Source organism: Lagopus muta, chromosome 14 (assembly GCF_023343835.1).
Source record: "Lagopus muta isolate bLagMut1 chromosome 14, bLagMut1 primary, whole genome shotgun sequence".
NCBI classification, from domain to species: Eukaryota; Metazoa; Chordata; class Aves; order Galliformes; family Phasianidae; genus Lagopus; species Lagopus muta.
In genome coordinates this window covers 8,506,092-8,785,610 of record NC_064446.1, presented here as the reverse complement: position 1 = coordinate 8,785,610, position 279,519 = coordinate 8,506,092, and the positions used below count along the sequence as shown (strand labels likewise).

At 49.2% G+C, this 279,519-nt stretch overlaps 4 protein-coding genes across 8 annotated transcripts; 2 read left to right on the top strand and 2 right to left on the bottom strand.

Moving 5' to 3' along the window:
- The first annotated feature begins 22,225 nt into the window (after window positions 1-22,225).
- Window positions 22,226-24,845, top strand: DUSP1 (dual specificity phosphatase 1). The gene is made up of 4 exons (XM_048960923.1): window positions 22,226-22,705; window positions 22,821-22,969; window positions 23,073-23,292; window positions 23,819-24,845. The coding sequence occupies exons 1-4, from the start codon at window positions 22,336-22,338 to the stop codon at window positions 24,187-24,189; spliced, it is 1,110 nt and encodes a 369-aa protein (XP_048816880.1). The 5' UTR covers window positions 22,226-22,335; the 3' UTR covers window positions 24,190-24,845.
- Window positions 24,846-76,512: 51,667 nt separating this feature from the next.
- NEURL1B (neuralized E3 ubiquitin protein ligase 1B) lies at window positions 76,513-156,037 on the top strand. 3 transcript variants are annotated; one of them, XM_048960507.1, is made up of 5 exons: window positions 76,513-76,585; window positions 148,558-149,118; window positions 151,387-152,088; window positions 152,561-152,686; window positions 152,961-156,037. In XM_048960507.1, exons 1-5 carry the CDS (start codon window positions 76,570-76,572, stop codon window positions 153,203-153,205), a joined length of 1,650 nt encoding a protein of 549 aa, XP_048816464.1. In that variant the 5' UTR covers window positions 76,513-76,569; the 3' UTR covers window positions 153,206-156,037. The 3 variants fall into 3 exon arrangements, with proteins under 3 accessions (XP_048816464.1, XP_048816463.1, XP_048816465.1); XM_048960506.1 differs by lacking the exon at window positions 76,513-76,585 and adding an exon at window positions 128,076-128,203; XM_048960508.1 differs by lacking the exons at window positions 76,513-76,585; window positions 148,558-149,118 and adding an exon at window positions 149,125-150,718.
- A 1,119-nt stretch (window positions 156,038-157,156) lies between these two features.
- On the bottom strand, window positions 157,157-223,187 carry SH3PXD2B (SH3 and PX domains 2B). Of its 2 annotated transcripts, XM_048961121.1 has the most exons (15): window positions 223,017-223,187; window positions 211,702-211,782; window positions 193,977-194,052; window positions 184,481-184,557; window positions 182,053-182,144; window positions 174,001-174,026; window positions 173,593-173,628; window positions 168,454-168,588; window positions 166,876-166,980; window positions 166,105-166,188; window positions 164,615-164,732; window positions 163,199-163,425; window positions 162,931-162,980; window positions 162,153-162,278; window positions 157,157-161,268 (listed from the first exon to the last, which is right to left on the bottom strand). In XM_048961121.1, exons 1-15 carry the CDS (start codon window positions 223,086-223,088, stop codon window positions 159,838-159,840), a joined length of 2,736 nt encoding a protein of 911 aa, XP_048817078.1. In that variant the 5' UTR covers window positions 223,089-223,187; the 3' UTR covers window positions 157,157-159,837. The 2 variants fall into 2 exon arrangements, with proteins under 2 accessions (XP_048817078.1, XP_048817079.1); XM_048961122.1 differs by lacking the exons at window positions 166,105-166,188; window positions 173,593-173,628.
- Window positions 223,188-227,072: 3,885 nt separating this feature from the next.
- STK10 (serine/threonine kinase 10) lies at window positions 227,073-270,295 on the bottom strand. Of its 2 annotated transcripts, XM_048961118.1 has the most exons (19): window positions 269,839-270,295; window positions 258,972-259,136; window positions 245,454-245,502; window positions 243,682-243,831; window positions 241,868-241,940; window positions 240,952-241,146; window positions 240,104-240,185; window positions 238,865-238,999; window positions 237,801-238,352; window positions 234,481-234,611; window positions 233,615-233,738; window positions 232,296-232,475; window positions 231,964-232,056; window positions 231,690-231,819; window positions 231,160-231,284; window positions 230,423-230,611; window positions 230,133-230,258; window positions 229,790-229,903; window positions 227,073-229,681 (listed from the first exon to the last, which is right to left on the bottom strand). In XM_048961118.1, the coding sequence occupies exons 1-19, from the start codon at window positions 269,992-269,994 to the stop codon at window positions 229,541-229,543; spliced, it is 2,910 nt and encodes a 969-aa protein (XP_048817075.1). In that variant the 5' UTR covers window positions 269,995-270,295; the 3' UTR covers window positions 227,073-229,540. The 2 variants fall into 2 exon arrangements, with proteins under 2 accessions (XP_048817075.1, XP_048817076.1); XM_048961119.1 differs by lacking the exons at window positions 258,972-259,136; window positions 269,839-270,295 and adding an exon at window positions 245,788-245,873.
- Window positions 270,296-279,519: the final 9,224 nt, after the last annotated feature.

Genomic DNA, 279,519 nt, shown 5'->3' with positions numbered 1-279,519 from the left:
CTTCATGGAAAAAAAACTGCTGCCTCCTTTCTAGAGACAAGTGACCCACACATGCTTTATTTGAATCATCTTGGTAGCCCATAAACTTGCTCTTACAAGTAATGTTTTGTTTCTCTGGTTTTCCTAAATCTTCCCAGTTTCTAGGTGATATGCCATTCTCTGCTTTTAACTTCATGTTAATGCAGTTTATAGTAATCTGTGATGATTTTTTTTGATCTCTAACTTGTTAAAATGTCCTTGTTCCCCAAGAAGTGCAACATATCACCTTACCCATTCACCATAATGTTGTTCAATAAAACATCTAAAATGCCCTTGTATGATTTCCTCTTTTGTTTTGTTTGTGATTCCTTACACATGGCTGAGCTTTGTGTTAGCCCCTGGCTTGTGTTACCACTCCTGAGCTGGGAACGTACTGCAAGTGCTGTGACTGGGTCACGAGCAGCATTGTTTGCTAAGGGTAAAGCAGAGTGCATACAGTCATCGTTTAGGTCACCTTCATTTTGTTCATCAAGTGGGAATGTGCGGTGACTGTGAAGGAAGGTGCAGCGCTTATTCACTTCACCCCTTCTGCCACAGCACTGTTTGCTCACAGCTGAACTGTAGCTTTTTGTTTGGGACAGCGTGTGACAGGGTATGCACTGTGCGACGTTCTACCCTTGTGCATGTATTCACAGGATATGTTTGCAGCACTTGTGTCAGGGTGGGTTTGGGATTTAAGTGAGCACATTGCTACGCAGGGCGTGTTTACTTGATTATGTGTTGTATTCTGCAGGGCGTGACTCTGGCTGCATGAAGCACTGAACACAACTGCCGTTCAGGAAAAGGAAAAAACATTTCAGAGAATGAACAGAAAAAGTTATAAAATATAAATAACAGCATGTGAGGAAATATTTCTGAAGGAACAGGATGCGCCTGTAGGTGAAGAATTCAAACACAAGTGCTGTGCTAAGTATAATCAGCAATGAAAGCTCAGCCCTTCCTCTTAGCATTTTAGTAAGCTACTTGTTGGCAGCATTTTCTGAATATCAGGGAACAAAAAAGTGAGCTTTAAGTCTTCATGCAGTGTAGGATGTGGTTGTCATCCTACATCCTATAGCTATCAATCTATTGTGAGACTGCATCTTGAATGGACGGTGGAATAAATTCGTATCGTTCAACTTATACAAAGGTCCTTCTTCACTGAGTGTCTAAGTTTTTCCCTTACAACATGAAAACAACCTCTCTTCTTCCTGCTCAATACACAGAGGTAGCAACATGATCATTTTATGGATCCCAGGGCTGCCGCAGGCACTGTGTGTGTGTACTTGGGAGGGGGCCCACACAGCCACACGGCCTCTTCCCTGCCCCATGACATTGAGTGAGCACTGAACTGGGCAGCACTAATGGAAATCTTCAGCTTTTAAAGCCCTAGAAAATGTACCCTGTGTTTAATACGGTTTCTTTTTGCTTGCTTGTTTGCTTTAGTTTTTGGCATGTCAGGTATTTACTATGGCAAAGCCACAGTGAACACTAAGTTTTTGTGTTTGCTTCCTTTTCCACTGTGGAAATGAACTCTGCGGACAAGTTCCAGCTGCTGTCAGTTTTGCCTCACACAGTCCCTCTGTATTGATCAGTGACCAGTGCAGTTTGGGAGGCTGAAATCGTGCATAGGGTCACGGCCAAAGGCGATGGAGTTAACCGGATGCACGTTAACCATTAACTGGAGTAAGCAGCGTAATCAAGGACTTTGAACGCAAAAACAGAGGGCCAAAAATCGAAGAGATCTTGATTAGTAACAAACAGTTCACGTTTAGCACCTAAAGGAGTTCAATTAATTCAATAATTCAGTAATTCAAAGAAAGATTATTCTGTAGTGAGTTAAATGCCTAAATTCCCTGTACTTGGGAAAGGAATAATTAGGAGCCTAAGGACTTTTGCCCATGGCTAGTAAACTGAGTGGTGAGATGCCTGCATCAGCCAGCAGGAAATACCTGGGAGAAGGGGCTGTCTGAGGATGTCCCAGGGAAACCCTGACATGGAACCAAAAAGTGATTGTTCGTGGCTTTAAGTAAGTCACACATTTAGCATAAACACTTGAATCAGACTTCTTCATGGAAGTTTTCCTGGGAGGTAAGGCACCGCCTTTGTTTTACATGCTCCCAAGTCCACTTCTGGACCTTTGAACTGACAGGGAGTGCTGTGAGAAACTTCCAGCATTCAGGGGAAGAAAGGAGAGGGCTCTCTCAGTGTCGTAAAGCTGAACTATTGTGTGACCAGGAGTGTGAATTGTCATGCTGGAATAGGATGTCTGGTTAGGGCTCTTCTCTGGGAAACAGTGGTGATGGTAGGGTAGGATACTGGTGATACTGGGCTGGGGGGGTCCATGACTTACTAGTGGTAAATACATATAAGCACAGAAGCACTTCCAAGAGTTCTTTCCCTTCAGTCTTGTCCTCAGTGTCATATTTGATCACAACATGCTTAGCAAATTGGGTCCTTTAGGCCTTACTGGCAAAAATGCCCACCATATTTCAGGATGGACTTAGGCGAGAAGTAGGGGTGAGAATTCAGGCCAGGCAGAACAGCGAGGCTGCTGGGCACAGAAAGTCAGCAGACCTTTAGGCGCCAGAGGAAGCTTTCCCCAGGATTTGTGGGCTCTTAGAGTAGCGGCGGGAGGGAGGCCGGGCTTTCCAGGGCTGCTCTCAGGAGCACCGGCGCCAGCAGTCTGCACAAGTTGCACTTCGGTGCCTGAGTGCTATTTTGGATCTCTCCCAGAGACCTCGTACCAGCATCGTGTCAGTGGGGAGTCAGCGAGAGAGCTCAATGGGGACTGGTGATGCCGAGTGCCTGGTTTGTTGCGTTAAGAGTGACCTCAGAGTGGGTGGGTTTGTTCTCAGCATGGGCTGTGGAAGGCAGACTGAGCATGCTGAGCGTGAAGTCAGGTAGCTGTCCAGACAGACAGTGGGAATGCTATTCTGTGCTCAGCAATGTATGGAAAATGGTGCTTTGCAGTGGAACGTGGATGTGAGCATTCAACAGCACTGGGCCACCCAATGCCCCCCCAGCAGTGAACATGTTAAACAAGTCAAAACCTCGGCAAGGAGGAATTTTTCAAAGAAAACACTGGAAGCTTACTTGGAAAACTTGCCAAATCCTTCTGCAGCAACCTGTGGGCACCCTGTCATGGTATTGCAGTTTAACATTCTCATGCATCATTGGATCCATTGGAACTGTAGTGAGATATTGAATAGCACTTCACCGTTTACTTTTGGCTTGCTAATCTGTGCTGCCTTATCAGCTTTCTCAGGGGTTTCCTCCAGATATTGTGTTGTATTTGGGGAGCTGAATAAGCCCAGTGGGACTCTTCAGACAAGAGAATCCTACTCTTTTTCATTTCTGTCATAATTAGAAAATGGATTTTTAATTGCTTCTGTGATTTGCTAGCAGGCGGCCTCTCCTGCAACTAACACTTATGTTTTCACCACTCTTGTTCGGTTGTTTGCCAGCACGATGATGGTCAGTGGATTGGGAAGGTTTTCTCATTGCTAAACAATCTGTTTCAGAAGTCAGGGTGTGGCTAGAGAAAATCTTCCAAAAAGAGGTTTGTGTAACCTCGCAAGAATGAGGCCAGAGGTGGCTGTGCCTTGTATTGATCGCACCTGGAGTCTGTGGACTCAGCATCTCTGAAACACCATTGTTAGGGCCTCTGATCAGGAGAGGGTTAGTTTTGGGTGGCCAATTTCAGATGTCATAGGATCCAATCTGACATCTATCTTTCTTGCTGACTGCAGCCATCTGCTGTTTAGAGAGACTCCAGATTGGCAGTGGTCTCCAAAGGTTGTCTTTTATTGTTGAAGGAGATAGTGAGAAAAAGCAATGCTGTAAATACACAGAACACACAAAAAAGAGCGGAAAGATACGAAAGAATGAAGAAAGAACCTGCTTGAGATGTGAATAATCATCAGAAGGGAATTGGGAAGAAATGAAGCAGATACACAGACGGGTTTGTACAGGAACTTAGAGGTAAGAACAAGAAGTTTCATGCTATGGCAGCAGCTAACAGGAGATGTATATGGGGAGATTGGAAGCTAGTTCATCAGAAAGCAAGCTCAAGAGGAAGATCCCTTTGAAATGAATGTGCACGAGGAGAAATAAGTAAACCAAATTGAATAAAGCAACAAAGACTTACAGAAAAATCTTCTAGCCTTTAAAGGAAGCCAGGCCCCTCGCTCTCCATACTCACCCTTAGCAAAGAAGACCCTTTTCAGCCTGTCTCATGTGAGGCGGCTTCAAGATTCTTGCTCAAGCATCTCACAGAGGAAGAGTGAAATGCTGCCCTGCTCACACAGTGATGATAAGCCTGCAGTGGAGATATCCGGATTTTATTTTAATTGGACTTTTTAACTTTTTTCCTGGCATTTAAAAGTTTATGAACGGAAAGAATCAGTCTGACTCAGAGACTGGGCCACTTCCAATCATTAATCTTAGCTGCTGTATGTTAATGTAGTTTGGCTCTGCAGCATCCTATGGTGAGAAGTAAGATGCTTGTATCGTTTCAACCCTAGAGTCAGAGGGAATATGTTTGATACAAGGGCAGATTGGGACCACTTAATGTACTGGTATTTGATCAAGTTCTATAATAGCACATGGCTTAGAAAACATTCATATTCTGTTCTCCTGAAATTCGTATTTTATCAGCCTACAACATTTGCAGCCAAAATGATAATGCCCAGGGCAACTCTTTGGCCTGTGCTGACCCTGAAATCTGTATAGGCTTTGGTTATCACAGTGTCAATCTGAAATAAACAAACCCTGGTGTATTTGATTGGGCTTCATGTTACAATATTTCGTCTTTTGGTTAGATTCTTAGTATAGATTTAACAAACATATAAACAAACATATAACAAACATACAAGCAAAGATGACTGCCCTGTTCATCACAAGTTTTCCAGCACTAAACCATGAGTCTAGCAGTATTTGTGTTTCACTTTCTTCCATTCTGTTTCCCAAATATTTCCATTCTATGGTAACTATTTTCACTTTATCCATCCGCTGAGGGTGTACCCCAGACTGTTTGTTTTTTTCCCAACCTCTTCCTCATCTTCTTCTTACTCACACACTCTCTTCCCTGAAATCATAATGGGAACAGCCCTATGCAAAAAAAAGAGAGAATTTTCCAATTCTACTTATTTCAGTGGAATTTCCCTATTGCCCTTTTTCCATATTGGTGGATGTTTTTTGCTAGAGACAGTAGCGTGTACAGCATCAAGAAGTAAAACCACATTGTAAGGGTATTCATCTGGTTAACACTCGTCTAATAATTTTCCTAGATTTTCTCTCTCAGCCTATATGCAGGTAAAGGTTCCTCCATAGACAGTTCAGAGCAGGAACCCCACTCCACAGAAAACATGGGGTATTCAGAGACCTTAAAACTCGGTATCTTAAAAAGATTGCAATCCATCCTTGTCTTCAGAGGAGTTACAGCAGACAAGTACCTACTCACCCTCTTGTAAATGTATTGGCCTTTTATGCTGACATGGCAAAAGATGTTCTTAGCTGGGTAATGGCTGGTTTGATGTACAGGACAACATCCCTCCATTCTGATCCCAGTTCTACAGCTGATTTTCTGAGCAGTTCTGAGTGGGCAGCCTTCTGGCCTTAGTTTTCTGCATGGGAGATCATTCATGCTATTGTGTTAACTAACCTCTGACTTTCCTCCAGAAGGACGGAGATGGGCATTCAACTGCAGATACCAAAGGCTTAAAGTTGAGACGCTGACTTGTGTCAGTGTAGGTTAACAGTTAACGAATAGCTCCCTTCCACTGTCGGGGGAGCCAGACACACCAGTTTCCCACACCGCAGGGAAATTTTGTGTGCCCATTTTACATTTTTCTATTTCCCCAGGGCAGGTGCTGAAACAGCCAGGCCGACGTCTGTGGGCATCTGACTGAGCAATGGCGTGGTGCTTGCGCTCACCATCCTGAGCCTCGTCAGTGTGACAGGCTGGAGCTGTAGAAGATAGCAATGACTCATGACTGGAGCTTTATGTAAATGAAGAACATCTTCTGTTGCTTCCTGTTGTACCAACGAGGCCACGTAAAGTTCACGTCAGTGACATTGCGTTCCCATGTCCCCTCTGTTGTTGAGCCAGGGTGGGGATGTAGGGTGACATCGGTGTGGTTCTCCCAGCGAGGACATTAGGTCAAAACCAAGAGTGAATGTGAATGTGAAACTTCTGGACACCAAGCTGAAGATTTCTTCCCAGCAACGATGTGGAGAGAAAGTTTACTGTCGCCTTTTGCAGTCAGTTGCAAAAGTGATTGAGCCACTGACTGTAAACTTTGAAGGGGAGCCAGATAAAGAGGAAGTGAAGAATTTCAGCAAGTTGCTCTCTCCTTGGGATTTAGTCATTTTTAGTAAGATGTGTGGATCATCTATGTGTGACAAAGCTAATCATCTCATTTAGCTTATCCAAAGCATGAAAAAAAATACCCTTCTGCTAAGTGGCATGATGTTGCATGGCCTCTCCCAACAGCCTCACATAGGCAGCTATCCTGTGCAAGAGCGATGAGGAGGAGTGAAAGCCCTGAAGAGCAGAGCAGTGGAATTGTGTCCATCCAAAGGCACAGATAATATTAGTCCAGGTGGAGGGCCAAGTTCTCTGAGTCATTCACAAAAAAAAATCATGCCAAAGACAGTGGAATTAATCTAGTGTGAAAATAATATGAGAGGACAATGTCAAACTCCAAAATGTCGACCTCCTTGGATTTCTAGGGTGCAGTGACTCATGTGCGTGTGTATTGCTCACAGAGACAGAAATGCACTCACAGCTCCTGCAGAGTACTGCGGAGAGACAAAAGATATGAAAAAAATTGCTAACTAGATGAGGATTTGTCTTGCATTGTATGCATCATTTAAAGTTAGAAGAAAGATTTAATTGACTGGAATTTTGCATGGATAAGGAAGCAGCAGCTGAAATGAGAGATGGAAAGCATCTCTCGCTAGCCCTGAGTTCACAGAAGAGTGGCTCTCTGCATACTGTGGGTCGTTCTGCTGGGAGAGGTACAGGTGGCTTTCTTCAAATCATTTCTGAGCACTGTGTGTATTCCTACACCCGATTCTCCTCCTTTGCCTGTAGATACTGTCTGACTGAAACACAATGGTTTTTCTTCTAATCCACTGTGAACACTAAAATTCCAAATCATACTTAACAGTCATCCTAATCTGAATATGTTTAATGCATTCACTTTTGTCTGTTTTTTCCCCCCTTTTCTAGCTGTTTCAGGCCTCTGCGTATGGCAACCAATCCTACCTATTTTAACCCTACTCCTGCTGGCACTGCAGCTGCAGGACTAATCTGTGTGCTCTGACTTCCAGAGAAGACTGCATTAAACCTCCCAGACAGGTGCTGAAGTGATTCAGCTCATATTTCTCACTGATCCTCTAAAGGTTGGTCTTATGATGCTAAGAGCTCCTCCATGAGCTAAGTCCTTCATATATTTTTGCTCTCTCCATTGCCTGTTCTCCACTCTGTTCCCCAATGTAATGGCTGATAATTATGGTCTTTTCAGTGGTTTATCTCTCTGCCCATTGAAGCTAACATTTTTTTTTCTCAGCAGAAGGCTGACTCATAAGGTATGCTGCCTTCTATCCTTAGAAAAAGTGAGTCACTAATGGATTTTCATTGTAAATTCAAGAGCCATAGAGTGAAATTTTGTCCTATCAGTCTGATCCTGAGATACGGTTTTCAATTTGGAATTTTAGTTATGTGTCATTAAGACTCTGTGAGATTCAATGGATGCTGTACCAGTAGCTGTATTTTATTCTGTGAGCATCCCCACTAACTGCAATAGTTCCGTGCTTTCACTCTTTGTGTGCTGTGTGCTTTCTATCTAAACACAGAACTCCCTTTATGTCTGCATCATGATACATGCAGCTTCTGTTCTCAGCCATCACAAAAAGTTCACAGTTGTTTTTCTGGGCTATATAGAAGCTAAGGGAACTTGGACATATGTAAAGCAGTATGAATCCCTTTGGTACTATTGAAATAGTAGAAATAGTCCTTCTGCTCCAGCAACACTAATTTGGTGACTTTCAAACATTCAGGGAAAGTTCACCAGTTCTTACAGTGTCCCATGACAGAAAGGTAAATGCTATTATTTCTGCTTTGTAGAAAAGGGAATTAAGGTTGGGGCGGCTTAGGTTGTGATAAGCAGGCGATGGAAGCAGTGTGGATGAAATGCAGGAGTCCTGCACGTTTTTTCAATGGAGCAATATTTTGTTTAAAGGATTTTGCCACATTTACAGTCGTCGATGATGTCAGCGTGAATGAGTATCTGGCAGAAGCTCTGTCAAGTTGTGACATAATTTGCAATTCACAAGAGGACACCCATTTTTGCATATCTGTGTTGTACTCTGTTAAACTGGCTTTGCTGGGTATTTTGGGGAGAGAGATCTCGAGTCTCTCTGACACTGACAGCAGCTGTTATTTAAAACTGTATGATGAAGATGCAAAGGGGTTGCTATTAGGGTGTTTGCTTTGTTCTTCGTCACACAGAAGTGGATATGCTGCAATGACAAGTTTGTAAATCACAGTTAGTTCCGTTCTCACACCACCCAGTAACCTTCCAATCTCTCTGTCAACTTCCTGCAGGCCTTGGGAAGCTATAATTTGTGATAAAAATGGGAGTTAAAATGTTACATGTATATCAGAGCCGAAAATTTGTGGCTGGATGACCTTTTCATTTTCAGCAAACGCACTCATTTCCTTTGCGTTGCTTACTGTTTTCCTCTGAAGCTTGGCATAATAGGAAATCCTCCACAATTGTTCTCATTAATCACTGGCTCCATTGTGCCGGCTGCTGCTCCTTTCGATGAGCAGCGCGGAGCATCTCGGCCTGCTTCTCGTGGGGAGCATCGGTGTCCCAGGAGCTTGAATGGTTCGGTTCAGCTGTGATGGATGAAAGAACACCGCCAGCAGCACGTGTGACATTCAGATGGCTGTCGGAATAAGGAAGCAGCCCCCTCATTTTCAGTTTAGAGAAAAAGGAAAAACCGGCACTCACTGGATTTTACAGCGATGTTTCTCATGCTTGCAATTAAGGTTAGATGAATAACGCAAACAAAGAGATTGTAAATTTAGATCTCGCCTCATTTCCATACATGAGGTAATCTGATTGGTCATGTCACCGCTAATATTTACATAGTCATCTGACAATTATACAGAAGGCCTATGAATCTCTAGGACAAATAACATCTCTAGAAATATATTCTGAAATGCCTACTAATTAGGACCAACACATCATTCATCATTTTGGGATTTATTTCTCACTGTCATCCAGCGAAGGGCCAGAAGTTCTGCATTGTGGCCATATATCACAAACCATAGAGGCAAGAATTTTGAAAGAAAAGATGTATTTGCAATAGCTTCGAGTTTCTAAAATTAAAACAAAAAGACTAACATTGCCAAGATGATTTGTAATGCCAACCTATATTTGGTTAAACATAAACAAAACCATAGTGACAGATTGGTGCTCAGGAAGCTGATGGTTCTCCAAGTCTTATCTTTTGCTTCCTGTTGCAGCACAGTGGTGTTGACATCGTGTTCCTGCACATGCAATATGCAAAAAGCTTGGGACTCATAATTCGGTGGTTGCATAAATAAACAATTTTGCTTGTTGCTATTGATTTTGTGCTGTTCTGCCTTTCTCCAATAGAACTGATGTCTGTAGGGAGCCAGGCAGTCTCTGCAGACCCTTTGTAGTACATCCACTGGTTTTTGCTTTCCTGTCGTACATCTCTTGAGTGAAGCTTGCTATAAAAAAGAGCAGTGTCCAGAGGACTTTAGCCAGTGTGTAGCCCAATCTTTATTGGCCAAAGTTCCCAGAGACAACAGAGACGGCTTGTGTGAGCAAATGTTTAAAAAAATAGAGTGAGAACTCCAGGACATGGTCTCATGCATTTATACTGGAGTCAAATCTCTAGGGAAATGAGGTTAGTGGCAGTGATAATGCTAATAATAATAAATAATGCACACTCCCTTGGGATCTTGGCTGACTATCAAGACAGACTTCCTGATGATGACATGCATATGTCTGTCTCCAGTCTCTTCAAGGTACCTGCAAGGCACCGTTTTTTGCAATTACAAAGGACTGGCGATGAGAACATGCACCATAAGAAGCAAGCCAGTAACATTCATCCCAGACTTCTGTCTCTGATCTCCATAGTCGCTCTCATCTCAGCTCCTCAGACATTAGCAAGCCAAATCTCAGAACAGCTCTGCCAAGTGCTGACGGTGGTGGCAGTGGCAGCTCGGAGCCTTGCGGGCTCTTGCTTTTGCTCATCACACTGTGCCTCGTTTGCATGAGGATGAGATGAGAGGGAGAGAGGACCCTGCCACATCCCACGAGGAATTGGGGGTCACTGGGCGCATCTCACTGCTTCTGGATGGTGCTGGGACTGTAGGCTAGTGTGACTGAGGGCTTGTTTGTGGACGTTGCTGCCCCAAACTGCATAACCGTTGTCTGGGGAAGTGGCTTTCTGACGGTTGTCAAACGTGACTGAGCACAGCCACAGCAACATTTGTGGCTTTTCTGTTGGTCCCAGTGCTGACAATGCCCCTCTTCTTCAGCCGGGTAAGAGGGAAGGCAGCCCGTGGAGAGCTCTGCTTTGGCTGCAGAAGGGTGTTTTCACACCAGAATGCTGCTCTACCCCACAACTGCTCACCTCCTCAGGCTCCATTTCTGCCTCAGTGCACTGGGACCAGCAGTGCTGCCCTTGCCGAGATGCTGGCCAGATCTAGTTTCTAAGAGAAGAACAAGAGGGGGTTGGAGATAGATGACTGAGCTCCCTTCCAACCCAAGCCATTCTGCGGTCCTCTGATTCTCTGATTCTACGAAGCACTGTCTGGTCTGGCCCTGTAGTCACGTGAGGTTGGACTGAGTGTTTCGGTGTGTTCCTCATGTGTTTGGCAATGAAGAAGCAAATGCTGCTGACCCATCCACTCTGACACCACTTTGGGGCTGTTTTTCTGTTTCTGATTCTCATAATTTTATCACTGGTCTTGTGACATTGGGCTGTTCAGGTTTAGTCATAGATACTTTTATGATTCTACACAGCTTGTTTAAATAATGTACAACTGGAGATGACCTTTGTTTAAGGCGTTTGATATTGATCCTTGTTTTCATAAGCTGCCGTTAGTCAGTGCTCTGAAAGGGACAACTTGATTAAATTAATGACAGGTTAGCTCTCCGTGGAGAGCTGTGCTAAGAGCTGGGTGGGCTTTCCCTTCCAGTCTCTTCTGGGAAGGGAAGGAGTTTTCTTATACAGCACTGAAGGTCCCTCTTAATGGAAATACAAAGGGAACTTGGCCATCTAATTCCTGTTGCCAGCTCCTGAACACCTTAACTGCCCTGAACTGGGCAGCTGGGAGCAGTGGATGGTACCTTGGGAGGCCGCTGTGAATGGCGCAGCCTCCCAGAGCTGTGAGATGTCAGGGCTGCAACGATGAGCACTGCTTGGTGCCAGCATTTAAAAGAGTCTGGGGAAGGTGCTGGCTGCAGCCTGTCACGCCTGGGAAATTGGATGGGAGACAGAGCAGCTTCACGACTCCTGGATGCGTCTGTCAGCTCATCTCTGCCCACGCGCTACGCCCAGGCACTGTAATTGCCACATAAACAATCAGCATCACTTTTGCCAGAGGAATTTTTTTATACTTTGCAAACAAAGCTAAGTATCTTTCTCCTACAGGCAGACAAGCTGAGGCACAGAGCCTGCAGGGACTGTACAAACCCCGTGTCCCAAATCGCCAGGTGTCCTGATTTCCTCTCGCCGCATGAATCCCAGCTCTCACTATCTCTCATAATAAAGCTTAGCTCAGTCTTATTTTGAGATTTAATTAATCTGCAAACTGCTTTAATCCCTTTTGATGAAAGATTCTATGTAATTCGCTATAATATTTTAAACTAATGCCTCTAATTGTTATGCAGCAGTAAAACGAAACACAGATCATTCATTTGCTATTTTTAGGGGAAAAACACTGGAGTATTTCACCCCGACAGCTTTAAGTGAGTGTCACTGTCAAGTGGAGAGCTGTGAGATTTCTGCTGCTGTCGAAACATTTAGAAAGTGAAGCTTAGGAATCACAGCGTGTTCTGGGATGCTGGCTTTGTAGGGGTGAGTTCCCCCAAGGGGATGACTAACATCAGGATGTGGGACATCATTTGCGTGTTCTCTGCAATCATTTGTGTGTTGGATACTTGAACTATAGATGGCACAGGAGGTCGCCCACTTGCTGAGCAGAGCAGAGCCTGGGTGGCACTTGGCAGTGGGGCTGAGGTTATTTCGGGAAGTGGTCGGTGGTGGATTGAAAAGAAAGAACTCCATCCACAAGAGAACTTGGAATTTGTCACTGAATGCCTTTAGGATTCATTTACTCATTCTGCACCACCCTCCTGCTAGCTCGGACTTTGGGGTTTTTTTTGCATCTGCTTCTGTTCTTATCCTGTGATGAATTTGATGCTATGGATGAGGGCCACACATCATTCTGATATGCTCAAGTGCTCCCCCGTGCCTGCTGAGGCTGCTTCTATTTCATCACAGTGAGACAGTGGCTTCCCTGCCATCACTCCAGCCCACTGAGTTGGGTTTCCTCTGAGACAAGAAGACCAGCAGGTGTGCTCTGCACAGCTCTGCTCAGAAAAGGCTGAGGAAGAACGCCAGACTCATGTTTGCAGAGCACCTGTCCAGGAGAGAAGGTGATCAGGGCAGGATCTGATCATCTGTTCTCACATAGCTGTAGGCCTTTCTGAGACACTGTATTGGATACATTAATATTTTAACAAAAGGAATGCTGATCACATTCAAATGTATTTTTTTTCTTGTCATCAGCGCCAGTAAAATAAAACTAGAAATGGGATGTGATGCAAAACAAGCTGGCAGGGTCGCTCAGCTCATCGGGGAAGCTCTTGCTGGTGGTCACATTGCTGTGCTGCTCCATGGCTGAGGCCAAGGCTGGGGGCAATGGCTGAGCTGCACTGCTTGGTGTGCTTGTACCAGTCTTGGGCTGCTGGGGCTCTGCAGGAGCAGGGTGCTGCCCCGTGCCCTTGGCTCTGTCTTCCCCCTGAGCACTTTCCCACCTGAAATCAGAAGCTTTAGTAAAAAATTCCCATGAGCTGAACTCATTCCTGTTGCTTCTGCTTAGGGCTGGTGATGCTGGAAGACCAGTGATAGAGTCATAGAATCGTAGAATGGTTTGAATTGAAAAGGATCCTTAAAAACCATCAGGTCCAACTCCCCTGTAATGGACAGGGACACCTAAAGCTCCATCAGGCTTCTAGTTGTGATGATAGAGGGAAGTGTTTTATCAAAGGCATTCTTCCAAAACTTGATTTTCTTTTGGGGCCCATAGGAAAGAGCAATTTCCTTTAGCATTTCCACTGAGAAATCAGATCTTCCAGTCAACAATTTTTTTCTTAGACTACATTCTCGGTTCAACTCTTCGTTTCATTTGGGCACAGCTGCTGTGTGTAAAGTGCTTTGAAACAGTAAACGTGAAAAGCTTGAGGCATCTTCTCAACCATCCTGAAAGTTTTACTGTTTCAGTTGTGTCATTTCTGTGAAGTCACAGACTGGCTTGTAAGTATGCCCAGGGAGGTGGTGCAGTCACCATCCCTGGAGGTGCTCAAGAGCCACGGAGAAGCGGCATTGAGGGACGTGGTCAGTGGGCATGGCGGGATGGTTGGGGTTGGATCTGATGGTCTTAGAGCTCTTTTCCAACATTAAAGATTCTATGATTCCTTACCAGCATTCTCTTCTCTGCTGCCATGGTGATGGGGATATGGCCCTGAGTCCCCACAGCCCCCTGATGGCTTTGTGTGGTGCTCAGAAGGGCCCCAGTAGAGCTGCACACACTACTGCCAAGCAAGAATCAGGCCTCAGCAGCAATTCAGCATGTTGTCAATGACACGTTATAACCAAAAGTCATCGGCAACTGCTCTATGTGCCATCCTCCTATTTCTAAGTAAAAGACAGATCATGGAGTCCTCAGGGAGAAGGGCTGTGAGTAATAGGAATGGCACGGGGCCTGAGCCCTGCCAGCATGCCAAACAATATTCCAAGAAAATAGTTCCAAGTTACAGAAGTTGCGTAACAGTGATTATTATTTTTAAGGCGCAGAAAACGAAGACCAGTTTCTAAAAAAGCAAACACATATTTTTAGCCTTGCTGGTCTCTTGATCTTACACTAATGGGAACCATCTGCACAGGGACTGGCTGACGTCCCTGGTAAATAACATTGCTCTGCAACGTTCCAGATGTTCCGAAGGCTTCTTTGCAAAGCAGTGTTTGTCTCTCTGCCTGTCACTCTCGCTTTCTGCCTTTCCTGTCCATGTTTACTTCAGTAATATACATTCTTTCACTAAAACAGTTTATGTTAAAAATAGATTGTTAGAATTTTGGCTAATCGTCGTTATGATTCCTGCTAGCAGAGACTGAAAGCTGTAGTTCCTTAGTGTTAACACTTGAAAGCTAAACTGGGGCCATGAAAAGGAACTTAAAAGATTCAGACCAGAAAACACACTTAAAAATATTTGGAGATGAATTTCTAACTCATTGTGATCCCTCTGAGGTTTCCAGCTATTATTTTTGTATTGAGAGTTTTCAACATGACAAACTGTTACGGAACACACAGATGTACTTTACAGCAACCAGGAGCTTCCTGCAAAACCTTTGCAACTCGTTATGTAAAAGAATCCTGTGGTCTGCTTTGCTGCCTCTGCTGTGCTGTGTGCGGAAGGTGCTGCCTTCCCTACGGAATGGAACATCCCCACACCAGGGCTCTTCTATCCCAGCTGAGCCCGGCTGTGCCATAGGGGTGAGAGGAAAACAGCAGGATTTATATTACTATTAATCTATCCGTTATCTCAGCTATAGCCTGCCTGAAATCTCCTGTGTCACAGCTTCATTAACGCTGTACCTTGGGCTCAGGCACAATTAGACCAGAAGACCCATGTTTCCAATGTCAAACCTCCCACTCAGGTCTGTACCACGGTGCACCCCAGCCCTTAGCGCGCTCCCAGGGAGCTCTTACGCCGTTCTCTCCATTGGGCAACTCATCTGTCTCAAAAACCTTTGCCATTGCCAAAGTGCAGGAGCTCCAGAGGGTGAAGAAGAGCCTGGGGACTGTGGGGCTCTGCCATGGCCAGGACACAGCTGCAGTGATGGCTGTGAAGCCGCCTCTGCCGGGTTCTGCACACACTGACCTGAGCGCAGTGCTGGTATGGAGATCCCTTCTGCTCTCTTCTTACCCGTTACCAACTTTGTTCCATAACAAAGCTTCCAGAGCTTGGGGGTTTTGTGTGTGTTCTTACTGGTAATATGATTTAAATATTCTGATGATTCATTTTTGGTCCGGCGAGCTGAATCAGCCGTGTAGAGCACAACTTTCTTCTCCCAAACCACTACCTTTTCCATTCCTTCTCGTCATTTCTATAAGATGATTCATGCTCCTCTTGTATTTACCATCTGAGAATGCGCCTGATTCTTGCAGCTAATTTCACTTCTTGTTCTGCTTTTTTAAGAAAAAGGAGTGTGGAGGATCGATGTCACCCACCCCACCGGGTGACCCAGTGTGTGAACTGATCCAACAGAGAGGAAAAAAGACTTATTATGAAATCCATCAGAGCCCACACTGCGAGTTCAGCCCCTGGCCCACGTTTCATGTGCTTTCAAAAATGAGTGCATTCAAGCGAGGGATTGTGTCAGAGATAACTCCAGTATAGCTTCCTTTTGAAGAAGTCCCTTATTCCATCTAGTTACTCAGCCCCAAGGTTTCCCAGGAAGCCCATTACAGCTATGTCTCAGCTCAAGTGCTGGGAGCTGATCGTGGTTCATCTGGCTGCAGGAGAGGGCTGGCTGCTCTCAGCAGGAGTGCGTAAGAACATGAGGAAACCTTTATGGCAAGGCTCTGGAAAACACCTGAATTTTCATCTCTGCTTCCCGCTCGAGGCACCGCAATAACGCGCATCTCAGCACAGCTTTGAAACCCAGGGGGCTTCCTGATTTTCTTGTGTTTCTTTTCACCCTTGCATCTCTCTCTAAGAAGTGTGTCTGTGTGAGTCTCTCCTGGGTATCACGGCCTGGCACAGCTGGAGTGACACTTTGGACACTGCTCCATGACTCACTCTGCCCTATATGTTCTCATGTACTTTTGAAAACAACACAGTGGGCCAAAATTTGTCCTTTTTCCACAGCCTAAAGGTTTTCACATTCAAAATAGTCAAGTGTTATTCTCTGCTATGACTAATAGTGTGTTTTCACTAACCGCTATTACACACAAGCATCACCTCACTCTATCACATGAGAGAATCGTGTCATATTGCAAATATTCTAACACACTGCATAGCAGAAAATGAATAAGCAGTTCTGTATTTACTGATATGGGGATAGTTTTTAACAGTTACATATTAAACACCAAGATTGGCTATAAACAGTTTAGGAGCTCATTCTAAGAAAGCGCAGAAAATAGGGGAATGCTGAGAGCCTCAGACAGAGTGCGTTAATGTAACGAACACTGGCACTTCTTCATGCCTGGCTTCCTTTGTATGGTTCTCTCTTTTTTATATCTTCTTACGAAGTGTACTCTTAAGGATCTGCACAGCATTACTCCGTAGTCTGAGAACATCAGAATCGTGGCCCTTTTGAAGCCTCCCCTCGAGCACTGCATCCAGATGTGGAGTCCTCAGTACAGGAGAGATGCAGACCTGTTGTCCAGAGGAGGGCCACAGAAATGATCCAAGGGATGGAGCACATCCCCTGCGAGGACAGGCTGAGCGATGGAGCTGTTCAGCCTGGGGGAGACCAGGCTCCAAGCAGACCAGAGAGGAGCCTTTCAGTAACTAAAGGGAGGATGTAAGAAAGAAGAGAGCAGAGTGTTCAGCAGGGTCTGTTGTGATAGGACAAGGGGAAATGGTTTCAAACTTAAGGAAAGGGTATTTAGATTGGATATAAGAAAAAAGTTCCTGATGACAAGGGGGTGAGGCAGTGGCACAGATTGCCCGGATGTGGTGGTGCCCCATCCCTGAAGAGACTCAAAGTCAGGCTGGAGGGGCTCTGAGCACCTGATGGAGCTGCAGGTGTGCCTGTTCACTGCAGGGACTTGGACTACGTGGCTTTTAAGGGTCCCTTCCACCTCTATTCTACAATTCTCAGCTAAAGACCCCTTTCAGTGCCATTAGTAAGGTAAAAATGGTGCTGAGAGCACACTGTGAGAGCCTACAGCTAACCCTGCAGCCTTAGCCCTGACAGTCCCAAGCTCTCCCAAGCCACCTCTATCCACCGAACCTGCCTGTGTGCCACGCACGCTCGCGAAGCTTCCATCTCCCCATAAAGATCCCATAGATAAGAGCAGCAGAACCACTGCCAATCGCAGTGCTTCGGCAGCCCTTATCGCAATCTTTATGAGAGCTGATGGTTCTGGGAATTGGAAGCTCATACATAGTCACTGCGCCCACAAAACACTGACATCACATGGCAAGCAATAACCCCGTGGCTCAGCTCTGGGTAGCAGAGCACGCCTCTCCCTGCTCTCAGTGTGGGGTACGTCACTTGTTTTCTATTCAAATTTGCCCTCCTCCCACAGAAGCCCTGCCTCGCAGTGCTGGCCATCAGACAATGCTGGTGAGAAAACACCCACTCTGACAGGAGGAAGAATAATTTCCCATAAGTGTATTTTATTATATACCTTATACCTTTCATCTCGAAATATGGGAGCCTAACAAATACAGTGATTTTATTGAATAAATACTCTTACGCCTGGTGCATGATTCATAGCAGATTAATAGAGGCAATTAAGTGTAAGATTAAATTGCTTAAAACCACTTGCCCTATTAAGCTGAGCCCGGTGCTGAGGACTGTATCAGCACCACTAATTCCCAGCGATTTTCCTTTGGAAGCAGGTATTTAATGATTTGGAATATCAAACGCATGGTCTCCCAGCCTGGCTGCCTAATGCCTGTAATCACGTTAAGGCACAGCACTGAGCAACTCGCCCCGGGGCGCTCTGGTGAGTCACTGGGAGAGGAGAAAGCAGAGCTGCTGCCTGGTGTCTTACAGAGCAGAGCTGGGGTCGGTCCACAGCAGAGCACTCCATGCCTTGCCTTTCCCTTGGCCATGTGCTCTCTCGTTCCTCAGTACATCTATACCCAGGATTTGTCCTCCATGAAAGTACGCCAATCCTTTGCATGCAGAACCCGAGGCACTTTGAGCACAACAAACTCCGGCAAAAAGGTTCTATTTTGGGATTTAAATGCATTAAAAACACTGTTTTCATTGCAGTGTGACTCATCGGTAATTCTATGCTGCTCATGCACAGCTTGCTGTGACCTTCCATCGCTGATCCTTCCCTTTGTCTCCTCTTTATCTGTTCTTTCTCTGTCCTATCTTTCCCTTTTTTTTTTCTTTTTTCCTTCTGTTTCTTATGAGTTTGAGCCTCGGTGAAGTCCAAATATTTACAAAAGGAAATGCTGGGTTGTGAAACTGAATTCGGAGAAAACGTTACACATGCAGAAGAAATGCATCCCGCACGCTTTCCAAGTGTTCCCACATGCATTTTTGTGCTCTGTCTCAAGGGCTGAGGCCGATGCTCTGCATCTCCATTGAGGCAGAACTCACACTGCGGGCACTGAGGCGCAGGCTCAGGTCGGATCCAACAGTGCCGTAATGCTGTGCTTGCTGGAACGGTCCAGGGCTGATTTTGGCCACGGGTAAGTGGTTGAAGGCCTGACCAGCCAGTTTTGCTGGGCTTGTGCAATGGGCCAGTTCCTTGCTAGGGCTTATCTGTGCTTGTCACCAAGGTGCTAACAAATTGGCACCGCTGTGTCGGTGCAGAAGATGTGGGCAGACCTCTCTTCCCCTCAAAGACAAACACCGGGAGATCCACAGTCCATGAGCAAAGCCAGTGAGATCCTGGTCCTGCCAAGACAATGACAGCTCTCAGTGTCAACGAGGGGGTTTCCCAAGATGAGCAGAATCCCACGAGCAGAGGATCACACTCGTGGGCCCCTTGTATCATTACAGACATGTAAATATTCTGGCAGAGCAACATGGGAACCTCTTTAACTTCTCTGAAAGAGCGGTGTGGCGGTGGCACAGCTGCCCAGGGAGGTGGTGCAGTCATCATCCCTGGAGGTAATCAAGAGCTGTGGAGATGCGGGTCAGTGGGCATGGTGGAGGTAGGTTGGTGGTTGGGCCTGATGATCTTTGAGGTCTTTTCCAACCTTAATGATTCTATGATTCTATGGGAACTGCTGAAGCCCAGGGAACAGTGGAGGCTCAGGGTAACACCAACCGTGGGTCCCACCTGCTGAGAAAAAGCATCGCCCACATCCTGGCCCAGGCACAGCCTCGTGCTGCTGCTGCTATTATTACCCCCACAATGGCATCGTGGCCTGAGAGCAAACATGGATTTCTTTCCAAGGAAGGGGTTAACTGTGTGCTTCCTGGCTTTTGTTAAGACAGGAAATCAAATCCTTAAGAAAATTACTCAGGTCAGACTGAACTCCTAAAAGTCTCTTTGGTCCTGGTTTGTATTTTCCTTTCTTTCATTCTTATGGCAGGTTTATTTAAGAAAAGAAAACAAAAATAGAGTAAAGCAAGGAAATAGCTAGTCCAGGGTTATAAGTGATTAAGTACACACTGCCACATGTGATTAATTTTCTTCCTGATTTGTGCTAGGTGTAAACAAGAGCAGACTCGAAAGTCTCATGATTGAATAAGTCCATTCACGAGTGATGGCCATTGCTTTGCACTCTGATGGAGGCAGATTCCCCTTTGCAGAGGCCACGGCTGAACACCTCCTGTGCTGACACACAGCAGCCTGTGTACCTGGCCTGGGGTGTCTGTCCCACAGTACGTATGGGGTCAGGACAAGGCTGGTTGGCAGCACAACCAGAAGGTATCTGCCACTGAGGGCACCGTGCTTTGTTGTGCAGGTGTCAGATATGGCAGCAGCTTTAAACATGGAAAGTTGCTAAATGGGAAAAAAAAATCTCGTTCTTTTAGTGCTCTCTTCTGTATGGGATACTGAGAAGAGCTTTGGAATATGAGAGAAAGCATGGTCAGCAGCACAGGGATACCTGCATCTGTGAGACATGGCTGCTTTGCACGAGAAGGCACTGCTGGCACTGCACCATTAAGTGACCACTTTCCATTAAGGCATCGAATGCCCTCTTCAGCCCGTGCTCCCACTTGTGGAACACAGAGCTGTGGGTTCACTGGAGGACCTCAGCATCCCAGTGGGATCCCCTGGGAGAAAACACTGCTCCTGACCCCATGGATGTGCTGTCCTTGCAGGGTGACACCTGACATTGAGAACATTTTCTGTAGGAAAAGATGATGAATAAAGGCCTGTCTTATGGACATCTGCTGCACTGTTTCCTTCTGTAAAAAGCTGGCAAGCAGACGATCGCTGGTAATTCCTACTGTTTTGCTCCTTGGAGGAATCTGGAATGGCTGTTTGAGGTCAGTGGAGCCTGGCCATGTGCTGTCACAGTGGTATCACATCTTTGGGAAGGTTTGCCTCGGAGCACATCACAGGGGCACATGCAGGCCCTCCTGTGTCCCCATGCTGTGTAGGGACATGTGTCAGCCATCTGGCTGCTGGGGTCACAGCACTCACACCTGGCAATGGGTCACCGTGTCCCAGTAACCGAGCAGTGATTGTGTGGTCAGGCAAAGTCATTTCCCAGCACTGAAGCCATATGGATGTTTCTCCCACAATCTGTTTCCAACCTGCTGTTAAAAGAACAACAATAAATAAATAGAACACAATAAATAAATAGAACGAAAAGCACAATCCAGTGTTTATTTTTAAAGAATGTGTTGAAAAAACAGATTTGCTTTGAGACTGCTGTTCTGGCAAATAACACCCCGACGTTGCTCAGCAGAGTAGAGACATCTCTTCGGTAAGCGGGTGCCTGGGTCTGGTGCCCACTCGCCCACATCCTTCCCTGTGTCCCCTCCTTCTGACAGCCGTGGGGAGCGTGGAAAGCCCTGCAACACTCGACCCGATCAAGAGCCGGGCTGGTTTTAGGTTGGGACGGCTGAAGATTGGTGCAAAACAGTGGAAAAGCAACTGGAAAATTTGAGAAGGCTGAGAACTGGCAGGCTGCTGGTCTGGGCGCTGGGGAAGCACTGAGGTGGTGGGAGAGGATGGCTTCACCCAGGGTGAAGAAAAGAAGCCTTCTGAAAGGAAGCGACCAGAGAAAGCTGCTGAGCGGGGAGATGCTGAACGGTGTGAGGAAGGAGCAAGGCAGGTGGTGCAGGGGAAGAGGAATTGCTGAGAAGGGACTGGGGAAGAAGGGCTGAAAGCAGGGATGGTGCTGGGGCAGGCGTGCGGGGCAGGGGAGAAGTGCTGGGGAGGCAGGGGAAGTGAGCACAGAGCTGACGGGAAGCTGTAAGCAAGAAACAGCTGAGCGCTTTGGTGGAAGCTGGGCGCCCACGGAAAAAAGCGAACTTTTGGGAAGTGCAGAAACACTACCAAGGGGGAAAAACAGAGCTCCAACTGCTTCACTGCCGGTTACTGGGCTGCCCTGACTTCTGGGGAACTTGCTGTGCGGAAAATGAACTCCCCAGATCTACTGCAAGATTTTCCTTACATATGAAACATGAGAACAGCTCTCAAATATGTATACATTAAGCATCTATATGCAAATATACGCATACATGTGCATATGTCGATGTGTAGATGTGTCTGTACATGTGTATGCGTGTATGCACAAACACCAACCCCTGTATGCTTATCTTTATGTATGTGCTGCAGGAAAACCAGCACGACCGCTCCCACGCCCGCATCCACTCACGGTGCCTCTGCTTGCACACATACATCTGAACGCACGCGTGTGTGTGTTTATGTACCCGTGTATGCATACATCCACGGCGTGTGCATGCATGCATGCCCGTAGACAAGATGTTAGCTATGCGCATTAACTTGTGTATGTTCAGGCACGAGTGAGCGTGTGCGCGTGTAACACGCAACGCGGCCCCTGTGCGCGCTCACACACAGCACCGCGCACCCGCGCCTCTCAGCGCGCGCCGGCGCGCTCCGGTGGCCCGGCGGCAGATGACGTCATGCGGCCGGGCTGGGCGCGCCCTGTTTGGCGCGCCGCCAAGGTGACGTCTGCTCCGAGGATCACGTGACCCGGCTCCATTGAGAAAACGGCGGCCGCGCGGCGCGCCACTATATAAGGCGGGTTCGGGCGCACAGAGCTGCGCCGAGTGGCTTTTGAGCCTCGCTGTTCTGCGAGCCGCAGCGCGTTGCTTCCCTGCGATCCGAGTCGAACGGAGCCGAGCGGCGGGGCCATGGTGAACCTGCGGGTGTGCGCGCTGGAGTGCGAGGCGCTGCGGGGGCTGCTGCAGGAGCGCGCCGCGCAGTGCCTCGTCCTCGACTGCCGCTCCTTCTTCTCCTTCAACGCCGCGCACATCCGCGGCTCCTGCAACGTGCGCCTCAGCACCATCGTCCGTCGCCGCGCTAAGGGCGTGCTGGCCCTGGAGCACGTCGTCCCCAACGAGGAGCTCCGCACCCGGCTGCGCCAGGGGCAGGTCCACACCGTGGTGCTGCTGGACGAGCGCAGCGCCGACCTGGAGCTGCCCAAGCGCGACAGCACGCTGCTGCTGGCCCTCGGCACGCTGTGCAGAGAGGCCCGCGGAGCCCGCATCTGCTTCCTCAAGGGTGAGTGCGCGGCCCCGGGAGCCGCCGCGGGACGGAGCCGACCCCGCCGCCGGCCGAGGGCTCTGCCCGCCCCGCTCCGCGCTCACCCCGCGCCTCTCTCCCCTCTGCCCCGCAGGAGGTTACGAAGCGTTCTCGGCCGCCTGCTCCGAGATGTGCACCAAACCCGCCGCCCCTACCGGTCTCAGCCTGCCCCTGAGCGCCAGCAGCGCGCCCGGCAGCGCCGACTCGGGGTGCAGCTCCTGCGGTACCCCCCTGTACGACCAGGTGAGTGCGGGCTCCGGGCCGGCGCTGCCCCGCCGCTCGCGGGCGAAAGGACGGGATTCGTAAATCCGCCGAGCGATGTTAACGTCTGCCCCTCTTGTTTCAGGGCGGGCCGGTGGAGATCCTGCCGTTCCTGTACCTGGGCAGCGCGTACCACGCCTCCCGCAAGGACATGCTGGACGCGCTGGGCATCACGGCGCTGATCAACGTGTCGGCCAACTGCCCCAACCACTTCGAGGGGCACTACCAGTACAAAAGCATCCCGGTGGAGGACAACCACAAAGCGGATATCAGTTCCTGGTTTAACGAGGCGATTGATTTCATAGGTAAATGAGCTCTCCCTGCAATCCTTTTGTCTCGGATGACGTCCCCTCGGGAGTGATTTTTTTTTTTTTTTTTAGGGCATTGTTCTCTCCAGCGCAGCCTGCATTTGGGATCGGGGAACCTTTGTTGTTCGTTTAGATGTTCTCAGGGGATGCACCCATCACTTTCTCTGGGCTGAGAGAGGGCTAATCTTGGCTTTACCAAACCGTTAGAAATACTGAATCAAGAGAAATGGGTTCTCTAGAAAATTGCTAGTGAATTTAAGCGGATCAGTATTAAAGTAATCTTGCAAGGCTGCTAAAGTGACCCGGAGGAGCTATTAGTGTAATTGGAATTGGAGCCCAGAATGAGAATAGCTAGACTGCAGCTTCCCTCAGGACAAAGGCTCTTTGTCTCCTAAGCACAGGACTCACCTATTGGGCTCCTAAGGAGGGGATGAAACAAAGAGATGAAAAGCAGCAGCCTTTGCTTTCCCACCTCCGGGGGCAGTGGGACCTGTTTGTTAACAGGGCACTTTAATTCTTTCAGATTCTGTTAAAAATGATGGAGGAAGGGTATTTGTGCACTGCCAGGCTGGCATTTCCCGGTCGGCGACCATCTGCCTCGCTTATCTCATGAGGACCAACAGAGTCAAGCTGGATGAAGCCTTTGAGTTTGTGAAGCAGAGAAGGAGCATCATCTCCCCAAACTTCAGTTTCATGGGGCAGCTGCTGCAGTTTGAGTCGCAGGTCCTTGCCCCCAACTGCTCAGCAGAAGCTGGGAGCCCTGCTATGTCAGTATTGGACAGAGGAGCATCGACCACTACGGTCTTTAACTTCCCAGTCTCCATCCCTGTTCACACCTCATCCAGTGCTTTAAGCTACCTTCAGAGCCCCATCACCACCTCCCCGAGCTGCTGAAAGGCAGGCAGAAGCACGGCTAGAACTCAGAATTCTTGTCTCAGAAGTGCAATAACTATGGGGACAGTATCATCAGCCACCTGTCCTGTGGGGAACCATCCACGTGTCCTAGAATGCTGTTGTATGCAGAGGAGCTCACCAATATTCTGCTTGTTGCTGACTCCTGAAGCCAGTATTGGGGATGCCTACAGAGAGATCAGAGGATGCTGCGTTTTCCTGAGCTCTTCCCCTTGTCTTCTGTTTGTCCTAAGCCTGCTGCATGTCCAGTAGTGTGCTCACCAGTATTCCCATTCCTGGACACTTTAAGCAACACTGATGTTGTCCCCTTTCATGACAGTCCTATTTATTTATTTTTTGTTAGTGCATTGTTTTGCCTTCATGAACCTGAAGTTGCATTTCTAGAGAAACCAAATACCTCAGTATTTTTTTTTTTTTGGTACTGTAATCCTATGTGTATATATCTGTCAGCTCTTCTTGTTTCCAAGCACTGACATGAAAGCACCGGGCGAGTGCTTCTTGAGTTGCCAAGGGTTGTATGTTTGATTTATTTATGATGTGAAATAATATATTTCTTCTTAGGAAGACATAGTTTTGTTACATGATTATAACTTTTTATACAAACAGAATAAATTATGATATTTCTAGTGAAAGCTGGATATACTTTAGAATCTTGGTGTGTTTTACTGTCCCTGAGCTTAACTTTAGAAGCTTCCAGAGGAAAGAAGTCTGAATTTCTGATGGAGTTTGACCTCAGGCAGTGTCATTAAGTGGGGTCTTAAATAGATAGGAAAGTGAGTTTTGAAATCCTCACGCTTGACTAGAAAGTTCTGCTGCTCCCTAACCTGAGCCCTTTGTCCCCCAATAATTGCATGCCATGGCAGACAGCCAGGGCCAGATCTCAGCTGTAGGGTGGCTTTGGCTGTGGTGGCGGCTGCAGAGCTGTAAGAGTTGGAACCAGCTGAGCATGGACTATAGGGGGTTTAAAAGAGTCCCAGGAAGGAAGAAGCTTCCTTATGGCTTGTTTGCTTTGAATGCTTTGAAGGTTAAGTCTAAAAATTAACCTGTTGCTAACTGATCTCCAGCATGCGTGAGGTTCTGCCAGCGTGTTTTCTTTTTCCGTCATGTCTCTTAATTCCTTTTTGCAACCCAAACTCCCTCTGATCCCTACAGTGAGATATTTGGCTTACTGTACTATCTCTGTAAATAAACCAGGGCATAACAACAGATCAGGTAACTCACAGTCACCTAATTTTGTACCCAGACTGTAATAAACTCTCTCACTGCAGCTTCCCACTGGGCTGACTTTGACCCAGTGCTTAAGTTAAGGCAATGTGAGGAGTTGTATCCAGAATAACCAAAGCCAGGTGAGCGCTGCTGGCAGCAGCTGTGGGGTGACAGCCAGTGGTGCAGGGTGGGGTGTGACACTGCTGTGAGAGGGAGAGCAGTGCTGCTGTGACATGTCCTAGCAGGGAGAGCTGGGCAGCTGGAGGCTTGCTTCCTTAGCATGTGGTGAAGGCAGTGCCAGCTGCTTGCTTGTAGGAGAGCTCTGGGATGCTGGGTGCTCTGTCTCTGCCCAGAGAGCACCAGTCCCAACATCTCTGCAATTCAAGGAGCTGGTGCTACACTTGCCCTATCGAAAATGGATTTGCTGAGGTAAACAACAGAGGCTTACGATTCTTTGTGTAAAATCAAGGCAGCTTATTATTTACAATCCAAAGTCCAAGCTTATAGGTGGGGGTTGCTAAGCAGGAGACAGCTGCGGTCTCATTTATAACTGAGGGCACCCTGAGTGCGACTCCTGCTGAGACCCCTGCACGTTACCTGGAGCACTGACAGTGCTTAATCTACCAGCCTTCTTGCAGGAGAAGGTGCCCTTGAAGGCCGGGCTGCTGCAAGGCACTGCTGTGTTGGAAGCGCAGCCACATACGCAGCTCTGTCGTCAGCAGCCGCTGGCAGCTGGCAAGCTCCAGCCTGACGCTGAGGATGGAGCACATGGAGCAGCCAGAGGGGAGCAAGGAATGCTCCCCAGGCACCTGGAGCTGGAGATAAGAAAGACACCTTTCTGCAGTGTGAAGAACCTCAAAGTGCATTGTCCAGGTCTCTCGACCCTGCAAAGCCCTTTCCTCATCCTGCAGAGGTCCCCTGCCAGGTTGAGCTGCTCCATGGGACTGCGATCCCAGTAAGACACACAAGGCTGTTTCTGAAAATATGAGCTTTCCTGCACCTGTGGAACAAGCTTTCACCTTCAAAGCAAAGCAGGGCTTGTTCAGTGGAAAAATACAACCTTGGCAGCCCTGGCCACACAACTGATAAAAAGTCCTGCCTGCTAATCACAGTTCAAACAGAAATCCGCTCCCTGTCAGCTGGGAGAGCTTGTTTATGTGTTTCTTGGAACAATAAAACTCATTACCTGGCAGCTGATCAGCTTTTATAACCTAAGCAGGCACCTGATGGGGCAGAGCTGTGGCAGCACAAAGCACAGCCCTGTACCAGCTGGAGGCACAGCCCCCCAGCAAGGTGCAACATTCCTTACCTGTGCAGTGACCTCCTGCTGCCCCCCCAGCACTGCGGTGCTCCCGATTCCTGCAGGCTGTTTGTGGATGGGACCATGGTCGGAGCCCAAGCTGCTCCCAGTTTGGACAGATGAAGGATAAGGGGGAACAGCAGGCAGAAGCAGGAGGGTGGCAGCGGAACACTGAGCTCTGCACTGGTACCACAGCGCTGGGGGAGATGGACGGACGGACGGACGGATGGATGGATGCGGCTGAGCTGAGCTCCCTGTGAATGTGCTGGAGGGGTCTTTTCCCTCTTCTTTCCCTCTTTTATTCACTCTGTGTGGCTTTTACAGCTTGGAACTCCCATTTCCCTGGCTCTCTGCATGCCAGTAGTACTCAGCTGAGCTCCTGCCCTCTCCAGCCCGGGACCCCCAAAAACTGAGCACTCAGCAAGAGTCTGTAGAGTTTCAGCTTATGTAAACCTGTCATTGTACAGTTGCTAATGTCCCCATGGAAACCACGAGGAGTTTCCCTTCACTGAGGACGGCACTAACATCACTTCCTGCTGCTGATAAACCAATTTGTCACAAAGTGATAGAAAGGCAGACTCCGTAGTTGCAGGAACTGGCTCTGGGCTTTGTTCCTCCCAGGCCAGAGCTGCTGGCTGTCCCTGAGGGCCAGCAGCAGCCAGCAGGCACAGACAGAGCATCCGTGTCAGTGCAGCACACAAAGCAGCAAGGACAGCCCCACACAGCTGTCCCACACACCATCTCCCACCAGCACAGACCCCCAAATGATCCCAGTGACCCAGAGGTAAAACAGGACCTCCATGGGGACACAGCATGTAATAGCCCCAGTAAAAGGCAATAATAGGGGATGCGGAGTGCACGGTTATCTCATGACAAACAGGCAGAGCTCCAGATTAGAGTGCTGGGGTAATCCCCTTGTCTCAGGGCTTTTGCCTTTCTGTTGTAATCAGCACTGTGAAAGGTGCTGGGTGTGCTGAAGCTTAGGGACTATCCTGCATTAGTCACCCTGGTATCTGAGTAGCAGGGCCACAAGGCTATGTTATGCATTTAGGTTGAAAAAGAACATTACATCCTGATCTCCATGGGCAAATCTAGTTTGCCTGCTTAGCACCTGGTTTTTTTCACTGTCTGGCTCCAGGGCAGCAGAAAGGATGCTGCAAGTCATTTGGAAATTGCATCTCAGTGCAGTCCCGGCTTCCCCAAATCCACTCCAATCCAAGGCTGGAGACAAGTCAGGGAAACAGTTAAAGCCTGGGCTCAAACTCACTCATGCTGAAAGAACAAATGACCTGAGCTCTTTGCTGCATGCAGACACGTGTGACCTCCCCTCTACGTGCTCTTTGCTACGTGCAGAGCACAGCCAAGGACAGGTGGGCACGGTTAGCACCCATCAGGAGTAAGTGGGACCAAGGTGTTAAAGGAGCGAAAGCCCACGTGGAGGGAGAGAGGTAGGGTCTATTGCTCTGCTGAGTTATGTGGCATTGCTGTAAGGCTGTCGGCCTGGCTGGGGAGTGCCAGGACAGTTCCCTGTCCTGCTTTTGCTCAGGCTGAGGCCATACAACGCTGGGGGTAACACCCGTGGCACAGCTCTAGTACCCAGGAGGAGGGGCACAGTTACTCTGCCACTGGACTGGGTGAAGAATTCCAATTCTGGGAGCTATTCCCCATGGTGGGATTGTGGTTCCCAGGGTTTCCAGCTACCACGGGGCTGAGCATCCCACCTGCGGGGCTTTGTGTGCCTCCAGCTCCGTGGGCACCCACAGCGCAGCTGGGACAGGGCTCAGCCCATGGGATGAGGCCAAGCCCAGGATGCTGCCGGGCCGGGGGTTTCCTGCACAGCACGCTCAAGGTCCCGCGTTTGCGTGTTTCCTGTGCGAGGCAGAAATGAGTCGCTCTGGGCTTCCCCTCCTGGTGCTGCTGGGAGGCAGATGAGTGGGTGCGATGAGACACCCGGCACAGCCCGCAGGTGACTTCCAGCTCCCCTTCCACTGCTGTCGGCCTGCTGAGGGGCGGCTCTGCCCTCTGTGCTGTGCTGGAGTCGGAAGGGCTGAGGGCATTCAGCAGAGAGAGCCAGAAGAGGGGATGCTTGTGTACGTGTGTGGAAATGGGGATGGAGAGCAGCTAGTGAGCACAGATGTTAACATCCCTGTTGCATTTCCCTGGCTGACCCAGGGCTTGCTGTGTGCTCAGGGTGGATGAGTGAGGTCTGTGGGAACGGCCACTTCATCAGCTGGTTTGTTCCAAAATCCATGCAGGGACTATCCCACGTGCCACAGAAAATGCTTCATTTCTCAAAAACTGGTTGTGTGTGACACCAGTCCCCTTCATTTCAGTACCTTTTGGTTCCCAAACTGGGGGGCATACTTAAAAATAAAAATCAGAGCCTGAGGGCTCTGATATGATGTAGTCACTGTCTAACTTGGTAACCACTTGTCTACAAATATGGATATTTGAAAAGTAGTACATATGTGTGTGTGTGTGTCTTTCCTAGAGCCAAATATAAGTCTCACTTGTACAAAAAGAAAATAAACTACAGTGTGATTTAGAGTTCTAACTTCTGATATTAATTCATTTTGTTTGAACTGTATTTTTTTTCTTCCACCAGCACTTGTGGTAGATGCAGCTGAAATAACAATTTTGGGTCTTTGATATACTGGAAAGAGGGAATTTCTTTTCAGTGTCTTCTTGTTGAAGGATTACCTCTGCTAAATGTGTTTCTGCATCAATATCTTGTTCTTGTAAATCTTGTTAACCTGCCGTGGAGTCAAGTGCCATGTGGTTCTGATGGCAGGTTGCTCTAAATCAGGGAGGATATACACTGCAGATGTTCATTAACTAATTGGTCAACTTGCAGACCAAGTAGAGGTTTCTTATTTCTTTCTGCAATGAAATCTTAATGATTACAGGCATTTTTTTCAAGGGGCTTCTGCATGATGAATGTTTTAGAACTGCACCTGCCATTTATTGTATGTGATTGCGTATGCACGCAGGATTGAAAGCCACCTGTATGTGTCAAATGTCCACCAGCAAGGTGAAAACTTTTCTGCTTCTTACTGTTTTTGAGTGCCCATCTCACATCCACTGCCCAGGCTGTGGGGTCACTCTGCCTATAAGCAAGGGGCAGGTTGTGTTTTTTATTGGGTGAGCTTCAATGTTTTGTTAGAGGATGATTTCTTCTTGCTTGCTGTCACAACAAGAAGTCAGCAGTCCTACACGCGTGTCGGCTGTGACAGCAGCAGTTGCGAACTCTGTCTGTGTCTGAGCACATGTGGAATTTCCCCCTGCGTCGCCGTGCTCTGCTTTGGTGTTGCAAGAGATCAGAGCTTGCAGTCAGCAGTCAGCAGCCACAGTGTGAGGGGACGCCGGGCTGAGCGGGGTCAGACAGCCACACCTGTGCGCCCGCTGCTTCTCCTACAGCCTGCTCCGGGCAGAGAGCTGAGGTGCCCGATGAGCTCTGCTGTGATGGGTGCATGCAGAGCGGGCTGCTCAGAGCTGGGCGGGCACGTGAGCGGGGCTGATGGTGGGACTGCTGCTGCTGCTGCTGCTGCAGCTAAGGGCTGGGAGCTGCGGGATGTCCTGCCCGAGCCTCGCAAGGAGCCAGCTGTGCAGCACATTGCAAACAATAGCTCCCACCCTTTCCTACCGACTGGGAGGAACAAAAAGAACAAAACTGTTTGCAAGGAGGAAAAAAACCCACCCTGTCGCTCCCTGTCTTTTGCTCTTCTGTCTCCCTCCTTCCTCCCTGCAGGATATCTGCCAGCACTGAACACACCCCAGGTTTCAGCACCTTCCCTTGCCCTTTTCTTGCCCACCAGCACCAAAGGAGATGGCCTTTTAGAACTGCCTTTTGTTCCTCTGTGTGCAGCTTCTCTTCCAAGTTCTGGGGCCAGCTGACGTCAGGGCTCTCCATTTGGGCTCAACGGCTGCTATCTGCAGCTGATGCCTTCCAGAAGCGGCAGGAACATGGATGGGGGGTGGGAGGGAGGAAGGCGCAGTGTTGGGATGCGGCGCGATGCTGCCCACCACCCCTCCCTGCCAGGCACCAATTGGTTTGCTGAAGAGTACCATGGTCATTTATGGCCTTCTGTGGGCAGGACCTGCCCCCTGGCACCCTGTCTGTCTGTCCAAGCAGCTGGCAGAGCTGCGCGTGGCACTGTGAGCTATTTTTAAGGAGCCTGGGCTGCATCCCAAGTATAGCGTGCTCTATTTCTGGTGCAAAATGATCTTCCTGGGTGGGGGATGCAGGGATTTTTTCATATGAAATGCGTGGGTTTGGGCACACAGTCAGGGAGGGAAACAACTGGATGCAACTGGAAGAGAAGGACAAAAAAAGCAAGGAGGGTTGGTGGCTATGGAGTTCTTACCCAGAGCTCGGTGCTCAGTGCCACCACTGGGTGCTCACTGCCAGTGCTTTGCTCATGGATGAGGAATTTGAAGGTGCTGGGTTTGGTTTACAGCTGGGGTGTATTGAGGATACCACAGGGCTTCGCATTTGTTTGAAACAGGCTATTGGGTGAGCTTCAGATTCCAATACATTTAGCAGGGCTAAAAGGATGAACAAGGATGCTAAATGCAGAGCATAAGCTTGCTGGTTGCTTTCACCAATTTAGGACCCCTCCAGACTGACTGAATCTCAAGGGCAGCAGGACATTTTTATTTTTTTTGCTGGAGCTTAAAGAAATTCCAATAAAGGAATTAATCAGACAGAGTTGTTTGTTTACTATATGCCTTGTAGTAGCATCAAGATGCCCTGAATAGTGCTGCAGGCTTAGTAAGGATGTTACGCTGGCAGGGTATGGGAGGGAATGGCTCTGTTCTTGCAACCAGGTGCTTTAGCAGATGGGTAGGATCATAACCCACAGCCTGCTCAGTGCAGGAACCTATTCTGCAGGTGAAAATCTCCATACATGGCCACAGATCATTGCCAGCACAACCTCTGCTCCTGCACTGGAAACTGGAGGTCTGAAGTTGTTCCCATTCTTACAGCACAGGTGGGCTGCTAAGTGCACAAAGGCTTGTGGGAAGAATGTAAGCTGCATTCCTTAAGGCTTTCAGGAATTTGCCGTTCTTAATTTTTCAGCTAACTTGGAAAGACTGATGTCCCTCAAACCCAATCCTGGCTGGAGGTGGCACAGCAGTGCTGTGACTGCAGCACTAACGCTCACCGAAGTTCTCCGCTCTGCTCTCACCTCTGCTCACCTGTGCACCAGAAAGACCTTTTCTAAACTCATAAATCCCACCTGGAAACGTCTGGTGTTTCCAAAGCATAGGGAAAGGCTGATGGCAGCTTTTCCTTTCAGGTGGTCTGGGGGAATGTTTACTTTTCTGAGGCTGGATGACATTTCCATTTTCTGGTTTCCAATCAGGGCTGATTTAATGCCGTCTACAAATAATCACTCGGCTTCTGCAGGTAGGGATGCACAGTGCTTCCCTTCCACCTCCTGCCAAAGAGCAGAAGGAAGAGGGAATAATAACATTTAGAAAGAGAACGAGGTCTGTTTGTAGGTAGAGATGCAGATTCAGCAGGCCGGGCTGGAGCTGATGTTTCCCATCAAATTTTCTGGTTAACAATGTAAATTTAGCAGATGTAAAGACACAACCCAATATCTGTGGCCAAAACAGACTATTCTGATCATCAATCTAAGGCCCTCCCAACCTCGTATTGAAAGATGTGTCCCTTTCTGAAGGCACTTCTGAAGAAAGATTTCAAAGGATGGAGATATAATTTTTGTAGAATTTCTGGACGGTGCTTTAGCAGACAATCAGGAATCATTGATTCTTAACGTGGTTTACTTACAGCAGTTCACCTCCTGCTTTTCTAACTCAGTTTACTTTTCTCTGAAGTGAAGACTGAGATGCTTAGCCTTACTGCTGTCAGCTTTAATTAGGCAGATGACCAGCTGGTGACAGCACACATCCACTAGGCTTTTTCCATTGGGCTTTTTAAGAGGAGCTGGGGAGGACTGGCTTGCAAGGAGGTTGCTTTCTATTGGTGGTGGTTTTTTCTTGCACAGGGAGGTGAGGTTCTGGGTGGAGAGCTGTAAAGCAGTGCAGCAGAAAAAGAGGCTCAAATGAGAGAATAAGGGATGTTTGTGCAAGGCAAGGGAAATGCAGATGCTGGGGGCAATTAAACTATTGGGTTAGGAAGAGGGCAGAACTGGTACAGCAGAGAATGAATCTGCAATGTGAGAAATAGTCCTTGGATGCTAGAGACACTCCATAATGTGAATTCCAAATCCATCACAATGGATGCTGAGAGTGAGCTAAATTTCGAGATTATTGGGCAGAGTGTCAAGATGGGAGAAAGGGGAGAAATGTGAGGAAATGTATGAATGAACCAAAGACATTTGTGGCAAGGAGAAGGAAAGAGGCAGAAAGGATGGGGCTGGGAGCAGTGTGATAGAGAGAACTTCCAGTGCTGCCAGGTTGGAGCAGGGACTCAGGGACAGGAGAAAATAAGGCTTTTTTTCCTGTATTTTAAATATCCCCATTGTGCAGAAGGGAAAAAAACTTGCATCTAATATGTAAGGGTGAGTGCAGCTTACCTAAGTCAGGTTAGAAAGTGTCAGAACAAGGTGAGAGGTGTGGAATATGGGCTCTCACTCAGAGCTGACCATTTGGGTCATGCTGGGTCCTTCAGTGAGAGAGCTCTGCATTTCTGAGCAGCACTCTTGTTTTCAAGTTATTCTTCTGTTTTGGGAGGCTCACCAAAATCTCTGTTCCTCAATGTCAGAGCCCTGTGAAGGTTAGCAGTGCGCTGGTGTTCCAGCCCTGCTGTTTCTCTCCCATGGGCAGATGCTGCATGTGGTCTCACAGCACTTCCAGCTTTCCAGACATTTATTCCTTATGGAAGTGGGAGGTGCAGAAATAAAGACTGAGCCATGTGCCATCCTATGTTGGTGATTTAAGAATTCTATTGACAGCACTGGAGAGTGTGAAATTCATCACTGTTTGCCTAAGCCTCTCCCTGCTATTGCAGCCTTGGTTGCATTGTTGCTCTGCTTCCCCCTGGCACTTCTGAGGGACAGTTTAACCCTTGGGGTCCCATGGACCAATTCTCTCCTATTTTGTCCTCCCCACCATGACAAAAACAGGTGTAAGATATCACCATGTCAGCAATCTCTTCTTTTGTCTCCTTTTCACAGGGCAATAACTGTTCTGGAACTAGGAACTGGACAAAATGGACCAGTTCTGTGCCCTCCTCCTACTGTGTTTTTTAACTTTTTATTTTCCCATTCCATTTCAAGACAGTGCTGGGACTCGGAGAGACAGCAAAGCAACAAGACTTGGCTGTGCTGGAAGAGCAGTGGCTCGGTGGCTGCCTGCAGGAGCACAATGGCACAATGGCTGTGCCTGAGCTGCCACTTGTCACAGCAATGGGGCTGGGCCGTGGATGCAACGCGCTGTTTGCCCCGTTGCCTGGTAGCTGCTGTGATGTGTTTATCCTCATCCTGGGCCGCCTGAACGGCTGTTCCTTCTGCTGCAAAGTTCACGTGAGGTCCCACAGATCACAGGCTATAAGAAGTGATGGCCTGGCCAACTGTTCTGCTGGGGGCTGCATATGCAATAGGAGTGCAGAGACTATGCAAGGTGCAAAGGATACCTGGGTGGCTACAGATCCTGCTTGCCAGCTGAGCAGCCATCTCCTCCTCTGCGGTGACTGTGCCGGCATCACCGCCTGCATGGGAGGTGTCATCGCTGCTCTCCTTGTTGATCTGACCCTGCACACAGGTGATGTGTGGGGAGTGCGGTGCTCCCAGCGCTATGGCAGGGCAGGGAGCAGCACCTGGGGCTGGGCACAGAGCAAGGGAGGTCAAACCGGGCCAGTGACCACCTCACTGCTGTGGCCCCATCCCACCCAGCCCCTCTCCAAGAGCCCAAGGTGTCCAAGAGGAAGAAGAGATGGTTGGACAGGTGGTGAAGCTGCTCACCAAACTCCACGTGCACCATGGGAGGTGCTGGCTGTGTCAGGAACCCCTCGGTGACCCTCAAGGGGATAAGTTTCACATCAGAGAGGGCTGTGTGAGACCACCAGCTCCCCCTGTGCCACTTGGAGCTGCCTGCATCCCACAGGTGCCCGGTGCAGCCGAGCTGGGCAGCTCCAACCTCCTGTCGTGCCCAGCTCAGAGGCACGGCCAGCCGGACCCACGCGTGCCCCACTCCCCCTGCGTCCCCTGGAGGGGGGCTGTTTGCGCAGGGCCCGGGGTGGAGAGCCTTCCTGCCGGCCGGGGGTGACGTTGGCTCTGCAGGAAGGAACGGCGGGTTCCTGAGGGAACCAGGGACATTCCTCCCATAGCTGCGCGGGGCCCCTCGCGTCCCGCAGGGCGCTCAAGCTATTATTGAAGCCCGTTGCTGTGGCACACTTCCAGGCCTGTATTTCTTTTCACATCGGAGGCTGGAAGCAGCTCCCTCCCCCGCCTCCCCCCGAAGAGTTCGTCCAGAGCCTTCTCAAATGGGCTGTACTTTTCCAGCGTGGGGCGGAGGAAGCCCTGCAGCTCCTAGGAAGGTTTGGGGAAAGAAGACGAGGAGATGTGTGGGGTTGGGCTGGAATTCAGGGTCCTTATGAGGAAAGGCACCTGCGTCCTTGTGCCCCACACCCCTCTTTCTATGGACTGGTGTTGGTTGAAATAATGTCCTGAGGTCACGGATCATAGGAAACGTTTAATCAAAGTTTTGCTCCTTGTTGCGTTTTGTTCACTTCTGTGTTTGCAAACATTCTCCTTTTTGCAGCAGCTTTATTTCATTCCTTCTTTCGCCTTTGGAGGACACTAATAATTTTTTGGTCAACGGCTTTGGCTGCTGCAGTTAGGTTTCTGTGATGGGACCACATGCTCGTCCCCTCCACATCTGCCTCCTGGGGCCAGATTTCTTCTGCCGGCTCAAGTCAGCACTGGCAATCGTTGGGACGATTTCTGTATATGGACATTTCTGCCCTAGAGAGCCGCGATGCTGAGATGTCTCAGAGTTTTTCACTCACACAACAGACACCAGGTCCCTCTGGAAGGCAGCGCTTGAGGCTGAAACTGAAAGTTCGGAGAGAATGAGTCATCGGTGCCCTGGTAACGTTGGCGAAAACCAGCCTCAAACATGGCACAGCTCAAGGTTTTGCAATCCCTGCAGCCACCCCCTCACGCAGAGCAACCGGGTTGGGGGGTGGGGGAGAAGGATCTCTGTTAGAGGAGAGGGAAGGTGAGGTGCAGGGGAGACCCCCAAGTCTCTCAGGCACAAATGTGTTGGAGTGACGTGTCCACATCTCCGTGTTGCTCCCTCTCCCCCCACATCCCGAGGGTGGTCTAACACTGTAAGGCAATCTCTCTGCAGATTCCTGATCGGGGCGGTGGACATCCACCACTCAGGCATTGTGCCTGAGGGTCTCCATGCAGCAGTTTCACCCTGGTGCCTGCTGTGCTGTGATAGCAAACAGCCCGAAAGCTTCAGCTGGTTTCTGTGTAGTGTTGGGCTTGGGGACAGGCTCACAGCCTCAGCTGTAAGCAATGCCTCATCCCTACATTCACTGTCTTTGGGAAGGTTCTGAGCCCAGTTCTGTCTTACTCAGGCCAGAGCCTTCCCTGAGCAGTGTGGAGCTGTGCAGTGAAGCTGCCCCTGTGTTGTCCCTCCCGGCAGGGCCGCTTTAACTCCTTCCAGATTAGCAGGGCTCACGTCAGCGCCTGGAGTGGGAAGCAGCTGTGCTTAACCACCGCAAAACATAGCAACAGCAACAGCAGGGCCTGCGCCCGCGCCAGCAAAACCAGCACTGGGCGAACCCAAACCAGTTCTTCAGGCTTGCCTGGGCTTTGCAGTGTGAAAGAGGCAAAGGGTGGGCCGGGCTGGGTGCTCTGTAGGCTCCCAGCCTGTCAGCAGAGGCCTGGGGCACTGCTGGGCCCTGGCAGGAGCCATGGCAATGCCTGCACAGTGCTGAGGGAGCTCCAGAGTGGGGATCCAAACCCGCATCTGGAGCAGAGGGTAGAGCTCTTGTGCCAGCCCCAACCCACTGTCCCAGCTGTCCCATGGAGCTCCAGAGGCACCGTCCTGCCTTCTGCTCATCCAGCACAGGACAGACAGAAACCATGACCAGCCCCGGCCCACCTCCTAACAGTGATAGGCAGGTGGGTTGGCTGATGCAAGAGCTGAGATTAATGCTATCGTAACTTTCAGTGCTATTAGTAGTTAGGAAAACAGGCTGGCCTTTCAGAACCCACTTGCACAATTTGGCTCTTCTGACCCTTCTGGCCATATATTCTCCAGCTCCCTGAGTCCTGCAGGACACGCTGTTTCCTTTCGCTGCACCCCAGCTGCTCGGCCATTTATAACCTCCACCTCGGCTGGCTGGGTCTCATATTTTGAAGCAGCACGACAGAGCCGGACTGCTTAGCTTTCCTTCTCTGCCTCCTCCCACATGCCTTGGTTGCAGAACCTCCAGCACTTCCCCTTCCCACATGGAATAAGCTCTCACGGCGCAGCAAAACGCAGCCCACAGTGCTGCTCTTACTTGCTGCTTGATCTTTGTTTTTGGACTTTACAGGCACCTGTTGCAAAGCAAGGCCCCTTCCTGCCACGTGCTCCCCCTGCCTGGGAGCAGGGCAAAGCTTGGGACGAGACTTGTCCCTGTGGTGCCGTTGCCCGTGTCCCCTGTGTCAGCAAGAAGCTCTGAACTGTGTGGCCTCAGAGCTGCTTGGTCCCAGGACACCAGGACACACGTGCTTAGACAACTCAAGGGTTTTATGGTTGGAGTCTAGAAGCAAATGCAGACTGCAGAAAGAGCTAAGGAGGGAAAAGCAGATTATGGCCGCAGTCAGAAGCCATGCTGACACATTAAGGGGATGATGCTGGGATACTGACAGGATACCTGGAGCCTGCTAATGAACCAAAAGCGAGTCAGGTAACTCTCTTCAGCTCAAATTTGGCAATCTGGGGAGGAAACCTCAGCTCTGATGGTGTGCATGTCCCCCAACGGTGTCACCACTGAGCGGCACTACTGAGTGACTACACCTGATGTGCATGGACCTGGTTTGCCAGCAAACATGTAGCCACTCTATTAGAAATTGCGTCAGCACAGTGACCACCGCAGAGACAAGGCAAGGCGCTGTGATCTCAAGCTCTTATTCAGACAGTAGTCACATCAATGTAGATCTTGACGTGCTTTGTTGAGGTGAGTCTCCATCAGCTTTACACAGAGGAAAGAGGTGACTGAGTCATGAGGTAACTTGTGAAAAATCATCCAGAAAGTCTGTGATGTTTGGGGGGGAGAGAGAGAAACGGGGCTTGTGTCTCCTGAGTCCATCTGCCAGCTCCAGGCAGCAGCTGCCACTGCTTTTATCAGCTTCCATGCACTACAAAATGTTCCTCAGCACATTTTCCACTATTTTTTTTTCCATTCTAAAAGAGAGGCTACTAAGATCGAATGACTCACGCTGAGCCAAAGCAGAAGTTGCAGTCACATACCTTACACATCTGGACTCCCAGCCCTATGTCAAACTTCTGAAACTTCTTATGGATTGCTCTGAAGCCTGCAATGTTATTCCACTGTTTCATGGCATTAAGGGATGGATGAACAGTTCTAAACTGTTTGTCTTCAACGCGCAATGAGGAAAATGCCATACCTTAGTTTTCAGTCTTGGAGAAAGACGTGTGAGAACCCCAGTGCTTGTAAATTTGGCTTGGGGTTTTTTATCTCCTACCATGGACTCTTGTACAGTGCTGCTGTTACTGCCAAACCACTGTTCCTATTCAAACCAAAGTGGTGGGTGGAAGCCAGCACACCCACAGAGGACACGATCCCTCCTTCAGAGAGGTCTGTCTCGTCCAGCTTTGCTGTCACATTAGCTGAGAGGGGCTTTTTTTAGTTTCCTTCTCACACAACACACTCTAAAATAGCTACCACAGAATGAATAAATAAATAGCTGCCAAGAGTTTAAATGTGGCTACCTTGCTCATGGTGTTTTTTAGAAGTAGCTTCTTTCCTACATAGACATCTTTTTCCATGCTGAATTTAAGGACACTCATCTGCAATTCCTGGATATTGTTAGGCAGAACAATGTCACTGAGGGGGCTGTGGGCAGCTGGGGTCAGGGGGAGCAGGTGAATGGGCCCAGGGAGGAACTTTCAATAAGGACATCCTGCACAGGGTGCATGGTAGTTCTCAGTGCAGCAATATTCCCTGTGCTATGGAACTCAAAAAGCATTTACTTTACAGTTCACATGTCCCAGGCCAGGAATATACACGTCCACCCTTGAAATATCTCTAGGGTGAAAAGCACCATAGAAATATCATCCTGTCATGCTCAGCCTGATAGAACTTGGAAGTGATTGGGATCTGGTCTTGGGTACTGCTCTATGAGTAATAACCAATTTGTAATCAGCAGAATGTTCTTCTCCATCCCTGTATGTCTTTCTGCCATCTGTTGGATCTGAGGCACAAAATAGGATGACTCTGTACAGCTGGCGGAGGCTGGCTTTGTTGGTATCTGGGGGGCAAAAGCCTGGGACCAGCAGTGTGGAACTGCCAGTGACTTCATTCCATGTGGCCTGCAGCCACTTGGGGTTATTTTGGTCTTTTCTTGTTGTTTTTCCATTCTTTTATCAGATGACATTTAGGAGTGTGAAGATGCGTGACCTACCAGAGATGTCTGAAAAGTTTGCTATGGTCTCAGCGAGGATGTCTCCTTCCTTCCTGCCTTCTCCTCTCCTAGGGCAGACTGCAGTAGGGAAGGCTCATCTGCCTGACAGTGTCTTTCCTCTCACCAGGCACTGTGGTTACTCAGAATGCTGCCCCAGACTGAAACCTTCCCAAGAGTTTCTGCAAAGCACTGTACCAACGTGAAGGTGTTTGGCCCTGGGGAGGGCTCTCCGGCTGGAAGGATGCCATCCTTCTGCTGGTGCTGGCTGCCCTGCCGTCAGTTCTGTGCATCCAGAACAGCAACGTCAACGCGCAGAGGTGAACCCCGAGATATTCGCAGAGCTGTGGACGAGCAGCAGATGTAACGAGCCCACTCCCATCAGCTAAACTGCGAGGGAATCTGGCTTGCCGCAGAGCGGACCGGGACCGCTGTCAGCCCCGACTCACCCCGTACGTCCCAGGCTCAGTTCGTAAACTTTGCTGCAGGTTCGTAGGGACGAGCTTCCCTCTAGCGGAGATCCAGGCAGCTGCCGGCACAGCGCGGCGCTCGGCCCGGCTCGGCTCCCTGCCCGATCAGCTACGAGGAGGGTGATGGTGATGTAATGGAGCTACAACAATGCTTGCAGAGCGGTTTTAGTTTTCCGTTTGTGTTCTTAAAGATAAGTGTCTGTTTAATTCCCACAGCATCCTGAGCGCAGGATTTGTTGTTGTCGTTATTTTGTGCTTTCAGGGGGAGAAAATGCTGGAAAGTCTTTGCTTGGTGAAGTCATCTGAGGTTAGAACTCCAGAGATGCTGGAGGGAGGCTGATCTGTCACATCACTCAGCTGTTATTCATAGAAAGAACACTTTTTTGTCGTTCTGCAAGTGGCCCTTAACAGAGCTTCACACTGAAAAATGTAAAGTGACTTAATGTATACTCTATGCTCTTCAGCAGCATCTTACTGAGGGCATGGGGGAATAATGCAGAAAATCTGAGCACGCCCTAACACCACAGCACTGGGAGACATGGGGCTTTGTACCAGGTCTGCTGCTGAGAGACCTCACGGGAAGCATTGCTCCTCCTGTTCCCTGGGGATGGGGTACCTTTCCGTGGTTTGGGGACCAAGCTTTGCAGAGTGCTTTGAGGTCTGCTAACAAAACAGTTATGTCAGAAGCTAAGCATTCATATCATTATTGCTACAGCTTTCAGTGTTTCGGAATGGAAGATACGCATTTTTTTCCCTAGGATTATAGTGTAACAGAACCAAACATTTCTCCTTGCAGGACAATGGCACATGGAAACAAGATGACTTCTCCACAGCTACATGCCAGTTCAAGGACAGGCAATGCAGTGGCTCTGTGTGCAAACATACACAACTGCAGGGACTGGACAGAGAACACGGATGCGCCCTGGGCGGTAGCTGCAGTGCTCTGCTTATGTAAGCTCTGCTCTCTTTTCTGTTTGTTTGGTGTAGTGTGTTATTCTTCCAGTGCTTCCAGAGCAAGAGCTAAAGGGAAGAAGAATGCAAAGGGCACATTTTGTTACTTGCTGAGGTAATTCACTGTCCTGCTGCTCAGGGAATCTGGCCTCACATAACCCACAGATCGCATCCTCCTGCTTCTGTAGCAGTGAGGACGGGGCCGGCCCTGACCCTGCTGAACCCACCCCTGCAGAAGTGGCTGAGTGTGTGAGTGAGCTCCAAAACCTCCTTGCTTCTTGTTGGGAAAGCTGTGGGCTGCACCATGCAGCTGGAATAGCTGGCTGACTCGTGGTGCAGATGCTGCATCCCTAGAGCTGAGGTGTGATTGCTTATGGGACCTAAAGCTTTCCTTTCTGAAGTCTCTTGGTTCCAGTCCAGTAATGCATGCTGAGGGCTAGCACTGCCTGACAGCTGCTCTGTGGTCTTGGTATGAAATGAGCTGGTGAACTTCAGCTTGGATCCCAATGGGGACAGATGTTCATGTTTTAAGAAACCATCACTGTGGTCTTTACTAGCCAGACTGCTTCTTGGCAACAGTAAGAAGGTCAGAGCTTGAATAAGCACATAAGAATTGCAAAAAAAGGTCAGGATCAATGCATTTTGGCTCCAAATCTGCACGGGAAATCTGCTCTCTTTGTGATATTGTAACTGTGGAAATACATTATGAAAATTTACCCTAATCAGGCCTTCTTCCAAAGCACAACAGCAACACAGGAACTGCGCAGAACGGCACAAGGGCTGATTTAGGCAGTGTGATGCTGGACAGCCCTTTGTCTGAGCCACAACATCACTTTCCAGACTGCAGCTCTGCCAGGACCAGCAAGTGTGGCTGAACCTTCTGGCAACCCTATGTCCCAGCAACAGTTCTGTCAGCAATGGAGCAAAGTGAAGATGGGTGTTGGTTGCATCCTTTCCTGCTGGTTTCTGTTTCTGTCCTCAGAGCACAGCGCTGGGCTCCCTTCAGCTTCTCCAAGTGCCCAGAGAAAGGGACAGAGCCTGGAGAGAGGAGGAGCAGGAACCTTTCCCAGCTTCCTGCTCCTCCTGGGGACAGCCCGCCAGCTGCTTCAGCAGGGCTGGGACAAGCTGGAGATAAAAGGAGGCTGTTCTGATCCACCTGGAAATACTCGCTGGGGCTGCAGGGGCTGAGGTCTGAACTGCAGGAAACAAGATGGCTGAGTAATGAAACATGCTGAGCATGCCAACCAGATGGCTGCAGGGCCAATTTCCCTGGCAGTGGGGTGATCACCTGGCGGTAGGCAGCCATGGGTTCACTGCTTCTGAATTCAGGTTCCCATTGCACCTGCTTAGGTAGCAGCAACTTCCCTGTTATTAGAGGGCTGGGAAAGCTTTTCAGGCTGCTACTCACCCTCCTCGGGAATGACAGCATGTCTGTCTTCTGCAAACAAAGAGAGAAAGACGTCTCTTTTGCTTTGAGAAAGTCTGAGAACCAAGCACCCTTTTGTTGTCACTGCTGCAGTTACTCAGGGCTCCAGCTCGCCTCCTGCTGCTAGTCCGGGCTTGCTAGGGACGCCACAGGATCAGCAGTTCTGCGCCGTGCTGCCGCTGTTTGTGTTCCAAGCGCTTTTATTAGAAACCCGAACTGCTCGAGTGACCCTAAACCTGGTGGTGAGAGGGCTGTAACTGCTGCTTGAGGACTGCGCCAGCAGCTCTGCAGGTTGCTGGAACAATAGGAACCTTGCTGCGTTACTCCCACCTAACGGAGAAGATAAGAAGTGCATTAGCAGATAAGGAGCATCTGCACTTCCCAGTCACTGCCTGCTCACACTCAAGCAAGACATCCGTACCTCATCGCATTACCACGCTGTCTGATAAGGGCACGGGGACCATGGGGGGAAGATGGCACCAGTGCTCCTGTGAATGCATTGCTGTTCCCATTCCCCAGGACTCAGCCCTTTCCCTAGCTCAAGGCACTCATCTGTACGCAGTGTTCTCATTATCGTGTCTTTGGCCATCATGGCAGGATGTGCCTTTATCTGCACCTAAGCAATTCAGAGCTGCTGGCGTCCAGTAATGTTCTGGATGCAGCTATAAGCGGAAATCGGTTCTGGGTAAGTGATGGCTTCCCTGCTGCCATGGCTGTCATTCCCTCTGTTACACCCCAGGGCTGCCTGGCAGTGGTGACAGTAGAAACACTCAGGAATTTCACACCTGTTTTGCTCTTTTACTGCCTCCAAACCCCACAACAGCCCTGTGCAAAACTTAAGAGCAAATCAGATAACGGGGAACGGAGTGTCCCGGGGCAGTGGCACTTGTCCCTGTTGTAAACCTTCCCACTTTCTGACACAGGAGGACCACGCTATCTGAGACGGGAAGAAATTCTCGCCCTGCTCTCTGACAGTGACCTTCTCCCATCCTAGAAGCTGCCGTGCCTCAGATCTGACCGTTGTGGTGCTGGACTACTCCTTCTGAAAGCCTTTCGTTGTACTTCTAAGCAGTTATTACTCTCACCGTCACAGTGCGGGGATTGCAGAGAAGGCCTCGTGCAGCCTCATGCCCGCCGCCCGCGCATCCAAAGCACCAAGCGCGAGATGCGGCCGTGCCGGAGGAGCAGCCCTCAGGGATCGCGGTGCGGCGGTGCTCCGACGGCCGCCGCGAGGACACGGACCGCCCCGATCGGCTCCGAGCTCCGCCCGCGCGCTGCGGTTGGCGGTGGGGGCGCGGGGCGGGACGGGCGGCAGCTTCGAACCCGCGGCGCGACAGAAGAGCCGCGCTGCCCGCCTATCCGTCCCGCCATGGGGAACGCCGAGTCCGTCCTGCACGGCGCTGCTATCGGCATCGGTAAGTGCGGGGCGGCCGCCCCGTGTCCCCGCGCCGCTCGGGTTGGGTCTGGCTGTGGGCAGAGGGTGAGGAGCTGAACGGGCTGCCCCGCGTTGTCCCTCGGAGCGTGGGCTGCGACAACGGGGATGCGCGACGTGGCGGTCGTGCTGGCGGCAGGTAGCACCTGCGGTGTGACCGGGTGGGCTGTGGGTGCACCGCCGGTAGGACAGGCTTACTGCTGTCCGTCTATTTGTGTTCAGTTTGTCTATTTGTGTGCTGCTCAACCCCAGACTGCCCTGTGTGGGGCTCCCAGTCCCCGCGGTGGGAGCAGCGGTGACATCGCACTGTTGTCCTGTACCGCGACTCAAAGCGCTCGGCTCCCAAGCCGCCCGCCAATCTCAGCTGCCGGCTGGGAAACGGACCTGGCATAGCGCTCGGGCTCGCGCTGTCTGTGCGGCGGGTGTCGGGTTTTGTTGCCTTTTATGAGCCCTGAGCGCGGCCAAGAAGGCCGGCAGCCTGGTTGGCTGGATTTGAAGGGAGCTGATAACTGCGCTCAGCCAACCCGCGCTCCATAACGCAAATAACGCGGGGTAGAAGCAGGGAAGCCTGGGGTAACGTGTGTGCCGACAGTGCCTTGTCGCCGCTGCTCCTGTCAAGCAGCGAACAAGACTGAACTTGTTTCTCCTTAACATCCCTCTGGCTCCGTGCCCTTGGGGTTGGCATATCGCTTGCAGATGTGTGTGACCTGCCGCGAGCTCGTTTCTAAGTAAGGCGTTGCCACTCTTCACACCTGATTCTTAATGGCACTGTTAGAAATGGGATTTTTCAGGTGTCCCCAGGGTGATGTGGCTTAATGACTTCTTTTGAAAAGTCTTAAGTGTCTCATTTAGTTTTCTTTTCCTCCGGGGGGAGAACTAAATATTTGGCTCCTGGGAATGTGCGAGTGTAGTGATTTACTGAAAAGATGCAAGTTGTGCAGCGATGTACAGCTGCAGAGCTGGATGCCTTCACCTGAGTGTGAGTGATATGTGGGAAGAGGGCAGAGAATGGCTGCCCTGGGGCTGTGCCAGGAGCCTGAGGTCACACTGCTCTCCTCTCTGCTCATTAGCAAATGCATTTGCAGAGGCCCAGGTGTTCTGCGTTAGGCAGGATCCTGTGATGCCAATTGCCACCTACTGCAGAAGAAAAAGGAATGCAGAGCAGGGTTTGGGAGAACTGCTGCAGATTTAAGTTCCTCACCCCAGGGAATGTGTGACTGTAGGCAGTCGCAGAATGAGAAACAGGACCAATGATTTTTGATCCTTGTTTCCTACTCCTATTGCTCTCAGGTGTGTGGGGCAATACTGAGTTCAGGTGTGTATGTACACTAAAGGGAGGGTCTCTGCTGCTTTGCAGAGTGTTGCTATTGCCAGGGATTGGGTGCTGATTGCATTCCAAGAGAATGTGCACCTTGGGTGTGGGCAAAGATCGGTTGCTGGTTCCTGTCCTCCTTGCTGTTCTTTCTCCTGAGTGTTGCTGATGCCATGTTTGTTTTTAGGGGTGGTTAGTCCCATTAGATTTATCTTCTTGCTATATAGTAGGAGATTATTTCTAACTGATATGTAACTGTGCTCCCCAGTGCTGGGTTTTGATTTGAAATCCAAAGTCCTGATTATAAAGCCAGTTTTGCAAAACAGTACCTGAGAGAATGTTTTTGAAGTTAACGCACTGTCAGGCAAGTCAGACCTCAATAATACCTTGTGTCAACAGTTACTGCTGCACTCCTGTTTGCTCAACAGAGAAGATAAATAATTGCACTTAGTTCCAGCATTGGATATCAGAACAAAGGTAGAGTTAGTGGTCAAGGATTGAAAAAGAAAAAATATATGAAACTCTTAGCCTGCCCTCAACATGCTGTATTTTCTGTAATTGAACAATACAGCCACCAAACATTAAACTTTCCAAAGCCAGCAGCTCTGCTCATGCCCAGACTGCACGGCTTCCAGCTGGCTTCTATACTGTATTCTATCTATTCCATAGCTGAAGTTCCAGCTGTGCCACCTCCATGCAATGGTTTCCATGAGGGCTATGTGCTGCAGATCCTGCAGCCTGAGCTCTGTTAGGGATAGGCAGATTTCAGGGGTTACCTAATACATCCCAGCTGTTGGCATCCCCTTCTGTTGAGTTTCTGTGCTGCTTGTGCCATTCTTGATCTGAGCTGAAGTGTCCTGCTGGCCAAAGCACCTCCTTGCACATCTGCCTCAGCTGCAGTAGTGCTTGGTGTCTTGGTGCCAATTTGGCATTTGCTTTCATGTGGATTTCCCTTAAGAGCTGGAACCGTCACTAAGGTATGAGGGGACGTTTATACGTATGGCTTTGCACGATGCTTGTGCAGACCATAAGCTTGGGTGATAAGGTCAGGGGATGGCTAGCCTGGACTCCCTGGTCGTGGCTGGGTGAGGCCCGGTGACAGCAAGGTGCCACGGTGGTGATTCCCACTAGAGGGCAGCCGATGTTAAAAAAAGGAAAATCAGCTCTGCTCTTGGGTAACTGGACCGAATGGGAGGGGGAAGGAGGAGCTCCATCAATAACCGGAGAAGGGTGCTAAGAAGCAGACGCCAAAAGGCTGCTATTGCTGGAGAGCTGATGTTGCCCAGCAGCCGGTCCCCAGGAGAGGGCACACCTGAGAGTGGGTGCTTATGTCCTGTCTATGCCCGCATGTAGTGGTTGGCAGCTTGTGGCAGCCCTGCTGTGCTCATGGTGCGAGCACTGCTTACGTCTGGGTGGATGTTTAATTCTTCAGCCCAGAGTGCAGGGGACTTTCTTGGCATCTCAGAATGATGCTTATTTAGTTCAGTGTCTAATGGCAGCGGCTGTGGGCTGATGCCTGAAGGAGACAGTTTGGTTGAGATCTGTTCAGGAAGGTCAGTTACCAGTGTCTGGTTTTGTTCCTGGAGAAGAGCTTGCAATGGGCAGACAGATCCCCAGGGAGTAATTATTTCTTTATCCAAAGGCACACACCTTTCAGCAAGAGTCCAAAGAGCTGCTGACTCACCGTATCTGCCACCTGTCTTTGCCTTTTTCTTTTTTCTCTCTTTTTTAAAATATATTTTTGTTCTAAGTCATCCTTCCATGCAGCTGACCAAATGCAGTGTCCTCCAGGGACATTGTGCATCCCTCAGGACAGCAGGGAGCCTTGCAGCATGGCAGTAGCTTTGAGTTGTTTGCATCTTCCAGATTCCTTCCATTGAAGATGCTCCCTATGGACCTGGTGCTGCAGAAGCAAGAGAGTTTTGTCTCTGAAGGTTTTGTTCTCCCCTTGCTCTGAGCAAAGCTGTACAGCCAGAGTGAAGGAACCATTCCTGTGTTTAGGTGTCACCAGACCCCCAAAATCCCTTCTAGGGTCTGGGGCTGCCCCTTCCTCACCTGTGTGGCTTTGCCACAGGGAAGCTGGCTAAGCTGTGTGCTTTTGAGATTAATGCTCAAATGATGTCTTGCATTCACAAGTGGGAACTAATTTGTGCATGTTTTGTCCTCACCACTGTGCTAACTCCAAGTCATTGTATCCAGCTGCCCAAATAATGTGTGCCATAGTTAATTCCTGCACAAACTCTGTTTCCATCCATTGCCTGTCATGGATGGATTAACAGCAGTTACATTTCTGAGCTAACCTGCACACGCTGGGCTGCAGGTGGGCTCACTTAGCTGTGGAGAAAATAGATAATTCTCATTGTGTTAAGCACGGCTTGCTCAATGCTTTCATTTTGTACCATATATTAACAGTGTGCTGCAGAGCAGCAGTTCAGCACTCTACAAAATGCTGTGCCACGTTCGGCTCACCTGGCATCTTGGGACCTTGTTGTACACGATAGCCTTAGGTGTATTTTTCCTGATAAATCCACATTTCATTTATCACAAAGGTAATGAGAGGGAATACATGCTGTGTTTCCTTGTCAGTGCACAGGCAAGTGTAGAAGCACCTGGATGAAATGACTAATTACAGCCCCTGAAGGAGATGGGAATACACCAAGAAGGGCATTCCCATTATGTCACCCTGGTGCACCCCTATCTGGGGCTCTCCACTCAGGGCAAGTGCCTTATCTTCTCTGCAGGCTGCTGCACATTCCTAAAAAGGAGCATCCCCGTGCCCTGACTAGAGAGGACTCCTCACAGAGTCTGACATTCAAATAGCACTGTTATAAATGTCTGCTCTTGCCTTGAACTGGAACATAAATGTTTATTGCTTCTGTTACTCTCCTGACAGTTTTCCCATTAATTTAGTGCTCAGAAAGCCTTTCCTTTCTGACTTCATCTGGGTACCAGCCTGAAAGTCTGTTAAAGCTGCAGACTTTCCCCCATCAAGGACAGCAGCTTTGGTTTTGCAATCCAGCCCTGGGTTTGCAGAGGTGCAGTTTCTCTCATAAGCACCACTTTCCTTTCTGGCAGAGATTGCTCCTTGGCCTCTGGGACCCTGGGAGGTCTGGATCTGACTGCTGGGATGTGGGCACAAATCCTGCATGGAGGGTGAGATGGGGCGGGGGGAGAAAGCAATGAGAAACTGTAAGACCTGAAGTGACGCTGAAATTCACCCTGCCCTCTATTGTCTCTATTTTGGGGCTTCTGATAAAACCGAAGCTTGATTCTAAACATGCAATATTTCAGCAAAGAAAAGCGAGACAAAGAGGCTATTTAAAGCCACCGTCTTTCCACGGCTTGGCTCTCAGACTCTGCTTTTTTTTGTGTCATTGTGTCTATGGAAAACTCATACAGGAGCCTAACAAAATACAATGTGCACTTCACAGTACAGATTTTGAATGCCTGCAAAGGTCAGATGTGATCTACGCTTGGGTTTGGGAGATGGAGGCTTCGGGCTGTTGCTAAGGTATCTTGGATTTCTGTAATGTGAGGCTAAACACCGTAATTGGACAATAGGAGAGTACTTGGATGCGGTATATTCAATGCACTGCAGCCTGTACAATTCAGTAACCTGCACAGCCTGCTCCTGGGTGCTCTTTTTGGGTCTGGAAGCTGAGGCTTTATCTTCCACTCACGGTTCTGCTGTCTTGCTGTTTGATTCTTGGATGAATCTCCTGCACTGGTGGTGCCCTTCAGTGCCCTTGGTTGTATAATGAGGCTGTGAATACATACGTAAAACATTTTGATAGCTATAAATATGGATGTGAAGTGTCACAACGTGCGCCCTGCTAGAAAGCAGCTACAAAACTATCCCAGAGGCTGCTAACCTGGAACATCTTTGTTCTGGCAATAGGATGAATGCAGTAGGACTTGCTAAAGGCTGTGCTGGAGGGACCTGGTTGTCTGAGACTGGGGCATGGGACAGAGGCTGCAAATTCCCTGGGAGGAAAGGGTGAGATGAGGGATTTGTTAGAAAACACAGCTGCTCCCACAGGTTGGGAGAGCCTGGCTGAATATGGGACCTGTGAGGTGGAGGGGCAGCCTGCAAACCAGGCTGGATTGTGGGATCCTGAAGGAGTCAATCGAAAATCTGAAGAGCTCTGCTGAGGAGATGGGGCAGAGTTCTTTTTGTTAAGTGTGCATTCAAAAGCTTCTAACAGAATGTGCTGAGAGAAGTAACTCTGACATGCCTTTCAAGGTTAAACCCCAGACTTGTATAGCCAGGAAGTCAGAGCACAGCAAAAGAGGGTTGTCCACAGTGTTGGTGTGTAGGGCTGTGTTTCCCAGTGAGGAGGGTTGCTGGGCAAAGGGAGGAGGATGAAGCCTGTGATGAAGGGCTTCTATTCTGGTGGCAGCAATCCCCTCAAAGCTTGGGGTAGGCCACGAATCCTGGCTGGGATCCTCGGTGTAATCTCTGAACTGTGCTGCTTTTCTGAAGCTTAGGGTGTAAGAATATTGTGTGCATTTTAAAGCCTTCTATCTTTAGCATTGTGATGGATGTTCAGCCTTGTTAAAGTAATCTCCTGCAAGGATTTATCTATTTTTCATGTGTCAGCGACATAAACTTTGTTTTAGAAAGTCTTCATGCTGAGTTAATTTGTTCTCTGTCAAACCGGTTTTGTTCTCTGCTTTAGCCTTACTAATGGGAGAGCCCAGCTCCAGGAAATGTGCGTGCATCTCTTCTCCTGTGTGTGGCACTGACGTGCCAACGAATCCAAACCTTCCACCTGCCAAATGCTCTGAGAAAACACAGCTGTCTGTGGCCTTGGCAGGGAGTGCAAAGCCCTAAGTGGACTCCTTGCCTTCAGCTGGGCACGACTGCTTGGCCAAGGGCTGCCAGGTGGGGCTGGAGCCCTCCTCCTGCTCATGCCCCACGGAGGGAACTGAAGGCAGTGGGATGCTATAGGGGCAGAAGCGTTTCTCACCTTTCCCAGACGTGACTCTCAATAAACAAAAGTTGATGATATGAACTGGAAAAGCAGGTTGGTTGGAGCCTGTGAGGAGATCTGCTTTTTTTTTTTTTTTTTTTTTTTTTTTTGTATTTGTAATTTGTTTGCTGTTAATGGGGCTGAGACAAACAACCCTCTTTAAATTCAGCAGGGAAACAATAACCCAAGTATTTCCTGCCATGGGCTGTGACCTGGGTTGCAGTCTGGTCTCTGTCCCTAGGGAAGGGCTTAGGTTGTTGCAGCTGCCATCTGCTTGGTGACAAATTGGGATACTGTCCTGAAGTTTGGGAGGATGAGATGTGTCTCACTGACAAATTGCACCTCTCCCTGTGCCTGTGGGTTAGGTAGCTGGCTGCTATTATCCTCTTCTTGCATCCAACAGTGTTGGTGAGATGTCTCAGGGCCCGGCTGATGCTGGAATGGCTGGGGGGAGCAGCTTCTTTTCCATTCCTTCCTTTCATGCTGATGTGCAGAAACAGATGTGAGTAAGACTGTCCTGGCCATGCTGTGACAACTGCTGTTTGGGGCCTTTCCCCTTCCTGGGTGCAGGTTTTTTCAGATCCTTGGTGCTCCTTACCAGATCCCACTGTGTGCCCAAAAGCAATGGGAGGATGTCCCACCTGAAATGGGAGCTGGCAGGGGGAGATGGGATTGGCAGGGGGATAGAAGAGGAGATGCAGGATGAGAGGAGTGAGCAACAGTTGTTTTGTTAAATTCTCTCATTCTATTTCTGTTCCTAACCTTTTGCTTCTCAAAGGAATTAAAAAAACAAAACAAAACTACAGGGTGTTTCTTTGCACGCTGTCTTTGAGCTGTTCCTTGTAGATCAGTAGCTTTTGTGTAAACACACTCAGGGCAGACAGTTTTATCTGCCTTTCTGCATCTGTTCAGCATCCCCCTCCTCAGCAGTCTATGGACATAAGGTGGGCATGAAGCCAGGAACAGCCAGACCCTACGGGGAAAGGGCTGTCCCCCATCTGGCCTTTGCTGCCCTCCTGGTTGTAGTGCTGTGGTCCTGTGCCAGCTCAGTGTTGGATGCTTGGCGCCTGCTGCTCACCCGCTCTGACCATGGGAAAGCTGGATCATCTCCTGGGAGCTCCAGGACAAGGATACGAGAGCCAGGGCAGGATGCTGAGAAACCCCCTTGGGCAGAGTATTTGGGGAGAGCGCTTTCTCAGGATCAGAAATAGGCAGTGGGATGATGACTGTGTCTGCCTTCTGTGCTGCTTGTAACTTAGTGCTCGAGTCTCACAGCAGAGCTTGGGGTGGCAGCAGTTAGCAGTGTCTGCTATCTTCTGTCTGTGTGACCCTGCAGTTAAAGCTGTCCTGCTAAGCCCAGATCTGCTGGAGATGGGGAGCTTCCGTCCCATGCTGCAGGCTGGGTCTGTGGGCTTTTCTGACTTCCAGATAAAATGAACAAAGGTTCTGTGTCCCGTGCTGGCTCTGATAAGCTGGAGGCTCCAGACATGGCACAGCACAGACGCCCCATTATAGTCCTTTGTTTATTTAAAGAAAAAAAGCCTCACTATCTTGATTATGGAAAAAAAAAGTTATAAAAGTGCCAGAAACACATTGGGTACAAGTGGAAACTATAAGCGACCCTTTCCTTCCCCCTCCACCCACATTTTTCAGCATATCAGCCTGTGGGACAGAGCTTTGTTCAGGTGTTGGTGCTGCTGCAGAGACCCTTTACCCCCCCCCCCCCCCCATCCCTCCCAGTCTCTGCCAGGGGTTCACAGAACAGTCGATGTGTAGGTGAAGTGATCTGCCCCTAATTGTCATTGGAATCTCTCAGATGCTTTCTGAAGGGCAGCAGCAACTGCTCTAGAAACAGTTAGGAAAATCCTATTATCAGCATCTTTTATAGCTCTGGTTAGTCCTGCTATTCAGATAATTGTGCTGCCTGCTCCCTTTGTATCTGTGAGGGCTGCGCGTGGAGATTGGTGCTGCCTTGTTGGCTTTGCTGGGCTCTCAAATGTGCTGCATGTCCCCAAACACCTGGGCTGCAGGTGATGGGCACCTTGCCTGCCCTGTCTGGGGCTGCTGGCACTGACACCTTGCTGCTCTGGAGCCATTGCCTGGCAGTGTGCAGGAGTAATAACTCATTAAAACAGTGCATCTTGGGTTATTCCTACCTTGGCCTCCATCTGGGGCTCCTTTGAGCCTGGAAGGGTCAAAGGGTGGAAGAGCCCTGCTGCTGCCTCCCTCTACTCCACCAGGGATGAGGTGGAAGCTAGCAGGGTGCAACCACGCATAGCAGGGTGTCCCATCTGCACTGCAGTCTTCATGGGAGCCTGAGTGCTGCTGACGCTGAGCAATGTATTTAATGAGAGGATGATTGCAATGAAACACAATGCTCTTTTGTGCAATTATATGGTGTCTTTTAAATCATTTCCTCCAGCAAATCTGTCCACACCCAAACAGAAATAAACACATTGAAAGGCAGCAAAGATAAACACACAAACGTAACCCTTAAATGCATTCTTTTTCCCCTCATACAAACACCTGCTGTGTTCACAGTACCAGATGAGCATCCAGGAATTAAGATCCCACTGTACAAACTTGGACAATTATTGACTTTCAGATCCTTCATTTTGCAGCCTAAATCTTTCACCAGTGATGACTTCCTTGGAGAGGAGAGATGTAGAGTGTGGGCTGCTTCCCCCTGCTCAGCTTTCTTAAGGAGGATGAATTCATTCATCCCTGGTTTTGATGCCCTTTTTATTTGCAATGCTGGGCTCCATTGCCACAGACTGGGCCTGTGAGCCTTATTTCACATAGTGCACATCACTAACTGGTTTACTTCAATCTCTTTTTTTCTTTTCTTTCCTTATCCCATCTTTAACCAATTTCCTTTGCTGTAACTACTTGGTTTCTTTAGCAGCCTCTTCTGAAGGGTCTCATCGAAGACCATGTGAATATCTGAATATGCTGTCAGTCAGCTCTTCTATGCTGCCTTCTTCATTCCCCCATCCCCTTTCCTTGGTGAGAGTTGTTCTGGCTGTAGCTTGTCTCTGTGTGAGCCCCAGACAGGAAAGTGCTCTGTTTTTCATTAGCGTCTTAATTAGTTTATTGGGCAGTGGCACCATGCTAACTGACTCGCCAATTCTGGATGCCCTTTCCTGTAGAGCTGGAGCTCGCACTACCCCATAGTTTCTTTTTCTGTGCTTTTTCCTTCCCCCTCCCATCCCCCCACCAAGTGCATCTTCTGCTGGTTCAGGAATGCTTCCTTGTGAATTCTGGTGTGTGTGAGCTGAGCTGGGGGGCAAATCTTTTTATTCCAACACCAAATTGCTACAGCTTTTCTTCTCCTCGTGCCTGTTCATTAATCCTAGCAAAGCACAGTGGTGGAAAGGTGTAGTGCTGTGACAGTAAAGCTTGATTGACATAAATAATTTAGTTTCTCTGTCCCCTCTTTTTCTTCTTTAACTGTTGGAGATCGAGGTGACCCACAGAGCCATATAAAATTCTCCTGCAAATAATCTCCCTTGTTTGACTTTGTTTTCAGCTATCTGCTAGCTGTAATTTATGGCTACACTCCATTGCTTCTGTAAGATTATTTTTTCTATGTTTTTGTATAATATTCTGTTAGACTACAAGAAGGAAAAATAGGTATTTTATCTATTTACTCTTTTGTGTGATCTGAGCTCTGAATATTGGATTTCCCTTCACCCTTTTCCCCGTTGATTTTTGTCTCCTCTGAATAGTCTTTATTTTTCTTATGCTTATGATGGACTCCCTCTGCTATCTTTGTATTCTAACTTTTTGCTGGAAAATTGCATTTCAGTTGTTACCATTGATTCCCTCTCAGTTAGTCAGGCTTTATCTTCTGTCTGATGGCAGAGCATCGCCCGGGGTTTTGTTTCAGAACTACTGAAATAGCCCAACGGTCTGTTTAATGGGAACAGAGCTGGACAGGAATAGCAGTTCTGCCCTTCTGTGGCCTACCCATGCTTTGGGAACGCTGTGCCTTGGTCTCTGAGAAATAATTTGGCCTTAAGAGGAGACTGAGCAGCGCAGCTCAGGGCTGAAGTAGCCTGTGAGCAAAGTCTTCTCTTGGTCGGCAATTGTAGCCTCTTTGCCCATGGCACAACCAACCATGCCTTGCCAGCTCTCCCAGTTCTAGGAAAAGCATCACAAGGGGCTCAGAGCTGAAGCAGCAGGGCAGGTGCAGTGTGTCAGCATGGGGTGAAAGCCTTTCTGGCAGAGCTTTGCCTTAGCTAAGGGATGGGGGATTTACAGCCTGGGGGAATCAAATGGCTGCATTGGGCAAAAGAGCTCTACTGACTTTTCACTGGCAATCTTTTTGGAGATGCAGGAAGCTTGCAGCTGATGGAGAATGTCTTGGCTGCTACCTGTAGAGTGGGATGGGAAATTCAAGCAGAGCTTTCTTATTTTGTCTTTATTTTAGTGACTGATTTGACACTTGACTTTATTCTTTAATAGTGACATTTTAGCATGAAAATTGGGAGATAGAGAACTGGCAGTAGCAGAGTAGGCTTATTTTGCTTGCTTGGTGTGAGGAGGTTTAACTCAGGGTTTGGTGTTTGTTAGTCCTTAACAGGTTTCTGCACCAGCTCTTACCCAGCTTTGGGCCTGATCCAATTCACAGTGAAAAGGATGGAAATATTTTGCCATGACAAGGTCAGGAACACCCCTGTTGTTGGCCCTTTCGAACTGAAGAAGACATCCCAGCAATGGCTGGGAGCTGCCTGCTGGTGCCACACTCTGTGCAATGAACCTGGCCTGATTCCTCTGGACAGAACTGGTGGTTCTGGGAGCAGCCATGGCTCTGCTGGAGGATGTGCCCTTCAGCGTGGCTTCCTGCATTTCTGCCTCCACTGTGTGTGCCTTTCACAACCTCCAGCCCTTAGTGGGATGCCATTGACGTTGCCAGTGTTTTGTAAAGCGTGTGGGAGATCTGCTGAGCAATGATGTATGCAGGTGCAGTTATGGTATTGTAATGGGGCTTCTGGCTTTAATGCAAGCCATAATTTCTTGTCTCTTTTTCTGTGTACTTGTGTTATGAAGTGGTTCTTTTTGACCCAAAATGTTATTAAAGAGGTATCTGTAGAGTGAAAAGGATAACAGGTACTTGTCAAGGTATCAAGCTGTCTGAAAGGTAGGGTGGGCAAAAAGGTGCTGCTATACAACTAGCACTTGCTGCTATGGAACACTATAAAAGCTTTAAAAGTTATCTCTATAGGGCTAGCATTCTCACTGCTGTCGCCAAATCCACCAAGGGCAGGACTGGGCCCAACATCTGATTCAACTCCTGATGAATCATTATTTCCATGACTTGTTTTTCATAATTGCTTTTGCTAATCCTCAGCTGCATTTGCATTTGCTCAGTGCTGATGTCCCCTTTGCCTTCATCCATGGGTACAAAGTCATGGGGTGTCAACGTCTTAGCCCTGTCCCTTGTGAGGCTCTGTGGAGCTGTAAACATAGGAGAGGAAGAACTTTGGTGCAGATGATCGAAGCTGTGCTGGTAAGAGTGAAGCTGTAGCAATTTACACCAGCTGCAGAAATGCCTGCAGGTTATTTCATTCCTGCTGGCTGGAGCAGCAGAAAGCTGGCGGAGAAAATGGACTTAATTCAGACATACCTGACACAAGTAAGAGACAGTCAAGCAATTCTCTGTTCCTCTATTTTGTCTGTTTGTGTTGAGCAAGAAATCTTTTGGTCTGTTGTGCTTATTTCTGCTTAAGTGGGGTGTATTACAAGTTCTATACAGCCACCTGGACACAGAGCAATCTGTTGAACAGGCTGCCCCAAGGAAGATGCTTTCTGGCTGCAAGCAGGGTTATACTGCTGATGGACAGAACTGTTGGGTTAAATAAATTTTAACTATGTAAACTGAAGATTTTCTTTGTGTATGACCAGGATTAGAGTTCAGATCTGTAGTTCTTGGGTTTTTCTAGCACTAATTCCAATCAGGTTCCTTGCAGCTTGAAGGGATGGGGGGATGAAGGGTTTGGCTGGATTCTGCTGCATTAACCCAGTGGTGCTGTGTCAGAGCAGTAAATACTGCAGGAAGAAAAAGGCACCCAGGTCAAACACTCTAATAATGAAAGGAAATGTTCCTTTTTGAACTTACACTGAATTTGCATAGTATCCTCACCCCAACGTGTGTTTCAAAACAGGGTCAAATTATAAGTTTTTCCTTTAGCTCTCTGGAATAGGAAGAGAACAGGGACCAGGGAAACTTATTGAGTGGAAAACAATGTTTTTTTTTCCACAAACAAGAAATAGCTCCTTCCTACCTCTCGGAAGGAATTGCAAACAATGGAGGTGAACGTAAAACTCAAGATGCAAAATCATCTCCTGCAATTAACTGCCCTGCGTGGGCTGCTGAGCTCACGCAGCCATCCGGCCCTGTGACCCTCTGCCAGCCAGCAGCAGGCTCTGCATTTCCCCTTTGTGTTCCCCTGCTCTCATTCAGGAGAAATGCTGCCAGTGAGCAAACACTAATCCATCCTGACAGCTCTGCCCATCTTCCTACTTTGTGGTCTGGCATCCAGCAAACAGCTTGATTAAGGTCCCTGGCGCTTTATTAGTGCAGCTTGTTGCCTGTAAATTAATCAACAGGTTGCATGTGTTTAACTCTTTGCTGGAGTTGGCTGGGGAGTTCTGCTCTGCTCTGGGCCTCGAATGGAGTCTTTTGAAGCAGCTCCTTAACAGTACGGCACAGATGTGATCCCATTGCTGGCTACAGCCTTCGTTTCTTGGGCACGAGGTGAAGTGATGCGTGGGCTCTGCTGGTGCTCTTATCTAATCTCTAATAGAAATCTTTGAGTTTCTCTTTCTCTGCCCTTTACCCACCCTCTGTTTAAGATCCATTAGTCATGCAAAGGGCAGCCAAATGAAACCTATGCTTTGTGTAATTACCTGTGAAATAACTCAGTGTGCTCTGGGCCTATCCAAAGTGGGAAAGCGCAGTTGGTACATGGGACCTCCTCCTGATCTCAGTTTGTTCTGAAGCATCTTGGAAGTGAAAGCATATGTGAAAGTTGCAAGCGCATGGAATTTTGCCGTTATCTTTCAGACTTTGCACTTGTTTTTTAACTGTTTGCCCTGTAACCACCTTACTGGGATTAGAAAAATGCGAACAAACAACAAAATCAAAGAAACAACCCCAAATCACCCCCAAAAACATGCAGTTGTTACTGTCAACACCTGAGCTTTGGTAATGAGGGAAGATTCAGGGAATGCATACTGAATTTTCAGCTGCCTATATGGATGTCAGAGTGGAAGATGACTAAAGCTGTATGGGTCTCATGTGCTGAGTGTTGACTTCCAAATTCTGGCTTCTGGAGTGTGTGTGTGTACGCTGGGAGCTCCTCATTTTCTTTTTTTCCACTTGTACGCATAACCTCCCATCCCTCAGTGCTGCTGGCTTGGGTGGTGTGCAGAATGAGCGTGCACACTCACACTTATCTGCCCTGTGTGTCTCCAATGGACAGTGTGAACCAGCAGTGCTCTGCCTGCGGAGTTGCATTGGATCTGATATGGACTTCACCCAACAATTAGTAAGAACAGTGTGAACTGTGGAATTAGAATTGATAATTTTTTTGAATCAGTCAAGAATAAAATAAGAATGTGCCCAGAAGGCTGTTATCTCCTTGGCTGAAGGAGAGCAGCCAGCAGAGGGAGAGCTGCACAGCCCTGATGCTCAGTGCTCTCTCCCTAGGAAGATGGCTTTGCTGTTTGCTCCAGTTGGGATGAGCAGCGTATGATGGGGAGTTTGCCAGCCCTCTGTCTTCAGCAGCTGGCCAGCATCTGCTGTCTGGATGAAGTAAATGATCACAACGTGATAATTTTCGTTCCTATTTTACTAGAAGTTTGCAGAGCATCCTTAGTCTGACTTCACTGCATCTGGCTGAGAGCAGTTGGTCCCTCTCTGGGTAACGGTGGGGGTGAGGAACACAGGGCAAAAGCAGAGTGCCCTGAGGGTCCATGGGTGAGAGAACAGCAACAGCAGAGTTGACAGGCTGCTGTGTGCTCAGCTCAGATATCACCTCCCTGAGTTCTGCCTTTGTACCAGAGGTACAGCAGCTGACACCCCACTGTCCCATCAGCGGAGAATTTCCATATAAGGTGCCCCATCCCTGGAAGTGTTCAAAGCTGGGCTGGATGGGGCTTAGAGCAACTTGATCTAAAGGTTGGCAATGCTGCCCATGTCAGGTCAGAACAAGACGATCCTCAAGGTCCCTTCCAGCCCTGTCATAGAATGTCACAGAACAGGTGTCAGCCTGTCCATATCTCACCATGCCTTTTTCTGTTGGTGAGAACATGGTTTACTGGGTGCAATAGTGATGGGCTGATGATCTTAGTGGTCTTTTCCAACCTGAATGACTCTGTGGCTCAGTTTCTTACCCCTGTGCCCCTCTGCCAGTAGGATGTAACAAAAAGAAAGGCACAGGCATTTGGGCTGTGGGGCTGGGGAGGGGAGATGGGACAATCCATCCATGCCTCATTCTACACCACTTCAGAGCTGGCAGGGACACATCTGGGGTCCATCCCTTTTGAAGCTGGTTTTGCTGAAATCATGTGCATACTGTTATAGTGCTTGCTGTGCTGCATAGGGCTCCCTAGCTCTGGGACCTGGGCAGTGCTCTGCTCTGGAGTGAAAGCTTGGACAGGAAAACATCCTTTTCAGATATCTGAGGTTAGAAGGAATGTGTCAATGATTATGGTCCTGCAAGTGGGTGTTGGTACAAATGGCAGCATCAATCTGCAGCGACAGCCCCATGTGAACGGGTGAGGTGGAATAATACCAGACATAACCTGAAATGACTTAACAAGCTGCTGAAGTTTAGAATTGCATGTGCTATTTTTTTAATTTAAATTTCCTCTGACATTTCATAGGCTTCATCACTCAACATGAAGCCAAAATCCATGTGAGTGTGTGCAGTAGGATTGTTTTTGAATTTTATTTTAAATACAGATGTCTGGAATAACTTTTTTTGCACACACTGTAGGAGTGCAAAGGTTTCTAAGCAACATCATTTCATGCTGTTTGCATTAGAGAATGTAAAACAGGGTTCTTTTTTTTTTTCTTTTTTTAAAAAAAAGAAGTCTGCAGTGCAGGCATAATTACAGGATCCCATTATGCAGCATTGTGTCTACGGTGAAGCCCTCCTTAATGGAATATTCTGCCTTGTGCTGAAGCCTTACCTGCTTTTTACTGAGACACTTAGTGACTTAATTAACGTCATTATAGACTGCCACCCCCTTCCTCAGCCCTGTGCATGAAGGGATAATGATCTGCTCAACCAACGCGCTTGCTTTCCATGGCTATAGCAGCACCGAATGGAGGGAGCGTTTCATAGCTTGCTGCTTCTGTCTTGAAGTGAACGTGGAGGAGGGGGGGGGAGAAAGAAATGAAAGCATTTCCTGGGAGTAATAAATACACACTGTGCTTACTTGGCTGATTGTAACCATTGAGCTGGGATAGGGTTTGTCACCAGGAAATGCCGGAGGATTTCCCATGCGTAATGCCTCATCGCCTGCTGCGCTGGGGTCCCCCACCTGACCCAGGGGATCTGTGGGCTGGAACCCTCATCCTTGTGCCATGGGGCATCCTTGTGCCCCTGGCTCTTGGAAGGAGCCCTGCTGAGCTGTGCTGGGTGGGCTGGGGTGGCCGTATGTGGTGGGGATGGTAGCACGTCATTGGGGTGGCACCAAGATGGGCTGGGGCTGTCATGGTGCTGCTCGGTGACTGTGGAGCTGCCATCAGCCATGTGGGGCTGTGCAGGAGGTGCTGATGGCTGGATGACATCCCCAGTGCTGCAGTGGAGCTCACACTGAGCAGCCTGGCAGAGCTTTATAAACATTGAGGGGGCTTCTGTGTTTTACAAGATGAAGTGCTGGCTTTTGTACCTGAGAAAAGGCCCAAGAAGTTTTTATGACTGGTTAGGTAACTCCTCTGGCACGCTGTATGAGAAGCTCTAGGTGTTTTTAATGAGGTGTGTATGTGCTCTGATGCATGTGTTGGTTTTGGTGCTGTTGTCGCTGCTGTCTGAAGATATGGCCAAAATGTTTTCCTGCAGGTGTTTGGCTCTCAGCCTCAGCATCTCCTGTGTGTGTTCTCCTTTCTCTCCTGCCTGCCTCACACTAGTGGTGCCCCAGTAATGAAGATGATTCTCCTGCGTTGCCCACCCTCAGTGAGGACTGCTGCAGGTGGAGTGCCTGCTGCTTTGTTTAGGGGCCATTTGGCTTCTATGGCCCTTCTATCTTCTGTCCTTCAGGAGCTGTGTGTGGTCCCTGCTCCTCAGGTCACTGGGAAACATCCTCAGTGCTCCCAGCGTGGGAAGGTGCAGGCAGTGCACAATGCCTGTCCAAGCTCCAGCAGTCCTTCGTGTCTGCTGCTGTGGTGACTGCAAGTCCTGGGCAGCTTCCTTCCATTCTGCTCCATGAACACTGCAAACGCTGCTGGATGAGGCTTTATAGGATCCTGCCCTCAGCCCTGTGCTCTATGTATTTTAAACAGTCCTTGGAGGGGGGTCTGGGCTGGATCCTTGTTTGTTCTTGAAGGGATTGATACAGACTTCAGAGTCCTCATCCATCCATCTTCCATATGGAGATAAAAAGTTTTGGCTGAACACTACTAAATGTGCCGTCATCTATCACAGCGGAGGCGGGATTGTGTCAAGGAAAAATAATCCACCATCAGGCTCAAAAGGAGGAGGGGAAAAAAATAAAGAAATAAGACCTGCACTGAAATGTGTTGCTTTCAATAGTCCAATTCACTCTTTGCCAAGTCACTGTTTGGCTTTAGACTTGTTCCATGTGAAAGCAACCTTTAAAGGTTAATTTCATCTCTCTTCATGAGTGATATAACTGAGTGTGGTGTGCCATGGGGCTGAGGTCAGAGGACAGGTCTGCATGTGGAGCTTGAGCCCCTCAGTGCAGCTGTGTGAGCTGTGCCACTGCTCCATGGTGCCAAATCCTACAGCCAGCAGCTTTCAGTGAGAAAAATGAAGGAGGATTGTTGATGGATCTCTCCCTTTGCTATGGTGGAAATCATATATGCTGCAGTGTGTGGGGGGAAAGAGAGGATAACATGCTGCTACACGTGTTTTTCTGTAGTCTTTTGGGTGGTGGGGTTTGCACCCTGGGGCTAGGCTTTCCAAATGCCTCCTGAGCTGGGTGCTGGGAAGTATCCTATGGAAGCTGCCTGGCACTGCTGGAAATCTGACTCGGCAGCGTGCGCTGACCACCTGCAGCCCTGGCCCTATCCCAGCAAGGAGATCCCATGGCACCAGTGTCCCTCTGCCAGGTGACAGTCATTGTTCCTGAGCATCCTCGTGGCCCTGCTGCAGTGAGGATGTGCGTGGGGAACGGCCCTGAGCGGGGCTGCTCTGCGGAGTGTAGGGAGCTGTGCAAGGTACGTGTGGGCTTTCTTAGCTGCATGCAGCATTGTGGCTGTGTGAGCTGACAGGCTCCATGCAGAAAGAGCGGTGATACATCTCAGTAAGACTCACTGCTTTGTATCTGTGCACTGAACTCTTCCTCCTGCCTAATCGCATCACATATAATCCCTTCGGTCTGGGCGCTGTGCATAAGCAGCTCCAACGCCCTTCTGCACAGCTGGGAAACCTCCCCAGCTGCTGTGGAGCCCTTTGAGTCAAAGGGCTGCTGCCTTTTCTCACTCTGCTCCTAACTGCTGTGCTATTAGATTGTTTCTCCCATTTTTCTTTTGCTGAACATCGTGTTGCATTTAGGGGATCTCTGGCTGATGCAGGGAGCCAACAGCCCACAAGAACAGCAGGAGGTAAATGGGTGGTAGTGAGTACAGCAAACGTGATGCATTTGTGTTTTGCACAGGGAAGTGGCAGAGAGCCCAGACCTTTCCAAATGGATCCCCTTTAGCATGAGTTGAAGCCCATGGAACAGTGCATCCTTGCTGCATCAGTGCAGGCTCTGCACTCTGGGATGTGCAGCTGCGGGGGGTCCTGCTGGGCAGGGGAGAAGGTGGTTGGCTGCTGACTGTCTGCTGCTAGAGCAGCATCCTCTGTCCTGTAAGGAAACTGGATGTATGGATGTGGCTTCTCTCTCTTTCTGCATACGCTTTCCTGTCTTTAGATACACTTTGGGTTTGCTCTGCTTGTACACAAGCTGTACGTATGAAAATCCCTCCCTTGGTGCCCTTGCAGAATCTGGAGGTGGCAGCAGCCAAATGCCTGGCCTTCACTTTCTGGTGGCTCTGGGGCTGGGCAGACATGGGATGAGAGCAGTTCTGGTTCTGCTGTGTCGGCTGCCCTGAAGGTTTTTTGTTTGTTTGTTTGTTTTTCTTACACAGAAACACGGTCTCCACAGAGTCCCTGAGGGAGATTTGAACGGAAGAATGAATGGCTTGGGTTGGAAGTCACCTTAAAGCCCATCCAGTTCCAACCCCTGCTGTGGGCTGGCTGCCTCCCACCAGATCAGGCTGTGCAGGACCCCATCCCACCTGGTCTTGGGCACCTCCAGGGATGGAGAACTGACAGCTCTGGGTAGCAGTGCCTGTATCTCGCCACTCTCTGAGTAAAGAGTTTCTTCCTAACAGGTCACCTAAATCTCCTGTTTAGTTTAAAACCATTCTCCCTTGTCCTGTCACAATTAGACCTTGTAAAAGTCAGTCCTCATTCTGCTTATAAGCTCCCTTAGGATGAGTTGGTTAGCGACAAGGGATCCCTGCTCCTGCTGTGGTCCTGACTGGGAGCTGTATTCCTGCTGAAGAGCCTTTCTGTTCCCCTAGGCAGGCATTCAGCTGGTGCTCAGCTCTGTGTTCTGTGGGTGCATGCTGCTTGGGGTGTGATGCCCAGGGATCTCTCCAGAAATTGCAGGCAGGACGGGAAGGGGGGAAGCAGCAGGCTGCAGCTGCTAATGTGTGAGCCACTGGGTGATCAGAGCTTCCTTGTGCACTCCTAGATGTGACACTGCAGAACTACGTGTCCTGTGGTCAGCTGGTGCTGGGACAAGAGTGTCCCCTCAGGTCTGCCCCAGTTTCTGCAGTTCCTCAATTGAGTCTGCTGCTCAGGTGGCTGAAAGTCAGCGGGACAGGGAAGGGCAAAATGTGGTGCAAGGTACCAGAGCCCCTTAGCAGATGGTTTTTGACGTGGCTGCAGTACCCAAACTGCTGCTCTCAGGGATGTACAGCATCAGCAGGGAGGTGTCTGGCATTCTGCAGGATATTTTTCCTGTGCTTATCAGCTCTGTCCTCTTTGTGAGGATCATGAGTGGGGGAATGAGGGCTGCAATGTGTTGTGCTGCTGCTGTGTGCAGGCTAATGGGTGCTTCCCACTGCGGCAGGACCAAATGATGCTTTGCACAAACAGGATGTGGTGGTGGGACGGGGGGATAATCCTTGCTCACCAGAGTCAAGGATGCTGCTGCCTGCTCTACGAGTGTCAGCAGGCCTCTGGGGCAGTGGGCAGCCGAGTACAACTTTCCTATGGGAAAGTAAAGACTTGTTCCATTTTTAACCCTTGCTAATTGAGTCCAGGGTGAAGCGTGACCCCAGGTTACATAGTTGTAATGCCTCCTCTGTGTGCTGGGCTCTGGGCCCCCAGGAGGGGGAAAGAGCAGCAGTTTGCTGCTTTTGGCCCAGCTCCCTGAAGAAGTGAATTTTTAGCAGCTGTAAATCAGGAAAGTCAAGAGGCAGGAAGCAGATATCTTCTTAATGGACATCAGAGCTTTGGCCCTGTGCGGGGACATGGGGACGCCTGCCATGCCTATGCTGTGTGGTCTGGCAGGAGCAAGCAGAGGGCTTGAGGGGGGGTACAAGGCAAAACAGCATCCCCATGGGATCCTCCGTCCTGGGAAATGCTTGAGCTGGGGCTGCTGCAGCAGGACAGAGGGCAGTGCAGAGGGATGATTACTTTTGGCAGGGCTCTGGCTGCAAAGCACAGGTGTCATGAGCTTCCCCTATGGACGGAGCCAATCCTGTGTGGGTGGTGGGAGCTGGCTGGGTGCTGCTACAAGGCTTCCTGGTGGATTTGGGGCCCCATGGCATTCCCGTTGCCCAGGTAAGGGCTGGAAGCTGGTTGTGGAAGCGTTATATAGGGCTGTGGGGTCTCTTCCCTCTGCCTCATTTGCAAGCTTCGTGACCTGGCAGCTACACCAAGGCAACAGTCATAAACAGTGCATCTGAGCCTAGTCATTAAAAATAGATGGCTGTAGCCTACAGGTGGTTTGTAGGGTAATTTGTTTGTAGGGTAATTTTGTGCTTGCAGCTCTGCTTTGTTATGAAACCTGACATTACTGTTAGTTTTAAGAGTTGGCTTTTATCCCCCCTTACCGTTAATTTTTCAACCCTACAAATATTTAGTATGTCAGGTTAGTCTTGCTGGTCTCCTTGGAAAAGCTGCCCATTGGCAGCTTTCTTTGTCTCAAGGATGTCAACAGATCATTTGTTCCTCCTAAAAGATGAAAACAATGAGTGTGATTTGCAAAATGAGAAGTTAGGAGGGGAAAAAAAAGAAAAGCAGAGAGCTATTAGGAGTCAGTGGTTGCTCTGGATTCTCTTCTTTAAATATTTCTGTACTAAATTCCCTGTTGTCTGCAGAGATTTGGAGGAAAAATGGCAGGTAGACAAGATGTGATGTTCTTGTTCTAAGTGTTTCCAGACCTCTGCTGGCCACCAGGAAAGAATTCCTGGTGAGAATCCAGGTGTTGGCTTTGGAGTGGGAATCCCTTGGGAGCCGTCTGGCTGAGAGCCCTCTGCATGGTGCTCTCCCTCCTGTCCACGTGGGACAGCTCTAACATGCACCTCAATCTCCAAATGGCATGAGGTTTGTCTTTGGGGATAGCTTGGGAACTTGGGGTGGGAAGGAAGAGATGATGAGGAGTCGCTGGAAAACTCAAAGATCCTCAGCAATGCACCAACCTCCAAGCAAGACACTGCTTGGATGGGTATGGGCTGGACAAGGTGTGTGGGCTTGGCTGTGCTCCCAGTAAGTCTGGACAACTGCGCAGGCTTTTACCTGGGGGTTTTGTTGTCAGAGGAGAACCCAGCATGAGGCTGCAGCATCTGGGTGGGACAGGCTGGGCTGGGTTTTTCCTGCTGGGTAAGAGGAGAACAGTGCTGGAAGGGAGCTGGAAGGGAGCGTTGTCCCAGGGCACAGCCATGGCAGAGCAGTGATCAGTGGTGGCAGAAGTCAGTCGAGCCACCTGAATGCAGGTGCCTGGGAAGTGTCCCATCACCTCAAGGTGATGCTGCCCTTATTGATCATGTCACAGCCTGCAGAGCTTCCCCAAAAACAGGGAGTGGTCCCTTTTGTTCTTAAAGACAAAGGATGAAATCTGGATGTCTTCCAGCTCTTAGTGCTTTGGCAGTGAACAAGAAACGCTCAGCTCAGCCTGCTGCTATCTCCTCCCAGTAAACAGGAGGTGCTGAGCAATCCATTCGCTCACCTCTTCTGCCTCTCGGAAATCCTGAGGAATAAATGTTTTGCTGTTAGCACAAAACAATTAGAAATAGGGATTTGTGCTTTCTTGCTGGATGCATCTTTCCCCACCTCCTTAATGAAGGATACAAATGCTCGATGTTAGTCGTACAGCTCAGGATTTGCCAGCACTCAACTGGTGTGTCCTGGAGCGACAAGATCAGCTGAAGCATTTAGGCAGGGAGAAACCCAGTGAGCTTCCTGCAGCTTGTGGGAGGGAGGGAGGGAGGGAGGGAGGGCGGGCAGGTGGGTAGGGAAGGTCAACGAGATAGTGTTCAGGTGGAAAAATGTGATCTGGATTCTCCATAATGAACTTGCATGCTCTGCCTGGGGCTCCCCAAGCCAGCGTGAATGGATTTTCACTATGACTGGCAAGTCTGAGCCTCCTGGTCCCTGAGGATGATGAGGGGCAGGTGGGTGGGAACATCCTCTCCAAATCCTCTGAGTAGGCGCTGATGAAGGCTGCTGTTGTTGGAGCTGATTTCCTGCTGCTGAATGGGGAAAAATGGTGATATCAGATGAAAGCTATCAGGCAGGGGAATGGCAGCGTGTGACACCATGTCGTGCTGAGGATGTTAGTGCTCAATTAGCTGTGTTGCTCCTTGGGGATGGACAGATGATGTTCCATGTCACCCTCATTATCCTAGCCCCCTGGGTTGCTGGGAGCATGGCTGATTTGGTAAATGAGTGAATGGGATCCCTGGGGCTGATGAAACATCTCACATGACAGTGGAGTGTGTTTTGGATGGACCAGCAGGGACACAGATCCTGGCTGGTGGCGTGAGCCAGGCAGCAGTGTGTTGAGGCCTGGAAAAGACTGCTGCAAAAGGAACCTCTGTCCAGAAATTTGTTTGCAATCTGTCCATGCCCGCCCAGAGCATTGCTGAATAGAAAGGGATGGCTTCAGTAGGAGCACTGCTTCTCTTTCCAGCACAGAGTGTGGCTGGTATCACACAGCGGCTGCAACATCAGACTGTCGGAGCCTGAGAAGTTCTAGCAAGATCTGAAGGATGTTGCTATTTGCAGAACACTCTAATGGAAAAGTCAGTAGTCCTGGAGGAAAAGGGCCAGTATTCAGAGCTTGTGAGTGGAAATCATGTGTCCTTATGTCCGGAGGTGGCAAAGCTGAGTTCTTCTACATGGCTGTAAGAGTTAAACATCATCATTATTAAAAAAAAAGCCACCAAAATGAGGAATTCAGGACCTTGCCCATGGCCACAGCCAAATCAGTGCGGAGATGTAGAGGACAACCATTCCCACGTGCTGGGGATGGAAGCACTGCAGGGTGGGCTGCCCAGGGCTCCCTTCCTGCCCCAGGGTGGGCGCACAGCTCTGCCTTTGCTGAAGCACACTGTGCTAATCCCTCTGGCTGTGGCTGTCCCTGATAAGCCATCCAGCCAACTCTGATTAGTTTCCAGCAACTTCATTAGAAAAATAACGTTAGAAGCAATTGGAAGTCAATTATGTTTTTTTTATGTGACTAATGTTGTTAATTATTATCACTTCTATTAGTCTGCCTAATCCTGCAAGATCCTCCCATTAATAGATGTTACTAATTTGTACCCTCAGTGCACTGACTTCTACCAGTGGATTTTGGAGCATTTCCCCAACCTGTACTCTATTTTGCATTTACTGTCGATTAACATTTTATTTAAAGTTGATTATCTTGAGCTGTGAGTTTCCACGGTGTCCTGTAAACATGGAGCAAGCGTTGCAGTCTGGGTTATTTTTACAATTTGTGAGGCAAAGAAAGGAAGGATGGTGGTTTGGGAATGGTGGGAGATGTCTGATAGAAAATGAAAATGGGCAGAAAAAGGAGCTGGTGTGGTGGACCCCTCTCTGTACAGCAGGTGAGGATTGTGCTGGTTGTGGAAGGAGGAAACAGGGTCAAGGGAAATGTGAGTCACTTTTCCACAGTCCCAGGGGATCTCTCCCAACAGGACCTGGAGCCTCCCATCTCTCCTTGTGCCCCAGTGTAAGACAGAGCCATGGCTGAGGGGCGGGTGATTTGGCGCGAGGAGTATGTTGATGAATGCAAAGCAGCTCAGGGACCGTGAAGACTAGGCTGGATGTGGAGGAAAATCCTTTGATCAACACTTCTGCCACGTTTCCTTTCATTTTTCCTCCTTTTCTCTTTTTCTCTCCTCTCTGAGCAGCTGCGCCAGGGAGATGCATGGAGCAGAGGGGCCTTGCTGTGCAGCTGCTGGCAGCTCTGTGCACTCCTGGGTGCTGCAGAGTGGGGTGGTGGGAACACAGCCTGCAGAGTGTGGTTTTATAACAGATGGAGGGCTGGCTGTTTCAGCATCTCCTCTGGTGGAGGAGCAGTGCATGCCTGTGTTGCAGGGAGGCAGCTTCATGGTGGGCTCACCAGCAGCAGGGATGACACAGCAGGGCCTGATCTATCTCAGGAGCTCTGCAGAGGCCACTGGAGTGCCACTGGTACTCCCCACACAATGTTTTATTATTAGTTAGCAGCACAGTGCTGTCACTTTGTATTTTGTTAATATCAACACGTTACAATTTATTTGGAATTTATCTGTCTACACCCTAAGGCCTTTCGTTGGCCTCCCCACTGGCTTCAAACATCAATAGAACTTGTGATCTTGAAGCAGGAGGATGGGGTGGCAGAGAAGTCACGTTTGGTTCAAGGCGCTGATGAGTTTTGTGCTGCTGGCTTAGCTACGTGTAGCTGGCATTGCGCTCACTGCAGCACTGCAGCTGATTTACTGCGCGCCTCTGGTTGGGTCACTCAGCTTCCTGCTCTGCTGCAGTTCTCCACCTCAAATTAGCACAATAATGATTTATTTCTCAGCTTTGATTTTGCATGTGACTTTAATGGTAATGTTAATTTCCAGCGTGTGCTTCAAAGAGCGTAATTTGGGAAAGTGCTCTGAAGTTTTCCATATGGTTATCAGATAGTGACTGTAAAAAAAACCCAGACCTCTACTAGATCTAAACTAACAATGGTTAGTGAGAATAAAAGCAATTTGCAGTCAGTTAACGTTCCATGTGATTATTTATGTGTAGCTTTCTGACCGCCTGGTGAGAAGTATTATAAACTCTGTGAGGAGTTTCTGGGTAGAAGCCCCTGTGGGGCCATTTGGGTGCTGCATGCCTGTGCCCTGCAGCCGCCATTGCTAGGGCAGCTGCACTTGCCCTAGGAACAGAAATATCCCTTCGTATTTATTTGTTCTGTTTTTTTTTCTTCTTAATGCTCTTCTGAGGATGGGAAGCGAGTGCAAAGCTCTTGCAGGTGGGAGGAGAGGAATGCTCTGTTGTGAGCCTGCCCCTTCTCTGCCTCCTGCTTCCAGTGGGAGCTCAGATGGGCCACTCGTTCCTTCTACACCTTGATTTCCCCCCTAAAAAAAAATTGCAATCAGGCAGTTTCCAGATTTGCATCCTTAAATTCATAGATCAGCCCCATAGACGTGTCTTTATCAAAGCAAAGGTGGAGGTGAAATGAAGTCTCTCCTCACACCCAACATCCAAATGACTCCACAACACAGGCCTATCCTGTGTGTGGAGCTGATGTGATGGGGTTTTGGGGAGGTGCTGTAGGATGGGTATTATGAGCTGCTCAGAGCTGCTGGTTAATTTGGAGAGGGTAGTTGTCCTGGCCACTGCCCTGGGTATGGGAGCATGGAGCTTAAGGAGCAAAATTGTTTGCTGAGCAGTATATGACAGGGTGCAGATGTTTTGTGTCTCTCATCCATTGAGGTCAGTTGGAGTTCTGCCAAGATGAATGACGTGCACTTAGAGGAGGCCAAGTCCCTCCCGCAGACCAGTGCTGAGGGACTTCTCTGTACACTGCAGGATGGTAGCTTGGCCCCAGCAGCATCTCTGTGCAAGCAGGGCTGGGGCTGCTTGAAGCTGACATCAGGGTAAATTGAAAGCAAGAAGGTCCTAAGTACAACAAGTGCTCCCCATGGCAGGTTGGCTCTCTCCCTATGGAGCTCCTATGGTGGTTCACTTCTCTTGCACAGTTGTGAGCCCCTTTTCTCTCCTCCCCGGGGGCATCTCAGTGCTGCGCTGGTCTTCAGCCCCTGCCAACATGAAGCTCTACGCTCACGAGCTCTATTTATAGGGAATGTAATAAGATATCAATTAAATGAAAACAAACTGAAGATGTCTGACAATGGAAAACTTAGAGTGAAATGAAGTTATTGGTAGCAGTTGCTTAGAATCTCATCAACTCTTTATAAATGATCCCCATTGCTGTGCAATGCTGGTGACAGCCCCTGCATGGGGCCGGGGCCAGAGCACCTCCCTGCTTGTACAGGGGGAGATGCTGGTGAGAAATGTTCATTAAGAACATGCTGGATGGAGACTGCTAATTGGATATCATGATTTAATGTTTTCCTGTTTGCACGCTGTATTTGGAGGCTATGGTATTTATGGTCCAATGGGGAGGATGTGAGCTGGCATCCAGAGATGAGATTTCTGTTCCTTCACTGCTTTATGACCCCCTTTCCTCTTGAAAAATCTAGCTGTGGGAAGGCCAGGAAATCAGAGATTTGTCTGAGTGAATTAGCCTCTGTCTTTCTAAAAGCCATTTTTCTGTACATTCAGCTGCACACTAAGTATTGCTTTGGCTTGCTGCCCTGCACCTCTGCTGTGTCAGCACTGGGAGAGCCTCCCAGTCCCATCCCAACCAGCCCTTGGTCTTCAAGGCTGTCTGAGCATTTAGCTCTCCCATGGCTTCAGGAGGGTGGCCGTGAACATATGTGTTTGGGACAGAACCTCTGCTCCTGATACCATGCTGCCCAGGGCATTTCTGTGCCCTTTCTTCAAAGCTACCTGAAAGCAAACTATTTCTGTTTAAGAGCTGGAGCTTCTTCTGCTTTGTGTTCCCAGCCTGGTGATGTTATTCCTTGCCTAGTGTTATCTCTTGACAGATTACTGTGATGTACAAAGCAAGGAATTCATTATCTTTGCCTAGATGAAGTCTTATCCTATTTGTCCTTGCTGTTATTGCCAACTCTTTCAGAACTTCTCTCTTCTGCTGCTCACTTCTTGGTTCCTACCTCTATCCCAGCTGCCCTGGGCTGCTTTTGCCAGGTGCTCTGTCCTCCACTTACCCACCTGAAAAGCTACCATGCAGAGCAAGCTGCCTCATCTGGCCTCCTAAAAACACATGGGACATGTTTATGTGCTGCCCCCAGGCTCTGTTTGATGTTATTTCATCAACTGAGGGCAAGAGGAAGGGAAGTACTGAGTTGAGGGAATTCAATAGGTGCTGTTTAAAAAAAGAAAATATGTCCAAAACCACAAACATGATCTCATGCAACATAGACGTTGTGATCTGGGAACTACAAAGGGCTGAGTTTTTGTGTCTGGACAAACAAAGGAACAGAAATAGCAACTCAAAAGTATTCATTGTCAAAATGATCCTTGCTCCCCGGCCATATGATTTATACAGAGCAGAAACCAGGGCAGCTGTGCTTTGCACCTTTGTGTAAGTGAAGAAGAGTGAAAGACCAGCGAAATTCATTGCTCTGGGTTTAACCCTGGGTGCTTCTGTGGTATCAAAGAAAAAGCTGCAGTGGCCTAAGTCACTGGATGGCTTCTTCATGCCGACATTAGAAAATCAGCCTTCAAGTCATGCTGTGGATGAAGTGCGTGTGATGTCACTGCCTCTTCTCATATAGAAAAGTCACTTGGAAGTTACATGCAATACTTTGAGCCTGCCCTGGTATTTGTACGGACAGCAGCATCCTGGGGTTCACTCTGGCTGTCCTTCTTATCAGCTGCCTCCTGTTACCCTTTCTGTCCAGGAAAGCCAGCTCTGGCAATCTCTGATGCACCTCTATGCAGTAACTGCCTCAGAGCAGCACTGTAAAGGGCCCTGAGAAACCGTGGACAGCATGGAGCTGTGAAAATTGCATTCCAAGGGCAGAACTGGCACTGTGAGTGTAGGTCAGCACCAGGCTCTGCTCTGCTGACCCATCTTCCTTTTGCCTTGTTGTTTTCAGCGGGACTTAATTTTTTTTTCCCCAGGGTCCCTATTTTTTTCTTCTTTGGATGCTTGGGTCTGCACAGATCAGACAACATACTTCCATCATTACAAGTCAGTGAGTCACAAGAGCTGTAATGACTCTATCATAAAAATAACCTTAGAGCCCTAGTGCAATTGCTGTGCAGGCTGGGATGTGTTCTTGCATTCCCCAGGGATGGCTGGAGGCAGACTGAGGAAGAGACCCGAGGAGGGACGGTCATGTTCATGAATAGACTTTGATGATTTCTCATATCTGCTTTTTGTCCTACTCACAGACAGCTTTCTACTCTGATCTGCAATGGATGCTTCCTTTGAGCCCTCCTCCATCTCTATTCCTCTTGTTTTGTCTCTACTTCCTTTTTTTTTTGAGGGGAGGGGGAGGGAGAGGGGAAGGGTAATGGTGGTGGTGTTCAGAAAGACCTCATCCATTACTAGAACAGTGTCTGCTCCAGATTCTTTAGCAATAGTGCTGCAGAACAAATGATATTTTAAATAATCAGCTCTTTTTTGTCATTCCCTGCCATTACTCAGGAAAGAGGAGCGATAGCATTATTTTCTGATGCTACTCAACTGATGCCTCTTGCATCACTCTTGAGCTCTGCTGAAGGTGCAAATTCTCAGTCTGGAGGACTGTGAAAATGGGGTGCTGCCCTGCAGGACATCACGGCCCCTTGTCCAGCCTGGATGATGGGTTCTCCAGTAATTCAATGTGGAGCTGGGCTCAGCTGAGCATTGTGCCCTGATTTCCCAACATGTGCAACAGCTGCTGTGCAGGCTGCCATGAGACTTTATCCATCAGTTACATTCGGGACTTGTCTTGAGTCCTAGGGAGTGAGCCTAGGAGGACAAGGACTATGTAAGGTGAAATGGCACATTCCATCACCTGTGTATCTTTAGGAACATGCTCTTGATGGCCTCAGCTTTATCTTCCAGAGCTGCTTTGTCTGTGTCACAGGAGGAGGATAGTGTTGGTGAGTGGCTTTCCCAGAATAATCCAGCAATAATGGGTTTGAGCATGAGATGAGGCTCACTTTGAGTTGTGAGCAATCCAGACGCATTCATGAGACGCAGACACAACTGGTCATAAGTAAGGTATTCATTTTTGTTTTTCAGTAATATTCATTATATGAAAAATGGTAAATGGAACTACTTGCTGAGCCTCTTACTGGTTTTCCTGTTTGTTTCTGCTTTTTTTTCACAATTTGGCACAGAAAGTACAGCTCTTCCAGCTGTTGAGTTTCAAGTTACCTTCTCTGGATATCTGTGTCTTCTGCTGTGTTTCCTGCAGCTCCTCATGGTGACTCCCCCAAACTTCCTAGCAGAGCCACACAGCTGGTGAAAAATCACCTTGGAGGTGATTTTGGAGGGATGCAGCTTCATTTTTGAAGTCCCAGAACCTCCCTTCCTCATCCTCAAAGCCTACAGGAGATCTGGTCTTACGGAAAACTCAAATTGTGCATTTTCTTTCAGAAAGAAAAAGCTGCCTGGAACCGAAACTGTTTGGTGGTGCATAGTATTTAAAAGAAAAACAACAGCAAAACACATGAAAAGTTTCCTGGAGAGATGAGAGGACAAAGGGTCCTTTCTGTACTCGTTCTGCAAATTTAAGGACAACTTGATCTGGAATCCCATGCAATGTGCTCAGAGGCTACACAGTGTTCCCCACTTGCAGCAATAGCTGCAGGCTGGATTTAGTTTCCCAGGGACGAGTGATGGCCAGGATGCCAGGTGTAGGAAGATGCTGTGCCTGTGTGTCCTTCCTCCCTTCCGTCCTGCTGTCACCCATGCTGGGCTCCCCAAGTTCACACAGAGTTCTGCCCCAGCCATGGGCTGCTCAAGGATGTTGTGATCATCACCTGCACTCTGTCTGCTCTCAGCTCTGGGCTTTGGCCCAGGAGAGCGATCCGTCGTACTGAATTGTGTCATGTTGTACTGACTGTGTTTTGGGAGGAATGAGGCTGCTGAACTCATTTTGCCTCTGACCTGAGTGGATAGAAATGCAGGTCTCCAGATGGGCAGCCAAAGGGCTGTGCTGAGTGCTGCTGCCCCACCTCACTGAGACCTGCCTTTTCCAGAAAATCCCTCAGATTCCTGGAGCACACACCAGACCTTTGCTCCATCCTCAGATAGTGCCCTGCTTGCCAAATGGTGTTTTATCAGCTGCCTGCTTCAGCCCAAGGTGATACTGACCTGATACTTGGGAATGTGTGGTCAGAAGACACTAGTTGTTTAATGCATGATGTTATCACCATTTCTGGGAATAGCGGTGGTGCAAAATGAAGTGAAAGCTCCAGCTCCTTGCTATTACTTTCCTAGGAACTCCTAACCTTGTTAGAGCTGTCCTTCCCAGTGCTTCCTCACTGGGGAAGCAGCAGCCCCAGCTCTTCACCTGTGCCTGAGATCAGGATGCTTTCTTCACTGATGTGCTGCTTCCAAGTCCTATCCTTAAAGGCTTAGAAAAGCAAATTCCCTCTGCAGAGCATAGACATAGGGGAACTGCTCACCCACACCAGAGCCATACCTTTCCCCCTCCTCAAACAAGCTCTCCCCCTGCTGCAATGTCAGTCCTTAAGAAACTGATTCTGAAAGTGAATCTGTGTGAGCATGACTCTGTGCAGCTTGGTCATCAGTCAGCAAGGCCTTTGTACTTTCATGCTTACCAAACCAATTCTCTGAAGGACATAGGAATCGGGTTTTTTTCCTTCCAGTTTCTTTCATGCAGATCACACATGTGATGTCACTTAACCACTTGGAGATACTTATAAATTGTTACATCTGTAGCTAATTAATCTTAAGGGCTTGCTGGTAGGATTGTCTAGAACTCGTAAAATAAAAAGCATTCATGCCATTTTTACCTGGCCTTTTTTTATAGTTTACAGTTTACAGTCTAAATCTTGTGGTTATCCAGTATGTGAATTTGGGCAAGTCATACAGCTCTTGCAACTTATTTTTTTCCATTGAATGCTAATTCTGGTAGCTCTTAGCAGCTTTTGTAGGCTACTTTGAAATTGTATGAGATGAAGAGCACAGTGAAGTTGCTAACTAGCTTTGGCTTAATTCTACAAGTAGCATGTCTATTGATATGGATATTGGCTGCAGATAAAAGCACCAGTCTGTCTTGGTGAGGATATAATTGGAATGAGGTTTTAATCCAAAAACTGTGAAGACAGACAAGACTTTTTCAAAGGAATATATTATTTTGGATCATTCAGTGACCTTGGAGCTCCTGATACGTAAAGTCTGCTTGTGACACGGCTCTTCATTTCTTTAACTGGTGGTTAGATGTCAAGAGGAACCAGAACGTTGCTGTATGGGACCTGCTGAATCACAGCCTGAACCACTGATGGATCACCTGAGGTGAGCCCTAGGAGCACAGCTGAAGGCAATTCACCCGTGCTGCTGGAAGGGGTGGAGCTTGGCTCCACACCTCCTAGACCCCATTTAAGAGCTGACTAGCAGAGGGGAAGGCTCTCTTTCTGGAGATCCCTCCTTTTGGCATTTTGGCCAGTGAGCCCAGGACAAGGGTAAGCCCTCTATCTATCCTTTTTTGGTGTAATAACCTGCTTAGCCAAACTCTCTCATGTATTTCTTAATGATAACATCTGTATATTCATTGGTTATACAGTTGCTCCCTAATGTGCCTTGGGGTACTAAATCCACCTTGAAAATAAATGGGGTTTGAGTGCTAAATTACTGCAATGATTCTGATATTTTGCTTTCTGTACAGTTTTAATGAAGTTGTTTCTGTGTAGTAGCAAGGGAGTGTGCTGGATCCACCACAGTCAGCCGCACTCCTTCTACCTACGTACACTGAACGTATAGAGATCATGTCTTTGCCAGTGGGTGGCTGGCATTGTGGATAAGGACCTGCCTCTGAGTCAGCTCTAATGCATTTAATACTCCCCTTCAGGCAATAGTAGCTTACACTTGTAAACTGAAAAGCTCTTTTGGGTTATGTTGCTCTAGATAAAGTGTTACATGCTGTACTAATCCATAGCATGCATCACAGACTGATTTAAAAACCATGCTATGCTCTCAGCTTTAATGTACTAAAGAACAGCCAGGACCTTGACAGCTCGCTAAATCAGAGAAGTGATTTGGAACCATTATTTCCAGAGTGCATGTGTCTGGCTGAACAGCCCAAATTGTAGCCTCTGTTAGAGTAGTTGCAATTAATTGAGCATTGCTGTGATGTGCTGGCCTGGGCTCCTGCCTCCATCCCGCATAGGAAACAAGCACAGAACTGACAGGGTGGTAGGAAACAAAACAGGACAAAAAGTCTTGGTGGTGGTGAGCGAGGGAGAGGGAAGGAAGGGAGGGAAGCGGAGCACTCACTAGCAATACCTGGCCTGGAGGTAGATGCTGGCAGCTGCTGTAGAGCAGGGCTAAGGATGGGACCATGTTTGTGATCGCACATGCTCACCAAACTGCACCACTGCTGGAAATGTTCTCAGGGATTGCAAACCACAGATTACTGAACTCAGGTAGTTCAAGCTTCCATCCAAATTGTGTAGGTTTTGTAAGATAGGAGAAAAGACATGAATATTGGGTGCATGCATCTCCTGCCTTGCCTTTCCTATGTGAAATGGTGAGGTTAGTCCAGAGAAACAAAGACGCTTTTTCTCCTTATTTTGGTGGACTGATTAGATTTTAGCTGTGACATCTGTGATTCTCGTTACTGGAATCAGCGCAGTACAGTCTGACTGTCCCGGATAGCAGGCTGTCGCTGTGGTTTGCCTGCAGGCCACATGTATGCAGGAAAGCAAAGCCACTACTTAGTTTGAAGCCCTGCTCCTAAGAGGGCTGTAATACTGAAGTCACAGGGCATCCAAGCGACCTAGATGTAAATTACTCTGATTTCTGGGGGTGTATAGCCCTCTTAGCCATTTGAAGCAGAACGGGTCTGCCCAGACTTACTGCTGCAGGATATCCATTCATCAAAGTACGTGACATGAGTAGCAAAGTTTCCCATCTGGAGGACTTTCTTGACCCCCTGAAATCCATGGCAATACTCCCACCTCTGAGCAGAGGCTTTGCTGCAAAGAAGCAACAGCAGGACCTTTGCTGATGAACAAGGATAGAAGGCAGATATGCTCAGTGTCTCTGGAACACTCACAAAGTTTTTTGATGTCTGCCTTATTCACTACATGTCTGTTGATTTTTCATTTTAGGTTCCTTGCATTGCTGCTTATTTGACTGATAAGCATATCCACGTGAATTAGAGAAAAATGGGTCAGTCTTTAAGTAAGTATCTGAATTAAGATTTTCTTTAACATATTTTCTCTGAATATTTTTCACTGACATAATAGTAAGATCTTAGACTGTCCTGAAAATCTGATGTCTAAACCATCTGGTGGACATGTAGATCATACCCTTCTTTCCTAACACGTATGGCCTTAGATAATTAACCTTTGCAGCACCGCTGAGACCTGTAAAGAACTTGCTGATTAACAGCAAGGCAGCAGACCTGTTCCAGGTCAGAGGAGTTGGTGTGGGAGCTGGGATTGGATCCAGATCTCCCGAGACAGGGAGGTTTTTGAGGAATGTCTCTGAGGACATCTGGAAAGTCACTTTGTATTAAAAAATAAATTTAAAAAAATCGTAGGACATCCAGTGCAGAAACAGCATCTCAGTTGTTCAGTTGTAAGAATAAGAAGTTTCTTAAGGACCTGATGGAAAGGCTGCAGGGAATTCTCTTTATATCTGAAACTCCCTAATGGTTAATGCAAACCTCTTCTCTGTGGTGGATGTATATTTGCACTGGGAAATTGAATTAGTGTTTCTTACTTCTAGACAGCTCCAGTTAGACTTGGGTAACCTCAGCTGAATCTCCTTAGGTACTGACATGGCTGTGCGTGCAAAATGTCTCTGCCCTTCCCCAAGGGTCACCACTGTCTCCTGGCTGATCCCTCACACAATGATGGAGGACGCAGGTGGAAGTTTGGCTCCTTGTGGCCTTGGGAAGAAAGCCGCTGTAAATTGGAAACCCTCATTGCTGAGGCTGCTCTGAATTAGCTGACAGCGGACCTCAGACAGGAGTTAATGAGATGGAGAGTTATAGCCCCATGGGTGGGTCAAGCTACACTAACTGCGTATCCCTTTGTATCATTGATGATCCTCCTCAGTGCAGAAATCCACTCATCAGTGCCCTGGCTCGGGTTATGAATACTCTGTCCCCTGGTGCAGCTGTAATTAATCCCTCTGTGCCCATATGGTGGGCAGGTGTGCTGCCCTCCTTTGAGAATCTGATCCTGGTCTTACCCTGAGTGTTGGGTTTCCAGAGGGAGTCTGGGACACGGGAGCAGTGGGTGACAGCCAGGGCTGAGCCCCTCCTGGGCACACAGCTGTGAGAGCAGGAGGCTCCTGAGATGGGAAGCACTGCTCTGGTGGTGAGCAACAGAGCCAGGTACTGGGACATGTATGGCACAATGTCCCTGAGGAATGAGGCAAAGAGAGGGAAGTACAGCAGCTTCCAAGGTAGGAAAACAGAATCTGCCACTGAACTGCAGGGCTTTGGTATGATGGTTATCCATTAGAACATGTGTTGGGAATGTGTGTAGCCAGCATATATAGCAGTTGGATAACAATTGCAAGAGGGTACTTAAAACCCCAGCCTCCTTTCTTATAGTAGTGGGGTCCTGGCAATTTGGAAAAAATGTTAGTGGTTTGGGGTTGTTTTTTTTTTTTTTGAGTTCTTGGAGGAAAAACTCCCATGTAATTTCTCCTGCTTTTGCAGCTTCCTCCATTTGCAGTTGGACTGTGCTGCTGAAGCAGCTGACACCTTCTGCTCTGGCAGAAACTGCCTTGTGCAGGGGGGGCTTTACGATCTTCTGTGATGGATGGGGCTGGGCAGATTGGACAATTCACTCCTTATGCTCTAGATATGACATGCTGTACCAGAACTGAAGTAATGCATCTGAGTTGAATGACACTTGGTAGCCTACAGATGGGTCACAGTGGACTGCTACAGATCTTCCTGGGTGCACGTGAGCTGGCAAATTGGTTGTTTGCTTCTAGATTCTTCTTTGCAAAGCACTAAAACATGCTGTGGAATCCTTAGGACAGAAGCTGCACTTTTCCCCCTCTGGCTGGGCTGGTTATTTTGAAACAAATGATTTGGGTTCAACAGAAAGCCCATGCTGCCTCCGCCTGCTCTCCCTGGGTGCTGCTTGGGGCTTGGCTGTGCTGCAAGTTGTGGAAAGGTCTCATTTCCAGCCAGGCTTCCTGGAGCAGAGCCAGCTTCTCCCGGCTTCCTAGCAGGATTTTGTATTACTGTGGCCTCTGGGCCCAGCTACTTGCTTTTCAACTTTTCCAGCGTGCACTGGGCTCCTACTGCTGATGCTTAGATCTTAGTAAGCATGGGTTAAGCAATGCGTGCATGCGATTGGGGTGCAGCCTTTGTCTTGGGAAGGGACAGGGAGAGGCAGGCAGGAAGCTGCTTGTGACCGTTTTGTTTGTTCAGTTGCCTCCAGGTCCCCTTTGCTCCACTGGAGCTCTTGGAAGGCTCTTTGGAGGCACTCAGGAACAAATTGGTTGCGACTGATTTTGGCAGTTCTTGTACCCCTTGCTCCTGACAAGCATCCTGCTGCAAAAGAGCCTTCCTTGCTGGTAGTATTCAGGAGTTGGGTGGGTTAGTAAGCCCAAAGAACACAGCAGGGCCACGCTTTGTGTATTAGGGCTCTTAGTCTGCATGGTTTGCACTGGGGTTTGTGTTAAGGCAGAGCAACTGTAAGAGACTAATGAACGTTGGTCCAATGCATGTCCAGTGTCTAGAATGTAGTTTTGTGCTGTGTAAAAGGGGATGGGCACATGCAGTTCCTGAAGTTCTCTGCCTACTGGGCCATTAAGCTCTGGTTTATAATGTTTTGAAGGACTTTTTTTTGCTCCTAGAGCAAGGGCTTGGCATGATGGTACTGCTGGGACAGTGAGCTGGTCCTTTCTGGAGCTCTTTCATAGACTTCTGTCTGCAGAATAGCGTAAAAATAAATCCCTTTCAAGCCTGACACAGTAAACTTCATTAAGGAAACTCAAATTCTGAAGGAAAAAATGCTGCTTCCCTCAGTCCCTGAACGGCAGCAGAAGTGTCACTTGAGTTGCTGACAAACTCCTGCCCCATCTCTGTGTGCAGCCTGCAGTAACTCCCCCTCTGAAATATGAAGTATTTAGAATTGCCAAATTTGGAGTTTCTCATCCATTTCCTCCCTTAGTTTTCATGGTGGGGAAAGATGAGATGTGCTCTGCACACACTGCACAGCCAGAGTTGCCTCCCTCAGCTGACGACCAGCAGGGTTTTGCAGCCGGTTGTGTTTCTGGTGACCCAGATGAATTCTGATCCCTGATGCATGTGGGATTTCCCTCCCTCCCACTTTTAGCTTTTAGGGTGTTTTTTTTTTTTTCCCTTTATTGATAGTTTCTGACATTTTTGAGGGAAGCTCGTGCTAACTAATAATTGAACCACCAACAAAAAGCATGAAAAAGACCTCAACTGAACTGAGGGGATTTGTTTTCATTTAAATTGGCAAATTCTGTAAATGCAGAGCAGGAAAACATGATCTTCCCTGTTGTCATTTCTTTATGGGAAACAGCTTGAGCCGTGTGTAAGGGGCTGTGCCCTCTGGAGGGGCTCTGCGCTGAGGAGCTGTGTTTCCCACAGCCCGTACTCCTCCCTTAATCTTTTGCTCCAGAACTCAGGATGAATCTCTGGGCTTATTGGGGTGGGTTTTTTTTGGTTTTTTTTTTTTTTTTCCCTAATCTTGTTTTAGAGCGAAATCTCTGCTGACCTGCCAACCACAACAAGCAGCGCAGGATCCTGCTGCCTGTGAGTCTGCCCCTGGCAGCCCCTCTGCTCAGGGTTTATCTCTGAGGTTGGAGCCCAGCCTGGGGTTCAGATACTTTCCGTTTTGCAATTCAGAGTACTATAATAAATGAACAAATAGCAGCCTCTTTCCCAAGCACGCACACATATACGTGTATACACACATATGCAAAGCTTAATTCTTGCTGTCCGTGGGCCTGGGGGCTGTTTACATACAGCACTGCATGTTTATATATGGAGTTCATCTCCTCAAGTGAAGACAGATTAAGCAGCGGGGTGAATAGACCAGTTATGTGAACTATGGGATTTCCAACCTAGAAACACTGCCAACACCAAGCCAGACAAATTGGTAGCGCAGCAGTGTTTCTCATTAATGTACATAGAAAGTTGTGCCTTGCTGATAATGCACTACAGCATCCTGCTGGGAGGTTTGGGAACCCATCTGGGAGCAGCCAGCAGAGCTGCATTAGAGGCTGGGCTGTGTCTTCTCGCTTTCCTCTCTTTCTCCTTTGAGAACCTTGCAGGGAAAAAAGCCATCCAGCTCCTCTGTGCTGACATCCTGAAGTCTGTGGAAATAACAGTATGTGGATGGCATGGTTTGCTGAACAGGAATTAGACTATTGCAGTCTCCCTACAGCCTTTTCCTTCTGTATGTGGTTCCCGTTTTTCATCCTCAAACAAATTATTTCAAACTTAGAAGTAAGGTTACCTGTCAGAGTTGCACACGATGGCTTGCTTTGTTGTTGCTAGTGTTGATACTGATGCTCAGGTTTGTGGGGTGGTTTTTGTATTCTACAATGAAGCGCTTTCAAGTTCTCTCCAGCCTCTGCGCTTCTAAAGTGAAGCTTCTCCTGCTGACAGCAGGCTGGGGCTGGTGATGCTGCTGAGCTGACCTGGAACTACTGATTCTGCTGGGAAACACTGGACAAAAGAAAAAAATCAAGTCCAGTTTTTTTACAAGATAGGAAAGAGCAAAAATGTACATTTTTGAACTTAATGCTTGTTCGTGGCAGATTCTTCAGAGCAGAAGATGTGTCTGCTGTATGGTCCAAACCATCAGTCACATTCAACCATTGTTCAGGGGCTGGTGTCAGGTGGGTAAGGAAAACACTTTGGGGAGTGTGAGCACTTGTCTTCAGTGGTGGGGAAGGCATGAGGCCATGCAGCTGGCCAGACAGTGCAGATGGTGCTAGGCTGCCTACACTGGGATATTATTGTCTCTCCTTGCTTCATTTTGGAGAAGGAAGCTGGCACTCAGCTCTCATTGTTTGGAGCCAGATAACAGTTTGTGGTGGGACCTGGCTGGGCCTTTCACTTGCTGCATCATGATGGATTAATAGGAACAATGCATTAGTGTGTTGTGGAGACGGATTAGGAACCAGCAAACCTTTCCTTTCCCAGCCATTGCTGTGTTTGAATGATGGCTTAGGCATCATTTTATCGCATGCGTGATCGTCTCTTACCTGTCTGAAAGCATCTGCCTGCTACCTGCAGAGGTGGCACAATCAGTGTCTTACGAAGTGCTGATATCAAAAGTGCCCGCATGCTTGGAGCTGTTTTGCATCACATTAACATTTTTTTCACTGCCTATTTGTTGCTGATTTATTCATTAGGATCAATGCAGATATGCTTCTTGGAAAGCCAAAATGCTGCAACTAGCACTATTTTCTCTTCCCCGACAGTGTTTCCTTAGAGGGGGTTATGTAGCTTCAGGATATGAATAATCTGGGTCAGCCTGTCCCCACATCAGTCTGAATTCCTTCTAGTAACTGTCATGTCTGCAATGCCATGTTGTGCCTGACTGTTGAAATGACAGAATAGATATCTGTGATTCATGGAAGGGAATAAGAAAGGCAATTAAAGTTAAGAACTTGAATTTGGCATAGAGATAACTCATTCCTGGGCATTTCTGGGCTTTGACCTTGAACTGAAAGAATTTTGCACTGAAAAGCTGTGTCCTATGTGGATAGCAAGGTTGTGAACAGTGTCTGGGGAAGGATGAGTTTCCCAGTTGCTGCAGATCTTCAGGGGTCATGTTCCCTTGCCCATCAGTGTGTGCTCCCATCAGTTCTTGTGCAGAGTGGCCCAGGATGAGCCTATGGGGGTTGTCCACATGGTTGGAGTAAATCTGGGGAAACCTTTATGTGTTAGTGGCTGATTTTTCAGCTGTTGCTCACTGCACTCTTGCTATCTTGTGTGGTTTTCTTTTATGGTGTTTGTTATTTTAAATACACAGTTCTCTTATCTTTCCCAAATCCCACTGAGTTACTTCTGGTTTCTGCCATTAGCTGTCTGTTAGTCTTTATGTGCTCCCTGAGGGCTGGTTAGGTGAAGGCATGGGGTGCAGTGCTCTGCTGGAATCTTGCTTGAAGGCTCTGCAAAGCAGAGTCCCGTGGAGCTGGGAAGCTGCCAGCAGGCTCAGGCAATGCAAACTCCTCCATCTGGGTAGGCATGACTTATGGTGTATGTAAGAAGCTCGAGGTGCTCTATGCAAGCAGAAGCATTGCCCTACCACTGACAGAGATCCTCCCTACAGGGCAGACAGCAGCTATATTTCACTAAGCAATCCCATTAGCGTATAAAAGCACAATATGGACAAGAGTTCTGTTTCCACTGAATGGTGCCTGGGTATTTTATGTTCCTCAGTGTTGAAGTCTGGCTGAGCTGTCAGCTTCCACTCTGAAACGAGCCAGAGTGTTTTCAGCAGTGTGAGTGCAATAGGGATGTGATTTTAGGGTTATGCATCCATGAGCTCTGGGCTGATGGAGCGAGTGGTGCTGACTGCCTTGTGCTGGGAGTGGGTCTGTGAAGTGCTCCAGTTTGGCAAGGCAGTTATCTTGGCTGTTCTATATTTTTTCATTTAGAAATGTGCAGTTCTTATCTTATGAAAATAGAGATATTTCTCCATGAAGGCGGAATTTCCCTAGTTAAACATCCTGGTTCATCTGCTTCAAGAAACATCCTCCCTTCGTTATTTATTTGCATTTATTTGCCAGTGTTATATAATTATTAAATAGAACTCGAGACAATGAAAATAATACTTTATGGGAATGTTCTGACTTCTTGCAAAGGTCTTAATTTTGTGCAAGTGCCCTTCTGACTTGCCATCCTCTGTACAGAGTTGCGTAGCAACTACCTGCCCTCTTAGGTCCTGTTTGGAATGGAATATTTTTTTTGTGGTGAAGATGAACTTGACTTTAAAATAGATATTTTGATCCTATTGAGTCATTTCTCTCTGGGAAATAAAATGACTTGGACTATGATTAAGCTTTTCACAAATTTGGTCTGATGATGGATGTTTCTTGCCAGTTCCAAAATGTTTTTGTTTGGGACAGTTGGACTAAAACCAAAGGAAACTGAGGGTTGGGCTGAGTGATGCTCCCTTCTCATCCAGAGGCTTGAAAACACACCCATGGCAGGGAGAAAAAGGGATTTTTGTGATTTATTCATTTGCCCGATGGATGTTCTGTTGCCCCAAGTGTGTAAGTGACTTTGAGGATCCCATGGGAGTGAATCCTATGAAGAATCACATGAAGAGTTCCACCTGGTCCGTGCATGTGTTTATGGGACCATGTTTCAGTTGAGCTCCCTAGCTTCTGGGAAAGGGAAACTTCCCTTCTGTAAGGGTGCCTCATGCTCTGAGGATTTGTCAGAGTTCTGTTACCTTTCCTTTGGAAAGCCATGCTCTCTGCTTGGTACAGCAGAACTGGGGCTGTCGTCTTCCACTGGTGTCCTCAATACTGAGGAGGCAGCAGGGATGGAAGAACGGAGAGGACGCTGATGAGAATCATTCAGCTGAATGACAGCTAATGTGGGGGAGATGAAAACTTCTCACAGATGCTTGTGGCAAAGGCTAGAACCTGATGTGAGTTTTTCTCTCCTTTAAGGAAAGTTTGGCTCTTCTGCCTTTGTGTGACCTCCTGATTTAGCACCTCAGGTCTTCCAGGGTGGTGAAGAAAATAGCTGCAGTGATGGGCTGTGGGTGTAAATACTCAGTCCCTTGCTCTGAAGGAGCTGAGCCTGGCTGACAGTGAAGGCAGTTCGCACATCCCTAATTAGTGTGATTACTTGCAGGCACAGCTGCTTCTCCTCCACACCCCAAGGCACAGCACTCCCCACCTGCACCCCAGCCCTGCCAGGAGGAGCCCGATGGATGTGAGCTTCCATCCCTGCCCTCCTGGCTCTGGGCTTACACTAGAAGAGGATGGGAGCCATGGTTCCTCTGTGCACATAAAGCAGCGTGAAGCCTATGCCTGAGCTGCTGGCAGGACAGTGAGGTTCTTACTCTCTCACGACAGCTCAGCCACAACACCTAGCCTTGCCAATAAGCCTTCCCCCATCTCGCTTCAAATTGAGTAAATGCCTATTTATAACAGGAGCTTAGTATTGTTTGTGCAAATGTGTATATCTGGCTGTGTCTGTTTTCTCTTGTGGGATTTCTCTGTGAAATCCATTTGGTAAATGAATCTTTCATCTCCTGAGGCCTTGCAAATCTCTTGTGCAACCTCTGGTTTCATGTTCTGCATTATGCCTTTTTTTAGGCTAAACAGATAACCTTGAGACCCACTGAGACTTTCTTTCCCGGTTAGTCCTTCTAGAGGATCACAGGACTCTGTGAAATATGTATTCTTCAGTGGTTATGAAGAAAAATAAAAATTCCAAGTATCCCTGAGGAGGGGAAATAAAGGCAGCAGCAGGGATTTGTTAACATTTAGGCAGAATCAGCCAAGAGACTGACACTGTCCAGATGGAAAGACCCACTTCCTGGCTGTAAAGATAACTCACTAAAGGAAACATTAGTTGTGGCTGCATTGGCAATGAGAAATACAATCTCTGCCAAGAATTCACCCCAAGTCCAGTGGGAGCTGCTTCTTTTCCTTTCCCTTGTGTGAAGGGTTCAAGTTTACTTAGTTGGGAAATATGCCTAGCATTTCCTGGAGGGGAATGATGGCCTGCTAGGTAAAGCAGACTTGTGAGAGCTGGAGTTAGTTCCTTGCTGTGCAGGTGATGGTGGATGGCACTTAGACGTGGTAAGGCGTGGGTGCATGGCTCCCTGCTGGTCCTGCATCACCTGGGCAAGGCCATTGGTGGCACATTGACACATCATGAGCACCTCCATGCCAGGCATCCAAGCGGGATGCTTGAGCCTGCACATCCTGAGCAGCTTCTGGCCATCTCAGCTCAGTGATGTGCGATGCCAGACCTTGTTCTGTCTCTGCAGCATTGTATTCCCTCTGCAAGGAGGAGGTTCAGCAGTAGGCATGAACAAAGAGCAAAGGTTTCCAGGTTTGCCTGGAGGGACTGCATACAACAGTGATTTTGTTGGTTAACCCCTCCCCCTCTCCCCCTAAGCTTGCTGTATAGCAGGGAGAGCTGAACTGGCTGTGCTAATGCTTCACATGCAGCCAACGGGCAGAGGATCTGATGAGATTATATTTGTCTGTAGTTCTCTTTCCCTGAGGTATTCAATAGCCTTTTAAGCTACAAAATTAACTGAGCAAATTGAATGCTAGGCCATAGATCAAGAATTATTGGCTCATGATTTGATGTGGAGGGGAACACAGGCTGTATTGCAGCGTGCATTTAACTCTCCACATTTAGACCACCTCACTTTGATGTGCACAGCACGTTAATTCACTTATTTGAAACGATGGAACCCATTGCAGCCCAATGCTGGGCTCCAGCCCATGGCTGTGCCTCACACTGTATGTGTTTTACAACCTTTTCTTTGTTGCCATGGCACAGATAAATAGTTCAATGCTTTTGCTTTCAGATCATTGAGATTTTTCTGTCTGTTCAATTGATTGTTTTTCCTTCTTTCAATTTTTTTTTTCTTCCCATGAAGTTGAATGTTATGCTCAACCTGGGAACGTCCCTTTGTTAACTGGGCATGATGCTTATTTCCAAGTGCTAGAAGTGATATGTTGAAAATAATCTTTGTGTAGATCTATTTTGGTTTGCACTCTTACAGAAGTTTCTGAATTTTACGTGGATTCAAAATACTTCTTTATCATCTTGGCTTTCCAGAGTGACATAAATAACAGCACTAAGTGTGTAGCTTCTCTGGGGAAACTGAGTTTGTGTAAGAGAGCATGGGAATGAGGATGGATACATTTTTTTTCTTTAGGATGAAGTTTTAGAATAGTTTGCTTGTTTGTGAACATCACAAAAGCAATAAAAGGAATTGACTTTCTGATATCTGCAACTGGATTCCCAGCCATCCTTTCCATAGAAGCAGTGACTGTTCAGCATGGAGCACGTCAGGCAGGTGCTCCATACAAGATGTGGCTTTCCCAGGCTTATTCAAGCTGGAGCTGTATCAGAAGGCCAGGGCTATATCTTCAGCCCTTTTTAACCTTCTCCTTGATCCAGGTTTCCTCTCTGTTTTGGGTCAGGTCACTCAGAATCTCCTGTTGGTTTCTCACAAATGAAAAACACTCCAGCAATTTTCTATTTATGATTTCTTTTTCTATTTATGATTTCTTTTTCTATTGTCCTGTCAAAGCTGGTTAGGATCCAGTGTGTCCCAAGTTCACTATTGTCTTCTGGCCCAGTTGTTGAGGGCATAATTTGTCATGTTGAGATCTGGAACAGGTCCATGCTGCACTTGCTGTGCTTGATCACCATCTGTAGCCAGCTCTGTCCTGCACTGAGAGCAGTGGCTTTAATGTGGGTTGGTGGAGGTTTTCACTATTTGATTTTCTCTCCTGTGTTTCTTTCTATCTGACACAGCCAATATGTTGTGTAAGTAACTCAAAGTTGATATCGCCTAAGAAGAACCTGTGCTCCTATCAGTTTTGATATGGCAAGGGAAAATAGCATCAGTTTCCTGAAAACCACACTCCTGGCCTGACAGAAATAGCTGCATGATATGGGTCACTGCGACACGACTGGCAGTCCTACCAGGAAGGAATAAACCAAGGAATGTTACAACGCTGAGGAGTTCTGTCCAAATGCCAGGGAAAAGGAATAGGGGAAAAGCGATGGCAGAGCATATTGCAGATCAGAACTGACAGAGCTGCTACGGGAGCGTGGGTGAGAAGATGGCTTGCTGATGTTTCATGTCAGAAGGAAACCAGCGGGGAGATGGAGGGAGAGAGTGATGTGTATGTGCCAGTGGGACCAGGGCTCAGATTGCCTGGAGTGACAAGGGGTCAGGCGAGCGCTGGGACAGGCTGGTGGAGCTGCTGAGATTTAGTACTGGTCACGTGCAAGCTGGGAAGGATGCTCATTAGTAAAAGGAAGAGCTGTATCTATTAGATGTAGTTTTGCTGAGAGCAGCAAAGCATTTGGTAACTTTCTTCAGCCATGTTAATTTGCTGTGTTACATAGCTGACCTTCCACAAACAAGCCATACACATTAAGCACCCTACAGAGAGCATGCATGTGCCTTCAGGGATCTTCATGCTTGGCTGCAGCCAGGAGAAAGCCTCGCACGCTAGTCTGTTTATTGCTAGATTCCCAGTGTTAATAGCTCTGGGATTTCAGCATCAGGCTGGGAGATAAAGGTGTCATTTCTTTCCCAGGTGGGCTTCTCATCCTGCCATCTCTGAGGTGCTGTGTCTACCAGGAAATCTGAGGATTGTCTCTGAGGCTTTTGAAGAGTAAACGGAGGTGCATGCATTTCTATGTCAGTGCAATATCCCTTGTCCTTGGTTGCTTCAAACCTTGGCTGCTCCCCCACACTGCAAACAGCCTGTGCCATGCGTCCTGCATCCTTATTTTTTTTTGCATCTTCAGCCCATTAATGGCTTGCCACTGGGACTGCTTATGAGTAGGGAAGGAATTGGGAGAGTTTGTTATTGAGCTGAGTACATGGACAGCCCCGTGGGTTCCTCGTTGTAGGAGAACTACTTGTGAAGTGTGTCCAACTCCAGCCAAGGGAGCTGACCTCCTGGTCTTTGCTGACAGAGCTGCGCTCACAGCTTTCAGGGCTGGGTCTCAGCTTGTGCCAGTTGGCACTTTCCATCTGCAAGCTGTTGTGATTTGCTCCAGATGGTGTGTGAGAGCTGCTGTGCCCCCGGTTACTGGTTGCTCAGCTCATGATCTTGCTTTGGCATTTTGCATGCAACCATTTGCACCCTGGTCTGTGGTGGATGAGGAGGGGACATGCTGGGCTCTTGTGTACTCCAAGAAGTCTGTTCCCATCCACTTCAGATTTTAATCACTTCCCAGAAAGTGCGTCAAAGGCAGAATGAAAAAGGTATTGTTGCCCCCAAAGTCTGCAACTGAAATGGAAACATTCAGCTGAAAGGGTGGAGACTGGAAAGACTAATGGCAAAGCGTCAGTGATCCCAAATTCAGATTACGATGCCCTGGTTTTTGTTTAGGTTTTTTGTTTTTTCCCCCTGTATTCTCTCGTTTTCTTGGTGCCTTCTGAATGGGAAAAGGATGTTTGTGAGGAGTGTTTGGATGAAGGAGCTGGGAGAAACTGAAGGAGCAACATGCAGCGTCAGGCGAGGGATTGAGAAATATGGCCTGGATGCAAAGAGCTCTGGATGAGACTAAGGAGAGGGGTGCAGAAGGGTAAAATTTTAAAATAATAAAAAATAAATTAATAAGTTTAGAAATGGAGGAAGGAAGTTTGTTGTCTCTTCTGACTTTCTGCCATAGCTTTGCTCCTGTGGTGCCTAGCCTCTACTGCTGCCTGCCCTCTCTGCTCTTCTACCACCTCCTCAACCACTGTCACCCTCCAAAGGACTCAGCACAAACTCCTGAGCTCTGCTGCCCTTCCTGACTGGATCTCAGCCCGGGTTTCGTGTTGTGCCCCCTCTGTGGCAGCAATGGCACAGGGAGAGCTCCACCGCAGCGCTGGGGCTGTGTTTGTGTCTGCTCTGTTTGTTTACGTGCTCAGTGTAAGCGGTGGTTGAAGACACACAATCTATTTATGTTTTCCATCAAGATCTTCCCATGCCTGAAAGGCAGTCTGCTTGACTTAGCATTCCCGAGATGCTGCCAAGCACAGCAGAGTGCTGAGAAAGTGCCTCCTGCCTGCGCAAGCAGGAGGGCAGCAGGAAGACGGTGAGGCTAATGCTTTGTGAGGCATTTCTGTGCTGAGGCATGGTTGTTTGGCCTAGAAGCAATGCTACGGTCCCATAAATCAGTTAATACCAGAGTTGGGGTTGCAACACACTACACACTTTGTGTTGAAGGTGACTGAAGAAAGAGTGGGGACGTGGAGCTCTGTGCCCTTCTTTGCACTATGTGAGGGAATGTGCATGTTCTTGAAAGGTTTCCTTCTGTTTGCTTTTTCTGAGTATGGAAGACAAGCTGATGTGGTTGTACTCCTTATTCTCTGCACTCTGATGAGATAAACGTCAGAACTGAACCAGAATATTTTCATTGAAAAGGGCAAAGAGAAAGAGTAAATGTGACATCTCTTAAGCCTGACTGTCTGCCTTGAAGGTGCACAAGCGACGAGAGCTTCAGCTGCTCTCCTCCATCCTTTCCTCCTATGTGTGTTAAGGATATTTTCTCCTCACTGCAGAATCTCTCATTACTCATCTCCTTCCCATTGATTCCTTATGCTCCTCCAGGAAATCCTCTGGCAGTACAGAGGCACAGCATGCAGCAGGGTCCCCAGTGCTCTCCCTCATGCCTGTGCATGGCACTGGTGCCAGTGTCAGTGGTGCATGGGGGCTGCACAGTTCCTCTCCAAGCAGCTCCTGTTTCAGGCTTGCAGACAGACAAGTCTCCAAGGGGAAAATACAGTGGGCGGATTTTTTGCAGAGGGTTAGGTTTTTAATCTGGCAACCTCTGCAGCTATAGATAGATGTCTGATAAAACTTCTTGGCATGGGGTGTAGGCAGACGAGAAGGGATTTTCATCCTCAAGTGTATCATAAAAGATGCAGTAAAGGCTCTTGTGTCCTGATTGCTGTTGGAGGACTCTGCTTCCACTGAGGAGCACTGTGTTCATCAGTATCTGTAAGTAACTGAGACATGTTGGGCTGCACAGACACATACTGTGGTGAAGAGTTTCTTGCATAAAATGTGTTTTCTTTCTGATCATCCCAGCCATTTCTGTCCCTAACTGTAGTCATCCTCATGGAAACAATGCGGCTTAAGGCCTAAGTTTTTGTGCACAGTCCTTCATTTTTGGAAGTGCAGTCAGTAGGGGAAGTGGGTTTTCCACCACGATCTGCACCAAAAGTTCAGGCATCTTGAGGGTGCACGTGTTGCCTGCAGTTAGACAGGAAAGAAATCTTTAGAAAGGTGGCGAGGGTATTTTAAATAGCTTGATCTAAAATTGATACCATTCTGTGTCTCTGTGACAGCAGGCTAAAATAATATTTCGAGGCAGATGAAGAAAGCTGCCTGATGTGGAATTTAGTTGATCATGACTGACATGGATATTGGGGCAGTTCCAGGGAGAAGACATGTACGAGCAAATCCTCTGGCAGCTCAGCAGCAGAGTGGCTTAGTGCCTGGGTAGAAGATTTCAAGAGGTGAGATCTCAAGAATAGCAAAGCACCAGAAATCTTTGTAGCAAAGAAGAGCATCTGTAGAATATGCCAGGTTCCAAAAAATCAGCTCTCTCACATCTAACCAAGGCTAGGGCAGCGTGCTCTGAGCAGGTAGGTGGCTGGCCCAAGGAGTGCAGTGTGCACCCCCTGGTACCCCTGAGCAGGAGGCACGCCGTGGCCATGCAGCATGCTTACTAGTCACAGCATCCCTGGGAAGAGGGGAAGGATCCTCAGAGCAAGTTTTTCAAACACATCTTGGAGCCTGTGCTCTTCCCTTCTTTTAGTCAAAATCTATGCAAAATATAAAGTGGAGAAACGAGAGGCACCTGACTCAGATGGTTTACTGCCTTCTTCTGAACTGTTTTGTTTCTGCGCTGGTAGTTTTGCAGTCAGGCAGCATAAGAATGTAAAGGGGAAATTACTGCTAAACAGCCCTTTCTAAATCACTGTCAGCAAGTAGCAGGAGATGAGCCAGAAATCCTGTTCTTGTCAGCCTCACTCCAGTAATGCATTGTCCCAATTCAAGGAGAGCCCTCATCTTTTTCAGCTGTGTGTAGGTTGAGCCAAGTAGTAAGTCATGTAAATGATCGATTTGCTTTACTGCAGGTGATTGAAATGTGGCACAGTGGCAGGAAGGGTAGCATGCGTGGCTTGAGATGGATGAATAATGAATGAAGAAATAGTTTGCTTGTAAATGGCAGCTCCTGATTTTCAGCTGAAGTTCCAGGTTTCCATCTTGCTGTGCCTGGCTTTTGTCATGTAAAGCAGAAGAGAAGAGCATGAGGCCTGCAATGGCACATGGCTGGGCTGGTGGCATCCTGCCCCAGCAGCAGGGATGGGATCTCAAGACTGAAGAGTGCTGGCCCGGATTCAGATGGCCTAATTTCTACCTTTGTCTCCATCTGATGTTTCCTATTGGCAGATGCTGCTGAAAGCTGTGGGTCTTCCCACACTAGGCTGGGAATTTAGGCAGAATTTAGGTCAGCTGAACCTGGGCCAAACTGTGGCTTGTCTAACTGTTCGTTTGATACTGCTTGTCACTTTGAGGATGTACCTTCCTTCCTGAGAACATGGTATCTGCTTCCTGCTGGGGGGAAGAGAGCAGGGTTCTCGGTCAGCAGACTTTCCAGCTGGGAAGGAAACCATCTTTGTCCTGGTTGGAGAAACACGCAGGTCTGAACTGGGAACAGCGCGCCAAGAGATTGGGGGTAGGCAGGAAGGAAAAGATACATCAGAAATAATCTCTTCTTATTGCCAGGTGGTGTTCTCAGAGTCTCTTCTGTCACGGTAATTATGATTCAGGATAATAATCTTCAGACATTTCCTTGTCCTTCACCTGGTGTCCATAAGATGCTCTGTGAAGGTAGAGAGTCACCTCCATTTGCAGGTGGCACTACCGAGGCTTTCAGTTCTTCAACCAGCCCACATTGAGGCTGCCACAGAGCAAGTTCTTGCAAGTGCCAATGCCCATTCACAACTCACCTTTCTGGGCTGCAAACAGTTAAATTGCAAAGCTTCTGCATAGAGAAACACATGCCTGAGGTCTGCAAACCTCACTGGAAAAAGTTTGGTTTAATTTTAGCATAGTGTGCTGCAGGCAGGTCCTGAGGTTATGGTCCAGGATTTCCAGGGATTAATCTAAGTAGGGCACAAATTGCTCTGGGTTGTGGAAGGTCACTCACTGCCACTGCCTTGTTACAGAGCCCTCTGCGCACTGCTTATTTCCCACTGCTGCCCCAGGCAGTGAGCTTCACTGGAACAGTGGGGATGGAGCTGGAGAAGGGCTCGTGCTGTGGTGCTGGTTTGTACCCAGCCATGCTGTAGCAGGCCAGGCTGTTTCAAGGGCAGTTTGCTGGCTGGTGGAAAAGCATGTTATGGCACATGTTGGTCACTGGGGGCTGACAGCAATGAAGAGTGAATGAAGCTGGTGGCACGCTGCCTGCAAGAGGTTGTTTGTTTGTTTGTTTTCAGCTTCTTAGCCAGATTTTAGACTGAGCTCTGCTCCTATCAGTACCACCTCATCTATGCAAAGCTGGCTCAGACATGCCTCCAAGCTGCAGTTGTGCTGCTGGCTGACTGGCCCTGCTAGTGCATGGCGTGCTGGCTTGGAAGGAGTCCCCCAAACACTCACATGGGGACTTCATTAATGCAGAGCAGCAGACAGGGGATGGATGTTGAGCGGGCCAGCTGGAGAGTGTGAAGGCAAATGGAGTCATTGGATGGAAGGGGGATCTTGGAAGGTGGCTGTGTTTGTCTAGACAATGTCTGTGATTTACATTTTTTTTCTCTCCCCGAACCTAGTCCATATTGAACATTGCAATTGAAAGAGTACGCATTCTCTGGTTTGTCAGTGCTTCCTTGGCTCCTGCCTTGGACTCACACAGTGCTCCTGCAGAGAGGACCGGTTTGGCAGCACTGGGAGTGCATCCAGGAGGTCTTTCTGCTCCTCCCTCACATCTGGGAGGAGAGGATGTGGACTGAGTCCTGCTTGGGAAAGCAGCCACAGGGTTGTCCCCTTAGAGCTGCGATGCACACAGGTCCAGCAGCTCCTCACTGGCTGAACCAAGACCCGCGGCCGCTCCGAACTGCTGCCACTGGAGATGTGTGTGCTGGAGGCAGCAGCCCAGCAGGAAAAGGGTTTGCTCGTTCTTAGGACATAAATAGCGATGTACCTTTCATGGAATGTCACAGAGCTGACAGGGGGGCTGTGTTAACTGGGGAGCTGTCAGTCATAGTGGCGTAATGTGCCAGTTAGCAAGTTTCATCAGGGGTTTTGGGATGGGCTGTGAGGACTGTGTTGGCAGGAGGTATCCTGTGTAATTGCACAAATTCCAGCTTCCTCCTGTCCATGGCAGGCTGGGAGGGACTGGGGCACACCCCCTGCTCACAGCAGATGCCTGCAGCCCAAAATACTTGGGTTTATGCTTCTTCTCAAGAAGCCTGTCTGTGTCTCTTACATATTCTCTTTGTCTCGCTTCCACTTGTTTTTCCATTGTCTTCCACAGTTGCCGAGGCTGCAGTTCAGCATTTTTCTTAAAGGAAAAAAAAAAATCCTGTTTCTGAGATGTGATATTTCCTGACCCACCACTCAGCAAAACCTCGCTAGAGTTGTCCACAGCCTCACTGCACTCTTGTCTGAGATGGATTTTAACTCAACAAGAGAGCATTCCTCATAATTGAATCAGTTTAATGCTTAATTAGAAAAATTCTCTGTTTCCTCAGGGAAGACGAGATGTGCTGCAGCAGAGGGCAGGCCAGGCGTGCTGCTCCTCATCAGCCCAGCACAGCTTCCCCATGGTAATGCAGTATGGGGGAGCAGAGCCTTCCATGGACGTGTGCTGCTTCTTGCTTTGTTGTTCTGTGTTCTGAGCAATGGAGGCCGGGGAGCTTGAGCTGAATTTGGGTATCTAAGAAGTGGTGGCTGCATGACAGTCACCTTCATCCCCTGGGATCTCCTCCTTGGATATCCCAGTTTGAGCAAGAGGTAGACTTTCTTTCTGGAAAAGAGCTTTTCCTCTGCCAGGCTTGTGAGAAAATCCCTGTGTGCTTAAAATAATAGGGGAGTGAAGAAAGAACACTACCAATTAATTCTCTTGGTTAGCATGCTTGCTGAGATCCAGAGCAGTTTAACTAGCTGCTAGTCCCTACGGTACCTCCAGGTCTTTCCCACAAGCAGCAGACCAGTCTGTATAGTGTCCTTTTTTGTTTTTCCCCCAAAAAACTGCAGATCGTGTAGGAACAATCATGTTCTTCATCTTCTTCCTGAAATGTCAGCTCTGCTGTAACCTTGCAAGTGTCTTCCAGACAGTCCAAAGCGATGGAAGCTAGCTGCAGCTTCTTGCTCCCAGCCCCATCAAGGATGTTTGTTATTGCTGTCCTGCAGTCCCCTCTGGACAGCTTTGTCCAGAAGAAGCCTCTCTTGCCATTTCTACAGCCCAGAGCCAGTGCCTGAAATCCAGCTCTTGTCTTTGTATTGAGTTAGCACTGGGGGAGCTCAGCCTCTGCCAAACTCCCGTAGCAGGAGCTGGATGCTGAGGGAGCTGGGACAGGAGTTTGCTAGTTTCTAAAACAAACTGTTTTAGTGGGTTTAGCACCAGATGGTGCGGGGGTAGCGCTCTCTAAGGCTTCTCAGGCAGGGGGTTTCTGCTTGTCTAGAAATCCAAGGCAGTCCAGAGACACACCTCTATCAGGTAGGAACTGTTGTGCATTTTAAAATTTGGTTCTAATACCTGTTAGGCACAGTGTGCTGTAGGACTCCTTTAAAACTCAAGTCCTGTGCATCTGAACCTCCCTGCATAGCCACTATCTGCGCTAAGCTTACAGGGAGAAAATGCACATTCTTTGCAAGCAGAGCCCTGGTGACCTGGGGAAATAAGAAAAGTAAGGGGTAAATGCCAGAAGGTCTGGTCTTTCTCCAGTGGTTTCCAACCGGAGTGCTTGCAGTGCTTGCCAAAAACTAACGAGGTCTGGTCTGCCTCCTGCTGTGCTGAGCTTGCGGCCAGCAGCCAAGAGCCGTGGTAGGGATTGAAGCCCAAAAGCAGGGTGATCCCTGCCTTCCAGAGCAGGAACATCCTGAAGCTCTCTGGGTCCTGCTCGAGTTGGCTTAATCATGGGGTTTTACATAACTCAGTGTCAGGTAGATGTTGAAATGTAGTTAGAAATGCAGATGATATCATCCTGGTAGGGAGCCTGAGGGAGAGATGCCAAAGGCAGAGGTGGCAGGTGCTGAGGATTTCATGCAGTGACGACAGCAGCTCCGCTGGCTGCCACTCAGCTGGGGCATCACAGGTCCTTCTGTTTTTCATTGTCACGTCTGAAAATAGCTGCAGGATAACATGGTCCTGACACAGCGTGATGCCCGGGGCTGAGCTCTATGGGCAGGGGCTGAGAGCAGTGCAGAAGCCAGCATAAGAGCAGAGCAAGCTGCCTCTCCTGCCTTCATCCCCAGAGCCTAATATTAGCTCACCTGCAGGTATGACAGCTCTGCTGGCAGGCAGCCAGGCGGCCTTTTTGTCTCTCCCAGTTTATACAGCTCCCTTATGGTGGTGACAGCCCAATTATCTGAGCTTTTCCCATCTTCTCTGTTCCCGTTGACTTGGCTTGTGCTGAAGCGTTCTTGGGGGAAGATCAGTGTGTTTTAGCAGATGGACCAAGGCTGAAGAGCAAATTGTTTTAATCAACCTTCCCTTTTTTGGGAACATGGAGTACTTACTGAAGTGGCAAGGCGGCATCCGTAATTTCACAAGGCAGCAGGCTTGTCTCTAAGGAGCTTCTCTGTTTCTTTGGATGCCGTGGATACGAGCAATTAACTTGCAAGACAAACTTGGTCTTTTGCCAAGGGCATTTGTATTTGCTTTCTGTTCTGGAATATGTGGGGGATCCACAGGTTGCATAAGCCAGTGGGCAAAAAAGGACCGACTTCTCCAGTCATTCAGGGCATTGTGCTCTTCTGGAGATGCCAGCCATGTGGTTCAGTGCTGCTGGAGCCAATGAGAGCTGGTTCTGATTTGCTATCTGGTGGCCAGTTGGATGCAGTAATGTAGATGGTGTGACAAACACTGTATTCAGTGCCGAAAATAAAGATGGAAAACTTGCTTCCAGCTCATGAGGTGATTCCCTGCTACTCCAAGCAGGGCTCCATGGTGACCTTCCTTCTGCACCAGCTCAGGAGTGAGCAGAAGGGCGTCTGAGAAGGAGATGAGCAAAGAATGCTTTCCATAGGTACAGTCAAGATCTGGCTCCCTTGACAGCTGTTTAAAACCTGATTTGGTTTGTGTTGCCAGTGGAGATATCCCCTTTCAGTGCATTCTGCTAGGTCAATAAGCTGCTGTATAGGAGATGATGTTCTGTTTTTAACTCCGTGGATCCATGTGCCCTGAAACAGGACCACCTGCCTGCAGCATGAGGAGTCAGGTGGGCAGTGAGGAGGCTGGGGAGTCTGATGCACCGCTGTTGCTTTAGCAGCTGTTTCCAGTAAGGAATTTATTTACTGTTAAAAGAGCTTGGGAAACATTGTATCTGTTCCCAGCCTGAAGTGCAGTGCATGCTCACATTGTCTTGGAAGTGGCAGTGTGATAACATTAAATTTAAGGTATGTCGAGACTCACAGAGTGGGAAAGATGCTGTTCCCTTCCTTTGGCACGACTGTAGGGCAAGCAGGTCTTGCCTGCGGGTCCCAGCTCAAGCAGGTGCCTTGTCAGTGCTGGGGATGCTCTTGAGGTGTGCATGGGCACCTCCTGCTCCTGTTGGAAAGCTGAAAGCTGCTCACAGTTTGGTGACAACATGAACTGTGAAACACTGTTGGATTTTCTTTGTGTGAAAGAGACTGTGAGCAAAGGAAATTATTAATTATCACTGCACATATTTTTATTGCTAATGATTTGGTTTGCTCTGAGTGGCAGTAGGAACTGTCTGTGGCTGTGTGGGTGGATAACAGATACTTGGGAGATGTTATAATTTGCATCCCTGCTTTTGCATGGCCAAGACTGTCATGGATCTGCTCTGTTTGCTGCCAGCTCCTGTAACTGTTAAGCAAGACTGTTGTTTGTGCTGCCCTGGGTTTTGTAGAACAATAAAGAAATAAAGAGAATTTCCAAACTTGTGTAAGGATGCTTGCTTGTCTGTAGAGTCTAGAAGCTGTATCTCTTTGGCCTCCTTTATATCTGCATTATGAAAAATAAAAGCTGTAGGTTGTGGTTGATTCTATTGTTTGCTCTCCCAGGCAGCACACCTGGGCTGTGTTTTATTTCATGGCCCTGATGCTGGGGAAAGATGCTTTGCACCTTTTCTTTCACTCTGCACCCTCCTATGCCCAGGAGCTGGTTTTTTTTGCCCTCCTTTCACAAATACCTGCAGCCAACATGATGGAGAAGCCCTCCTTGAAACAAAGCCTATCTGAAATACCATCACTCGGCTATCTCACTGTGCTATCAGAAGGACCTCTGACTCCTCTCCTCTTTCCTATATGTTTTTAGAACTTAACAAGGCTAAAGAGAAATGTGAGAATGCCTCAGAACTGTCCTCTGTGGGCTGGGTGCCCAGCACTGCTGTCACTGGGGTCAGCACCTCACCAGGGCTGTGGGACCTGTTGAGGGGACATCAGCAAATGGACATCATGGTGGGGGAAATGAAGGGGTTTTCTACCTGATGCCCTTGCCTTTTGTCTCTATTTGCAAGTGCAATCAGTTCACATATATGAATTTAAGCAGTTCTCTGTTTGTGCTTCTGCATCTCCAGGAGGAAAGGAAGAAGCAGTGGGGGTGAAATGCAGCCCTCCACCCCAGATCCACACTGGGTTGTTACTGTTAAAATATGACTAACGCTAAAAATAAGCCTGGTGTTGCTATAGAAACTTGCGCTGTTGCTACGTGTGAACCTGGAGAGAATTGTACCCTCCTCAGTACCTTGCTTTTCTCTTCCCCTCAGCTGAGCTCACCAAGGACTATCTCAACCAGAACTCCTCTGATCCTTTGCTGGGTTGCCATGGCTTTATGTTGTTGAGGTGGGAGGGGAGGTCATTATTTATCCTGTGTTTCTATGTATCTATGTGCTTTTCTATTGTTTCCAGCCTCCTATCCATAGTTTTTTTTGTCCCTGGTGATGCTGTTTGTTGGCCCCTTCTTGACTCCTTCGTTGGGTTTGAGGCTTTGTGTAGTGCCCACGGGCAGCAGGAGGAATGGGTCCCTCACTGTACTGCCTGGGTTTCCATCCTAGTGGAGGAAGAAGCTTTGGTAAACTTCCTTTCAGTCTAGAGATGAAAAGGGATTTTGTATTTGTTAACATTTTAACACCGTTTCAGTCCGCCATCTGCATCTTCCTGTCCCTCCCAGCTCTGGTGGTTAATTTTCAGGAAGCTGCGTTCTTCCAGGCTCTTTAGAAGGAACCAACCAAGGGATCAGTTTACATTTTCCAAGCTGAAATGACAAATACTGGCAACTTCAAGTCAGTTTGAAAAAGAAGCCGGGAATAACCCAGATACCAAATGGTCACAGCCCCTGAAGGCCTGTACAGCATCCTACACAAATTGCCCTGTGCCACAGGGTAAAGTTGTCCTCTCCATTCCACCGCTGCTTTTTCTCACCTTCAGTGCACACAGATCTGAGAAGCAGCCCAAGTATTTTAGGCACCTGGATTTGGAAGTGATGCCCTACCTGAGCTTCTATGTCAGCACCTTCCTTTGGTTTTGTAAATATTTGTCTGAGTCTTTGCATTCTCTGGAATGCTGTATATTGGTCTTTGCACTCTATGAGAACTTGTTGAGCCAGGGGCATCCCTGGGGAGTCCTTGTGGGGTGATGGGCAGCTTCCCCAAGGCAAGGGCTCTGCTCTGAAAGCATTAGCAATTTGTTTACATTTGTAGCACCTTTTTTCTGTAAGGCTTCTGGTGCCATGCAGCTCATGCTAAGAAAACCATTTCAGCTATTGCCCTTCTGGTGCTGAAGAGCCAGAAAGGCTTGGGAGGGCTGGTTTCTGAATTGCTTTTTTGCAGAGTGGCTCCTCTGTTAATACCCAGACTTGAGAGGAAAAGGGTTAAAAATAGGAAGATGAGACCTTGTCCCCCACCTTTTGGCACAGCAGAGGGGCCTTCTCTGTGCAGGAGTGGCTGTGGGGCCAGGTGATGCCAAGGTGTCTGCACAGTGAGGAGCAGGTTGTGCCCCATCCAAACTTCATGTTATTCAGGCTGCACATAGCAGGCTTTTGTTTAAAGCTTGGCAGTGCTGCCTTGCTTGCAATTAGAGGAACTTTGCTGTTGAACCATCAAATATCTGATAAACATTGAACTGTGATTCTGCTTGTCCAAACATCATTGAATGTGGATGGAGTCTTGTTTATGATGTGGCTTGATGGACCAGAATCCAACGATATAACGTGATTTGTGGTTTTTAATGTGACTGTTGGGCTTGATATTCCTTCTTCTGAAGTCAGTGAAAATAGGATCCAGCTTTTTTGCCATACTAAGGACAAGCAGGTTGGGATGAAGCTGGAACCTGTCCAGACTTGTGAATCAGACTCGACTTAAATCTCTTGAGAAAGTCTCAATCCAGAAAAAAGAAACAACAATCCAACAAAAAACCTGAGCTGGCTTTTTGTTGTTTCCATTTTCATCAGCATCTGTAATTTCTGATGTCAAACTCTGACAGACGCTGCTCCGTGAGAATTCCAGCCTGACTGGAAGTAGGAGCTAAATCACAGGGAACTTGTTCAAGACTTATGGCCAGTCATAAGGATGGATGCCAAGGTTTTCATTGCAATAATATCTAGCATTTTGAGTATTTGTAATAATTAATATGGAAACAATAGTAAACTGAACAGTGTAACTGGAATCTGAACTCCTTTCCTTGGCTGAAGTTCTGATATGCAGGTGATGAATTAGTCTTTTGAATACCTAACTGGGAATTTTTCATCTGGATGGAATATTGGGAACTGGAGTTATAACCTGTGATATACCTATTTCTCCTATTTGGAGAAGGCCCAAAAGGTGTAAAGCTGGATTTCTTTCCAAGGGCTTTGGACCACTGAATGATCTGAACAACTCAAATGCAGGATGGAAAACTCCATGAGAACCAGCTTTCTCATTGTATCCCAGTACTTGGTGTCATCAACCCCTGTAAGTATAAATAAGCCCTTCCAGAAGGCTTGATTCACGTTCAATTCCAAAAGTGGCCCCAGGCCAGCATTTCTATGGGGACAACTTCTGCAGTATTTTTGGCAGAACTTTCCCAGCCTTCATGCTTCCAGACACCGGTTTCTCTGATCAGCAATCCTGGACTCCTCAAATCCGTTGGCCTGCATCACAAAGCAGGTAATTACTTTGGCAAGGAGGACGTTGCTGATATGTCATGCTAGTGCAGGGTTTCAAAGAGAGGAAGGAGTGTTTTGATCTGAAGGAACGGGGCCAGCTTTTGTACAGAATTTCATACTCTCTATTTCATGTAGGTAATATGTATGTATGCTCTCTCTGCCTCCATTTTCCATTTGCGTTTTGGAAGTACCAACCCATTACTGCTATCTTACTTCATCAGTCTTTTTTAATTAGCTGGTAAGATCATCAGGGTAGGAACATTTAGCACACAAGGCATCTCCGGTATGTTTAATGAATAATAACAAGCACAGTTGCCCAGCTTTTCTTTTTGCATCCTCTCTTACACAAGAATGACTGTTGGCTACTTCTGCAGCCTGCCCTCCATGCTGCCTCAGGGATGCAGTTCCCATAGGGCTTCTGCTGCTTCATGCAGGCATGTTATGGGAGCCTTCAGGTAGACTCTCATGGTATGGGAGTGCTTGTATGCGCCAACATGGTTCTCTGTAGACACCAAAAGGTTCTTTCTCTCTGGTGCGTGTGTACAAACTTTGACCTGCAGTGTTTCCAGATTTCACATGCTGTTAGTCTGCCTGTGACCCGTTGTTTGGGAACAGAGAGATGTGTGCTGTGGGCAGCCTGATGTTGTAGCTGCAAGTCAAGGCTGGGATATCTCATCTGGGCTTTGTGTCTCCTGGCACCAGGTTGTTCACTGAGTTTGGGCTGCCCTATTTATCTGTGCATCAATTATCATGCAGACGAAGGGGCTCAGAGAAGCTCAGCTTGTCTTGTGGAGTGCTTTGAGATCAATGGAAGAAAGCTGTCCTGTTTGAGGAAGTAGCTGCATTAGAGAGGTAATTCTTGGTGTTTAAAGAGGATCTGATGACAGATGGGATTAGATGCAAAGCAGCTTGTTAGGAGGTTTTAGTAACTATGACAGACCTGGGGAGAGTGGTGTGGGGTGTGTAAGGGATCCAGTTAAGGCTGAAGCACATGGTGCTGGATGACAGCTGATAGCATTGCTTGTGGGGGGGGGGGGGGGGGGGGGGGGGAATAAGGTTATTTGCAAGAAATTGTTTGAGGATTTTAGGGAGACGGAAGAAAAAAAAGACCACAGAGGTGGGCTTGAGATACCCATGTGACTCCTGACAACACAATTCAGTACCAGACAATGAGGCCACTAAATATAGAGGGGAGGGGAGTCAATACAGACAGATTGGGCTGATAAAAAAAATGGCTCAGGTGGTTGCAAGTCTTGTCTCTCTGCCCCTCTGCCTACCCTTGCTGTTGACAGTAGCACGCTGATAAGGCTGTGGAAAGGCTGTGTTTTCTCTGCTGAATCTAGTGTCAATGAGTTAACATTGCTGGTAGTCCTTCTTTGGACTCTGTGCTATTAATAGCCATGGAAGAGCTTGATGCAGTCTCCCAGTGGACTTGTGAGTAGCACAGCATTGGCTCCTTCACAAGTTTGGACTTAAAGGAGATGGGTTTTGCAGTGGCCCGTAAAACAGTAGCCCAGTCACTGAAAATGAGCCAATGACTGGGTGTTCTGATGTATAGATCTTTTTTTTGCCTTATCAGCTATATCAGGGTGCAGCTTGGTGACTGTGCTGCCCTGGTCCTGAAATGTCATAGATTCATAGAATTGTTTTTAGCTGGAAAGAACATTTAAAGGTCATCTAGACCAACTTCCCTGCAATGAACACGGACGCCTACAGCTCGACTGGGTGCTCAGAGCCCCATTTAGACCTTGAATGTCTCCAGGTTTGGAGCACCCACCACCTCTCTGGGCATGTTGATGATCTGAGCTAGGGTCATCCCAAACCCATGTGAGGTAGTGCCATGTCAGCTAGCTTGCAGGGGATTCTTAGGTTGCTTATGATGGTATGGAATAGAAGGCAGCTGCCCCTGCTTTAATATGAAATTGAGTTTCACTTACATAACAAATTCTATTTTGTACAGTACTTCATTCATCTAGGAACACCCAAGATGGAGCCCATGGTTTCCATGAGCTACCCGCGTATGCTAAAAGAAGAGACAGCTCTTCAGCTGAGGTCCCAGATGTATTCTGCTATTGGGAAATAGGATTTAGTTAAAATGTTAGTTTGGAGGTACCCAATTTTAGCAAGTCTGGAGTCCTGAGTGCTTCAATGACTGAGCACAGCAGGAAGTAGATTTGGCTCTAAGCCCTACTGGCTGCAGGGATCTGTACTTACATATATTCTCTCTTCCCCCTCCTCCAAATATAAATATATTTTTAAGGTTATTTAGAATATTTCCTATTCTATGATAATTCCTAATAGGAAATGCAGCCTTCAGCCTACTGTTAAGGAGCAGGTGATCTTCTGTTGTCACGGTCATTCTGTTCCTGAGCCAGCTTGCTTACATCTTCTGTGTCTCTCTGTATGGGGACTTTTTTTCCCTTTCATACTGTGTTCTGCATGGAACTGGAGTCTCAGCTGATCTTTCTGCTCATTTCCACCCACTGATGTCTGTCTTTTATAACATCCTAAATACCTTGGCAACAAGAGCATGGGTCTTGATTTGAGATGACTCTGTGGAAGACAATCTTTTTTCCAGTTTTTCCCTTTCCCGATTTGAACAGGCATCACAGAAGTAAAGACATTCACCCAAAGCTGGGTTTCAGAACCTGTGTTTTCTTTGGTCTCTCTCCTAGCAGAGAATTTAATCGAGTTTCTTCTTCCCCTCAGAAAAAGTCTGATAATTCAAAGCCCTGGGGTGAAGGAGAAGAGTTGAGTATTGCTTTCATCCTGCGTACGGTGAAGCCGGTGTAAAGCCTGGCATTGACTTCAAGGGATGTTAGCTCCTCTCTGCTCTGCAGCTGTGCAAGTTTTATCCCACAAAGAGCCCTGGGCTTCTGACGAGGCTGAGGGCAACTCTTTCTGCTGTCAGGGGTAGTTGTCCTTTCTGCTTGGTCCCAAATGCTGTGTATCAGCCCAGAGCTTTCTTCCACAGCCTTCTCAGCAGGCAGGGCTTCATGCCCCGAGCAGCACGGAGTGCTGGCCAGCACAGCCTTCATCCCTTTCTCTGCGCTATGCTGGAGCTCGTGGCCGTACGCCGGTCTCCACAGCAACGCTTTCTGAAGTCCTGGCAGGGGATTAGGGATAAATATGTGCAGAAATGGGGTTTCTTTTGATGGATGAGGATCTGTCTTGCTAGAAAGAAAGTTAAAATAACACAGAGAACAGCGTCCAATCTGCATACTGCTCTCTGAAGTTAGATTTGGATTTTCAGAGCCTCAGTACAGTATTGCACAGCTGTGGGATTCTGGCAAAGGAACGTGTATGCTAAATGTAAGTTAAAGGTATTTGTGGGCCTGAGTGGTTTCATTGCTACTAGTTTGCTTTTGTGAAAGAACAGTTGCATTTCTGTGTGGTTTATGTTCAAGATGCACAGGGGGGTGGTGGAGTCTCCGTCCCTGCAGGCTTCCTAGAAATATAGAGATGTGACACTGAGGGACATGGCTAATGGACATGGTAGGGGTGGGTCGATGGTTGGACTAGATGATCTTCGAGGTCTTTTCCAACCTTCATGATTCTATTCTATGAAGTGGATTTTCTGTCCATAGCTTCTTGTTTGGTGACTGCCAACCCAAAGAGGTTTTAATCACATCAAAAGCTGCAAGCTGATGTACGGTGGTGTGGGAAAGGTCTGCTCTAACAGGCTAATAGTGTAAGGCACATACAATTAAATACAAGTAGGGCCAACAGTTGAACTGTGGTGTTAGGGCAGAGAGGACATAAAAACCCCAGGATCAATGAAATCCAAACCCTTTCTCAAGCAATAGAAAATAACACAGCAGGCAAACCAGAGCTGAAACTGGTGGGGTAAAATCTGAACATCATTGCGTCACATGCTTGGTGGCTGGTAGTATTTTGGGATGCATAATGCCATTGCACAGAGGAAAACAAACATTTCTGACTGCTACAAAGCTGTCTTCTGAAACCTAGTACAGTTGCATAGATCTGTGACCTGAAGCAGGATCCTTATGTTACCATAAAGTGACTAAGACTCATGAAAGGAAGTCAGGTGGGGCTGCACAGCCACACAGTGTCCTTACAGGAGAATGAGTCAGGGATGTCAGTAACACTGCAAAAAGATTTATCTTCTGGAGAGATCAGAGATGGTTGGGCATCTCCCAGCAATAGCTCTCATTGCCTTGACCCTGTGGGTTATAAGCAGTGCCTTAAATGTCTATAAGATGTGACTAAGGCAGCAGGGTGACCAGTGCCTCTGCTTGGTGTCCCCCTGGTAACCCCATGCTTTTGGAAATTATCAGCAGAATCTGAACTTAATGAGTACAAAGTCCTTTCAGACAGGTGTGGGGAAATGCCTCACTTTCCAAGAATCCTCCTCTGTCATAATAGCTATGCATTCTATTTGCCTTACTACTGTGTGCCCTCCCATGAAGACACAGACGCCCAATGGCAGGTCAGGTCCCAGAGGTCATGAGCTTTGGAAACTAGACCTTCCCTTCCAGCTTACATCTGTAATTGATCAGGTATTCTTAAATTCTGCATCCACAAACTAAAGTCTAACAGTATGCAGGAGCATAGTGGAAATTCACTGCCATTGGTCCTGCTTTTTGTCCTCCCCTCTGCTTAAAATAAATAACAAAAAAGCAACTCTTGGGGTTAATCCTGATGGAAAGGGGAGCAGGATGTGGTCTCCAACTGCTTTCAAACTCAGTTCTGAGGAACTGCAAAACTTTGGCAATTGTAGAGAGGAAAACATGCGTGTCTTGTCTTTGTTCCATTAGCATCCTCATCTCCCAGAACCTTAGGCATGTCTCTCATACAGAGAACAAGAATGCCCCTGGGGAAAGTACGAGGTAGCAGTTAGAAACTGTCTTCTGTGATACATTCCATGAATGAGGATTTTACAGTTTGTAAATCCATGCTCTGCTGTCATGCACTGTGCCAAGCAGTGGCATTTGACTTTGTCAAAGCTGCACAGGTGTAGCTGAGGTCTGATTTTTGCTCCAAGAAAACACTGCAGGCACAGTAGCTAAAATACCTCTCCAAGAACTGATGCCAGTGGGTGTCCATCTGTTAGTGGGGTAAGGGCATCTGCCGTCTCCCTTTATGTGGGATGAGGATGCTGGACATTAAAGTACAAAGGTAAATGGAGAGATATTTTCCTACAAAACATCTAAGGAAGAAGCTGGGTCTGTGTTCCCATTTCTGAACCTGTTTCACTCCGGGCTCCGTTATGCAGAGCAGCTGGCATAGGGCTGTGTTGTCTCACCCATGCCTTGTGCTTTAGGGCAGTAAGGGAAGGTGGGCTGCATGCAGGAGAACAAGTGTTGGACAACGCAAAGTGCAAAATCCACTGGCTGCCCCAGGGATGGTGATGTCTGCAGAGAAACAGGAGCATCAGATGAATGTTTTTGATCAAAATATAAGTGGAACACATTTCTCTTGGGTATTTGTGTGGGAAATGGCAGCAACCAGCGAGTGACAATCAGAGCAGTGAAATGAAGAGCCTGGAGCAAACTGCACGTGGAAGATGTGGCAACTGTTAAGGAAGTGACTGTAAAAATGACTTTATTGTTACTCAGTAGCTCCCCTCCTTTCTTCTGGGTTGACACATTGCTTAGAACTAACAAAAATCGTCAGCTGGATTTCATATTACCTTATGCCTTCACAACAGCTATGTACCAAGCACTGACTCCTTATTCCAGGGGACGATCCTAGATGCAAGAATACAGCTGGGAGATTTCAACAGCTTACAGGATGCAGAATCAGAACAGCGAAGGAGAGCTCGCTGACCTGGTATCAAGGAAGTCAAACCATCGCAGCAGTCCAAACAAGTGTTGCAGGGACCCTGCAGTATTTGTGCTCTCTTCTGCGAGCAGCACAGAGCATGCCTTTCTTAACAAGTCCTGTTTCCAGGGCATCATTAGTGTTGATGGGAAGTATTGATGTTCTTGGAAAAGGAGCTGAACGAGGCAGAACCGTGCTGGCATGTGGTCCCTGAGAAGGGAAGGAGGTAGCACAAGCTGATATATTTTAAGTGAAAAGGCATTAAATCAATGGGAAAAAGAGTAGTTGTTCCTAGTTCGGAAGAACACATTCCAGATGATGGGAAGGAAAGCCCATTTTTCAAGAGGAATGTGGCTGGGCATTTTTGAGCTGAAGGATCCTAATAACCAGTGATTATCATACAATCATTAAGGTTGGAAAAGACATCTAAGATTATCTAGCCCAACCATTCACCTGCTACCAATACTGCTCACTGATTACGTCCCTCAGTGCCACATCTCCACATTTCTTATACATCTCCAGTTATGGTGACTCCACCAACTCCCTGGGCAGCCCATTCCAGTGCATTACTGCTCTTTCAGAGAAGTTGTTCCTAATATCCAACCTGAGTTGGATTATGTTGACTTAGAGGTGAAATCTAGGATAATGTTGCTTGAAATTTCTAGGGACAAACTGAAGTAAGGCAGATTTCTGCTAGTCAGCACAACAGCTCACTGTGCCATGACTCAGGCTTTGAGGAGGATGTGCGTGTCAAAGATCATTTATGGCCCATGGGGAGGACAGAGACATCCAAACGCTAATAAAAGGCTGAAAAAGGAAGAAACAGAGAATGTTTTCCAATTGTAATTTGGGATGAGCCCAAAGGACACCCGTGAGAGAGGCAGGGGGAGTGAAATGTCAAAATACAGCTTTCCAGCAATGCTAGTTCATTGCGCTTTGTAGATAATGGTCAAAAGAACATCTTTATGGTACATCAGACATGCGCTTTGTGCCCACAGCCATAACTTAAATGCCATGTCCTTGCCCAAAGGAACTTTCCGTTGAACTGAGCCTCTTTATAGATAAGAGAACTTATTTAGTGGTAAACAAATTCACTTGGTTTTCTTTTCCACCCATACAAGCAATTATCAGACAGGACATGAAATTGGACCAGTTGGTTCTTATCAGGTTCTCTGATTCATTCTCCTCTGCTGGTGCTGCCCAGAAGGATGTTTCTGCGAGCACAGCTGGGCATCTTGAGATGGATTAACAACACACTTTGGTAGGGGAATTTAATGCCCACCATCTCTGAAGCCTTTGCATTGAGAACTCCAGGTGGTTACGGAGTCACTGCCTGCGCCATGCTCCTTCAGTGTGGATAAGATGGCATGGGGTGAAGCAGTGCCTGGATTTGGAGGCCAGAGTGGCACCTTCTCTCAGTGCTCACCTGGGCCACATAGTGAACTGGTTGTATGGAGCACTGGGAAGAGGGTGATGTGATGTGTGACACCTAGCAGCTCCTGCCCGAATCAATTTGGGGATATTTCTGTGCTGCAGAGGCCAACACAGGCTGCCCTTGTAACATGGAGTTGGTGGGTGAAAAAGAGAAGCTGAAATGTCATGTTTCTCAAGGTTGACTTCCAGAAGTGTAGACTCCAAGCTGTGATACAAACTCATGTTATTGCTTTCCTCTTACATCGGTTGTGTTTTACCCAGTGCTGCTCGTGACATAAATACCCTCAGTGTCTGCGTCAGCCTTGGTGCTTATGAGCAGATCTGAGAGCCCAGCAGGGCTGGTGCAGGGCTCAGTGCTTTTAGTTGCTTTGTTCAGAAGCACTGAAAGCTAAGAAGTTTGGTTTCCTGGTCGTTATTTCACCCAAGATGTGTCCTACCATGCCTGCCGTGCCTGTTGCCTTCCTGCTAGATGTGTGGCATATTTTCTGTATTAAAACAGGCAGTCACATACATCTTCCTCAGCTAAATATGTTTCTCAATAGTGGGTGTATGAGAATGTCATCCTCATGGAGTGTTTCTGTCAGCCTTCAGTTTCTATGGCTCCTTAGTCCTGCCTCACCTTGCAGTGCTGGGAGCAGTGTTTGTGGAAAGCAGCACCCCGTGCTCTGCCCTCCTCTCAGAGATGTGGGGGAGATGTGGTTGTGTGCAGCTGCAGATCAGTGTTTGCACAAGGAGAGCAATAAATTTCCAAATGTCATCTCGTTAAATCGTGCCGTTCGGTCTGAGATTCTGTCTTGATCTTGGGAATTGTTTGTTAATAGTTAGGAAGGTCTTGGCAGATTCTTAACTGGTTAATAAATAACTCAGAAAAGAGAAGGTTTCTTTTTTTTTAAATCACATGTTAGTTTGCTTTATTTTAATGATATTCCTCATGTGCCCTATAAAAATTCCTTGAGAGCCTATGTCAAACAGCAGTAAGCTAATGGCATTGAGATCATTTATGCTTCTTTCAGAGTCAAGCTAACGCAGCTCTGTTATTGTCTCTTGTCTCCTATGGAATATGCTATAGGTTTAATATATCCTATAGCTATTAAAGATTGAAAAGACCCATGGAACTTGGTCACAGTCTGTACTCTTGCAAAATCAGATTACAAATACCACGTGGTATCATCTCAGGTATGAAGTGCTTTTTGCCAGAGGAGATCAGCTTATTTTTGTAATTTTTGGAGAATTACAGCCCATGAATTTGGGATTCTGTAATTGATTTTGTTTCTTCATATGCTGATACAGCCCAAGAAGAGAGTGTTTGGTCTCCCATCCCCTTGGATTATTCTGTGAATGTTTCTTTCATCTTAGAGCACAGACAGACAAGCATCAGCTCACGAAGTGTCGTGTACCAGCTACTGAATATAGAGCTGTAAGGAGCAGAAGACGCAGGCTCTGCTTCTTTAATTAGTACATGCATCTGCGTTCTTAGCTGATCAGAAGTCCAAAAGCATAAGGAGTATTTGGCCCAGGACACTGATAGCCATGCAGTGAGATCATCAACAATTCCTTCCAAGAGTAAAGGTTAAGGAGTTCTCCTCCTAGATCCCAAAATAGAATTCCTCTTGAAAACCCTGATAGTTACACTATTTCAGTATCTCATAGCCTCTTCTTGCCATTATGGGAAAAGTTTTGGAGTTTATGCCCTAATGCACGCAACTTCCAATAGCCCTTCACCTGTGACTGAAGCAGAGTGGTCTCTGCACTTTTGCTGTCCCACTGCTGTGCAAATGTTCCTCGTGAGCTGCTGCTTCTCCATTTGGATAGCTCTGCAGAGGCAGTAGGTGGCCTTGGTGCCCAGAAGGCACTTCTCTTTGCTGGTAGATGCAAAGGTTTGAATAATGTATATAAAGGGTAAGATAAAAAAAAAAATGGAGAGAAAAGTTTGCATTAGCTTTTATTATGCCCTGAGGAAGGCACGTTAGGGTTTGTTAGGAATGGCAGAGAGGAACATCTGCCTGCAAATAGGAAGAGCAACATGAAACAAAGATTGTTCTGTGTGGGATCACCCTGTGCTCTGTTGGTGGCTGTTCTCTGGCAGAGATTGAAACTCTGCAGCCAGTGTGGGTGTTTTTCTAAGCAGGTACGGCCACAGGGAAAGCAGCTGAGAGACTGGTTGCATGCTCTTGCCAAATGTGAAGTGTCTCATTTTCAGGAACGAGAGCGGTGCTCATTCATTTCACACATCTTAGCTCATCCATCCATCTTTTGGATGTCTGCTTGAGCATAGTAGCTTTAACAAGTCTGAAAAGCAGCTCTGCAGAACGACAGGCTGTATGTGCAGAAGCATGGAGTGTCTGCTCCCCACAGTCACTCTTGCCTGGCACCAGCCCAGCTCCAAGTCTTTGCCCCCCTCCCCCCTTCCCCCAGCACAAAGAAGCTGTTTGCCATTGGAATGGGCTGTATTCCTCAGCGTCCTGCTTGGCCTTCCCCAGCTGGGACGGGCTGAACTGGCTCAGGAAATGATCTTTTGAATTCCACTGGAAATTGGATGCTCTGTGGGGAAGGGGAAAACCCTGTTGTCCCAGGAGTCACATCACTGAATCTATACTTGTAGTCTGAAATGATGTAATGAGTGGGTGGATGAAGTTAACTCTGTTGTGCAACTCAGTTTTGTCACGCAGGTGAGGGCAATGAAGTCTTCTGGAAAATCCCTGACCCCCTAGAAACTCCAACTTCTGCCTTCTACTGACATTAATCTGTCAGCCTCAGGCAGCTTTTGGGGCTAGGGTTACAGCTATGGTTTGCACTCAGAACAGGAGGAGCCTGTCTGCTGAATTTACTTTTTGGTTAAGAATAGGTTAACTACACATGTTTAATTCTCAATATGATAAAATCCAGATCTGGCATGGTTTCTAGTCTTGTCTTAAGCTCAGTAATACTCACAGACTTAATTTTAATACCAAATGCTTATTCTGAGCTTACCTATAAAAGGATGCAGAGATGTGGAAGTGTTTGCTGTGGACACAGCCCTTATAGAGTGAGGCAATGCATCACTGTCTTGTACCTCTCCCAAGCCCCCGTGGGAGGCACAGACCCTATCCTCCTATAATGACCCTTTCTAGGCCTAAGACAAAGAGAAGACCTGGCCTCACCCTTAGCTTTCCCACTGAACTCCGTAGGACATAACAATAAATCCTCTTCTAAACCCTGATTCTGCATTCAGGAGTTGGGCAGAAAACAACCACGATGGATGTGTGTGCCTGCTCCTGGGTTTTTGGGTAATGGATGCTTTATGTTAAGAGAAACAAGGATTGAACATTTTGGGTTAATTCTACGTCTACCTACCTCACAAATTATATTTAGATTGCCCTTTTCAGGTGTGTCCTTTCTATCTTTAAGTTTTGGGTTGGAAATGTCTTTAGCCCAGGGACTGCATGGCAGGTGCTCTGGTCATATGGGCTGCCCGGTAGATTTTATTTTAGGCAGTAGATTTGTATCATAAACTATTGGTTGGCAGCGCCGTGTTATTCCCATTTCTGCACTAAGTCTTATTTGTCTGTACCTTCACTGTGAATGGGAGTGGAGAATTCTTTTCTCCAAGCTGAACCAGTTTTCTTTCCCTGGATTTACAGCGCTCCCAGGCAGCTGAAGTAGTTGGGATGGGGCCTGGGCACGTTTTGGCAGGGCAGAAGGATGGCAGCAAGCAGCAAGGGCTGCAGATATCTGAACCCTGCACTGCTGCTGAATGCCTTGTGCCTGCGCCCAGAAGCCCCAAGGTGCAGTGAGAACAGAGAGCTGGAAGAGGGCTGCAGGGGCTGGGTGATGCCACATACCAGCACTGCTCATCTCCAGTCCCTGCATACCAGTCACATTGCTGTCCCAAAAGGGGCATACTGGAGCAGTGTTAACTCAGGCCTGGTATGTGGGCAGGAATAGATGCACAGACATATACTTGCCCCATACTTGTCGGGTTTGGAGATGCAGATTTGTACACTGCATGTTATACACACTGCAGTTGGTCACACAAAGTAAGTTGGCTCAGGGAAAATGGGATACCTGTCCCAGAAGAGATATTTTAACTCTCTCCAACTTTTTCTTATCCTGGGAGTAGACAAAGGGAACTAAGGACCCCACCTTGTAATTAAAGGAATCAAGAGATGAGGTGCATGCAAGACAATCATTCCTAATTAGCAGCTGCATGCTTTAAATGCCATCTGAATTTTCCTTCTCCATAGTGAGGTGAGAAAACATCTTGACTGGGAGAGAGGAACCTGGTTCATTTGCATTGAGAGAGTCCCTTGATGTCTCCAAGCAGTGACTCTCAGCCCATGAATTCCAGGCACTTTTCAGTCTGAAGTGCTCACCAGGCACCAAAAACACCAGATGTCCAACTCTCTGCCCTTTCCAGGAGCCATAACTACAGGGCTTGGGCACATCTTTCTGGGTTTATACGTATATATATAAGTATTCTGTGAGTTGCTTTATGTCCCTCCTGATCTGTGACTTCACTGGATGGTCTTTGGAGAACAAGTGGACTATTCTTGGACACCATCCTCATCCTAGAAATCATAACGCTGGCAGCTACCCGAGCACTCTCTTCTTGGACTCAGGCCTATCTGCGGTGCTCATGCACATCAAAGGAGCTAACTCGTGCTCCCAAGGGATCTGCTCTCCATTAAGGAGCCAGGTGTCCTGTCCTCATGCATCGAGCTGCTCACCACTTCTCCTCTCACTCCTCAGTTGCGCGTTGCCCGTATCTTTAAAAGGGAAAAGGCATACTGGGGAAAATAACATAACAGCCTTTGGGTTGTAAATCTAATAATTCAGTGGATGGGATTTCAAAGCCTCCTGAAAACTAGAGTTCCATCTATATAAAATTAATGAGCTTCTCTCTTGTTAATTTGAAGAAGAGTCTTTATGGTTCACCTCCATTACCATTTCCTTTATAGGGGTTATTTCTCCAACTGCAAATGCACAGGGCAATGGCTCAGACATAGGACGGTCTCTAAATGTATTTCTTGAAGGAAATTAAGTGAAATGGAGGCAAATTACTAATTGTTCCCGTGCAGAAAATAAATAAATAAATAAATTACGGTTTATTTTGCTATCAACCAAACCTGTGGGATGGCAAGATGGGATGGGACCCCTCAGGACAGCAGTGTGGTGGCTCTAGTTGCTTTTCATGCTGGCACTCATCCAGGCTTGCACTGGATGCCTTTGCTGGCACAGAAAGCACCTAAGGGCAGGTTTTCACCTGTACTTCAGGGGCAAAAGGCACCTTTGGCACTAGAAGAAGCAGCCTCCATTCATCCTGCCCTCACACCGGCTCCTCCCCTATGTGCAAGCGCAGGAGCTGATTAGATAAGTGACCTGGGCTAAAGCCAACCTGGAGGGAGGGACCTGTGAGATCAGAAGAGGGGTGCATTTATGTTACTGTCACTGCAGTGTGGGCTGGCTCTGTGTATTCATGAGGTCCTGCAGTGATGGACACAGAGCTGAGCTGAGCAATGCTGTGCCTGGGTGCTCCAAACCAAAGGGCTTCATCTTGTTCTCTCTGTGACTTTTTGAGGTTATCTTAATTAATTAAACAGCTGATGGAACAGCAGGGCAAACAATGCAAAAACTGCTATGAAAAGGCTTCCTCATGTGCCCCGATTCTCATTAGCATAATTAAGTCTCCTCTGAGACTACAGAAACTTCATCAGGTTGCTCTGAGACTACAGCAACTTCAAAGCAGAAGAGATTTTACAACAGCAAAGTTTGTATCAGAGCGCATGAAATGCTGATGAAAAGACTTTCTTTTCCACGACACCTCTGAGGTCTCAAACAAAAGCTTTGTTATTGTTGTGGGATGGCTTTTTCTTGCGGCTGATCATTCTGACAGGGAATTCACCTCATTTTTATTAACTTTTGGCAGGAAAAAACAGCATTTCCACAGTGAGAACTGAAGCTGGACTAGGAAAAGGAACACGGATAACTCCAGCATGATTACTGGGGAAAACCAAAGCACACAGTGAGCAAAGAGTCTCTTTGGCCGAGTGCTCTAACACACTACTGTGTAAGCATGAGTTTTTCCTGAGATCTTATATCTCTTCAGTCAGTTCAGTTCCACACTGACTCCATGCACATGTCTTCTGAGAACCTTGCTTGGGTAAGGTGATGAGCACAGAGCCTGCTTTTGAGGGCTTTGCTCCATGAGTAGCATTTATTTGTGTAAGCACCGTCATATCAGAGAGTTTTGAGGCTTTGGGGCTGTGGATGCGGAGCCTCTGAGCAGCAAATAGTGGTTGGTTTTGGAGGTGATGGATACTGAAGGATGAGGAGTCTGAATGTGATGCTGGGACACTCTGCAAAGCGTAGCTTTGTTCCGGGAGGTTTGTTCCTTCACGTGAACTTTTCTTCCTGCAGATGGGTTTCAGGAGTTGGCAGCTGTTATCAGAGCAGATTCCAGAGATATATGGGTGCTGTGGTTGGGTTAATTACCCAAAGCAAGTTCAAGTTCCTTTCCTGGTGTTTCCCTGTCTTGCAGATAGCCTGCAACCTGCTAGGGTGTCTGTAACGCTGAGAACAACCGTTGTCTGGAGATGTTGGACTTTCTGGAGCCTGGCATTAATGAGAGTTACTGCTGCCTGTCTGTGGGGGAAACCACTGCGACAGATCACTCTGTTGAAGGCTAATTTCCATAGCACAGAAGTGAGTCTCCAGCAATTTATCCTTAACTTACAACCGTAGCAAATAGGTCAGGGAAGCTCTAGTGTGTTCAGAAAGCATCCCTCAAAGCATGGAAGTCAACCAGTGGAGTCAGAGTCTCTGGAGGTATTTAAGGAAGGGGTAGATGTAGTACTGAGAGACACGGGTCACTGGGCAATATTGGTGTAGGTGGATGGTTGGACTACATGATCTTAGAGGTCTTGTCAATCTTAATGATTCTATGTTTCTTGAATCCTTTTATCCTGGAGATGCAGAGGAAAGATGAAGAGTCTCCATGACCAGCACTTGTTCTCAGTCTCCCAGTCCACTCTGTACTTGCAGTGAGCACCTGCACAGCCTCACAATCGTAATCTTTTCCTGTCAAAATGAAAAAACTGCTCTGAAAGCATCCCTAGGTCTTGGCAGGGCCATTGCCAGGCAATGTTCCTGCTGGTGTTGGGTAGGCAGTGAGCTGGTAGTGTGTTGGTGAGTCACGTCTCAAACACGGAGCTGCCAAACAGGCTGTGCAGTGTATCAGTGCTCAGGGCATCATGATTAGGTGGCTCAGTTTGCTGGAGGAAGGCAAAGGCACGGTTATTTATAAGGCAACGTTAGTGTGATGGTGTTCTTCTCCTAGGGAAGCCCATTGCTGCCCGTGGCTGCAGCCAGGACCTCCCCAGGTCGGCACTGACAAAACTTCAGATTGTCTCTTACCGTTTCATCACCCATTCCTCACTTTAGCTAACCTCCTTTCTGTTCAGTTATTCCTTGCATGAAGACTTCTGCTGACTGGGAAAATACTGGAAGTCCCACTTGCCTGCGATCCCCTTGATTCCATCTTTCTTAAGATTGAGAACCCATCCCCTGTGTGAGGCAGGACGTTGAGTGCTGGGGCTCTGGGATCTGCCCGAAGCAGCCCTCTGCATGCACTGCTGAGTATCACTGCGCACAGCCAAACCAGCAGCACTCTGCAGCTCCTGGCTTCAGCTGAGGTCTGAGCAGAGACTTCTGCACAGCCCGTTGTTCAGGCTGGGGCACATTCCTGGGAGCAGCCACTTACCCTTTCATAGTTCTTGCTTCAGCTGCAGTCAACTGAGGCATTTCTTCCCAGAGAACAAATCTTTCTTATCAGTCACAACCCAGGTATATTAAAGGATGGCAAAGCAATGGAGGGGGAGCAGGGACGAGGATCAAACCTGCCTATAGCATGCCCTGCCTGTGCTGAGCCCACTGCTCATCCAGGAGCAGCACTGGTGGGGGCACCATGGAGCTTTTTTTCCCCAGAAAATATTTTGAGACTTTCTAATATTTTTCCTTAGGTGAGGAAAGATGTGTGAGTAAAGCAGAAAGGACTTTCTGTTCTTTTCTCTGCAGGGCTTTGAAAAGCACCCTCCATGAAAAAGCGGCCCTTGAGTTCAGGTTTGCAGCAGCCAGAGCAATTATCCAGCTGTATCTCACATCTGCATCTCTCAAGGAACCTCTGGGTTACTCAGCCCTGCACGGTTTCTTTTCTCATAGTCACAGACGTGTGTTTCTGTGTGGTTCATTTACCTCTCCTGATTCAGGTGTTACTTTTAAAGCAGTATGTTCTCAGGTTGGACTGAATTCCCATTCATGCCCATCCTGCTCAGCATCTTGTGGTTTTCTGAAAGGAAAACAGAGTCCCTCAATGCCACATGATCGACATTCAGCCATTTCTGCCTTTAGAGACCTCTGTAAATCTGTTTTACATCTGAGCATATGCATATGAGCTGAGAGAAAGTGCAGAGGGAATTGGTGTCAAGAAGGGGAGAACTGCCTTCAGTTCTCTACAGCCATTTTTTTTTTAATATCTTTTTTCTTTTGATGCTGATCTCTATTGTTTGAGGAAATCTCTGCTAGGAAACTGGGACTGGGGAAAAGGAAACTCAAAGACAGAGCAGCCAAACCCTTTGCAGGAATCTGCTCCCTCCTGAAGGTTAAAGCTTGTCATTTTTTGATTTGCTGGAAATGATTGGTGTTTCCTTTGTTCTCCTTTGCGGTGGCTGCTCTGATAAGCCCTGAGGGATGCTTTCCTTGGACAGATCTGGAACAATTACAGAGAAAGAAGTAAGGAAAGTAAACACATATCCTGTTTTTCCTTATGCCATTTTTGTTAATCAGCGATTTGACTTGGGGCCCTGCCTCTCTCATTGTTGAGGACTTTATACAGCTGCAAACCCAGAAATACCATCCATTGCAGAGTTATGTGATCTGACTTTTTGGTTTTTGGAGAGTTGGCCTCTGGGGCTGGTACAGCTTAGAGATGAGAGCTGTTTTGGAGCCTGACGGGAGGCTTATCCCCAGCACAGAGCCCTTTCTACATGCCACAAAGAAGTAGAGAGACTTTCTGGTGGCTTATGGGCTGTAGCCAGGTATGTGATGTCTCTTTGCTGGGCTTCCAAGCAGAAATGTCATACAACAGCCCTCGCCTCCTAGCAGTGCTCTGAGACTTGTGTGTATGTTATGAAGTGCTGAGATGCATGGAGGTGAACCCCTCCTTGGAAAGGCACAGCTTGAGTGCTTCTGACCTCTGTTTCTTTGAGCTGCAGGGATGAGCCTTGGAGATGATGCCCCTTGCCACAGTTTACTTACAGTGCAGTTTACTCAGTCCCAGAAAGCTGTGTGCATCTGTGACGGCGGAGCAGCTGTTAGGGCACAAGGCAGGAAGAAGGGACCACAGTCTGTCTGTGCAGAGCTCAAACCAACGTGAGCATTGCTGTGGGGCCCGTAGCTGAGTGACCCTCTTGTCCTATGGCTTCGTGTCCCAGGCCGAGTTGCAGCACGCTGCCCTGTGCTGTGCTGGCTGTGCACACAACCCAGCAAATCCAAGGGAACATGAGGAGCCACCGACCCCATCCCTTCCTCCTTCCCCAGCCCCTACAGCTAAGCTAATGGTGGTGGCAGTGCACACCCTCAGTGCACTCCTAGATGCTTGGGATGCCCCAGAAACCATCCCTGCTGTCTTTCCCAGTTGGCACACAGCTGATGGGAGCAACTGGAGGGAGATACCAGCGGCGCTGCTCATAGAAGTCCAGATGAAGGACTGGAACACCTGTTGGCATCAGGAAAAATGTTTGCTATGGGACATTAGGAATTACACCCTGTGCTGCACGTGGCTACCCACGTGCATAATTTCCTCATCACTGCAAGTTAAAAAGGCAGGTGATGGATGGGGCAGAGTAAGCCAAGAGCACAGTGAAGGCAGCAGGCTCAGCCCTTGCCAGGCAGAGGAGGCGATGTCTTGCAAACTGTTCTCTTCAGTACCTGGATGTATCACTGCACTGCAAAGCATCTCTTCATTGCGCAGATATAAAACAGATGTTGCTTCCTCTTTGACTTAGATAAAGCCCCTCAGCAACAAAGTGTGCTGTGAGAATGGATCCTTCCATTCAGAATAAGAATAGACATGTTTTTAAAATGCATTGTCTGAATTTGTGGCCATAGGAAAATCAGTGACAGTTTTTCTGTCGAATTCCTCTCAGAACTCAGTGCAGTTTTAACCCTGAACAAACCCAGTCCAGGCCAAAGGACCCCACCACTGAGCTGGAATAGGTGCATGATGAAGAAATCCATCTGTCACAAGCAGGGGATGTGGCATCACGTAACTGCTTGGCAGAGAGCTGATCCAAGGGGCGAGAGCTGAGCTGCTGGCAGGCGCAGAGCCTGAATGTCTCTCCCATGCTATGCCCACCAACACAGCCCCCATCCCAGAGCTGCTGGGAGTTGGTGGCTGCGGGGCTCCTACCAAAAACTCTGCATCACTGCTGAATTCTCTCTTTTTTTTTTTTTACATAAAATACCTGAGATGCTTTGGAAAAGGACAAGTTTCCAGAAAGAGCTGAGCCCTTATCCTGGGAAAATCAGCTGCCAGAAGTGTGCGTGGCCAGGTCACAACCTTGCTCCTCATCCCTGGCTGTTTTGGTGCTGGTTTCGTGTGCATCTCATGAGGTACATGCAGGCTAAGGGACTTGCTGGGTCTTACTATCTGTGTGTGTGTGCAAAGCCTGGGATGGGGCTTTTCAAAGGGAAGGGTTAAATGTCAGGACAAAAGGCTGGTTCTCTCCACCATAAAAGAAAGGCTGTAATGTCCTGTTAAGTTTCGTAACATCCCCTGCATCTGAAATTTCTTTGAGCCCAAACCCAGCCTGGGGGCGTAATGAATTCAGCGTGCTCCCTTTATTAGACAGCTCTGGTTTCTGCAGTTTTGTAAACATCCCCAAATCCACGTGGCACTGTAGTAGCTGTCTATCAGCTGCTTATCTCCAAACATGAGAGGAATCCTGGATCCTGCTCCCAGTCACAGAAAACAAAGCATCAGGATTCAGATCCCAGCCTTGCTTATGGGAGGGAGGCTCACCAGGTGCATGGATTGGGTCTCAGCTAGGGCGAGCTCAATGTCTTGAGCACCTGCTGGGACACAGCCCTGTATGCTTAGTGCTGGCTGTGCTCCCAGCAGTCACGGGATTGGAATTCATTGCCAGAAATTGTCTGTTAAAAATTAAAATATAGGCAAATAGCCGTAAATCAAGGTGGGTTGTGAGGAAGTGTGTGTTGGTCTAAGAGATTGTTTTCAGCAGCAGGTCGGTGCCAAAGGGCTGTGCTGTGAGCTGAGGGTTGGCCTGGCAGATTTAGGAACTGGAGCTGTTTAATGGAGTCTTTTTCAAGCTGCATTTCATGGCTGCAGGGCTGTTTGCTCCAGGCCGAGCTGAGTCTCAGGGGTGTTGCTTTGTTGTTTGTTGTGTGGTGGGTTGTTTTTTTTTTAATCCCATTTCTTTCTTTAATGGCTGAGATAGCAGGTTTAGGTCTGAATCTCCTGGGAAGATTCTAAAATTGGTATCTAAAAAAACAATAGATTTTGAGAATTACAAATGCTTTGTAGAACCTGTACACACTTTTAATTTGGAGACAATTCTGCAGATGTAGCACATCACATCACATCTTGGCAACTGTTGTCTCTCCTTTTTAATTTGCTACTAAGAATGCACAAAAACAGGAGTGTCGTTCATTAGGAACCCTTCTGCTTTGTTCCCCTTGTGTGCTCCTTGCATGCTCTCCTGACCCTTTCCAGTGGTGCCCAGGGATCTCCACAGCACCCTTCTGTGTTTCTGCACACTGATCAGGCGAGTGTCTGGTGTGACACAGCCCAAGGAGGTTGTGGATGCCCTGTCCCTGGAGGCATTCAAGGCTGGGCTGGATGTGGCTCTGGGCTGCCTGGTCTGGTGTTTGGCAACGCTGCACAGGGCTGCAGGGGAGTTGGAACTAGATGAGCATTGTGGTCCTTTTCAACCCAGGCCATTCTATGATTCATTCTATGTGTTGAGTGAGCCAGATCTGCACACCTGCCATCCGTAGTGGCTTAAGATGGAATCACCATGGTTTTCTTGGTCTCTAAGCCCAAGATCCAACACCTTTTCCACCTGCTGAATACAATGAGAAAAGGCTTGGCTGGGTGTTCAGTGGGACCATCGCTGCTGCAGATGGCATCAGAGGGCAGGATGGGGTCAGAATTGCCATATTGCCCATTTTGCCAACTCTGCAGGGATGCTTATACTGAATGAGACCCTTAGGCTCCTATGTGAGTAGGGACGTTGGCCTTGATCCTGCTATCCCCCACGTTACATGCAAGGGAGTTGCACCTGGCTTAAAGTCCATCTGAGAGGTGAATCAGATGTTTCTCACTATTATTGTTCCTATGGTTGTATATGAAAGAGCAATAGCCCCAGCTTTGTGCTGGGAATCCATGTTGTATTCTGCACAGAGCTGCAGAGAGACATGCTGTGCCCTTGTAAAAGTAGATCTGCTTTTCATTATGCACAGCATTACATTGCACACTAAACAAATTTCTAGACATTTGTGCACTGAGCCTTTTTTACAAGAGGTCTAACCTGAAGCATCTTGCAAAACTTGTTTCTCTGAATTAAAACAGCTATCGTGATTTTTTGGGGGGCGGGGGAAGCTACAGCTCTCTAGGCTACCTGCTTTGGAAGGAAAACCAGGCACCATATGCAATGGAACTATTGCTTGCTCTGTCTCAAAAATGCCGAACTATGGGAGAGAATTCGTCCCACCAAACGCCCACTAAACACATTTTTTAAATCTGGTTTCTCAGCCTTTCAGGAAAGAAGAAGCAAAATCTAACTATGTTCTTCTTGCCTGCTGGAACCGGGCCCCATTTCATGGAATTAAATGGCTAAGGAGAAAAAAAATATATCCAAGGCAAGGATGCTATTCTCAACAAAGAGAACAGTATATGCAACAGCTTCTGCAGCATTCCTGCAACATGATGTCTTTCCCTGCAGACTCTCAGTTAGGGATTGATTGTCCACACAGAGAATTGCCCAATTCAGAAAAGCTTAAGGCACTCTTCATGAACTGTTTGCTAAGAGGATGAATAGATGGGCATGTGTGTATATAAACCTATAAATCGTGTCTTGTTCTGCCCTGAAGAGGACAGCTGAGGTTGGATTCTTTGTCAACTGATTTCATGCTCTCCAGGCTGGGGATAAAGGCAGCAGTGTTCTGCACGTGGGGTCAGGGCTCGATGCTGCAGCTCCGGAAGGACAGTTTGTGGAAAATGGGAAATAACATTAATTGTGAGTGCTGAAGCTGACAGCAGAACAACATTCACACAGCCCTGATGTGTTCACACTTAAGGGAAAGTCCAGAGTTTGTCTCCTTTGGGTTCTCCTTTATCCCAATGGGATTTTTGATAAGAGCAGTGGATGCTCCGAGCTGGGGCTCAGAACCACCGGGCATTTGGTGGCACTGCTCTCAGTCCTGTCATTGCTCACTGTGCCCAGTGCTGCCCCTGCCCAGCGATGCTCTGCCTCCTGGGGAATCCGAGAGCTCAGCCCTGGCGAGGCGAATCCAGTGTGCGTGAGAGCCGTGAATCATCTCCCCTCACTTGTGCTGGATGCCCTGAGTGGGGTGCAGAGGATGTGCAGAAGAAAAGGCTGTGCTCATTCCTGTGTAGCTCTCCATGAATCTCTCTGGCCCCTGTGTGCACATTTCCCCACGATGACGTGCGCAGTTCCCTGCAAAGCCCAGGCACGATGGGCACAGAGGTGTGGGTTCTGGTGGGCTCTGTTCTGCCCCAGCAGCTGCAGCCTTGCTCTGGGCAGCTGTCACTGCAGCATGCGATACCCTGGGCACAGAGCTCCCCGCTTCTACATTAAGTGCCAGCCATCGAGGGTCAGCTACCTTTTGCAATGTGTCAAAGATTGAGAAGGTTGAGCAAGGAGCAAAAGATCTTTTTTCCCTTGATGGTTTTCTGGGCTATCCATCGTTCCTCCTTTCACTTTCCTTTTCCTATTTGACTTCAAAGGAATAACTCTCAAGTAAGCACTTAAGAAGTTGTTTCCATGTTTGGAATATATCAGAGGTAGTATAGAATAGTGTTTCAGTTTGTTTTGTTTGCACACAAACTCTTAAGACAGAAACTATTACCAGCTACTGCATTTGAAAGTCATTGCCCTGGCTGGGGAAATGAGTAATGGGAGAGAGCTGGAAACACGAATGGGCATCCCATATTTGTGCTGCTTGTGGTCATTCCTTCTCCCCCCCAGAGACCTCCCCATGCCTGCTGGCTGGGAATGCTGCTGCTCGGTGAGCCCTGAACGGCAACCATCCACCACAGATGTCTCCCGGCTCCAACACATTCACTTTGGCAGGAGTATGCTGCTTTTCAAAGAGCTCAAAAGAAACTCCTCCTGCCAACAAATAGAGAGTGTGTTTTTTAGTTCATTTGAATGGGATTTTTCATTCTGGGAGGATTTCTCAGTCTCCCAGAATGCCTCTCTTAGGATTTAGGTTTTATAACATCACTCTTCCTTGCTGCTCCTTGCTAGCAGCAAACCATCAAATTATGCAGAATGACACAGATGAAGCTAAACCAGGCAACCAGTCCTTCTCCTCACCCCCGTGGCCCAGGCAGTGCTCAGCTGGGGGGCAGCAGGAGCTCATCCTGCTTCTGTCACTGCCTCTTTTCCTCTTTGTCAGTAAGTGCATTCGGCTTCAGAGCCAGTCTGGACAGCATAACCATGCAATGTTTGAGAGGGCTTCTGCAAGGGTTCTTATTTATCTCGTGTGTGTCAATGTTTGTCAGAAATTATTTCCCCAAGAGATATAGTTTGCAAATCAGTAGGTTTCCTGTTAGCACTTCCTATTCCTCATGCTTCTGAAAATCATTCATTACCCCCAATTAGCTTGTGACTGGTATATAGCATGCAGAGATCGTGTCCTGGGAATTTCTGGTAGTACTGCCGGCCTTCAGCCTGTTGCATCCAAAACAAACTGCTTCTGCTTTTCTCCTCCTGTTAAAATAATAATTTGCACTTCAGTAACGTTCTTCAGATCTCCTCTGCAAACATCAGCTCACCCTGCTGCTACACACAGGCATGGTTCTGCCTTGCAGCTGGAGTAGGCGAGGCACACAGCAGGTAACTTGTCTGCAAAGGTCACACCGCGGAGCAGTTGTAATTTGGACAACCTGCTCCTTCCTTCCCGCTCCGATCATTGCTGTGCAGTCAAAATTAGGAGATTATAATGCACAACCCATGCTGGCGTGCCAGGAATTCTCAAAATCATATTATACTGTCACATAAAATGATGACTCATTTGATAACGCAGCCCACAGCCAGTTCCTTTATGTTAAAATTACGTGGACGAGACTGGGTTGAAAAAGAAAAAAAGAGAGCTTGTTATGTGTGTGATGAATGCTGAGTTAGAGATGCTTTCCTTGAAAGAAATGGGGTGTGGGGGGTATTTTTATTTTGGCTGAAGCTGAAGGAGCGTTTGTGAGTACATTTGTTGACAGCGGTGCTTGGGACCAGAGACGCTGACATTCCACCAGCAGTAATAGGAACAGCCTCTGTTCATTTCTAAATTGGAAATTCTTCCTTACAGGGGCCCAACCCACCCGCTGCCCCCGCCGAAGGAAAGGGCATCCATCTGGGCCGGGCAGACGGGGCACCCCCAGCCGTTCTACGTCTGTGGAACCGCAGTGCCTTCTCCCCGTGCCCTGTGGAAAGGGCAAGGAGTAACATGACGTTGTGCATTTTGGTTCTGTGGACAGCAAGCGCTGTCAGTCTGGGCGGATGGACACTGTTCCATGGTGGGATTGTTTGGCCATGGGGCTGGGCCTTTCTGTGGGCTGCATTTCCCTGTCTGCATCAAATCCCATGGGTCACCTCTAATCCAACACCATTCTGCTCTATCTCCCAGAAAATGTGCCTTCACGTCCCCAGTTTGGGTAAATGAACCTCATGGCGGCCACTTTTCCAACAGGCAGCAAGGGCTTGGATCAGGAAACAGCTTCAGTGGCTGAGCAGTCAAGGCCAGTTCACAAAGCTCTTGGCAAAGTGTGGGTTTTCCTACTGTTGGGCTGGAAGCTCCCGCTTCCCTTGATTTCTTAAATGAAAAAAAAAAGAAAGTAAAAGCCAGTTTGTGCATGACCTGGGGGGACCCCGTGCATCCTGTGCTAGTGCTGAGAGCAGGGAGAGAAGCAATGGAAAGCGATTGCTGCAGCAGTTGGAACGTGTGGGTGGCAGGACGGCGCGGTGCCGTGCTGGAGGACGCTCTGTACGCACATCCCTCCTAAACAAATACCTCCCAAGTGCGTGCTATGGGAATTCAGGGAACAGCTTTTTTGCTTCTCTCTGAGAGGGAGTGGGGCTTGTTAGTTTTCTGCTTCCAGAGGAGAGGTGCTGAGGCTGGGAGATGAGAAATAGCTGTTCTTATCAGTCAGATGTGCCGTGTCCCCGGGCAGCTGCCTGAGCCAGCAGTTTGGGGAGAGGAAGCACAAGGTGCCAGTGGGAGTGACTTCCATAGGGGGAAGCACGTCTTGCTACTCAGCAGTACAGGAACAAGCTTTTTGCTGTGCAGACAGTAGAAAGGAAACTATTTTGGGGGAAGTTCTTTACTATGAGAGTGGTGAGGTGCTGGAACAGGCTGCCCAGAGAGGCTGTGGATGCCCCATCCCTAGAGGTGTTCAAGGCCAGATCTGGTGGGGCCCTGGGCAGCCTGGTCTGGTATTAAATGGGGAGGTTGGTAGCCCTGCATGTGGCAGGGGGGTGGAGATTCATGATCCTTGAGGTCCCTTCTAACCTGGGCCATTCTGTGATTCTGTGATGTTTTGGTGATACTGCTTGGTGTGTTGATGCTGGATGTGTGCTTGTTGCAGAAGATGCACTTTGTATCACCGGTACCATCCCAGAGTAACTGTGTCTCAGTCTGAACACTTTTAGATGCAGTGATATTTGCATGCTGGAGGTGCACTGGAGGCTCCAACCATCACTTCACATATTTTTATAGGGTATCTTCCTTCTGTAGCCTCTGAGAATTCTCAGGAGCTCCTGCTCAGTGTGGGAGGGCTCAGGGAGAGATGTGATGGAAGTGGAAGTGCTTTGGGCAGTCTCAGCGCTCCTGAGAGCTGGGGATGAAAAGAAATGGATGCTCCAAGAGTCTACTCAGATTTACAACCACAGAGGAAGGAGCAGAACTGAAGGTGCAGGGGTGTGAATCTGGAGCGAGAGGGGACAGACCTGGCGCTGTGGAGCAGTGCTAAGTATGGCTCTGGAGGCATACTTACAATACAATACATACATACAATTCATACATACAATTCTGACCCCATCCTGCCCTCTGACCTCCATTGAAGATGGGGATTTGGGGAATCTCTAAAGATGAGAAAAGCAAAATGGATGAGAGAAGTTTTCAGTGGAGCTCAGCTCTGAACATGACTGAAGTGCTGGGAGAAGAGAGCAGAGCTAGGCTCACTGGCAGCACCCAGCACGTGGCTGCAGGATCAGCAGGAGCAGGGGGCTGCCCTCCAGGGCAGGGGTGGACAGATCTGTCAGGTTTAACTTGCTGCTGTTAAAAAGGCTGAGCCTGTCATCACTTACTGCCACCTGTCAGATATGCACTGATGATAGCTGAAAACAGCCATACCTTACATCTCACGTCCCTCATCCTAAAAAACCCAAAGCCTGAAGGGACTGATACAGACAATGCAACTCTTTTGGTGCCCTAAGAAGAGTTACCTGAGGTCGGTATCAGTCGGTGGGAATGCTTTGAGTCCCTACATGTACAGATATGTTTCTGTGAGAGTTACCACTGGTACAGCCCATGTCGTTTGTGAAAGGTTGACGTGGTGTAGGAGGGTTTGTAGGAGGGTCCCTCTCTGTAACAACCCTTAGGTGGAATTCATCCATGTCTGATTCAGAAGGAAGATTGTCTGTCTGCTCCTTTTACTGTCCCAGATTTGAGAGGCCTGGGTTACACATCCACGCATGGTATGATACAGAGGCGATTAAAGCAAACTGGAAAGAGATGTCTTACATCAGTGTAATACAGAATGCCTTTCAGATCCTTTTTCATGAATTGAATTTGGTATGGGGGGCTTAGGAGATGCAGAGGCAGCAGTGTAGTGTGTGTGTCTCAGTGCAACTGCTCCCATGGGCTGAACCCCACACAGATCCATCTGGGGCTGCTTCCGTCAGGGCTGTGCTCTGAGCTGCTGCTGGGTGACCTTGTGTGTGCCTCCTGTGCCTCATTTTCATCACCTATAAAAGAAGAATAATGTCACTCACCTCATCTGTGGAATGGTTTAAGATCCAGTGATAAAAAAACACTGGGGAAGAACTTGGGTGCTATTACTTTTTTATGTCTGGAAGTGAGAATGTGGGTACTAAAGCGAAGGACACATACACAGGTCATCCCATCCCTTGGTCAGCATGAGGGGGAGAGAGGGATGGGGATTTTGCAGTGGAGCAGCCATCTGCCAGGCTTACAGAGGAAATCACTCAGATGTGTTATCGATAGTTACCCAATCTTGCTGGAGCAGAAATAATTTCAACATGCTAAAGAGCTCTTATTTGTGGTGCCTTGCTCTGGGCAGTCCATGTCCTTTCTGCATTTCTTAGGTTGCCCAGAGGTGGTGGTGCCCCATCCCTGCAGACACATGAGGTCAGGCTGGAGGGGCTCTGAGCACTGATGGAGCTGTGGTGTCCGTGTTCATTTCAGGGAATTGGACCTGATGGCCTTTAAGGGTCCCTTCCAATTCAAACAACTCTATGATTCCTGCAGCTGAGGGGCAGCTGTGCCTCGCCTTTCAGTCCCTGCTCAGTGTCATCCTCTGGTTTCCTTGTACTTCCTCACTGTGGTTTCTGGAGAGGATGAAGTCATCCTCACCGAACTATTTCTCATGCTTATTGTTTAGCATTGTGCAAAGTGGTTATTTTAACAAACCCTACGTTCTTACAATGCCAAGAAGTAGGAGTGCTGATTGCGTTCCTGAAGGCTGTCTCCATGTCCTTAAGGATACGCATTGCCATTTCATTGTCTTCTATTTTTGTCCCTTTTTGGGGGGTAGGAAGGGCTGGAACACCCTTGGGTCAGGCAGTGACTGCCTTGCATTGCTGGAGACAGACTGTGGGAGGTGGCACACAGCCGGCACAGGGCTGGCATGCCTGCTGCCCTGGCAGCTGCAGAGCCCCGCTGCGGGAACCCCTGGGTGCTCTTGGCTCCGGAGCCTCGGTTAAGCCCTAAACAACTGCCACTCCCTGCAGAGGGAAACTGCTCAGGATTAGCCAAAGCCTCCCGCTCACGAGCGAAGCAAGGACTTTCCCCTCTGTGGGCACAGCTCTGCTCCCTTCCCCTTCTCCCTGCAGGGCAGCCCCATGCTTGGATCTCAGCTCTGCCCTCCCACAGCTCCTGCACCGAAGCACTGGGAGACGCATGCTAACCTGAGATGACAGCAGATGGGGGCAAGGTCTTTTAAGAACAGATGCTTGTGTCTCCTTTGATAATCCCATTTCTTAACAAATCCCTGCGATGGCACAAAATACTGGATGTCAGGTTTTTCTGTCCCTTCTCATCTCCTGAGCCACACTTGACCCGTTCAGCATGATCTAGGGATTAAAGGCTTGGTGGTATTTCAGCTTCCTTGCAGCAGACCAGAGCCTGCTCTCTGCCAGGCTGCTGGGCTCACCCTCTCATCCCACTTTCTCTGTGTTGGGACACGTGATGGGCTACTGCTCAGGGCAGTGATGGCCTTTCACAGACACTGCACATTGGCATCAGCCTGGTGCCAGCTGCAGCACGTGCTGTGGCTCTGATCTTCCTATTTCTCCATCCTTAAAATAAGAAAACAGCCTCAGGGAGGAGATGCCTGGTGGCATCATCCCTCAGTGGGAGTGGGGCCAGGAGGAAAGTGGGACCCTGTGCTCATCTCCAGTGCGGCCCACCGCTCACTGTCACGGCTGAGCCGGGAAGGCAGAACTGCACCGCGAGTGTCGGCAGCGCTGAGCTCCGGGCTGTGGCTGCGGTGTCCTCTGTCACCATGGCATCGGTGGGCTTCAAGCTAGCGATGAACTGCCCACACAATATTCCCGTTAGTGCCCTCAGTGCCACAAACCGGAGAAGCGGTGTCACCGAGACGCAGAATGCCTCCGCTCGGACTCACAAATGGAAAGGAGGGCAAAACCGCCCAGCTTGATGGGCTCCGGAGGGGCTGAGCGCCTTGGGGCAACCACCGCCGATAGAAGGATCGGCCCCGAGCGCAGAGCCTGAAAGCCGCACCCAGTCGGTTCCTGGGGGCGCTGCCCCCCGGGAAGCCCCCGAGCCCCGCCGACCCCCGGCTGTTTCACCGCGGGGCGGAGCGCGGCTCCGGGCGTTCCGGGAAGGCGGGGAGCCGGGGTTCGGCGGGGCGGGGCGGCGCGGGGCGGGGGGCGGCGCGGCCGGGCTGGGCGCGGAGCGGCGCGCGGCGGAGGGAGGAGGCGGGCGCTGTCCATGGCCCTGCCGAGCTCCGGGCTCCGCCGCGCCGCCGAGCGGAGCGATGGGCAACACGGCGCACAAGACGCTGGCAGGTAGCGGGGGGCTGCGGGGCGTCCCGAAGCTGGAGGCGCCGCGGGCGGGCGGGAGGCGCTCGGCGGGGCGGTGCCGCCCTCGGACCCCGGCGGAGCCGCTCGGAGCCGGGACGGAGCCGCGCTGATGCTCCGCGGGTGGTGCGGTGGGCACGGCGCGGGGATGCTCGGGCGGCGGGGTACGGCTTCGCCCGGGTGAGAGCCGGCGGAGCGGCCAAGCGGAGCTGTTCTCGCTGCTCCGCTAGCGATCCCTGCCTGCCCGGCGGGTCCTGTCAGCGCCTCTCCGCTTCGTTTCTTCCTTTTCTTCTGCTGCTGCTGCCGCTTCTTCTTTTAACGCAACTTTGTAACGCGGGAAGCCACCAGTTGTTAGCAGTCGCCAGAGAAAAACCGTTGGAAAGCAGCTCCGAAATGTTGGTAGCCTGCCCTGCTTGCAACCTGCTTTTTTAGCTAATTCTGCTCTTACACGAGAGCTGTGCAGATCCTTTTTCCTTTGCAAGCTCATAATTGCTGGGCTTTTTCCTCCTCAATGACAGTGGTTCCTATAGAATCATCACTACTGGATCGCTGAGCCCTTGCCTGTCTGTATCTTCAGCTAGTTTGCTCAGCTTCTCTTTGCTGCTGTATTGCATCCTTTGCACTTTGGGCTCCCATGAAAAAAAGGGTATTATTAAACTTATTTAAGAAACAGGAGGACCTATCAAGCGCACACAAACCTCTCTGTAATCAGCCAGAGAGCTGAATATAGAAATAAAGGGAGGAATGAATTTGCATTTGGATGTGCCTTGCTAAGGGGCTACTTGGGACCTTCAAGGCACAAAAGAAAGCTTCTGGCTTGTGGTTTGAACCTGTCATTAGGTTTCTAGTTTCACGCTTGTGCACCTCCTCTCACTCTCTGTTACATTTAAATGGGAAATTGGATTCTTTCACGAGAAGGAAGTTTACATTTTTTTAAAATACCTCCCAAATTGGTGCTGTAAGGAGTGCATGACCTTGGAGAAAATGCATTTTGTGGGTCAGCTTTTCAGCTGCAAGCTATGCCAAGGGATGTATGCCAAAAGCCTGGAGAGCCAGGGCTGCATCCTGGGGTCAGGGGAGGATCCCCTGGTCAGGCTGGGACTTCCCAGCGGAAGGATCTGTGTACCTGCTGGGGTTGGGGTCTCGCTGCGAGCTGTTGTGCAGGAGCTGAGTGTTGTGTCTGCCGTTGCTAGAGCTGTCTCTGCTGAGCAGCCTTCCCATGCACAGCCTCACACACGTGAAGTTAAAAAAAGGGATGACATCAGTACCGCAGTTCTGCGATGAAAGAGTTCCTCGTGGTACTTTTAGAAGTCGTTGAGAAAAAGTTGGATAGAAAAAAAACCTTAAGGCTTGATTTATGTAGACCTCCCAAATCTAACGTTGTGCTCACGGCCTATAAAGGCTCAGCCCCGTCCTGCCAGGTGGAGGCTGTCTGCAGAGCATTGCCTTACTGGGGAGAGTCCATTCGCAGCCATTTGTCATGTTGCGCAAAAGCCACGCAGGACACTTGGATGTTATTTGCTGATGTGCTGACAGATGCCGGCAGAGCGCGTCTTCCCCACGTGGAGCCATGTCCTGTTGCTATGGAGTGATGGTGGTCAGAAGAAGCCGCTGCCCACGGCTGCAGAAAAGATTGTGGACGCTGGCTATTTTGAAGTATAAAAATGTGTCTTGTTGAGCAATTCAGGCATTTTTCATATCGATCTTCTTGGGTGCGTTGTTTCTCATCAGTCACGTGGCATTAGGGAGGGAGGTGGGCTTAGGGCTGCTCTTGGAACAGGAGGTTTGAAAATTGTGAAGTTTTTCCGGAAGATGGAATGATTGGATGGAGTCCTATTTATAAAAGCCACGGCTGTTTAGAATTGCTCCAAGATGATCAGTCAGAATTAAGTCTTTCCTCTTCTTTGTCCAAAGTACACCTCTTTTTTCACTCTGACAGGCTGAGCTCTGCATTTTCACTCTTGTTTTAGCTAAGAATGGAATTGCTCATCGCAGTCCAATGGCATTCAATAGTTTATTTAAACATAAAATGAAAATGAAACTCCTTCACACCAATATTTGCTTACTAGTTATATTACATTGACTAACTGATGAAACCTGCTGAAGTTGTTCCACTTTCATTCTTTCCTTCAGACAGGTAAAAGTGGAAAATGACTTTTGTTTCTATTCAGTTGTAGAGAGAATTTGTAGGGACCTTCATCCTTAAGCCCCTGCAAAAGCCAAAAAATCAGCAGTTTGGGTTTTATGCATAAACGAACATGCTCTCCTCAAACAGAGAAATTACATTTCAAATCCTGTTGAACACAATTCAGTTCATTTTTAAATACAAATTTGTTCAAAGAGGCTTTCAGTGCTCGTTGCAGCTCTAAATCCCCTCTATCCACATTTCCATTCAATGACAGAGGAGCACACGCCATCGATGTGGGAGAAATTCATATCGGGAGCTTGGGAAACTTGTGCTTGCCAAGTGCCTCGTGGTTAACACACAATGGATGAAGGCATTGTCAAATTAACAGCAAGGCTTCTACCCGGAGCGGCACTGAAATGAGTAATAGGCACGGGCTGACAAGAGGCAGCTTCTAGATTTGAATTGGTTGAGGAGGCACTGGGGTGGAATTGGGCTGAGATGTGTCAGACACGCTTCACGGCGGCCCCGGGGTGCGTGCTGGTGGAAGTGCTCTTATTGTGATGACAGCCGGGTGCTGGGTGGCAGCCCTCCATAGGCGTCCACTCCTCGCCTCCCAGCCCTCCTGGAGCACGCTGTGACCTCGCTGTGGAAATTCACACTTGGATGTCCATAGGCTCTGTGCCTCCTCCTTACCCTTGCCCATTGTTCAGGATAATTTGCGGGCAGGTGATTAGGCAAGAGCGAATTCCTGGTGATTGAGGCAGGTCGTTTTTCTGTCTCCTACAGGTGACGGACAGGCCGTGCAGCATTGCAGCATTGCAGCTGACGGGAGGAACTTGTCCCGACCTGCAGGGCGGGTGGGGAGAACCTGAGCAGTGCATCCTGCTGCGGGGTTGCATGGCCCTGCTGATACTGGGGCTGCTGCGGATGGTGCTAATTTCTCCTTGCTAATTGCTTGCTTTGGGTTAGCAGCTGGATGAGGGTGTGAAGAATAGGGATCCCCTGTGATGACAGGCAGACTGGGAGAGGGTAAAAGTGCCCTGACCTGGAGAACCCTTTACATGAAGCAGGAAGGTGTGGGAGATCAAAGGGGTGACAGCTAGCGGCAAGTGTCCTGCAGTGCTACCAGGACAGCTGGGCAGGAGGGCAGGAGGCGAGCAGAGGACACTGCAGTTGGGATGCAGTTGTTGATCCGGGCCCAAATAGGGCTGTTGGTATTTAACAAAGGAGCCAAATTCCCTTTTAAGAATCCGGCTGGGATTTGGGTGCAGCGCTTCTCCCACAACCGCGAGGAATACCAAGTATGAGTGGCATTTGTGTCTGGTAAACAGGAGAGAGAAAGGGGCTTCTTTTAGGAGAAATGGCTTCAATTTCTTATTTTCTAGACATTATTTTGTACGCTCAAGAAAAATGCTTTTAATGCTGAACTCTTCCCAGCAAGTCAGAAATCCCAGTAGTTGACCTATTTTGGGCTGGTGCATCCATCTCTGAATGGGCTCCAAGTGGTGATGGTCAGGGGGTCCCAGGTACAACAGAGCAGCAGCAATTCTTAGCTTGTGGATAAAAGGTGTCCTTTCTTTGTATCCCTGTTAGTGTTCTGTGGCCCATTATAGAAATGTACGTTGTTCTTTCGAATGGAGTGAGCAGCAATGACCACTTGGTGGAAAAAAAATCTCTCTGCCTTTTCCAGGGGTAAAATCTCAGCTTCAAGAAGCATTTTTTGTTTAGAGTTGTTCTGTTATCTCTCCTTGTCGTTTAGTTGCCAGTGATACACTGTAGGAGGAGTTATCAATGCTGTGAGGTTTCTGGTTTGGTTTCAGCTTGACTTCAGCAAAACTACACAATAACACTTCAGGCTGTTCAGATCTGAGTGCAGAAAGTACCCGTTCAGCCCAGTTTTTGGTTTGGATCCAGTTCATGTCTGTGATTACAGGTGTTTGTTCTGCCTCACATAACAGCCCCATTCTGCCTGCTCTCCTGCCTCTCCCATCCCAGGAGCTGAGCTTTCTGGAGTCTGTCACTGATTTTGCTGCCCACTCCCTGTGCGACCTTTGAGCAAGTGGCTTTATCTCCCTGCGTCTCGCTTTGTAGTTGGGGAGGTAGGCAGCGCTGGCTCACTTGGGCATATGAGAGTTAATTAATTAACATGCAGACATGAAGCATCTCCAGGAGAAAGGTCACAGAAGTGCAAAGAATAGATTAATTCACTGCTGCCTTTGTAGCTTTCTGCTTTTCCACTCTTCAAAAGGAAACCTGTGAAACTGCTCAGCCCTCGCCGTGATTTAGAGCTGGAACAGGTTGATCTCCTACTGAGGACTATCTTTAACCAGCCTCGCGCAGCACATACCCAAAAATGTGCCACAGCCAACTGGCGTGATTAATTCCACACTGCCATCGGCATCTGTGGTGGTGCAGCAGTGGGGCTGGGAGGCCAGCACCCGGCAGGGCAGCGCTGCACTGAGCTGTGCCTGTGGCCCTCAGGGCTGCCAGAGGCTGGCAGCACGTTGCCAAGTGTGTCATCGGAGCAGAGCACGCTTTGCTGCTCTCTGTGCTGGGCTGTGCTTTGCAGGTGCCTTCCCTCCTGTTTTGTTACTCGGAAGGGGAATTGCTGTATGAGGAGGTAGAGGATCCGGTAAACGGCACGTTTTCATTTCTCTGGTAATTGCTACAGGTAAGGACCTGCGTGACGCCATCAGAGCCTTACTGTGGTACACCTCGGGCTGTGGTTGCAGGCAAAGCTGCTGGAGAGCTCTCACTGCAGGGAAAGGAAATTGCTGCTTCCCATCCACGAAAGCTATATGGCCCATGGACGTGCTTAAGTGTGTTTAAGGTGTTTAATTTTAGGCAGTCAAGTTTGAATGTGCAGGAATTAATGTTTACTTGGCGTGCAGAGGATGAGTCACTTGGAAGCTCACGCCATGCTTTTTTTCCCATTCTAGTAAGGATCCTTCTCACATATCGCATACAATGGCTTTTCAATTAGGGACGAAAATAAGCACCTTGCTCCTCATTAGCCCCTCTACATTTAGCATTCGAGCTGATTGAGTTCCTGAGTTGCAATTTCAGGCATTCTCTGTCCTGCTGCACTGTTAGCCTTGCAAGGAAACATTGGCCTCCTGCTGCCTGTGGAGCCTGTCCGTGCCGGGGGCTCACGCAGGGCAGGTGTGCACAAGGTGGGATGTGCCAGGCAGGGGCAGAGCTGGCTGGAGCTGTGAGCAGGGACGTGTGTGGGGTAGTGAGGTGCAATGAGGCCAGATGTGATCCCTGGAACACGTGTCAGCTCTCATCCCAGCTTTTACCTGGGGCAGGTGTGCGCAATCTCCTCCATCTCTTTGGCTTCCCATCTGCCTATCCCTTTTGTTCTCCTCTCTCGTGCCCGCAGCGTTTTGGCTCCCTGTGCCCACTGCTGATCCTGGTTGCTAACAAGCTGCTGGCTTGTCTGAGGCTTCCTGGCACCAAAGCACAGCATGGCTGCTGGTTCTCCAGGCTGTACCCAGAGGTGTATGTACATCATTCACTTGCCACATCCTGGAGGGCTGTGGTCAGTGTGCCTGTTTCGGTGACTCCGATGCCCCTAGCTGCTGCCACCGCCCTGAGAACCACTCTGTTCCACCTGGCTGCACAGGCAGTGGTGCTGACGGGGTGTCAGCTCCCCACGGGTCCCTTGGTAAGGTGTGTGCCGGCTGGGCAGGAGGTGCAGTTTCCTCTGCCTTGTTCTGTATCTTGTTGATGGCTGCATTTTTTTCTCTTATACATTAAAAACCATGAATCACTGGCGCTGAGACGTCTGTCTGAAAGCTGCAACTTGGCATACCTGTGCCAGCTCCTCTCTCCAGAGCTGGTTTGCCTGTTGTCTTTGAGCACTGAATTCCTGGTGTCTGAACAGACGAAGCAGGGCTTTAGGGCAGAGTGAGGGAGGGGAAGGTGATTTCTTGCTTGTTAATTTGTTTTTCCCTCTGTGTCCAGGGAGATTTCTTCCTCTGCTTTGTGTAAGCTTGGGCTTGCTTTGCTCCCAGGAGTGTTTTCTCTCCTGTCCTTTCAGCCCTCCAGCAGCAGGGCAGCTCAGAGCTCTCCCACCAGGAGGAGCAGACCCCATCCCTTCCCTGCCCCATGTTTTTCTCCCTCCTACACCAACAGCACTGGCGTGAAGAAACCAAATCAGAACATCAGCAATGACTTCTTGCTTGCTGCTGAGAATTACCCAGGAAGACTCTTTAAAGAATAAACCCATTTAACTGCGTTTCAAAGCTTTTTGGTACAGCAGGGAAATCGCATTTAGGATTTCTGTAAGAGCTACTTGTTCTTTGAAGAGAAGAAAATGGATGCAGTTGTGTTTGTGGAGTTGTTTTCTAGATACACGCATAAAACACTTTCATTTTCTTGTTCCACTGTGGATATTTACATAATAATGAGACTTTTGTATTTTAGGAATTGTCCCATTTTAACCATCCACATGTCCGTGACTCCTGTTTTCTTGTGATTGCATTCCTGATGGCATAATGCCTTACAGCTACGTGGGAGAAATAAATAGATCACATAAAAGCAAATCTCAGCTTTTCATAGCCTGTGTAACAACAACACGGGAAGGCAGGCAGGCAGACAGGGGAGAATTTCCTGAGCGAAAGTTTTCCGTCAGGTTTCCAAATGTCAGGGAAAATAGCTGTTTGATTTTTGCCCTCCTCCATAACTCGAATGTTACATCTTCCAAACCCTGCTTGACAAGCCGAAGATAAAAGATAGAATATCCCATTTGGCAGCAGAAATGAAATAATTTCGTTCAGGTTTATCTCTCTTTCCTCGGTGATAACTACGCTGTGGCAGCAGCTTTTCTCAGCCCGCTTTCTGTTGTGGTCTCACGGGGCTCTGGCTTCTCAGCTTAACGTGCTTTGTGATTTATGGAGTGAAGTTCAGAAGTTATCTCCTCGGTGCGATGCTGAGGTTGAAAGCATAATTCCTAATGAAGGGAAATTGCAATTTCTTGGGGTCTTGAACTTGACATGGTTGGGCAGAGCTCTTTTTTGATGAGAGAAAACCCTTAAGCAGAGCTGAGGCTGCGGACCCATTGCTCCGGCTTGCCTCACTCCTGCTGCCCTACAGCTGCAGGTGGCCTTTGGGACTGGGATAAGATGCCCAGACTGGAGTACTGATGGTAACCAAATTGCTGCCAACATCAACTAAGGCTGAAGAACATTGCAGTTTTGGGGAGAGGAGAGGAGCAGACCTCAGAGCACACGTTCTGCAAAGCAAAACCGTGGTGGAATATGGGACTGGAGTGATATGCATCCCTGAGATCCTAACGACCAACCCACTCATCAGCTGGGCCCTTTGGGGTGAGAGAGAGCCAGGTGAACCTTGGAATCATAGAACTGTTAAGGTTGAAAAAGATCTCTAAAATTAAGTCCAACTGTTGACCACCACCACCATGCCCACTAGCCATGTCCCTGAGGGATGCTGTCAGGGCTGTTCTGTGGCTCTCATGGGGATGCCATCAAAAACTGCTGATGACTTCATCCTGAAAAGGGCTTCCAAGTATGAGACTTGAAATCATTTACTAACTGCCTGTTGCTTCACTTATAGCATTAGCCTGTAAATAGTGCTATGTCCTTTGGGTGGGCTTGTAAAACAGTGATGACTTCCATGCCATGGTTTGCAGGGACCAACTGCACAGTGGCAGGAGAGTGTGAATGGCCTGGTACCACCTGACCATAAGCAGCAGGGCTCTTTGGGGCCAGTGGTGACAAATATCAGTGTGTGCCAGCAGGGCTGGGGACACGGGGATGTGGGAACAGGACCTGCACAGCGAGACCCCGTCAGCTGGGAAACAGAATGCGGTGGGAGAGGGCTTGCAGCCATTTCAGAATGCCAGGCATTTCGGTTGGTCTCTTCTGGAGGGGAGATGTCCTCTGAAGAACACAAGGCAGATCTTCACGCTGGCATCTGATTTGTGAGTCTGAAATAGCAATTGCCGTGCGGTTTGCCAGCAGCATAGCAGCAGTGCTGCCAATGTGATCAAAGGGAGAGGGGGAGAGGGACAGATGCTTCACAAGTCACAGTTTCAAGGAAATCCATCTCGGTTAAAGTTTATAAAAACTGATCTTAGCCAGCAGAGCCTTTGGTGTGTCTTTAAATACCGCAGCCTTGAACAGTGGTCTGTACCGTGTCGTGCCTGGGGATTGATTGCTGTTATTAGGGGGCATTACGAGGGCGAGGGAAATGTAAAGCAAAATAATGCCACACACCAAAAAAGACCAAATGCTGTTCAGTATCCGCAATCAATCCCTAAATTTGGGTGTTGTTTGCAGAGATGTCTGAGCGCCAGACAGCGGCCTTGCTCTGGCTGCGCTCTGAGCAGTGCTTCCCCGCTGCAGCAATGGTGCTGCAGGCCTCCAATGGAGCACCTTGCCAGCTGCCACCCCAGGCAGATCTTCTCTCCTCCACTTGTAGGCTCAGCAACTGGGCAGCAGGTGGTTTTACGTGAGACCTTTTGTATGCATGGAGCTGTGCGGGAAGAGAATTTTTGCTGAAAGAATGCCTTCTTCCAAATCAATGCAGCCTCCTGCTCACGTTGTCTGCTCCGATACATGAGCATGTACTGCAGATACTGGAGCGATGGCTCCGCTGTCCCTCTGCACCCTGCTTTGTTCCAAAACAACGTGCATGTCTGGACAAAGGATGCAGCTCACCTGCAGGGCTCAGCTGGTGCTATTGTTTGTTTTGCTATTGCATAGTAATTAAGATATTAATTTATTTTAAAAGGTTCCAAGAAATACCTCTGCAACCGCACTGCTTATGCAAAAGAGAAAGAGAAATTCATAATTTATTGAATTTGTGCGTGTTCTGCTGGGATTATTCATTGGAGAAACGTACTGAGTGATTTTTTTGTATCCTAGTAACCAACTGTGGTTGCGTTTCCATGAATAATCTTCATGTTTTAGTTTGACCAGCCAAATCTAGAAAGGGAAACTCAAGCAAATTGAATTTATCAAGGCAACAAGTTACCAAGCACAGGCAGTTTTGTGCAGGTGGGAGAGAACCGTGTTTTTCTCCCCCATTTAACAGCAGAACCATCAGATTGACAGATGCTGTCTGGAGGGTTTGATCCCTCAGAGCAGAACTACAATGGAAGCTCGGGCAGCTATGAACAGAACTTCATTTGTTTCATCTCCTTAATAATTCATTGGTTAAAGCAGTCCCTTTCCCACTCAGACAAGAGCTGTGCCAGCTTGCACCCCTTCCCACCAGCACTATGGGCTATTTCCTACCCGTGTTATGGGGGTTCCAGGCCTGGGAACCCCCAAGCACTCAGCAATCCCTTCCTCGCTCCATTTCGGCAGTGGGAGCACTGAGCAGTGACCCCATGAGGACACTGGGAGCACTGGGAAGAGCTTTCTGCCTCCCAGTGCAGGCCCTGCATGGAACAGCTGGGTTGTGTCACTTTGTAGAAGTGCTCGCATTTTTCTCCTCTAAAATTTATTTTCACTAGAAATTAGCCCCATTTCAGGATTGACGTTCAGGGTATCACGTTGCTTTTGAAATATCTCTTGCTCCTAGAAATATGAAAAGCGAGCTTTAGAAGCAAAACAAATGAAAATTTGCTTCCTAGCTCCCTGGAGATGTTCCCTGCCCTTCCACCTCCTCAAGCCCTCAGCAGACGTCCCAGGAGGCAGAGGTGTGCTCCTTGCAGAGAGGGCAAAGCTGCTTCTTATTTGAAACCATCCCAGCGTTTCCTCCTTTCAGGTGAACTCGAGTGCCTTTGGGTGGGTGGGTGCAGCGCGCCGGAGCTTTTCCTGATGGGGAACATCTTGTTGAAGTGACAAGAGGGAGAGACACCCTGTCCTGTTGTCGCAGGAGGGCTGCTGAGGGAATGCATTCAGCACTGTGTGCTGTGGGGCGTGAGGTGTCACCACGAGGCAGTTGGCTCTTGGGATGAAGGTGGCAATGCCTCGCTGCGGGTGCCAGGGGGAAGCACAGCCAGGTACTGAGCTGTGTGCTCACCACACTGTGACAGCACTGTGCTGGACGTCCCCTATGGACCTGTGCCACCACTGTCACCTCCAGACTGTGCTGCTCCTGATGAGGCTGTGCCATGGCATTGCCATTGGGATGGTTTCAGGGCATTGTGAGTGATGGCACTAGACCTGCAGGTCTGGGTCTGGGGGACAGCCCTCGTTTGGGCCTGCTTTGGTGGATTCAGGCTTTCCATGCATTTGGCATCCTTTTTTCTGTATGTTTCCATATCAGAAACCCCTGAGAGAGTCACGTGCAGTTTCGGGGATACTTGGTGCCATGAGGGTTGAAGTAGTGGAGGGACAGCATGTGTCTGTGCCACAGCTCGTACTGCAGACCAGCAGAGGCACCCAGCTGTCAGCACAGCAGTGTGCAGTCTTTGTCTGATAGCAGCACTGTGCTCTACCAAAAAACAACACCCAGAGAGAAACCAATTTTTTCCCTCCACAGTTTTTCTCTGGTGATTTATAGGAGTGTTTTTCCAAGTAAACCCAAACAGGGCCAGTGACGGACTCTGAATTGAAGATTGATTCTGTTAATTGAAACAAGAGCCATCTGGGTGGAAACTGGAGGTTTCGGATAGCTGTTTATATTGTTTCATTTGTGATTTCTAGAATTCCCAGTCCCACAGTTAGCAAGGAGGGTGCTGGTTGAGCATACAGTGGGATTTTATTGGCGTAAGTTATCTATGACGAACACAAAGAAATGTGAACCAGCTGTAAGAAAGCAGCAGCTTGCACCTCCGCAGCAAACTGCTTCGAAGTCACCGAGTGTTCTGCTGAGCCAGTGGTCTGAGCTCTGCTCCCAAAGTGTGTGTAATTCACACATCAGCTCCCATCTCTCGGGAGCAATTCCTCCCTTGGAAGGAGGGAATGACAAAGTGCCTCTCCTTCTTTTTTGGCCAAAAAAAAGAAAAAAAAAGTTTTATCTTCAGGGGAGGAAATGTCTCACAGCGCCAGGTTTCTGTCTTTGTCATCTTCTGGACGTGGTGCCACAGCGGGAGAGAAAAGGGGGAAAGACATCTTTTGAGGTGTGCTGGGATCCAATCCTGCTGGCATTTGACATGGAGCCTTAAAAATTAACCTCTTTCTCAAATCCTTCTTGTGTTGAAATAATTGAAGGCGTTTGAGCTGAAGTAAGGGGCTGAGGTCACTGTGTGTCCAGTACTGGTATGACTGTATTTTCTTTTGTTTGGACAGTTTAATTTCTTGAAGTGGCTCTTGTTTCCTCTGATTAATTCCTGTAAATATCATGGAAAGGGATCTCAGCCACACGGCAGCCAAGCGTTGCACAACCTTCCATCTCACACTGCTTTGCAGCACAGAGCTACACATCTCACAGAGCTTCAGCCGAGGAAAAAGGGATTGGTCTTTTCCTCCTTCTATCTTTTCCACCAGCAAAGAATGCTCTGTTGTTTATTTTTCTTCTCTCTTTTATTTCTGTTTGCTTGTTCATTTTAAACACTTCTGGCTTTATTTCTGAAGGTGTGTATTTAGAAAAATCTGTAGCTTCGGCTGAACGTGAACTGAAGCAGCCAGCCAGTAAAAGGTGTACTGTAGTTGCATGTGAGTTAGGTGAAATCCCATCTGCACATTTGTGATGAGGAGGTCAGACATTCAGAAGAGCTGTCTGATTAAATGAAGCACTGTAGAATCATGGCATAGCGTGCAAAGGCAGATGCTCCTTTTATTCTGCATTACATTGCTTGAGATATCTGAAAGGATCTCCAGCAATAAGTCTCCTTATCCCTGACAAGATGTCCATCCGCAGTTGCATAGCTGGAGCTTTTTGTGCTGAGCAGTTTCAGTTGCTTGGCCTGAGAGCCCCTCTCTGGGTTATGGTTAAACCCAATCTGTCTTTAGGATTTAAGCAGTTGGGAATGCTGCCATAAAAAGAGCTATTTCAAAAAGAGGCAGGGAAAAAACTCGTTATAAAAAATAAATAAAAGAATCCCCAAGTTGAATGGTAAAGAAAATAATTAACAAATTATCCTGCTTTCCATCTGTGATGAGATCATAAAAAACAAGGAGAACTGCAGTGGCATCAAAGGGCTTGAGAATAAAGGCGGTGAAAGAAGGAGAACCAGGAACAGTAGAAACAAGCGGGGCCCTAATATATTCATTTCCATGCTGCAGAATTAAATTTATTTAGAGCAGCTACTGAAACATCCAGCAAGTGATGGGACAGGGAGGGAGGAGAAACAATAAAGAAAGGAAGAAAGGTTGGATTTTAGGAGAAATTTCTTCTCAGAAAGTGGTGATGCGTTGACACAGCTGCCCAGGGAGGTGGTGCAGTCACCATCCCTGGAGGTATCCAAGAACTGTGAAGATGTGGCACTGAGGGATGTGATCAGTGGGCATGGTGGGGTGGGTCGGTGGTTGGCCCTGATGATCTTTGAGGTCTTTCCAACCTTGTGATTCTATGAAAATAACATTCTGAGATCCACTCCGGAAAAATCTGCTTGTCTGACATAGCTGGAAGCACAGAATGTACATTTGTTGGTAAGAAATGCCCAAATCAGGAGAAACACTGGGGCAGGAGAGACTGTGCGAGCTGTGGGCACTAGGAAAGCTGCTGCACATGGGCTGGGCGTGCTTGGCTATGGCCAATGTCAGGGTTCAGCCAATACCAGTTGATGTACAGTCAACTGTACAATCCCTGGAGGGATGTGGTGGCCTCGGACACCAACCACAAGGACCCATTCCCAACACATTCCCCCTTTGCATTGTGGATCCTGCAGGAGACTCTCCTGGCCCAGTGGAAGAGCGGTGCTTTGCCCCCTGAATTTAATTGTAACCAGTTATTCCCATCTCTTTGCCCTGTTTTGGATTCTTTACATATTGTTTCTGAAAAGCTTAGTGAAATCACAGCCTTTGTATATATAAAATATAGGATGATTGAAGACCTGGCCACTTCTTTATTTAGCTTCCTCAGCCATGCGTTCCTCCCAAAGCATTTTCCCCTCTCTCTGCCAGATCACTGTTTAAACTGTGTGTAAATATAAAGAGAGCTATGGACAGTTTAAAAACGCTGCTCCATGTTGGGCGCAGGGCTGCTGGGAGCACAGCTTCCTAGAGGCCTTTTTTCCCCTTTGCCTGTGGTTTTGTGGCTCCCTTAGGACAGATGAAAGCCCCGTATGGGTGCCACTGTGATGTCTGATGGTTATCCATGCCTGTTTGGACTGAAATTGCTCCGTCGTTCTTAACTGAATTCTCTCCTGTCCTCCGTCTAGAAAAGTTGTAATTAGGGAAGGAAAAAAACTCTTAGAGCCACTGCGTACAGAGGAGATAAAGATGCCAGTGGCTTCGATAACAAATCTGAGGCAAAGAAAAATAGCAGGTTTTTTCCTTTTATCATGGGGCTTTCTTGAAAAAAAAATGGAAAGCTGAAATGAACGGCCTGGCTCTCCTCTCTGCTCCCGTAACATCACTTAAGTGCTGCTCTCACTCTTCACCTGTGCTTTTCTTCCTTTGTGCAGCCCTGTCTCTGAACAATCTCAGTGCTTACAGGGAAGTTTTCATGTGTTTTTGTCAGAGACTGGGAGTCCGGCTGGGCTCACAGCCCTGCTAGCAGCATTGCTCCGTGGAACCGGGATCCAGCAGCAGGTTGGGTGCTGGCTGGCCTCCAACCGGGCTGTTTTGGGGTAGGAAGGGGATAAGTGTGCATTGTGCACAGCCCGAATTTGGTGCTGAAGGCAATATAAACACCGACATTGTGAGCGTTTGTAGGGAACAATGGAATCAAAGCTAGGCTAAGGCACCTCCGCAGCTTTTCACGTGTTGTTTGCTTCCTGTTGCACAAGCTGCCCTCCTGGTGTGTCTGTAGGGGATGGGTGGGTTTCCTGCGTCCAAGACAATAAAATTCTTTCCCTCTATTTGTTCCTGCCTGTGCTGGATGGGCCGATGGGAAGGATGTGCCGGGCTGCAGCGCTCTTTCCATGAGCCCCGTATTGCAGCTCTGAGATGGAATAAAACTGCTGCTCTGAGAGTATTAGAAGGGAATGCATTTCATTCTCCGATTTCATTAAAAGCCATTAGCATTGGAATGGCATGGCCACTATTTATAAACCCCCGGTGCAGATGACTTGGTGCAGCTGGTCAGAAGAAAGGAGGTTTGATGGAAAGAGGGAGGCTGTTCACATTAATGGTCATTATGTGCTCTGCCGGCGGCGAGGGGACGTGGAGCGTTTCAGTGTCGGCGATTCCGCCAGTCACGTGTGTGCCCGTAACTCTTCAACAAATCACTGTCATGTTTGGGGAAACAAAACACGACTTCAAAGCAATGGGTTTCAAACATGAAGCATGGCTCTGAGAAAGAATTCTGAGCAGTTTGTGCCGGAGGGAGGAGAAAAAAGTTGGCTTGGAAATTAGGAATTAATGAGTGGAGAGAAACCAGGGGCAAGGAGACGAAACCAGGTTTGTGTTCTAGTCTGTGAGAAATATCATAGTAGGATCCCATGCAGGGTGATGAAGCAGTGACACAATGGGTGTCCCACAGACACACTCCTCTCGTCTGAGGACATGGCCGGCACTGGGAGTCCTTGGGTTGGGAGTCCTTGGATTTGAGGTCGTTGGGTTGTCTTTAGGCTGTGCTTATGGTCTGTGTGAGACAGACCCCAGTAGCACAATGTGCCATGAAAATTGCGAATGTGTCTCTGAAAATCCATACTTGAGCTGTGCTGCACAGTCAAGACAATGTCTAATGACTGTAGGAGTAATGGGAGAAAAGAGCACGGTGGGACTGTGCTGGAGTCAGACTGTGGAGAAGGGGAATGCACAAGGAGAGCAGTGTGTGATGTAACAGCAGAACTGCTACTGAAAGTGAGATCCTTGGGCATTGACCTAAGCTGGGTCTAACTGGCAGTGAGCACAGTGCACTTGATTTAACAAAACATCTTTCATGGAAAGATGGGAATGGATTCCAGCTTTGCCAAAGCAATAACCACTGGGAACAAAAATAGGTTAGTGTTGCAGACCTACAGAGATTAGATGTTAATACCCCATTTCTGTATGCATTCAGTAAAACCAAGCAGAATAAGAGGGTTTCCCAGCCCTCTGCTATCCCTCGTCTCCAGCTGAGCTCACTGCTGCCCAGCCCCAAGTGCTGGGTCTTCCATTGCTCCGTGCCTCACGGTGCACTTCATTGTGTTCTTGTGGGAAGCAGTGGCAATAAGAAGTCATAGTGATCCATACTTGAATTGCTAACGTTGCTGCTTTCAGCGTGTGCACCAAAGTGCTTAAGCAGGGATTATGGCACGAACTCTGCCTTTTCTCCAGCTCTGTCCCGCTCGCTCTTGCTTTGTCTCTCCTTAACTGAGGCTAAGAATTTGTTACTAGAGTTGCAGACTCATTGACCCAGATTCACTAATAATACGACGGAGAGGAGATTTTTTTCTCTGCTTAATCGTTGTCTTCTGTATATTCTTAGTGCTATTTATATGCAGGAGGACTAAAAACCTGTAATAAAGATGGTGCCAACTTTGCAGCAGAACTCATGCATGTGCGCAGCGAGAGTGAGAGGCACAGCTGGAGAGAATGCAGTGGGTGCAGGGGGACTTGATGATATCCCCAGACACCTTAGGAGATTTTGGGGCAGCAGACACTGTTGTGAAAATGCCACACATCAAAGTCACACCTACACAGTATTTAGTGATGAGAGTCATAGAATCACAATGTTGTTGGGTTGGAAGGGACCTTAGAGGTCACCCAGTTCCACCCCCCACCAGATCAGGTTGCCCAGGGTCCCATCCAGCCTGGCCTTGGGCACCTCCAGAGATGGGGAACCCACAGCTCTGGGCAGCAGCACCAGGGCCTCGCTGCCTTAGAAATAACTTTGAAGTGCACGCTGGTGGCTCTGCAGGGCTCTGGCACATTCCCTGCCCGTGTTTGCTGCCTATAGAAAAGGATCAGAGTAACTGGTGGGAGGCTGAGACCTCTGTCAGCACAGGGCTTTGGGCTGTTCATGCAAACCACAGGAATTCCAGTGGGGATATTTATTAATTGTATGGTTGCATTTTCCAATTGGTGCACGCTGGAATCAGTCAGGGTTTTGGAAGCAGGGCTGGTTTTGTGCAGCAGCCGTACAGTGCCTTTGGGAGCCCAGCTACACGTGCACATGGCTGAGTGTGGAACATGGGAAACCCAGCACTTCCCAGAGAGCTTTGACACGTTTTCTGTATTCAAAAAAGAAAAAAGAAAATGTCCATGCACTACATTTTTAGGTGACCAGATTTTATCTCTTGTACTGAGCAGATAAGATCCTGCCATGGCAGTGTGCTGCTGGGGCTCTGCAGCAGCATGCAGCAGGACCAGGGTTGTGCATGGATGCTGTTAGGTCCACGAGAGTGGCTCTATAGGTGTGCAGTAGGGGCATTAAGCTTGCCTGCCTTTTCCCCACCTGTTAGCATTATTCCTGTTTCAAAGAAAAAGCCACCTGCCTTGCTCTCCAGAAGCCTTGTTTAATGTTCAACGGGGTTGTTGTAGCAGCGACCTATCTACTGTAGTAGGAAAAAGTCCTGATGTTGCTGATAAAGCAGTGACCATAAAGATAAGGCACGGTGCACTGGCTGCATTCCCTTTTGCTTGTGCGGTGAGCGTTACTGGATGGATTTTGTGCTTCTTGCTACCCTTCAGCCTTTTCTCTCTCCTTGCATGAACAACACGGGGTGATCATGCATGTTGGTGACCTGCGTAGTAGCATTCTCAGTGCTTTCTGTCCCCTTCACATCCTTGCTTTCTCCAGCATGTATTCCTGTTGGGTACCTGCTGACCCATCACTTGCTTCCCCTGTGATCCCAAGCTTCATTTGTCATGGATTTACTCAGAAGGGTCCCAACAAATGCATCGTGATGCAGTGGTTGTACTGTTAAGGCAAACCTGGGACATACCTGGAGCACACTGGAAATGCAGATCGTTGTCTTCCTCTCCTTGCTTTGGGGCTAGCTTGCTTTCTCCACTGGCCGCCCCATGCCCATGGGGCCGGGCTGGGGCTGCCCTCTGTCCCATACCTGAATACATCAGCCTTTCACAGAATCATGCAGTCATGGAATGGATGAAAAGGAACCTTAAAGCCCATCCAATTCCAACCTCAGCCATGGGCTGGCTGTCCCCCAGCAGATCAGGCTGCCCAGGGCCCCATCCTACCTGGCCTTGGGCACTTCCAGCAATGGGGTACTGTACTGACCGCTGTATCTTTCTGAAATGCAAAGTGCATGTTTATTAAAAACCCTCTCCAAAGGTCAGCACAACCTAAGAAATAAGTGCGCTGGGCTTCTGGAAAGAAGGTGCAGGGCCTTCAAATGTGTGATAACTAGATATGGTTGTGTTGGTCCCCATTACCCCGTGTTGAGGTCAGAGAGGGGAGGTTGGAGAAATAGCAGCAGTACTGAAACACGATGCGAACTAGGAAATGAGGGCAATCCCAGTGCACAAACATCCTGTTGGGCTGGCTGGCCCCCGTGGGACGCGATGAGCAAAACACATGGCAGCACACTGCAGAGGGCAGGCCATGCCTGGCTGCCCCGCGTTGAGTCAGGCTGTATTGCTGGTGGCAGCAGACAGGTGTTCGTGCGGGGGGAACGTCGTTATAAATAAATGATCCCTTCATTTCCTTCTGGAGATTTTCCTATTGTTCAGTCACAGTATGCTTTCCTGTTTTGACAACAAACAAACAACAAAAAAATCCCCAAACCCTGTCCCAAAGTTCCTTGCTGGCAGGGTGAGAGCAGACGAGGGGGATTTCTCCTGGGGGCTCCTGCTCTGCCCTGTGCTGTGGAGAAGGTTCTGTGTGAGGATGGCCACAGCCCAGGGCTCCCCTGCCCGTCTGACCCAGGACTCCTTGTCCTTGGCATTGCAGTGGCAAATCACCTACTGGCATTAGGGTAGGGATGCATCTATTTACATGAGCGTGCAGATGGGATTAACCATTACCTTGTGTTAAGCAGCCATGGTTACATGCAATTTGAATGAGGAGAACACAAAAGAGCTTTTATTTAGCCACTGCATTTGCCTGTCATAATTTAGGAGTGCCCCACTGAGCTCAGTGGCAACAGGAGCCTCTCACCTCTATAGCTGGTGTTGCTTGCTAACAAGGTGCCCTAGCCCAGCTCCCCTGTCAGCTTTCCCAGCTGAGCTCCCGGTGTCTTTGGATGTTCCTTCCCATGAGAGGAAGGCGTCAGAAAATCCTTCCCTTGTCCCAGAGCAAAGCCAGGGGCTGCACACAGGGAGGAAGCAGCTTGAAGGAAGGGCCAGGCAGGAGTTTTCTGAAGCTTCAAACGTGGCAAAAAGTCTCAAAAGGGCTGTGTGTGTGTGATGTGGTGCTATATTTAATAGCGTGACGTTGAGCACCCAGGATGCCGTTCGTCTTTGCTTTAAAAATCTGCAAAGAAGAGAAGATGGGGAGTGAGAGAGAGGAGACCAAAGTGGTGGTGACACTGTGGTGGTGATTACGGGTGTCCCAGAGCAGAGACCTGCTTTCAGGATGTGCAAAACAAAGGTCTCAGCCTCCAGGAACGTACAGCTAGGGCTCAATACTGAAAGTGTTCCTTTTTTCATTTCTGCTTCACGCTTGTCTGAACTTCACTTTAGGCCCCAGATCTGCTTTTCTTGAAATTGGTCTCGAAATTGCTATTGACTTCAAACGCTGCGAGATCTCACCCATAAATTCTTCCATCTGTAAAAGGAGGATGGCAGGATCTCTGTGCCATCTGTGGTGCTGCGAAGCTGCAAACAATCATGGTTTATGAAGTGCTTTGAGCTTAAATGGGAGGTTCTGTGTAAAGGCGAGCCTTTGCGGGATGAAATGTTCCTTCCTGTGCCAGTTGGATCTGATATCTGAACCAAGGGCTGGGCTGAAAGTTTTGGAAGAACACTCTGGTGATGTAGAGGTAGTCCTGCAGCTGCTAAATGTCTTGGTTTGTTTGTGTTGCTCAAAAGCTCCTGTTCATCATTACAAAATTAAGGGGCAGAGAAGCCAGTGGCTACACATCCCACAAAAATTTTCCTTATGCCTTTCATGTTGAACATCTCTGATCTTAACAAGCAAGATTCTCAGAGATTGTGCGAATCTGGCACCAGCCAGCTGGAATGATGATTTAACAACACGTGCATTTTACATAGGAAATGGGGAGCTGCAGTTGAAAGTATCAGGCCTTTCCGAATGCAGTCGGATGCATTCAATGAGAACAAAAGGAAGTTTTTTGTCCAGCTTTGCAGGGTGTAGAGGAAAGCTGTGAACCTTTCCACCCAAGAGCCACATTTACTCTATATCTGCACAAAGCAGAGAGCCAAACTGGTTTAACAGAAGCAAGTGTAGAGTCTTGCATCTGGGGAGGAATAATTGCATGCACCAGTACAGGTTGGGGGATGAGCTGCTGGAGGGGAGCTTTGCGGAGAGGGACCTGGGTGTCCTGGTGGATGACAGGTTGGCCATGAGCCAGCAGGGTGCCCTTGTGGCCAAAAAGGCCAATGGCTTACTGGGGTGCATTAAAAAGAGCGTGGCCAGCAGGTCAAAGGAGGTGATCCTCCCCCTCTACTCTGCCCTGGTAAGGCCTCATCTGGAGTACTGCGTCCAGTTCTGGGCTCCCCAGTACAAAAAAGACAGGGATCTCTTGGAAAGAGTCCAGCGGAGGGCCACGAAGATGGTGAAGGGCCTGGAGCATCTCTCCTATGAGGAAAGGCTGAGTGAAATGGGTCTGTTCAACCTTGAGAAAAGGAGACTGAGAGGGGACCTGATCCAGGTCTATAAATATCTAAGGTGTGGGGGGCAGAATGGCGAGGCCGGACTCTTTTCAGTGGTGAATGGAGACAGGACAAGGGGAAATGGCCAGAAACTGGAGCATAGGAAGTTCTGCACAAATGTGCGCAAAAACTTCTTTACAGTGAGGGTGACGGAGCACTGGAACAGGCTGCCCAGGGAGGTGGTGGAGTCTCCTTCTCTGGAGATGTTCAAGACCTGCCTGGATGCCGACCTGTGCGACCTGCTGTAGGGAACCTGCTTTGGCAGGGGGGTTGGACTCGATGATCTCTGGAGGTCCCTTCCAACCCCTACAATTCTGTGATTCAATTCTGTGATTTTAAAAGTATTGTCGTTCCCAGCACACAGTGCTAAGCACCAGACCGGGAAAGGCAGGTAATGGAGTTTCAAGGCTGAGCCAACACACGGCCACACTCAGGTCCTTCTGACAGACTGCTGTTTTCTCCCTTTGCAGACACAGGCCACCAGACCCGCTCGGTCTCCAGCCGTCCCTACTACAGCTTACCCAACAGCAGCCATGAGCGCCGCTCAGTGCTCACCGTCACGGAGCCGCTGCGCTTCCACTCCCACGCCAAGGGCAAAAACGTGCGGCTGGACGCCCATTCCCGACGGGCCACGCGGAGGAACAGCTTCTGTAACGGGCTCACCTTCACCAACCGGCCCATCCACGTCTATGAGAAGGTGCGGCTGAAGCTGGTGGCTGTGCACCATGGCTGGAGCGGGGCCCTGCGCTTCGGCTTCACCATCCACGACCCGTCGCAGATGAGCTCTGACGACATACCAAAGTACGCCTGCCCAGACCTGGTGACCCGGCCCGGCTACTGGGCCAAAGCCCTGCCAGAAAGGTTTGCTGTCAGGGACAATGTCTTGGCCTTCTGGGTTGACCGTCACGGGAGAGTCTTCTACAGTATTAATGACGAGGAGCCGATATTGTTTCACTGTGGTATTAAAGTCTCTGGTCCTCTCTGGGCGCTCATAGATGTCTATGGAATTACCCACGAAGTGCAAATACTAGGTAAGTGTGTCTTTGGCCCGTGGCTTGCTCTTCTGCTTGCTCTTTCCACTGCAGCATCTTTTTGGAAAACAAATGCGTGGTTTATCTGGTTGATTACTTCTGTGGGACACTTAACAACTAATTTCTGATCGGTTTTGTTCATCAAATTAATGATTTTTCTTTTGGCGTGGGATGCAGAAAACAGGACGTTTCAGAGAAATCAGTCATGGAAAGTCCTAAGAGTCATAGAATCACAGGATGTGGTGGGTTGGAAAGAAGCTCAAAGAACACCCACTTCCAACCCCTGCCCTGGGCTGGCTGCCTCTCACCAGATCAGTCTGTGCAGGACCCGATCCCACCTGGCCTTGGGCACCTCCAGGGATGGTGCACCACAGCCCTGGGCAGCAGTGCCAGTGCCTCACCACCCTCTGACCCCTAATCTAAATCTCCATTGTACATCACAGCAGCCATGTGATGGGCTAGATGTAAATCTTTACATGTAGCTTTCTTTGGCTTGTACGGAGTTAGATTTGCTACTATGATTTGGAAAAACATGCTGCTGTTTTACAGCCAGGTCCCAGCTGCAGGCTGCAAAATGGTTAGTCTAGGGGCAGGCAGCTCTGACACAGATTCTTCAGAATGGTACCAATTATTTTACAGCCGAGAAAGTTATGCATAAACAACACTTTGCCCTTGCCTGCTCTGTCTCAAATGTGTAATTAAACCTTTCCAGTAGCTTATCTTGCAATTGCAATCATGACACTCTCCAGCCTCTGGTGCTCATCAAAGAGGTGAGGAGGTGTTTGCTGTTCTGCCCAATGCAGCTGCTTCACCAGAACAGCCCTTCTTCCTCAGTAGGCTTTATCTTTCACTCCATCCTGCCTGTGGAGGCAGAGAGTGCACAGTAAAAGCCTGTGCCAGGGGCACCTGTGCTCTGCTTTGGTTTGCATCAGGGTGCCAAGCCCCATAAACTGTCCCAGACACCAGGGTGATGCTGAGCCATTGGGCACCAGCAGATACATCTTCCTTCCTCCAGATGTGGTGGTGCCTTAGCAGACCTGTTCATCTCTCTGACTTCTCTTCCCCAAATCCTGAAAGTTGAGAAAGCTGTGAAATGCAGCCAGCATACAGATGCATAAAATGTATCTTTCAGCATCATGAAGCTTAGATGTGTGGCTTGCAGCTCTGGGGAAGCATTTTTTGTCATGCCACTTCAGGTGGCATGGAGAAGGAAGACAACTCCTGAACCTCCTCAAATCCTGAAATCCCCCCTGGGCCTGGCATGGCCAAGGTGAAGAAATGAGTTAAGAGTCATCATCCTGACCTGACCTTTGCTGTAAAAGGGGAAAACAACTCTTATTGTAAAAAATCTTCTTTCTGACATCAGCAGCAAGGAGCTATCATACAAACTCTTGTAGTAGAAATACTGAGTCATGGCCTGAAGCAGTGATTGAGCACCTGGTGGGAAGGCAGGGCCAACCCAGTGGAGCTCAGGTGCATGCAATGTAGCTGAATGACCAGAAGGGATGGAGCCAGCAATCCCAGACCTCATTTAAGGGATGGCAGTGGAGGTGAGGGTATCTCTTGTTGGAGATCCCTGCCTACCTGAGGCCTTCTGAAGGTAAGCAGCTCTTTTCCTGTATTTCTGTGTCTGTGGCTGCTGCATCTGAGTTCATTCTTATTTGCTGTAGCTGAAGACTTTGCCACCATGCTATTATTGTGGTACTTTCCATCACATTCTAGTCTCTGCAGTGCTGTACCCTCAGGTATGAGGCTTAAAATGCTTTTGTAGAATGACCTCTCTTAGACACGCCAGTGCCTACATGTGTCATTGTCATAAGGTAACAAGACGTGCAAAATAAATACACACTGATTCCTCCACTCCTTCACCCATCACTGTGTTGCAGACTTGGCTTGCAAAAGACTTTTGGATACTGGGATATTGAGGTATTTCTTCCTTTAAAAAGTATTCTCAAAGGTATTAGTCCTAAGAAAGCTGGAGGACCATGCTATGTTGCAGCTTCTCCTGGCTCACCAGTACAAGGAGCTCCCAGATTAGATGAGTATTTCACAACACCTCAGCTGGTGCCAAGATGCAGCTGTTCCGCTTGCTGCCTGCTCCCCATGAGTGCTCTGTTTGCCAGCAGTTGACCTCTATCTAATTTTTCCATTGTTTTTCTATTCAGAGGAACAGAACTCAGGTCATCCATAGGCTGAAATAACAACACAAGTAGTGGTAAAAGTAGCCAACTGTTTCTGATGCCCCTTGTTGCTGGGTTTATCTCACAGATAGCATGTTTGCAGAGACCACTGCCTGTCTCAACACCGCCCGTCTCAGCTCTTGCCTTCCCCAGAGCAACCACGACTCAGCCAACTTCAATAACAATGAACTGGAGAATAATCAAGTGGTGGCCAAAATAGCAAACCTAAACCTGAGCCGGGTGCCGGGACTTGCGACAGACAACCACATCATCCCCTGCTGCCCCAACCGGCGGCTGCGTGTGCAGGGGGTCCCGGCCTTCCTGGACACAGACCTGCGATTTCACCCCACCCATGGACCTGACATCACCTTTTCCCAGGACCGGATGGTCGCCTGCACCAACTGGCAAGAGAGCAATAGGACTTTGGTGTTTTCTGACCGTCCTCTGCACGTCGGCGAGAGCCTGTTTGTGGAAGTGGGACACCTTGGGTTGCCATACTACGGGGCCCTCTCGTTTGGCATCACTTCTTGTGATCCGAGTACTTTAAGGACAAACGAGCTCCCAGCAGATCCGGACTCTCTCCTGGACCGCAAAGAGTACTGGGTGGTGTTCCGGGCCTTCCCAGTCTTCAGCGGAGGTGACATCCTCAATTTCACGGTCTTGCCAAACGGCGAGGTGCACCATGGGGTGAATGGAGCAAGCCGCGGCATGCTGATGTGCGTGGATACCTCGCAGTCTCTCTGGGTGTTTTTTACAATCCATGGTGTAATCAACCAGCTCAAAATACTGGGTAAGTTATTGAAGGACAGAATAACAGGGAGCACCTGATTGGTAAAAGAGAGCTATGGGCTGTCGTCACCTGCCTGTGTAAGGTGATCAGTGATGAGCATACATAGCTCCTGACCCAACCTTGTGCTGCTGAGCAGGAGGGAGCAACTCATGGCAGCTGTCACTGCCAGAGATGCCTTTGTGAACCTTCCAGGAAGGGCTGAGATCTAAGAGGTAAAATGAACAGCATGTAAGGAAGCCAGGAGAGCTATGTGTGCATCTGGCTAGCTTTCAGAGTTGTGTGTAAAGAAGATTCTTTATAAGCCCATGGTTCCAGCCAACAGGTGTTAGACTCCTGCCTTTGTTAAGAGCAGTGGGTTTTGTGAGGGCAGCTCTGGTGCTGTGGGTTGGTATCAGCTCACCATGGGGCTCAGCTCTGTGTGTCCATGTGTCCCTCTGTCCCAAGGGGGCTGAGTCCTCTCCTGTACTTGCAGGCACTGTGCAGTCCAGTCCAGTGACCGTCTCACCCTCAGGGTCCCCCGGTGGCTCACAGTACGACAGCGACTCTGACATGGCCTTCAGTGTCAACAGGTCATCGTCTGCCTCGGAGTCTTCGCTCGGTAAGGAGGGCTTAGCACAGGGTTGCCGGGTGGGCAGCACAGTGGGTTGTGGATACTGGCTGGTGAAGGATGCTGGGCCATGTGTGGGGAAGGCTATAGAAAGAAGGGCCTAAAAATATAGACCAGGGAATGGTCACAGAATCATTGAGGTTGGAAACACCACTGAGATCATCTAGTCCAACTGTCGATCCATCACTCATACCCACATGTTGTATAATATCAAGTGTGCACCACACTTGTGACTGAATGACCTTGTTCTTCTTCCTTCTTCCAGTGACTGCTCCCAGCTCTCCCCTGAGCCCCCCTGTCTCTCCCGTCTTCCCCCCTCCGGAGCCATCCAGCAGCAAGAACGGGGAATGCACCGTCTGCTTTGACAGCGAGGTGGACACGGTGATCTATACCTGTGGACACATGTGCCTCTGCAACACCTGTGGTCTTAAGCTGAAGAAGCAGCTCAATGCCTGCTGCCCCATCTGCCGACGGGTCATCAAAGATGTTATTAAGATTTACCGCCCGTAGCGCCCGGCTTGGGCTTGGGAAGGGAGACCGCCGCTAGCAGTAACCATGCCTTTCCGTCCCTGCTTATGGGTTATCGTGCTGGTCAGTTGTAATCAAGTGGCTCGTTATCTGTGTTTCCTTATTTGATTGGTAGGGCATAATTCAGGGATCAAATTGAGATAAGGATCACATGGGGCAGTGCTGCTGGGCTGTGTGCCCACAGAGTGAATTGCGGTAGGAATCCGACCCAGCTGCAGATGGGAAATTCCCTGTGCCAAGCTTTTTTTATCCTCCAGAGGATGAGGCTGATGTGATGTGGGTTGGGAGGGAACGCTGCCGTTCGCTGGGTGCTGCTGGATTGCCCAGCCCCAGAGCTCAGACAACACTGTGCTGCTGGTGCTGTGGTGGAGCAAAATTAGAATGTGGCCCAGTGGGAGGGTTTGGAGTGGACAAAATTGATCTGAAAATTTAATACCCATCCATTTAAGGGGAGCAAGCAAAGGCCAAAATAGTAGCACAACTGGACTGTCATTTGTTTGGGTTTTGAGCAGGCTGCTGGGGCATGTGGAGGAGCTGCTTCCTTTGGCTTGGCTGCAGCAGCTCTTGCTTTTTTTGGTGGAACAGGGCCCAGGTTTTGCTCTGCTCCTCCCAGCATGGGGCAGTTGCGGTCTCATAGGGACCTGCTTGGCTCATGTCTCTTATCCTTCCCCAGTCCCTGTGGGCTCACCTTCTTTCTGGGCACTGTGCCATTTTTCTTCTGCCTCTCTGGATTTCCCAGCACAGCTCCCACTGCCCACACACTGGCTGCCAGGAGAGGCTTCAGCCACAGGCAAGAGCTCATTGGGATGAATAGGGATCAAACTTGGCTTTGCAGGGGAGGTGGAAGGAAAGGCTCTGAGGCTATTATTAGACTTAAAAGGTAAATGGATTTCAGCTGTGGTGTTAGACAGCCATGAGCAGCAGCAATCTAGAGGAGGAGGGAAGTGTATGGGCAGGCAGTGGGTCTGTGCAGGGCTTGGTGTCCTCCCTGACGCTCCCACAGGAGCTCCCCTATCCTTTGTCCCCCTGCAGGCTTCCTCCCACACAAGACTCAGGCCTGGCTGCATTTCATGATGCAAACCAGAGGCTGAAAGAGGGGCTGATGTCATTCTGGCTCAATGATTGTGTGCCACCAAGTGAGTAAGAAAGGTGTAGTTATCACATTTCAGTCCAAAAATGGAGAAAAGCAACCCATGTGCTGCAGGGCCGCTGAGTGCAGAGGGATGCTCCTGTCCCTCCATGCCATGGGTGTGCTGCTGACTCTCTGCTGCTACTGCTGTTGGTGGCCTGGCCATGCTGCCCAGTGGGGGCTGTGGGGCTGCTCTCTCTCTTCCTGGGGGCAGTGAGCTGTCCTACATACACCCAGCAGGCAGGGCATAGAGAAAACTCTTTTTGTTTTAAAACTTAAAGAGCTAATGAGCATTTCAATTAAGTGTATAGATGAGAGGCTGCTTTAAAATGGGATTTCTCAGCCACTGTCCTGCTTCATTGACATGAGTGCCTGATGGTGTTGCAGAGCCCTTTTGGGAAACGTGGCTCATCCCTGCCTGTACAGCACCACCATAATCAAGAGGCCAAGGTGTTTTCCAGCAGCTGAAGTGTTGCAGTGATGACCTCAAGGCTGCCTGCCTGTGGATCCCCCAAACACTTGCTTAGCCTAGCCTTTATAGCTCAAGGCCTCGCTGTAGTTAGTGGGCACAGCATGGGGAGCTGCGGTGGCACAGTTGGGGCTGTTGGGTGACACCTGGCCAGGTGGGCTGCCCTGTGCCCTTGCTGTGCATGGGCTGCAGGGGGAACTCTTAGCATGAGGAGGAGCTCAAGGAAAGCTGAATTCACAGCAAATGATGCTGGCTGGGATCACACTGGACTAACAGATGCCACTGGCTGTCCCCACACTCCCTGTTGCAGGGCTGCCTGCTCTGTTTGGAGCTGGCATTCAGCTGCAATGATGCATGTAGCCCATTTGCTTGGCTGGCACCTCAGGTCTTCAACAAGCAGGGCTGACTGCACACACCTGGTTCATTTTTTGGTGCAGCTCTTATATTTTAAGCCAGCAAAGAGAAATGGCAAAAATTACCAGCTGAGCAGGTTGCAGAGGGGTGGGTTTTGCTGCTGCAGCTGCGATTGATTTCCAGGAGGGCAGCACCAGCAAGCAGTGAGCTGCTGGGGGGAATGAGTCGAGCCAGCACCCAGCACAGGGGTAACAGGCAGCAGTGGGGGCTTTCCCTGCCAGAGAGCAACAGGGATATTTTGAAAACAGTGGCAGAGGCCCCTCAAAAAGAGTTCCAGGAAAAGGCAGCCTTTAACAGATTTAATCGTTAGTACTCGTATTGCTATTTTTTTTAAACAGTCCGATGATACATGATTTGTACAGAAGATCTGTTTGTGCCTTATAAGGGTGTCTGTGCACTTTTTATCCTTTTTAAAAACAACTTTTAAAATAAAACGGGGAGAACATAACACAGATCAATGGTAGTGTTGTAGAGTTTTGTGTTCACCAAGAAGCCTGCTTTGTATTTATATATATATATATATGTGTATGAAGTTACATATATATATGTATATAGTAGCAAAATAGTGTTAATTTCCATTGATATTTTTTTTTCCCCCTGCTCCTATTGATTTCATTTTCTTTCTTAGAAAGAGGAAGAGAGGGGAAAAACAGCAGAGGGAGGGGAACCCCTTTCCTTTCCCCTTTAGAGGCAGTTACTCTTGCTTCCTTTATGATTCAGTCCTGTGATCTGCACAACATGCTGAAGCTGACTCAGATGTTGGACCTCTGCATTGAGCTTCTCAAGCAACTCATTGGGACTGGGGTGGGGGGGGGGACGCACGGGGGGGAGCTGCACCTCTACATGTCAATACTCTGTAGCCTTGTGATCAGTGCCGTGTGTGTTTTATTTTTGTCCATTTACCTGTTTTACATTAATATAATTTTACTCGTTTATGAAACAAATAAAACTTTGGCAAGTACAGAGGGCTGCCTCGCATTTCAAACTGTAGAGAAGTTGGCAGATCACTGCAGTAATCAGCCCAGTGCACCTTAAGCCCAGGGGCAGGAGGGGCAGATCCTGCTGCAGCCACACCAATAGGGCTGCACGCTGGGCTGCTGGGGCTTCTTGCTCTTTCTTTCCGTTCTTTACGTTTTGCAGAGCTGCTCTGTATTTAACAGAGAGGCACAGGAGCATGCACTGTAGCTGTTCGTATCCTGTGGCAGCTGCAGGCAGACAGCAGGCCAGCAGCCTCTGATGTGGTTTGCAGCAGAGTGGGTGAATTCATTCATAACTGTGTGCTGGCAAGGGCATAGCCACACTGAACTGTCTGCATTCCAACTCCTATGAGTTGCAGGTGGTGAAGGAAGCTGATGATGGCTATGGGTGCCTGAATGCTTCTTCATAGCCTGTGCTGCCCAGTCTTATCTGCGGAGGGGGGCTGATGCCTGTGAGATGCCAGCAGGCTCTTGCTGCAAGTTTCAGAGCTTGCACCACACCTGTGTGATTCCTGGGGAGGGCATCCAGGGCCCCTACCTTTTCCTATCCTCTGTACTTGCCTCATCCTGTAGTGACAGCCTGCCCCAAGGCTCCTTGACCAAGCACAGCATGTGCACAATGCCAGAAGGCATTTTCCTTACCATTCATACGGCCACATGCACACACTGCCCCCAGAGCATTTGGGTGTGAGGATGGTGAAACAGAAGCCTGTGCTCAGGCTCCTGGATGTCACAACCCTTGCCCTGTCCTTACACCTACAGGACATCGTGCGCAGTGCCCAGAGCAGTCCCTATGCAGAGCTGGGGCCCAGGAACAGCACAGACACACACCAGGCAGAGACAGGGTCACAGGGGTGCTTGAAACCAGTCAAGCAGTTTCTTTTTATTTCTTTAAAAAAAAAAAAAAAAAAAATTGAAATTAAAAAAAAAAAATAAAAACACAACTTCCAAACCCCACTGAATGAAAAAAAAAAAAAAAAAAAAAATCAACAACAAAAAAACCAACCCACAAAACCCAACCCCTAATGGTGAACATATAGATACGGCATTTACACAGCTACATCTATCTTCCGCTGCCACCCCCACCCGCCCACAGTAATGCAGATTTATACACGCTTACATCGTACAGCGAGACCTGGGCAGACACACTGAGAGCGAGTGAGACTGAGCTGGCGCCTCCAGCCCTCCCCCCCAGCTCCCCCCATCCCCCCGCTGAGGTGCCTGAGTACCACGGGCCAACCTCCTCCTCCTCACGAGGCAGTCGGGGGCTCAGCACCCACAAGGTACCGCCAGACGGAAGCACAGAGGGCTGGCACACCTGTGTGGAACCAAACGTGCCATCAGCACCTTCCTGCTGGGGCTCCTGTCCCCTTGCAGACAGAAGAGCAGCAGGAAGGGGTAAGGGTCCTGCTGCCCCTGTCACACTGAGGATGACACCTCTGTGATGCTGGGAAGATCTTTGGAAACAAAAGACTGATGCTGTCATGTGCTCAACGAGCCCAATACAGTACTTGTGTCAGCAAAATGAAGCAGGACGAGTTCTGAGGCCCAGGCTGGGAGGAAAGCAGAAATAGCCCTCATTTAGGCTGGAAGCAACAGAAAGAAGCAACAGAAAGAGGATTGTTCTTGGTGAGGAACAGTGGGATCAGTGAGGGCGATGACGAGGCAGAGAAAGGGGAGCCATTTCAGGGGTTAGGACATTCAGCACAGAAGGAGCAAGGATCTGCTGTCCTGGGACAAGGGCACACTGCTTTCACCCCACTGTGACTGCCAGCAGCCAGAGGGGATGGGGACCTATGTCCCACATGGCTCAGCCGGGCTGCTTTGCCTTATCTCAGCCTGGCCCCCCTCATTGCCACAGCAAAGGAGTTTTACTGGAGCAGAAAAAAGGCAGCATTTCTTCCCAACCCACTGTGCAACTCTCCAGGGAACACACCAACATCTCCTAACAGGGATCTGTTACTGGGTTAGGTTGCAACCTAAATGAACCTTTGGGCTTCTGGCATTGCTGGAATGGTGAGGGCTTCCCTATAGCTACAGTGGGGCTGGGATGAACCATCACCTTCCCAGTGCAACCCTGCCCAGTTTGCATATACAAAGATGTATCTTTACATCCACAATTCCAGTGCAGAAAGCATAGGATATAGGAAGGCAGAAGGTGCACAGGGGAGGGGGTAGCATGGCTCTGGCACGCAGACTGTCTTCAATTCCACCAACCTCAAATTAAAAGGAGAACATTTATTGTTTTCAGCAGCCAAACAATGTGGCTGCAGAGCTGCATCTGCAGCACTTCCCCTTGCAATTAGAATAACAAGGGCACATAGGCTTGGTCAACCACAAACCCACCAAAGCAAAGGGCATGAAGCTCTTCTAAAGAAAGAAACGTGGCTCTGAATCTGCAAGAGAAGAAAATGGCATAAAGAGGCAGCCAAGCAGATCACTTTCATCCTCCCCCTGGGACACACACCACCGCCAGCAGGATCAGGCCCAGCAGGCAGCAGTGCCAGTGTGGAAATAAAACCCACTCTGTTTGATCTGATGCCCCCAGAGCCAACCAACACACAGGGTGAGCTGAAAGCACTTGTGGACAGGAGAACAGAAAGCTAGGGTGACAAAGGAGGGAGCACCTGAGCACCAGCCACACCTCACAACTGGATGCGATGAGTAGCTGAGCTCCCACATTCCGGATTGCACTTGATAAGATCAGCACCTACTGGAAGACCCACCTGGCTGCTGCCTGCCAGCCCTGGGAAGCTCAGTGGGTCATGGGAACAGGCAGTCCCCTATTAGTCCAACAGGCAGTCCAGTCTGTGTCAGAAGGGAAATAAAACATCCTCTTTCCAGGGATTCTGGGGTCACCATGGTCCTCTGTGTGTTGCATAGTATTCTTCAGCTACCGAAGCAAAACACCTCTTGTTGTTTGGCTGTAACATGGCAAGGTACAGTCTCCAGAGGACTTGCTTTATGTGTTCATGCGCATTTTTTTCTTTTCTTTTTCCTTCTTTTTTTCCCACCAGGAGGATGTTTAAGTTAACACTTGTCATTGTGGAATGGGGAGAGACCATGGGACTGTCCAATGCATGTGCAGGGGAAAGCAAGGCAGAGCCCAGAGTGCCTCCAGCGTGTATTCATGTCTGCAAATGCACACAGGGCTATGGGGACAGACCATTCTGAGCAACAGTCCCCCCCCCATTTGCCACATCTCTTGTACGACTGCTACACGCTTGGATTAAGCAATACCACATACAACATTCAATCATGACCCTGAGCCTCACTGAAAAGCAAATCCATCCATGAGGCCACATTTCCTTCACTGATACCAAACCAAGCTGCATTTCTCTCCCTGGCTGCTGCTGCTTCTTGAATTCCCTGTACAGGTGGCAAAACCCATCTACCAAGGCTCTCCCCAGCATGGAGAACTGTGCTGGCCACTGTACCCCACATGTAGGGCTGCTATGCCAGGCCAAGAGAGAGCAGGAGCTCGGGGCAGGAGAGGGGCATCAGCTGGAATGTATGGGATTTCAATTATTATTTTTTAAAGCCAGCCTTACGGAAAACTATAAATTAAGACTCTAATTAAATAGGTGGGAGAACAGGGAACCTCCAACCGTGTAAACAGGACAGGCTATGGCTTCTTCCGCAGGTAGTTGGAAGGGATCCAGCCCTCCCAGCAGGGCCCCCCAGTCAGGACCTTGCAGAACCACCAGCCGCTGCTGTTCTTCTCACGCACTTCAAACAAAGTCCCTTCTCTAAAGCTGTTGGTCTCCTCGTCACCCTCAAAATCCGCCACTGCCACGTAGAGAGCTTCCTTGGAGACATCTGGGTTGGAGAAGGGGGCTGACGTCCTCTCCTTTCCTTCCCCTCTCTCCACCCCTTTGGATATTACCTTTGGACCTATGCTGCTTTTCGCTTTGGCTTCGTCTTGGATGGCAGCAGACAGGAAGGGCCTGGCTTTGGGGGGAACCAGCATGGGCCTCCCTGGCAGTGGAGATGCCCTGGCTTCAGGCGCGGGGCCAGCAACAGGAGACGTCGTTTTCTTGGGTGGCGGAGGCCGGCGGGGCGGCACAACCGGGCGCTGCGGTGCGGGCTCTCGGGCAGCCAGGGCAACAGCTGGGCCTGGGGGGCATTTGGGAAGGGCTTTGCTCTCTATGCTTGGTCGCTCCTGAAACCTTCCAGAAGCCTCTGGGGCAACTGCAGGGTTACTGCAGGAGCTTTCGCTGGCGGCGGTGTCCTGCTCAGGGGGTTTCTCTGGGCACTTGGCAGGTCTCAGCTTGCTCCGCAGGCTGCAAATGTCCAGTTTGTCATCAGCTGGAGGAGGGTCAGTCCGAGGGGCTGTGGGGGGTTTGGGCTTGATCTGAGGTCTTGACTTCAAGAAGGGGTTCTGAGTGATCGGCTCAGGCTTGTCCTCTGCAGGCTCAGCTTTTGGCTTGGTTGGCTTGACAATGGGCCGGAGGTTTGGCTTTTTCACCTCCTTGGCTGACACCTTGTGTCCGCATTCCAGCCCCATTTCATTCTTCAGCTGGAAGAGTTTGCTCTTCTCAGGTTTCAGCTCAGGCTTCTTGCTGTCTTTTGGGGCTGCTGACTGCTTCGGGGGGATCATTGGCAAAATCATGCCTGGAGGTTTGGGGGGAGGCCTCTGCCTCTCCAGCAACTCGCCTTCTGACTTAATGATGGACTCCTTCCTGGGTGGCAGGCTGGGCTTCTCTTCCACATCCCGGTCTGAGATCTCCTCATAGCCACAAGTGAAGGCCAGGTCCCCGCTCTCAGTAGCCTCCTTCCCCTTGCAGTCCTTGGCCCACTTTGTACCACAGTCCATGCCATTTGGAGGAGCCTCCGGCAGAGGCCTGCATGGTCCTGTTGCTTCCTCTGTGGCACTGCTTTCTGCTGCAGCATCCCCCAGCCGGAGCTGGGCCATCTCACTGGGCAGCGGAGCCAGGAAGTTCGGCCTGGACGCGTTGCTGGTTTTCTTGTATTTATCAATAAACGTAGCAGGGGCCCAGCCTTCCTTCTCCTCAATCTGAATGTACCACCAGCCACTCAGGTTCTTCTCGATAACCTGCAGGAGGAAAGGAGACCTCAGTCGTGCACTCATGTACTCTGCAAAAAAGGGGATGCTTGGTATCTCTGAAATAACATCATAGTGACTCATGAATTTGAGGCTTCTGCCTCCCTAACTTGATATCTAAATACAATATAACCATGTGAAAATCCAGAAAACAACATTTTTCCAACTGCATGCTCAGCTCAGCATGAAAAGCACAAGACTGGTATCCAAAAAGGAGGGAATCCTGCTAAGGGACGTGCATGACTGAGGAACAAAATAGCCACGCCAAAGATGCTGCAGCAGACACAGCTGGGATGCTGAGTGCAGGCAGTGGCCACTGTGCGGCACTGTTGGAATGATCAACCCCATGTCACTGCGCTGATCAGCAGCTGGCTGGTTTCAGTGTACTGCTGAAGTGGGACCGGGACATGGGATGAGCAAAGTGGGGCAGCCATACAGGAAAAATCCCCATAGGAAAGGCACAGTGTATACAGTCTGAAAAAACAAAAATCACATCTACAACAGGGATTCTGTGAGCAAAACCAGCTGTGCCAAGTAAGCAGTTCTGGGCTTTTAGTATTATATTTGGCTTAAGTACGAAAAAGAATGTCACCTATAACTCTATTTGTCATGCAGTCTTACTTTCCATGAGCTCAGATAACACCATACTCAGGGGACAGAAGGCCACAAGAACACCAGGGATTGTAAAGTCTCACAAGCTCTTACAGGTTTCTCTCCTGCTGGACGACAGTCTGTGATGTTATGTCCAGAGGTGATCACAAACACCCAGAACACTGTGGCATTTCCTGCCTGGAAAGGGAGCTCCTGCCTGAAAGAGGTCCCAGAGCAATGGAAATTAGGAAGTGAAGATGCAAAGAGCGCAGGGACAGACTCACCTCTACTTTCATTCCTGCCTGGAAGCTGATGCCATCAGGGATGGTGGTCTGGAAGTCAGCAATGGTGTAATATTCCTCTTCCACTTGAGGAGGGACAGGAGGTTTAGGCAGGTTCAAACCACGTGGCTATGAAAATAAAGAAAACCCATCAGCATGTTTCTACAGAAGGTGCAACATAACGCGTGCACAGACCAACAGCCTGCAGAACAACCAGGTAGCCCAAGCACACCAAGGAGATCAGCTCAGTCCATGCAGCATCCTCATCAACACAAAGCAGCAAAATGCTTTCAGGATAATCAGAAAACTGCCCATAGCTGTTACTGACAGCAGAATTACTCTGTCCAGAAGGAGAGAGACAGTTTGCTACATCGCACTGGCAAACTAGCCTTGCAGGACAGACCGACCAAAGTTTTACCCAAATACAATTTAGGACTTAAGACAAAAGAAAGACAGCATGCATGCTCTAGCCCCCACTAAGAGCAGAGTCCACCCCAAGCAAAGAGTAGCCAGTGACCAATGTCCCCTTTTCACATTTCTCTCCAGTTCCCTTTCCCATTACTGCTCTTCTATGTCAGCTGGCAAGTGGGATGTAGGGATAGCTGCACTGGTCCCAAGCAGGGACTGCCTATCCCAGTATTCCCTCCCCAGTGATGACTTTAACAGTAAGCAGATGCTTAAAAAAAAAAATAAGAATAATAATCAAGAATCAGGCATCATATCTGATACCTCCCCCCTCTTTGGGTCTCCAAGCCTCTGGGAGGGCTCAGAATACACTTACTATAGTGAGATCTCTGCGAGGAGGGGGTCTCTGCCTCATCTTCGGTGACTCTGTGGAGGAAGGATTTCAGATGCTGTTGAGGGTCTAGTTTTTGGTTCCATAAGATTTTCCAGAAGGGGAGTGAAAAACACAACAGAAAGGCGGTGCCACCTCGAGACCTACCTGCAGAGCTTTCTGCCCCCTTTTTGTGCTGTGCTGCCTGGAAGCATGCAGGAAAGGCTGCACTGACACCCAGCCACCACCAGCGTCCTCCCAACCCACCACTTACTGCGGCGGATGTCAGCGTTGGGCAGGGGACGGTTGTCAAACCTCCCATCCCTCTGGCCAGCGAGCCCATCCTTCTCTCGGCTGGTGACAACCTGCTGCCGGGAGATGCCATCCAGATCCAAGGCACAGGAATGAGTGGAGGAGCCAGACCCCAGCTTCTGTGAGAACATCTCTCCATTCCCTTTCTTGAGATAGGAGGCAGGAGCCCAGCCTTCTTGGCCCTGGTACCTGTGGTGACAATGGCAGTGTCACTGCATGGAGTCACAGTGCCACCACAAGTCTGCAAACGGAGCAACCCACTGCACTGCAGCAACACAGGGTCACCACACGTCCCAGAGTCAGCGTGGCACAAGCAATGACCTGGGCAAAATGAACTTGCTCAGAATCAGGCTCTGCGTCCTCTGGGCACCTGGAGAGCCGCAGCAATAACTGACTGCAGCCAGAGGGCTGAGAGCAGCATGAAGCCTGAGTTCATCTCAGCAATGGAACCAGTTCAGGAATGAAATGCACTGGTGGGGGAAACAAAGGGGAAAACCAGAGGGTTCTGCTGCTAGGATTGATGTACCTGTTCTCTGGATGGAGCACAGCCTGGATCCATTCCCTGCTCTACATCTGCACTTTTTAGGAGAAAAACCAGTCCATGACCTGATTGAAAAACCACATCCTCAGAGCTTTCCTGCTATGCTCAAGGGTCTTGCGCCAGCATCAGAGGCTCTCCTGTTGGCTGAGCTACAGGCACTGTGCTCAGATGGCACAGGCTCCTGAGCTTGTAATTGCCTTTAGAGCTCTCGTGGCAGCTCTCCTGTGCTCAAAAAGTCAATGGACATTTTTCTGGGCCTTTGCTGCTGCCAATACCACAGGTTCAGCATAAGGTTAAGAAAATGGTGGCACGTGTTCCCACCCTGTTCAAGTCCAGCTGTTTGTGAGATCACAGAGAAGTGAAAATGAGCTTCCAGGAGAAAACAAGTATCAGCTTAGGATGACTGGGAGTGTTTGGCCTCAGCACACCCTGTACACAGAGACCTGGCCCAGAGGATGGCTCTTCTCCACAGAAACCTCCTAACACAGCCAGAGGATCCAGCCTGGTTCCAGGACACTCGCTGCTTTTCCTGTCAGTAAGACATGATGTAACATTAATGCCCTTCTACCGCTTCCTTTCAAGCTGCTGGGGCATGTGATGCTGTGATGCAGTCCACTTCCTCAGCACAGGGCACTAGGGGATTTTAAAGATGTTTAACCACAACTACGCTTGGCTGAAGCCCTGAATTTCAGTTAACTTTGATACGTAGGGATGGAGAGAAATGAGTTCTGCTCCTCTGCCCTCTCTGATGCCCTACACTTGCCCTTGGATGGTACCATGGGTCTCTGCTTTGCATAGCCTGCATTGTCAGCGAAGTGCAAGAGGCAGGGACAGCACCTGATTTTCCACCAGCCCTCCAGGTTCTTCTGGATCACCACCACCACTGCTCCTTTGTCCAGGTTCATTTCGTCCTGGTCTCTGGCGGTATATGGGTAAATAACTGTGTACTTCTCCTCTGTTGGAAAGAAAATGCAGTTTCACAGATAAATTCTACAGAAAGCTGAACTCTATTGAACAGTGGTTACGTGCTTTCTATGAACAGTAATTCTTGTAACAAAGGTGCAAACACATAAAGATACACAACCATTTGGAAGATAAATGTCAGTGTCAAAAGAAACATGGATGCATTTTGAAACACAAGCTTTGTGACTTTCCCCGCTGACAGCCTGAGGAGGCACAGAACGCCCCTTCTTTTCCTTTCATACATTGCTCAAGCTTTCCCTTCCAGTTGCTTTTTGCCTTCACTCTCTCAAATACCTACTGTTCCTGAAAACATACCCCTCCAGGGGCTAGAAAAGACATCCAAACTGGATGGCTGGCCCTTCACCCTTTTACACATACAGTTCTTCCAGTACTAGCCACCATGTTTGGAAACAAAGCAATTAACACTCTCCTCAGCATGGACTATATACATGAAGCTCCTTTTATCTTGATTTATACAATAGCTCTCCCTCTATCTGCCCTTGTATCCATCCATTTCAGTTCAGATTTCTCTGAAAAAAAACTCTGCTATACAGGGAAAGGAATTCCAGAGACCTGAGGAAGCAACCCCAACACATACAGTTGTGCTCTCAGACATAGCTGCTCTCCAGCTGCTCTATGACAGCAAGTCTACATGAATTTCCCTATTCAGCAGTCATGTTCCTCCAGAGATTACTCAAAACCACATAATAGGCCTGGACTGTCTGCTGGATGAAACAACAGTGAGCAGGGACACTGATGCTCTGCCCTTCAAGGGGAAGGGTAAATATCCTAACAGCCACATGGGCAGCTTGTCAGACAAAATGGTTTATCCGTCTACTCTTCTCCCTCATTTGGTCCTATAATTTCTGGATTAAATCCAGGAAAGCTTGCAATTCCGTGCTTAAGCAGTGCTACAATAGACTTTTCACAAAATGCCCTTTACACCATCTCCAAAACCCATACCTCTGGACATTCTTATATCCCCGCTACACAGACTTCATGTCTTTGTCTTCTCAGAAGAGCAAAGCTGTAGGAAGACTTCATTCCCCACCCACTTTGTGCAAATGAAAGGGCTCATGCAGGGCCTAAGGCAGCACTTGCAAGAAATCTGCATAAATGTGTTGGGAGAAAGTAGAAACTCCAGCCTGCATACCCAAAACAAGTCTAAAAATGTTAGAGGGAATAGCTGGCAGAGGAAAGAGAAGTGGACATGAATGGGCCTGACAGAAGGTTGAAGAGCACATACAGCATGTACCAAGCAATGACACAAGCAAAGTTCATCACATGCAAAGCAATCAAACATGCACACAACAAAGCACCAAGCACAAAACAAAGGCAGTCAAACACATCTCTACAAAGTCCACCTTGACCCCATCCACTTGTGTACAAGTCCCCAAGAGTCCGACGGCGGCCAACATGCCTGGGTAGAGACCAGTATCTCCATGGGACTGGGGAGAGCATGTCGGGGAAGCAGGAGGATAAGAGAGGACGTAAGGAGGCAGCACTTCAGGTCTAAGAGCAGACAGGGCTGACACCAGAGAGAGGCTGAGACTGTACCCACTGGGACCCCGCCAAGGGCCCTCCCCATTTTGGACCCCCCTCCCACCTTTACCTCCCTAGGCAACGGGCTGAGCAAACTACAGCACTGCTCTGAGCATACAGCGATCAGAAGGAAGGATGTGTTCTCCAGAGGTGTTTTGGATTTACTGTATACAGTTTTATTGTACAGAAAAGCTGCAACTTCACTATTCTCACAACATGAGCTCATGCATACTCTTGCTTTCTGCATGAGATTAGAAGACACAGGAATTGCCCTAGGAGCTTGGTTGCTCCTCCAGTGCTCCCTGGGAGTAAAGGAGATGTGATGGCAGGACTGGGTCTTCCCTGCAGGAGGCACCTTCAGCTCCTCTGGGGGAACAGAAAAGGCAGCAGTTACACTGCCAATATCCACCAGCCTCACCCCTGGTACAGCACTGCATAGGTAGGACCGTTAAGGGCACATGTAACTGCAGCACTTGTGGCTTTGTCCTTCCCAGGGCTCTTCTCCTCACTAGGCCAGACAGAACTACACAGTCCTGCAAGCCACTCGGCATATCGGACAGAAGCTGGGACTGTTGTCTCTAGTCACATCTTACCTTCATCAGGCTGCATTGAGAGCTCATCCTGGACACCATCCTGGGCCTCCAGGCAGGTCGCTGGCACCCAGCCTTGCTCCTCTGATGTGCTCACAAACCACCAGCCTAGGAAGAAAAGAGCAGCTGGCTCAGCCAAGGACATCAACCTAAAGCCACTTCCCTTCCTACCAACCTTGAGTCTGGGGGGCTCTGTCCCCTTGTGCTACCACATGAGAGGCTGAGATCACTCCAAAGCAAAAGAGCCATGTGCTACCTGAAAGGGAGCAGCAAGGGAGAGTTGCAGCGTTACGATATCTACCTGTATGGTTCCCTCCCCACAGCCACAAAAATCAGGACAGACTCTGAGAGCTGAATGACTCCAGCCACCTCATTTGCTTTCCTTTTATTTTTTTTTTCCTTCATGGTTCACTTTCCCTCAGCATGGGTCAGCAAGCCTAGTCTAATTAGCAGAGATGAATACACTGTCTGCAAATCGATAACTGACTCCTGCTGTGCTCTCGCCTTCTTTACATTTGTGGAAACAGCAAATTTTAAAAGCTAAGAGCAAATGCAGGATTCAAACATGAGCTCTCCCAGTGGAAACCTGGCCAGCTCCACAGAGGCCATAGCAATCCTGGGCCACCCTGCGTGTCCGATCAAAATGAATTCATGCTCCTCGGTTATGAAAAGCACAAGCTGTGTCTTCAGAGGGAAAAAATTACAACCAAGCATTATTCTCAGAATACCACCAGTGAGCCATTTAGAAAGACAACTAGATTGTCAGGGAGGGAAGCAGCAGCTACCTGCATGGAAAGGAAAATCAGAGCTGACATTTCATAAATAAATGATTTGCCATACCTGTTCAATTGGCTGTGCTAATAGGTTTCAGTTGCTTTAGGGTTGCTTTTATTTTTCTCATTCTCAAAAAGCTGCTGGTTCAATTAATTCTCTCGGGATGAGGTTTCAGGAATTTTAAAATCTATTTTCATAATTTACCTTTAAACTCCCTCAGCAACTTGTATTCACTTCAGGGAATAAATTCCCCTTTTCAATGAACTCCACAAGGTGGACCCATAACATAATACCTTCCCTCTGCAGAGGGTAAGAGCCTGCTGAAGCTGTAGCAAGCACAGGGCTGAGTGGCTGAGCACTGCACAGCTTTCTTTTGGAGGGGCAGGAACTGAAGCTGCACAGTGAGTCTTCCACAGCCAGTGTCCACACATCTGCAAAACCAGCCCGCCAGCCCTGGGACTGCCTTTTGGCCACAGGACCCATCAGCCACAATTCTCAGCACAAAGAAGCATAAAGTGAGAGTGTAGAAGATGGATGGCACCTAGTGCTCAGCACAGCAGGTAATCAGACCCTTCCTTCAGAGAGAATCCTTAAGTTCTGTCCACACTCATGCTGAAATCCTGCAGACTGAAGCTTCCTTCACATTCTACTTAAGCTGACCATCCAAGGACATCCCTTTGAGGTGCCCTGGGGCTGTTTTGCTTCCCTTCCTATTAAAGACACCAACAGTACAGGATTGCTATTCCTGTCCCTGCTCTGAGGTGCAGAGCAGACCTGCAGCTTTCTGCCAAGCCTGGCTCTCTGTACCTGATTCGTTCTTCTCAATGATATCCACCAACTGGCCCACGCATAAGCTGATCTCGGAGCTCTCCTGCTTCTGGTAGTTGGCCACCACGACATACTGCTCCAGCACCAAGGGATCGACCGAGGCAGAGTCAGCTCCTGCACAGGGGGACAAGAACCCAGCCGCGTGCCGAGGTCAGCAGCAGTTCCTGAGAGCACTGCTCCCAAGCAGCTCCGGGACACCCTGGGCACCCCAGCGTGAGAGATGTGAGCCAGAGGCTTGGGCAGAGTGAGGAGGAGAGGGACCAAACCAGCAGCCAGGTGAGACAGGTACAGCCAGGTGAGGCCCTGCACTTGCTCCCACCTCCTGCTCAGAGCCATCCAAGTGAGCCCACCACCACCACGAGACCAGCACACGAACCTGCTCTGACCCAGCCCAGCACACACAGCCTGCACAGAGTTCTGCTGCTCCTGGCTGAACACCTGCACACCCAGGCAGAAGGGCATCTGCAGGGTACAACAGCAGCCCCATCGCTGCCCTTCTCACAGATTGCCAGCAGTTCGCTGTCTTGGCTCTTTGTTCTACTAATGCTGCTCAGCTCCTGCAGAAGATCCCAATTTCATGTCCACTGAGAAGAAATGCCCCAGTAGGACCAGACAGACAGGATACACAGAAAGCAGAGTGTGCCCTGCGCCAGCAAGGGGCCTGACATCTGACAGGGGTGGAAGCAGCCAGGGAGCCCTGGCTGGCTGTGCTGAGCTGGCCAGGCTGAAGGTGGCACTGCAGGCTAAGGTGAGGGGCCAGCCAGCACTGCACCAGTGGACCAGGAGGCACCTGCTGGGCACAAGAAGGCCATCATCATTTATACCTTCCAAGCACGTTTTTATTTAGGAGAGTGCTCTGTATATGGATCCACCCCATTTTCTTGGCACCACTTACCAAGGAAGAACAGAGCTTTCAAGTCAAATCGATCTCTGCTTTAGAAACGTGCCCTTAAGTTCATCTCTCTGCATGCAGCAAAACTCCCCCACTCCCACAAGCACACAGACGTTTGCTGTGACACCACGTGCAGGGAGATCACAAAGCAACCCAGAGCTCTGCAGACCTACAGATGCTCAGCACTGAATTCAGACCCCTCAGTCCCACCACAGAGGGCATTCCCCTGGGCTCAGCCTTGCACCAAGTCACTTGGTTACTCAGCACAGGCAGCACTTGCCTGTCTGCCCGCAAAAACCTCTGAGGAGCAAAAAGGTGTCAGAAGTGCCTGTACTCTTCTCCCTGCTGTCCCAAGCCTCCAGCGCAACACTTTGCCTGGCAGCTTCACAGCCTGCCAGTTGAGGATACTGTTCTATTGCCCAATTCTCCCAGGTGCAGTAAAAATTAATTAGTATTTGCCAAGTGCTTTGGAAATAGAACAGTATTAATTATTATAGTGCAAGTGACACAAAAGACTCACACACCTGAGCGTAGCTGTTAAGTCACCCTTACTGGGGCTGTAGGGGCCTCCAGCTGCGGAAATCACCGCTGCTCTCTGGCTGCCAGGGCATGGCAGATGCATCAATGACCTCCTGAGCTCAGGAGGGTGCCAGAAAGCAGTGATACAAAGAGTGGCGTTCCCTTAGGATATAAAGGCAAAACAAATCAGGAAGACATTTCTACGTTACTGCACTACAAGAGGACTCAGTGGCTTCCCCATTACGTAAGAGCTCAGAGATCTTTCCTATTGTGAAACGTATTGCAGGGCACAATCCTGCAATGAGCAGAGCAAGAGGGATGAGTAGAGATGGACAGGATCTAACAGCAGCGCTGGAACCCTCTGCTCCCTCAGGTCACCACCTCTCAAACTGGTTCTGAGTAAGAATGACCACAACCAACATTTAAATGAACAATGTCTTTTTTCAGGACACTCATTAAAGGAAGAAGAGGCAAACTGTCCACGCTCTTCTGCTATAAACAGCTCTCTGCAGAGCTGCAGGTGAGCTGACCAAGTACAAAGGATCTGTTACCACTAATGAAAGCTTCCTCCATGCCATAACCCAGAGGTGGGGCACCAAACAAAAATAGGCCCCTAAAGTGAGTGGAGGAAGCCAGGAATTTGGAGACTGTTTTACTAACTCAATTAAAGGTTTGTGCTTATAGTGATCAGAGGATTTACTCAGCCCCTGAGAGCAGAATAACAGCTACAGGAAGAGAGAAATACTTTCCTTTCTGCCTCCCCAGCTGTAATTACAAACAATGCTCCGAGGCTATTTGTAGTTTCAGCAGGCAATTCTGGATCCTCCAATGTACCTATTAAACCAGCAACAGAACTGGTAAACCAAGCTTGGAGGAAGAAGTAGGAGTTAATTTGAGGAGTGCTTTCACCTGGCATAATCATCCTCAACCACAAAAATACAGTCAACAATAAAGCATCCTATTTATGGGCAGACTTAGTTCCTTAAAATAACAATGGGATAAACGTAACCATCTAAAATAGTGCCAGAAACTCTGGAGTTTTAGAATGGTCCTCCTATGGCTGCTGTAGGATATGAGAGCTGTGCTTATTGTCCCAGATAAAACAAATTTCAGACCAAAAGCCACTGTGGGAACACAGCACAGCACAGCACAAGGGATGCGGCCACACAAGAAGGCATGTGAAATAAGGCTGACAGGGATATGGGAGCTCTTCTAAGGCAGCTCCACCCAAATAAAAACTGCTGAGACAGTCTCAGACTTCCATGCACTGTATTAGTGCCACAATGAACCCATGAATCTCCATCTGTGCTTCTGCAGCATTCAGAAAGGAGTGAAAAGAAATGTTTGAATGAGTCTGGGGACTGATTACTATCAGGCATACCTAAACCAGTGGCCAAATTGGTCTTTAAAGCTCCAGACTGTGGGGAATAAGCAGGAAATAATGCTCACCAACTAACATCAGGTGAGTCCCTGTCTCTGAGCCTTCTCATAACCACCCACATCCCTTGAGTCTCCTGGTCCCATGGAAGGCTACGGGCAGCACTTCAACTCACTGCAACCCAGTGCTTGGCTACAGACCATGTAAAACCTGCCAGGTGATCTGAAGCACTGATCTTCCAAGAAGAGCAACTGAACCCCACTTTGGCAGAGCTGCAGAAATAAGGAATTCCAATTATTTTTGCTTGTTAGCATCTATCAGATGCCCCTTCCACAAGGAGATTATATTAAAAGAGCCCTTTTTTTGTGTCTTACTCCTTATTTGCCATCTCAAAGCAGGCCTAGTTTGAGCAACCGATGAACCATCAGGGGCTTTCTCAAGGCAGGAGAGGATTCCAGGTGACAGTAATAGAACCAAATTCTGTTTCTTCTGCCAGAAAACATGGAACAGTGAGAGGAGACTCTGAACGCATCTGGCACAAAGCATCAGCTTGTGGCAGTGTTACTGCACATAAACACCTTTCCCTGATGGTTACTGCACATATGCCACAGCCAAATCATACACCAGTGCCATGGTCAGAGTGCTGCACCCTGTCCTGCCAGGACAGGAATCTAGCTTGGGAATTGCCTTAACTCTCCATTCCCTCTCTCTCAGTGGTGCTAAGCAAACAGCATCCCAAAGAGCATTTTCTCTTTGCCCTCAGCAGCATCACAGTGTCACTTGTCAACCTGCCATGCCTACAGGGCAAGAGGGAGAGCTGTGCATAAGCCCACTTTGCTATGGGCTTATTGGAAATGAGATGGCAGAACAAAGCTCCATACACTAAGAGTAGAAAAACTGCTTCTCCAACAGCCAGTGTCCTTAAAAAAATAACTCGTTTCTTTGAGAGCAGAATTTAATTTTTTCCTTCCCCTCAGTCCTAGACAGGTCTTCTTTTCTCCTGCTTAATGGAAGTGATCTAAACACACACTGTTCTCACAGGGAAACATAACATCCCTCCCTTACCCAACAGACATTCCCACTGAGCCATCACACCAGAGACATTTCCAAGACAAGGGATTCTATGTCTGTATTTTACCTCCACTCTATCAAAAGAGAGAAGATGGAAAAAAAAAAAAAAAGAAAGAAAAAAAAAAAGCACAGCCTGTTTTCATCCCACCCACAGCCAGATGCCTCTCTCTGCCTCCACATGGGCTTGCAGTGAAAGGAATAACTCAGCTTAAAGCAAAACCTTCAGCACATCTCCTCTGACAAAGCCATGTAACACACACCAACACAGCAGGAGAAAGCTAGTGTGAAAACTGCAGCCTGTGCTTGCAAAAGAGCTTGTGAGAGCTCTAAAGCAGCCCTCGCAAGGCCCAGCTTTGCCAGACATACCTTGCAGCTGTCAGAGTTTGAGAAGATGTTGTCTGAAGGTTTTAACCAGGCTGGCAGCCCCATTAGCCAGTCAGATCATCTGGCTATGACTGGCCCAGAAGAACAGAGCAAAACCAGGAGCCACCACTGGAGCAGACAACATCTGTTTGTCATATGCATCCTACAAGTTGTCTCAGTAAGAAGTTGGGACGGCAGCAGTTCTCGAGGGAGGGATCCAACAGAAAAGAAGGACAGTATTCAGTCTCAAGTCTTCCCTGTTCTTTTTCTCTTGCCTTAGAGAGGAACCCACCCATCTGCAAGTGAAGTTTGCTTATACAGCTTAAGGCAGCGTCAACTATCAAGCTCAAAAATCTTTCCACAGCTATTTCAGCAGCATCTCCATTCAGCCACGGCTCAGATCTCTTTTTCCAAAGGTCCTGGTGCCACATAGTAACTCCTGCAGCTGTAAGATGCCCTCAGATAACCACTAAAACCAAGGGGCCTTCAGAGATGCGCCCCTGTCCTGAGGAGCAGAGCATCCCAGATTCACCCAGCCACCCAAAGGGTCCCAACCTGGTGCAACCCTGAAGTATAAAGCACTGCTGTACCGGGAGACTTGCAGCCCCATGGTGGTCACCTCTCAGCTCAAACACTCCTTAGGCCTGAGGGCACTGTAACTCTGTAGTTGCACATACCTGGCTGGAAACAAAGCCCTGTCCTTCTCCTGAGACTGTGACATGGCACTGTGCCTGCCACACCTCCTCACCACTGCCACCCTGAGTCCACCAGCCACAACAGAAAGCTACAGGGATGTGACAGCTGATGCAAGGGGCTTGCCCACCACACATAGCAAGTGTCCTGCAGCAAAAGGCAAAGCGAGAGCAAGGCCCAGGGAGCGTGCGGCAGTTACTACCTCTCTGTAGGAAAGAGGTCGTTCTCTGGATAAACCCTGATGGAGGAACAAAATGAGGGGAGACAAGGTGTGAGGGGAGGAGAGACACGAACGCGGGGGTGACTGCAGTGGCGGGTATGACTCAATGAATGAGCAGATAGGTGCCTGCAGCTCTTCCCATCACCCCATCCCTCCATGGGACACCTGCAGGGACAACAAGGAATTTCAGCCTTCATGTCCTCAATGCCATTCCCTCTTTGGAAGCACACCAGGAGGCAGGGATGGGGCATGGAGAGGACTTGGCATGTTAGGGAGCCCCACAGGGGTTGGCAGCAGTGCCCATCATGGAGTTGGACCCCTGTGTAGTACTGAGAGGCCCTGTGGGTGGAAGGAGGAGATGGTGAAACTGGAGAGGGGAGGAGTGCTTACCAGATCTCTTCTTTCCAATGGGCTCCCTGAAAAAGAGAAGGAAGAGCATCAACAGTGGGATGGGGACAGCTGGGTTGTTTGCCACAGGAAACCTATGCAGGAGAGCACAGCAGTGCTGGTCCCAGCAGTGTCACTGACCTCCCTCACACCAGCTAACAAACCCCACAGGCCAGATAGCAGCCTTGCACCTCTCTCCCTCTCAATGAGTAACTTAATGCTTTCGCCTTCCCCAGAGTGAAGCTTGGCCACTGGTCTGGCTCCTCAGTGACTTACTCTGACAGCCACAACTCCCACCATGTCACCTGGAAAAGACATGCAGACCAGGATGATTTAGCAGCAGTCAGGAGCAAGGGAAACCCAAACGTGCTCAGCATAGTCCACAGGTGTCACAGGAGTGGACACTACTTTGAATACCAAGAGGAAAATACAGAAGTTGCTCCATATCTTGCACCTCTTCCAGGAGAAGGATAGGCAGCAGGGCTGGGGAAGGGGCAAGCATTTGTGCCTCAAAACAGAACAACTCATTAAAGTGGCGTTGAAAGGATGAACACAAAACAGGAGCTATTCATAGGCACAAGGAGGCACTATGGTCAGCAATGGCTATCCTGTCGAGATGGGTTAGAAACTAAAGGTCTCGTGTCCCTTCTGTCACCAGAGTGCCAATAAGAAACATGGCTGCTGCACAGCCTCACACCCTGGGCACAACTCACTTCAGGCACAATTAATTCTAGGGCACATCATGATTAAAAAACAAACGAACCTAAGATAATAGGTGCTGAGACAAACCTCAAACAATTACAGATGACAAACCAAGGCACCAAACTAGGCGAAATCCAAACAAATGCACCAGCCCCATCCACAGCTCCAACGGCAATGGTCCATGCTGCTACGAAAGATCTCTTAACGCTTTCACATAATTTCTCACTATTGCCTTGAAATGCTGCACTAGAACGGGGTGACGAGAGCAGGTGAACATGCTGGAGGTGGCAGATGGGCACCACATCCTTGTGCTGATGGGAGGGACCGCTGCTTTTCTCTGACATCTGCTAAGCTTATTGCTGTAACTCATCCCCCTGCTTCCTTTCTGACTGTCTGGGTGAGGGGGCAAGGAAGAAGCTGTAATTTCACTTTGCTGCTGGGTTGTTCCTGGCACAGATACAAAGAGACACAGCTCTGAACACCAGCCCACCACCTCAGAGGACAGAAGAACTCAGACAGGACAGGAAACACTGACAGACTGCCGGCAGCATCTCCTCCTGCTTTGTTTCTCATGGGCCGAAGAAAGGCATGCAACAATGTGCACATATGGCCTCCTGGAAACAGGTGCCTCGAAGCAGAGAGGGAAAGGCTGCCTGCTGCTGGGAAACTCATCTAGCCCTCACCTGCACCAGTGTCCATATGAACCAGGCAGCCACAGCACAAGGACAAGGTACCAGCATATAATGATGGCAACATGCCACCAAGCAGCCACACAGAGCTCTCCAAGAGGTAACACCCAGGAAAGTTCTCCAGCTGCTCACCAGGGCTTTCCCATCTCCCTGTCAGGGACACTGAAGACATGGGTTATTGTGTAACAGTAATCTCACTTAAAACACTGAGCCAAATTGCATTGGGGTGCAGTAGGCTCAGTTCAGCATCCTTCAGGAACGTAATAATCCCCAAGTACAATCCTTAAAGGAAACTCACTAGCAGAGAACACTTTGGGTCAGTAAATACTTCTATGTCAAAATATTCTCGTCACAGTCTTCCACAGTGAGTCAGACAGCATCTCCCTGGAGCCAGCAATAGGAAGGAGACGAGGAGCACAAGGCTGCAGGCAGGTTTGAAACCAAAAAAGCAGGCTGTTCTTCAACAATATGTAGGTGTAAGCCATTAATCTCCTACTTCAGGATGTTGTGGATGCTAAAGGTTTTTACAGGCTTCCGAGGTTGTACCTCAGGCATGAAATGTTAATTAGAAAACCAGGAAAACTGTAACAGTGCCTAGAGAAGAGCTGCTACAAGCTTGCTTGACTTCAAGAAACCGCTGCGGTCTGGTGGCTGCTGGATTAGGGAGGCAGCTATATGACACAGAGGTGGTTCTGCAGTGAGCATGCAGCAGAGCCTACCTTGCAGTGGGACTCTGTAATGCCATAATGGGATAATAGTAGCAGGGTGACAAAGCCTTTGGCTACAGCAAATGAGAACGAACCCAAATGCAGCAGCCACAGAATGAAGTAGAGAGCTGCTTACCTTTAGGAGGCATCAGGTAGACAGGGATCTCCAGCAAGAGATACCCTCAGCTCCACTGCCAACCCATAAATGAGGTCTGGGAAGAAGTGGATTCTGGGTCCACCCCTTCTGGTCATTCAGCTGCACTGCATGCACCTGAGCTCCCCTGAGTTGGCCCTGCCTTCCCACCAGGTGCTCAATCGCTGCTTCAAGCTGTGACTTAGCATTTCCACTACGCACTCACATGAGGGAGATTGCGTGGAAGGGTCTTGGGACAAAGGCCCTGGCACAGCACAGCACTTGCAGACCTCAGCAGCACCCATGCTGCCCCACAGCTACAGCCAAGTGGCAGAGTGGGAGAGGGACAGCAAAGCACAAACACGAGGATGACAACTCCAGCTGCTGCAATGCCAATCATGCAGCTCACAATCAGCAAGCAAGATGAGATAGGTCTGAAGTCACCGTTCCAAGAAAATATTTCCTGCAGAAAAGTCTATTTCTTGTAAATAATAATAAGCCCTTCTATAGAACAGCACTGCCATCAAAAAAACTCTCAGGAGGCAGCTCAGCTTGTAAGTATTCAGCAAGCATAGAGATGTTAGAAGTCATAGCAAGGTATATGCAAGCAAGACAGGCTGAGAACTGGAGTACAGGGCATTGTTTAAGAGAGCTGATGTTCAGCAAATGCTCCACTGAATGAGGCCCCTGCTCCCAGCTGCAGTGCCAATACCACTCTTGTGTTTAACTGCTGGAGAGCTGTCTGAGCCAAACCTGTGGGTTCAGAAGGCTGCCCTGTGCCCTGTAAGCATACAAAATCAAGTACTCTGTTCACACAAGGAGCTTGTGATGCAGTAAACCATGTTTATGCACAGTGGCTTCAGTCCCATTGCTATTTCTTTCTGCTGTCACCTGGAAAGGACAGTTCTCAGCCAAGAATGATGGAGACCACTATTTTGGAGCTGAGATCTAGCCTGAGCTCCTGGTGAATCTGCACGTAGGCACCAGCAGCACCGCAAAACAAACAATTCCTTATACAAGCTGTAATTTGTCTGGAGAGCAGGACACGGTTCAAAAGCCACAAGGCAACAAGCATCCTTATCCAAACCAACATCCGTCAACTCAGGGAGCTTGAGTTTATGGGCAAAAGGAATGGCTCCCTTTATGGGACAACCACTGCATCCTACAGCAAGGATTTGAGCTCTTCTTTTTCTGTTAAATCCCTGCTCTCCTGGCTCAGGAGTTCAAGCCCCAACTCAGACACTGTGCGAGTATGATGAGGAAAACTTTTCCTCCTGGGACAACTCCACTACAGGAAAAGGTAAGCAGGTTAAAAGCTCCAGGGAAGCGGGAAGGAAAGAGATTTCTTTGGGGGAGACACTGGTTATGAGTCTGTTCTTCACATTTATGGAAATACGGCCAAGGAACAGATTTGCTCTCTATTGCAGTGCTGGAAATATGCTTGTCTAGCACTGTCTTTGGGTGCATTGGACCTAACACAAATCTTTCACCTGCCAATGGCTGCTGGCACAGTGGCCCTAAGCAGGACCTTTCAATCACTCATATGGAGACAAGCTGGCACAATCAAATCTCACCAGCTCTCAAATCTCACCGACTCATTTTGGCTCAGCTCTCCCTTCACTGATTTACTGGGGCTAGTGACTGCCTGGAGTCCTCATCAGTCTGCGTATGGGAAGCAATCCGTTACTAATCCACTGCCACCCCCACTCACTGCCCAGCACCGCAATCTTAGCATTAATAGAATCATGAAGGGTTGCTGAGCTTTTGCTGCAGGCATAACCTAATTAGCAGCACATGCTCTCATCTGGTTGTGCCCCAGCTCCTCACCACACACCTCCTGCAGACCTCCATCCCAGCAGCAGAGCTGCGCTGCCCTTGGAACACCCCAGATCCCCCTCTGCAGCCTGGCTGGAAGAGGAATTTGTCCTGACTGTGTTTGCATGGAGCTCTAGGCACACAAGGCAGCTGGACTGATGGGGAAGTATCCACCTCCACTGCCATCTGCTCTAAGGGTCACCAACCCTTAAAAGACCCTCAGTGAGCTGGTGCTGGGACTGCTCCCACACCAACTCTGAGCTGAGCTGTAGCATGTTGGCCAAGGAGCACACAGCGGACTTTCAACACTGCCCTCTCTTTCTAGAGGGACACTAGGACCAGGACACACCTAGCATGTAAGGGAAAAGCTGCTTTAGAGAAGGACAAGAGGACTTATTTACATATTTTGAAGACATTGGTATCTCCTGAAGCCAGTAGTTTTTAAACCACAAATCCACAGTGTGCGCAGAGAGGTGCCTGAGGACAACTTTTAGGCACGACACTGGATAATAAATTTGCTCTATAGGTTCCTATGCTGGAAAAAAAACAACAGCAACTGGGGGTTCATATGCTGAAAGGTTCAGAACAACAACCGTTAGTGTCTTACACAAGACAGGATGCCCAGCTACCAGAAAGAGAACAGTCTTTACTGCAAGATGCCTCTCACAAGGAGCTCATCTCCACAGCCCTGAGAAGCACATGAGAGCTCCATTCCCATTTCTCCTCACTCGTACAGTACAGACAATTACTGAAGAGTCCCTCAGGATCTTGCTGCACTACAGAGTTGACCTGGGCTCCTGTGGGTGAGCAGCAAGCAGCTGAATGCCTTGGCTCAGCAGTGGCTTTGTGCCCAGCAGCTCAGATGTCCCCAGCCTTATCCCAGCAGCTCTCTGCTGTGGTCAAAAACTGCTTGAAATTGAAGAAGTGTGGTTGAGGGGCGAGAGGCACACATAGCAAATTCCCACCTCAGCATTTGAACATTCTGCTGCTGGTCAGACCTGCTGAGATCTGCAGCAAGCAGGAATTTGTTGAGTTTTCTCCTTTGAAACTATGGCTTTCATAGGGCTTCTATACAACACTGGGGAGAAAAAATCCACAGCCCCAGTGATTGCTATCTTTCTTATTCCATAAGATTTCTCTTCTTTCCCCCACTCCCAGAGCCACCTTTTCCCAAATTCAACCAATCCCTCCAGATTACAGTCCCTCTTTACCCTTCTGTGGGCTCACTGAGTTATCTCAGTCCAGAGCTTGCTGGACAGAGCTCCATGTCACGAAAGCCACTGAGCGTCTCTGCCAGCGGAAACACCACAACCTCAGCCCACTCCTGTTTGAAGTGGTCCCTCTGGGCAGGAGGATGCTGGAAAGTTGGCGAGTGTGTGTGGATGGGATGGAGCAAGGGCTTCACCTCCCTCTTCCACCCCTTTTGCGCTGCAGACTCCTGTCTCAGCTCAGCTTTTAGCTATGATCTATTGCCCAATTGGAAGCAGTGGAGGAAAAAAGATGCATTTGACTCTTTCCCTCTCCATTCAGACTCCTTCTCCTTTGTCTCCCTCTGTGCATGCCAGCAGCAGCACAAGAGGCTGTAAAAAATGAGAGATTGAGAAAAGTCACAGCTTTCAGGTCAGTAACCAGTGACTGGATTTTGTTGGTGTTCTCTCAACACCAGCAGACACTCTATGGAAGCTGCACTGCAGGAGAGCACAAGGAAAGCCTTGGATCTGCCCAGGAAAAGCTCCAGTGTTAGGGAAACAGATACTAGAGGAGCCCAGAGACAGATACGTGAGCTGTCCAGCCTCCTCTTTCCAGTGCAAAGATCCAAGGATTAATTCACCTTTTGCAGTTAAACAGAGCCCCATGGACTGCAGGCTACTGCAGCTCTTGAAAGTGGCTTCACATCTCAGCATGATGTGAGTGAGGCAGATCCTCCTCTGCATACCCCGGGAAAAAGGCAGCACCCATCACCAACACCATCTACTGCTCTGTGCTGCAACCTGGGGCAGGCCCTGAGCTGTCAGCCAGGGAAACCAAGGCACAGGGAGGGACAGGGAGCAGAAACACTCCCAGCCACAGTGCCACATCAGCGGCGGCTTGGCTTGGCACAAAGCGTGCTGACCAGTCTTTTTTTCATCCCTCATTCCCACCTTCCAGCCACCCAGCATAAAAGTTGCCTTTTTTTGTTGTTGGTTTTTTTTTTGTTTTCTTTTCTCCTCTCGTGGCCTGGCTCCCTTTCAAATTCCCAGAGAAAAGTATTTATCCGCTTTATGAATGATGACATCCGGCCAAACCCCAGACATGCCATCACGTCTGATCCAGCCCAGCCGTCCATCACTGCTCCCATATCGTTATTGGTTCGCTGGCCGCATGCCAGCACACAGGGCTCAGGAAAGGGCTCCCACCAATCTCTCCAGAGGAGAGAGCCAAGGACTTTTATTAATTAGCATTTTGAATTGTAGCTAATAAATACCCCTCTGGCATTCAGGCTGGGATATGAAACACAACAAAGACGTCCTTGAGATGCTGCAACGTTATGCTGCTGGAGGCAAACGGATGAGAGTTACCTGCTATGTCTTTCTGCATACTGCAAACTCACCTCTGCTCCCAGGAGAGCAGTGGAAGGCAGCACATCCCATCGCTGCATTCTGCAACCCCTCACTCGCTCATCCAACCAGTGCTCCAGTGGCCAAACACACAGCAATTCTGCGGCACAGGCACCCTACAACCTCCTGTGTGTGCTGGCGTCCCAACTCCAGCCACTTTCAGTAGGTAACTCCCTCTGCAAAGCCGCTCATCAACTTCTTGCACAGGGCTCAGATTCATGCTCCCTGTACCCTAAAACAGCTCCCGCTTCTGTTAACTCCCATGAAAATCCCCACCCATTGTCCCTGCAAGCTTATGTTGTTCTTGCACCTCTTGCTTGCCCCTGAGCTGCTGTCTTTGTTGACAGCCAACTATCAAGGCAGGTTAAGTGCTGAGCAATAACAGGGCAGGATGGATAAGAGGACCAGCTGACAGCATGCAATTAGTTAATGGGCTGCAGGGCCCTCAGACCAATCTCATCAAGTGACTGTGAGCTGCAGAAGGAATGACAACAGGCCAAGAAAGGGGAATCAAAGGAGGAAAACAAGGATGGAGGAAGGGGGGAATTAAAGCACACACACAAAAAAATTCTAAAACCCAGAGAGAAGATAAAATCCACACAAGCATAACGCTTCCCTAAGGACCCCAAAGACTCAATGTTCCTGCTCAGAGGAGAAAAACAAAATCCCTGTATCTATCTCCACACCCTTCCAATACAGAATGATGTCAAATCAATTTACTGCCTTATCCTTGCACAATTAATCAAGCCTCCTCCATTTCTCAACCTTCAGTAGAGCTACGCATAGTGTCACAAGCAGCATAAAGAGAGAGCTGCATAGCAGGAGATGAAAGCAGCTGCTCAGATTTATGCTGCTTGTGATTAGTAAGAGATGGGTGGCTCCTGGCCAAAGCAGCTCATAGTCACAAGACTTATAACCACACAGAGTTGCGTAAGGCACGCGAGATTCCTTGCAAACATTCTCTGTTTTGCATGGAAAAAGTCAGCAGTGATTACGGATGGAGCTCACAGACATGGCTGGAGGAAAGAGCCCTTGAATGAGGCAGAGGATATTAGTAGTCCCAGCCTAAGCACTGCCATGTGAAATGAGGCTTTTCAGTTTACCGTGTTTCTGAATTCTACACGCAGAAAGCAGCGCTGTGCCTGGCTGTCTCAAGGGGACATCAACACTTGTTGGTGTCCCAGAGTGGTGCACCCACTGTACTGCTAGGGACGGTACACCAGGCTGAGTGGGTGAGGGTGTTCACCTGAGCTGCACAGTCCCTGTTCCCTCCCCAAAGAAGTATTCAAATCCCACATCTGTGACTGCTGGGAGGATCTCTAAAGAGATGCTGGACTCTTGGATGCTGGCAAGCGGAAGGCAATTTGTGTTTCATCACCACCCTGGTGGCAGCAGCCACCCAACCAACTTACTCTTTGGGGGGAGTCAAGTCGTCAGGTCGGGTCTCAAAGAACTGCAGAACCTCCTCACACTGGGAGATGTAGGGAGGCAGCTGGATCAGAGCCTGCGGTGAAACAGAGACACTGGTGATGTGAAGCACTGCCACCTGAGCATGGAGCCTCGGAGTGCAGGGTCACAGCTCCGTGGAGTACTGTGCTCATGGGAAGGAACAGAGCCACCAGCAATGGTGACTGCAAAAAGGGGAAACAGATGTGCAACTGGAGATCTGAAATCATCCCGAAGATGTTTGACCCTCCATGTGCTGTTACAACAGTCTCACAAAAGGAGTGAGGGCAAACAGAATCTGTATCAGAGACAAAGCCGCATCTGCAAAGCCCTGGGGTTACTGCACAGATCAGATGTGGCTCCATCCTGACCTAATTGCTGGCCCCCAAAAGCCTTCCAGCCATTCGGCATACAGTCACTCACTGCCAGCACAGCAGACGGTCAGACCACTAATCACAGCCCCTCTGCAAACAAGATCATGTGAGAGAAACAGGAGAGAGAAAACCACTCACTCCATGGCTTTTGTGTGCAGAAAACGGCTATTCGAAGAGCAGGATCTGCACGGATGCCATTCCCATGAGGGTACCACGCCCCAGCACCAAGCATCCCGTGATCGAGACATCTTCCTGTGCCAAAATTCCCCTGATTCTGCAATGTGGAGAAGGCTCCACACCCTCTGATAGGAGGCGACGATCAGAGAAAACATCTTATGATGGGAGGACGGAAGACAAGATTCATAGCTCAGTTCATTTTTCAAGACATGAGGATGCAACTGGCCAATGGAATCTCTGCAGCTGTGGCCACAAACACAAGATCATGACTTGCATGATGTCTGTCCCACTTCTGGCTTTGCCACCAAAAAGACAGAACTGACAAGGGCCATTAGCACATGACTTTGTGTTGGAATCACAGCAAGTCAATTCTGTTATTTAGTGAAGACAAATACACCTCACTGCATCGGAATCCATTTGCCAGGGCTCTCCAGAGACTTGCTCCCCATTTCTCACCAGGGGACAGCAAGAAAGCTAAATCTTTCCTAAGCAGTTTCCCCTAGGAGCCTATTCACAACAGGTTTGCTTAGCCCTCAACTCAGCAGGCCAGAGCAGATTCTGCATTTTTGCTCTTCGCCAACACGCAATGTGCCCCTGCAACAAACTGAGCAGGGTGAGCACGCTGGGACTGCAGGTCCAGGTTCTGCAGCACAACGTGCCCTGGAGGAGCTGTCTCTGCTCATACTGACCCTGTGCTCATCTCTTGGCTCTGCAGCTCTTTGGTTCCACGCCCACCTTCGAGCTCAGCAGCAGCTTTATGGTTAATGGCAAGCAACTGGAAGGCCAGATTTGGTGTGCATTTTTTACTTGGCAATGCATTAATGTGAGGAGGAGAGAGCAGCTCTCTAAGTGGGTCATATAACATCAGCCATTATGTTCCAGTTGTTAAGTCAAATGGATTCATTATATTTTATACCATTAATGGCATCACTCTGAAACAGACAGCTGCAGCATCTTTTCACTTAGGGACCTTCTCTTCTCAAAAATTAAATTTACTGCTGTGTGTCTGTGTGGAGCTGGTGTATTTCAATGACGCAGATGACAAGGGGCTGGAGCCAAGCAGTGATGCGCATCATCAGCATCCTGGTGCCACTCTGTTTGGACCTCACAGGTCCAAGCTCACCTTGCACCCTATCTCCATCACTCTGCTGTCATCTGCAGTCCTGGCCCTCCGTGATTTTCACTTGTAGTCCCACGGCACAGATGTTCAAGACCCCTTCACTAATTCACCTTTACCCTTGTACTTACTCCTGCAGCCACAACAACCTTCTCCTAGGTCTGGCTGAGTCCTCAGACCCACAGTTCCTCTCATCATGCAAAGTTATCACTACGCCTCCCACTGCTGTGGAACATGACAAGCATTTCACTGTTTCCCCATCTTCTCCCTCAGGCTTTCAGCAGTATTCAAAACGGATTTTGGAAGCACCAATCCCACTTCTGGACCATCTCATGTCTGCTCTAAATGTCAGTGCCCTTCCTTGACATGGTGAGACCTGGTATGATTTACGTGAAATAATTTTTTGTGGACTTTATTTTTCCCAGGGAAAACAAAAAAATAAAGAAACAAAAAACAACCCTAATATTATAATGTGCTTTATACCTTAGCACAGTCTTGTATGTGGATGAAATTGTCTCAGCCTTACTGGAAAAAGATCACAATCAGCTGTCTCTTGCCTCTATATGACCACTGGGTGGGTTTTCTTCACCAAAAAGGTTTGATGGTGAGACAGAGAGCTCACCCTCCACATTCTCCCAGTAGTGGAACATCATTGTATCAGAAGGAGAGGATTGAGGCTGATCAAGGTGGCTTCATCTTTGATCAATGCTAGAAATCCTCCCTTACCTTGCAGTACTCATCAATAGGTATCAGGCGCTTGACTGCAACATCGCGGATGTGACTCCGGCGGAAGAGGATCTTCCCTGAAATAGGAGAGACAAAAGAAGAGAGCAGGTCAATGCAGTGCTCAGGGACAGTCTCTTCTGAATCACTCCATCAGGACATTTTCCTCGTGCATCTCACAAAAAGCACCATACCTACAGCGTGTTCCCTCTTGTGCATTAAACCCCATATTAGAACAAAAGATATTTAAAATGGCAAGCACGTTCAAGTAGAGAGAAGAGGAACCAATTACCAGCAAAGCACATGCCCACCTCCCCTCACCAGTGTGGCAATGAAGGAGGAGCATGTGCCTGATACCTTACTGCCTGCTGCAAGCACAGTGTACACAGACAAGTCCACTGACAAACTCCGCCAGCCAGAGAGGTGGACATCTCTGCAACAGGGACATCCCCGCAACAGAGACATCCGTCCCCCGCTGCTGGCTACAGGCTCTGGGTTCCCTCACAGCACTTGGCTCCAGCGTGGGCAGCTGTCAAGGCAGGGGGTTCTCCCTGTGCAGCTCCGGTGTCGAATCGGTCCTTGAAGCTGCAGTGTCGGGACTGCAGCCCTGAGTCAGACCTATAGGATTTTCCTTCCTGTCTGGGGTTTATTTTTGTTCTCCATTAATGGGATCCTCTTGCCACTCCACTTCCTCCCCTCTTGCTTGTGGTACGGCCCTGTTTCCTTTGAAGTCTAATGAGTCCTAAGTGCTTCAAGCTGCTCTCACAGAGAACAGCTTCTCTGGCTTTTAATGAGACAAAAGCCATTAGCGGACAGTGAAACAGATACACACACAGACTCCGTGATCAAAAGCACTGGTGCATGGTAGGATTTCAGACTTTCAGTGCTCCACGAACCTACACTGGCACTTTTGCAACAGAATAACGTGAAAAAATTGCGATTTGGGAGGGAGTTATGAAGTTCCCACAAGTTCCTTCTGACATCTCCTCCACCTATGTTTCTTTTTGTCCCTACAGGAGTCTCAGATCCCACCCCCAAACCCACAGTGTACAACTGATGTGTCTGTGCACGCAGCCAAGGAGGTACCACTGGGTAAATCAGAAGCCAAACAACAGCACAACATCACAAAATGGGAAAGCACTCCAAAAAGTCACTGAGCCCTTCCCTGTGCCGTGGCTCCCCTCAGCCCCTCCAGCAAGCACTCCCACGACCTGTGGCAGCACTGGAACCAGGGCTGGATGCTACCAAGGTGCCTGTGAACAGGATGAGTTAAAATGATCCCATGCCTATCAAAGCTTTAATACCTTCCACAACTGTCTGACTCCAGTGTGCATGATTTGTGCAGCCTGCCAACACGTTTTTTAAGCAGAGAGGAACTAAAACAACCCAATTTCAGCCTGCACAGAGCATGAATCAGAACATTATGGAGAAGCCAAATCTCCTATTAGGCTCAGTTAATGCAGAATGCCTTCAAGACTGGGCTCTCAAAAGGAGCACACAGCAATCACACTCAGTACTAGCTCCATGCTTGCCCTTAAGTGAAATGCAAAGGATCAGACTGCTCGTATCAGCATTGCTCCTCATTTATGTTCCACTGACAGCAGAGGGCTGAGACATTCACAGTGGGAAATACTCTCGTCTGAAATGCATTCCATCTTGCAGCCCGCCACAGCCACGTCTGGCAATCTTTGTGATACAGTGGAAAATAAAAATCCCCCCCTATTTGATCTGTCTTTTAGAAGGCTGAATAGTCTGGGAACATCAGTTGTCTGGAAAGACCGGGAAGGAAAGGGAGCCACAACCAGGCTGGACCTCCCTCCCTTGATAGCAATGATTTTCCATCAGAAAAGCAAATGTTCAACAGTTTTGTCATCTGCAGTCATGCTGTATTTGCTGCACATATTTCTATTTGAATGACTGATGATTTTTAAAAAGACGAATTGATAGAAATAGTTTTGTTGCCAATTGTAAAGAATGGCTCTTTAGTTCTTATGTCTGCCAAAATCACTGATGGGTGTGCATATTCCAAATGTCTAAAATAACACACTCTGGGTGTGGGAATATTTAAATGTTTAACAAACAGATGTTAGTGAATAATAATAAAAAGAATATAGTTACGAGGGAATAAATACATCACAACAATTGAAGTGATCTTAAATTAGCCCAGGCACAGAGCATATGAAACAGCAGGAAAGCCAGCTCATCGCTTGACTGGCTCTAGATCTAGTATTCTTCAACAATGAAGTTTATTTTCTAACAGAAAGCTGTTTTCCCATCAAAATGCCTAATTAACATAATTATAGGCCCTCCAGTGCTGCCAAATACAGCTGTCTAAATCCTTTACTTGAAAAGCAAGAGAGAGCAGGAAATTACTTCCCTCCTGGGTCAATGAGATGCAGCGTTTTCCTGGGTACACTTTCTATAGGCCCTACCCTCAAAATGAGAATAAGAGTGCTGCCACTGGGGCCTTTCACGTGGCTGAAGACCATACAGTGCAAGAGAAGTGCATGGCATTATTCATGTCCTGTCTGCATCCCTCCTTGCCACAGCTCCTGCCCTCAGCCCCAGCACAAAAAGTATAGGTGGGACAAGGCAAAGGAAGGCAATTCTGCGCAGCTCACTGCTGCAGCAATCTCCACCACCTCTTCAATCCTGCCACATCTCCAGCACTTAGAAATTATTCCATTTTCCTACTTACCTGCATTTAGTGTTAATGCACGCACAACAGAGCAAGGACTCTCCCCTCGTTTGCACAAGAAAGGTCACCGCAGGAGAAAGTGCAGTAAAATGCAATGCCCTTCATGCACACAAAGCTGTGAGCAGATTTTTATCACCTGGGAATATGTCGAGCAAGTTGACAATTTAGGAAGTGTTCTTTCTTCAGTTTCATATACACTTCACTTTATCCCAGTGAATACATTTGTGAAGTGCTACATTACCTTACTATCACTGTAGCTGCTCTGAAGCATCACACCTGCCTTCCTTGATATGTATTTGCTTCACAGCACAAGTTAGGTGTCTTGCAAGCATATGTTCTCCAAGAGTAACCTGGCAGCATTATTATTCTTAATTAGTATTCTGACTGGAGGAATCTGACTGGCGCAATGCACGCTTTACAGTTAGAAGGAATCAAATTCTAAGGAAAGCTGAAATAGAAGCAACTCCTTAGAAATCAAAGCAAATGAAGTCTCTTTTCACCGATTTTCAGTGCAGAAGTGGGAGAATGTTCCCTGCCTCCGTCTCCATCTACACCTGGTACCACATTTACACACTTACTGGCTTTCTGCAGCTGTTGAGGAGGACTGAGAGGTGCAGAATGGTTTATTATTATAGGATTGCTCTGAGGTAACAAGGATTAGTTTCATTTAGAAAGAAGGAAGACACCATAAATATTTACATCAATAAGACATCAAAGACAAAATCAAACTTCACCATAAAAAGACTGAAAGTATTCAGCTTTTTATGCCAGGCTTTCCAGCACCCACTTGGTGCTTTGTGCATAACACAGAAACAGCTGGGACAAATGAGGGACCTCCATCACAGCATCCCCAGCTGCCCCCTGTCCCCACAGATACCCCCACAAGGGGCAGCCCTGGGCAGGGGATTCACCAAAGGGGAAAACTACCAAGTGTACCTGATGCCAGCTGCAGGCACTCCTCCTGCTCTTTCCCCTTGCTGTGCCTGACCTCTTCTCCCTCCTGTTCTGACCTGCTGATACAATCTGATCAGCTCTGATGCTCACTTTGTTTCAGTCTTCCATTTCCTCTTTCCTTGCCCCAAGCTCTCTGCAGACAGGAGGGAGCCAATATGGTTCTTTGCCTTGCTGGGAGGGAAGCCTGGAAAACCACTGAGAGCCTTGATGCTGCTTTCAGCCTCCATCAGTGAACACAGCTCATGGCCTCCTGGGACATGATGCTCCCTGGCTACACAGCTCTGTGTAGGTGTGCTCCTCCTTTCTTCCCCTTTTCTGCAGGGACATTCCTGCCCCTCCAGCACTGCCACTCGTTTCCACCTACCATAGCCAGAGGCACCCACTGTCAGGAATTCACCCAACATGATGGACAGGCAGCAAATCCATCCAATGCATCCCTGTGAGCCTCATGCATTCCCACAACACAGCCTAGTGATGTGCCTGCCCATTTCCACCTAGCAGTACTGGTAGCTGGAGACAGGGCAGCAAAGGGAAGAGCTGAACACAGCAGATAACGCCTTCTGTTACCAATTATATGGCAGTTTCCAAATGTCACTGTCATCAGTTACTGTAAGCTGCTGGCTGGCTGCCCAAAGAGAGCCATACACGCGCCCAGAGATGAAGGGACAAGTACAGGACAACAAAAGATGATGCACAAAAAGGTGGGAGAGGTATCTTCACTTCCAACCAGTTTAAAGCATGAATCTGGTTTCTGCTTGTCTCATGCCATATCCAAGTTAACAGATTTGTAAGTGAGCATCTTCATGCTTTGTCCCACGCTGTGTGTCACCCTATGGACTTTTCCTGGAAAAACAGCCATGCTGCTGGCACGGTTTCTGTCAAACCCCTCCTTAAGGTTTTCCCTTTCTGCAATCTCAGCACTCCCTTTCCCCACAAAACCCCATTACAAGAGTGCTTCGATGGCACAGGGCAGCCAGGACACAGGGGGACAACCCGCTGCCTCTTACTCCCCACTCAGCAGGAAACTCAGAGGAGCAGAGGTTGCCCCTCTGCATTTAAGCTGCACATCACTGGGCTGAGCACTTTGACAGCAGAAAGAACACTGTTGGGCCATTCTGTACCCAGCTGGACAGGAGCAGGAGGATGCTGGGAGGACATGAGCTCTGCTCACAAAAACCCTCTGGAGTCAGAAAGTTTCTGCTCTCCTAGGACTGGCAAAAAAGCCCACAACTCTTTGTGGATAATCAAAATCACTTTATCTGGTGGACTGAGCAAAGGGCACTGCAGGAGCTCAGGAGAGGGCTGGGGAGTGATGATTCATCAGGGACTGCACAGTGTCAGAGCACAGCTGGGCAAAGGGTTGATAAGGATGTGGGTCTCCACATGGTACGAGACAGAGCAGGCAGCCCACAGGAGGGATCCATCTCTCTAAGCAAACAGGTAGGGAAGAAGAGCTGTGCTAATTACTCCCATTCATGGGAATTCTTCAGGCAAAGGAGGCAGAAGCAAGGAGCAGAAGAAAAGGATGCAGAAGAATTTTGTAGCAAATAGTTGAGGATCTTGTTAAGCCACAGGCTATTACTGGATCTCAAGCAAGCTGGAGGGGCAGGGAACCTTAAAGCCTTCGCCCTGCTGATCACAGCCACAAGAGAAGCCAGAGATTTGGAGACTGGAAAAACGTCTGTGCCTTTTCGCTTTGCCCTGAAGGACTCCCCCCGCCCCACTGCTTCGGAAAGAATTCACGTCTCTGCACCTTTCAAATCACATCCAGATTTTCCCTGGCACAAGTTCCAAACTCACTTCGAAGAAAAAAAAAAAAAAGGAGGTAAAAAAAGGCAGCCCCAAATGTACACATAATTAGTCCCAGCCCATGGAGCAGGCAGCAACGTGGGCTATTCCTAGGATGGATGGGGAAGCAGGTGTGGGAGACAGCATTTCCAAGAGCCCTGTACTTAGCATCTGTTTGGCAAAGCCTCAGCAGTGGGGTGAGATGGCCAGAAGAATAGATCTGAAGAGATGACACATCCGTGGCAGAAAAGAGAGGGAGGAGCACCAGAGGCTCCTGTGGGTACACGAAGAAGGATTTTGGTCCGCACTAAAACAGTAAAGCTCTTCAGGGCACTACTGGATCAGCTTGATGGTGCTTTTTCTTCCCCACCCAGCTCTGCAGCAAACCTCAGTCTTTCGGCTTTCATGCTCTCTGCTACTTGCAGGACAGCAAAGGCCTCATTATCCTTCCAGTGAAGAAAAAAAAAAAGAAAAAGATCTCTGATAAGAAAAATGGTTGAAAGGAACAAAAAGGAGGAGGAAAGGCAGCCCCCTCCTTGTGAATTCTGGCTATTCCATCAGACTCAGCAGCTATTCTCCATGAGAAAAAGAGTGGAACTGCATAGAAAGATGCCTCAAAATCTTCTTGAAAGCACTACTGCAAACCATCAATATAGGAGCCTACCAAGAGATGCAAGAGTTCCTTGAATCAACCTGCTTCCAAAGGCATTGAACCTTAGGGTCTGCAGAGCCATGTAAAGGGGAAAAACGCAGAATCATAGAATTGCAGGGAACCTCAAAAGATCATCGAGTCCAACACCGCTGCTAAAGCACAAGACAGTTTGCTAAACACAGCTCAAAGGTCAGAAGCAGAGCAACTGCTTCCCCACTGGATTCTGTTTTGGATAACACTGCAGATCAGCAGGATCAACTGAAACCCTATAGAAAAGACAGCTATGCAGATTTCGGGCTGCAAATCAGCCTGGGATTGTCCACACAACAGTGCAATGGCAGAAATGCCCATCTAGCTAGAACAGAAAACAGTAGTTAAGATATTCACCCCCCCACAGCTCTGAGCAGATGCAGTGGGACTGAGGAAAGTCAGGTATCATAGCTGGACAAGTGATGAGATGTCTTCCATCTCCTTCATAAGGCTTTTATGGGGAGCTGTTAAAAACCTCACAGCTGTCCTGGGAGAAAAGCCCTGAAAGATGTGGATAGCAGTGACACCTGTGCCAAGGAGGTTAGTAGGCTGGGAAGACAGTAGAAAGGAGGCATCCCTCTGCTTTTTAAAATGATCCCTCCAAATCCTCCTTCTTCTCCTTCTCTCTTGGGAGTTTGCTATTGTCTGTAGCTAAAGCTTCCTGAAAAGCAATTTTACAGCCAACGTGAGCTCAGCCTCAGGCAAACCCTCCTTGCCTGATTCACGTTTCCAGCAAAGCAAGCTGGCCAGGATCAGCTCCAGGCCACTTGGGCTGTACGGTGTTTGGAAGACTCTGCTCTCCTTATAAAAGCTGTTTCCTGAAAGATCTGGCGCAGCCCTTACACAACTGGCCCAACTGAGCTCATTTGTTTTCTTAGTTCATTCTTTCCTGGGGTCTCCATCCCACCTTCTCCCCAGCCAGCAAACACGTAACCCTTAGCGGGAAGTCCTGCAGGCGGGGACAGATCCTGCAGCCACAGCATCCCCTGGGGCCTTCATTCCTTCATTCCCACCAGCGGCTCCTGGCTCTGCCCCACGGACCACAGGCGATCCCATGCACGGGCTGGGTGCAGCCAGCACTGTTTCAAAGGGCCATCCTCAGCACCACACGATGCTGGGCAGGCTGTGCCAGTGACTCAAAGCCAGCAGAAGTAGCCAAGAGTCCACTTCAGATTCCCCTATAAGGCAGCAGAGGCTTTCCAGGCACAGTGCTGCAGCTGCAGAGAGGCTGAACTCAACCCAACCAAGCTATGCTATGGAGGAGTGTGGTGCTTACATCTGGGAAGGGACAACCCTGGCCCCGAACTCCTCAAACGCTGCAATTGATTCCACTCCACTTCGGAGAACCTAGCTTATGGCTTTGTTTCCGAAGAGCTGAGTGGGCTGAAGGACTTGGCACTTACAAAAGTGTTTTCTGATACACTTCAAAAGTCCCAAAGTATCTAGAAATTTCCAAGAAGCAAATCCTCGAAACCAACAGCGCTATGAAACAAAGTGACACAGCGCAAACAGAGTTCCTCTGAGCTGGATGTTGTAACTACAGAGCAGTCACGGAGATCCCTTCCCATTCCAGGAAAGCAGCCTGATGAACAAATCCAGATGGCACCTCCTCATATCGTGGGGGTGACCCTGAGTTTGGGAGGTTGAGGGCTTTGCCAGGAAAGCCAGAGCTGCGTGAACGCAGCGTCACAGGAGACACTGGAGACTTCAGTGGCCGCAGTGTCTAACATTGCTCTACAACCATCTCCCAGGCAGCAGCACACTTTTAGTAAGCCTCTGGAGCCAAATCTCCACTTGTAATGAAATTCAGATGCTAAAAACGTTGCTCAAAATGGGGCTGGAAGAAAACTACAGTACTCTCAGAAGCTGAACAAAAACCTCCAAGTCTGAGCACATGAGAGCAGCATTCTGCAGAAAAAGAGACCCAGGGCTGTGCAGCAAGCTCACTCAGAGGGCAGCACCCCTTGTGCAGACAGGTGAAGTCCTGGCTCTGCTGCAAGCAACAAAACTCATCAATGCTCCAAACAGGGAAGCTGTATTACTTAATCCTGTTGCAAAAAGGGGACTAGATCAAAAGGGCAAACACCTCCACAGAAGAAGCATACAAGCTCCTACAGAGCATGGCCATCTTAACTTCCCCAATTTCTTTATCACACAACACTCAGGCTTTATTCTTCCAGCAACTTCAACACCCTTCTTCCTCCAATGGAAACCACAGCCTCTCAGCAAAGGAAAACTACTTCAACACAAAGAAGAAGAAACAAATATTGATGAGCATGCTGTGAAGAGCAGGGCTCCAATCAGGCCTCCTGAGCCCAATTCTACCATCCAAAAATAGCAGTATTTTGGTGAGAATTTGTAAGTACAGCTTAGCCAAACATTATGTCCAATTTTTGCAAGTTAGGCCCTTTGGCAGTTCAGTTTGCTGGCAGAAGTGGCAGTGCAGCAAGGGCTCTTCCATGTCAGGTGTGCTCTGCTGATGTTACAGCTCAAGGACAAGCCAGAATCACTAATCTCCCTATGGGAAAATCCAGACAAGATTCCCTTTCTCAGAGTAGCCTGTAAATGATTTTCTCTGTGCCAGTGAGAGAAAACTAAACCCCACTGAATGCCTTTGTGTTTCTTGAAAAGCCAGGAGGCAGAACACAGTACAAAGGGCTACATTAAATGAGCTTGACAGTCACTGGAAGTGATTATGGTACCGTGACATTTCTAAATATGCCCATCAGCTACTTGTGGAAGGGGGAAGGACAAGTCTGTGGTCAAACCCATTAGTTATGGGTGCACAAAAGACTCCCAGGATGCCCTCAATTCGGATATTTTTGCATGGCACATTAGGGCTCTTTTTTCCCCCCATAACATCAGCCTCAAAGGGCAGCCACAACCAATCCCCTGCACCACAAAGTCTGAAATGGGCCATTGCATCTGTTACTTGGACACACAAATCCTCAGCAGCACATTGGGCTGTAGGGCACGTGTCACGCCACAGAAATCCTTTCTTTCAGCAACCCCAAACATCATGGGAGGAAGCTGAGGCTGTCAACCAGTTTGATTTAATATGTAGAATTCAATTGTCATTTCATCCCCTCCAGATAGCCCTTCAAATTAGAGGGGACAGGAAATTCAGCAAATGAGTGGTTCCTGGGGAGCCTCACGCTGCACTCAGCTCCTCCTGCAAACTGCTGTGGGGCTGCTCCTAGCAGAAGCTGTGCAAGAGGCTGATGTCACCCAATAATGCTTGCTGGAGAGAGAGGGAAGGGGTTTAACACCCACTGCACACACAGGTTTGTTTGTTTGTTATAATGGGCACAGTGCTGAGACAATGCTCACAGCCATGCCAAACCCAGCATGATTTTTGTAGGAATGTACTCTCTTACCTGGCAGAAAGGGGATGATCCTTTGTTTGGGATCCTTCTGCCCTCCTTCCATTGGAAACTTGTCCAGCATTTGCATCTAAAAAAGAAATGCAAGAAAGGTGATTAAAGTCAGTAATTTGCACACAGTTCAAAGCCTTGCCCCATAGAAGGAGGTTAAGACTGTTCTCCAAAACAAGTATCATGAGACACTGTACAAAACACAATCAGCCAGGGTGATGCACAAGACTTTACCACTATCTCTATTTTCAAGTCACTTCTTACCACTGCTGCACTCAGCACCATAGTTTGGCTCAGCACGGGTGACTACACATGCACTTCTGCAACTACTGTCATACCAATGGATCTCAGCCATTAGGCCTGAGAAGCTCCTCAAAATAGGTGTAGTTTAAGCTTATTAACTCAAGCATAGCACAGCACTGACAGAGCTCCTGGGCTATGGCTGGCTTGGAATCAGAGCACAAACTCCTGTTTGCCCAAAAGACCATAAAGTAATACGTCAACTTTGGAGAACACTGTGCTACACAATTTTTAGAGATTGGTTTAAGAGAATCTCAGCACTGAACAAATCATTTCCTGATTGAGTGCAACTGCACAGAGAAGGCACTCAGTAAGCTCAATCAGCAAAAGGAGGTGACAGACAATTCCCACTCTTGTTGGTGTCCATTTGGCATTTGCGCTGGTGCTTCAAGGGCATGCACACAACACCCCTGCAGTTGCCATAGAGCTTGAACACCCAGCAGGATCTACATCTGCAGCACTTCCCTTGCTGGAAAACACCATTTAGATTGGATTTTGCACTTAACAGATTGGATGTTAGGAAAAATTTCTTCTCAGAAAGAGTGGTAATGCGCTGGAATGGGCTGCCTAGGAAGGAGGTTGAATCACTGTTCCTGGAAGTGCTCAAGAAATGAGGAGATGTGGCACTGAAGGACGTGGGTGAGTGGGCATGGTGGGGATGGGCTGGTGGTTTGATTAGATTGTCTTAGAGGTCTTTCCCAATCTTAATGATCCTATGTTGATCCATCCATCCTGCAGTTCCACTACTCTCCGCTTCGGAAGGAATGGGATGGAGATGCAAGTTCTCCCTTGCTTTCTCTGGAGCACGGATCTGAGCACTCTCTCCCATCACCTGCAGAGCACCCTGGTTCCCAGAGTACCCAAAGTTGGTTTTATCCTCTCCTGTTGAACCTACTGCATTCCACATAAACATCTAAACACCTATGGAAGCACTACAGACAATCTGCCCAGGAACTGCCCTAAGCATCTATGAAGCCAATACACTTATTCTCCTTTGGCACAATTAATATTTAAAGCAGGGAGGAAACAACACAACCAGGGAGACAATCATCCATCCCATGGCACCCCCATGAGAAACATCTGTGGGCAGCCCCGGAGGGAGTGCAGCACTGAGCAGACAGACTGACAAGCTATGCTCCCTTGTACCTGCTGCTTGGGCACAAAACATTGGGAAACCCTTCCCCATGCCCATATGGGCCAGGCATGGGGGTCTCAGCACCATGGGGCAGGTCCTCCTGCCTGGCTCCCTGGTTTTCATGGATCTTCACCTTCAGCACCTATTTTTCCACGCTTAGAGGGGGCATCTGCTCCTAGCTCATGGTTCTTCCACTATGGATCACAAGCTTGTATAAAGTACTGTAACAATGCAACGGAGCCCCTTTTGTCCGTACAGAACCTCAGCTCTGGCACATGCAAAACCTGAATACTTTATTTCTTGGATCTCAAATGCACCAGGATAAAATTCTCGAGGTTTGGTGAAGAAGAGGCAGAAGGAAGGAGGTGCTTTTCCTACACTGTGAGTAAAAAAAAAAAAAAAAAAAAAAGTCCCCAAACATAACAGGAAAACCAAAAAAAGCTGTCAAATATTCTCTTCAAAATGAAAAGAAACCATCTCCAAACCAGGATGACACTGTGCTGTGCTTACAGCTTCTTTCCACTATAAACTTCAGTGAGCTTACAGCAAAGAGCTCCCCGGGCACGCAGTCAACTCCTGTTCTTCCACCAACCCTCAAAACAAAGGATGTCCCAACAGCCCCGTCACCCTGTGAGCCCCAGCTCTGTGCCACACGGGGTCTGACCGCCCTAACCCTGATCTTCCTGTTTGGATCAGTTCCTCAGAGCTTGTGACTGGTGCAGGACGAGCAAAACAAAACAAGTCACAAATGCTGACATCTGATTGCCGTTAGCAGTGCGATTCCTGAATCACTGGAAGAGTTCCCCTCCTCTCATTTCTGAGTGCAAGCTGAGGATCTGAACACCAAGAGCCTCCAAGGCAGGACGTGCAGGCCGCAGCTTCCCCATGCACACGTGCCTGGACAGTGACTTTGGCCAGAGCTGCTCCCACCCACGTGATCCCACCAAACGCCAGAACTCTAGCACGTTAGTTCCCCATTTCCTGCTGCTTCTTGACTAAAATGCCTCTCACGGTGGCTGCCCAAAGCCTGGGGCTCCCCTCATGCTCTGCTCTGCCCTTGCAAGAAAGAAGGAAAAGATATTGTGAGATCCTGCAGCAAAGGAGGAAGAGGATGATGAGGAAGAAGCATGACAGAGAGGTCGGTACCCCTCATCCCATCCCACCCAGCCTGGCTGCCATATTGAGCAGCTTCATGGAAGGCAGCAGCACATGCTGGTTCATCAGTTTTGCTAGACATCAGCCTGTGGCTAAGGAACAGCTTGAAGCCCACTCCAAAGAAAACAGCCCCAGAGCCTGCTCTAACCATGGCAGGCAGCTTGTGTTAGTGATACAAGAGCACATGTCTGCAGAAATTCAGCCTTGGTCACGAGCTGAGAGTCCTTCCACAGTAGCAGCACACAAAGCTGCAGCAGGGAGATGTAACAGCAATGAAAAAAAACTGGCTTCAGGGCTGAGGTGATGCTGGAGTCCGGGAGGAACCCAGCTGCAGGTCTCTGTGTTTCAAAGCTCCCTGGACCACTTCTGGCTCATCCCGTCTCAGCTGATTTTGCAGGACAGGGACTACAGCGCACATCATTCCACCACTCTCACCCAGGAGTCCTGGAAAAAGGACAGAAGGTGGGTAAAAGCACAGCAGCCCCACAGGTGCTGGGGGGGGACACACAGACACACCAGAAAATGAGCTGCAGAAAGCGAGGTAAGCAGCAGGAGGGCCAGGCAGCTCACTCTGCAGAAAACCCTCCTCCCCAGCCCCAGCAGGGAAACACACTCCAAGCAGACAAGGAATTTTGGAACACAGGCAGTCAGCATGGGGAGACTCCCACAAATCATGTCAGCAGGCAGGGTTTCCATCCAAGCTGCAAATAACAGTGATCACATCGCATTCCCAGAAGAGAAAACTCTCCCAGCCAGCCAAGATTCAGGGGGGAGAAGGAAATGGGGCAGAGGAGCAGCAAGCAGCTGCAGGGCCCTTAGGAGCACAGCTACCCATGTGGAGCAGAACAGTGCAGGGCCACGAAGCAGTCTTGCTCCCAGCAATGCAGTCAGTCACATTGGGAAGGAAAGTGAAGGACAAAAACAATAACCTTATTGTCTCTCCCCCTCTGAGACTATTTAAAAGTACTGGAGACAAAATCTTCAAAACAAAAAACTAGAGCGGGTGCAGCTCAAAGCACTTTGGTGTGTTTTTGGTAGGCAGAAAGTTGAACTCTCGCATGGCACTTCTCACTGGTACACCAGCAGTGATGGCTGGGCTGGATGGTGCTCACACTGGTGCCCGTGCCAGCTCCCTGTGCCAGCACCACGGCACGGGTGTCCCAGCAGAGCACCTCCAGGCTCCTCCTGACAGCACATCAGGGCACAGAGCTGTTGTTCTCCATTTATTACCCCACACCAATTTGCCTTATCTTATCAGTTCACTGGTTTCCCTATTAACTCAGAACTGCCTGTGCAGCCACATTCCTGGGGCTTCACATTCCCACGCCTGCCTGTGGCCGAGTGGCCCATTAACAGGGCAGGAGGTAAAATGGGCACCCAGAGAGAACAAGGAGCCCTTCCCCAGCTGCTTGCAGCACCAGCTAGCACACTGCCAGGCAGCTTCTTCATTAAGAGGAAACCCATAAGATAACATCCTAATTGAATCATTTATCAGAGCTGCAGGCTGCTGGCAATCCTAGGGGAGGGACAACGTATACACTCAGCACTGTTCCCAGGAAGCAGAACATTCAGGATGGGCTTTGCCCAAGCTGGAGCTGCTCATGCACACAGCACAATGCCGGAGGGATGGATGGTTACTGGAGGAGCAGGGCTGTGAGGGTGCTTCCCAGTTCCAGACAGATCCAGAGGAGTCTGCAAACAACAAGATGAAGCATTGGTAGCTGGTAAGGACTGTCTGGTGGAAGGAAAAATGTCTGTCAAGGTGGAATGCATTCCCTGATAACGGTGCAGAAGAAGGGGCATGAAATGACTCTTGAAGCAGTGCCTGGCAACTGGGGGGGGTGTGGGATTTGCTGCTTTTGAGTTGCAGTGCCAGCTCCAAGCATGGGTTTTCTATTCCTGAGGACTGCATCTTGTGTGGCTCACAACAGGACTGCAGAAGAGAAAGCAAATCTTTGCCAGCTCATAAAGGGGATGCTGCACGTCACTGAACAACATGATCTAACACCACGGGATGGTGGTGATGAAATACTCAGACAAGGAGAGCAAACTCTTTCACTCTTGCATAAGATCAGGACACAGTGTGCAAGCTGTGGTTGTGTGTAGAGGGAAATTCCCCCCTTTTCTTATCGTCAGGATTTGCTTTGGCTGCGAGATGGAGGTTTAGAGTTAAACCACATTCCTCCACTTTGGTCCCACAAGGAAGAGCTGACCTAATCCATGCTGTACCAGACACAGCCATGATCCAGAGCAAAGCAGTCAGCTTTTGACAGTGTCCCAAGGAAAAAGTTTGAAGAAAAAAAAAAAGAATGGAAGTTCAACAAAAGTCTTCACAATCCGGTTGGGCAGGGGCAGCAGTCACAGGAGCCTCTTTGTGAGAGCAACTGCCTCCCATTGAGAAAAGGCAGCTGGTGAAAAGATGGGCCTGAGCCAAATGTGCTCTCACCCCCCACAAATTCCCCTCAGCACCATTCCTTGAGGGAAAAGGAGGCAGCAGGCAGATAGCTGTGCTGTGTGCCCCACTGTCCCCATCGTGGCCAGCTCCGGCCGGGGACATTCATACTTCCTTCACACCTTCTCATCTACCTCCTTCCAGCCCCCCAGGATGTGACCCAATCATCCCAAAATACAAAGTGAAAGGGCCTCAGGCCCAGACACTGCCCAATGGCACAGCAGCACCCACTGGGATGCTCAGAGAGACACAAACCAAAGTCTTCACAAATGTGTTCCTGCAGACGAGAGCATCCTGGCACCCCGGTGTTTGGGGAACGTCTGCCAAACAATGTGCAAAAGAGAGAACATCTGGAAGCCTGGGGACTGCTGGTGTGTGGTCATTTTGTCATGCAATAAGAGGCACCTTCCCTTCATCTCCACAGACTGCCTAGGAAGAAACAGGACATGGAAGCAGCAGCCCAGAAGACAGAAGGACCAACAAGGAGTAAGCTTGGACCCCAAGTGCTGGTGATGCTGAGCTGAAGAGGGTGAGCCCAGAGAACCCACCTCACTGCTGGTGCTGCACCACCGCTTTGACCTTCCACAGACACCGGTCACAGAGCACTCAGCTCACTGTGACCACGTGGTGCGAGCTGAACGATGTTCAAGGAGAAACTGCAGCTGATGGGAAGCACAACCAAGCAGATTCCTGATGACCACAGCTTCTCTCCAGTTCCTGCCTTTCTAGTGCAAGGGATAGATTGAAATGCTTCTTACGCATTACTGGGCAGGGTGATCCTGACCTGCTCAGCGCTAGGAAATGGCATCACAGAGGCCAGATTGTGAAAACCTGATGGAAAACTTTAAGCACGGCTCAGCAATGACAAAAAAGAATTAACTGAGGTCAGAGAAAAGGGCTACACAAATTGGCAGCAGCTGCCACTGCAAGAGAAATTTCCTATGAAATCACAGGAAACATTAGACAGAGGGAGATGTCAGTGGCTGTGAATAGCTCTCACATGGAAAGGGAAGCGGGCGCAGGCAGGAAGCACACCCAGCCCGTCCTGCCCCAGCACCCCCAGCCCTCCTGCTCTCATCCTCCCTGCAGGTTCAGGGAACTGAGTGCAATGTGAGGTCTCCAAGAGGAACCAGGCAAAAAGCTTCCGTGCCTAGGACTGGAGATGTTTCCAGCCAGAGCACACGCTGATTTTCTAAGTAGAACTTCATCAGTGCTTGCCTGATGCACCCACTGGCTTGAGCGATCATGCCCAGTGACACTGCAGTGCCCCGTCTGTTGAGCATCTCCAGCAAATGAAAGCTTGGCCCTAACCATCTAACCCCTAAAAGCCATTATTTAACCTCAGTGTAATGAGTTTTGTATTCTGTCATCAAGCCTGGAAACTTAAAAAAACAAAGCTCACTAAGAGAGAATCAGGGTAGTCACTTGTGATGAGAGGATGGGAGCTTGTCACCAATATCCCCATAACACCACGTGATGACTGCAGCAGATGGGCCAAAGACCAAGACAAGAAGGCAGCACAAGGAATACTCTGGTCTTCAGATACAATGTGCTTTGGTCAGGTCAGGCCCTGCTCCCTGCAGTAACTTCTGTGCTAATTCAAGCAAATTTCCAAGGGCACTGAGAACTACGTCTGAGGTCATTAGAAGCTGTGTTTTCAGAAGCAACAAGTAGCTCTGGGTGCCTGCTCCAAGGCACTCAGAAAGGAACCAGATGGATGTGCACCTTCCCAGAGCCTGCGCTTAGTAAGGCACCAGGTGAGACACCCCAGAATTATGGGATCCAGAATCACCATCCACGTCACGATGGCCCCAACAGTTCCAGAGAAGCACTCACTGTTTGTTTTCTGAGCTGCCAAGAATATACTCAAGAGAGATCACAAAGCTTTAAAAACTGAAAGGACAGGAAAAGAGGGGAGCAGAGACGCCTCCCATTTGGAGAAGAGCAAGAGCTCTGCCCCCAGCAATCCCACAGCACTGATCTCCATTAACACAGTCTCCTCACTGAACTGCTGGCCTCTCTGCTTAGTGGGTGATTAATATTTATAGCTTTTTACATCTGATTTGGAGGTGGTACATCCTGGAAGCCGTAATTCTCTTTACAGTACTTTACTAAAACATTTCCCACAATTTCTGATAATTGCAGCATAGACTCTAGCTGGCATTATGTTGGGTCAGCAGGTCCCAGGCCATATCAAAGAGCACCAAAAGCTCCACACTCCACATGCACACCGAGAGCAGAGCATTAACACCACCAAGCAATCAATAAGCATCCATCATTCACCAGTGCGACCCAGCCATGGGAAATGACTCCTGCCAGTAGACATGCTTGGGAACGGAGCAGCAATACAGCAATACCTAGGGGTGATGCTGGTCTGTGCTGCTTCCTCTTCCAGATCCCATCCCTGGGAACTTCCCTCCAGCACACCCACAATGTGTCAGCCCTGGCTGGAGCCTGGCGTGGGAGCAGAACAGAGCTGTGCCACCTGCATCAGCCCAAAGCCCACTGAGCAAATATCACAACGTGAGCTGTTCAGGCAGCAGCGGCCATAGGGAAGGCTGCAGAGCGTGTTCATGTTCACTCACTTCCCTCCAGCATCCCAAATTGGATCTGCTGGGAAGACCAGGAAGCCATAAGATTGAGCTGTTGGAGAAATGCAAACAATGGTGGAGAAATATCCTGTTCATTGCAGAGGAGCTGGACTAGACGACCTTTAAAGGTTCCTTCCAACTCAAATGACTCCACGATACCAACACATTTGCCTGATGAGCAGCTGAGATGGGGGGGCTGAGCCCAAAGGCTGTAGGCAGATCTCACTTCACACTGAACGCCACGCTCTGCACGGAGAGGCGGCCTCCAGCAAAGCATTCCAGCTCCCAGCCACCAAGGGCTGCCCAATGTGCATGCCACCCCATTCCAACCACATGCCTGCCCAAACCTCTGGGTGGCCACTCATTAGCTTCTCTCCTACGTAACTCACAGTGTGATCTCTGTTCAACCTCTCCCTTCTCAAAAATCTTCCCCGCTCCAGCACACACAAGCAAACTGCTGTGCATTCCTTTCCTGAAATTAATGCAGCTTTATACTTGTGGCAGGCCCAAACGTGATAAGACAAAGGAGGTGGCATTTGAGCTACAGGCAGAGCTGCCAAAGCTGCAGTCCGACCACTTGGGAGAGCACTGCTGGTCAGAAACAGAAGCCTCATGACCTTTCTGTTGCATCAGACTTCTTCCTAACCAGCTATTTTCTCTGCTGCTTCTTCCCTAAACACATACCCCATTTTCCAGCTGAGCAAGCACAATCAGCAGAAGCTTGTGAGGAGTTGTTTTCTGTCCATGCAAGGAAAGATTTCATCCTCATTGGGCTCATGGAGATGCCTGTCACCAGCAGCTCCGTGGGAGCCAGGGCCACTATTACACAGATGGGACAGGAAAACGAGATAAGACAAACCCTTTAAGTCTAGCTGCCAAAACCCAAAGTTTCCATATTAACCACATATGCCTTTGCACGACCTTGCTGCTCTCCACCCCCTCTTTCCACCACCAGCATTTCTCCTGGGGAGCACGGGGCGCCAGGCTGGGTGGCTATGAGCACCACAGGCTGCCTTGTACTGCTCTGTTTACAGAAAAGGGCATTTAAAGGTGCCAAATTCAGCGGTGCCCAAAACCCGAGCTCGGCAGGAAGCCTCAGCAGCCAGCGCACACACACGCGCTTCGGGGCTTCAGAGTCCAGACAGCCCTTGCCAGAGGGCTGGAGCTCGCCAAGAAGCTCTGGTTATTGCAAAACCAGAGTGCTGCTGTTAAATGATAGCTGGTGGGGGAGAGCGGCCTTGCAGCTCACCGAGGAGATGATGCACTTAACAGGGAGCGGGGTATCGGGAAGCCTCAAGAGCACACAGAGCACTGCCTCTGCAGGGGACATGGAGAGCATCTCTGACCTGGGATACTTGTTCCCCTCCAGGGTGCTGGGGCCTGTGAGCACATAGCCTGCAGCAGGCAGAAGCCCCAGTGCTTTGTGCTTGTGAGAGCGTAGATTACACACACACACACACACACACACACACACACACACACACACACACATATATAGAGTTCACACAAACCATATAGCTGGAACTGCATCTGCCTTTCTAGGACCCGGCAGCAATAGGGGAAGAGAAAGCAATGCCAAGAATTGTCAGCACAACTAAACCCCTAAAGGAACACAAACCCTAACAGTACCTAAATTTGGGGATTGTCAGAGCTCCTCTCTAAGCATCGCCTGACCAGAGATTCTGAAAAACTGGAAAGCCTCTGCCTGAACCCACTGCCTGTAAGAATCACCAAGGTTTGGGGGCTCAGAGAAGGCACTGTTGGCAGGAGGGAAGATTCCAACTGAAGGCAGAGGCCTCAGAGCTCCGCAGGATGGGAGGTGGGGAGCTGGAAAATGCTGACAGGTATCCATTTCAGTTAACACTGCAATTTAAATAGCAGAATCTAGCCACAAAAATTAAAAGGAATTTTACATTGTGACTCATCAATAATAAGGCTATCTTTTAAATTAACAGTTAATAGCAACATTTAATAGAAGCTATTACCTGATTTTAAATTAAAAACAAGAAAATGTCTTACATGTACTGACCCGAGTTTCTTTCTTTGCTGAAGTTTTAACACCAACTTTCCTCCCAGCCCAGGACAAGGAAATGGGATGGTTTTGCAGCCAGTTGCCCAGCTTGCTTGGCACACTGCGTGGTATGGCACAAAGACCTCTTGCACGGCTGTTTCACCAGTTATTTCCATCATGCACACTAGCCATGAAGAGACATGGATTGCGGATTTCTGCTTGACGAGACTGGGTGTGAACTCCAAGATTTTGTGTCTCCACCACCAGGCTCAGTAGTTGGAGCCAGGAGAAGGGGCATGGCCAACACACAGTTTCTCAGAGCAGAAGGCAGACCCACAAATTAAGCTTCCTAAAAAGTGGTATTTCCTTCATTTTTTTAATGCTAGAAACACTCTGAGATAAATGACAGCTGTATTTTGTGAGGCTGAAAGCCTCAGCCAAAGCCCTCCGGACGCCAGTGCCTCAGACAAGCTGGAGTTGCACAACACAGATGAACCAAGTGAACTTCTGCCTGCAGCAAAACACAGGGAGAGGTCTCACCTCCTCCATCCTCTTCCTCATTCCTGGCCCTCAGAGCCATCCCAAGCCCACGGGGATGTGGGCAGCTCTGCAGGTGGGGAGGTTCTCCACCTTCAAGTGATGCTGCACTGAGATCCATCAGCCTTAGAGAGCATCGCCTCTGTCCTACAACTGCTCTGTGAGGGAGCATTTCACAAAGCATGTTATGACAAAATACCTTCAGTTTCCAGCAGGTTGGGTGCTGGCTGATGGCCAGTGATTAGCCAGCCCAGCTTGCAGAGAAAACAGGAGCACAAAGAATTGTTGTATGCATCAGAACACGCCTCACCTGGCTAATGTATGATGGTACCAACACTGGAAAAGCATTGGACATCTGAATGATAGCTATTTCTTGCCCAAACTTTAAGTTTCCTACCAAAAGTAGTATTAAAACAAGAAATCCACCAACCTTAATTACATTTACCAGACCTAATCTATAATGCCATGCTTTCAGGTAAAGACAGCCATAAATATCATTTGTAATTCACTGCTCAGTGACTCACCACTGTTGCAAAGGCCTCAAAGACATTATCCCAGCATAGCAGAAGGAAGGCATGAACCAGAGGAAGGGCAGATCCTGCACACACATCCTCCCCCACCCAATGGAACAGCCAGGCTGGCACAGACCTGCTTTATTCTTTGCTGCTGTCCTCCAGAGCGCCACATACCTAGGAAATGTCCGTGCTTAGTCCCAGAGATGGGGACGAGAAGTCGGAGGTGAAGGGAAAAGGTGTGCAAAGGAAGTAAAAGGAGAGGAGCATCATTTCTAAGATGGATCACAGCATGGAAAGGGAGAGCAGGCAGTTAAAATCCTCACTTATCCCCAGGCTCCATCAGGACCCTGCAAGGATCATTCCAGAGATCCACACCTTGGTTCACAGTGGGACTTCCAAACTGCTGTGTGCCCTTTACTGCATCACACACATTCAGCTCCCAGCCATCTCACTAAGAATTCAGCAGGCACAGACTCTTTGCACCAATCTCCTCTCTCCCCACAAGTATCAGTAGTACTTATCAAACAATATGCTTCAGACCCAGGGCTGCTTTTGCATGATACCAATTGCAAGGTCTTCCCTCCAGAAAGCTGAAGGAGACAAGTTCAGCCTTTCAGGCTGGTGGAAAGAGAGGTGTAGCCCATCTCCTCATATTACAGGACAACCTTTAAACATCACCTTACTGAAAACAGCACCAAATAAAAACACATTGGATCACCATCCAGAGAACTTAGCTTGGCCTCTAGGTCATCCAAGAGAGCTTTAGCCACCCCACCTCTGGGCCTCCTCCCTGCACGGGTGGCAGCACACCCATGGAGTGATGCGTAGCTGAGTGCCATCCCTTCCCTGTCCTGTTTCCACAGGCAGGTGCCAAGAAAACTGAATGAAAGTGGACCACAGGGCCCCCTGGCAGCTCCAGGGGGTGAAGCTGAGAAGATGAACTCAGCACAGCTGGGAGCGATGAGATCAGGAGGTGAGAGGAGCCCTGGGAGGAAAGGCTGCAACATCCCAGCATCAGGCACAGCTCTCAGCAGCTCAAAGCCCTGCTCAGCTGCCAGGTAAAGAATTTAGCAGCTAGTCAGATTGCCAGCAAGAGCCAATTATAACTCAACTGACCTGCCTTGGCGCTGACACGCACGGGGAATGTGCTGGCTACCCGCTACCAAATGCTGGAAAGCTATAAATGGGAGACGTTTGGAGAGAAAAGGATGAAGGGAGCCAACTTTTAACTAGGCTGAAGTGCACGGGGCTGTACGTGTTCTTTGTGGAGGGAAAGAGAGAGAATGAGTAAGATCTTTGATGTGCTGCTGGAAAAATCCAGGCTGCTGCTTCTACAAAGATAGCGATCATCTTAATAGAAATTGTTTCTTCTTTTCGAGTCAGCTTACAACAGTTCACCTCTTCTGTACTCCTACACGTGGTGCATAAGCTCATGGCTCCTGGCAAAGTCTGGATGCAGAGGAACAAAGGAGAGAGCCTTGCTGGTGCTTTGCACAGGAACCTCACCATAGGAAGCTGTGGGCTTTTTCTCATCTTTGGTCACGCAAGTGCCTGTCTTTCACAAAGCAGCTGTCTGAGGGAGAGATCCTGCTGGTTTATTTTTGTGGCTGCGTGCAGTTGCTGCACACACACACAACAGCACAGAATTCCACTGAACTCTGCAAACCTTAGAAAAAAGAAATTCCCAAAGTGTTGAAATAAGATCTGTGTTATGAAATAGCTATCGAAAGAGTCCTGTTTACAATCCCTGGACACAAAAAGACATCCATCTTTCAGCAGCAGAGTGCCTGCACTGCCTTAGGGCCTTAGCATCAAAGAGACCAACAGAAACAGCACTGCCAGCACGGAGCAGGCGTGAGGTACAAGCAGAGAGCAGGCTGTGCTACACCTGAGGAGCCTGGCGATGGTGGGGAAAAACTGTTCTGCATTCCCAGCCCTGGTTTTCCTACATCTGGAGAAGGAAGATAACACACCCCGCTCTGCTGTGGGATGCAGCCCCAGGAAGAGGAGAAGCAGAGGAAGGCTGCTGGGGGGTCTGTACCCCACACTGGTGCATCTCACAGCGCTGGAAGCAAGGTGCCAGGCTTATTTGAATTTACTCAATGGATTTTCTTTTATTCAGGCCAACAGGCTGACAAGAACAATTCACCTCTGTGCCAGCCAGCATCTTCTGAGCACATTTCCATGTAACATTTTATTTTAAAGCAGTCTAAATCACCACGATTCTGACTTTTTCTCCCACTCTGTCCTTGCTGCACGTGCACAGCAGGTGAAAAACCCCATAGAACAGCTAATCTGCCTTTCATGTAGAGATGACATGCACGCACCATTGCCTTTTGCCAATTTTCTCATAGAAGTAGGCACCACTTCAACAGCCTGTGTTTTTTTTTCCCCTCTCACACACAAAGCTGTTGGCACGAAGGATGCAGGACTCTCTCCAAGATGACATAGCTCCAGGTGGGTCAAGGCTGAAAGTTTCCAGCTAAGAACCTGAAGGATTTGTTAAACATATGGACGGACCAGAGGACTGGAAAACACGCTGGATGTGCATGCAGCGTGCGAGAGCCAGAGCCATATTTTTAAGTACACTTAACATTCTCTTTTTGTCTGCCTCTGAACCATGCAGCAAGCACATTTACTCCAGACTATGTCACGTCTCCTTCCCTTGGCTCACAATTAAACCTTTGTGCAGAGAAGCAAACACAAGGCATCGCCCTCTCTTCCTTCAGCCTTCATTAGGGAATAGGGCTGGAGGAAAAGTTTCTGACTGCAAGGGGCAACAACCTGTGCCCAGGGAGGGTACCCTGTACAGTTTGATGTGTAAGGGCTTGCTGCAACATGCCAAAGGAGAAGCTTCTGCCTTGGTGGTGAGATAGCAGGCCATGGTGTGAATAGCAAAGCCTGCTGGAAGGGAAGGTTTGGTACCCACTTCCTAATGCGCTGGATCCACTCGCAAGTGCAGGAACATCCATTCTGTTGTCCAACATGCAAAAGGCAACAGGGCTGAAGGGACTCAGGGAGCACGAGCAGCTGCTGGTGAGAGCATGACTGGTGTTGAAAGGTTGAGTTTGGACATAAGGGCACATCATGAGTGTAGCAAGACAAGGTGGCTCTTGGTCACATGAGGACCTGAAATGACTACCACCTGCGGCTGATGAGCTCATAATTACAAAATAGCGGAAAAAGTGTTTCTTTCTTTGGGTTTCCACAGAAAACACAAAATGCAAGCCACCAAAGCTAACCAGTACAGTCAGTCCAGACAACGGTTTCAAGAGGATCCTTTCCAAAGGTTTGCTAAATGCCTCCAGGGCAATGCATCCGATGTGACCCATTGGGGTCCCACGGTCACAGCCTGCTCCTTGCTCATGGGCAGTGCTGGGAGCACCTCTGTGGCACAACAGAACTTCACATTCGATCATTGTCTACCAGAGACAGCACATCAAGGATTCAATTACCAGTTTCCATGCCAGCCAAAGTTTCCAACGTACCTGCCAGGCTCAATTAGCGTCCAGAACACAACTGGCATTCTTGAAAGCAACAATCTCATTGCTTTATTTCTTAGGAACAGCATTCATCTGCTCCCAATAGCTCACATCTGGCATATCATGCATTTCAAAAGAGCCTTGATCCTGTCCGAAGGAAAGAACTCCTTCAGCCAAGAGACCCATGAGTAACTGAGGTTAGCATCCGAAGTTACAAATTTACTGCAATCACACAGTTACCTGAGGTTTGAAATTCCAGAATTATAAATTCACGTAGGGTTATCTGTTTTGGTTTTGTTTTCATCCCTAAAACATTGTTGTTACATAAATTGCTGTGTGATGCATAACATTTATGGAGAAAACAAGGAGGAGACAGGGTAGGAACCCAGAGATCCACAGAGAGCAGAAAAATGCTGGAGCATTAACTGAATGCCTTGGTTTCCTCCTGCAATTAATAGTAAATAGGAGGAGGGAGGTATTACTCAGTTTAAACATTCCCAATTTCACTGCCTGGCACTGCCCAAGGCCATGGCGTGACTCATTACACTAATTAACCAGCAAGGTATTTATTGTTGAGATATTAACCTATTTATTTTATTACTGCATTTGCTTCTTTACTTTATTCTGCAACCTTACACACAGCTAATACTGAACTTCCATGGCTTTCCATCATCACAGAACTGGCCATCCTCGTAAGAGCCACAAGGGACACGTTGTGCAGGGCTCAGCATCTGGGGACATTTCTGTTTGCTGTCCCAAACACAACAGGGGCCTTTTACCCTCATCTCACAAAGCAGAAGGACACAGAACAGTGCCACTGGTTGCAGTGGGAGCAGGACAGCCAGCAAGGCTGTCAGTAGTAAGCATGCATGTGTTTTACTTGGCCCAGCTCCTAAAACAATTGTTTGGCCACAATGGAAGGTGACAAATGATTCAGCAGCAAGCCCACCAGGGAAATACCAGGAGAAAATCCCCAAGCACTCATGGAACGGTGCTGGGGCTGCTCTGAAACACCAGCATCCCATCCAGCCCCCTCGCAGGTCCCACTGTCCTCATTTTGACACCCAAGAACATCTCCTCCCCATCCCTGCTTGGATGACAAGAGGCTCACTATCTGTGACAGGGTGCACCAACATTCACCCAATGCAGCCAGAGCTGCTACTGGAGAAAACAACAACACAAACCTTTGCTTGGCTTCTGGTTGGAGCCTGGAAAGTGCAGCCAAGATCACTGGGAACACAGCTATTGAATTAAGAAATCTCTCTACCCAGATTTCTCAGAGCTGTGACTATGAGTAAGCCTGGACAGCCCCAAAGACAGATTTTTGATGCAGGGATCAGCTGGGACTCTAGTTTCCAGTTGTTCCTCCAGTGCACCAAGATCATCAGGATTGGACACTGCAAAACTCTTCCCTTCTTTCTATGTTTTCAGAGGCAACCAAACCCTTTTAGCCAATTACTTCTTTTGCGTTGCTGTTTTTCCTTTTTTAATCTAATAACCAGCAGCATGAATAATTTCCAGCATGGAAAATTTCTGCCCAAAGAGCTAAAATTGGCATAGAATCATAAAACAGTCATTCAATAAAGGCCTCCAGCAACTGCAGCAGTCACTGCTACCAAGCCTACCTAGAGCAATTTTTTTTCCACTGCGCTAAGAGGATCTGTTTCACTTCTCTCCTTTCAATCCAATTTCCACTGTACTGTACCACAAGTTTAAAGTAAGTACACCAGGAAGCATGTGTGATAACAGGGAAGGAAGGGAAAAACCACAATTTCATTCATTCTTCCAACAAAGCCAGAAAGGAGTGGTTACTTTTTTTTTTTTTTTTTTTTTTTTTGCAAGAAAATGCTGAGGCAGCAGGGAAGGGGAAGGTTTGGCTTGAACTTTCCCAAATGTACCACACTATATATGAAGCATTTCTTCCTCTAGAGCTGCCTCAGGGCACACCGTGCAACACCTGGGTAAGAGCACAGCTAGAGGCAGGCACTGCTTTGGCAGACACAAACCCCAACATTCTGTCCCTCTTGCAACAGAGGACATCCTGAGTTTGGCTACCACCTTAGGGCACCAGCAAAGAAGATGAGATCCTGAAGACAAGGAAGAGCTGAGTTCCATTTCCTTCCAGCCCTGGCCACTGCCCAACAGCTGTTCTCTGTTTATTTATTTTCACATTTCCTTGGTTACTCCAGCAGCTGCTCACAGCTTAACCCTTCCCTGCACCAGTGGTAACCCACAGCACTGCCCACCTTGCCTTGGTGTGACATAACTTGTGAACCAACAGCACGGGCACAGAAGGGTGACTGGGGCTCTCACTATGGACATCCCTATGACCATGCTCATGGCTCTGTAAGAGCCTTGCTGCACAGGAGCAGGGCACTGTGCATGGGAGCAGTCATCTCACAGAAACCCACCCGCACTTCCAAGCCTAAAAAAGGCTTTCCAAGCTGACCTGAAGCCATCTGACCAGCAGAACCTACTAAAGCCATTCACATTCCTCGGGGCTTGCTTTGCGAGGCAGGCCCAGATGTGCTGTTATTTTAGCAGCCTGTTTGTGTCAGGATGCATTCAAACCCCATCAGTTTAAAGAGAGGTATCCACTTTCCCAGGCAAGCACAGCAACCACTGAAATAAAGCACAGAGATGTATGCAGCTTCACACACGCAGGAAGCTGAAGGGTGCCCAGCTTCCCTCCCAGTCCCACACGAGAGGGATGTGCCAGTGAGCTCTCTGGCAGGTCCATAGATCACTTTGTGCATTTTCCTTTTGCATCTGTACAGAGCCTGTTCCAGCAGCTCAGTTTATGTTTTGGCTCATAAAGCTCAGACAGACCCCTTGGCTCATCTCCACAGTACAAGGAGGAGGTGGAGAACACCCATTGCTTGCTCACCCAGAGCACCGGCTCAGATTTTTTGCAATCCAGTGTCCCAGATTGCCTTTCCAGCCTCCATTCCTTCCCCACCTTCCTCCCAGCTCCCCACTCAACTCCACACCAGGAGGTAATTGCTAAAGTAGCTGCCACCTGCTGCACTCTGGGCTGGCAGTGAATCCACTGAGTGCTGGTTAAAGGGAGCTTCCCATCATCTGCTCCCTAAAATGCTGGGAACCAGTGATTCTCAGCAGCAGCTCCATTTTGGTGTGCTAGCACTTGGGAAAGGCACAGAATTAGCTCCACAGGAATGGATGAGCTGTAACACCACCTCCCCAAACAAACAAACAAAAACCCCACCACCACTTGCATTGATTTCAGCTGGAGAAACTCAAACACCCTATGACCCCTTACGCACTTTCAGCTCAGGGAGAGATTAACTTTAACACACAAAATCCCCACACTGCACTGCAAATGGCACTGAGTGCAGGTTTTGAGGTTGCTTTGTTCTTGCTTTCCCAAGGATGTCCAAAGCTGTGCTTAAATTCCCTCAAATCTAAACATTTCCCGGTAGATTACAAAAGGAATGCTTACCTCTAGTACAAAGCAAACCACGCTCCTCCATTTACCAGGTCTTTCAACCCTCTGAAGTCAAAAAAACACAAGAACTGGAGAAACGCTTACCTGTAGGTCGAAGAACTTGCTGTACCGTCGGTAGATGACTTCTGTGGACCCATTGGACCACGTGACTTTGATAATGTACACCTGTAAGGAACAAAGGAGGAAATCAGATGCAAGTGACAGAATAACCCACGACGCTCCAACGGCTGCAAAATGGCTGAGCATCAACCAGGGAGTGCATGGGAGCACTTAAAGTAGTTACAGCAACACTAGGAAATAAGCTTAAATTACTAAACTCCACTGCTGCGGCTTAGCTGACTGCAAGATGCTTATTCCAAGCTGGAAATTAAGACAGCTCCCTTCCCCCAAGCTACAGGTACATAACAAATTCTGCATCCCAGAAAGAGACTTGTGAGGAGAACTTGAGCCTACACAGTTCAAAACTCCATCTGGTTTTCCATAAACAGCTTTGCTGTCACCTTGAGGTTCTGTTTTCTGAAGCCTGCTGGGGTGCAAATTACCCTCCTGTTACACGAAATGCTATACAACTAATCCTCACAATCCTCAGTTATTCACAGACCATGCAATCAGGCTTTCACTGGTGATCAATGAGAGGGGAGAGAAAGAAGAAAACACCCCAGTTGTACTATTCTTCCATGAAAGATAACAAGTAAATAACAGAATTGGGCAATTATTTAACGTCCTTGCCTGTTATTGGCAGAAACCAGAGATGACCCTTGGTGAGATGCCAACATAACTCTCAAGTGTTGCAAACCTAAGCCTTCACTAATTGATAACAGATTGAGTAAGCAGAACAAGGGCACGTTCATTTCTTCTTTCTACTCTCATGTCTCACTTAGTTCCAAAGAAATTCCAAAGAAATATCAACTCAGTGACACAGGAATAAACCATTTAGAAGCCCAGGCGAAGGGACCAGGCAGGAACTTCAGACTAATACAACCAAGAGTGAAGGCTCATAGAAGGGTGACGTTTCAGTGCCTAAAACACAATCTCTTAAGAGTTTCAAAACACTTCCCACAGAGATGCGTGTTTTTCTCAATGCTGGAATGTGACCAACATCCCAGTCCAATAGCCAACCTCAAATACCAGAAGGCCTGCATAGACACCACAACACTGAACACTTAGAGCTAATCAAACCTACTTGAATGCCAAACTAAAACTCCACTAGAAATCTCTTCTCATATCTCTTCTCTTCTGATGCAGCACAAGCTACCTAGGTGAGGGGACTCCCAAGGAACCACAAACTTCCTGGTGGAATCAATTCCAAACTAAGACAGAGAAGGAAGCAGTGATATGAAGCAAGTACTTACTAATGAAATTAATAACTTCATAACATTCATGACTTCATACCATCAGCAAACCGAGCGTTAATTTCTTGCTAAGCATCATCCAAGCTGCCTTTACCCTTTACTCCAGGACTTGCCAGCAGGCCAGCATGAGCTCATTTTGGTTGGAAGCTCAGCTGATATCCCAGGTTCCTTACCAGTCTGCAGCACTCCACAGGGTTATATCACCACTGGCTGCCTGCCTGGAGAACGCCTTCCACTGGGGCAGAGGGAAGAGCCAACTTTTCTTCATTGTTTATTCCTAGCCTGCCTTTATTTGGAGTCAACAGTTTATTAGACTGGGATTTTAATCAGGATGTGGATTTGCTCAAGCTAAAATGAATTCAATGCTCAGAAGAGTAATAAAGCCCTGAGATTTGTGGGCACACTGAGCTTTATTACACCCTTGTAATGGAGAGAAGGGGCACTTCTCCCAGCTGATGAGCTCGTTCCTATTTTGCTGGAATGCAGATCTCCCTGGGGTCTGGATAATGGTTTCTTGCTCATCCCATTTAAACAGCTGAGAGGTCCCTAGGGATATCTCCTCATCTATGGAGAAGAGAAGAGATGAAGAAACCCGCAGAAAAGGGAACTCCTCAACATCCATAAAAGCACTGCCTTTGCAAAGCTGACTTCCTCTTTCCTTCCGACTATCCCTTGTCCTTAACCCCAACAGCCCCCTCCCACCTGCTGGCTAAAGATGCCACAGATCTTTGACAATTCTCATCTGTGATGCTCTGAGGGCAATACAAAAAAAAAAAAAAAAAAAAAAAAAAAAAACACCAGACAAAGCTCAGGTGTTCCTTAATTAGCAAGAAAATTGCAAATTTCAAAAGGGATGAATGGTGCAGTTGGCCACTCCACCAAGCCTTTTACAAGGATGAGCGGTTTAGAGCTCCCACAGACACCCATGCATTCCTTCCTCAGGTGCTTCCTTCAGTGATACAGACCAAGTGGAAAGCATGGTGCTCAGGCTGCTCTTCCCCTCCTGGCCTAGCGCTACACCTTGTCCTCTGTGCCAGGCACAACGCCTGCCCGGGCAGCAGCAGCCCCAAACTCCATTTTATCCTTGCAATCACAGGTGTGGCACTGAGCAGCTCGCTCCCTAAAAGGCTGCCCCAAGGACAGGCTTTTTCCAGGCCCAGCTGTGCAGCTGAGGGCACATGGAAACTGTTATTTCATGGCTTTTCTGCAGCTCCGCTCCGCTGGCAGGGAGGCCCTGCTCCACGGAGGGGTGGGAGAGCCCAGCAGATGGTGGGCAGCCAGGCCTAGGAGGGGGCCGCAACCCCAGCGCTTGGGTTGGGCTGTGGCCAAAACCAACAGGCAATGCTATCTAAATATTTACAGGCCTGCCCGGGCCAGCGGTGGTTTCTGCATGGTGGAGGGGATCTAGCTGACTCTGTGAAACCTGGGAACCAACAGCTGCCCTCTGACAGGAAAGGAAACCTCACTCTGCTCCACCCTGAGAGCCCCCATCCCTTGCCACGCTCCAACTCACAGACATGTTATGGAACCAGGCTGGATGGCTGAGGGTACGGGGCTGCACTTTGGGACAGGCAGAAATCACTGGGACTGAAACCTCCCACTGAACTGCAGCCACAGGTCATGCGAGCGGCGCTGGAATTCCTGCCCCTGCTTCAGAAATTGCTGAAATGCAATTGACAGCATTTGTCCGACTGCAGCATGGCACAGAGGAAGGGTGTGGAGTTTTCAGGGTCACTCACACACCATATTCTGCAAAACTTAAGCATGAGGCCACCCCCACAAACCTGAACTTTAGGCTTCAACAGGAGCACTTGGATGGGCAACTCCATCACAGCCACATCCACCACCAAAGTAAGGAAACAAGCCCGCTATACCTGCACAGGGCCTCCCATGGGTGGAAGGGAGACCAGGGACAGCCTCAGAGATGCAGGTGGGTCTTGTTTAGCACCGGAAGAGAGAAGCACTTCATGTTAACACAAAGCACACCATCTGCTCCCATCCCTTGGAGGGATGGCGTGGAACAAAACCTTCAGAGAATGGAAACCAACAGATGTAGAAAGCTGAACTCCGACAGACATCACGGTGCTTTGGCTCTCCAGACTTCCTGCAGAGCACTACGTTACAAGTAATTGGCCGTATGTCAACTATTTAAAAATTACCGATCAAGGAGTTTACCATCAGGAACCCAATCTTCTCAGATTCTTCTTGGTTGTGTTTGAAATTGAGCACCTTAAATGGGAATTATAAAGGTGGAAAAATGATACTTCAGCTCTCCCAGACTATCCTGCTTGGTCCCCACCGCCTCTCCCCCCGCTCCAGTGTTCCTTGAGATACAACTCAGAGGGAGACCGAGCCAGTGGAAAGTGGGACTGAAATCCTTCATAAGGGAACTGTCAGAAGTGGCAGGTTGCTAAAAGCAATGCAAATGGCACCTGGCCAACCGTAACAGAGCTGTCAACAAAAGCTGCTCGTCAGCCATCATGGCAGCAAGGGCTCTGGCAACTGTAGGGGAAATGTGCTGGCAGCTGGCGAATGCTTCCCTGGCTCTGTGAGGGAGATCCATCCTTCCTATGGAGCAGACTGTGGTGGGATGTCCCTCCTGGGAAGGGCAGCCAGCAGGGCCAGCATGACAGGGCTCTCCCTAACTCATAAAGAGCCTCAGTGCTGCAGATAGCAGTGGTTTCTGGTGAGTTTCATAGCAAGAAGTGCCTGAGCACTCTGAAGCCTTCTCAGGCCCTCAGTTTCACACCTTTCCAAGAGGCAAGCTATCCCAAGCAGGGCTACAGAGAGCGGGTGGTTCGAGAGGCTGACTTGAAGCAACGGGATTAAGAACAGATACAAAAAACAAATACACAAAAATAGTTCCCTGTTCTTGAAACGCTAGGCCGTGTGACCTCCTAGAATAATCATTTCTGAACTCCCTATGTAAACACACTAAGGACACGCACAGAGCACAACACAACCAGGAATCAGCCTGGACCGCTTAAGTTCGTGGAAAAGCCTGAGAGCAGCTGCAGGAAAGCCCAGGGCTGCAGTCTACCTCCTCCCACAGCTTCCCCAAGGAGACCTAAAGAATGTCCTGGCTGTGGGGGCACATGGAAAGGCCCAAAAAAACGGCTTTGAGGGGCAGCATCATGCCAGCTCCACTACATGCTCCATGGCTCTCTGATGTCCATGCCAGCCAGAGGCACATGAACAGCAGCAAGCTGGAAAGACACTTCCACGGGCTCTGGGACACCCAGCTCTGTGCACCCATCACTAGTGGGCATCAGCATCTGTCCACAGAGCTCCAAGGGCACAGCCAGACATAACAGCCTCCAGCAGACAGAGCTGTCTGCAGAGCCCTTTTAAATGGGTTTGAGCCTGTGTGGTCTTGGGCCCAGAGAGACTACATACAATAAACCTCTCTGTGGAAGACTCCACAGATTTCAAGCGTCTTTCGCCAGCAGAGGGGAAAAAGGATCAGTCTCTTTATTCCACCCGCCCTCTCCCACACCCCAAGACGTAGGGAAACAATGGGGAGCCAAGAGCCCGGCTGCAAGGAGAAATTCAAAGGGGCTGTGAAACCAAAGCATTGGAGGGAATGAACCATAACAAAGAGTTTAATAGAGAAAAGGGAGTGGGAAATTGTAAAAGGAAAAGAGAAAAAAAAAAAAAAAAAAAAAAAAAAAAAGGGAGAGGGAGGTGGCTGGAAACAAAGAAAGTTGTTGGCGAGGAGCTGCTGTGCTTGGCCCTTCTCCATCAGCCTTCCCCACAGCAGGAGTGCAGGGCTGCCGAGGGGAGCAAAGGCTGCTGTGCCCCGGATACCAGAGATGGGAGCAGGAGGAACCCCAGCCACAGTTCCATCCTTGGAGACCACGTCAGCCCTGCTCTGCAGACAGGGGCAGCTGGGAGAAGGGCCCTGCTGGCTTAGATGGCACTGGGAGCAGCACAGAGAAGCAATAGCTGTGGGACATCCCAGATGCCACCATGGTTTCTCTATTTTGCCAAGGAGAAAGGAAGCAGCAGAAAAGCAGAGCACATGGAAGAAGTGTGTAATGTCACAGACAGCATGAGGACAGGAATATCCCCACCGTCACAGCAAATATTCAAAGCCCACACACCCAGGTTCTGCCATATTATAGACCAACCACATCCCCTAGCTCTGAGTCACCCCTTCCACTCTACCCTTCTCAACAACAACACCAGCTTGTCCTGCCCCGCTGTCGCACAGATCACCTGGGCACAATGCTGTGCACAGCTGCATGGCCATGCAGGACACAGGGACCCCAATGACAATGCACCAACCCCTGCTCAGTTATGGCACTGGCTCCCATCACAAAGCGTGCACGTCAGCTTGTTTGCTTTGAGTCACATTGAAGGTCAAACATATGGATGCACTTGTTTCCTATTTCCCACTGCTACGTGAAAAAGCCAGAAAACAGATATGTCCTCCAAAGCAAAGCTGTGAGGAATCAAGTCACAGACCTCCAAGCAGGACTGTGATGGCCCTAAGGCTGGGGCTCACTGCAGGGACTGCACATCAGCTTTCCACCATCTGCACTGGCCTTGGCAGACACTTGCCAGGCAGGATTTGGCCCTTCCTCTGAACTGTGACATTCAAGGTTTTCTCCAGCCTTAAGTAACATGAATTGGAGGAAAATAAAGGACTTTGCATTTGACTGTTTGGTTTCATTTGCAAAGGCTGAGCTCCCTGAAGCCTCAACTCTCTCGAGAAGTGAGGGGTGGGAAGGACTGATCAGCTCTTCAAAACTGTGCAACAGAGCAACCGCAGGTGCAAGGATGGGTCCAAATCTCTCCCCATCCACAGCTCCAAACATGCTGCCCTTGGCCTGCCACAAGCAGGAGAGCATAATCCAGCTGACAGAGAACAGGAGGAGATACAGCAGCAAAACAACACCAAAGATGCAGAGCCCTCAAACTCTCGGGGCCACAGCCAGATGCTCAGAGACCCTTCAAAGAGACTCCAGCATTCTGGGTTCAGCCTTGCTTCATTACAGCCTATTTTCATGTTTCCAGCTTAGCTAATAGCCACTGCGTGGATTTCACTCCATTTGTTTTACCCTCCCGCCTCTCCAGTTCCCCACAGGACATTCCAGCCATGCCAGCAGTACGGTTGCCCTCCGCAGAGAGCATCACACTGGGGAGAGTCATCCCCCAGTCTCTTTACAATCCAAGCAACCAGTATGATTCACAAGAGAGAAAAATACAGCAGCCACACACAGTGCAGTGGGGCCAGGTCCCCTCGGAGCTCTGTTCCAATGACCAACTCAGCACTGAGTGGCTGTGACACAAGCCCACGGGATGCAAGTTTTCCAGAAGACATCTTCTGCTCTATACGTATAAAGCACAGAGGAACAACTGACTGTAGATCACCAGCTCTCTTCCTCTCGCAAGCTGAGCATTCTTCTCCAAAACTCAATAAACAATTCCAGACAAGCAATGGGGTTGGCTGTGCAATAAATTAAACCTCAGCCTCCTAACTGCAGGGCACAGGAGCAGAGAAGATACCCACTATCACTTTCCAATTTCCCAATTAAAATTATAACGCTGATTTTTTTAATGTGGTTTTAGTCAAACTTGCTTTTAAGATGCCTATCAACTCTACAATCTAGACACCAAATTCCAACACCATTAATTACTTTGACAAGGCACCTGCAGATCCCGATGAGGTGGTTAAACACACGTGGAACCACCTTGTTTCAAGTTTGCCATCTCATTAACTGAGCTTGCAACATCAACGTTTCACAGAATCACAGAATCACCCGGGTTGGAAGGGACCTCAAGGATGATGTAGTTCCAACCCCCCTGCCTAGCAGGGCCACCAAACATACACATTCAGATCAGGTTGCCCAGGACCCCGTCCAACCTGGCCTTGAACACGTCCAAGGACGGGGCATCCACAACCTCCCTGGGCAGCCCGTTCCAGGGCCTAACCACTCTCCTAGTAAAGAACTTCCCCCTAACATCCAACCTAAATCTTCCCTCCTTCAACTTGGATCCATGTTTGCTGCACACTTGGTTGAAATTTCCCTTTTTCAAAGTGATTTACGTGTGCACTCAGGTTGGGAAAGGAAGACCTGCAAAAGCATAGCCCAATAAAGCCAGCAAAAACATGCAGCCTGCTGCTCTTTCTTTCCCAACCAATGTGTATGCAATTTTGTTTTGTGCTGGGGAGCAGACACTTAGAATCAAATGAGTTAAGGAGGTATTCTTGGTGAACAGCACTGGAAACAGAATGCAATTCAATTGCATGGTTATTAACACATGGCACAAAACATGCAAAATGTGGCTGTATTAAGAAGAAAGCTCCTGAAGCTTCCAAGAAAACAGACCTAGATTCAGTAAGCAGAAGCCACATTTTGGGGACTTCTACTAGAGAATAACAAACACAAAGCTATAAAAAGATCCCACATGGAGTCCTTTAAAGGAAAATTTAGTCTGGTTTTGTTTTGGGTCTTTTCTGTATAAACATTCATTTATCAGAATTTGAGACTTGGCCAGCCAATAGACGTGACAGTCAGTGGACCCTGTCACCCAGAATGAATGTTTTTAAACTTTGCTTTTAGAGTTTGCCTTCTCAAACGAATGCACTGCAGTACTGACCTAGAGCTCTCGCTGCCAGTGTTCCTGAGCACCAGAGTACCGAGACATGAGCTGTAATCACTGCAACTGTGACTGCAGGGAAATGTCACCACATCCGCCCGCTGCCTGACAGAAGGGGGCCCCTTTGCTCTAAGCAATCTGAACAAGCTGTGGATGGTCCTGCAAGTTGCAGGGGAGCTGGACTAGATGACCCTTAAAGATCCTTTCCAACTCTAAGGATTCTATGATTCATTCACTCCAATAATGGGCTCTGATGGTTGCTCAGTTCTTCTCTTGACAGAGTTCAGCCTACGATGCACACCTGCTTAGGAGCATTTCTCCAGCTGCCCCCTTCTTCCACTTACAGTCCAATTTAAAAAAACTTAAAGGTGCAAATGGCACAACTGCAATTTAAACACCAGGGTTAGCAGGTCAGGAGGATGAGAAGCCATTTTGCAGCTGGCAGAGCAAACTGGAGGCTCCTACCACTTGGAAGCCTGGCTCTCCTTTCCCTCCCAGCTCTTCTGCTTGCATGACTTGAGCTGGTTTGACAAGAACAGGAGGCAGACGTGTCAGCCTCACACCATGCCAATACCACAGAAGTAACATCCTTCCAGGAGCACAAGACTGGCTGCAGGGGTGAGAGCAGCGAGACAGCAGCACACCAGGCTGGCACTCTCACTCTAGGATTGGGAAGCACACAAAGACACTTTTGAGCACTGTGGAGAAGGCACTGGGCTGTGTTAGGCTCTGCCATTAACCCCGGTGGGCATCCCCATTGCTGCCAAGCACCTTGCTGGGTGCTCACCCAACCAAGCTCCCGCTGCAAGGAAAGGCCCAGCACCAGGGAGTGATGCTCCTCACAGCTCTGTCTCCATCTGAGCCCCATCTCCAGCCCCTCCCAGCCAGAAAAGCAGCCTCAGCCAGCTGGGAACGGGCCACAAAGGGTTAGGAAGGATGGAGATACGGAGGCTCCGTGCAGCCTCTGTCCCTGGAAACTGTTACATGGGGACATCTCTAGTGGGGCTGCAAAACTCGGAGGCGTTTGAGGGTGAAAGGCTGAGATGGGGCTGGAAGCAGAGCTGTGCTTATGGAAGAGCAGCACTGGGAAAATCTGAGAAACTCTGCTGCCCGGTGCCAAAATGGCATGTGATCACTTTTTGAGAAGACACAAATATTCCTAAACCAGCCCCTGCCCCAGCCTGGGGAAACGTGTCCTGCTTCAAATCAGAGCTGTGAAAGCACAAGTTTTTGTCTTGGTTACACAACACTTCTTGTCCCAATTACCAAAGTGATGGGCAAAGCCTGAGCACAGCCAGCCTCTTGCCCCTGCCCCACGGCAGGGATCAACGAGAACTCTGAAACAGCGGTTTGATCTCACTTCTCTGGGAAACTGGAACTCCACAGCTCTCTGCTGCAGCCTCACACAGCCGACACAACAGCACCTTTGTGTGGCAAAGAAAAGCCTGTTGGATGAAGAGCAGAGGCCAGACCGGAGTGTTCCAGGTCAGCTGCAGGTCAGGCAGAGCGGGGGCAATGGAGAGCAGTGGAAGGCTCTTGGAGCCACTGCCTCCAGGGACAGTGCAAAGAATTCGTGCCCAGAAAACAGATTCAAGAGAGCAAAGTCTTAGCACATACACTTGGTGGCCGACTTGGGCTTGCAGATTGTGCAGATTGCCAGCAGATACAGCCTAAAGAGATGACTCAGCCATGATTTGCTGCCCCTCCTCTCTGACTCTTTGCAGGAGGAGGGGAAAGAAAAAAAAAAAGAAAAAAAGAAGGATTTGATTCCATACAATTAACTGGCTTCGTGAGTCTGCCTCATTCTGATCAATCCCCTCCAGCAAAGCGAGTGCTCCATTCACTCTAGCACTGCTTTGGCAGGAGACTACCTGCCCCTCCCTGCCCTCCCCAGGCTCAGCTCGTGCTGGCTCATGCGGCTGCACTTGGGTCCAAGATGAGTACAGGGGAAGGCTGGAGGCAGAGGACTGAGCCGCCAGCAGAGCAGGCAGCAGCTGGCCGAGCACCCTGGCTGCACAGCTGACTGCCACGAGCTCCATGTAAATGCTTTGCTGTCGCCTCCTCATCCCCAGGATCCAGACCTAGAAGCTGTCGCCCAGCCAGCAACATGTCTCTCTTTTCTAAAGTGCTGCCATCCCATTTTCCAGCCTGATGGGATTACCCACACTGTGCCCGGCTGCCCTGCCCAAAGCACATTGCACCCAGAGCTCAGGCTGCACGTCCCAGCAACGGGAACGTGGGTGTGAGGGACAGCAGGAGCCCAAGGGCTGCATGGAGCCCCAGCAAAGTATGGGAAGGCCCAGAAGGGAGAGGGGAGAAGCACCCCTAGGTGACCCCAACACACCCATTACAGGACCTGAGGGCGATGCAACAGCTCTGCCAACACAAACACAACTGCATGCAGCTCATCAAACCGCCTCACATACACGGTGCTCCGGATCTGATGCACTGCCCAGCCAGCATGAGTAACTAACTCTGGGATAGATGCGGAAGGAAGGGGGCACGGCTGGAGCTGGGGCTGACAGAGCGACAGCCAGAGCAGGACAGGAGAAAGGGGTGGCAAAGGGCTGGCAGGCAGCAGCCACACTGCAGAGCCGAGGCGCTCCCCTGGATGCAAGGGGAGTGCTATCAGCTCTCTTTACCCTGTCCTTAATGCTCTCCCCTGACTATTGCTCACTGCTACACACCATTCAAGGGAACCCCAAGAAAGCCCATGGCTGCAGCTGCCCAGCTCCCCTGACATAAGCAGAGGAACGCCGTGTTCCATAACCCAGCAGCGCTGCAAGCACTGTGTGTCACTGGGTCACCCTGCTCTGAAACGAGCAGGGAGAACATTTCAGTCTATGCTTTACAGCTATTGCCAAGATTCCCCCACAAAGTCTCTGTGGATGCCTGGAAGCACACCAAAGTGTAAACAATAATAGTAAATTTAAACAGAAAAAAGAAAAAAAGAAAAAGAAAAAAGAAAAAAAAAAAAAACAAGAAAAAACCTGAACCCTTGGAGAAAGAGGCAAACTCACAGCCGTTCAGAAGATGCCCTGGAGCGTGCAGGAACGCGCTCCCCGCACAGAAGGGGTACAGAGCACAGCTGGGCAGAGGACAGCAGCACCGCCCCGGGCACGGAGGGCAGCAGCCGGGTTCCCCTCACACCGGGGCAGCCAACAGGTCCCACACCCTCCACGCGGCGGATGGATGCGCTTTTCGGCGCTATCCCGGAGCCGACTGCGGGGAGCGGACGCTCCCAACAAATCCACCCTCGTTACCCCGCCCGCAGATCCCGCAGATCGCCCCGGGAGAAGCGGCACAGAGCCGGCAGCGCTGCTACGCCCGCCCAGAGCTCCGGGGGGACCGGCAGCGCCCGGCCTTTGTTTGCCCAGGGCCGGGCCGGGCGCGGCGGAGCTCTCAGAGCCGCGCAGAGCCGCGCGGAGCCGAGCCACTCACATAGTGCTTGTTGGGGATGCGCCGCTTCTGCACGTCCAGCACCTTCACCTCCGCGATGCTCCGCCTGGGCATGCCTCTGCCCTCGCGGCCCGGCGGCCCGGCGGGGAGCGGCGGCGCTGGGGGAGGCTCTGGCGCACGCAGCCCGGACCGGAGCCTGCAGCGCCGCGCCGAGCCCGGCCGAGCCGCCCGCCCGCTGCCGGGGGAGGGAGGCGGCCCCGCACCGCCCCGGCCTATCCCAGCCAGAGGGGCGGCCCCGCCGCCATCCGCTTAAAGGGGCGAGCGGCGCCACCCGGCCCGCGAGTGTACGGCCCGACATCGAGGGGTGTCGTGAGCGGTGAATGCGCGGCGCGGGAAGCCGCCGGGAGGCTCCGTGCGACCAGCCCGGGAAAACAAAAGTTGCGTCGGGCAGCGAGCGGTGCTTTTCCAAACGGCGCGTGCGGAAAAAGCTGTGCGGGGCAGTACGAGCCCTCCGCGCCGTCCTCCTTCTTCACCCTTTCTGCTCTACAGCTCCCCGAAGCGATGCCGGTGTGAGAGCCGGCCCGGCTTCCTGGTGGCACAGCCCCGGCTGCTCGTCCTGCCCGGGGGGTGGTTGTGCCGTGGAGGAGGGTCCCGGCTGATGTGTATTTTCTGGCTTAGGGAACCTGAGGGCGGGCTCCTTGACCGCGCTCGTGTGCCACTACAACTGCTCCCGAGCTGCGCTGGCTTGGGCACTGACAGCAGCATCCCTACAGCATTTCGTAAATAAGTAGAAAACAGAGGTTTTGTTGAGCGTTGGTATGGTCAGATCTCCAGAACTGTCCTGGAAACTCCACACCCTTCAGGGCTGGGGGCTGAGGCACCGCAGCCCTACCCCAGCAGCCCACTCCATCAGGGGAGAAGACAAGACAGCAACCCAGTGCTGCTCCGCAGCTGCTCCACCCATCACCCGCTTCTTCCCAGCAGCGACTCAACGCGTGGCATAACCAACAGCTCTCCTCCCCGATGGGCTTTTAATTACATTACAAAGTTACCCAAGCATCACGCTGGCAGGTCATTAAATTTCATATGAATTTAATTTAATCATAAACAACTCATCTCACTCCTTGGCTGCTCCTTAAACGTAGCTTTCTTGTGCTGCTAACTTTGCTGTTGCTGCCACAGAGAGCCACGGAGATGCAGACAACAGATGTTAACCTGCAGGTGAGGGGAATTCAGTGAGATGTGGAGTTAGAAATGCTACATCTGCTGCTATCCCTTCTGCTTTGGGTGCCGCTTTGCTGTGTTCAGCAATGACTGCAGGATGAGAGGTGTCTGCAGAGAGTGATGGTGCTGGGCATGCTGGTCATCTGCATGCACAGCTGGCCTCCTGCATTCTGCTAATTTGATTTAACGGAGCAAACAGAGTGACCTGACATCCCTCGCACACTGAAAACAACACAGCCAGGCTGATAGCTTTGCTGCTCACTCCATCTGTACATTGACACTGAGGCCATGACCTACACACCTTGGACTCATTGCTATGGACCCTGGGATCACTCTGCACATGCCTGGGAATGTCAGTGAGTGTAAGCAGTGGTGTGAAACCACGCGTACAGTGAGCTGTTTCTGCTGCTTTCAGCATCAGAACAAGTCAGGCCCTTCAGTGCCCTGCATGCTGGCTTACCCCACCTTTCATGCTGGCCATGCAGCTGCTGGTGAGAAGCCGCAAGAGACAACAATCAGCCCTCAGTGGCCCTCAGAAGGAAATCAGCCTGAGCAGCCCGGAGAGACGTGGCCGGAGCTGTGCCTGGAGAGCTTTGCTCTCACCTCCCCATTCTGTGCACAGACTCTTCAGGCATTCCTCTGCTGCTGACTTCAGTTCCTGAATGCTACAACATCTCCATGTGGAGGTGTGTGAGACTGAAAGCAAAAGGGGAATGTGTGAACAAGCTTTCATGGCACCTCAGATCCACCTGCATCCATGAGCACATGGTGCTTTTCTGCCTTTCGACTTCCAGCACCTCTCTGGACTTCTCTGGACATATCCCATAACGAATGCTGCAGTCTGTCATGGCCATTCCTCTACATCGGCTGTAAATCACTCGTAGGAAACAGGCAGTTTGTTATGCACAGAAGGTTTTGCTATCTGTATCTTCCAGTGCAAACCCACTCCAGGCTGCGGATGCTGGCAGAGAGCCATGCAGCCACACAAAATCAATCAGAAGCACTTCAGTATCAGCACTGCTTCCCCGGCACTGCAGCCTGCTCAGAGGGGGCTGAGGTGACCCCATTGCATCAGACCCCAACACACCAACACTGGCTGCAATTCCACTGCATCCAGCACTAGGAATGAGCAGAGGTTACAGACAATCAGGTGGCTCCTGTACTTAATTAACAGCCCTGATGAGAGCAGTAGGAAAGATGGAGCGTGGCTTTGCACGCTGACCTGACCGCATCCCATAGGAGGCATGCAAGGAACTGCAGGGCTGTGATTACAGTTCTGCTGCTCCTCAGTGTGGATCAAGGAAGGGGTGATGGCCCTGGAGGCCCATGCCTGGTGCACATCTCGGGTACGGCCACGGCAGCAGCAGGGCTGTGTTTGCAGTGCTTCTGAGGCTCCCTGATATCGGTGTGCAGGAGCAATCGAGAGGAGTTCAGCGATGAACAATTTGTCCCCAGCTGCCCTAGGAGAAGCTTCAGGTGTTGTTAACTAACTACACAGGAGAGCTCATCATCTGCTGGAGCCGACATTTCAATCCAAGAGGATGAACGACTTCTGAAAATCCAGCCCTCAGCTCAGTGTGCAGAGGGCTTTCCGTGTGCCTGCAGCAGGCTGCTTGGGCCGTTGGGCACAGTGCAAGGGACGGAACGCAAGGAGATCACACTGCCCTGCAGAGAGAACAGCACCACCGCCTCTGCTCGCCTTGTCCATGTAAGAATTGTGTGTAAGCGGACCGCTGGCAATGAAACGCTGCGGCACCGAGGAAAAGCGGAGACGGCCGGAGCTGTGCCGTGGGGCAGGACCCGCCGAGCGGTGCTATCGCGCAGCTCCGGCCGCTCCAGCTGCCACCTGCCGCCCGGCGAGGGGAAGCGCGGCCCGCAGCCCTGCACCGCCCGGGGCACGACCGGCCCGTGGCACAGTGCAGCTCCTTTTTTAGAGATCGCTGTTCCTCTGCAATAGCCCCAGCCCGATGCTTTTTCTCCCCGCAGAGCGCTTCGCCGGCCCCACTGCAGGAGGAGCGCTGCGAAAGCCTTCAGGTAGCTTTTGGGTGGCTCGGAGCCCACTCCGAGTGGTGGAGAGGAGGTAATGAGCAGAGCTGAGAGCGACACGGCTCGAGCAGCACCAGCTGCTTCTAGGGACTGGCAGCTGGATTTTTATGAAGAAAGACAGATTTTTTCACTTTGCTCCGTGCTTCACTGAGGCAGAATGGCAGATGATGACTATGTCTGGAATACACGGTGCTTTCCACCTATTTATAAATAAAAATTGTCACGGTTGAAGCTCCCCTCAGGCGCTGCCGAGGACACGCGGATGAGTTAAATACCCCTGAGATGCACTCAGTGAGGCCACTTCGGACCGGGCTGTCCCAGGGGACAGCGCAGCGCAGCAGATGTAAATGGAGGCAGCTCATTATGCCTTCTCAGCTATTCCATCTCTGACTTGCTGTATCACGGAGCAAGAAGACGTGCAGCCCGGTGCTCTGCAGCCCACGCGGCTCCTGTTAAAGCCAGGCAACCTGAAGAAAAAGGAATTAAACGAGCGATTTGCATTCTTCCTCAGGAGGATGCAATGCTCCTCTCCGCCAAGCAGGGGCAGCCGAGCACTGCTCTCAGCCATCGAGGAGCTGCTGCCGGCGCTGCCAGCGCTCCGGTTCATCGCGCTCACGAACTGCCGAAGTTCGGCCGCGCAGTGCTCCCGTGCCAGAAGAGGCTCTGGGGCTTTCTGACAGCAAAACCCAACCTGCGGCTGCAACGCTGTGCTGGCGCGAGGCACGGCTGAGAGCACGCGGCAGAACAGACGCACGGCCGGGTTTCTCGGTCTGTTACTTTATTAGAAGGCTCTTACCATCGTAGCGATGACTCCAAGATGTTCTCCAAAACATTTTAAAAGTCTTTTTATTCAAAGCCACATTTTAAAAAATGGCCCCACATCCCCTCCCCCAAAAATGTATTTGTGGTTACTTCTCAACAGGAAACAACAAAACAATCTCTTCTTAAAGGGAGGCAAACTAACCTCTCTGTAAACATGACAATCATCAGATGTGCTCCCCTGCCCTCCGCACGGAGAGGGTTTGGTGCCAGAGCACCAATGCACCTGGAAAAGGAGCAGAACAGGCAGGGGACAAAACCATTCCCATCCTCTATTAGCAGAAGCAAAACCATGCTGCTAACTCCAGGCTGTGAATGAGCTGCACTGAAGGAAGGCACAACCGATTTCCCTCAGGGGATCTAACCAGCTCCTTAGAAGCCTCCAGAAAGTCTCCATCCATCCCCACAGCTGCACAGTATTCAGAGAGAACTGACACTCCTGGGTTGGTGCAAGAAGGCGGTCAGAGGGGCTGCAGGCTGCTTCAACTGGACAAAGTATGGTAGCAACACCGCGCTGCAAGACATCCTTCCGCAGGTCACACATACCAAACCAAAAGCCACACACCAGGCACTGATTCCTGCAACAATCACCATCTTACTGAACAGCTCCAGCCTGACCCCAGCGGGACAGGGAACCACTGGGGCTGCTACTGTACATTTCCATTGCAACTAAAAGGCTGAAACAAACACATCGTCCTGGTTCAGGATCAACCTGTGCTCATTCATTTTTGTCCCAAACTGGTTCTGTCATCGTATCTGAAAGGCACAGCCAATCCTTTTGGAGATGGGAGAGGCAGCCTCCCTAAGACAGACTATTTATTGCACGCAGACTGCTTGCAAAGGACCCAGCCCTCACATCTCTAGGCTATGTTTATTAAGACATTAATGATGTAGATTCAGGAGAATCTTGGAATGGCCCAAATTAATGTAATCTTGCTAGTTTGTAGGAAGCATATTATGAACTCTAAATGGGTAGTGAATGCACTCCTCAGATAAAGATGTGGGAAAGACCTGGGGGCTGACTCCTTCAGTTAGGGAGCTGAGAGCATAGCTTGCCACAGACCACCTTGCCCTGAAATGGCAGTACATCTCTGAACTGATACATGCTAATAGTTATTTTTTAGCAGGGACATTTCTTCTTGCACAAAACAATTGTCCAGACATCGAAGAGAAAAACCCACGTGCTACCATATGCCTTTTGATCACTGCCATTGCATTTAGAGGGCCTTGCTCAGTTCCCTTTCCCAGGCTCATGCTCCGAGTCACCAGAGCTCAGCCAAAGCTCAGCCATGCAGTGCTTTGTGGTGATGTGGAACAGCACCCACCTGAGACAACGCCACAGAACAGAGGGTGGAAGGCTGAGCCCACTGCTGCTCTGCCTCTCTGCAGCCTGACGCTAAGCTGAAGGTCAGGAGAATCATCCAAGAGACCATGGCACTTCACAAGGAGATAAAACAGGGTAACAAGCCATTGTGACCTATCTTTGCATCTCCTCTTCTCTTACACCCCTTGTTTCAAGACTCCTTTGCTTCTTCCTGCTACCCTGACTTCAGAGTGGCTGACTTACATGGCCCACACATATATAGCACTTAAAAAAAAACCTCAGGCACATGTGTGACCATAAGAGCTGCTGCATTAACACCCTGTAACCCCTCGCTGCAACACCATGGGACTGAACAACATTACAAACTCCCACGTGCACACACATTCAAGAGACAAAAACCTGCAGGCAGTTGAGAGGTTCAGTGAGGAGCCCCACATTATCAGCTGCAAGTTTGGGGCCCAATAAGGTAATGTTAGCCAGGTGCAGAGAGACCGTGGTGCCTGCAACCACAGCAAATGAAATGACAATGAAAAACTGAAGGTACTCTGACAGGGTGCTCAGCAAGTCCCTTTTCTTCACAGACTGTGGTGGGAACCCCAGTCTCTCTCCTCAAAGGAAATAAATCCAAATCACTGTCTCCTTTGAGACAAAGGGGGCCATGGCAGATACAAATAAATCTAAGGCAAATGTGGGGGGCAACAAGGCCAAGGCTTGCATAAGACACCACAGGGATGCTTTGTCCCAGGCTGGCTGGTTACAGAGGACTGGGAGGAGCAGCTTAACCACTGGCAGTGTGCTCGAGGCCCGGCCTACTGCTCCTGCTCAGGGCTGCTATTCTTCAGTTCCAGCTGATGAGCCCGCTGAGCACCAGGCTCACAGCACAGGCAATGCATTCAGCTAACAGTGCAAGTAAACCACAGAAACTGTCCTCCCCAGTCATGAGCTCTGCTGAGCAGGCCAGACTCTGGAAAAGCCTCCAAAACATCCAGTAGCATCTCCCAGTGAAGGACAAAGGCACATTTCTCATAGGAACAGCACAGGGACAGGCAGGTGCTGTGAGAAGAGGCTGCTGAGAGTCTTCCAAGTCCAAGGTGCCCCACTACAGCCCAGGAGGATGCAGCAAGGCCCAGCTGGTGTCCTGCCAGCCACAGGGTTACGAGCTCTCTGTGGAGCTGAAGGGGATGAACTTGGTGTGTTTGGTTGGGGATGCTGGGGTCTGTTCAACTGCCTCCACACTCAGCTTGAAAAACATCTCCTGCTCACGCTTCTTCTGGTTCAGCTCATCCTCCAGGGCCTGAAGCAAAAGGGAACAAAACACAAGATATATTTGATATAGCACCAGAGCTCTGGACATTGCCCCTTCCAACCATCCCAGCACCTCAATCTGCAGGGAGTGCAATACCTTCTTCCGTGGCCTCAGCTTGTCCCGCCACTCCTTCATGTGCAGGTTGTGATTCTCATCCAGGGACTTAAGTTTCTGTGTTTCGTGTTCAATCAAAAGGTGACACTTTTCATTCTAAACACAGACCACAAAGCAAAACACTCATTAAGGAAGTGGGACTGTAAATCCTGCAGTCCAGGAAGACTTGCAGCAGCCAGAAGCATTCGGAGCTCTGAGCTCCAGGGCATGCTTACACAGTGCCATAAAAACTTCTAAAGGTCAAGCTGGAGAACGCCAGTTCTAGCTCACTGCAGCCACTTTTACAGTGGCCAGGGCTTTTCTGCACATCAGAGGGCACAGGTACCTGCAGCTGCTGGAGCTCGTTCGTGTTGCTTTCACACTGGGCCAGCATGTCCTTCATCTGTGTCTCATGCTTTTGCTGCTGGTGCAGCCGCTCTGCCCTTTGCCTCTTCTCTTCCTGCTGAGAAAACTGGAAGAGAAAAAAGCAGGAGCCTCTGTGTGAGCATCGCTGCTCTGATCACTGCAGTAGGTTAGAATCTGGGGAATGGTTTCTTCTTTGCAATCTGAATTCCCCAGTGAAGCTCTACAGCCCTAAGCCAACCCTCAACTCCAGTGTTTTGTGCATGGCCTGACCTGTTTTATCTTCTCCCGCTGTTCAGCTGCACTGCCACTGGAGTGGATGTGAAGGCTCTTCTTGTACATGGCCATGCGCGTTTTCCCTTCACTCCGCTGGATTTTGGGGAGCCGAGCTTTCTCCTGCTGCTGCCGAATTTTCAGCTGCTCTATCATACGTTGGTTGTAGCGCTGCATTTGCTCCCTTTCCTGCAATGTACGAGACAAGTTAACAGGAGGAGACACATGTCAGATGTGCCAAGCTTGCGTACTGCTGTGAGAATCCAACTCACATACAGGATAACATTTCCAGAAAAAATAAAGCCATAAAACCCGTCAAAATTCACAGCTGCCTCTTGTACATTAAATGCAAGCAGCACAGAATATAGATGCCAAGCAATTCATACAATCACAATCACCAAGGTTGCCAAAGACCTACAAGATTATCCAGTCCAACCATCTGCTTATCACCAACAGTTCTCACTAAACCAGGTCCCTCAACACAACGTCTGAACATCCCCTGAACACCTCCAGGGTTGGTGACTCCACCAGCTCCCTGGGCAGCCCATTCCAGCACCTGACCATTCTTTCAGTCATCTGACCTGAGTGTTATTCTGATCCCTTTGCACTAATAATGACTAAGACCTACAACTCCTAGCTCACATTCCACTCTCATTTAAACCCTGGATGGGAAGCACCCCTTTCACAGACACCCAAGCAGCACGCAGGACCGTTACAAGAAGGAGCTAACTGTTCACCTTCTCATGCTTCCTGAGCAACTCATGCCTCTGGAGGAAATACTGGTCCTTTAGCTGCTGCTTGATAAGCTGGTGTTTCTCCTGCTGCTGACGCTCCTCAAGGTCCCAGATGCATGCCTCTCGGTCTGAGGAAAGGAAGAGAGTCAGGAGAAAACCCACCCTGGACCCTCAGCTTGGTCACACGCAGCACCCTGAGCGTGAGTGGTCCTACAGGTGGCAGCAGCATAGCAGATGTGCCGTGTGACCACTCACCACCTGTTTTCCAAGCAGAAGTGGTTGCAAGCCATATTAGAGAATCATTTCTTGTAATTATGAAGCCTAATTGGTTCGTATTTGTAAAGTGCTTTGAAGATTAAAGCGCTATTTATTATTATTGCTAAACATTTAGACAGGATCTGGCAGGGCTGTTTTTTCTAAATCCTACCCTGCCAGCTTGCAACTTTGCCACAGCAGCTGTTGTGTGGGACGAGCCAGCAGTGGATGAGGCCATCGTTACAGCGTTTGCTTTCTTCCTTCTCCTCGCCACCCACCTCTCATGAGCTGCTGCTTTTTGTTCAGGCAGTCGCGTTCCTTGTCACAGATCTCTTTTTTGTTCTGGGCAGTTATGTTCTTCATGGCTAGCTCCAGATCTTCCTTCTGCTTGGCCAAAAAATCCTGTTCCTGGAAGGCAACAGCAATAACAGCATGAGCCCTCCTCCTACTGCAATGTGAAAAGCATCTGGTGGTATTTTACAAGCTGCCAATCCCTCAGAGAAGAAGGATGCTTCTATCTTTGAGTAGTGGCAATCTTCTCTCAAACCTTACCATGGCTTGTTTTCTTTGGGCAAAGTCATCCATCTTCAACTTCATGTTCTCTTTGCGCTGTTGCCGTGGCAGCTTTTCAACCTCATTCTTGACCTTTGGAGAGGGAAAGGAGATTTATCAGCAGGTAATTTAGGCCAAGAAAACACCAGGGAAGGTTGCTAAACATCTGGACCTCAAGAAACACCCTAATATACCAAAGAAAACCGAAAAGCTTCCTGCTAAAACACCAACAACTGCTTCCCCCTTGAGCTCTGCTACGGAGAACTGTTTATGCTTTGCTGGAAGAAACAGATGCAGGAAGCCAGCTTTCCTCCATCTGACCCCAAACTTACCTCCTTTTTCTTCTGCTTCAGCTGCTCCATGAACTTCACATGGTCCCGCTCCTGCTCTAAGCGGATGCGCTTGGCCTCCTCCCGGCGGCGCAGCGAGTGATCTTGTTCCATCTTCTCAATCTGCTGCTTCTGCTGCCGCTCGAGGTTCTCCAGTTCAGTGTCATAGAACTTCTTCTTAGCCTGTACAGGAAGGGAACACAAGTCAGCCTCAGTCTCTGCTGAGCTTTGTCTTCTGATATAGGCGTCCTAATACAAATTGAGCCTCTTTACTGAATTCAGAGGACAGAAACTCCCATAGAACGATGCATGAAGTGCACAGGGCAGACCCAGCTCTAGCGTGAACCATTTTTTAATCTGTTCTAGAACTGATGCATTTCAACACTATCTACTTTCCTAAATCCTGATCCGCAGCACCCCACTGGGACCCACAGCCCTGAGCAAATATTAACAGGCAGCAGAGTTCAAACAACATTTCTTTCTCTACAGACAAGGATTTTCATGTTTGAGGGCACCGTGCTCCAACAGAGCCTTTGTGTCTGATCTCCCTGCAAGCAGCTGGAATGGAGCACACCAGTATCAGTGGGGTTGTGCTGCAAAATGCCACAGGGAAATGGTACAAGAAGCACATGTGGGGCTTTTGCACATTGCAGTGTGTGGTGAATAACCTCAGAAATGAGAAGTGATTTGCTAAGATGGGAATTCACAGATGTGGCACGTCAAGACTTTAACAGTCTAACAGCACACAAATGATTGATGCCTCCCAGCCTGCTGTGGGAGGATGGGGCTACCAGATGTGCAAGCTAGGTGAATTAATAAAGGGGTATTTAAAAGATAGTTCATGAAAGCTCTACAGAGACTGGACTACAAAATCATTCTACTTCAGTGTAAGCTGCCCACGAAGGGACTAAGTAAGCCAGCACAGTTTATGTTTATTCAATTTATACTCAAAGACTTGCCAGTTTTCCTGCTCTCAGACCCTGACCACACTGCTTTCTTATTTGAAGAGCTTTTGTTGTTGTTGTTCAATACAATAGCGCTACAAATCTTCTCTCACAGTAGCAATAAACAGACATGCAAGAAAAGACCACTAAAGAGGGAAATTCCTGAACAACCCTTCCCCTGCCACGCTCTGCAATGGCAGTCAGCATTCCCAAAGCACGTATCACCCACAAAAGGCTCCATCCTCCACAAATACATCCCATCCCTGAGGGGCTTCTCAGCTGCTCTGCCACAACCCAGACAGCACTGCCCTGTGACAGAGTTTGCCAGGAAGAAAAGTCAAAGCAGCTGACAGCCAGCAGCTCCCCCTGCCCACTTACTGTCATCTCTTGCTCGAAGCGCCGAAGCATCTGCTCCAGCTGCAGCTGGTGCTTGGTGTTGAGCTGGGCCTGGTTTCGGTGCTCCTCCTTCTGAAGCAGGCGAAGCTCCCTCAGCTCCTGGCGCCTGAAGAAGGTTAAGAGAGGGAGAGAGAAACACTGTCAGATGAGTTCAAGAGCTGCGTGCCTGAGTGGAGATGGCAGAATCAATAACCAGAGCACTGCAGGAGTGAATGAAAACTGCACGGGCATCCCTTAGCTGCTGACTGCTGTAAGCACAGGCAGGAGGTAAATGCCAGCAGAGCGGTATGCACTGGGCTCTGTGACACCAGATCACTTCAAGAAAGAAAGATGCTAATTACATGAACTGCTGGCAAGCTGTCACTTTTCACAAGGACAGACTGTTAGCACTCAAGCCCTCTCCAATAAGTGTTGACAAAGTTCCTAAGGTGATGCTGCAGGCAATGCCTGGCATCCAGATTATTGCAAGACTATTATCTTGAAAACATGGCTCAGGCCAAGCTGGTGTTGTGCCAGCTTGCTCCCAACACCCTGCATCCATCTGTCCTCCCAACTGGGTGGCAGAAAGGGCAGTTTTTCCCAAATTCTGCCCTACCTACCAAGATGTTGCATCACTCCCCTCACTGAGTGGAATACAGGCTGAGGGAGCTGAGCTTGTTCAGCCCAGAAAAGAGGAGGCTCTCGGGAAACCTCACTGTGGCCTTCCAGTACATGAAGGGAGCTTATCAACAAGATGGAGACTGACTTTTTACACAGGCAGATAGTGACAGGACAGCTTCTGCTAGTGGAGAAAATAACGCTGCCCAGCTTGTCACCCTGCCCTCCCTCTGGCATGGAGGCCAACTTGCCTGAGAAACCTCATTTCTTCATCCTTCTTCTCATCCTCGCTGATGATCTTCGAGGTGGTGACACTCACCTCTACTCCATCCACCACAAACTTGCGGGTGCGTTTCAGAGTCTTGTTGTGCATCCTGGAATCCTGCATTCAGCAGAGGAGGAAACAAAAAGGCCATGAAGCAGCCCTGTGGTTTGCAGCACAGGGTACAGAGCTGGAGATCTCAGAGCAATCTTGATGCCATTGTTGATAAAGAACAAACACAAGAAAGGACAACACACTGAAGTGGAAATCAGCAGCAGATCTGGAGTCACCATTCAAATCATTCAGTCTTTGCTACATGATGGAGTAGTGTGATTTCCACCCTGCAAAACTGCAGTGCCTAGAAATCCACAAGACGTGAAGCTGGCAGTGTTTCCTTGTAAGTCCCCTGGGCTTTCTGACCCGCAGGTGCAAGGCAGCCAGGGCTACAGAGAACTGAGCCAACCCTGCATAACATCTCGGAGTTTGTGTCCCTCTGGCTCTCATTACAGCGCTTTGCTAATCACAAGCAACTCCAAGCTCTTTACAGCACCACAAAGCACAGCCCAGGATCACTTCTACTCATGCTGAGGAAAGTGAAGAACCTGCATTCCTCTGCAAGGTCTGCACCTGCAGCATGGCTGAAGGGCTGCCACAGGGGAATGGGATTCTCTGACAAATAAATAAGGGCATGAATGAATCACAGAGTTGTTAAGGTTAGAAAAGAGCACTAATATAATCTAGTTCAACTGTTAACCTATCACCACCATGCCCACTAAACCATGTCCCTAAGATTGTGCAGTCCTACAGAGAAAAGGCAATAAGGAATGGGCCAAGGCAGCCCATAGTCCTCTTATTCTTACGCTGATGGCCATTACAGAGAACGTAGCACAAGAGCTTTCCCTGAGCCTGCAAGAGCCCAAACAAGCACCCAAAGAGCCTGCAGCAACCAGAGATGAGGTTTAACCCTGGCAAGCAGCTGGGCACCACAGAGCTGCTTGATCAAACCCCTGCAGTTGAATGGGGGGGAAGAGAATCAGAAGTAAGAAAACTGTTGAGATAAAGGCAGTTTAATAAGAAAGAAAAATAAAATAAAACAAAAGAACCTTACAACTAAAGGGAAAAGAAGAAGTGATGCACCAGTGCAATTGCTCACCACCAGCTGAACGATGACCAGCAAGATCCCAAGCAACAGTGGCTTTTATTGCAGGGCTCATCCCTTTGGTCAGCCTAGGTCAGCTGTCCCAGCTGTGTCCCCTCCCAGCTCCTTGCTGGCAGGCAGTATGAGAAGCCAGAAAGTCCTTGACTCAGTGCAAGCACTGCTCAACATCAGTGTGTTATCAGCACTGTTTTCATCACAAATCTGAAACAACGCACCCTGTGAGCTACTATGAAGAAAATTAACTCTGTCCCAACCAAACCAAGATGAAGAGCAAGAGAACAGCCAAGGGTACATGACTTATCCACTGGATAACAAACTAGCAGTACCTTAATGGATAAAACAACACTGAAATTGGTGAAAAAAAGGCTTACATGAGATCATTTTAGGCCACAACAGCTCTAAGTGCCACAAACTGAATTAAAACAGCTGGCTCCTACATTTTCAAGAGGAGAAAGTGCCAATATTGAGCAGGTCTGAGCCACTCACAGTGCCCATCTGGCACCCTGTCCCCCTGTGCTATGTTCTCCAAAGGAGGATCTCCTCCCACAAACAGTTCTATCTGGGAAAGTTTGCTTTTCTTTTTCAAAACCCTGTCTGCTTCCTGCTTGCAGCCCATTGCTGACCGCTTTCTTCTGCCAGCTGGAGCCTCCCAAACTCACCTATTGATTTCTTATCCTCAATTTTCCTAAGAGAAGAAAAAGATGTGGGAATTTTTTGGTGAATCTTTGAGTAAATTATAAACAACTGAAAAAGTAGGTTGGTAATAAAGGAGCGATCTGAACTTCACAGTTTAACCTGTGATAAAATGCATAGAGCTGTTTTCACAGCCAGAACTGTTTAACTCTTGGTTGTCCCTTCTCTGGCTGCAGCTTGCCTGGCCCTCTGCACACAACCCTGCAGCATCAGAAACTACCAAGGGTACAGTGCAGGGTATCTGCCTGCAAAGGAAACCCTGGGGGAATGCTCTGTATGAAACAGAGGGAAAAGGCAGTAAGAGAAACCTCCTTTCCCATCTTTTCAGTAAATAAATAAGCACTGCTATTTCCTCAACTGTAAAACAAGAGCCCCTGGAAATCACAAAGCATCCTAACATGGGGAACACCCCAGCAACTGGGAGGAAGAGGAATTCAGTCACAGAGAAGCTTGAGAGCAATGAAGTGCACTGCAAATGCTGCTGGTTGAGGAGCTAGCAGCTCAGCCCATGCCTCCCCACACCCCAACAGCTCATGGAGCAAAGCAGAGACATCAGGAGACATCCAGGACTGACCAGCAGCATTACTCCCAGAGAACAGCTCTGCTCGAAAGCCTCGCTTGCAGATATGTAATATTGTTTGTTCTGAGCACTGTCTCTCACTGGAGTAGATCAAATGTCATCTAACATGCCTGTCTCTTTGATATTTACCCTCCCCTGCTAGGGGACCAACTGAGAAGAGCAATTACACACATGGCATCATGTGTGTATTTGGCTGGCCTCAAGCAGACCACGGGAAAGGCAATAAGAGGGGTGAACTGCTTTGCAAGATTGCCACACTTCCCTTATTAGCAGATCTACATTGCGTGTGCACTCCTGCAGGGCAAACCAGAGGAAAGTTTTGCCAAGCGTGGAATTTGGGCACATTTCAGTGCTAGGAAGTTATCTCTCATGGATGCTACTGGATAAAGGTCTTGTGCAACACCTCTCTCTGTACCTCAAGTCACACACATTTCTTCTCCCGAAGCTCAGCAAATATCATTTGAATCATTTTGCTTCTTCATCTAAGACACGCTGACCTGGCTGGCTCTGGCTCACAAGCACTCCCAGCCTCCAGAAAGCCTTTGCAAAAGCTAAAAAGCCTGGGAGGTCTTCGTGCAAATCGCTGTTGACATAAACCATGCCAGATGTACAGCAGGTTGGAAAAATCGAGAGTCTTTTCTGGGCTGGTGCCTTTCTCCTGGGGGTAGGTATTCTAGGGAAGAGCAGGGATTGATGGCAATACATAAAGTTTAGGAAATGACATTTGGAGTTTAATAAGATATAGATGCATGCATGCACTCAGTCTCAAAAGGAGAGGATCTGAATTTCAGGGACTTGGATTTAAAAAAAAAAACAACAGCATTTATGGTGGGCTTGCTGCCCTCCCTGCTCAACACCCACTAGCCACTGCTCTCACCTTCAGGGAGATGGAACCAGTCTCTCTGTTGAGTGACAGGTCGGCAGACAGGGAGATGGTGAGGTCCATACTCTCTGAGGCCGACGTGCTGCCAGAATCTGAGTCCCCTTTGGACCGGCTGCCAGGGAACACTGCTGATGAATCCAAGCTTCCGTTGGCAAGTTTCTCCTCTGGGAAGTTTTCCAGGTGGCTGCTCTGTGGTCGGTCCACCATGCTCCTCCGCTCCTTGCTGCCTGGCATGGGCTGCTTATCCCCCTCTGCTGAACTACCCCGCCGTCCAGACAGCGAGATGATGTCTGGTTTGCCTGGGGTGGCTTTCCCTTCGTCTGGGCTGGAGCTGGCAAGGGTTTTAGCGGAGCGGCTATTCACCAACTTGTCACTGTCACTGCTTATCCCTTCATCCAAGACTTTATCACTCTGTCCATTCACCATTTCCTTGTCAGCTGCTACAGGACCATTAGCTGTCTTGAGTGAGGAAGAGTCTGGAGGTTTGTCCCCATCAAAACTCAGCTGACTCACTTCAGAGGGGTCTCGCTTGTGCTTTCCAGGCAGCTGAAAAGACAACAAACAGAAGATGCTGGGTTTTGCACCACCACTTCAACACATCTGCATGAGTTTTAAGTCCCCATGCTTCAGAGTAAAGTCACCCACAACTACAGAGAACTGTGAAGAAATCTTCCCTTTCAGGACATTTTCCCTGGAATACTGATGTCTTTCTCCATAGGAAGAAAGAGAGCTTAGTGAAAGCCCTGGCTCCTCATCCTTCACAGCCCTGCCCACAGCAGCAGCTCTGTGCACTCCCATCTCATGAGCGGGCAGCTGGGCCACCCGCCAGCACCATTGTTTCCCCATGTCCTTGGCAGCCACTGAAAACTGGCCCCTCCCTGGTCACAAAACTGCTTTCCCATCCACCTGAGGGGCCCCAGCAGGGCAGCAGCCTGCTCACATTGGGCATCTAGGAAAAGACCCAAATTAAGCCTTCTGCAGCCAGGCTGGGGGCTTTTCACCCACTGCCGCCCCACTCTGTGCCAAGTGTGGCACGGGGCTGGCAGAGCAGCACTCACCGAGGCTGACTCGGAGGAGTCATCATCCTCTGCCTCATCCCGGCTGTCCTCGATCTCCTCCAGCACCTCTGCCTTAGCCTCAGCCACCAGCTCACGCAGGGCCCGGTTGCTGGTCACCTTGCGTACGAAGGGATGCTGAAAAGCCAAGTACAACAACATGTGAGACAGCAAAAACCAGAGCAAGGGTGCTGAGATGACAGTAAGGTACACATCTTGCTTTTAAACAACTGCAAAGACCTAAGGGCATGGTTCTTGCCAGCATCACCAGATGAATTTACAGCTTCGTATGAGGGAGGAAATGATGCTGAGGTTAAATCTCAGCTCTGTAAACATGCTCCAAGCACAATCCTCTGCAAAGCTGCTTTCTGTCAACATTCCTCCTAGAAAGCACCAGCTGCATTTAAACAAGGGGCTCTCATTGCAAGGAGATGTCCTCCTGCCTGGCGGGTGGGCTGACCCCGGGGTACAGGTCTGAGCCCTTGGGGCACTGCTGGGGCAGAGCAGAGCAGTGGGAAGCCTCTGTGCAAACACAGAGGGGGAAGGTTTAATTGAAATTGGGTTCAGATCACTCAGTAAACAGTGGCATGTTTGTGCAGAGCTTCTGCAAGAGGCCGGAGAGTCCCTGCGGTTTGCAGAGTACATCATGCACTTCCTCCTCTTGACTCAGGTAAACATGCACCCGCCAGGGGCTGCCCCAGTGATAAACAGAGCCACTCCTCTCTCATCTGTCACTGCACCACTCTCAGTGCTTACAGGGCCAGAGCCCCCTGCACACTCTGAGCTGAATGCTTACAGGGCGGGAAGGATGCAGCAAACATTCTCATGTCACACAGCATTTGCACTCCATGCAAACAGGCATCTTCCAGGGTTTTGTTATTTTGGTAAGAAACAGGAGGAAAAGAGTTGCATTTAAATTTGGTATAACCAGCTATAAATTGAGCTGGCTGCCAAGTGGTTATTTTTAGGGACTGGGAGCTACTTCTATTCTAGCTGGTATCAATACAAACTCTACAGTTTGCTTCAATGAGTACAACATGGCTGTTGCTTTTCGGATCATCTTAGTGTCTGAGCAGTACTATGGACTTTCTGAACAAGAGCAGTATTATCTAAAACCTATCTAGAGCTCATCATCACTCTTTTTTCCCCCTGAAAAGGAAACACAATGAAGTTCAGACACTCATGGCCCAGCGAAGACCCAGGGAGCAGGGCAGTCTCACGCTGGGTAATGCTGGTCCCTACCTCGAGCAGCTGGGCTGCACTGGGTCGGGTCTCAGGGTTCTTGTCCAGCGCTGTCTTCAGGAAGTCTCTGAACTCCAGGGACCTTCAGACAATCATTGAGAGCAGCTCAGAAGAGGGAAAGACCTCAAATACCACTGGGGACAGCTCTATAGCACAGGTTTTGTCCCTGTTTCCATTTGGCCACCATCTCTGTTTCACTCCCAGAATAGGAAGCCCAGCGCTCAGTTTTCAGATGATATGAGAATTGGCAATATGGCCAGGTGAGGGTCTAGATTTTCCCTTACCTGTTATGGCAAAAGACAGCAGGACAGAGTGCCAGCTGCTGTGCCGACATCCAGGGCAGAGCGATCAGGAAAGGGCACCTACCTGCAGCTTTCCAAAATCCAAGTGCTACTTGGGAACAAAGATGCCCCAGGACCCACTCCTTCCACCCTTCAGCCTCAGTGGAGATGGACGGCCGCAAAGGACCAGAAACCCCAGAGGAGGGCACCATCAGCCCACAGAGCACACCACCCAGATGAAGGGTGCTGTCTCTGACTCAGTTCTGGCTTTCGAGCAGCCCCAAGGGCAGCACCAGCCCACCAGCATTCACTACACTAGTGTGTGGTGACACACTGCCCTCAGGCTCCTGCTTGCTGTTTGTCACAGCCCCAGCAGCTTCCCTCCTGCAGCAGTTCCCGGGGTCCTAGCACAAAGCCGGACCCTGATCCCACCCTAGGCTCTCAAATTAAACACCACCGTGATAGAAGATGACTCTTCTCTCTTGAGATGCTACACAAATTAGAAGATGTGTGCTCCAGGCTTTGCTGTCCTGTGTACATCACAAATCCCGAGGTGCCCCCCCTCACCATTTGGAAGGGCAGCTGAGCGTAGGAGGGTCAGACTTGGCAATCTTCAGCAGGACTCGCATGGGGTTGAGCTCATGATGGGGCGGCTCAATCTGGGCCATTTCAATCAATGTAATTCCCAGGGACCAGATGTCTGCTTTGTAGTCGTACGGAGTGTCCTTCATGGTCTCGCACATCACCACCTCTGGGGCCATCCTGCAAGGGGCAGAGCAAGGAGCAGGGATGATGCCACAGCTGCTGCCATGCTCAGGAGCCTCTTAGCAGAGATTAAAAATGCTTAAAATAATCTATAGCATGGCACACATACACACACAAAAATGGCCTTTCTTCCCAGCTCTGGGTTTGGGAAGTAGCAGCATCTTGTCTAAGGGTCATGCTCCTCCCTCTTCTGCAGAACAGCTGAGACAGCCCAGGCAACCCACGAAAACCCCCAGGCCATTGACATCTGGCACAGATGCTGCTGCAGACAATAAATTAATACTCGCAGTCTCCATTCCTTCAGCAAGTTGGGTGATTTAGAGGTTGCATTTCTGGAGCGAGGAGTTGCGCTCATGTGCTTGGAGCTGCTTCAAAGCACGCTCTACCACCCAGGCAGAGGGGAGCAGCCAGAGCACACACGCGAGCACATGTGTGTACCTCACTCCTCTGAGCCTGCAGCACGACAGCACTGCGGGGCACTGTGACACCGTGCAGTGCTCCGTGCCACTGATGGCCCTCATGGCTCCCTTCAGGAAAGGAGAACCCTTGCACACGCCAGTGATGGCCCAGACTCCTTGTTAAAATCCTTCGTAGGACAATATGGACAAAACATGCAAATACCACCAGCTCCATGTTTCTGAGCAAGTCTCATTTTCAGACGCATGAAGCCATCATGTGCACCTTAGAGACAGGATTTCTACCTCATCAGGTCACTCACCAGTAAGGGGTCCCAATGAAGGAGTCTCGCTTCTGCAAGGTTTTCACATTTTTGGCAGACACACCAAAGTCAGCTGCAAAGAGCAGTAACATTAGATGCTGCAGGAGAACTGAAAGACCCCTCTGAATTAGCACACTTGGCTGAAACACAGATTTAAAAGCAAACACATTTAAAGAAAGAACACGATACAACGTGCCGTTTCCACTACACTGAGCATCAGAAATTAAGTTTGCTTTTGGGTACACAACCACCAGGGACCTCTCCCTCCCATGTATGACATACACAGAACAAGTCACCCCTGCTGTAACCCAAACCTTACGTATTTGGAGGGAAGTTGAGATCTTTTCCACAAACAAACAAAAGCAGCTCCATGACAAATTTCTCTTAACACTGCTTTTTCATAGCAAAGAGTCTCATTTTACTCCCCAAAAGACAAAGCGCTGTTGTATTCTTTGTCTCCTTTACAGTCCTGTACACAACAGCCACTGTATGACACCATTCCCTGACTCTGGCCCACAAGCAGCTGCTGAAGCCAAGCCAAGCCAACCCAGTCAGACTTGATGGAGGCACTGAATCCACCCCAGGTGCCTTTTCTCTCCAAGATGGCAGTGATGACATTCAGAGGAGCTGCTGTCCATCCACAGCCTGGGCCCAAGACACCCCTAACCGCAGGTCCCTGCTGGCTCAAGGCAGCAGAGCACCTCTCATGCTAGAGCACAGTACATGGTCACGGAAGGTCTCCAGCATCCTGGGCTGCCTACGCATGGGTTCTCATTTAATGGGCCATTCCTGGGTCTCCACTGGCACCCACAGACACATTCCATGAGCACCCACAGCTGCTGGCACCCTCCTGGCAGGGTCTAGAAGGGATCTGCACCTTTCCAACCAAGATCCAATGAGAAGGCTGCCTTCTCATCCTCCAGCAACTAGTTGGACACCAATTTAACTCAGACCTATAGTGAATTGGCAAAGCCTCTCTTTGGCACAACTCACCCTGTCACCACCAGACCTGCTCTGGAGATAAGATGAATTCCTTCAGCTCCCAGCCCTGCCAACTGGCACCCTTTACAGGATGCTCAGCAGGCCAAAGTGCTTAGAAATCAACTTCAAAACATGATTAAACAAAATTCATGAAAGGAAAATCCATCAAGTCTCTGGCTCGGTGTGAGTTGGGGGTCTCACTGCTCCATGCTACTCTCATAGATTAGCGTAGAGCCCCTGCAGTGCTGCACCCTCCACCAAAAGGTGCTGCACTCAGCTGGCCTTGGGGACGTTCACTGTAGCCATTTCCTGATGCCAACACATGGGGTACACACAGGCTGAGACCCCCAAGAAGGAAGGCACCCCTTCCTCACGTCCGCTCCCAGCAGCCCATCTGCAGACACCATGTTTGAGAGCTGACCACAGACACCTGCTCAGGACCAGGCAGCGATGCTTCTCAACCACTTCCTTCCCAATGTAATCTTTAACCCCCTCCCAGGTTACAGAAAACACCAGATTTCTATTTGCAGCAGATACTGAGAGAACTCCTCAGCTAAGCACAGCACACAGTTTGATGGTGGTTTTGCCCCACTGTGTAACAGAAAGTTTTCCCCCATCTTTTCCTCCCTAAGCTCATCGGTCAGCAGAGAAGCAGGGCAACAAAACGTGCACACCACCCCAGTCTTGCTCCCATACTTGCAAATGATATAAGAGAGCATCCAGCAATCCCAATCATGTTAGACTGAAACACAGCACCACAGCAGCCTCCCTATGCAGAACTAACAGAAGCAGCACCATGGCAGAGCGAGCACCCACGCAGACCCTGTGCTCACCCAGCTTGATGTCCCCATCCTGTGTAAGGAGCACATTGCCAGCCTTCAGGTCCCGGTGGATGATTTTCTTGCTGTGAAGGTAGTGGAGAGCTTCCAGCATCTGGCGGCAAATCACTTGGATCTGGGGTTCAGTCAGGCCCCGGTCCAGCTCTGTGAGGGGAGAAAGGGCTGTTAAACAGGGCAGGAATTCGAGCTGTGTTTTCCCTGAGCCTCAGTAAGGCACGGACAATCCTGTCAGGCCATTTAAAAAGCACTGTCCATGTGTCAAAGCAGCAGGAGACCAATGCAAATTAGCTTATTAGGGTAATTTGTTCTCAAAGCCAGCACTCAGCTTGGAGCTCCTGACCCATGGCTCACTCCCAGGGTGTGCAGCTGAGCTGCCTGGTCTGGGAGCAGTGGACGATGGGGAGGCAGGTGAGGCTGCAGGGGCTGCTGCACGACAAGGTTCCTGCATGATTGGAAAACAGGTCCGTGTCTGTTTGGGAACTGGGTCACTGAAGACAAGCTGGGTTTCACCTGGCATGGGAACACTAGAGGATGATGCTGCAGGGAGCAAAGAGTTGAACTCAGCTGCAGGTGGCAGCAGGGCTAAATGCAAGCACGAACACTTCTTAGTTCTGTGCACAGCCCTGCTGTCAGCCCATCTCCCCAGAAGCTGCCCTCTATCACAGCAATGCAGTATGCCCCTGCCCACAGCATTGAGTAGGGGAACACTGCCACTCCAATGAGGGAATGATGAGCACTGGTCTAAGCTGTTTTTCTTACAGTAGCAGCAGCTCACACCCCAGCATCTGTCCCTGCTTCTGGACAGGGGGATGTGCGACTACTGGCACAACCACCCTACTGAGTTCTTCCTGATTGCCTTCGCCATCTGAGGCCACTTTCCAAAGCAGCAGCTCTGCAAACTGTCAGGCCTCCAGATGGTCAGCATCGGCCCGGTCTCGCTCTCTCTCTCTGCAAGCCCTCTGCGATGCATGTTCCCCCCTCTGCACTACAGCTGGGTGCACAGCAGAGCATGCTGAAAATGGAGCAAGCACGAGCCAGCTCCAGTCTGGCTGGGGTGGGGGCTGACGGGTGCACCCCAGCAACTGCCTTAGCCCTCTCCTTGGAGCATATGGCAAAAGAAAAGCTTTGAACACTGCTGTGGGCAACAGTTTTGTGCAAATTTTGGAACTAAAAAGAAAGCAAAGCTTTTGGAATTGTCTAAGCTTCAAAACGGAATAGTGCAGGTTGGCCTTGTGGAGGGGACTACAGCTCCCTGTGTCCCTACAGCCCTGGGATGGTTCTGAGGTACACTCGCACACTCCCAGTCCCAGTGGTACTATGCAGAAGGGAGGAATTAAAAACGGGAAGATTCCAGGAATCGCTGCAAACTGCAGTTTATTTGGATGCTTGGGCTGTTTTCCAGATGACTGATACCATACGGAGAAGTCAGCGAGGAGACCCTGAGAGATCCACCACTATGAGCCCAGATGAAGCATCTCAGCCCTCTCGGGGAAGCTGTGGGAACCAGCACCCCTGCCCCAAGCAGATAAATATTTAAAGCCCTTCAGTCAGACTGCCTTCTCCCACATGTCTTGTGATCTGCTGTTCCCCAGCAGCATTTAAATCACAAAAGGACATCAAAAGTAGCTTGGGAAACACCCAGGGGCTGCCACACCTTGTGCTCCAGGTAGGAGAATAGGCAAACTCATGGGAGAGGAGCAAGAGCAGGAGAGCAGGGCTCCTGATGGCACCACGCAGTTGGGACCCCCCCAGGGCCAGGCACTCACCCAGCATGGTGGCATCCACCGCCCCGCCTGGGCAAAACTCGATCATGATCTGGGGAAACAAAGAGAGAGGAATTACAGTCAGCTCTGTGTGCCACCAAGACAAGCCTGCGGGGTAGGGGTGAAGAAAAACAAAGCGTTCATTTTGCCACTTCCTGCACAACAAAGCTCACACCACGCAGGCACCTTCCCGTGCCCTCATGGCAATGCTGAGGCTCCAGCCCTCCCCAGGGCACATCCCCACCATGAACCACAGCCCCAGTGCTGCAGGCGGATCCCACGGCACCCCAGGAGCTGAGCACAGCCCCATCCCGCAGCTCACAGCCCCCAGCCCTACCTGCAGGCCTAGCCACAGCCGACGGCCTCAGCTCCGCTCCCCGTGTTTGTTTACATCTTTTTCCATTGCCTTTTGGAGCCAAGGCTGCTCCAGAGACGCGGCCTTGCCAACAGGATGAGATAGCTGTCATAGCTGGGAGCTGACGTGGCAGGGAGAAATCAGGCAGGATTTTGTTTGGAAGGGATGGGAAGGGCTAGTTGGGTCTTTCAACCTCCCATTACTCAGTAGTTCATTGCTCTCTTGACTTCGAGCAATTTGAGGGAAAAATATGTGAGCAAAGAGGTTGAGTGCATTTGCCAGATTGTTGCTGTTTGTATCCCAGGGACACCAGCAGAACCCTGCCCATCTCCCATGTTCCACTGCTGCCTGCCCCTCTTCTCCCCCTGCCTGCCCCACAGGGCTGCATCCACCAGGCATTAAACATGGCACAATGCACTTGAAAACTTTGCAGGCACTGGGGATGCAAGTCCCATGGGATGCAAGATACAGGACACAGCGCCACGTGCACAGTCCAGCACCACTAAACCTCAGCCCACAGATGCACAGCCTGCAGGGAGCACATGCCCTCGTCCCCTGCCTCTGGAACCTTCTTTGGGGACAGCTTGGTGCTGACCCCAGCTCCTTGCTTGTGTTCAAGGCAGATGGGGCTGCTTAGATAAGCAAACAAAAAATTTCAAGCAGCCAGGGTTAAGAAGGACAAGAGACACTTCACAGCCTAGTGCCCCAACAAGCTCTCCTACTCCTTGCTAGAGCAATGCAGGGTGACATGCCCGAGAGGCAATATGCCAGAGTTTACTCTGAGGACAAGGACTGAGCACATTGCAGGCAGTGTTTTCCAGCATAGCTCCCTGAGCTGAAACTGCCCTTCATAGGAAGTTCACGTCGCTCAGCGCTGCTCCATCCAAGAGGAGGAGGTTCAGTCTCCCTCTGCCCCATGGTCTGAGATCTGCGGCCACAGCTGAGAGCCCAGCCCTTCATTCTGCGCTTCCTACACAAGGACACAGCGTATGTTATTTCCTAACTTGGACCCTGGTGGAGGTCATGGCTGCTTTGTCCTGGAGAGGGGACCCACACTGAGATGCAGCACACCTCTGAGTGTGCCGTGAGAATCGGCCCTGGTCCAAGAGTGAGAGGGGAGACAATGCTGGGAGAAACACAGACAGGTTGGGCAGCATTACGCAGGCACAGTTGGAGGAAGCAGAGAAGAATAACCAGAGGCCAGGAGGGGGGGGGAAATGTTTTGAGCAAGATGGGGAAGCGGCAGATGGGGAGAAGCAATTGGGAAGACACTCATATGATTTGAAAACCAGGAGAACAAATCTGTGCTGACTCAGAGCTGAGCACAAGGCTGGCAGGGAGGAAGACAGTGGGCCAGCAGAGCCCCCTCACAGTAAAGGGGGATTTTATCACACTTCTTCTTACTTGAGTTTGTACCATTAACCATAGCATCAGCACTTCACTAGCAAAGGCAGAAGTTACCTCCTGCCACTGCTTCTACATGGTGATCTCCACCATCACTGAAATGCATCTCAGACCTGTAAGTGCAAGCATCACTTCTTCTCGTCACTGACTGGCATGAAACCTGCCTGCACAGATTAACCTGTCTCATCACTGAATCACAGCTGTGGTTCTGCTCATCCCACATGAGCAATCCTACTGGAGCCAGGAGCCTTGGGAATCACCTGCCCAAAGATAGGGAGTCTCCGAGTTCAACCCTCAGGTTCAGTCAGTAGAGGAGACCTGATGAGAAACCCCCCGGTACCACCAGGCTCAGCTCTTGGCTCTGAGCAGTCTCAGGAATCCCAAATCTTCCAAGCAGCCCAATTCAAATCAGCTGCTAATGCAGCATCCAGGTGACACGGGTGCTTATGCCCAACAAACAGCTTCACAGCTCTTTGCGCCTGGCATTTCCTGAAGCTCCCGCTACAGAGCCTCCAGCCCAAGGAACGTATTTTGAATCTGAGAGGAAAGCAGAGGGCTTGGTGAGAGCCAAACCTGGTGGGCATAACCTTGGGATCCCTGCCCCACGGCACAGGCACTGCATGCACCGCTGGCACAGCTGGATGTGCTCCAGGGAGAGTTGCTCCATGGGGAAGGGCAGAGCATGACAGACCCCGCTCTGGGTCAGCGTGGGCTGTAGGGCATTTCTATTGGGTTTCATTCTGGTTCACAGGCTACCAATGAGAATATTAGGGAAATACTACCTCTGAAACAGCATGAATGTCTGTGCTTACACAGGCACAGCAGGCAGCAAGCCAGCCACTGGGAATATGGAAAATATATGAAATTTTAAAATATGCATTTTCAACAAGGGCAGAGATGCCAAATAATAATTACGGGTGTGGTTATATAGTCTGAACATCCAAAAAACCCTAATGGGCTCATTTCAGCCCAGAAATCCTGACTTGAATAAATCCAACTCCTAATCCCATAGCTCATACACCACACGTACAAATCTTCCTTCCAGGAGCAGGGCCAGCTTCAAAAAAGTTTCACCATCAAGCCAGGTAGGAACACAGGCCTGGTGTCAGGAGCATGTAGACTTCTCTGCATGCAAGCACTTGGGCTGAGGGCTGCAGGAGGCTGGGGGCTGTGCCAGTACTTATGTGGCTGGGAGCAGGCAGGGAAGCAGTCCAGGACTTTCCTCAACATGGGCACCTCATTGTTCTGGCTGCAAAGAAGAAGGAGCTTGGAGGAGTGAAAAAAAACAACAGAAGTCCTGCTTCAAAGAGCCCATACAACAGGGAGGTGTACCCAAGGGCTGTGACTTACTGGTTAATGCTTTGCTTGGGACTGTTGTTACATTCCTTGATTCACAGGCAGACAATACCTTTGTCTATGTGTCTCCAAGGCAGGGCTGAATCCATGACCTCGCTATCAGCACTGCTGATCTCGAGCTGCCCTTTGCCTCTCCGCTCTGTGCCAAGCCGATGCCTGCTCTGTGCTCAGCTTTCCTCAGCTGATGGGTGAGGCTGAGGATAGGGCTTGCTGCTGATCCTCAGCAGCCTCACACAGCCCAAACATAGTCCTGTGTATCTGTGAATCACACTGCAGCTCGATGTAGGCATTCTACAAGCAGCTTCTTCAAAGTATCTGTGCTGGGTGCGTAGCCCCCTGCCCAGTGTCCTACAGCCAGCTGCAGGGTCTCCAGCGAGCAGCCCGGGACAAACATCCTGTTTGTAATGACTTACTCCATGCAAGAAAGCCAGGGGCTTCCTCACTGCCTGCTCAGCCTGCCTGCTGCGGAGAAGTGGCAGCAGCACCCGCCCTCCCTCTGCTCCAAAGCAGTTTGTATATAAAATGAAAATGCCCTAAGTGCATTTATGAGCCCAAAGGCAGCTGCAATTACATCTCACAAGCACGTGCAGATATTCACTGTTAGCTCCTGACACTGAAAAACACAGCAGCCCTTCCCACACAGCCAGAGCCCAGCAGCCCTCGCTGACAGCTCAGCCAAGGGACCCGCCTGCTCTGCAGCCCAATGGGACATGCGAGGGACATGCACAGGATGGATTTGGGCACCTAGGTTATAGACACCACAAACTGAAGCCTGAGTGCCACACTCAGCAATTACGGTGTTCCCCAGGAGAATAAATACATGTACATTTGTTGAAGCCACTTATGACTTAAATCACACACACTTATAGATGCTGCTGTCCTCCTGGGGACAACAGAGCTTGCTCCTCTCGCCCAGGCAGGCCTGGCTCTGCGCTGGGTGCATGCAGGAACTTTCAACACTGTGAGAAAAAGAATTAAAAAAAAAAAACAACCAACCAACAACAAAAACAAAACCGAATCTTATCTCAAAAGGTATTTCACCAAACAGCAGATAGCCGCCTGGGGTGGAACAGCTGATGTCCCTGAACTTACGCTGAGATTTCTAACTGAAACCCAATTAAGAGCACACACCCTCAGCTCAGCCAACTTGTTACTCACCCAACTGGCATGTCAGAGGGCAGAGGCCCATCAACTGTTCCCTTCTGCAAAAGCACTGGAGAACAGCCTCTTCCAGGCAGACAAAAAGAAAAGGAAAAAAAAAAAAAAAGCTGGTAAAGCTGTGGGCAGCTCCTCGAGGCAGCGGGGGCCCTGGGCAGGCTTTTCCCACCAGAACACTGGGCTGCACGAGGACACTGGGTTCCTCTGAACTGGAGGAGCATTCTGACACAGTGTGTTCACTCCTAAAGCACTGGAGCTCTTGCTGTCGCTTTTGCAGTGGCACATGGAGCAGCCTGACTGCTCCATAGCACCCCACCTCCCTTCACAGCCCTGTGTGCCAGCAGGCGTCCCCAGGACCCATCTGTCCCCAGTTAACAACGCTTGGCCATGAAACTGCTTCAAAACTTCAGCAATTTCCTCTCTCTATCTGTGGTGAAGGGTTTCATCTGGCTTGTACAGCCTGTTGCTGGGGAGCGGGTAACCCGCAGCATCCTGTGCCTGCACTGCCCCATCACCACGCGCTGCTGTGGCTCTGCCATGCTGCTGGGGCTGCTCAGCTCTTCATCACCACAGCAGTGAGCTCTTGCACCCTCTTGCACAGCCGTCGGCTCTCCTGCCTTGTCCTGCTATCGGGAAATTAGAAAAGCACATGTGGGAGAGTAAACTGTGCTTTGTTAAAGCAGAATGCTTTTCAGGTTGCCACATTCACAGCGATCACAGCCGTACACCGTCCTCCCTCCCCCCCCCCCATCGTGCTTCAGTATGCAGAGCAGGCTCAGAGCTCCCACAGGGATGTTGCAGTTCATAGCACTCATTTATATCCGTTTTCCCAGAGCTTTCTCGTGCAGTACCCCGTCTGTTTAGGAGGGAGAAGCACAAGGATGGGGATGAGCAGATGCAGGTAATGCTGCACAGCAGCCCTCGGCCAGCACGGGGCTTTGCTGGCATCCCCCACCCACTTCCAGAAAAGCGGAAGAAACAGCAAATGGCAGTGGGTGGAGACAGACCAGGTCACCAGAAATCCTTCACATTCAGCAAAATAGAACAAGAGGGGAAGAAAAAAAACAAAGGCATTAAAAAAAAAAAAAAAAAAGAGTTAGTCAGAGGCCCCAGTTGCCTCCAGGCACTCCTGGCACTGCAAATGAGCTGAGCTGCCCAACACAAAGGATGGGTGAGGAGGATGGTGCAGGACTGCTAAAGGGCTCATGATGAACAAAGCTCCAACGCTTCCAGTTGTGCTGATCCCTCTTTCCTCCCAGCACATCTAGCTGACAGTCATGGTTCCCATGCTCATGCAGAAGGCACAGGGTACACAGCCCCGCTCAGCTTTTGTGCTGGGTCCAGCTGCCCTGGGGGAGGAGGGAGAGAAGGAAGGAAGGGGCAGACACCCCACATCACTGAACTGCTTTTCAGCCTGCAGTGAGAGCTGGCCCCTCTCTTCTGTGTGGGGATTGCCCAGAGAGGGAAGTCTTGGTCCTCTTCCCCTTCAGCAGGGGCACTCCTCAGCAGCATCACCTCGGGTTAAAACCACAAGGCACGTACCACCGCCTGCATTTCAACAGAACACTGCATTAAGCAACAGCCTCCGCAGCTGCAGAGCCTTCTCCCCTTGCTGCCAGATCCTGCTCAGCAGGACACAGGCTGGGGACACACATGAGGTCGGTGTCTGCAGAACCCCTAGCCCTGCTCAGCTGGCCAAGTGCTGCACCACAACAGTGAAGGCTTTGGCCCTGAAACTTGGCATCACCCTTCTGCTCTCAGAAAGGGCATCACAGCCTCCAGCGCCTTCCTTTCTCTTCTCCAGCCTGCAGAGTAAACATGTAGTTGAGACCTTGTCCCACCCAGCCATGCATTGGAGCCCACCTGGGGAACAGAGCCCCCCTGTGAGCCACTCAGACCTGCAAAAACAGTTCCTGGCTCCAGAGTGGGACAGAGACTCCCTTCAGTGAATCCAGCTTGGGTTTCCCAGAGTCTCCCCATGCCGTCAGCACTGGCACTGTTTCACCCTCCACAACGGATGATTCTCCTGGCATGAAGGTGGTGGAGAGCGGCAGAAGGGACAGGAGGAAGCAGTCTAGACTTCCTCTGTCTGTGACAGACTCAAGGAGTGATGGCTCAGTAGCCTGTCCTCCTGGCACCTGGATGAGATGGGCTCTTCCCCAGTTCTCCAGCAGTAGGGCAAGCAGAGGGCCCAGACAGTCTCCAGGGCTTTTGGTCTCAACTCAGCAGCTGGATGGAGCAATCCAGAAAGGCATCATCCTGCTGCCCTCAGGGCTGCTTCCAGAGGAGCAGAATGATTCCTGTTCTGTTACCCATGACAATCATTCACTGGGTCCTGAATTCTAGCTTTCTGAGCCATCCTACATTGCCACTCACCTCATAACACACTGCAGAGAAAATTAAGAGGTAAGATACAGCTGTGTTCTCAAACTGCACAAATTGCAGCACCAAGAGGGGTCAGAAGCATCTGGATGGGGACCAAGATCTGCAGGAAACGTGGAGGGAACAAGCTTGGTCCAGACACACTTGTAGCAGCAAATACAGGATGAAGCAAGAAGAACATCAGTGGTCACCTGCCCAAAAGCCACCCAGACAAATGACAGATCAAGACCTCAGAAAAGCAAAGGCTCTGACCACGGTACAGCCAGCCAGGACACAAGGACAGCCTGCTTCTGTCCCCAGGGTGCCAGCACAACCTCCACCTGCAGCATGCAGAGAGCACATCTTGCCTCCAGCTCATTGTTCAGGGCAGACTGGCAGCAAGTGAACCTCATCAGGGCCACGCTGCCACAGGTCACAGCACACAGTGCCCTGTCACTAGCTCCAGGGCAAGCAGTGATGCCTCGTGCCTCTCAGTGCACCACAGCAGGGTGGAGGTCACCCTTACCACTGTGCCATCCACTGCCCCTTCAGTTGATGCACCCCCTGATCGGCTGAGCCCATCCACATGGCTGCAGCAAAAGCTTGGGATGAACACAAACCTCCGAGTACAAACAAGGAGCTTGAGCTGCAACCAACACAAACCCCACAGGACAGAGCTGTGCTCCATCGATGGAAAGAACAAAGTGATATATTTAGGCACAGAAACCACATTTAGACTCTGTCAAGGGGCATGTCCTTTCCTCCGTCTGGTTGACATCTGAACCCAAGTTCTGCTGGTTAACACTGCAGTTACACAGATCTGCTGGCTGGAAGAGGGGACAAGGGCAGGGAGCCAAACAGCGTTGTGGTGGAGTCCTGCACACAATCTGCCTCTTCCAACTGCACAGGGGGATGTGTGGTTTTTAAACGTTGTTTGGTCTCATCTATCCTCATCTCCTTTACATCACAGCTTTGTTTACAACCACACTAAGGATCCTGCTGTTGCAGCCAGCCTGAAGCCCAAGGCTCCAGCTTCAACTGCAAAGTGAGCAAGGCAGTGGGCCACATCGCTTTGCCTGCTTAATGCAGTGCCTTCCCCCCACTCTCCTCCCCCAGGCTTAATGCCTCTCACATGCCAAAGGGCCGTAAGAAAGAGGGGAACAGCACAGTAGGGTTGCTCACGAGCCATGCCCAGTTGCCACGGGTGGACGAGCGCCCACAGAAGCCCAGCATCACACTGCCCTGCATACCATGTGCTGGCTGTGCCATCGAACAATCCACTGCTGCCACAGAGGAGAATAAATGTCAGCAGCTTGCCTGACACAGCAAGTATGCTGTAGGTGGAAGTGAAATAATTAGCTCTCTGTAAGAGAGTGCTCTCAGCTTGCCAATTTTCCCTATAGACAAGAACACCATTCAGAGGCTTTAAATATAATAAACCTTTTTTTCCCTCCCCTCTTCTGAATAAAATAACCTACAGAAAAAATATTTTAAAATATTTGAAATAAAAAAGGTCTGTCTTCATAGGCAATGAGGGAAAGAGGCAGGGCAGTAAGTAAGGAAACCAAGTCCTATGGAGTTACCAAGAGCAAAGTCATAGAGCACAGCGTACTCCTCCCGAGCACAGAGCTTCCTGCTGATTGCATGGAGACTGCAGATGGGTTCTGTCACAGCTGCATCACTCTGAGATGACCAACTATTTACCTGAACTAACGCTCACTCCCTGGCTAGCAGAAATATCTCCACTGCTACTGAAATTTTGGTAGAGCAAGTCAGAACTACGTTTAGGATACCCACAGAGTTTTGACATTGCAACGAGCATCCTTCCGCTTGCTGGCACCACACAGAGCATTTCATTTCTTTCAATAAAGCAATAGGCAATCCACTGAATTCACAGTCCCTGACTTTGCTCTCCCTGGCTATAGGAACAAGAAAAACACACCGAGGTGATGGCTGTCTGCCCAGGCACAGAGCAGTGGGGCTGAGATCCCCGTCTCTCACCAACTCAATCAGCACTTTCAGTTCAACCTGCTGACCAACAGCATTTGGCACTGGGTGGGCTGCAGAAAGCACAGAACCTTTTAAAATACAAATAGCTAAAATGAGCAATGAGCTAAGATGATCTTTTGGCGACAAGCAGTATTTCACTCAGCCCATCCCCACGATGACAACAGAAGAGGCCCAGATCCATCACACAGGACAAGGTATTGCTATGTGACTTTCAGACTTCGAAGTCAATGGAAACCACTGGAGGCCACAAGGTCTGCAGAGCAACATCCCTCCCTCACAGATAACAACTTTCAGACTATATCTGATGAAAAAGAAGATGTCTAAAACTGCAGTCTGTCACTCATTCCAGGGCTTAGCTGTGTTTCAAGGCGCTGTCTCCTATACACAGGTAGTTCATAAATATTCATTTAAATGCAAACACAGTTGCTTAGCATTTCCCTTGGTAAGCCAGCCCAGTGGGAATGTGGCTCATTGAGATTCATTCCTAAACAAAGTTATAAAAAGCTTTGAAAGTGAATTTGCCTACAGGCTTGTTGTCTGCTGCTTTCTTTTATAAAACCAAGGCCTTATGGTTAGAGCCCCGGACTGGGATCCAGCACTCAGGACTCATTCCCAGGTATCATTTACCTGCTGGGTAAACTTTAGGCAAATTCCTGTCTGTGCCCCATCTCTCTCTTTTAATAACCCGAATAATGACACTTAGTCTCTTTTATGAAAGTGTTCCACAGCATGTACGACAAAGGGATGTAATCACAAGGCATTATTAGTGCTTCACTAACCTTTTCTTGCCACGTTATCCTCTATAGAGGATGATACACAAGGCTTCTTTTCCAACTCGTGTTGTCATGTTGCTACCTGTAGAAGTACTCTTGAACTTGGCTTTGCTATGGTCATCAGCCTGCTGTGTAAGTCACCCCTGGTGCTTTATCAAAACCATTTCAAGTCAATCCTTGCATTAAGGGAAAGCCTCACTTTTACCCAGGACAGGATTTCCAAAGAGCTGCCAGCAGCTCCAAAGCTCCAGCTCTCATTGGCAGTGTGCTGACCCCATTGCTGTGCACAGCACTGCCTGGCTCAGAGCAGGGAGGGGGATAGGAGGGAACTCAGAACTCCACACCTTTAGGAAAGGCCACTCAGCCTGCAGTGCAGCTCTGCTTCCTTGTGGGCTGTAACCACCCCCAAGGAGAGCCTTAAGGAACCCAATACTGCTGTCAGCTTTCTTTTGTGTTTGTTTTTAAGAAAAGGTACTTCAACTTCAGAGATCTGCAAGTTGGAGATGCTTTCTGTAGCCCAGCATTCTAGTGCATGGGATAATGAGCATCTCTTCACAATACAGGATTTTCAAGAATGCCCAAGTCAACATCCATATCAAAGGGGTAACAATCCAGAAAGTCCCTGGCTGAACAGGTCAGGGCCTGCCCATGGAAAATGCAAAATGCCTTCCTACCAGAGGTACAAAGACTGGCTACAAAGCTGTTGCCTAACTGCAAGCTGCATACCCTCACAGGGGGCCAGCAAGGAGAAACTCTGAGCTGGCTGAATTAACCATCCTCAGAACACCTGGCAAGGCAGGGTTACCTGCATGGTATAGCCGTTCGCTTTGATCTCTAGGAAACATCTGTTCATTCAAAAGCCCGTTTGCTATAGCAGTGACAGTTTATAGAAAAGGGGTAGGGATGAAAAAAGAATTTCCCCGCGCTTCATTAGAAAAGCTATGCAGCCACTGGAGGATTCATACATTAACTGCCTGCGGCCAAATGACACTATGTGCCATAGCACCCCACAGTGTGGGTGCTGGAGCATCCCGACAGGCTCTGCAGCAGGGATGCTGCTGGTGGAGACGTCACAGAGCCCTGGGAGCACAGATCTCCTCAGCCATCCCCTTCCCCATCTCCTCTTGCTCCTGTCTGCACGAAGAGGCGCTCGGAAGCAGCAGAGATGCTCACAAGCAGATCAAAGGGCCTTTCCTTCCTCTGAGGTCTCAGTCTGCGTTCTTGTGGAAAGAAAGAAACAAACCAACATAACAAAGAACCCAAACTCTCAAGAGGGACCGAACACGTGAGGTTTGTTCTTTTCCTTTCCCATGTACGGAATGTTATCAGCACAAATTCAGTACCGTTAATTCCAAGCGTTCAAAACCCACACCTTGGTCCCATTTTGCAATGACAAAATGATGTTAAAAAAAACCTTGTTTTGAAGTTGCACACAAGTTGGGTGGGGGGTGTCTGCCTTTGTGTTTCCATTTTCTGCAACACACTTCACACACACAATGTGACACAGCCACAAGGACTTCAACCAGACCTTTTTTTTTTTAATAGCTTGAGATTCTCAGCTTTCATTTGGTGCCCCCATTTCCAGCAGCTGGGATTTATGCAAAAGAACATCAAATGCCACAGGGCTTATAATCAAAATAAAATAAAATCACGAGAGCTCCCAGCACTGCAGTTTTGCAAGCCTCACCAGGCTGTTCTCAGACAACACAAGGCTGCTCAGCCCCTGCCATGAGCACAGAACAGACCGTGGGGGAGGAAGGGGACAGAAGAGCACCCAGTGGCTGAGGGCACTGCATCCCTGCAAAGGGTTTATATGCTGGAAGGAGTTTCATGCTGGATGCTGTCTTGTCGCCAGTCATATCCCTGGGGAGTCGCCGAATCCCTCCATGCACAGCCTGTTTTTTGCACTGGGGTTCTGCTGGTTCGGCATGGTACAGATCAGGTCGAAAAGCAAGAGGAATTTGCTGGTTTATGCCTTCGTTTCAGAGCTGTATTTACACGAGGCTGTGCCGAGCTACACCACTTCCCCTCGCACAGGAAGGTTCTTGCCCCACAAAAACTGAACGTCCCCTTCTGTTACCCACAGAACACTGACCCCAAGCCCTGCCTGGCACAGAGAACTTCTGGGGTCCAGGCAGCCAAAGGCCAGGTTTCCTTTCATATTTTCCATGTAAACTGAAAACTCAGGAGTCAGACACCAGTCAACAGACTGATGAAGCAAGAGCACCTCTCAGGACTGTCAGCTGAGACTGCCTGTGGCACAGATCAAGCCATAAATTATTCAGACCAAGGCACTCCTGCCATCTGGGAGGCTGGGCACGTCTGGAGCTTTGGCAGCCAGGATGTGCCACAGCTCCTGCCCCTTCCCAAACACTGCCTTCCCTGCACAGCAAACCATAGGACACACACCCACGGGAAGCCTAAACTACAGCAGGGTCTGCACACCCATCTGCAAGGGGAACATTGGCAAATGGTCCAGGAAAGCATTGCTCAAGTGACTGCACAGATGGAAATCCAGGTGGGATGGAGAAGGCCAGATGTGGAGACATTGATATATGGCTGCAGATTTTCCCCCACAGGGCTGGCGACCAAGAAGCAAAAACCTCTGACTTCAGAGAAAGCCTGAGAGCAACTAGAAACCTTCCAGCAGGCCAACAGGCCGGCGTATTTACTTCCCCTAAAGCCAGAAAAACACTACAACATTAATAGGAATGGCCTGAGCACTGAAATGGAAATGCCACTCAAATAATTAAATAAAGAGAACGATCCTCTCTCCAAAACAATGGCCAGGGCTGTCACGTCTGCCCTCACGGGACAGCCTCATACAGGAGGCTCTTGTTCCATCAGATTCAAAGAGGCTGTTTAATTTTAGTAGGTCGGCGAGCATATGACATTACAAAGCACTTCGTAGACAAAAGCGGAGCAGAGATCTGCAATCCATTTTCCCTTCAGGAAGGAAGGCAAAGCTTCCTATTGCAGGAAGGAGGTGGAAGGGAAAGGGGAGGGGGCTGACATTTCAGTGAGCTGGAGATGCCGGCCAGCGTGTGCAGGACAGGCAGATCAGGGAGGGAAAAGCAGAACTCAGTGCAATATAAGCCTGCACCACCTCTCACCTCGGCTCGTTATACATTTGCTTGTTTCGTTTTGCCAGGATTTATGTGGCTTCAATTGCAATCTTGTCCAAATCCTGAGTCCCCTCCTAGGAAAGATGTTTGCCTTTCACTTCCTTAGAACAGCACATATTTACTTTTGTTCTCCAACATGCCCAGCATCTCAGCACCATGATTAGCAGCCATCTAAATACAGCTCGTAAGCCTTCTCCCTCGAAGCAAGGAAACACACAGAAGGAAGTGCAAGAGCATTTCTGCAGCATTGCTTAACCAAGGAAAGAAGGTATGAGCTGTGTTATTCCAGTGGCAGATCTGCAGCTCAGCCTGGGCTCTGCCCTCGGTCCCAGGCAGGCAGGACAAGCAGCAAGATACAGCTCACGTCCAGGGAAGGTGCCTTCCATGCTAACCTTCCTCTGGCACTAAGGAATTAATAGCAAAAGAGGAGTGGGGGAGGAGGGGCTGGGTAGAGACTGTACCAGCTGGACTAAAGGAGAGCAATGCAGGAAGTTGCTCGTCCAGGCCTTGCACCAGCCCGCTGGGTTGCATTTGGTGTCCTTTTGCCTGTGCCCATCTGCTTTTTTGTGTGCTGAGCCAGAAATAACGGATGAGCCAAAAAAAATGGGGTTACACTTTCATCAGATCCTTCAAATGAGAGGGTGGATACAAAAGAGAGGCTCTCATCAGTGCTGCATTTTCTACCTTTTCAAGCTACAAAAGGTGAAAAATCTAACAACTCTGAGTTTCACTTCAGCTTAAGATCTCTTGATCTTCCCTGGGCTATTTATAAACGGCTTTGGTTAGATGACAGTTTGCCTGTCAAAGAAAGTGGGGAAAATCCAGCAAGCAGAGCAGAGCACAGTCTGCAAGTCATTCCTAATTCACACTGATGCTCAAAGGTGCTCCAAAGGTTCTGCTTCTCTGTGAGTTACCCATTTCTTCTTTGCCAAGCTAGAAATGTACAATCATACAGGTCACACATAGGAGAAACTCTTACCCACAGCTTGCTTTCCCAATAAAAGGCTCCCAGCAGCTTGACGATGTGCGGGTGATCACAGGTTGCCAGTATTTCAATTTCCACCATGTAATCCTCCAGTTCATCTTCATTCTTTGTTTCAATGACTTTGGCAGCTGCTAAGGCACCGGTTTCCTTATTCTTAGCCTGCAAGACAAAACCAGCATGAACAGGTGAGGATAGCAAGGAACACACAGAGCCTGCACAGCTCCTGCTCCTCCAGGACCACCCATAACACAAGGATGGGAGCCTGCAGATGCACTGCTGCTCCCTCAGGCCTGGGCAAAGCTTCAGACAAAGGATCGACACTGACAAGGAAATATCTCCATGTTTGTAGTGTGAGAAGATATGGAAGCAAGAAGACCTCAGAATCTAGAGGTTCTCTGATCTTATTGTAGGTGATAGCTCCAAAATCCAACCAAACTCACAGTACAGTACTCAGCACGCTCCCTACACTCCTCTTCCTCACCAGGACGGTTTTCTGCAATGCGTAGTGGAAACATTGGGATGTCCTCCTCAGCAGGTAAAGCACCAAGAAGGGTGCGTCTCAATTTCTGAAGACTGTCCAGCATTCCTGTGACCTTCAGACCTGTGACTGTTCAGACCACGGTAAGAGAAATACTCTCAGCAGGCTGCCCCGCTATTTCATACAACCCCATTAACCTGTTTATTGCAACCTGCTTCACATAATACGTAGAAATATGTCCAAACCTTTGTCCTGTTGCCTGGGAAACCTTGCTGACTTTCCTCTCCTTTCTAGGGGAGAACAATTCTGCTGTTCTAAAGGTTGGCAATACAGGGTTAGTGAGTTCCATCACCTCCAACTTCCATTCCACAAGCATCACTCACTGCCTAGAAAGAGAGCACCAACAGCTGCCTAAGAACTGCTGTGCCTGTAGATGCTATGCACCAGAAGGCTGCTAATGCAGCATGGGGCACCATGCAACACAACCACTGACGTCCATTTGCTTCCCCCAAAACTGTCACGGCCAATGAGCACTTTGCAGTTGGAAATTTACACAACTTTCGCAAAAATTTGCAACCAAATGCAAAAAAGGGTGTGTTTGCAAGACTGTCTGTACAAAGAACTCTGCTATCATAGCATCACGGGCTGGGTGAGGGGGCGAGATGGAGCAGCTGACTCAGGAGCTGAATGCCATTCCCAGAAGTGCATTGAATCAGCAGGCTGAGGAACAGGAGAAATCCCCATTAGCTCACACACTCTGCTCCTCCACTGACACTGGGGAGCTCTTGCAGCATGACTTCAGCTCAATCCCCTTTTCTACTGCTCGTCCCTCCTCCACGCTGCTCCTCCTAGGATCACAACTGCTTCCCAAGGCAGAAGTCATGCTGGAGATGCTCACGCTGAAGGAGCAGTTGGGACCTTTTTTACTGCTTTGTGGTTTATGTATCTGTGTCTGCAAAACCTACATGGGAGCTTACAGCAGGATTAATTCCTAATGTAAACGCTATGAACCCTACTGAAGAGTTTTACAAGGCTTAGGTGAGAATGTTGCTGTGTATTACCAGCCAGGCTGTGGGAGGAGGAGAGAATGAGGGGAAAGCCATACAATGGAGAGAGGGAAAATAAGGAGGTCCTGACTGCTGAATTCACACTGGTTGGCACAAACGTGTGTCTTTACCACAGGGGACAAACCCATTTCTACCTGGGCCTGCTGCCCAAATGCAAGACAGTGGCTCATGCTAGTTTCAGAAGAAAATCGTTTTTTGTTGGGTTTGTGGGCATTTTTTCCCCTCCAATTTGTGTCTCAAGTTGCCAGCAGCTACCAGAGGAGAGCAGGCAGGCTGGGGCAAGGTTCTGGGGCAGAAGCAAGCACAGGGAATGCATGGTGCTTCCCAAGCTCCATACCAAGTGCCCCACCATGTTTGCTCTGCACTTACCGCCCTGGGAGGGAGCCAAGGAGGGAAAGTAAATATTGTGAGACAAGGTGGGGCTTCCCTGGGACGCCAGCTACCGCATGGGCCCACCAGCGGGGCTCAGACCAGGACTCAGGGGCCCTAAAGGCACCCACGGAGCCCCAGGGGCTCAGCCTACTGCCAGGGGAGCGATGGCTCTGACTGCCCAGGCTGCTCGCCCTCCCCAGGCACGTGGTCCCCACGGTCCCTGCACCCTGCAGCCCCGGCTGGCACACGGCTGTGGTTGCAGAAGCTGTGCACACAGACCTGGAAGACACAGTTCTGCAAAGCAGGCTGTGGGCGGGGGTGCAATCGCGGTCCACGATCTGATCTTATTCATCGTTACCCGTGTTGCTAACGGTGAGTAGCCCAGCAACCTCCAGATACGGCTTCCTCTCCAGATATGAGCCTGTTAGCTCACCGCTTTGCCTTCAGTCCAGACACGCAGTGGGTGAAGTCACGCTGCTGGTGGCAGAACCGCAGAGCAAGAGTTGTTTTCTCCTTGACTCGCCTGGCCCTGCGCAGCGCCTCACCACGTGGTGCACAAGGCCAGCAGGAAGGGCCGTGAGGTCCATGTGGCTTTGGCACAGGCCAGGAGTTCTCTTACATGTTAGAACAGCAATTCTGGGACCTTACAGATGCCCACAGTATGATCAGCTGCTGCCCTTCCCCAGGAATAAGGACTGACTTGAATGAGAGCAGTTTCCTGGCCGCTGCTGCAGACACGAGGGTTGCAGTTTTGCAAGGGACGGAGTCCCACCAGCTGCACAAGTTGGCTTTCACTACAACAAAGCCCCTCCAGCATGATGATGAGACCGCTCCCCACACACCATGAGCACCCACACCCCACCAGGCAGCGCTGCTGACCCCTTCCAAGCTGCCCACGATCTTGCCAAGCCCCAACCCAGCCCTCTGCGCTCCCACTTTGCCAGCCCTGCAGCAGCGAGGGACAGCTGTCCCCCATCAGCAGGCAGCGTGTGTGACACAGCCCCGCACTGTAGCAGCCAGATGCGTACAGGCAATGTCAAATTTTGGCTAAGCGTGCTGTGCGGTCTCTGTAACTCACATCTGGCAATTTCCTCCAGCTTCTCAGCTAGTATTTTCCTGCATACAGCGTATTAAAACAGAGACGTTCTTCCAGGAAGGTTTGTTTGGATGCTAAATACGCCAAATGCTTACACTGCTATCTCTGCAAGCCACTTTCAGACATCTGAGACAAGCAATGATCCTTTAGCGCTTAAAGGCCTTTTCTGATTTCTACTCGTCCTCGTGCAATAAGTCATAAACTGCTCCAAGACATCAGCACCAAGCAAAATACAGATTGTTCCAACCTCAAAATGCCAAACCAGCAGTCACACAGAAGCAACCTGCACCTCCAGTCTGTGAGCTGCTGACCTGGGCAAGGGGAAACAGTGCCAGGCTCAGGAAGGCAGCATCCACTGCTTGCTCTCTGAGAGCTGGAAGATTGCATCTCTACAGCTTCACCTCCATCAGGAGCTGCCATGAGGTGGAAGCCCTTATTTTGCAGCAAGGGAAATGAGAACAACTCTCACAATAGCTATTTTCTTTATCTTTTCATTTCTTTGAGATTTAAAAACAGTGATAGAGAGGAAAAGAAAGCCAGGATGACTCGAGAGTACCCTAGGTTGACTCACCAGCAGTGAGTTTGTTAGACAGCCACAGCATTTGAAATGACCTCTAGAGAATGTGAAGATGAAGAGAGAGTTTCATTTCCTGCACAAAATACTCCAAAATGCACACTCTGATGAATTAGTGTTTCCCAGACCAGCAGATTTTCCACTGAAATTTGTGGGCTGAAGAGAAAGAAGAAGCCAGCTGGTGAGATCCCAAGAACAGAAACTGTTTGATGCCAGTCTGTGACCTATGGCTGGTCAGTCAAAAATAAAAATAGTTAAATTAAAAAAATATCCACTTCCACCATGTATCTCCTCCACTGCTGGGCATTTTAATGCCATGGATTATTTGTCCCTGGAGTGCTAATTAGCACAAAATATAGAGCAGACAGCTGCCAGCGTAGCGCCCAGGATGTGCTGCTGAGCTGTAGCTGGATTCATTACAGTCCTGGCATTTAAAACCTGAAATGCCCTTCTGGCCCTACGTGCCTTTTTGCAAATCAACGCACCGCACAGACACAGGCTGACAGGTCTGTGCAGAGACAGCAGTGGGGCATGCAGTTCACAGGAGAACATGAATCAAATAGAAGTTACCCAATAATCCACTTCCAGAAAGCCATGCCAGGAGCCAACATGCGGGATATAAAGCAAAAGGAAGGAAGGATCTTGCTGCAGCCCTCTGGAAAAAGATGGGTGAGGGGCATGCTGCGCCCAAACACACTGGGAACACCAGGGAACAAGCACTGTCATTCCTTGGAGGCAGAGGCGTAGAGAAAGTGCTGCCCACTTCAAGGATGTAAAGGGTAAGAGGTGGCTGTTCAGGTGATACAAAGGGCTGTTTGGTCTGCCTATGACTCAGCCTGTTGTGAAACCTCAGCTCTGACAAACACAGGAACTACTTAAAGTTCTGTAAGAACTTGCTGCCGGAAGGCAGATTGTTGTGTCCTTCCTCAGGCAGCACCCTGCCATGGCACAGCGTGCTTGAGGGCAGGCGCAGGGACTGTCCCTGTGAGCTCTCACCCACCAGTGACAAAGAACGGAGCTGGCAGCCAGCGTGCTCCAAGTGGTGCCACAGGAGTTCTGCCCGTGCTGCTCACCAGCATGGTGTCCTGGGAGCTTCCTGAGCCTGGGGTGACCCTTTCAGAGATGGTTTGCAATGATGTGCAGTCGTGTTTCTGTCCCTTCTGTGTGCTGCGAAAGTTGATGCCCCAGGTATTACTGAGCTGGGGAACCAAGAGAGAGAAGCTCCTCCTCAGCCTCCTTCCAGTGGATGCTGTATTTGGGGATTGATGGTTCTGCCTTGGTTTTCCACGCAGCAAATTCTTGTTGTGTGTCTTTGTACGGAAGCAACTGAACGATTAGGTATTTCTCAGGGATAGCATAATGATTAATTGCCTTCCAATGAACTCTGCCTGAGCTGTCTGCATCAATAAACACAGAGCAGACAGGCACAAGTCAGTATTCCTATTATTGCCAAATAATCAATGGGAGCTGAAATTACTTTCATGTCCGATGAGCCCCACAGAGCCACTTCAGCCTGCCGCAATAACTCTCTTTAAATTATTATTATTGTGTCTTTGGTTTTTCTGTTTTGGAAATGCTGAATTCACCCCACCCAAGAGTACCAGGCAGCAGAGCTGGCAGTGATGTGGGTGCAGCAGTGCAGCTGTGGCAGCGGGGAGCCCCAGAACACTGAGCCTGGCAGAGAATCACAGACATGCAGAACATCCCAGGCTGGAAGGGACACGAGGATCACTGAGTGTGCTTCTTGGCTGCACGCAGGACCACCCAAAATTCAAACCTTCTATCCGAACGCCTACAGCCTCTCATGCTGCACCCAGCTCCAGTGCAGCCTCCCAGAAATACAACTCTTTACAAGGAACATTTTAACCTTCTAAGTTGTGACTTTCAGGTGCAATACGTGTGTTTGGGGAAATAACGCTGAGCCTTATCCCAACAAGACAGGAGGAGATGCCAGCAGGCTGCCTCGTCTGCCAGAGGGCCAAATGCAGCACACACACAGCAATCCCTTCTGCATATCACACTGCTGAAGCCACAGGGCAACACGTACCTGGCATCCCCCATAGACACAGCACCACACAGGCACCAGGCCAGGCAGGAGAGCTCCAGCCCAAGGGCTGCACCACACTGCTGCTCTGGCAGCTATGGTAACGCTTTTGCAAGAGTTAAAGGGAAGTGGAAGTGGCTTGCAAAACAAATAGAAAAGCGTTAGTAAAAATGCAGAAGTGTCTTCCTCTGGTTTGACGTGCCAGGGGCAATGGAAAGGAACATCGGCAGCGAGTTCAAGCAATGACCAAGGACTTCCAATCTATAATGGATGCACAAACAAAGGGACTGGAGCATGGCACATGCACCCCTTCCCACCTTAAAGGCTCAGCAGCAGCCCAGCAGAAGGCAGGGGGTGCCAACAAGCCCAAGCAGCAGTGCATTGGCCTGCTGAGGTGCAGAAAAACTCTGTGCAGTGCTTGGAACGTTGTACCCAAGCACAGCAGGACAGGCCGAAGCAGTGGTGAGAAGCTTCTCTGCTGGTACACTGCACCATAACCTGCAGGAACTGAGCTGGCTGCACAGTGCCAACATGAGCCAGAAATAGGAGAAAAAACCATGTGGGGGCAAAGAAAGCTCAACATGGACAGAAGGCTTTCAGCCTGTGCAGACCTGGAGTATGGATGCTTGAAACATTCTCAAACTGCCTGCAAGAGCACAGTGCCCCAAGTTCAGCATGTCTGCCCTGAGCTTCACTCAGTCAATGCATTGCATTCAAACAAAAAAAACAGCAGAACATGAAAAAAAAAAACCATCAAAATGAAAACCACCAGAACACTTTGAGTGGTTGCATCTTTTTGCAACAAGTTTAGCACACAGTGACAGGACTTGGCTGCAGGCTGAGTGGCTGCGTGCGTGAGGTGGGGGACAGGCAGGGGACAGGCAGGGGACAGGCAGGGGACAGGCACGTGGCTGTGGCTGAGCACAGCTCCCTGAGCACCCACACAGCACAGCAGCATGTTCATTAGGAAAACCCCAGATTTACAGACAGCAGTACCTCAGGGATGGGAAAAAGTACATTTCCCCCATCCTTGCTTCAAAGAAACTGCGCTGTTCAAGGGGGAAAAAAAAATTTAAAAAGATCACGAGACAGGTAGGGATTTTTCTAAGGGACACAGATTGCTGTGTGCCTGAGGGTGAAAGACCCCAGGCCTTGCTGTGAGCTCTCCCCTCCATGCAGCTGCCCGTGGCACACAGCACTGCCAAGCTCCAGGCCGTGACACAGAAGTAATTGTCAAAATATTTAGGGCATGGAGAGCCATCCTTCTCCCCCTGCACACACAGCCACGGCTCGGCAGAGCTGCAGACAGCCTTTGCCTGGCCCTCAGAAGGGACGGAGCAGTGCATGTGTCACTGCATTTCAAGTGAACATTAAGTTTAATCAAGTTTAAAGTTCGACCAAGTTTAATATCATTGGGCTGCTGCTCCCTCAGTAAAGGAGCGATGTATTCTCATTCCTCTTCTCTCCCCATGTGAAACACTGTAGGAGAACCTCTCAGCTAGTCCAAGGGACAAGACCCAATCACAATCGTACGTTTTTTCCTTTTGCCCTGTTTTTATGGACCAAGTTGCAATCAACTTCAGCTTTTTCCTTTTTCCTTTTTAAGCAAAAAGCAAAGCTAGCAGTTCCACGTCCCCCTGCAATGCCCTTTCCAGGAACCGGGTGTTAAACTCTCCGTGAACCAAACTGTCAGAAGTGAGCTGACCTGGGAGAAGCCCAGGCTGGCAGCTGGTGGTGGCAGAGACAGCCCTGTGCCTCCCTGTGCCCATGCTGGGTTTACACTGCAGCTGCACAGCACCTCCACCATGAGCCCTTCACCACCCCTATCCAAAACAGAGCTTTAGAGACTGTAGGGCTACCAACGAAGCACTAATGCCACCGTAACGCATCAGATAACGCACACACAGCTCCTGAAGCCTCACCTTAAAAAAAGACAGCAGAGCAGCACCAGAGGCACACCTAGGAACTGCTGTGGCACAGCTCAGGCTTGGTGCCTGCACTGATGGAGGGTTCAGATGAACTGCCCCAGCGCTGTGCAGTGCTGACAGCTGCGGGCTGCTCTGCACGGAGGGGACATCCCATCCCCACCCTGCTAGGAGGAAGCGTTATCAGAGCAGCACCCATCAGCATGTGCTGGGAAGAGGAGATAGTGTTCAACAAGAGGTGTGAGGACAGCAAAAACGATCCACAGTTTGACAGGAAGCAGGAAGGCAGCGAAACTGCAGGCTCCTTTCAGCAGAGCCCATGCTTCTACAAGACACAGCCCTGTCCCCATCAGGGCCTGTAAGAGCCAGGGTGCATCCATTCCTGCTGACAACAAAAGGTTCTGAGGTAGGACATTGAATTTTTATGTTTATATTGCATTTATTTGTATGTTTTATAATAGGGGTACTGCTAACTTCACACTGACTGCAGCTCCTGACCACCGGCCCGATGACTGACAGCAGATGGCTGATTTAATGACCTTTGGGTGAAGAAAATAACTAAATACATTTGGAAGGCAGCGTGTTGTTCTCTGTGGGCTGCTATCACTGCCTTATCACACCCTCTGGAATTACCAAAACCAAAGGATTCATAGAGTGAATGCAAAGCAGCAGTTTTCCCCACCGCCTTCCTACTTTTCAGCATCATTACCCTCTGCAGTGAGTTTCACTGTTTCCTCATACAATCAGGTCCCGTTCTGCTGGGGAAAGAAGAGCAGGCTTTATAGAGAAACAGGAATTCCCGCAGTTCTTACTAACTGGGTGTTTCTTAAGGCCGACCATATACATTTCGGGCTCTACTTCAGAGTTGATCATTTGTAATTAACATACACTGAAATCAAGCACATCCTACTTTTGTGCCAAACCAGCTCAGCTTTGCTCAGCTGAGTGCCGGGCAGTCCAAGGAGCAGCTCCCCAAGCGCTCTGCAGTGCAGTTACACCAGCGCTGCACAGCTGAGCCCTTTTTCCCTCTGCTCAAACCCAGCATCACAAAAACTAAACCTGCTCCAATAAACACACTTTTCCTTCTACCAAAATCTAAATGGCTCCCAGCACGGAGCATTCAGGCTGTGTTTCAGATTACACCCTGCACGAATGAATCCCATCTTTTTGCACAAGGGCCCAACACATGGGCAGCAGGGCAGGATGCAGGGCTTACATCACATCCCCGTGCTGCAGGGCGGAGGGCAGGCAGGAACTTCATTCAAACATCCCGAAACTCTCACTGCCACACAAACGCCTCCACTCGCTCCAAATGATTGCTTTGGTGTGAAAAGCAAATTGACATCAAAGTAACTTGAAGAGAACGATTACAGTTTCTCACTGCACCTTGGCCACCTACATTTTCCTGGTGCACAAGGGCTGGTTTGTTTGTTCTGGGCTTTCCTGGCAGCTGAGCAGAGCAGTACAGCAAGCATAATCCTTCACGTCACCATCCCATACACATCACTGGGGTCGTGCTCCAGATTAGAAAGACAAAGGAAGGCAACATGCAAGTTAAACCTTAACATGGCAGGAAACGGCTCTGCAATAACAGTACCAGTTATTAGCTAAAATAAGGCTTTAGAGTAATGCGTCACCTGAATCTTTCGGGGTTCTTAAACAAACCAAATCTTGTGCAAGAGCTCTTAAAGGCCAACCGTGTCCTTCCAGATGAAGGATGGGCACAGTTCAAAGATGGAGAACTGAAACTTGACCAACGAAGCAGAAAAGCCCTGTCCTTTGTCACAAGGTGAGCCTCCACCCCATGCCTAAAGCAGACAGTCCTCTCGATCTGGTTGTTAAAGTACAATCACAGCTGCAGACAGAGTGAACTTTGGGCTATAAGCACGCGGCCTGCACTGCGCCATGACTACAGCCCACGTCCTGCTTCGGGTTGAAGAGGGGATGGAAGGAGCTGGAAGGAGCTGGAGACACAGCAGTGCTGCTGCCCGACAGCACAGCACACACAGTTACCATCATCGATTAATTCTGTGTCAGGCTAGAGTTCACAGCAGAGACATTCAGGTCTGACAGCTGATGTAAAAACCAATCCAGCCACCGTTATTTATTTATTGTTTTAAAGTTCACTATTTTGGATATATGAAACACATCTAAAGTAGAGGAGATATAAATCAGGTGTTCCTCCAAGTTTTCATTTGTCTCAGAAGCCCATTAACTTATTTTACAATGTTTACCTCATTCCTTTCATTGCACAAGAAACCTAAGCAAATACAAGCAAATAATTACCCAGGCAGGAGTGAGCGTTGCTATATACAAAGCGGTTTCCAATACACAACACCAAGCAAATGGGTCACAGAAGAGCTAATTAGCACAGGTGCCACTTTCAAAATGATAAATATGTTACAGCTTAACTCACAATTGTAAGCAATTGCATTATATTAGAAGAATGGATCCTTCACCAAAGATTTCCACTTTAAGTCAGATTTTTATTTTTCTCAAATAACACAGCCATAAATAGAGAAAACAAATGGCAGAGTGCTGTCCTGGCCTGCAAACAGCCAGCTCCCTGCTCGCCCTTCTCTTGGTCACTCTGCATTTCCCAGCTCTGTCACTGCAATACCTTGCTGAACGTTCTAACGAGCCTGCCAGAAAGCAGCCGCCAAACAGCTCATTCACAGCTCCGCTTCCAAACGATCTCTGCAACCAGGGCAGCTCGCTCAGGGAAGCTGGAGCCCAACCTTCTCCTCCAGCCAGCCCCAGCGCCAGCATCCTGCCCACCCCAGCTGCCGGGCAGCACAGCTGAGCAGCGCAGAGCCGTACCAGGGGAGCTTTGGGGAGCAAAGTCCGGTTTGGTATTCGGCCTTTAGAACCCCAAAGGTAAAGCAGTCATAGCACTGTACCCATCGGAAGCTGCGCTCCCCTGCTCACCGAGCTTGCACACACATAATGGCACCCCTGGAGGCTCGCAAAACTTGGAGACGGCGAGCTCTCCATTCATTGCTCCGACAGTCTGGCAAGGTTTAGAAGTTTGACAGTTCAGAAGGAAAAAAAGAAAAAGGCTTTTTTTTTTTTAATGAAAGAGAGAGACAGAACGCTTCTCTCCCTTCTTGCCCCAGCCCCAGGTACGGCTGCACTTCGGTCCTACTGAACCAGAAGTTCTCCCGCTGCCCCCACTTGCAGAAGACACTTTCCCCGCTCCCAGCCCCGCGGTGCCCGGCGGGACGCGCAGACGCAGCCCGGCGCGCGGAGCGGGGATCCCGGCGGCACCGCGGGGGGAGCGCAGGTGCCTGGGAGAGCGCACCCACCTTGTAGACCTTGCCGAAGGCTCCGTCTCCCAGCTCCCCCACGACCTCCCACACCTCGCCGGGATCCAAGTCTCTCCGAACGTGCTCGTACTCCTTGGAACGCCGTTTCTCAAAGGTGGAAAGGCGCAGGATGCGGCGGAAATTAGCGAAAGCCATGCTGCCGGGAGCGCGGCGCTTCCCCCCCCCACGCCGCCGCCAGCTACCGGCAGCCGCCCCGCGCTCTGCCCCAGGGCAGCACGGAGCCGCCCGCAGCCGCGCACGCGGAGCCGGAGCCGCTCCACCTGCTGGCCTGCCCGCCTGCCGCCCCCCCGTGCCATTGGCCGGCACCCGCCCCGCCCGGCTCGGCTCGGCTCGGCGCTGCCGTGCTGTACTGCGCTGCCGAGCCGGGCCGAGGTGGGCGGCTGCCGGCAGAGCCGGAGCAGAGAGCGCGGTTTGGGACCCGGCTCGGTGCCGGTCCGCACGCTGTCGTTGGCAGAACTTCGAGCCCCTCTGAAAAGCCGCTATAAAATCAAGTATTAAATGGGGACATCTAGGGGAGAGAGCCGATGGTGCAGCCGGGGAGGTTTTTTCTTAAAGTCTTCTGGACCTCCCTATGGTTATTCTCCTTGTTCCATCTCTATCTTCCCAGTAAGCGTTTGATTCTGTCATATACTGATGTTCTGAAGGAGTGGTCAGGCGCTGCAATGGGCTGCCCAGGGAGGTGGCGGAGTCACCGACCCTGGAGGTGTTCAAGGAACAGTTGGATTTTGTGTTGAGGGACGTGGTTTGGTGAGAACTGTTGGTGATGGGCGGATGGTTGGACGGGATGATCTTGTAGGTCTTTTCCAACCTTGGTGATTCTGTGATTCTGTGATCTCTAGGCTGCCACTGCAATAGCTGTGGGCAGCTATTGGGCATCTCCGTCCTCATCAGGTTCTGTGAAGACAGAGAGTTCAAGATAAGCCCTTTGCTGAATGGCTTGTGGTTCAGCCCAAGCAGAAGAGAGCTCAGAGAGATGATTTCTCCGCTCACAGACATTTTGCAAAGTAACCCTCTGGAAGTTTTTGGGCAAATCAGTGTACCCTTGAAAATGAGCTGTGGCATTTTTTACCCTATGTTTGATACTGTATCGGCAGATCTGCTGTCTGTGGGCTTCATTGCCAGGAGAACTGGCTATTGGGAGTCTTGGAATGAAGAGCAGCTGCAGCCCCAGCACAGGGCCCTGGCCCTCCCCACCCTGGTGCAGCTCTCTGAAGGTTACCTGGCTCATGGGACCCCTGCTAGAGACTGGGATGGATTCAACCCTCACAGCATCATAGAATCACTCAGGTTGGAAAAGACCTTAAAGATCATCGAGTCCAACCATGACCTAACCATACTACCCTAACTCTACCAACCCTCTGCTAAATCATGTCCGTGAGCATCACATCCAAACGGTTTTCCTTCCCCCTCCTTTGCTTTCTGACAGCCCATAACCCCACTTGATTTTATAGTGTTATCACCCCCCGCGTCCCTGCAGCACGCAGAGCCCCCAGGTCGGCTTCCAGTGCTGTACAGACACGATAACCAGCTCCTGGCTGCCGTGAGCTGACAACAGACACACAAAAGGAGGTGATAAAGGAGGTCTTCACAGCTGTACAAGCAAGATGCCAGCAATGCAGGGCAAGAGGGGATTCTGGCTCAATGAAACTCATTCCTTAGCACTGCCGCAACCTCACAGTGTAATCCTTTCCAAAAGCCAGCTCTGTGCTAGAAGGCAGACAGGCGTCTTGCCTTTCTGTGTGAGGCTGTTCACAGCCACAGGTCGCTCCTCCTCTCCATCAGGCAGCAGCACGGTGCTGGGCACCCCCAGCTCCTGGGCAGCCAGAGCAGATGGAGCTGAGCTACAAATGACTGTGGGTGGGTCAGGAGTTACAAGTGACTCCTCCAAAAGAAAAATGCGTTCGTTTCCCAGCGTTTCCTGTTTATTGAAAAGTTTTTTTGGTTTTCTTTTTTGTTTTCCTTTCAAGGGCGTAGGGTGGAAGAGAAGGAAGTCAGGAATTTATGTGTGCTTTAACATTGTCTTCGGTGCAGAAATCACATACATGCCACTTCATAAATCAGACATCTCATTAATGCTGCCTGTTAATTCTGAGCGGTATCTCTTCTGCTACTGTGTTTCTTATTGCCCGAATTGTCTGTGCACCTCATCTGGGAACAATGGCATTTAAACTAAAATAAACCCCACAAATTGCTGCTCACAGCTTTGTGCAGATGAGGCCTGGGAGCTCGCTGCTCTCCAGACCTGCAGTGTTATTGCATTCTCCGTTACACGACGGACCTGAGGAAAAAGCAGATTGTGCTGCTGTTCACCCTGCTGGACCACAGCACGACGAGGAACATCAACTTGAATGGCTTCTACACGTTGTTGTGCATCCTCCTGGCCCACCAGGTGTGGGGCTGACTTCTACCTGCAGCGTGTAAGCTGTGGGGAGGATCTCTGGGTCTGGATGTGGCCACGACGCTGCTGCACAGACATGAGAGCAGGGGAGGGATGGGACAGCCCATAAGCAGGAAGCACTGGGGCTCAGGATTTCCTGCAGGCATGGCCAACGAGAGGTCACCTTTATTCTCTGCATGGCAGCATCATCTGTTAGTCCTGCTTTCTTCAAAGCAGGAAATCAGTGCTTACAGCCTTCTCCTAAACCTTTCTGCCCCAAAACAGAACCAGTTCTCTGTGCCCTCTTGCAAGGAGCAGGACCTGCCCTGTGTCGTGCTGGTGCTGTCCCTTATTCTGGGCTGCCTGATGAAAGGGACGCTGTGAGCAGGCTGTGCAACGCGGCTGTGAAGGCTCTCTCTCCCTGTGCCCAGCCACGCTCAGCCCCAGATGTTATGAATCACAGCCACATCTGGAACTCATCATGGAATGGTGGAGAAACATGCCAGGGAGGTGCCCCGTTAGCCTGTAACGTGTTCTGGATGAGCCGCGGGCAAAAAGCTGGAAACAAATTCTCCTGAGCATGCTGGGAAGCAGCATGTTGGAGAAGGGGACAGGAGCTGGGGCTTGGGGGTCTCTCTGAGTTTGCATTAGCCAAGGCTGTTTTGCTAAGCTAGCTCCAAAACTGGAAACTGAGCTACACAGAATGTTTGCAGTGCTCTGCGTTGACATCCAAGAGGAGAAGCAAAGTTGAAGAAGGCAGCAGTGGGCTGCGGCCATCCTGCCTGCTGGAATGGGCAGCTCCTGGCAGCCCCAGTGAGAGCCCCCTCCCCATGTGGGAGCAGTGCAGCCGTGCTCCTCCTCCCCTCTGGGCTCAGCTCACAGACACCAAACGGATGGAACGACCACGTAGAAGGCAATAAACCAAAGTGACAGAGCCCCAACATTTTGTGTTCTGTTTTCTCCATTCCACATCAATGCTCTACCAAGGTGGGTGCCACAAAGCAGCACCTGAGGAGGAGGAAGGATGGGTGCAACTTGGGTTCCACCTCCATGTTCCACAACAGTGTCCCTCATAGCACTGGGGATGATGTCTGCCCATCACACTGTGCTCCCCAGCCATTCTGTGATGCACAGAGGTGCTCTGAGCTTCAGCCCTGGATCCACTCGGGTTTGTCAGCTTGCTGCTGCCTGCTCTGCATTAGCAGGGCACGCCCGGGGGTCAGGCAGTCCCTGCATCCTCATTACTGCTCATGAGGAGTGGTTCGACTGAAGGAAATGCTGCTTTCTGTGTTAACTCAGACACTTAATTAAAGCCATGTGGAGAGAAAGCCAGAGAGGCAGTTTCTGCTGCTAAATGTTGGCTGTTTACCCCTTGGACGCAGCATCCTGGTGAATGTATTTCCCCTCACCTTACATACGGCATCACAGCATTCAACCTCCTCCAAACACACTGCCATTACCGACCTCCCCTAATGAAGCTGCGAGGCTACAGCATAAGGGATTCATTAAGATGGAAACTTCCCATCTGTGAGCTCAGCTGCTGACCCCGCATGACGCACGGCTTCAGCACACCCACAGCACCCACCTCTGCGACCTCTGCTGCAACTCCGGAGCTGGAACCTCCAACTTCCAGAGATAGGTCAGATAGAATGCAATGAATGGCTCCTTGCAAAGCTGGAAGTGACCACCATGCCTTACATCTTCAGGACCCAGCAGCTGGCACTGTGTAACACCGCCATGGGACGGAATGCTGCCCTGGACCCAGTGCTGTGTGACTGCAGTGAGACAGAGCACAATGAGCTATCAGAACTGTCACAATATAAACCCTAATTGTATTCCACGTTAGCTAGAATGGAACAGAAGCAGTCTATCTAACAGCTCTATAAACTGTATTTTCACCCAAACTCCTATGACAGCATCATAAAGGTTGGCAAAGGCACCAAGGTTGTCAGGTCCACCCCACCCCAGCCATGCCCCTCAGTGCCACGTCCCCACAGTTCTTGAACACCTCCAGGGATGGTACATGTATTACATATATGTATAATCTCTTTATATGGGAGTATGTATATATATGCACATAGAATATATATATATAAATTGAGGCAAGTCACGAACCTGCTTGCTTATCATTCACGTTGATTCTACCAGGAAAACAGACTAAAAGAAACCCGAAACACTGCAATGTTTGCTGTGCTACCATTAGACCACAAAAAAATGATTCACACCCTGTGACACGTTCAGCAGTTAATGGAGGTGACCTGAATGAAGACAACGCACCAGGGAGTGCAGTTACAGGGTGGTTACTGCCACCAGGCACAGCGCTGCACTGCCTTCCTTGGACTCCCACGGACGGCACACCTCTTGGCAAAGGACTCTGCCACACACCAGCATAGAACCTTTATGGTTGGGAAGACCATGAAGTCGATTGGGTGCAGCCAACCCATGGCTGTGACCACTCTTGGCTGTGTTGTTGTGTGATGTCTGCCCCAAACGGGGTTGTGCCACATCAGGTCATGGGAAAGCTGTAGGGTTCCCATTCAGAATCCAAAACGCTACTGCAGAAACTCCAAAAGAAAAACAAGGCTGCGTTTGTTCCTTAAGGCATGGCATTTCCAGTATTACTTTTATTTTTAAATGCAGGAAAAGGAGAATTTCTCTTTTTCTGTTTTCAGTACAGGAAATTTTGTACAGCATTTCCAACTCAGAGAAGGGTCACGATGGTTTGCTCTCAGTGGCAGAAGACGTTCCCTTGGTTAAAAAAAAATCACATAATTTAACAACCTAAAGACAACCTACTTGTGCTTTGCCATTGATTCAAAATGTGCACGCATTACTGCCATATGTCAGCCAGGAAACAGAGGTACAACAAAAACACAGAATGCACTGAAAGTGACCTGATGTTCACAGCGTCTTTATGCGGGCTGAGAGTTCTTCACCGATTGAATGAGCCAGGGAGGGGGGAAAAGTTCAAAAGCTTGTTTTACACAGCCCTGTGTTTGATTCCAAAAGACCTTATAAAAATTACAAGGGGAGAAAATAAGAAAGGTCACATCGCTGGGATTCCCTCGTCCTTGCTGTGCTGGAAGGAGTGCTCTCCGTGTCAGTGCCAGCTCCAGCACCGTGCCCTGCGTCATACGGATGCTTCCTTGTTACGTGGCACACACAAACAAACTGCGTACAAAAGGTTTTACCATAAAAATGAAGATATTTATTCAAGAAGTACAAATCTGATGGTACCAGCCATCTTTGAAAGCCATTACCATGAGGCAGAGAGGACACAAACCTAAGTCTCTTGCTCAGGGCGTGTGAAAGCAAGTGTCTTACAAACCTCCAGCTAATGCTGTCATCCCAATCATTGCTCAAAAGCCACCTCCACTTTTTAGACATTCCCTGGACTTGAGAGGCACAAACAGGGTTTTTATTACAAGACCAGTTAGTTATTCTAATAAAGCCATCAGCTAAGAATAAATTTGTTTTAATTTTTCTTTGTCTCCAGCCTTTAACTGGACTCAAATTTCCTAAGGAAACGGACTTTGAGATGGGCAGGTGCAGAATTTTTGGAGCTCAAGATGAACTGAGAGTTTTAAGGCAGGAGTCAGGATTTTAAGTTCTCTATTTGCCCCATGGCTCTGATCAAATGGTTACTGTCTGTAAAATATACAGATACGAGTTCTACCGGATAAATACCCAACAAGTGGTCCTGCTGGAACACACTCCTCCACAGGGAGTCCAGTGGACACATTTATGGCAAGTCTCAAAGTCCACAGAACGAAGCCCGCTGGCTGAACACCTCATCTTCTGACTGCTGACGTCTGTAGGCTCGGTGCCACGTCTGCCATGGAAGGAGCTCCATCTCCATCTCCTATGAACAAGAGCAACACACACACATGCGGCTACGAAGCACTGAATGGATGAAGCGTGGGAGAGGGGAGCCATCGGCACAACAGAGCAGTCAGAAACTCTTGATGAAAATGGCAGTCTCCAAGCACTTGTATATACAGTCAGTGACCAACAGGAGCGCTGTAGCTGCAGATACAAAGCAGGACATTCATCTTCTTTGGGAGAAGACAGAAGCAGAGTTGCTGAGTTTAGCTCAAGGACTTCCTACAATGGTTGACGTGCAAGGCAGACCACCACCATCTCAGGCGTGAGGCTTTCATTTTGTTTTGTCCAAGCAAGTTTGCAGAGCGTAGGAAGCTCATCCCTCATCCCCAAAGCAACTCTGCAGTAACTCCTTTCTCAGAACCCCTCTCCATGCTGTCCCAGGGAGCACAAGCTGCCCAAGAGCTGCCAGCCGGGAGGGATCAGGCTTACGGGGAAGTGGAGAAGGGCGAAGGAAGAAAGCCCCTTTCCAACAGAGCCTCCATTTATTTCAACAGAACGAGATCTGAGCAGCGTAATGAAAAAGCCAACAAAAATCCTTCATTCCCCCCCCCCCCCCCCCCCCTCCCCAACATTAATACGATCTGCAAAAGGTGCAGGGAGTCTGGAAGGTATTTACAGTGATGCAGAAAAGAGTTTGTAGAATATACATCAGGAGTCAGAAATGTCACTACTGCTTGTGTCTCTGAACAAGACAGAAATGGAGAAATGTACAGCATTCAGTTTGCCAACACACAGCTAAAATGCTTTCAAAATGCTGTGGCTGAAAGCATCCCACCGTTGCAACAAACTAGGATCTTTAATAGAGTCACTGAAGTTTTTACATTACATACTAACAATAGATATATATGCAGAAACATGTCATACTACAGCAATACTTTTGCCAGCTGGCCATCTGCACTACTGTTACTCGCACTGCACGTGTTGCCTTGTTGCATCAAGGAATCCCATCCTCTCCTCCCCAAGCCAACCTGTGAGCTTGCTGTGGAAGGCAAAGAGGAGCTGTGCTTTGTCTGGTCCATGAGTTCACTTGTTGTGTTGTTTCTATTACTTTCAGCATTTTTGTGGCTATTAAAAACCCAACTCATTACACTGCTGATTCACATCAATAAATCTTCCAAGCTCCAGAGTATAAAGGCTTCCAGAAAACTAAGAACATTCATAGTGCAGTTATTTCCAGCTGCGTCTGCTGTACAGGATGCTGATACACAGCCACTCACAAGCAGCCAATGCAGTGAACTGGGCTCTTAGGTGCAGGGCACCATGCAGGAGTGCTGCCAGTTGGCTGTGGAAAACCAGGAGCACCCTGCTGCAAGTACCCTCTGTCCTGCAGCTCCCAGCAGGCAGCGTTCTGTCCTTTGCACTCTCCGCTGCCCAGGAGCGTGGGCTTTTACTGGTTCGTCACTTCTGGGTCAGGAAGAAGCAACGAGAGAGGCTGAAAAATCTGAAGCACATCAGACAGCAAAAAATGTCATCTACTGGCTCAATTCACAGCCAGAGTTGATCAGGAATGACACAAAGGGCTGACAGGCTTAACAAAAAGTCTTGTTTTTCCTCACTTGTGTGCACCTGGCACTGCAGTTCGTGGTTGTGTGCATCACCAAAGTAGCTGCATCACTCAGCCCAGCACAGCCCAGGCTGCCAGCAGCACTGAGCTCACCGCTCAGCTTCTCCCCTGCCACTGAACAGAGGCAGCACAGCAGGCTCCTCTCATCCTCCCCCTGTGAGCAGCCTCAGACCTGCCCAGTCCCACTTCTCCCTGGGGCTGTGAGCTGAAAGGCGTTTCAGTGTTTGGTTGGATTCGTTTCGGCCGTGCCTCCCTGCTCTGCACTGGAACAAGCCCTTCCCTCTGCCCTGCTCAGGGAGCCATCACGAGCTCCTTGCAAATTCAGGGTCCCCTGCACTGGCACTGCAGACCATCTTGGAGCTCAAAGACAAAGCATTCCGCAGACAGAAGTGACTGTTCTCTCAATGCATACTGCAGCCTCCAGGAATATACAAGGGATAAGTTAGTCAACATGCTGTATGCTTTCCTTACTGATCCTTATTATATGTATTCCTTACTGATTTTTACTATATATATATATATATGTATATATATATTTGCCACTTGGAATTCTTTTCTCATGTAAATCTTGTAAAATTTGTTTCCAGCAGGGTAGGTGCTGAGCACATTTGCTTCGTTTCATACAGAAGAAATGAAAAGATTTCACTGCCACCTGTAAAAACACTTCTGCCACTGAATTTCTGTCAGTTCTGGCTGTGTGCTTAGTGGTCAGGAGAGAGGAGAGGCTGTCACAGAACAGAGCACCTTCACCAACCAGTCCTCTGTCCTGGTCAGAGCTCACACATGACACCCAGACCATCACTGTGCAAAAAACCACCCTGCCAGAAAAACAGGTAACAAAAAACATGATCATCTGGTACAGCAAAATGCAACTGATGCCATTCTGAAAGGGTCAAGAAGGGAAGAACAAAGTCTCCCAGCTCCTACAGTCTAATCTCAAAAGCTGTACCTGGTGACAATTGCCTGAATGAAAACAACCAACCAAACCTCCAAAATGTACCCCTCAAAAAGCAGTGTGTAGTGTTCACAGTTTCAGAAATGTCACGCTGGTTTTAGCTTTGCTCTCTCTTAATCACCCATCACAATTCCCTTCCCAGAAAGGACTGGAGGGATGTGAATGTTCATATGAAGATGTACAATTATGCCTTACACAACAAGTAGAGCCTTCCTGGCACAAAGCCACCCTTTAACCAGTGAAAAATCAAAGAGATTTGAGTTGTTTATATACCAAATAAATATTTTTCCCTCTGGAATGCAAAAGACTTGGCTGCAAAACCCCAGTATAAGAAAGCATATTTGTCATAAAAAACTCCACAATAGAAAACTGTTGTTCTAGATTAGTATTTATCAGCCTTGATTTAATCTTTAAAAAGAAAAACCACAAATAAACCAAAAAAGCGAAGAACACTTGGGTGTTTATGAGAACAAGGAACTAATTCTCCTTTACAGCTCTGTCACTACACTTCCATCATCCTGCACAAAACTGGGACTTTAGGAGCTGAAGGAAATCTTAGCGTACAACACAGGGACCAAAATGAAAGCCATTTTGGGATAGAGAAGTAATGCACATGAAACGTGGATCTGTTTTCCAAGAGGTGAAAGTTGGCTGCACCTACTACCTGCATCTGCTTCCACCTGTTGGGTCAGACTTGCAATGTGGTACCAGGGTGCTTCTGGCTCTGCAGTGACGCTTGTGGAGCAAGAAACTCCCTCACAGCCAGACAAATGGCGTTCTGTGCAATTAATCAGGTTTCAAATGGCCAATCCTAACCCAGCAGTTTCACCAGCAGATGAGTGAGAGTTGAGACAACAGTAGGTTCAGATCGCAGATTCA

Coding starts and splice junctions, on each gene's coding strand:
- DUSP1 (XM_048960923.1), top strand. CDS start 22,336: ATGGTGAACCTGCGGGTGTGCGCGCTGGAGTGCGAGGCGCTGCGGGGG. Junction 22,970..23,072: donor GTACCCCCCTGTACGACCAG/GTGAGTGCGGGC, acceptor CTCTTGTTTCAG/GGCGGGCCGGTGGAGATCCT. Junction 23,293..23,818: donor CGAGGCGATTGATTTCATAG/GTAAATGAGCTC, acceptor TAATTCTTTCAG/ATTCTGTTAAAAATGATGGA.
- NEURL1B (XM_048960506.1), top strand. CDS start 128,173: ATGGGCAACACGGCGCACAAGACGCTGGCAG. Junction 149,119..151,386: donor CCACGAAGTGCAAATACTAG/GTAAGTGTGTCT, acceptor TTTATCTCACAG/ATAGCATGTTTGCAGAGACC. Junction 152,687..152,960: donor TGCCTCGGAGTCTTCGCTCG/GTAAGGAGGGCT, acceptor TCCTTCTTCCAG/TGACTGCTCCCAGCTCTCCC.
- SH3PXD2B (XM_048961121.1), bottom strand. CDS start 223,088: ATGCCCAGGCGGAGCATCGCGGAGGTGAAGGTGCTGGACGTGCAGAAG. Junction 184,558..193,976: donor GATCATCCCCTTTCTGCCAG/GTAAGAGAGTAC, acceptor CTCCTATTTCAG/GGAAGATCCTCTTCCGCCGG. Junction 168,589..173,592: donor GACCTCTTTCCTACAGAGAG/GTAGTAACTGCC, acceptor CCCCCTGTGCAG/GAGCTGACTCTGCCTCGGTC.
- STK10 (XM_048961118.1), bottom strand. CDS start 269,994: ATGGCTTTCGCTAATTTCCGCCGCATCCTGCGCCTTTCCACCTTTGAG. Junction 234,612..237,800: donor CTGGTTCCATCTCCCTGAAG/GTGAGAGCAGTG, acceptor TGCTGAATGCAG/GATTCCAGGATGCACAACAA. Junction 229,904..230,132: donor ACGAGCTCCAGCAGCTGCAG/GTACCTGTGCCC, acceptor GTCTGTGTTTAG/AATGAAAAGTGTCACCTTTT.